At 32.5% G+C, this 288,358-nt stretch overlaps 6 protein-coding genes across 14 annotated transcripts; 3 read left to right on the top strand and 3 right to left on the bottom strand.

Moving 5' to 3' along the window:
- The first annotated feature begins 1,346 nt into the window (after positions 1 to 1,346).
- LOC142221849 (UNC93-like protein MFSD11) lies at positions 1,347 to 77,234 on the top strand. Of its 2 annotated transcripts, XM_075291689.1 has the most exons (6): positions 1,347 to 1,670; positions 2,071 to 2,270; positions 73,706 to 73,875; positions 73,949 to 74,406; positions 74,482 to 74,915; positions 76,082 to 77,234. In XM_075291689.1, exons 2-6 carry the CDS (start codon positions 2,184 to 2,186, stop codon positions 76,274 to 76,276), a joined length of 1,344 nt encoding a protein of 447 aa, XP_075147804.1. In that variant the 5' UTR covers positions 1,347 to 1,670; positions 2,071 to 2,183; the 3' UTR covers positions 76,277 to 77,234. The 2 variants fall into 2 exon arrangements, with proteins under 2 accessions (XP_075147804.1, XP_075147803.1); XM_075291688.1 differs by having other exon boundaries at positions 1,347 to 2,270.
- A 15,654-nt stretch (positions 77,235 to 92,888) lies between these two features.
- LOC142221847 (uncharacterized) lies at positions 92,889 to 212,306 on the top strand. Of its 8 annotated transcripts, none has more exons than XM_075291685.1 (11): positions 92,889 to 93,508; positions 93,690 to 94,197; positions 133,001 to 133,774; positions 194,893 to 195,107; positions 195,183 to 195,356; positions 200,240 to 200,490; positions 200,552 to 200,754; positions 204,460 to 204,603; positions 204,722 to 204,888; positions 204,968 to 205,611; positions 208,636 to 212,306. In XM_075291685.1, exons 3-11 carry the CDS (start codon positions 133,588 to 133,590, stop codon positions 209,021 to 209,023), a joined length of 2,373 nt encoding a protein of 790 aa, XP_075147800.1. In that variant the 5' UTR covers positions 92,889 to 93,508; positions 93,690 to 94,197; positions 133,001 to 133,587; the 3' UTR covers positions 209,024 to 212,306. The 8 variants fall into 8 exon arrangements, with proteins under 8 accessions (XP_075147800.1, XP_075147799.1, XP_075147797.1 ...); XM_075291684.1 differs by having other exon boundaries at positions 195,180 to 195,356; XM_075291682.1 differs by having other exon boundaries at positions 92,889 to 92,981; positions 93,984 to 94,197; positions 194,893 to 195,356.
- A 5,651-nt stretch (positions 212,307 to 217,957) lies between these two features.
- drosha (ribonuclease 3 drosha) lies at positions 217,958 to 222,445 on the bottom strand. The gene is made up of 5 exons (XM_075291677.1): positions 221,014 to 222,445; positions 220,211 to 220,955; positions 218,879 to 220,146; positions 218,496 to 218,816; positions 217,958 to 218,438 (listed from the first exon to the last, which is right to left on the bottom strand). The coding sequence occupies exons 1-5, from the start codon at positions 222,347 to 222,349 to the stop codon at positions 218,131 to 218,133; spliced, it is 3,978 nt and encodes a 1,325-aa protein (XP_075147792.1). The 5' UTR covers positions 222,350 to 222,445; the 3' UTR covers positions 217,958 to 218,130.
- A 1,291-nt stretch (positions 222,446 to 223,736) lies between these two features.
- On the bottom strand, positions 223,737 to 227,825 carry Nthl1 (Nth-like DNA glycosylase 1). The gene is made up of 4 exons (XM_075291676.1): positions 227,553 to 227,825; positions 226,105 to 226,593; positions 224,435 to 224,605; positions 223,737 to 224,370 (listed from the first exon to the last, which is right to left on the bottom strand). Exons 1-4 carry the CDS (start codon positions 227,667 to 227,669, stop codon positions 223,891 to 223,893), a joined length of 1,257 nt encoding a protein of 418 aa, XP_075147791.1. The 5' UTR covers positions 227,670 to 227,825; the 3' UTR covers positions 223,737 to 223,890.
- Positions 227,826 to 262,473: 34,648 nt separating this feature from the next.
- Cyp304a1 (Probable cytochrome P450 304a1) lies at positions 262,474 to 282,319 on the top strand. Its single transcript, XM_075291687.1, has 5 exons — positions 262,474 to 262,672; positions 272,319 to 272,570; positions 276,018 to 276,889; positions 281,838 to 281,982; positions 282,067 to 282,319. The coding sequence occupies exons 1-5, from the start codon at positions 262,579 to 262,581 to the stop codon at positions 282,249 to 282,251; spliced, it is 1,548 nt and encodes a 515-aa protein (XP_075147802.1). The 5' UTR covers positions 262,474 to 262,578; the 3' UTR covers positions 282,252 to 282,319.
- Positions 282,320 to 286,623: 4,304 nt separating this feature from the next.
- On the bottom strand, positions 286,624 to 287,525 carry Spc25. The gene is made up of 3 exons (XM_075291675.1): positions 287,318 to 287,525; positions 287,028 to 287,253; positions 286,624 to 286,971 (listed from the first exon to the last, which is right to left on the bottom strand). The coding sequence occupies exons 1-3, from the start codon at positions 287,430 to 287,432 to the stop codon at positions 286,758 to 286,760; spliced, it is 555 nt and encodes a 184-aa protein (XP_075147790.1). The 5' UTR covers positions 287,433 to 287,525; the 3' UTR covers positions 286,624 to 286,757.
- Positions 287,526 to 288,358: the final 833 nt, after the last annotated feature.

Genomic DNA, 288,358 nt, shown 5'->3' with positions numbered 1-288,358 from the left:
TTGTTTCCTTCACACTTCGAAATCTTTAACAAGGAAAAAATTAACTATGTCTAATAAATTTTCATGAATTTGTCGAAAAATGTTTACTCATTTGTATAAAATCCGCGTGAGATCTGCGTTTATAATACAATTTAGTTAAAATTTTCTAAAATTAACCCAAAATTTCTTTCCTGATGGATTCTCTTTTTTGAGTGCATTGTGTACTTGAGTAAATGGTTAAACAGATATCTCATCTTTGGACAATTTCTATCAATTTTTTTTAATCTATAACGAAAATTTTGTTATTTGAAGGAAAAAAATTTGAGTTAAAATAGAAAAAAATTATTTAGTGCCATACGAAGTTCAAGATGGGCTTATTTTTGGAAAAATATACACATTTTAAGAAATTCTAAACTATTTTGTGGAAGACATGAATTTAGTAAATTTTTATGCTTTAATTGTGTATAATTTATTCCCATTTTTTTAGAAAATTCACGTACGCCAAAAATTATTAAGTTCAAGCAAACTTTCTCAAATCGTAATAATTCCATGAACTAAAATATGATTAAATTGGCTTTAGTGTCATATAGGGTCGAGTTTTTTTTAACTGCGTGCTTATTCATGGGTTTTGATACAATTTTCAATTACAACACATCATTGTATGTGAAAGCCCCATTAAGGTTTCATGCTTTATAGCACTTTGCAGCACTATTCAATGATTTTAGAAAGTGTCCAGAATGCTTCACTTCGAGTGTTGGTTATTTATTTCTACACTTAAATAGCGGTATTATTCGTATGCGCTACCTTTATTAAAATGAAGCCATAGTAAACGATAATAATAAAATATAACTTTAAAGTACAAAATGAAGAAAAATAGTTTCCTAAATGTAGAAAATAGTTAAAACGAAGTGAATAAAGTATATTGGAAATATAAAACTATGAAAAATAGTCAATGTACTTTTTACTTGTGCTTTAAGAGAGTGTTACAAAGTCGTTGTGATTCATTTGTTTTTTTAAGTTTTGTTTTGATAATCATTTTTGTTTAGACCCCACACACATACACTGGGGACACTGGGGTTTTTGAGTGCGAGTGAACATTTGTGTCTACAAGAAAAATGAATTTGAAGAATTTATTTTTGAATTGAGAATTAAAGGAAAAAAGAGACCAAGACCAAACTATAATCAAGCCATAGGTGGTTTTTATCTTTAGTTTTGTTTTGTTTCTTCTTTCTCCAACTATGCTATTTGGCATTTTAATCAGTTATGCCATTCAAGAGTATATTGAGAGGCGGATGGGTGGCGGCATACGGCTAGAGCATACATTTCCTATGAGCGAATAGAGCAAATGGAGTCTCTTCACATTGGTTTTGTGTTTGCTCGTCTCATTTTGCTTTCAAAGCTCCAACGTGTTTGTTGTGGGTATTACTGCTTCGCGCTTCATCGTCATTCGCTCAATCTTTAGTGTCATTAGTGATTTATTTGCTTCTGTATTCCCTTGTGGTGCATTGTATCAAAGCGAAACCTATTTAATTAAATCTAATTAAACAAAAAACAATGTACAAAAATTAAATTTCCCTTTGATTTCATTAAGAGAATTTAAAACAAAATCACTCCCTTGTCACATACATGCGGTATTTTTTTGAAGATTTCTTTTAACACCAAATACGGGTGGAGCTGCCATTGGAAAAAAGGTGTTGAGTTATATCGCATTTCAAAACAAATCATAAAAAACAACAACATCAACAAAGTCAATCACATAGATTAAAACCGTGTTTCACAAAACAAAATACACAAAAAAGAAAGTAGAAAACAAAAATGTATTAAATATTTCTTAGTGACTGTACGGTTGATACGCCCAAGAATTAAAAAAAAATAGAGTACCATCCGGATGTGAAATAGCAAAATTTGATATCAGTGAATTCATATGCTAACGCAAAAAAAAAATATTAAAAAAAAAAACAATATGCAATTGAGAAAAAATTAAAATTCTAAAATCTTAAATTACGTCCTATTTAAAAAAAAGAAAAATTTAAATAATAAAGTCATTCTAAGATTAACTAACACCCACTGTCTATCGGTTGTGAGTTTCAGAGAGAGTAAGAGAGACAGAAGGGTGCAAGAAGTGCATCAATTTTCCGGCTTTGAGATTAGAAAACAACTAAAAGCATCTCCCACCCATCGAACTACGCCACCCAGCATTAAACATGGATATTAAATTTGTCAATGTGCTCATTTTGGGCTTTGGATTTATGTTTGTCTTTACATCGTTCCAAACGATGGGCAACATTGAGGTAAGTTTGTAACATTTATTCGTACATCATTCCTCCGCGCCCTCCATTACAGTAATGTTCGGCTTAGTGTATGTAGCATTCAATATGAGAATTTGCTGTAAAATATTTTGCAAAAATTCGTTAAAATTTAAAACGATTTAAATGCACGCAGAAAAAATTTTCTTTTATATTTTTAAGAAAATATATATTTAATTTAATTTACACTGAAATAATATAGTCCTATATGAAAGATTATGCAACTTTACTTTTAGGTCAAGCGATATACACAATAGTAAAATTATGAAATTTTAATTGAAAAAAGCTCATAATCTATGCTTAAAATTTTTATACCCTTCACCACTACTGTGGTACAGGGTATAATAAGTTTGTGCATTTGTATGTAACGCCAAGAAGGAGTAATCATAGACCAACCTTTTAGCATACGGATCGGCTTAGAATTAAATTCTGAGTCGATTTAGCGGTGTCCGTCTGTCTGTCTGTCCGTCTGTCTGTCTGTTGATGTATTTTTGTGTGCAAAGTACAGTTCGCAGTTTTAGTCCGATTGTCCTAAAATTTGGTATAGGTTCCTGTTTCGGCTCAAAGACGATCCCCATTGATTTTGGAAAAAAATCGGTTCAGATTTAGATATAGCTTCCATATATATTTTTCACCGATCTGGTCATAATTGGCGTGTATATCAACCGATCTTCCTCAAATTCCGTACATCCGTATATTTTATGGGTCTCGAAAAACTTGCAAAATATCATCCAAATCGGTTCAGATTTAGATATAGCTCCCATATATAGCTTTCGCCCGATTTACACTCATTTGCCCACAGAGGCCAATTTTTAACTCCGATTTAGTTGAAATTTTGCACAGGGAGTAGAATTAGCGTTGTAACTATGCGTGCCAAATTTGGTAGAAATCGGTTCAGATTTGGATATATCTCCCATATATAGATTTCGCCCGATTTACACTCATATGACCACAGAGGCAAATTTTTAACTCCGATTTAGTTGAAATTTTGCACAGGGAGTAGAATTAGCATTGTAACTATGCGTGCCAAATTTGGGTGAAATCGGTTCAGATTTGGATATATCTCCCATATATAGCTTTCGCCCGATTTACACTCATATGACCACAGAGGCCAATTTTTTGCTCCGATTTAGTTGAAATTTTGCACAGGGAGTAGAATTAGCATTGTTGCTATGCGTGCCAAATTTGGTTGAAATCGGTTCAGATTTAGATATAGCTCCCATATATATGTTTTTCTGATTTCGACAAAAATGGTCAAAATGCCAACATTTTCCTTGTAAAATCGCCACTGCTTAGTCGAAAAGTTGTAAAAATGACTCTAATTTTCCTAAACTTCTAATACATATATATCGAGCGATAAATCATAAATACACACAAAGAAAATTTCATTAAAATCGAGCCAACGAAAATTTTTCATTGATTTAACGAAACATTTTCATTAAGATAATGAAAATATTTGTTAATAGTACGAAACGTTACGTTGATTTGTAGAAAATTCGTTATAATAACGATACATTTCGTCGTATTAACGAATTTGTTTCAGTGGCTCACTTTTAATGACACATTTCGTTAATATAATGAAACTTTTTCCACTAGTGTAAACTTTTGCAAAGTTTCCTTAAAATTGCTTCAGATTTAAATGTTTCCCATTTTTTACTAACATTGTGTTTCACCCTAGTGCATTAGACGACTTAAATTTTGAGTCTATAGATTTTGTAGAAGTCTATCTAATTCGGTCCAGATCGAGTGATATTTAAATGTATGTATTTGGGACAAACCTTTATATATAGCCCCCAAACACATTTGACGGATGTGATATGGTATCGAAAATTTAGATCTACAAAGTGGTGCAGTGTATAATATAGTCGGCCCCACCTGACTTTAGACTTTCCTTACTTGTTTTTTTTTTAATTTAGGACACGAATCTTTGAAATTTGCATCCCTCCGTTAAAAAAATATGTCTTTGAAATAAGGAAAATTTTTGTCGTAAAGTGTTGTTATTTTTGTTTTGATTATTTAAAATGTATATTAATACTAAGTATCGTACTAATAGTGATTTCAAATTGTATGTTATGCCTAATATTAGCTACACAGAAAAAAAATCCGTAGTTGACCTAACGCTAAATTTAACTTAGTTTTATTGCAAAAAAAATTTGCTAGTAGTTAAATTTTTTTATTGGTTAATTTTAGATTATTTTTAGAAAATTTTAACTAGACAGTATTACAAACGCCTACATCACGCCGATATCACAAAAGTAAGTAAATATTTTTCTACAAATTCAAGAAAAAAATTTATTCATAAATAACTTTTTTTTACTTGTTAAAGAAAATTTTGTAGTTTGAAGGAAAAAATTGGAGTTCATAATTGCAAGAATGTCTTTAGGGCCATATGAAGTTCAAGATGTACTACAAATGCGTAAAATTTAACAATCTAAAGAAATAATGAACTATTTTGTGAGAAGTACGAATTCCATGAAATAAAATAAAATTAAATTGGCTTTAGTGAAATATAGGGTTCACATTTTTGGAGTGCACCAGGACATTACATTTTCGTGGTTTTAACAACGCTTTGTGGAAATATTAAAATGTGGAGTATAATTTAGTTCAATTTTCGCACGACGTAGTTCATTCTTGATATAAAACAGTTTAGTTTTTTTCGGTGTAGTACTGTAATTTATAAGATTTATTCTTGTTGTACTAGCTTTACAAATCAAAAGAAAAACGTGTTTGATTTAAGGAAATAATCTTTAAATTAACTGATATATTAACTCTTTTAAAGATAAAAAAGCTTCAAATATATGCTAATACCTATTTTGATGATTTTGCACAAAATTTTATTTCTATAGAGACTTTTGTCAACATTTTGTTTCTATAGAACATTTTGTCCAAATTTTTTTGTCTATAGAAAATTTTCTCAATATTTTATTTCTATAGAAAATTTTGTCATATTTAAAATATTGTTTTTTTTTTATGTTATACATTATTTTTATGGTGCCATTTTCAGCATATATGTTTTCCATTTAAATTCCACTTAAAAATATTCTCGTTCCATAGAAGTGGAAACGTCATATGACACAGAATAATATCTTTCTCTGTATTTTTATACCCTGCGCCACACTGTGGAACAAGGTATTATAAGTTAGTGCATATGTTTGTAACACCCAGAAGGAGACGAGATAGACACATTGTGTTTTTGGCAATAATGCTCAGGGTGGGTCCCTGAGTCGATATAACCATGTCCGTCTGTCCGTCCGCTCGTCCGTCCGTCTTTCTGTGAACACATTTTTGTGATCAAAGTCTAGGTCGCAATTTAAGTCCAATCGCCTTCAAATTGGCATATGTTCCTAATTTGGGTCAGAATAGAACCCTATTGATTTTGGAACAAATCGGTTGAGATTTAGATATAGCTCCCATATATATCTTTCGCCCGATATGGACTTATATGGCCCCAGAAGCCAGATTTTTGGCCGAATTTGGTTGAAATTTTGCACTAGGAGTACAATTAGTAGTATAGTCAAGTGTGCAAAATTTGATTGAAATCGGTTCAGATTTAGATATAGCTCCCATATATATCTTTCACCCGATATGGACTAATATGGTCCTAAAAGCCAGAGTTTTGGCCCAATTTGGTTGAAATTTTGCACAGGGAGTAGATTTAGCATTGTAGCTATGCGTGCCAAATTTGGTTGAAATCGATTCAGATTTAGATATAGCTCCTATATATATCTTTCGCCCGATATGCACTTATATGGACCCAGAAGCCAGAGTTTTATCCCGATTAGCTTGAAATTTTGCACAAGGAGTACAATTGGTAGCATAGTCATGTGTGCCAAATTTGATTGAAATCGGTTCAGATTTAGATATAGCTTCCATATATATTTTTCGCCCGATATGGACTTATATGGCCCCAAAAGCCAGAGTTTTGGCCCAATTTGGTTGAAATTTTGCACTAGGAGTACAATTAGTAATATAGTCATGTGTGCCAAATTTGATTGAAATCGGTTCAGATTTAGATATAGCTTCCATATATATTTTTCGCCCGATATGGACTTATATGGCCCCAGAAGCCAGAGTTTTGGCCCAATTTGGTTGAAATTTTGCACTAGGAGTACAATTAGTAATATAGTCATGTGTGCCAAATTTGATTTAAATCGGTTCAGATTTAGATATAGCTCTCATATATAGCTTTCGCCCGATTTAGACTCATATGACCACAGAGGCCAATTTTTAACTCCGATTTAGTTGAAATTTTGCACAGGGAGTAGAATTAGCATTGTAGCTACACGCTCACAAAAAATCGCTTCTGTAACATATACTCCCAAACATATTTTGCTTCAAGCATATACATTTTTGGGTATTGCCCAAACATTTATATGTTTGATCTCTTCCAATATATAATATGTTTGAAAGCATATTGGTCTAAACAATATATGTTTGGGTAGTCTAAGTTCCAAACATTTTGTATTTTTGCATCCAAATTCAACAATGTTGTCTTCCAAAAAACAATATGTTATTATGTGAACATATAATATGTTTGGAAGCATTTTGCAACCAAAAATATTATATGCTTAAAAAAAATTCTCCCAAATAATATTGTGCTCAAAATTTTATTTATTTATTTGTATATTTACAATCATAATGAATTATGAAAATAAACAGGTAATATAGGTGCTAACAACATAGGTTTTCGACCTGAATGCTCAAAATTTTGTTTCTGCCCAATTGTATATTCCCCCACATCTTTCTCACTTCCACGAGATTTTTTAGTTCTTAGCACCTTTTTCTGTAATACAAACATTGTGGAAGAAATTATTCAATTTTATGATTTTTTTATTATAATTTTACCTTTTGCCGGACGGGGATTCGAACAGCGGACCACACAGTTTGTAAGGATCAAAGAAGTAGCTGATCAATTGCCCATGGAAAAATAAAATGTTAATTTTGTAATAACAAGCAACAACCACCAACTTAATTCAATATCGCTCCCTGTTAAATAGCGTTCCAAGCTACTAAACACATATATGTTTATAGGCTATTTCTAAATTAATATATGTTTGCATCCAAGCATATTATATTTACAAACATTTTATGTCCCAAACATAATATGTTCTAACATATTAACATATATGTCCCAAACATGTTATGCTAGTTTATGAACATTATATGCTTGCACTCAAAAATATTGTGTTTAAAAATTTGTGTTCCAAACATATAATGTTTATAGCCAAACATATGAAAAACAGTCTTTTTCATCCGTGTATGCGTGCCAAATTTCGGTTCAGTTTTAGATATAGCTCCCATATATATGTTTTTCTGATTTCGACAAAAATGGTCAAAATACCACCATTTTCGTTGTTAAATCGCCACTGCTTAGTCGAAAAGTTGTAAAAATGACTCTAATTTGCCTAAACTTCTAATACATATATATCGAGCGATAAATCATAAATAAACTTTTGCGAAGTTTCCTTAAAATTGCTTTAGATTTAAATGTTTCCCATAATTTTTTACTAAAATTGTGTTCCACCCTAGCGCGTTAGCCAACTTAAATTTTGAGTCTATAGATTTTTTAAAAGTCTATCAAATTCTGTCCAAATCGAGTGATATTTAAATGTATGTATTTGGGACAAAACTTTATATATAGCACCCAACACATTTGACAGATGTGATATGGTATCGAAAATTTAGATCTACAAAGTGGTGCAGGGTATAATATAGTCGGCCCCGCCCGACTTTAGACATTCCTTACTTGTTTTTTACTTTTTTAGTGATTTACTATTCTTGTTTGCGTCATTTAATTGTGCAACATGTAATCTTGGGAGCCACCGTGGTGCAATGGTTAGCATACCCGCCATGCATACACAAGGTCGTGGGTTCGATTCCTGCTTCGACCGAACACCAAAAAGTTTTTCAGCGGTGGATTATCCCATCTCGATAATGCTGGTGACATTTCTGAGGGTTTCAAAACTTCTCTAAGTGGTTTCACTGCAATATGGAACGCCGTTCGGATTCGGCTATAAAAAGGAGGTACCTTGTCATTGAGTTTAACATGGAATCGGGCAGCACTCAGTGATAAGAGAGAAGTTCACCAATGTGGTATCACAATGGACTGAATAGTCTAAGTGAGCCCGATACATCGGGCTGCCACCTAACCTAACATGTAATCTTAACTTAAAACGGCCAGATAGTGTATTTTCTAAGGCATGGTCAAAAGAACTAAATCAAAAGTGGAGAAAAATAGATAGATGAAAATTTTATTTCTACAGAAAATTTTATTTCTGTACAAAATTTTGTCAAAATTTTATTTCTATAGAAAAATTTGTTAAATTTTTATTTCTATAGAAAAGGTTGTCAAAATTTTATTTCTATAGAAAATTTTGTCAATTTTTTTTTTTGCTATAGAAAATTTTGTCAAAATTTTTTTCTATAGAACATTTTGTTAAAATTTTATTTCTGTAGAAAATTTTGTCAAAAGTTTATTTCTATAGAAAATTTTGTCAAATTTTTTTTTCTATAGAAAATTTTGTCCAATTTTTTTTCTATATTACTGTTTTGTATTGTTATTATATTTTGGTTGTAAAGTTCTTTTCCATTTGACATTATGTCATACATAAATGCAATTGATGTCCTGCATATTTGCTAAACGTCCATTGTAAATATGTTTCTGTACATACACAAATACAATTCCATAGAATATTTATTTGTTTTTGCCATTTTTACTTTCGCTTTCTGTTTGTGGTCGTGAGGTATTGGTGTGGCATGTGTTGGAGCAATACTGATGTCCTTGATAGCTCTCAAGGCAAACACCAAACTTCTACATACCCACTAATGCGCATACACATTGAAACGCATAACAAGCTATTCCATAAGACATTACACCTATTACCATACCAGTGGGTGGGATTATGGGTCGTTGACACTTTGTAGAAATTTATAACATAGATAAAATATTTTTAAAGAAATCAATAATTTGGATTTTATTATTATTGCATGGGAAAAAGTTTTTTTTTGTTCGATTCTAAAAAAATGAAAATCTTTACGTGAAAAGCCACCTTCAAAACCGCTTTATGTCCTATATGCAGTGAAGTTCATACAACGGCATTGTGTTTTTTTATCTACATCTGCCACGAGCCTATTTCAAACTTTAGTCCTTGTAAATACAAACCAATAAGGTTTGTTTTCCTTGTTATGATTTCATTGTATCACTTACGTTTCTTAGAAATCAAATAAACGTTTGAATGGCAAGAGATACTGCCTACGGAGAATTCTCTAAAATAAATTATCTTCCCACTAGTTGACAGATAAAAGTGAATTGTGTCCTTTTAATTACACGAATGAAGGAATAGAGAAGGATAGTCTTTGAATTGAATAAAATAACAGTTGAGTGTTAGATTGGATTGGATTTCAATTAAAATAGTGTTAGAAAAATATGTTTTTCATATGTTTCGATATAAACAAAATGTGTGTTCGGGCAGAATTTTTTAAAAACACAATATATTTAAATGCAAAAATATAATGTTCCTAAACTAGAATTAAATGTTTGGGACACATATGTTAATATGTTAGAATATATTATATTTGCGACATGAATGTTTCATAAAAATAATATGTGTGAATGTACACTAAAAAAAAGGTGAACTCTGTATTCCACTAAAGCCAATTTAACTTTATTTAAGTTCATGGAATTATTATGTTTCGAGAAAGTTTCCTTTACTCAAATAATTTTTTGCGTACGTTAGTTAAATGAACTAAAAAACGGGAAAACTTATACAAAAATGAAGCATAAAGATTTACTAAGTTCGTACTTCTCACAAAATATATCGTTATTTCTTTAAATTTGTAAATTTTACCAAAAATGCGTCCATCATGAACTTCGTATGTCACTATAGACATTCTTGCATTTCCAATTTTTTGCTTCAAACTACAAAATTTTCTTTAACAAATGAAAAAAAATAATTATGTCTAATAAATTTTCTTGAATTTTTCGAAAAATATTTACTTATTTTTGTATATCGGCGTGATCTTGCGATTGTAATACTCTTTAGTTAAAACTTTCCAAAAATATTCAAAATTTTCTAAAATTAACAAAAAGCTTTCTTTTTGGTGGGTTCAGTGTTTTTTCAGTGTTAACATATATAAATTTACAAATTTCGAGTAAACATATATATGTTGTGATATTTTATTCAGAGAGCGATAGATAGAGAGTATAAAGAAAAGAAAAGAAAAGAGAGCAATTTCTGTGAAACTGCTTGTATTTGTCTTCGAAAAACTGTTTATGAGTTCATTTGGCTATGCGCCTGGCATGTTAATAAGGTTTCGCCAAAAATTTGATATGTTTAAGTCAAAATATTATTTAATTTGAATATTAAAATGAGTATTCGGACTAAAGAGAATAGACATTTGAAAAAAAAAACAGCATATGTTTTTGCCTTGAGAGCAGCATTTTATGTATGTATGGGGTACAATTTTTTCTAGTTTCGTCAAAAGAAATCGGAACGTTGGACGAGTAGGTTAAAATATTCAGACAAAGGAAATTAAAAATTACATGGGGCTTCATAAAAAATAACAAAAGGGCACTATACTCTTTTTAGAGTTGGGACTGTAAAATGAAAAAAGGGGAAACAATGAAAAATTAAACAGTAAAATGTATAAAAACAAAGTTTAGTTCCTCTTTATTAATAAGTAGTCCAAGAGGAGTCGACGGACACTTTCAAAAATAAAAGCGGTCATTAAGTTCGAGTTTTACCAATAAAATGAAAAATAATTTTACTCTTTAAAAGCAGAATAACATTATAACTTTTTTTTTGGCAAATTCTATTATAACTTGGAGGGGAATGATCCAAAGCGACAATTGAAAAAGTTTATTTTCTTTAAAATTAATGAAATTATTCGTTAACATAAATTCATATTTGTTTGTATTTCTGAATAAGATAAATTTTAAATGCCTTCAAAATTGTATTAAATGTTAGTAAAAAATAGTTCACGCCTAAATAAATTGATGTGTACATTGTAAAATTATTTATGTTTATACTCGTCTTCCCGTTCTTCTTTTGTTATTTTTGAATTTTTTCGAAAATTTCAAACTTTTATACCAAAAACATTTTTTTGTTACAAAATTATTTTTGTAATAAAAAAATAATATTTTATCCAAAAGCTCATTTCATTTCGTTTATATCAAGCACTGTTCTCCTCTGACTGTAAATCTTTAATAATCCACATTTCGAAGTTTCATTGTAAAAATTTAATATAGTTATATGTAATGTCGAACCCATGACATTACATGTTAACCATTACTCCACGTGGCCAACAAATGTATGTTTCTGTTAAATAATGTTTTGTGTGCATCGGCTTGTGGGCGGCGCTAACTATGCTATATAAATATAACTTATAACGATAATTGTCTATTGATGACAATAACAGCTACGTACCCCAGTGGATAGTGTGTTGGCTTACAAACTGCTTGGTCCTCGGATCGATTCTCCGTCCAGGCGAATGGTAAAATTTAACAAATTTATAAAATTGAATAATTTATTTAACACTGTTTGTATTACAGAAGAAGGCGCTAAGAACTGAAAAACCTCGGGGAAGTGAGAAAGAAGAAGAAGAAGAGAAGATTTTTTTTGATCACAATCTTCTTTTTGAGAAAAATTTTCCAAGCATATAATATTTTTGGGCTCCAAATGCTTCCAAACATATAATATGTTCACATAAAAAAACACAATAATATTTCGGCAATAACCAATAATATTTGGAGAAAATTTGACTAAAAAACTACCAAACAAAAAAATCTTATGTTGTCGAAAATTTATTTATATAGAGAAATTTTTTTAAAAATTTTATTTCTATAGAGAAATATTTTAAAAATTTTATTTTTGTAGAACATTTTGTAGACATTTTTTTAATAGGAAATTTTGTCAAAATATTACTACTATAGAAAATTTTGTCCACATTTTATTTCTATAGAAAATGTTGTCAACGTTTTTTTTATAGAAAATGTTCTCAAAATTTTATTTCTATTGAAAATTTTGTCAAAATTTTATTTCTATAGAAAATTTTGTCAACATTTTATTTCTATAGAAAATTTTGTCAACATTTTATTTCTATAGAAAATTTTGTCAACATTTTATTTTTATAGAAAATTTTGTCAAAATTTTATTTCTATAGAAAATTTTGTCTAAATTTTACTTCTATACACCCCAAAAAATCGCTTCTTTAACATATGTTCCAAACATATTTTGCAGGAAGCACATATGTATATTATTGGATACTGCTGAAATATTAATATGTTTGTTTTATGTGAACATATTATATGTTTGGAAGCATTTTGGGCCCAAAAATATTATATGTTTGGAAGAATTTTTCCCAAAGACGATTGTGCTCATTGCCTAACATTCTCGTAATTTTCACTTCCACGAAATATTTTAGTTCTTGGCACCTTTTTCTGTAATACAAATAATGCTGAGAAATTAATTACTTTTATAATTTTTTTTAAATTTTACCTTTCGCCTGTACGGAGAATCGAACCGAGGACCATACAGTTTGTAAGCCAACACACTATCCACTGGGCTACGTAGCTGTTATAGTCACCAGTAGATAATTATCGTTATAAGTTACATTTACATAAGCATAGTATGCAGCGCCCACGAGCCCATGCAAACATAACATTATTTAACAGAAACATACATTTGTTTGCCACGTGGAGCAGTGAATAGCATGTCTGCCTTGCATGCAAAGGGTTGTGGGTTCAATCCCTACTCCGACCGAACATTTTTTTTTATTTACTCATTTATATTTATACTATATTAAATTTTTATAATGAAACTTCGAAATGTGGGTTATTAAAGATTTATAGTCAGTAACAGTGCTTGATATAAACGAAATTGACTGATTTTTGGATAAAATATTATTTTTTTTATTGTAAAAATAACAATTTTGTAACAAAAACTGTTGGAAGGAATTCAAAAACTCTAACAAAAGAAGAACGTGGAGTCGAGTATAAACATACATAAATAATTTTATAATATAAACATAAATTTATTTAGGCGTGAACAGTTGTTTACTACCATTTAACACTATCGCTCTAAAATGCCTTTTATTTTTCTTTAATAATTCATTTTAAAGAAAATAAACTTTTTAAACTGTTTTAGCTGCAAAACTCGAACATTTATATTTGAAGGTGTCCGTCAACTCCTCGTGGACTACTTATTAATAAAGAGGAACTAAACTTTGTTTTTATACATTTTACTGTGTAATTTTTCACTATTTCCTCCTTATTTCATTTTACTGTCCCAACTCTAAAAAGAGTATAGTGCCCTTTCGTTATTTTTATGAAGACCCCTGATTTCTTTTAACGAAAAATTGTGCCCATAACGCCAAAATGATAAACATAACAAATGTCCACACATACATAAAATGCTGCTCTCAAGGCGAAAACATATGCTGTTTGGTTTTCAAATGTCTATTCTCTTGGTACCGAATGTCTATTCTCTTTATTCAAATTAAATAATATTTAGACTTAAGCATATCAAATTTTTGGCCTGATTATAAAACAGTTTTCCGAAACAACATACAAGCGGTTTCACAGAAATTGTTATCTTTTGATTCTTTCGCTGTGTTATGTTGATATCTTTCGTCAACTCTCCCGGTTTCCATCTCTATTTCTTTCTCTATACTCTCTTTGTCGCTTTGAATAAAATATCACAACATATGTATGTTTAGTCGAAATTTGTAAATTTATATATGTTTGCATTCACACATGTGATTTTTATGAAACATTCATGCCCCAAACATAATATATTCTAACATATTAACATAGACGTCCCAAACATTTAGTGTTAGTTTAGGAACATTACATGTTTGCACTTAAATATATTATGTTTCAAAATTGTGCCCGAAACAAATTTTTTTTATATCGGAACATATTAAAAACATATTTTTCTAACAGTGTAGTAAATTTTGTCAAAATTTTATTTCTATAACTAGTAAACTTTGTCAAAATTTTATTTCTATAGTAAACTTTGTCAAAAATTTATTTTTATAGAAAATGTTGTCCAAATATTATTTCTATAGAAAATTTTGTCCAAATATTATTTCTATAGGAAATTTTGTCCAAATTTTATTTCTATAGAAAAACATTTTTTGCTATACATTCGTCCACAGAAATTTACATAAAATGGCCAAACGGTAAAAGTTCTTCGGAACGCCAAAATTTAACCAAAGATACACTGAAACGATAGCTTTTGATTTGTATAAAAACCGTTTGCCAAAAATCTTCTGAATTGCAATAATGCAGCAAAAAGTGGACGCACTGCTCCTCGAGAGAGAAATGTATGTGAAAAGATGGGCATCCATAGATGGTGAAAACGGATATTGCAAAATGTGCTTGGGAGTCCCAATAGATGCGTATTCAGATATGTGAATGATAGATATTGTAGTCCTTTATACGATGGGAAAATCGGACATTGCAAAATGTGTTTGGGGGTCCTATATATAGTGTAGACAAAAATGAACGCACTGTTTCTTGAGAGAAAAATGTTACATTCGTATATGAGTCGTTGTTTCACATATAGATGACGCCGAAGCGAATATTTAAACACGGATTTATTTTCCATTAAGTTATAAACCATCCACTCTCAAAGGATGTAACTTCGCTTGCCAAAGTCAACTATAAGTACAAATATTCAAATATAAATACACTGAAAAATTATTGTCACTAAAATTTTCAAGTTGATTAACATTATTTTGAAGGTGATTTGTCTTTAGAAATAGGGGATTCGGAATGGGTAACTTTAAATAAAAGAATATAAGTTAAGAACATTTTTTCAAAATTAATTAAAATGTCTTAAAATAATTGACAGATACAAAAATCGAATAAATTAGAAATTGTTTCGTAGAATCAAGTACGCAAATCTCAAATTTAAAAGAGAATTGTGTCTTACACGTATCCTTACTTCAATTCTCCGCTTCTTTGGCTCACAATCTATACCAAAATCATTAGTGTAAAGATAAAATCTTTGGAAACGGGCATGCTTTTTTCAGTGCAGAGAAATGATTGGTTGGAATTTGAGTACGACAAAATATTGAAAGTCCAGATACACAATTTTTGATTGTTTTTGTGTATGAATAGCTTAATTAATATATCGCAAATAGGGAATGCATTTTCTACAAATGAGATCAGAATCCTAATTTTAATTGTATTCAACCTACATTTAAAACAACATAGGTTCCTAAAAAAATTTATTTTTAAAAAGCCGCATCGTTGGAAGGTCATAATAGTTAGATGCAAGCAAACTTTTTTGAGTTTGGACATTAAAAAATGTCCAAATATGATTAGGAAACAAATTTTATGCTTTATGCTGCCCATAGCATAAATTGAAAATTTGTTCGTCATAAGTACATCCGTTATCAGCTATGATAAAAATAAAAAAAAACGGATAGGTTTTAAAGTTCATAAGCATCGTTCTTCGTCTGAGCCATAAAAAATTGTGTTAGATATGGTAACATGTCAAATTGATAAGTCTCACCATACAAAGTTGATTAGTAGAATTTAGCGTATATTGAAATTCATATATTCAGGCGACACATAAGTTTGCAAAAAGTCAACATAGACTTTTTTGGACAAAAAATCCATTAGTATTAATTAAGTTGTGCCCACAGTTGGTAAAATTCTACCAAAAATGGTAGATTGTTTACTGTTTAATCTACCAAACGGTAGAATTCTTGATGTTTTGGTAGATTTTGCAATTTTCTACATAAATAAAATTCTGACAAAATTTCATATATAAATAAATTTTTGAAAAAGTTTTCTGTAGAAATAAAATTCTGACAAAATTTTCAATAGAAAAAAAAATTGTGACAACATTTTCTATAGGAATAAAATTTTGACAAAATTTTCTATAGAAATAAAATTTTGGCAAAATTTTCTATAGAAATAAAATTTTGACAAAATTTACTATAGAAATAAAATTTTGACAAAATTTTCTACAAGAATAAAATTTAGTAATAAAATTTTGATCAAATTTTCTATAGAAATAAAATTTTGACAAAAATTTCAATAAAATAAAATTTTGACAAAATTTTCTATAGAAATAAAATTTTGACAAAATTTTCTATAGAAATAAAATTTTGAAAAAATTTACTATAGAAATAAAATTTTGACAAAATTTACTATAGAAATAAAATTTTGACTAAAATTTCTGTAGAAATAAAATTTTGACAAAAATTTCTATAAAATAAAATTTTGACAAAATTTTCTATAGAAATAAAATTTTGAAAAAATTTAGTAATAAAGTTTTGATCAAATTTTCTATAGAAATAAAATTTTGACAAAAATTTCTATAAAATAAAATTTTGACAAAATTTTCTATAGAAATAAAATTTTGACAAAATTTTCTATAGAAATAAAATTTTGAAAAAATTTACTATAGAAATAAAATTTTGACAAAATTTACTATAGAAATAAAATTTTGACTAAAATTTCTGTAGAAATAAAATTTTGACAAAAATTTCTATAAAATAAAATTTTGACAAAATTTTCTATAGAAATAAAATTTTGAAAAAATTTACTATAGAAATAAAATTTTGACAAAATTTACTATAGAAATAAAATTTTGACTAAAATTTCTGTAGAAATAAAATTTTGACTAAAATTTCTGTACAAATAAAATTTTGATCAAATATTCTACAGAAATAAAATTTGTACAAATTTTTCTATAGAAATAAAATTTTGACAAAATTTTCTATAGAAATAAAATTTTGACAAAATTTTCTATAGAAATAAAATTTTGGCAAAATTTTCTATCGAAATAAAATTTTGACAAAATTTTCTATAGAAATAAAATTTTGAAAAAATTTTCTATAGAAATAAAATTTTAACAAAATTTTGTATAGAAAAACTTTGACAACATTTTCTATGGAAATAAAATGTGGACAAAATTTTCTATAGTAGTAATATGTTGACAAAATTTTCTATAGAAATGAAATTTTGACAAAATTTTCTATAGAAATGAAATTTTGACAAAATTTTCTATAGAAATGAAATTTTGACAAATTTTTCTATAGAAATAAAATTTTGACAAAATTTTCTACAGAAATAAAATTTTTACAAAATTTTCTGTAGAAAAAACGCCTTACCAAATTAGGCAAACGTCGAAAAATGTTACTGTGCTAAACCGCAGAATTTTGACAAAAATTCTATAGAAATAAAATTTTGACAAAATTTTCTATAGAAATAAAATTTTCCATTCTTTTTGTTTTGTTATTGTTGGTTTTGTTCTTTAAGCATTGTTGTTGTTTTTAATTGCAGCTTAAAACCATACATGCTGATGAGGAATGGGATAATTCCGAAACGTGCGTCCATCCAACCATCTTGCAGTCTATAGGGCTTTTCCCAAATAAATTTGACAAACATTCTTTTCCTCTGTTGGTTAAGCTACACTTGTAGTTTAGTCAATGTATGGTTTTAAGCTGCAATAAAAAACAACAACAACAACAAATAAAATTTTGACAAAATTTACTATAGAAATAAAATTTTGACAAAATTTTCTATAGAAATAAAATTTTGACAAAATTTACTATAGAAATAAAATTGTTGACAAACTTTTCTATAGAAATAAAATTTTTGAAAAAATTTTCTATAGAAATAAAATTGTTGACAAAATTTTCTATAGAAATAAAATTTTTGACAAAATTTTCTATAGGAATAAAATTTTTCTCTAGAAATAAAATTTTGACAAATTTTTCTATAGAAATAAAATTTTGACAAAATTTTCTATAGAAATAAAATTTTGACAAAATTTTCTATAAAAATAAAATGTTGACAAAATTTTCTATAGAAATAAAATTTTGACAAAATATTCTATAGAAATAAAATTATGACGAAATTTTCTACAGATATAAAATGTTGACAACATTTTCTGTAGAAATAAAGTTTTGACAAATTTTTTTATAGAAATAAAATTTTGACAAAATTTTCTATAGAAATAGAATTTTGAAAAAATTTACTATAGAAATAAAATTTTGACAAAATTTTCTATAGAAATAAAATTTTGACAAAATTTTCTATAGAAATAAAATTTTGACAAAATTTTCTATAGAAATAAAATTTTGCCAAAATTTTCTATAGAAATAAAATTTCGACAAAATTTTCTATAGAAATAAAATTTTGACAAAATTTTCTATAGAAATAAAATTTTGACAAAATTTAATATAGAAATAAAAGTTTGATCAAATTTTCTATAGAAATAAAATTTTGACAAAATATTCTATAGAAATAAAATTTTGACAAATTTTTCTATAGAAATAAAATTTTGACAAAATTTTCTATAGAAATAAAATTTTGATCAAATAAATTTTTGACAAAATATTCTATAGAAATAAAATTTTTACAAAATTTTCTATAGAAATAAAATTTTGACAATTTTTTTTTATAGAAATACAATTTTGACAAAATTTTCTATAGAAATAAAATTTTGATCAAATAAATTTTTGACAAAATATTCTATAGAAATAAAATTTTGACAAAATTTTCTATAGAAATAAAATTTTGACAAAAATTTCTATATAAATATAATTTTGATAAAATATTCTGTAGAAAAAGATGCCTTATCAAATTTGGAAAAAGTCGAAAAGTGTAACTGTGCTAAACCGCAGAATTTTGACAACATTTTCTATAGAAATAAAATTTTAACAAAAATTTTCTAGAAATAAAATTTTAACAAAATTTTCTATAGAAATGAAATATTGACAAAATTTTCTATAGAAATAACATTTTAACAACATTTTTAAAATTTTGACAAAATAATTTATAGAAATAAAATTTTGACAAAATTTTCTGTAGAAATAAAAGTTTAAAAAATTTTTCTATAGAAATAAAATTTTGATAAAACATTCTGTAAAAAACAACGCCTTACCAAATTTGGAAAAAGTCGAAAAGTGTAACTTTGCTAAACGGCAGAATTTTGACAAAATTTTCTATAGAAATAAAATTTTAACAAAATTTTTTATAGAAATAAAATATTGACAAAATTTTCTATAGAAATAAAATTTTAACAAAATTTTTAAAATGTTGACAAAATAATTTATAGAAATAAAATTTCGACGAAATTTTCTATAGAAATAAAATTTGACAAAATTTTCCATAGAAACAAAATTTTTTACAAAATTTTCTGTAGAAAAAGACGTCTTACCAAATTTAGAAAAAGTCGTAAAGTGTAACTGTGCTAAACCGCAGAATACTTAAATGTTGACGTGTTATATCTGATTACAATTCCCACTTCGTAGGTAGGAAGTAAGATCATCTCTTATTCAGCTTAAGTAATATTTATATGTTCATTCATATAATACCAGAAACAAATATTCTATTAAATATGCAATAATTATTAAGTAAAGATTAAGATGTCTTAGTATATTTAATCCTATCCTACAATGAAACTAATCAAGGAAATACATGTATAACAAAAGAGGAATATAACATATTTACAATTTTAAATGGAGAAATGAAAGAAGATGGTTTATTTAAAATCCTTAAAGGATCCAATTAAACTTTTTTTGGGTACACAAACACTAATCAATATATGTCCTTTTGACCCGTAAACTGACATCTCTTAAGATCATTTTCTCAATGTATTGATATTATTTATCGTGTCGATATCGCAGTTGATCGCATACAAAACTTTCACTATCTGATGGCTTTTCCAAGTTAGTTACCTCTCATCCTATGGTAGAAGGTATAAAAATAAATAAACAATGTTTTGTGATAAGGAAATATTTACTTGTATATTCTAAAGTATTTCTACAAACAATGATTTCCATATCGTGAATATTTTGTATACCCAACAAAAATATTTTTCTTTTGTTTTCCTCATAATCTGTTTTTATTGAAGTACGTGAAGGGACAATAATAAGATTATGGAAAGTGACTTTTGGAATTGCGCTGAGCTGTCACACGGTCAAACTACGCAAACAGAAGTTGAAAGAAATTTATTCGCCACAAATAAAATATGTGATGATATTGGATACATATAGGGTGGCTGATATGTAACGCAATAAATTAAAGTACTATATTTGTTTATTATTTTTTAATTTTATTATTCAAAAGCTATAAATACCGGAAATATCATAACATTTTAGAATCAGTTAAGATTTATTCAAATTGGCTTCTTTGGGCACGAATTATACCCTTCAAACTGCCGACAAAGCCATTACACGCTGCAAAAGTGTCTCTGAGCTACTTTAGCCCATTCATGGTAAAGCATCGTATTCAGATAATCGGCACTTTGGTATTTTTAATGTCAACCTTACTGTACAAAATGATCCATGTCCTAAAGTCCAACGGATTGAGGTTTGGACATTTCCATAGCTATTGTGCGGTACAAATGAAACGATGTTCATGAGTCCTGTTGTTGTTGTAACAGTTTTAATGTAATTCATTAAGCTGGTGTCCAGATCTAGGAACTCTGCGACAAGGGTGGGGTGCGTCCAGAGTGATCTGGTGGTGAGTCGGGTAGGTTTAGCTGGGCAAGCAAAAATGTGACGAGTGTCATGTGGCCCTTGGTTGCAAATTGGACACACGTCAGCTACGCATGCTAGCAACCACTGATAGGTAGGAATTGAGGCGGCTGCACTTGCCTGATCTTAATTGGGCTAAAACCACTCTAGTCTGCCTTGGGAGGTCTCTTTCCTCCGGTGCTATGAGCGGTGGTCGGACTCCGAAAACAGGATTAAGCTTGAGCTTCTCACCGCTTCAGCTACAGTATCCTCATGAATCCTGTTCAGACCTGTCTGATATGCTGCCTGATCTAGAGGCTCACTTTTGTAACGCTGGATCTCGGGCTCTAGAAGGTGAAGATCCACAAGATGGTGATTTGGATAACAACTTCGATAGCAACCCAGAAGGTAATGCTTTGACAACATGTAATTGTGTCGACGCATCGGGATGACCTTGGTCTCCGCATAAAGGTACACCCCTGGTGTACTGCGGAGACATCCTGTTGCAGTTCTAAGGGCAGCGTTCTGACAGGTCTGGATGTTATTCCACTACGAGTCGCTTGTCTGAGGTGTCCACACTGGCGCTGCATAGTTTACCACTGACCGGCCAATTGCCTTATAGGTAGTCAACAAGGTTTCTTTGTCCGCACCCCAAGTACTGCCGGGAAGTGACTTGAGGACCTTGTTTCTACCTCCGCGGTAGAAACAAATTGCAGTGGCATAGGCAGACGACTTAAAAAGGCTGTCGAATGTGACCCATACAATCTTGGGAGTAGTTCACTGTCGGAATTATTTCGCCATCGACTCTAACATTCAACTGCCTATGTACTTCCGCCGTCCAAGTAGTGAACAGTGTGGCTGAGGATTTTGTGGCGGATATCATCAAATTTCTAGCAGTGAAATAACTGGTAAGATCAGCAATGTATACGTTTAAACGATCGCATATGTCATCAACAATGGGCCCGGATGCCAGGATTGTACAGTCGTCACCTGAGTCCTGTTGGAATGGTTTGCGGCCGAAATGTGTTTCTAACCACTACACCGAAAGAATTCTCTTCGTTAATTTTACGAAGAATTCTTAGATTTTAGATTCTTAGAATATTAAAGATTTCGCAACGTAAATTTTAGGAGGCGAAATTTACAAAATATTAAGGACACATTTCTTTAAAATAATGAAATTTTAATTAAAATAAAGTTTATAATCTTTGCTTAAAAAAATTTTTTTCATTAAATTTAGGACACATTTTTTTTTTTAAATTTACGTCCCTCCGTTAAAGTCATATGTCTTTGAACTAAGGCTAATTTTCCTTAAAGTAAAGAAACAAATTTTTGATTTAAAGAAATTGTCCTTAAATTAACTTCTTTGGATCCAAGAAAACTTATTTTAGTGTACGTCAATTTCTTCATTAAAACAACTAATTTTTCATTCATTTTCGTAAATTTTACGAAAAACATTTTACGAATATACGAAACGTCTACGAAATATTCTACATTAATTTTTCTTTCTAAAAAGTTCGTACTTTTAACGAAAATTTCTTCAAATTTAATGACTTTTGTGAAGAAGTTTTGAAGAATTTATGAATATTTTACGAAACATTCTGCGTTAAAATTTCTTCACAAGACGTAGGAAACATTTTCTTGGAAAAAACGAAGAAGTTTCATTGAAGTTGTAAAATTTCCGTTCGCGACATAATATTGTATTTGATAATGTGCTTGAGTGTATTCCTTTATTCAATTTTTTAATGCATGCCTTCTCATTTGCATGATTATGAATAAAAGTGAAGCAACCAAAGTAAAGGTTATTCAAAAACTTAAGATGTAAAGTAGTGATGATATTTTTCAAACTTATTACTACAACCAAATGCATCTTGTTAATAAAATGTTTTTCTAAAAGTTTGAACATTTTTCACAAAAAGTACGAAAATTTTTTATAAAAAGTACGAAATTGTTTCGTTAAAAGTACGTAACAAAGTATGAAATTTTTCCGCAAAAAGTACGAAACAATTTCGTTATTTTGTGAAAAAATTTTCCTACACGCAAAAAAATAATTCTATCCTCCCAAACGAAATTTTAGACAATTTGCTTTTCGTTGAAAGGAAGTGTATTTGGAAGAAAAGAATATACTTTTTGTGATAAATGTTTATTCTTTTCCAGGATGTAAAAAAAAAATTCATAAAGACTACCTCAAAAACAATTTTTAGCAATTTCTAGCTAATTGCATTTTCCCTCACATCTTTCTCACTTCCACGAAGTTTTTTAGTTATTAGTACCTTTTTCTGTAATACAAACAATGTAGAAGAAATTATACGATTTTATAAATTTTAATTTTTTTTTACCTTTCGCGTGGACGGAGAATCGAACCGCGGACTATGCAATTTGTAAGCCAACACACTATCACTATGAAAAAATAAAATTTTTGTAACAAACGAATTTTTTTGGTGATAAAAGTGTATACTTTTCGAAGCAATTCAAAAACCTCTAACAAAAGAAAAACGTTTTCGGTACACGTTTTCCAAACGTTTTTTTTTTCTTTGCGTGTAAGTAGTGATTTGGGGACACTTAAGGAGAATATGAAGAGACTCAATAATAATTTGGCCCTAATCCAAGATTGGGCGAAGGCGAATGGTCTATTTCTGAATCCGGCGATAACGTAATGCTTACTCTTATGCAGACGTGGTTCTAACATTCAACTTTGCTCTGATATTGTACTTAACGGGCAGAGAATTAGTATTGTGGATTCTGCGAAGAGCCTTGGAATTACTTTGAATAGTTCGTTAACCTGGACGAATCATATTAATGCGGTGATAGGACAATCATATAAACAATTAAGGATATACACAGCATCTTACTCCTCTTAGTATACGTACACTCTTAGCGAAGAGTGTTTTAATACCAGGTTTGCTATATGGTTGCGAACTTTTTGCCACATGCGACGCTGAAAGCATTACAATAACATTATAAGATATGTCTATAATCTTCGTCGGTTTCAACACGTTTCTCCATATCTTAATCATTTATATGGTATGTCATTCGACTAATTTTTATCTTGCCGTACTATATTGTTTCTACATAGGATTATAGGAGATTTGTGAGATCTAATCGAGGGAATGATTGATACCAATGCGACACTCTCCATTGGTTTCTGAGTGGCACTTCTTTATAAATTCTGTACGTCTCTGGAATGCTCTTCCCCATGATTTACAAATAATAATTTGTATACAAATAATAATTTGTAATAATTAATTTTTGTAATTTTGTAATCAAATTTTATATATTTTAACTTCTAGTTAGTATTTTACATTCAAATTTGTTTATTTAATCAGTTTTGGTTTTTTGCTAAAGAACTTTTCCTCGTAAAAAGAACGAAATATTTTGTACTTTTAATAAAAAATTTCTTTGGTTGTAAAAGAATGACAAATTTCGTACTTTTAACCAAATTTTTCGTTCTTGTTATGGAGAAAATTCTTTCGGTGTAGAATAGCCAGTATTGGGGATGTTTTCTCCAAATTGGGGATATTTTTTCGTAGGTCAGGGTTAAGGTTTTTGAATTGGGGAATTGGAAAATTTCCATAAATTTGGAGATTTTTTCGAAATCGATTTAGTACACATAAAATTAGTTGTTATTGATGTAGGTCGGATGCTATTGCAAATGGGCCATATCGTACCACTTTTACGTAAAGCTCCCATATAAACCAACCTCCAGATTTGGCTTGCGGACCCTCTTAGAGAAACAAATTTCATCCGATCAGTTTGAAATTTGGTACGTGGTGTTATTATATGACCTCTAACATCCGTGAAAAAAATTGGTCCATATTGGTCCACAATTATATACAGCCCCCATATAAACCGATCCCCAGAGTTTGCTTGCGGATCCCCTTGGAGGAACATCTTCCATCCGATCCGGTCGAAATTTGGTACGGGGGTTTAGTATAAGCTCCCTAACATTCAGGATAAAATTGGTCCATATAGGTCCATAATTATATGTAGCTCGCTTATAAACCGATCCCCAGATTTCATCTCCTAAGCCTCTTGGAGGAGCAAATTTTATTCGATTCGGTTGAAATTTTGTACGTAATGTTAAAATATGGTTTCTAATAACCATGCAAAAATTAGTCCTCTTGGAACAAGCAAATTTCATCAGATTGAAATTTGGTATGTGGTGCCTTATACATCGGGCTGCCACATAACCTAACCTATCCTAACCTAATTGAGTTGTGGGTTAGGTTAGGTAGCAGCCCCATGTATCAGGCTCACTCCATTGTGATACCACATTGGTGAACTACTCTCTTATCACTGAGTGCTGCCCGATTCCATCCCAGCAAAAAAATTTGGAAGTTCTTCCAAAGCCACAACTTTAAAAGCACTTCCAGAAGATGCACTCCCACACGGATGAAAAAGACTGTTTTTCATATGTTTGGCTATAAACATTATATGTTTGGAACACAATATTTTTGAGTGCAAGCATATAATGTTCATAAACTAGCATAACATGTTTGGGACATATATGTTAATATGTTAGAACATATTATGTTTGGGGCATAAAATGTTTGTAAATATAATATGCTTGGATGCAAACATATATTAATTTAGAAATAGCCTATAAACATATATGTGTTTAGTAGCTTGGAGCGCTATTTAACAGGGAGCGATATTGAATTAAGTTGGTGGTTGTTGCTTGTTATTACAAAATTAACATTTTATTTTTCCTTGGGCAATTGATCAGCTACTTCTTTGATCCTTACAAACTGTGTGGTCCGCTGTTCGAATCCCCGTCCGGCAAAAGGTAAAATTAAAATAAAAAAAAAATCATACAATTGAATAATTTCTTCTACAATGTTTGTATTACAGAAAAAGGTGCTAAGAACTAAAAAATCTCGTGGAAGTGAGAAAGATGTGGGGGAATATACAATTGGGCAGAAACAAAATTTTGAGCATTCAGGTCGAAAACCTATGTTGTTAGCACCTATATTACCTGTTTATTTTCATAATTCATTATGATTGTAAATATATAAATAAATAAATAAAATTTTGAGAATTTTTTTTAAGCATATAATAATTTTGGGTGCAAAATGCTTCCAAACATATTATATGTTCATATAATAACATATTGTTTTTTGGAAGACAACATTATTGAATTTGGATGCAAAAATACAAAATGTTTGGAACTTAGACTACCCAAACATATATTGTTTAGACCAATATGCTTTCAAACATTTTATATATTGGAAGAGATCAAACATATAAATGTTTGGGCAATACCCAAAAATATATATGCTTGAAGCAAAATATGTTTGGGAGTATATGTTACAGAAGCGATTTTTTGTGAGCGTGCAGTGATGTTCTTTATTTTAAATACCCAGGAAGTGCTTTTAATTCAATTTTTGGTTTTTTCATACTTTTAATGGATGATTTTAACTTTTTTTGTTTCAAATAGGTTAAAAACAGAGTAAGAATGCATAAAATGGTACAAACAATTATTTTTTTTCGAAAAAAAATGCTAAATTCAGTCTAAAAAAATTGTGAATTTTTGAAAATATTTGAGGCCAAACGTTTCCAACAAGCGTTAGAATCCCATAAAAATTATAAAAAAATTATAAAAATTATTTATTTGACCAAATATCATAGAATTTTTTAATTTACATCCAAAACATTGAATTCGGATCACACCTAAAGAAGTGATGCAAATTCAGTGCAACGACTGTCGAAATGGAGGATTTCAGTTCTATGACAAGCCCATGTTAAATTCATCACTTCTGTGTCAATTTTGCACCACTTCCGGATCCAAAAAGAACATTTTCATCACTTTTTTGGCGACGCGACGCAAGGGACCTCCTTTTTATAGCCGAGTCCGAACGGCGTTCCACATTGCAGTGAAACCACTTAGAGAAGCCTTGAAACCCTCAGAAATGTCACCAGCATTACTGAGATGGGATAATCCATCGCTGAAAAACTTTTTGGTGTTCGATCGAAGCAGGAATCGAACCCACGACCTTGTGTATGCAAGGCGGGCATGCTAACCATTGCACCACGGTGGCTCCCCAATTGAGTTGTAAAACAAGTATATACGGCCGTAAGTTCGACCAGGCCGAATCTTATGTACCCTCCACCATGGATTGCGTAGAAACTTCTACGAAAGACTGTCATCCACAAATTTCAACTCACATGGTTGTTAAATATCATATACTACCACCACGTACCAAATTTCAACCAGATCGGATGAATTTTGCTTCTCCAAAAGGCACCGGAGGTCAAATCTGGGGATCGGTTTATATGTGAGCTATATATTATTATGGACTGATAGGAACCAATTCCTGCATGGTTGTTGCATACCCTATACTAACATCACGTACCAAATTTCAACCGAATGGGAAGAATTTTGCTCTTCCAAGGTGCTCCGGAGGTCAAGTCTGGGGATCGGTTTATATGGGGCCTATATATAATTATAGGCCGATATCGACCAATTTTTATACGGCTGTTTGAGGCCATATATTAACATCACGTACCAAATTTCAACTGAATCAGATAAATTTTGGTCTTCCAAGAGGCTCCGGAGGTCAAATCTGGTAATCGGTTTATATGGGGGCTATATATAATTATGGACCGATATGGACCAATTTTTGCATGGTTGTTAGAGACCATATACTAACACCATGTACCAAATTTCAGCCGGATCGGATGAATTTTGCTTTTCTTAGAGGCTCCGCAAGCCAAATCGGGGGATCGGTTTATATGGGAGCTATATATAATTATGGACCGATGTGAACCAATTTTTGCATGGTTGTTAGAGACCATATACTAACACCATGTACCAAATTTCAGCCGGATCGGATGAAAATTGTTTCTCGTAGAGGCTCTGCAAGCAAAATCGGGGGATCGGTTTATATGAGGGCTATATATAATTATGGACCGATGTGGACCAATTTTTGCATGGTTGTTAGAGACTATATACTAACATCATGTACCAAATTTCAGCCGGATCGGATGAAATTTGCTTCTTTTAGAAGCTCCGCAAGCCAAATCGGGGGATCGGTTTATATGGGGGCTATACGTAAAAGTGGACTGATATGACCCATTTGCAATACCATCCGACCTACATCAATAACAACTACTTGTGCCAAATTTCAAGTCGATAGCTTGTTTCGTTCGGAAGTTAGCGTGATTTCAACAGACGGACGGACGGACATGCTCAGATCGACTCAGAATTTCACCACGACCCAGAATATATATACTTTATGGGGTCTTAAAACAATATTTCGATGTGTTACAAACGGAATGACAAAGTTAATATACCCCCCATCCTATGGTGGAGGGTATAAAAATATATTCAATTAAAAATTTAATTTATTCAAAAAATTTTTTAATTGAAACAAAAATGAATAGTATCAATTAATTTTTTAATTGGATCAATTAATTTTTTAATTGACTTAATTTTTAATTGATACTATAATTTCTGTGATTGACGACATTTCAATTAAAAAATTAATTGGATCAATTAATTTTGTGATTGAATCACAAAAAAAGTAACATGGTGCTCTTTAAACATGTTTGAGTTGATCATATTCCTTCTCTGTCTGTATCCTAATTTTAAATTTATAGAGCCTAGATTTAAGGCCAGAAAGTTCCCTTCAAAAAGTGTTTTTTTTTTAAGAAGTGGCATATTTGGCTCGGAATCAATGAATTCAGGTAATCTTGTTTTTTTACATATTATTACAATTTTAATGCGAGCTAATTGGACATGAGGATTAAGAAATTGGTATTATCAAGCTATTGAAATGAAAATGCCAGATACCCACATTACAAGCCTGACTATACATATGTTTCAGTGTCGGCCAATCCACATTTCCATACATTCAAAAAAAGTTTACTTGGATCCAAAGATTTGGACCTTCCTTTAAGGATTTGGTATTGATTCTGAGCCAAAGATGCGGGTTCTTTAATTTTTTTTGCGACCTATTTGGCGTTAAATTTAGGGTCTATGAAATTAAAATTAGGACACAGATCTCATTTATCGAATTTTCATTCTATTTTTTCGGTATATTAATAAAGCTATTCACGTACAAACAAATGCCAGTTTAAAAATCTAAATTATGACGGATACTTCGAAGTAAAGAAAATTTTCGTAATTCTAAAAAAAAACTTTAAACCAAAGATGTTAAATCCTCAAAATAACTCTTAGCCTTTATTTGAAGCGTTTTTATCTTAAATCTAAAGATTTAATATTTCAGTTAATTTAAGGACGATTTCTTTAAATCAAAAATGTGTTTCTTTACTTTAAGGAAATTTTGCCTTAATTTAAAGACATGTAACTTTAACGAAGGGACGCAAATTTTCAAAATGTGTGTCCTAAATTTAATGAAAAAAATTTTTGAAGCAAAGATTACAAACTTTCTTTAATTAAAATTTCATTATTTTAAAGAAATTTGTCCTTATTAGTGTGTAAATTGCGCATTCTAAAATTGAGTTTGCGTCATCTTTAAAAATATTTTTTTAGTGTAGTATCTAATAAGATCTAGCTGGGAGAGATGATTCAAGTAAGATCTGGCTGGGAGAGATGATTCAATTTGGGTCTTATATGATAATTTCCTACGGAAATTACATACGAGAATCATTTCTCCCAAGTTGAACCATTTTTTCACCACCACTGTGCATCATTTTCTCATATAGCTACTAATCTTTTTTTTTTTTTTTTGAGTGTAGAAAAACTTTTTTTTTCGAACAAGCCCTTGCATATGTTTTCGCGATATGTTTAGCTCACGAGCTAATTTTCTACCACTATGGCCTGGGATTTTAATCAAAACTCGCCTTCACTTTTCAGATTGTTACTGTTTTTTGTCCACTTTTTGTACGTAAATGGACGGTACTTCATTGTTCCGTTTCTTGTACACAAAATGAATTAGTTTGATGAGTAAGTCATAAATTACTGGACAATCGCATACTAGACAACAAAGTTTTGATTAGTACAAAAGTATTGTAGATAATTTTTTTTATTGTAGTTACTAAAATTCAATTAAGGGCTTTGAATGACTGTAAATAAAAATAATAATAAAAGTATAGACGATTACTTTTAATGGTATTAGTTTAACGCAACAATATAATAGAAGCAACTTTTACTTTGCAATCAACCAGACAAAAACTAGTAAGCTATTTTTTTTTATTTTACTAAAATATCAAAACTCTTTTAAGCGTGATAAACTAACAAAGAGATATCCAGCAAATGACAACGGTGTCATTCATACGAGGTTAGGTGGTAAAGTGAAAAAATTGTCATTGCTATCAATTTTTAGACCCTGCACCCAGAGATGGTCTGTATCAAACTTTTTTAGGTTTGCGACTGTCGCAAAGTTGTAAACGTCGTAAACGTCACATACGCGTCGCAAATGTAGAAAAAGTAACAAAAGTGGCAAACTCAAAATACTTTAGTCGAGTCAGCTAGGCAGCGAATTCGATTATATCTAAGACGATGGTATGTGCGAAGAAGTTTCAATTCCTAGGAATGTTCACAATTTTCGGTTTTAGTCCCCACATTTTTCCTATTGCCTTTTACACGAGTACAGGCTAATCGTGGCTTTTCTGGTCCTTTCTTAGCTTTAAGATAAGTCTCTTTAAGTCCAATATAACCCCAAGGAATTTTGCACACTGACCAACGGGAATTTCGATACCACCTAACAAAATAGGCTTGACCGTGGGAAAACTTTGACAAATTTCTGCAGAAACTCGTAGCGAATGCTGTCAAACTAAATTAAAAAAATGTGCAGAATTTCTTCTATTCAAAATTAGGTTTTCTACAGTAGGTTTACGACTTTTGCGACATACGTATTATAACGTCGCAAATGTATGTCGCAAAAGTCACAGTTTGTGACAGGCCAACCCTGTCTGCACCTGCATCAGAGATGCTCTTTCGAAAACTGCAACGTATTTGACATACAAATTTCATACCCCCAAGGTGACCAACTTTCGACGCCCGTGGACCCACTAGGGACCCAAAAAAAATTGTGTTGATATCATTATCCCTTCAAAATTGCAGAATTATTTCCAAAAAAGGGATTTTGAATCACTGTGTAATGAAGAGAGGGAAACTCCACAGGGAGGTATCCATCGCCACAAGTATACATGGCTACTAAGGATTCTAGCTAAGGAACGATGTGAACCCGTCTGTCACCCAAACGCTGTTATAATACTTCGGTAGAAAACGGATTCTAACAGACTCTGCAGGAGCATAGAAAGGGGCTTATGGATGGGATATGACTGAGCAAGAGCCAGAGACCTGAATGTTAACCAGGAGACGACAAAGTTATGCCTACTTACTAGAAGGACTAAAATTGCGCAATATATCGAACCGAGTTTTTTTTTTGGTAAGACGATACCAGAGTCTGATAAAAGAAAGTAGTTAGTAGTAATCTTAGGCTGGAAACTGAAAGAGCCACATCACAATGTGGACTTAGAAAGCCTACAGATGTTGGGGACTGTGCAGAAGATCGCATCGGGTATATGAGAGCGTCGATAGTCTGGTGGACATCAATGGGGAGGAAGTGCAATATAGATATTTTACACCGGGTCTAATGGACCTGTTGCCATGGCATAAATGGGGCAATAAAGATCATGTCAACCATAGCCTACGAGACGATGCTGGACATAAGACCTATAAAGGTTTTGATATGCAAAAGCGTATCCACCATGGGTGCGATGAGACTGGAGATGTTGGGAGAATGGACGGAAACAGGATGAACCAGTAAAAGATAATAGGGTGGATAAAATAGCGGATGCCGCAACAATCCATGATCGTTTACTTGTGGTTTGAAATATGGTTCTGGGATAATGGATCCTCAGAACTAATACCTTCTACACTGATGGATCGAAGATGGGTGAGAGGTCGGGACTGGGCGTATATGTGGAGGACCCAGATACCGTGATCCTATACCTATTACCGGACCACAGCACAATACTGATGGCGGAAGTGAGTACCATAAGGAAATGGGTTAAATGGCTTGCAAATAACACGAGGTCAGAAAGCGTGAACATTTTCACAGATTGGCGGAGGGCAATTAAGGATATAGCAGACAGAACGGATCGCGAACCGTATTAGAATACAAAGGCATGATCAACGAATACTTGGAATACGGAATGATCCGCATAATATGGGTGCCGAAAAGATCCGTATCAAGCCGAAATAAGAGAAAACGTAGAGGCAAATGAACTGACGATAAGAGCTAGACAGATAAAGCGATATGGACTAATGAAACATTCGGAAGGGCGACGAAAATAAATGTATTTTAACATTTGCCCAGTCTTAACTAACCCATAAATAAATTTGTTTATTTGCCTCTTATGAATTTATCAGCGTACTGCCTTTGTTTGTATATTACACCTCTTGTAAACTTTTGTATCTAACTTCGTTACAAATAAGCTAGCGCGTAGTATGGAATGTTTTTAACTACACATGCCACAATAAATTTTGTTGTAACAAAAATGTAATAGACAATGACGTCGCCTTAATTTGACGTCAACAAACTTGTCTTTTTAGCCATGTTAATGAATATTGGTAGAGGGGTATCAAAAGATATTTATATAAATAAATCAAGATGTTCATTAATTAAATATATTGTTGATATACAAAAAATTTGGGTGGCAGTATGAGAGAGAGAGAGAGAGAGAGAGATAGAGTGAGAGTTTATTTAAACATGAAAGTCCAAATTGGTATTGTCCAGTTGTTTATACAACAACAACAAAATTATATTGAAGCATTTAATTACCACCCAGCAAAAAAGCGTCACCAAAAAAGTTGTGAAAATGTTCTTTTTGTATCCGAAAGTGGTGCAAAATTGGCGCAGAAGCGATGAATTTAACATGAGCTTGTCATAAGACGGATGACCACCACTTCAACAGCCGTTGCACTGAATTTACATTACTTCTTATTCAGTGTTTTGGAAGTGAATAAAATTTTGCGATATTTTGATAAATAAATAATTTTTAAAATTTTTTATGATTTCAAATATTTTCAAAATTTCGCAATTTTTCTAGAATGAATTTAGCACTTTTTTCGATAAAATTTAAATAATTTGCACCTTTTTATTAATCCTTACTCTGTTGTTACCCTATTTGAAACAAAAAAAAAAATTAAATTACTCTTTAAAAATATGAAAACAGTGAGTTATAAAAAATTGAATTAAAAGAACTTCCTGAGTAGTTAAAATAAAGAACATCCTTGGAAGAAAATTTTTGGAAGTGATTTTAAAATTGTGCCTTTAGAATTCCTTCCAAATTTATTTTCTAGGCAACTAAATCATTAATTTTGGCAAAAAGTGCTTCGACAGTTGGTTCAAACGCATACAAAAGTGTATAGATCGTAATGGGAAATATTTTAAAAAACAATAAAGCTACCCAGCCACCCTGGTACAATGGTTAGCATGCCCGCCATGCATACACAAGGTCGTGGGTTCGATTCCTGCTACGACCGAACACCAAAAAGTTTTTCAGCGGTGGATTATCCCACATCAGTAATGCTGGTGACATTTCTGAGGGTTTCACTGCAATGTGGAACGCCTTTCGGACTCGGCTATAAAATGCAGATCCCTTGTCATTGAGCTTAATATGGAATCGGGCAGCACTCAGTGATAAGAGAGAAGTTCACCAATGTGGTATTACAATGGACTGAATATTCTAAGTGAGCCTGATACATCGGGCTGCCACCTAACCTAACCTAAGCTACCCACACAGAAAAAATATCACCAAAATATTTCCAATTAAAAAGTTAATTGAAGTTGAAATTTTTTCAATTAATAAATTAATTGGTACAATTAACTTTTTAATCAAGATAGAAACATTAAGTTAATTTAGTCAATGATTGAAAATTTTAAAATTTTTAATTAAAAAGTTAATTGATACAATTAACTTTTAATCAAATTCGGCAGACTAAGTCAGTTATAAAAGTGATTAAATTTTTGATTAATTTTTTTTTCAAACAATCAATTGTTAATCCAACCAAAAATTCTAAGCCAATTCAAAATGTAATTGAAAATAGTTACCTTTGTTTAATTACTAAATTAATTGAGTTTTGCAATCAACATCAATTAAGTTTTTAATTGAATCATTTAAAAACTTAATTGAAATTTGGTAATGAAATCAATTAATTTTTTAATCAAGAATTTTTTCTATGCCCAATTAAAACTGTGATTGATACTATCATTTTCGTGATTGAAGACATTTCAATTAAAAAATTAATTGGATCAATTAATTTCGTGATTGAATCAGAAAATTTTTTTTTGTGTGCAGCAAAAAATGGAGCACTATTTCAGCAGGATTGTAAGGGAGAGAGGTAGTACCAACTGCTTACAAAACAACCGAATCAGCGCTGATTTTTGTGAGCGATGTTCCGAATTAGAGCAGCTTCTACATAGCGCTGATATAATTGCTCATTTTAATAGAAATATTGCTAAGAAGTGATATATAATCTTGAGTATAACATTGTTGGCGTGAAGGAAAACAGCACTAAGTTTCATGCATCTATACTGCATGAATTGGTTGCAATAACGTAAACGAATGATGATAAACTTGTTTGATTACTCGTTTACGTTATTGCCACCGATTCATGCAATGTGGATGCACTGCCCAAAGATTATAGATCAAACCATTTACCTAAAATTTAACATTGTTTCATTAAGAAAATTACATTTTTCATTTAAAAAATTAAAACGAAAAACAACTAAAAGATTACAAACATGTATTAAACTAATCTGGTAAATGCAACATTTGGTATGACCATTAGCGTAGCTAGACAATTTTCCTAGGGGGGGGGCTATAGCCCCCCTAGCTAAAACTTTATAGACTGAACTTATAGGTTCAACTAATGTTTTATTTCATAAAATTGAATAAAAAATAGACATCAAAATAACTCGACAATCAATTTATAATAAAGCAAATAAAAGTACCCTAAGGGAAATTGGTGCAAATCGCCACTGACGGACCTATCACAGAACGGGTACCTGTGCTCCAGTTAGTTGCAATTTTCACATTTAATGAAATAAAATTATCAGAATAACCTTTTGTTCGACATATTTTAAAAGTTTTTTTTTTGTTTTCATTTCGGGTTTGATTAGGAGCCCAAATTGAAAGATATTTCTACGAGTTTGCCCGAGACTGGTTCCTGAGGACCTGTTTATGGGTTGCTGCTGCTAAATTGTCCCAGGACGTGTCCTTTGGGATGAGTCCAATACGCGTCCTAAAATGCAAGTTTACTCCGTCAATGACAAACCCATGTTAAAGTGGACGGTTCCTTCCATACGTTTTGATCAGAACTGGGACTGGTCCATACACACCGGGGACTAGTCCTGTACCAGTTCTGTGGTTGATCCATTTCCCGTAGGGTAGTTCTACACTTTTCCCAGCAAAAAATTGGGAGTTGTTCTAAAGGCACAATTTTAAAAGCACTTCCAAAAATGTCCTCACAAAGAAGTTAACTATTTTAGCTACACAGGAAGTTTTATTACTTAATTTTTTTATATTTTAATGCGTAATTTTTTGTTTTCTTTTTTCAAATAGTTTAAAAAAAGAATGAGAATAAATAAAATGGTACAAATTATTCAAATTTTGCCACAAAAATGCTAAATCCATTATAGAAAAATCGATAATATTTTAAAAAACGTTTCAAACAAGCGTTGGAATGCATTAAAAATCATAAAAAAGTATAAAAAATATATGGGAAAATATCACAAAATTTTTAATTCACATTCAAAACACTGAATTCAGATCACACCTTAAGAAGTGATGCAAATTCATTGCAACGGTTGTTGAAACGGTGGACATTCGTTCTATGACAAGTTCATATTACATTCATCGCTTCTCAGCCAATTTTGTACCACTTCCAGACCCACAAAGAACATTTTCACTTCTTTTTTGGCGACGCTTTTTTGCAGCATTATTAAGATATTAATTTATGAAAGAATAGTTTTAATATCAATTACTATTTTTTATTCAACTAAATCATAAGTTCAACCACAGCTTTATTTCATAAATATCAGACTTCTACCACAACCCAAGTAATTCGATTGTGCATGAAAGTCTTTAGTGGAACTTTGTGCGTTGTACGAGTATATACTTGTTTAATTTTTATAAAAATGTAAAATCGTAAATAGGTTTTCAAATTCCCCAGAAGACTTCCTACGCTTATGGGTATGACGCAAGCCAATTTGCCATCTTCGTCAAATCTATAACCTTTGGCACTGCCTACATTATTGTATACCAAAAAGCGCAACTAAACTCTTACTGCTGAAGTATTTTTTGCTGGGCTATTTTCGATATTAATATGTATTTGTTCTCTAATCCCGAAATATAAAAGGTAAATCTCATACCTAACCTATCCGTTGTCTAATAAACCATTAAAATACACGTTAAGTGAATTCAAGCTTGATGGTGCTGTTTTTGCTCCCAAGCTACAGGTTGCAATTCTTATTCGATTTTACGGGTTCAAATTTAGGTCTACGTCCTTGCAAATTAACTCTAAAACTCAATTCAAATTTCTGTTACTACTGTGTAGCAAGTATAATAGAAAGCCAAAGTTCGCTTTGGTGGCAAATATATCTTGACTATTGTAATCAGGGCGTGTTATTATGTATTTCATTATTGTGGCAAAATTGCCCAAATAACTATACTATCGAGATTTTTTTTTGCAATAATAAACCACCATAGAGAATTCTTAATCATAGCCTTGGTTTAATCTTAGCATAAGACATGAAGTAAACCGCCTTCCAGCTAATACCAGCAGAACAAAATATTTGATTCGTTGTCTGGTATTTTGGTTGATCTAAAAACACCATTCACTCAGTTGCGACCAAACGGAATACCAATATTATAGATAAAGAGTAATTATCAAAAGTGCAAACATTTTAGTTCTTTTTTTTTTTGTTAAGTAAAAGTGATTGTAAAAACCACATTTTTATATAATATCTAATATTTAATAGAGGTATTTAAAATGTAGGTTCTATACTCAATAGTTCATGCAGTGGAGATACAAATTTAATTAATTGAACGACAAACTAAACAAATCAAAAGAGTTAAAAAATAATTGTTAACAAACTCTCAATAAAAATCGCTTCTGTAACATATAGTTCCAAACACAATTTGCTTCGTAAATATTAGTTTATTCTTCATTCCCATTACGCTCGAAATCTACTAAAAGTGGATTTGAAATATCTTTTCTTTAAGGCAGATGACAGTTGAAGTCTGGTTGAAGTAAATTTTGGGAGTGTAATGTGAATGAGATATTACTTGTAGCAAATTTTCATAAAAATTCTTGTATTCTACAAATGAAAATCTATAGGGTGACTGTTATGTATTGCTTATATTATGTATTGATTTATTCCAGTGATAGTTCAGTTTATCGTTTACAAGCTTACAAAAGTATTTTGATGTATTGCATTCAGAAATAATGTTATTCGTAATCGAAATCAAGCGTGATAGTGTGATATTTGGCTGGTAAACCACAAGTGGCTATCTTTAGAGTCTTCCAGTATCTAAATGTGAATAAATCTTTTGTTTCTCGACCCATTGCTTGTTGTGGCAGTATTGCATCGCGTCCAAAAAGTGGACGAAAAAATCGGAAACAACACCAGAAATGATCCGAGGGGAAGGCCAGATTTTAGCGAAATCCATGCCGCATTGGTAGAAAACTTGCTCGTGTGCTGAATATATCTCGAGTGAACGGATGCAACACATATTAAAAAATGATCTTGGACAAAAGCCATTGAGAAGTTTGTGGACATTTTGGGTGGATATATCGGGTTTAGCTGAAAATTTACACTTTCGATTAGCTATCAGAACTCAAGCGCCACCGATGCGCAGCAAAACAAAATCGAAGTTGCTCTAAAGACACAACTTTTGAGGCACTTCCAAAAAAAAAATGTCCTCCCAAAGATGTTCTTTTTTAACTACACAGGAAGTTCTTTTTAATTCAAGTTTTTATAGTTTTAATGGGTAATTTTAACTTTTTGTGTTTCAAGTAGGTTAGGTTAGGTATAGTGGCAGCCCGATATATCATTAGACTATTCAGTCCATTGTGATAGCACAGTGGTGAACTTCTCTCTTACCACTGATTGCTGTCCAATTCTATGTTAAGCTCAATGACAAGGGACCTCCTTTTTATAGCCGAGTCCGAAAGGCATTCCACATTACAGTGAAACCACTTAGAGAAGCTTTGAAACACTCAGAAATGTCACCACCATTACTGAGGTGGGATAATCCACAGCTGAAAAACTTGTGTATGCAAGGCGGGCATTCTAACCATTGCACCACGGTGCTCCATATATAACACATTCTGTTATCTCTTGGTGTTCCGCTTGCAAAACAATTCAATGGTCCGACACCGGTGTGTGGGTCCTCACCCCAGAACGTGGATAAAAGTTTCATCTAATTCTCAAGGGCCAGGGCAACCACCGCATAATAAAGTAGGTTAAAAACAGATTAAAAATTCATAATTATATGGATTTTGTCGAAAAAATGCTAAATCCATTCTAGAAAAATAGCGAATTTTTAAAAATATTTGAGCAACCGTTGGAATGCATTAAAAATCATAAAATATAAAAATGAATTAATTTGAATTAATATCCCAAACTTTTTAATTCCCATCCAAAACAGTGAATTTAGATCACACGTTAAGAAGTGATGTTGTTAATGTTGGACATCCGTCCTATGACAAACCCATGTTGCTTCTGCGTTAATTTTGCACCACTTCCGGATCCAAAAAGAACATTTTCACTACGCGTTTTTTTGCTGGGTGGTAATGGTGTGGTCTCCGCCCGTACAAATCGCTACTGCTAATTAGTAAAAATTGTAAAAATGTCTCAAATTTACCTACACTAATATAAAAAAATACATTCCAAAATGGTGAGCGGACGGTAACAAAATAATATTCACTGTTGATTTACTTTCATGAACGGATCATTTTGAAACGTACATGACGTTCATGATTTTTTCTATGGTTATTTACCGCCCGACAAATCATTCGTCCTAGGGCGTTAGCCGATTACCTTGATACCGCTCCTAATAGTGGGGAAGGGTATAATATAGTCGGTCCCGCCTGACATTAGACTTTCCTTACTTGTTATATTCAATCATGACACCAAATAAACACTAACTTTGGGTAGTTCATAAATAAATCTACACAGAAAAAAATATCGCCAAAATATTTCCAATTAAAAAGTTGATTGATGTTGGAAAATTGTTCAATTAATACGTTAATTGATACAATTAACTTTTTAATCAAGATAGAAACATTAAGTTAATAAAGTCGATGATTGAAAATTTTAAAATTTTTTAACTGAAAAATTAATTGATACAATTAACATTTTAATCAAGGATTAAGTCAATTAAAAAAAAGTGATGGAAATTTTAACTATATTTTTAACTATAAATATATTTCAAACAATCAATTTTTTAATCAAGCTAAAAACACTAAGTTACTTAAGAAAGTAATTGAAAATAGTTACGTTTTTAATGAAAAAATTAATTGAGTTTTGCAATCAACATACATTTTTAATTGAATCAATTAAAAAATTAATTGAAATTTGCTACTGAAATCAATAAATTTTTTTATCAACTATTCTTTTAAAGTCGAACTAAAATTGTGATTGGTACTATAATTTTTGTGATTGAAGATATTTCAAATAAAAAATTAATAGCATCAATTAATTACGTGATTGAATCAGAAAAAAGTTTTTTTGTGATAATTGCATATGTGAAGGATTCGCACTCATGCTCTTTCCTAAAAAACTTGATCATAAGCCTAACAAAATAGGAAACGTAAATAAATTGATTGGAATTTAAAAATGCTAAATAAAAAGATCGAGTAATGTTATTCCACGATTTAAATGAAGATTCAAATATTTTGATGCAAATTAGAAATGTTTTGTGTGAATATTTAAATCGGTTTACTCGCCTAATTCAGGATTATTTGTTAATTTATTTAGTATTTAGTATGCACTTAAATTATTATTTATACCAAGTGCTAATATAATTGCGTCGTTTTTTTTTTTTTTTTTTTTTTTTTTATTTACTTCTATTGATTTCAAACGAAATTATATCACTTACTGATCCAGTTATTTTAATATCTTCAATGTTATATTGACCGATAAATTTTCAATATTTGCTTTTCTAGCAAATACCACTGCTATTCTTTTGTTAACGTAAACAAGGTTAAAAATATTGTTTCTGCATTGAAGAATGTGTTCATTGAAACAAAAACCTGATATTTCAAAGTGTGATAAATAAAACTGTATTAGATGGCAAAATAAATGGGAATTTAAACTACGTTTTTGTTGAAATTCGTATCCATAAAACACGTTTAATCATTTTTAAAAAGTGGAGGTTCTATTTAATGTGATCACCAATATATACTATTTATAGACATTTTCTGAAAATATTCGTAATAAACTAATAAAAATAAATTAATAAAGAAAGCAAAATACAAAAATTAATAGCATAACTAAAAAATTAATAGCATAAGTAAAGCTTTATGTTATTGCACCGATTATTCATTTTGTAAAAAATCATGGTATGTTATCTCCGGGGTTTCAACATATCAAATCCGGTTTATGTTTCTTATTTTCAATACTCAAATAGAAAGTGAATCCTCCAAGACATTAAAACGAATTTATTTATACTTTGGTACATTGAAATTATTATGTTTTAGTTAAAATTTCTCCAATATTAGAATGTTTCAACAAGTATATACGGCCGTAAGTTCGGCCAGGCCGAAGCTTATGTACCCTCCACCATGTATTGCGTAGAAACTTCTACTGAAGACTGTCATCCACAATCGAATTACTTGGGTTACGGTAACACTTGTCGATGGCAAGGTATCTTAAAACTTCCTAACACCGTAATATATACCACATAGTCCATACGTGGTATATATTAAACTAAAAAAGACCGACTAAATACCTATATAATAAAGTTTAAAGTTTCTATAGAAATAAAATTTTGACAACCTTTTCTATAGAAGAAAAATTTTGAAAAAATTTCTATAGAAATAAAATTTGGAAAAAATTTTCTATAGAAATAATTTTTTTGATTCGTTTTGTTATTGTTGGTTTTTGTTCTTTAATCATTGTTGTTGTTTTTTGATTTCAGCTTAAAACCACACATTGACTAAACTACAAGTGTAGCTTAACCAACAGAGGAAAATAATGTTTGTCAAATTTATTTGGGCAAAGCCCTATAGACTGCAAGATGGTTGGATGGGCGCACGTTTCGGAATAACCACATTCCTCATCAGCATCCTCTACTTGCAGCAAAACTATCATCCAATTATCAGAATAAATTCAGGCAGTTCATTAAACCCAACAATAAACCACACTTGAACCCTCCGACAAAATTTTCTACAGAAATAAGATTTTGACAAAATTTTCTATGGAAATAACATTTTGACAATGTTTTCTATAAAAATAAAATTTTGGTAGATTATTTTTGGCTCGAGTGGCAACCATGATTATGAACCGATATGGACCAATTTTTGTGTGATTGGGGATCGGCTATATATAACTAAGACCGATACGGACCAATTTTGGCATGGTTATTAGCGGCCTTATACTAACACCACGTTGCAAATTTCAACCGGATCGGATGAATTTTGATCCTCCAAGAGGCTCCCGAGATCAAATCTGGGGAACGGTTTATATGTGGGCTATATATAATTATGGACCGATATGGACCAATTCTTGCGTGTTTCTTAGAGACCACATTCTAACACCATGTGCCAAATTTCAGCCGGATCGGATGAATTTTGCTCCTCCAAGAGGCTCCGCAATCCAAATCGGGGGATCTGTTTATATGGGGGCTATATGTAATTATGGACCGATATGGACCAATTTCTGCATGTACCAAATTTCTGCCGGATCGGATGAAATTTGCTTTTCGTTGAGGCTCCGCAAGCCAAATCTGGGGATCTGTTTATATGGAGGCTATATATAATTATGGCCCAATGTGGGCCAATTTTTGCATGGTTGTTAGAGACCATATACCAACAACATGTACCAAATTTCAGCGGGATCGGATGAAATTTGCTTCTCTTTGAGGCTCCGGAAACCAAATCTGGGGATCGGTTTATATGGGGGCTATATATAATTATGGACCGATGTGGACCAATTTTTGCATGGATGTTAGAGACAAAAATTTTAATGCAATTTTCTTTGTGTGGATATATTTTTAAGGCGTCAATTGGTTACTTCCATGAATTTACTTGCATATATGTTTATAGGATTTTTCCAAATTAATATATGTTTGTATCTAAGCATATTATATTCACAAACATTTTATGTCCCAAACATAATATATTCTAACATATTAACATATATGTCCCAAACATGTTATGGTATTTTATGAACATTATATGCTTGCACTTAAAAATATTGTGATAACAAATTTGAGTTCCAAACATATAATTTTTACACCCAAGCATATGAAACACAGTCTTTTTCGTCCGTGTATAATATGGATTTTTTTACCTAAATAACTTTATGTTGTCGTGAGGATAAGGATCTCATGTCCTTGATAGATTAGCAAAAAAACATCGCCAAAAAAGTAGTGACAGTGTTCTTTTTGGATTCGGAAGTGGTGCACAATTGGCGCAGAAGCGATGAATTTAACATAGACGCATGTCCGTCATTTCAGCAGTCGTTGCACTGTAGCAGTCCGAATTCAGAATTTTGGGTGTGAATTAAAAAATTTTGTAATATTTTTCTAAATAAATAACTTTTATAATTTTTTTATGGTTTTTAATTCATTCTAAAGCTAGGCTGAAACGTTTGTTCTCGTATATTTTTTTCTGGAAAGGATTCAGCAATTTTTTCGATAAATTTGAATAATTTGTACCATTTTATTATTTTTTACTCTGTTTTTAACCTATTTGAAACAAAAAAGGTCTAATTACTTATTAAAAATATGAAAAATGCGAGTTATAAAAAATTGAATCAAAAGAACTTCCTGTGCAGTTAAAATAAAGAACATCTTTGGGAAGACATTTTTGGAAGTTCTTTAAGGGAGAACTTCCAATTTTTTTGCTGGGACACGAATGCGAATTTTGCTTAGCATAGAAGAGGCATTTCTCTGTTATAATATTTTTTTCCTTGTACAAAACTCTATAAACGTGAAGTCATTTTTTTGTCCTTATAGCTATCTTTACATGAAAGAAAAAATTGTTGGACTAAGATCAACTTGGCTTTAGTAGTTCTAAAAAATTCTTGAAAATTAATGTGATCGTCTTGAAATTCATTGATTTATGATATGTGGACTGCAAAGCTAAAAAGCGTTCAACGTATTTATTTTAAATACGTTTTGTTACAAATTTTTACTTAAAGTGGAGCTTGTATTTGGAAATTTAAGTTGTAGTTAACATGTTTTATAGGACAAGAATTTAAAACTCATGTTTAAAATAGAATTGTGCTTTAATTGTATACTTCGTTCAATTCTTCGTTTCTTTTCTCTCGGAATCAATACCAAAATCAGTGTACAGTTTAGATAAAAATTTATAAGATTGATCTACAATTTTCTTCCTTACACAAAAAAAAAAATCTGATTCAATCACAAAATTAATTGATCCAATTAATTTTTTACTCCAAACGTCTTCAATCACAGAAATGATCTATCAATTAAAAATTTAATTGAAAGTCAATTAAAAACTGAATTGAAATTCAATTAAATAATTAATTGATACTATTAATTTTTGTGATTGGTTTTTGTTTCAATTAAACAATTTATTGAATCAATTAAATTTCAAATTTAGTATTTTTTAAAACTCAATTAAAATTTTAATTGGAAACATTTTCGTGATTTTTTTTCTGTGTAAGGTGGAACATTTTTTGTTAAGTGTAATATTCATTGTAGTTTGAAGGGCAATATTTATAAACCAAGGTAAACTTTGACAATATGTTCAAATGGCCTTTAACTATTAATTTATATCCTATGTTTGCAAAGTTAGATTACACAATTTGAATACTAATTTTGTGTATTAAATTTTATTAGTAAGAAAGCAATATAATATTAATATACTATTAAATAAAAAAAACTAACAAGTAAAAAAAGCATGGTACACTGAAAACATTATTGTTATGAAAGGTACAAGAGCTCACAGATGCCCAAGAAAGTTAGAGTGGACACGGCCAGGAATTGCTTCGATTGCACCAAAGTGGCAAGTTACCAAATTTTATTTTCTTTGATGAGAAGTTTTCATTCCAAATTAACAGTTTGTGAACTCAAGCGCCGCCGATTGTAACGGTGTGGCCTGCCGTAACTGAATAGGGTCGTTCCCTGCTCGTATTAATCGACAGTGGGGTTAAAATAAATGTATAATATTATCTGGAAAATGTCAGAGAGCGTAAAACAAAAATAGCTTGCCTAAGACGGAGGTTCCTCGCAATGGCCACCAAAATTTCCAGATTTCAAACCGGTGGACTATTGTGGCAATTTTCGAGAAAATCTGTATAAAACGTTATTTAGGATAATTTACATTTAATTCGAAACAAATGTTTTCATAACTCTATTTTGTAGTTTTCTTTTCTTTTGAAAAGCTGTGCAACCTTTTATTGCATGTGACACTTTTTGTGCCACGTTTTAGAAATTCTTAACGGTAACGCTGCATACGTCATTAAAAAGATGGAGCAAGTGACTTGTCTCAAAAAAGGAGCTAATTTTTTTTGAATAACCAAAATCTACACTGAAAAAAATATTGCCGTGACACCAACGATTTCTTGTCCATAAGAGACGAATGTGCATTTTGCTTAGCAGAGAAGACGCATGTCTTTGATATACAGTTTTTATCCTTGCCCATTGTGGGCAAAGAAAAATCGATTCATTTAAAAGTCGACCACTGAAAGAAAATTTTATTGGATTAAGGTCAACTTGGCTTTAATAAGTCTGAAAAATTCTTCAACTATTATGAAATATAGCTCTTTAAATTTGTTGGCGTTTAAAGTTGAGGTCGATTAACAAACAAAATGTCGTGTGTGAGCGTGAGTCACGAAAATAATTTTTTTCACGAGTCTGCGTGAGTAATGAAATCAGAATTATACACTCACGAAAATAATCATACTCATGAACACAAAACGCTTACGAGTTGAATGCACTTACAATTTTAGTGACACCTAGAATGTTAGCAGTTTAAGAACGCTCTCGATTTTAATCATGCTCATGTTTTCAGACACGTTCCTAAGGTAAATTACTCATAAAATTATTCGTGAGTCACGATATTTTTCGCGAGTCACGGTATTTTTCGTGAGTCACGACATTTTCGTGCGTGAGTACAAATTTTCGTTTCGTGAGTATGCGTGATTCCTACCGTACAATAGCGTAAGTGTTCGTGAGTAAGATTTTTCCGTCGTGAGTGTGCGTGAGTAAAATATTACTCATGTGCAAACCTCTACTTTAAAGCTAAAAATCGTAGTAGATGTCTTTCAACGCTTTATTTTAAAAAAGGACAAGCGTAACCCGGCCCGCTTCGCTGCGCCTCCCGAAGCATGTTTTCGTTAACTTAGTCAACCAAAGATTTGAACTCTTTTAGAGAGTAGGGTCGGGGGAAGTTTAGCACAAAAACTGAAGTACTGATTAATCACTTGGAGTACTTGCTTTTTCGTTTATATACAGAAATAGGGCGGTTATGCAGATGTAAAACGGACCGGCTTAATAAACGTCGGTTGTTCCTTTTCAACCAATTTTTTGTTTTTTAATTGTTCTGTATTCAAATCGTACGACAATCTTCTACATTTCCTGTGAATTTCAAGCGTTCAATAAATGGGAAAAAGTAAAAGTACTTACAAAATTTATCATGTTAACATTTGTTAAAGTGTTGGACACGGAGAACATGCCTTTCCTGTCCTGTTGCCTGTCATCTTCATGTAAATTTAAGTTTTTTACTTAAAAAAGTCTGGCAGACGTCTGTGGAAAAATCATAAAATTATGTACCGACTTCCCATTTATCGACAATCCTATTCTATTTTCTATTTTCAAAAAAACGGGCCAAAGGGAACATCCCTCCTTCGTCCTTCCGTCTCCCTCCCTGTCCCAATATCGAAAAACGATATAGCGTATATTGTGTAGACGTCCCAGAAAATCTCAAGCAAGTTATAAGTCCAATTTTTAAACAGCAAGGCAAGGGGAGGCCCCGAATATCTGTAAATTTCAAGTAAATTGGAAAAGTTTAATTGTTTCACGACATGTATTTGAGAAGATATGAGGTCTCCCGCCCTTTTATTTTTCCCCGACCAAATATTAAAAAATCATATACCTAACATAAATTTCATAATCTCCTAAAATTTCAGTAAGTCGATAAATTTTACTTTAAAAAAGTCGGACAAAGGGGAGGCCCCCCTTCTCGACCAAATATCGAAAAATAAAGTAGCGGGTCTTTGTCTAGACATCACCCATAACCTTCCTTGGAAATTTCACCGAAATAAAAGAACTTTGGCCCAATTTTGAAAAAGTCGGGCAAGGAGATGTCCAAGGAGAGGTAGCCTATTTTCACCACATTTCACGAACAGTTTTCATGTGAAAAATTAAATTATTTTATAACAAAAGCAACTGCAATGAATATAAATTATAAATTTTTGTAATGTGCGCGTATGTAAAAAAAGATTTTCCCGCTTTTCTGTTGAAACATTTCTTGAATTTTCTTTGCTATAAACAGAGCCGTGACCTTTCCAACGAATGTAAAACCATGGAAACCGGTTCGTGCGTTCTAGAGTTGCATCAGAGATGGAGCTGTATATAAAAAAAGATTTTCCCGCTTTTCCGTTGAAACTTTTCTTGAATTTTCTTTAATATAAACCTTACGGAGCCTGAGACCTTTCCAACAAATGCAAAATCGTAAAAAATGAGGGAAAACCCGACTTATTTTTATACCCTTCATAATAATAAGTTTGTGCATTTGTATGTAACGCCAAGAAATAATAGTCATAGACCCATCTTTTAGTATGCCGATCGGCTTAGAATTAAATTCTGAGTCGATTTAACGATGTCTGTCTGTCTGTCTGCCCGTCCGTCTGTCTGTATATGTAATTTTGTGCACAAAGTACAGCTCGCAATTTAAGTCCGATCGTCCTCAATTTTGGCATGGGGTCTTTCTTCGGGTCAAAGACAATCGCTATTGATTTTGGAAAAAATCGGTTCAGATATAGATATAGCTGCCATATATATTTATCACCGATTTAATCATAATTCACGTATTTATGAACCGATCTTCTTCAAATTTCGTACATCTGAATGTTTTGCGGTCACGTAAAACCTGCAAAACATCAGCTAAATCGGTTCAGATTTAGATATAGCTCCCATATATATCATTCGTCCGATTTGCACTTATATGGCTTCAAAAGCCAGAATTTTGCCCTGATTTGATTTAAAATTTGCACAAAGTGTACCTTTTATAATATGGTTAACTGTGCCAAATTTGGTTGAAATCGGTTCAGATTTAGATATAGCTCCCATATATACCTTTCGTCCGATTTGCACTTATATGGCCTCAAAAGCCAGAATTTTACCCTGATTTGCTTCAAATTTAGCACAAGGAGTACGTTTAATAATATTGTTAACTGTGCCAAATTTGGTTAAAATCGGTCCAGATTTAGATATTGCTCCCATATATATCTCTCGTCCGATTTGCACTTATATGGCTTCAAAAGCCAGAATTTTGCCCTGATTTGATTTAAATTTTGCACAAAGTGTACCTTTAATAATATGGTTAACTGTGCCAAATTTGGTTGATATCGGTTCAGATTTAGATATAGCTCCCATATATACCTTTCGTCCGATTTGCACATATATGGCCTCAAAAGCAAGAATTGTACCCTGATTTTGCAATTTTTAATAGTATGGTTAACTGTGCCAAATTTGTTTGAACTCGGTTCAGATTTAGATGTAGCTCCCATATATATATTTCGTCCGATTTGCACAAAAGCCAGAATTGAAGCCTGATTTGCTACAAATTTCGTATATATACGCCAGAGTTGAGTAGAATGTTTCATATTTTAGACCCATTTTCAATGGGAGTTTTCTTCAGTTGACTCGATAGTTTCCACAGAGAATATATTTAATATTGCTTTTTGATCTAATTGGTTCAGATTTCGTAGTCACACTGTAATACCACACTTTCCACAAAAGGGTCGAGTTTTAAATAACCTAGGCCAAATAATATGTCACAACCCACAATTGACCACATATAATGCCGAGATTTAACCAATATCCTTGTAAAAGCGCCACTGTAGCAAACATTTTAAATATTCCCAGCAAAAACTAGGTAACCACATCTCATTACAATTGACATTACCAGGAGTAAAGCTGTCATTACACGTTGCATTACATTGCGGCGACTTATAATGACTAACTTGTAATGACAAAAATAAATACTTCTTGGTAATTTTCGAATTGTTATTCTCAAATTTTTAGGCAGTTGTAGTTAATATAATTATTCACATAATCGAGCACTTACATAAAAAATAAAAAAGAATATGTAATGTAAAGGCAATTCTGAAAATTTTTCCGTTAAGAATTTTTTATCACAAATATTTCATAATAATTGTGTTTAATGGCATTATCACATTATGTTTTAAATAAATGCTTTCTTATACCTCATTGACATTACACTTCCAAAATGCGCTTAAACTAAATTTCAAATGCCATTTGCCTTATAAAAAAGAGACTTAAAATCCACTTTTAGTAGATTTCGAACCTTATGTGAATTGGTTATTGGATATATTATAACGTAATTCACGAATCCAACTCCCTTAAACAACCTACATTTATTTCTATTTTATTTAGATTATTTATTTTTTAGATTATTTATTAGATTTTTTGTTTATTTATACAATATTCTATTTCTATTCAAGTAGTTCTCCTATTACAGCACCACTCGCCATATTTTGATCCATTGTAATCGGCGATAGAAATCAATATTTTCGAGATTTGGTTGCCTGAGACAATAAGTGGCTATTTTGCAAGCTTTGGTGTATCTACGAATAAGTCATTACATATTAGGTGATTATATGCTTTAAATGCACTACTTATTTTATGGCCGAAAGTATGCCTGGGGAGAAGTACTTTCCTCCTAGGACATGCGTATGTAAATGTAATCCGAAGCGATGCCAATTAATAAGTGGTTATTAATTTTTAAATAGGCTTACCTACAAGATTACCGGGTAATGAGAGTTTTTGTTGGGTTACTTAAATTTTCCTTTATCTCGAATACATATTTCTCGCTCGATAGATCGTAAATATTATTTCGTACAATTGCATTAAAATTGCTCTAGCTTAATATATCCCATATTTTGTAACTAACATTGTGTTTCACCCAGGGTGTTAGCCGATTTAAATTTTAATTCTAGAGATTTTATAGAAGTACAAAAAATTGTCTCCATGTTGTATATAAATTATATAAATATTTCTAATAAAAGCCTTCATAATAACTCCCAACAAATTTGAAGGAGTTGAAATGGTAACACAAATTTTTGGTCTACATAGCGGTGAAGGGTACAATATAGTCGGCCAGCCCGACTTTAGACTTTACTTACTTATTATATATTAGATTTTATTTGAAAAATGGCATAATTTTTACTTAAAGTCGAGTAAGAATTTGGAAATATAAGTTGTCGTTACCAAGTGTTTAAAAAGACTTTTATAGCACATGAAGATCGAAATCTGAAATAAATTCAAATTTGTTTTCTAAAACCAATTAGGCAAAACTCAAATTTAAAGGAGAATTGTGTCTCAAAGGTATCCTTACTTCAATTATCCGCTTCTGTTGTTCGGAATCAATACCAAACTCATTAATGCAAAGACAAACCTGATAAGCTTTTTGTTCAGTTTAAGTCCTCTAATAAAATTCAGAAATGTCGATTTTTTGCACCCCATTAACATATATCACACTGAAAAAACAGCGAACCCTTTTCCATTGCAAAATGAAGTAAACTGTAGTAATATTGACCATGATTTAGCCCTTAAGATTTTTTTCAACTTGTCTAGTTTATAATTTTCTAAAATTTTAGTTCATCTATAATATTGTAGTTTAGTTCATTTTTACAACACCATAAGATTTATATACCCCTACCAAGTTAAAAAGACAGTATTATTTTGGTTTACTTGCTTATTTTGTAAGAAACCCGATAATAAAAATTGGTTAACAGTCTCTTTAAAATGTCGACGACTAAACTATTTTTAAATCAATCATTCCACAGTACAGAGAAATTAAATAAGTAAAGGAACAACAAACCGTTTTACTATTATGAAAATTTTCATACATTAAAATTAAACTTTCTTTAAGCAAAAGTACTTTATTATAAAAACGTATGATGAACGTTCTTAATACAATGTTTTTTGTGAATAAAAATTATGACCACGTGGAACAGAGAGTAGTTCATTTGAACTCGCTGTTTTAACATTTTGACTTATCCTTGTTTTATTCATCGTAGGTAATTTTTTCACACATCTTGCTGGAAAAAATGGAAGCAATGATGAAAATTGTTAAAAATTAACACCATGTAATGAAATATAATTTTTTAAATCTTTATTTTAGCTTGTAACTTACCATATTTGGGGGCATTTTATCAAATGGTGTAAGGAATTCAACTTTTCTTTGGAAAACGTATCTCATAAAATGTGTACCTGAAGCAATTAGAGAAATAATGAAGTATTCTATATAAACTCATAAAACTGTGTTGTTATCGATGTGAAGGATATAATGAAACAAATATTCTAGTTGAAAGAAAGCCAAATTTTTAATAAAGGGTGATTCTTTTGAGGTTAGGATTTTCATGCATTAGTATTTGACAGATCACGTGGGATTTCAGACATGGTGTCAAAGAGAAAGATGCTCAGTATGCTTTGACATTTCATCATGAATAGACTTACGATCTGCCACAACGTCGAATTTTCAGTGAATGGGCCCTAGAAAAGTTGGCAGAAAATCCGCTTTTTTATCGACAAATTTTGTTCAGCGATGAGGCTCATTTCTGGTTGAATGGCTACGTAAATAAGCAAAATTGCCGCATTTGGAGTGAAGAGCAACCAGAAGCCGTTCAAGAACTGCCCATGCATCCCGAAAAATGCACTGTTTGGTGTGGTTTGTACGCTGGTGGAATCATTGGACCGTATTTTTTCAAAGATGCTGTTGGACGCAACGTTACGGTGAATGGCGATCGCTATCGTTCGATGCTAACAAACTTTTTGTTGCCAAAAATGGAAGAACTGAACTTGGTTGACATGTGGTTTCAACAAGATGGCGCTACATGCCACACAGCTCGCGAAAAAAAAAAGTTATCAAGCTCTTAACAAATCACCCTTTATAAAACTTACGAATTCTCTATTAAATTGTATAAAATATAAAAAATTGTCCAAATTTATTTGTGTTACTCTGAAATTAAATATTTATTTTTTACATTAAATAAAATTATTAAATAGGTTTCCAAAAAATCTAATGAAAAAAATAATAATATGCATAAAAAACCAAATATTCTGGTTAAAAGAAAGTTAAAGAATCCATACCAATTCACTATTAAATTACAAGCCAAGGAGTACTAAAAATGTTTCCAAATTTTTAATGCGTTATTCTGAAATTAAATATTTGTCTTTTACATTAAAAATATTACATTGCTTTCCAAAAAAAATGATTAAAGAAATACTAAAATAAGGTATTAAAAACATTAATTTTGATGATAAAAAGGTCATAAAAACGTAAATATTCTAGTTGAAAGAAATGCAATTTTTAAAAGAAAACTTACCAATTCTATATTTTTTTTTAAATTTGTTCGAATCCATCTGGAATTGCTCTGAAATTAAATATTGCTTTTACAACAAAGAAAAACATTAAACTGGTTTCAAAAAAAAAAAAAATAATAAATAATTAACAAATAATAATGTACATAAAAATATTCTTTTTAAAAGAAAACCATATTAAAAAAATACTTACCAATTTATGATTAAACTATACGCTGAGATATAACAAAAATTTTTCAAATTCATCTGGAATTGAATATTAATTTTTTACATTGAATAATAAAAATTTCAATACACTTTCAATTTCAACATATTTTCCTAAATATTCTTAATAACTTTTTTACCTACCGATAAAATATTAATAACTTTCATTTAAAAGGTTTAATAAACAAACACAAATATATGTCTCAAAAGTCCAAAATATTCCATGCCTTTATAATCCCTTTTCCCTTGTTGCATACATGCTTAAAAGATGCAACAGCCCACGCCAACGCCAACTATACAACTGAAGCATGCCAAACAAAACCAAGCAAAGCCAAAACATTCCTACAACAACAAAAACACATGTGCCTTTATTGAAAACAACACCTCATCCAGCCAAATAAACCATCCGCGAATACATACACACACACACAAACCACTAAATGAACAAAAATAAAAACAACCCCACGCTCATGTATACACAACAAAACTCAAGTAATATCATCTTTACATTAATCACATTCCACTATGCCGATAAAGATCTCTGTACTATGCATTAGTTCATCGCATCTGCTGACAATTTACTCTAAGAATAATATTCGTAAAGGCACACCAGTTTATGAACGATGAAACGTTTAACTTAAAATTTGCAAAATTTTCATGAAATATTATCTACCATTTTTGACGAAAATGTCTATAAATTTAATTACATGTGAACTAAAAATATTTCATTGGGTAATTTTTTACCAACAATTATTAACTATAGGAATTGTCAGTAAGAAATTCCTATCCCCTTTCAAGTTCATTTTTCGTAAAAAAATATTTTCTCATACAAAAAAATCTTATAGTAAATTGCACTTATTATTTAGAAAATACTTTACATTTCACAAGTAGTTTTATAGCATGACAAACGAATTTTTAACTACCAGTTAAGAATTTTCTTAAGGAAATTTCCATCGTATTTTGTAGGCCATGAACTAAACGATTGCTACTTAGAATTTGTAAAATTTCCTTTCGAGTAGTTAATTTTCGTTGAAGATACGAAAAATGAACTAAAATTCTGGAAAATTCTTGTAATAAATTATTGTAAAAATCTTCTTAAATTTACGAGACGCTTTTTTTTTCTGTGCAGTTGGTTTTATTAAGATTTTTCAATCTGTATAATGTTTTACTAATTAAATTCCAAATTCGTTTTATTAAAATCGAATGATTTTGTTAGAAATTTATTTCCGCTTCCAGTAATGGATCTAAATGATAGGCCAATAAGTTTTGTCTCTCGATATTTCATTAAAATCCCCAGACACGCATAAGCGTCTTTGTTTTATATTTTATATAAAAAAAATCGAAACATTTAACAGACCAGAATACAAATTCTTTAGTGAGAAAATAAAATTTAAAAAAAAGTATTCGATTAGCATGGGAATTGATATGTGAACGAAGTCATCGAAGCGGTCTTAATACAAGTAGGGTGGTGGAAGAGAGGAAGGTTGCGCCGCCAAATCAATAACCTTGAACTACCTTGATGTGCGAACGATAAAAAGAGGCGAGAACTCGTTGCAAAAAAACAAAAAAAAACATTACAAGAGTGTCTGATGTTGAGTACGTGTTTTGTGGGGATACATGCCTTTCACTTGAATATTCCCCCATTCACAATATGAGATCATTGAATTGCCCTGAACATTAATACAACTACAATAACAAGGGTATCCAACAGATTACTGCCACATGCAGTGAACTACCATAGATTGTTTGGACTGTAAACTTAAATATCAGGGAATTCAACATAGTCATGGAGTCAATGACTCGTTTAGTCATGGATCATGAAATGCAGAAATGGCCCATAATGTCTTTAACGACAGTTTTTTTTTCATATAATTCGTCTATTTATTACATCGCATCATTTATCACTATTTTAAATATTAAATTTTATTTATAACAAGACTATGATATAAAAATAATATTAAATGAATATTTGTTTTTTTTTTTTTTATTTACAGGTAAGCGGCTATGTCTCCATTGGTAATACACCCTCAAAAAAAAAAATCGCTTCTGTAACATATACTCTCAAACACATTCTACTCCAATCATATACATATCGTTAGCTTAATGTGTAAAAGTGCTAAGTCAAATTTTTGACCTAAAATTTGATTTAGCACGTGTATTTTAACAGGTGCTGACTTAGCACTTGTACACATCATTACCAAACAGAGATAGAAACATATATTTAATATATATATTTTTTTGTAAACTATACATCAACTGCATCTTAATCCATTTTTATACCCTAAACCACATAGTGGTCAGGGTATAATAAGTTTGATGCGCCAAAAAATGTGCCTACCAGAAATATTGTTTTTAGACCCCATAAAATATATACCGATCGACTCAGAATCACCTCCTGAGTCGATCTAGCGCTTGGTGTCCGTCCGTCTGTCCATGTATTTGTTGTTCACAGGATTCCGGTCGCAATTATTAACCGATTTTGATGAAATTTGGTACAGGGAGTTTTTTGAGCACAAGGACAAACGCTATTGAATTTGGAAGAAATCGGATCAAATTTAGATATAGCTCCCATATATATATGTATCGCCCGATTTCGACAAATGGGGTCACGTTGCGCGTTTTTTCAAACGGATCGTCACCAAATTTGGCAAAAGGTAATATTTTCCATCGCCCTTCAAGTCTGCAAAATTTCATCAAAATCGGTTCAGATTTAGATATAGCTCTCATATTATATATCGCCCGATTTTCCCAAATTTGGCCACAAAACCTTTATTTATCAACCGATCTTACTCTAAGTTGGTTAAATATAATCTTCTAGAGCACTAACTATATGTGCAAAAAATCATCGAAATCGGTTCAGATTTAGCTATAGCTCCCATATATATGTACCGCCCGATTTGTCTAAATTTGGCCATAAAACCCTTATTTATCAACCGATCTTACCCAAATTTGGCTAAATGTAGTCTTCTATAGCACTAACTATATGTGCAAAAAATAATCGACATCGGTTCAGATTTAGATATAGCTCCCATATATATGTATAGACCGATTTTCCCAAATTTGGCCATAGAACCCTTATTTATTAACCGATCTTACTAAAAATTGGCTAGATCCAGTCCTCTATACACAGATAAAAATAAGTTTGAGAACCAATAACTTTTGTTGGAAAACCAATAACAAAATTTGTTAATTTTCCTGCAACAGACTAATTTGTACTTTTAATAACCATTATTACAAAAAAGTTGTTAGCAATCGTTACCATCAGAAGGCAACAAATAATTTGTATTCTCAGTAACATAATTTGTAAGTAATTTGTTGAGCATCCAACAGTACAAAATATTTGTTGTTGAACGTTACGTTTAATCCTAAACAAATATTTTTGAATTTGAATGAAAAAATTTGTATGTGGTTTGTTGAAGTCTATCAATGACACTAGGTCACAAATAACAAAATTTTCTCTGTTATTTGTTTCTAGCATACTTTTTCCCATTGATTTTGACCTACTAAACACGAAAATGAGTTTTAAAAAATTTTCTGTCGATTGGTTTTCGATATACAAATTTTTGAACTTTTTTTTTTTAATTTTTGGAGGTATACTTACAATTTTGAGCATATCTTTCGTCTTATTTGACCTATTTGATCCTAGTGCTACTCAAATTAAAGAAAATTGAGCCGTCTACAACTGTATTGACAAAAAATTAAATTGATGGCCTGTTCCTGTATATCGAACGAAAGCTTTCTTTCGTATTCCAAACGAAAGAAAATTGATTTTTGTTCTTCTATTTCGAAAGGCAAGTCACTTCATATTTTGTTGTCGAGCAATAAACGAACATATACAATAAGTGTCAAGAAAAAAGTAAAAACATTGTTAACATTTGAATGAATTCTCAGGCCAAAAATTTGAAAATACTCATTTTTGATATTCAATGTATTCTCATACAACCGAAACGAACTTTCAAAAATATAAAAACTCAAATTCATTCGAATTCGAGTGACTGCCTTTCTTTCGAATGGGTTTTCGTTCGATATACAGGAACAGGGCATGAAATTGACAGAATTATTGGCCAAAATGGCCGGAACAATTTTGGAGATATTTTGTTAAGTACACACAGAGAAGGAATATGACCAAAATTATATTTTTGGACGGGGAACATGTAACATTGTTGTGTCGAAAATCCTATACTCAGTTTCGTAAATGTATGACGATTTTAAATTTGAGTAGTCCAGGGTATAGCAAGAATTTTGACAACTTTTTGCCCAGTGATATATATATTCTAGTTAATTAGAATTGCCATAACTCTAATCCCGATATTAATATGGTTTTATTAATTATCTCATACAACAAACACATTTAAGAAACTACCAAATTGAAAAATATAAATTTTTCACAGACATTTATAAATGCTTTTCTGTATTCTCTGATGAATGAGCTCTTTGCTTGCTATCATACACGTGCATGTGCTCATACACGCAAAGAAAAAAAACGTTTGGAAAACGTGTACCGAAAACGTTTTTCTTTTGTTAGAGTTTTTTGAATTGCTTCGAAAATTTTAAACTTTTATCACCAAAAAAATTCGTTTGTTACAAAATTTTTATTTTTTCAATAAAAAAAGTTATTTTTGAAATAACAACACAGTCCATTTCGTTTATATCAAACACTCTTCTTTTCTGACTTTAGGTCTTTAATAAGACACATTTTACAGTTCAAAATTTAATATAGTACAATGTAATGTTGAACATATTTTCGGAATCTTCCGAATATATCTGGAATATATGTAAAAAACAGAACAAAAGCAAAAAAAAAACTTTGGCCGAAGTAGGGATCGAACCCACGACCATTGGCATGAGAGTCGGACGTAGCTACCACTGCTCCACGGTGCCAAACTAAATGTTTGTTTCTGTTAAATAAACTTTGTTTATTCGGTTCGTGGGCGCCGCAAGCTATGCTATATAAATATAACTTATATTGATATTTATCTATTGATGACCATAACAGGTACATAGCTCAGTGGTTAGTGTGTTGGCTTACAATGTGCATGGTCCGCGGTTCGATTCTCCGTCCAGGCGAAAGGTAAAAAAAATTTTAAAAATTTATAAAATCGTATAATTTCTTCTACATTGTTGGTATTACAGGAAAAGGTGTTAAGAACTAAAAATCCTCGTGGATGTGAGAAAGATGTGAGGGACAATGCAATTAGCAAGAAAATAATGTTTTTTTTTTGAGCTACTCTTTATGAAATTGTTTTTACATCCTGGAAAAGAATAAACGTTTATCACAAAAAGTATATACTTTTCTTCCAAATACACTTCCTTACAGCGAAAAGCAAATGAGAAACGAACTTTGTTTGTCTAAAATTTCGTTTGAGAGGAAAGAATTATTTCTTTGCGTGTACTCATTTTGTTCTAACGGTATTCTTCGCATACTTCTTTTAGCTTTCGTACATGTTCTCGATGTGCGCGTAACCAGTCTTGTATTTTTGTTTTCATATCGATAGCAGTCAACTATTTTCGCAACAAAATAATTTGTTGAAAATTCAGAATATTTCTATTATTTCCTCTGTCAAGCATCTACAAACACATTTCAACAACAAATGCCTGATATTCAATAGACAAATTTGTTGAGCATCAGCAGATTTTACATACAAATAAAGTTGTTAATATTTATTTCCAGTTATTTTTTTTTTGTGTAGTACTAACTATATGTGCAAAATTTCATCGAAATCGGTTCAGATTTAGATATAGCTCCCATATATATTTATCGCCCGATTTGATCAAATTTGGCCGTAAAACCCTCATTTATCAACCGATCGTACTCAAAGTTAGCTAAATGTAATCTTCTATAGCTCTAACTGTATGTGCGAAATTTCATCGAAATCGGTTCAGATTTAGATATAGCTCCCATATATATGTATCGCGCGATTTTTGAAAAATTTGCCCCTAATAACCTTATTTTTGACCATAGGGGCCTTATTTATTAACTGATCGTACTCAAATTTTACACAAAGTGACCTTCTGTGGTATCAATCATACCTGCAAAATATTATACAAATTGGTTCATATTTAGATATAGGTCCCATATATATGCATCGCTCGATTTAGTCATATTTGGCCATAATACTCTTATTTATTAACGTACGTTATTCAAATTTTGATGTACTAGCTGATCGTATTTAGACTTACATGTAGGTCTTACATAAATCTATTGCACTTTTTGCAGAAATTTGGATTTGTTACCCACAACTAATTGACCGATTTTCTCTTTTTTAATAATGGACTCAATATTAGTGGCATACTAACTCTTTTTGGTGCAAAATAAACTGTAGCTCCTAATATTAGACATTTCTGCTCAGATTGTGACAAGACACCCATAAACATATACCCCCCTTTATGTTCTCCAAAACCTATACCAATGATACTCCAAAACCTATACCAATGATACCCCACAAATGCTTATGTTTACTAATTCAGTAGGGGTGGTTTAGGGTATGATATAGCCGGCCCCGCCCGCCTTTCTACTTTACTCACTTGTTTTTTTAGAAGGTTGACATAGCACCTTTACTCATTAAGCTAACGATGTATTTTCAGGATAGACGCAACCAAAATATTGTTTGTAGTGTTCATTCATATTATGTTTCACCTTATACATACACTGGTAGAAAAAAACGTTTAATGGAATTTTCTTTGTGTGTATATACAGTCAGCAAAAAAAAGTTGTACACCAATCAATTTGAAATAAATTGTGAAAACGCATGAAAAATATGAAGTAAATATATATGTATTATATCTAAAATTAAAGCTTAAATTAAAGCTTGAGTCTACAATATAGAAAGAATGTTAATTCCGAATTAATTCTGTTTAGGGAAATAAATAACAAAAACAAAAAAGAGTTAATTTCACTTAGCCAAAAAACTTGTACACTAAAAAAATATTGGTTTAAACACTACATATTAGAAATTTTTAATATTTGGTATGGTAGCCCTTAGTGTTTTCTACTGCATGGGGTCTATTACGCATTGAGTGGGTTAGGGTTTTCGTCAAATCTACAGGAATTGAGCTCCATATATCCATTACGATGTTTTTGTAAAAGTTCTTGAGCTTTGTTTTCATGTTCAATTAGATTCATGTCCGGGCTCTGCGAAGGGTGAGGTAATACTTTTTTTGGTGTTGTATAGCAAATATTCCTTAACAATATGGGACGAATGCTTGGGGTCATTATCTTGGACAAACACAAATCCATTTTCCAGACCCTTTTTTGGGCAGATTCGGCCAAATTGTTCTTCAAAATATTTAAATTATTTATTTTTTGTATATTTCCTTCAAGAAATATGAGGTTTCCAACACCAGGTGGGATTGTGACGGTATGCCAACGTCACAATCCCACCTGCGTGGTTAACAGTATATGTAACATTTCGCTCCCTCTTTTGTCCCAATTTGATACATATATTTTTTTACTTGCAGCATACTTTCTCGGTCCCTCTTTCTAAACACATAAATGGACATATACGCAGAAAAAATTGCACGAAAATTTTTCCAATTAAAATCTTAATTGAGTTTTAAAAAATATTCAATTAAAAATTTTATTGATTCAACAAATTTGTTAATTGAAATAAAAATCAATCACACAAATCAATAGAATCAATTAATTTTTTAATTGGATCAATTAATTTAATAATTGACTGTCAATTAATGTTTTAACTGATACTATCATTTCTGTGATTGAAGACATTTCAATTAAAAAATTAATTGGATTAATTAATTTCGTGCTTGAATCAGAAAAAAAAATTTTGTGTGTATGTATTTTCTAAATTCAGTCAGTTTTTTTGGGGGGTTTGAACATGAAGATAAAAATTTTCCGACTTAATATATTCAGCATATTTGGTACAACTTTGCTGCAGAATGCAAAAAAAAAAACGCAGCATTTTTCGAGCTATTGCCATGCGAAAAAAGAAGAAAATTGCAAAAAATTGCTGCAAATCTAACTATAGAGGCTCACAAAAGGCGAACGGCAACCAATCTGGCAAAATCCAGAAAATAACTTTCCTCTCTCATCTAGTTGGGATAAGGGAATTATTTTTGTTTGGAGCTTTTGTGTTAAACCTCTGTGTTGTGATATTAACGCCTTTTGGCGGGCTTCGCTCAATCAGGAAGCTTTTAGTAAAACACACCTTAAGACAACAAAAATAGGTAAAATAAAAAGAAAGCTTAGTTAAAACTGTTCAAGAGGCTTTGCAGCATATACTGACTTTTACCGTATTAATTTTTCTTGTTTAGCTTTCTTGCTTTTGTGTCGTTAACATTGAATATTTAATCAGCTGGCAAAAAAATTGGGGCATTAGAGGGTTAAATGTTAATATTAAGTAAATAAAAAAATCCAAGTAATAAAAATATTATTCGGAAATAATTAGTTTATCACTGCACTGAAAAAACAGTGAATCCACCAGAAAGAAAACTTGTGGTTAATTTTAGAAAATTTTGAATATTTTTAGAAAATTTTAACTAAACAGTATTACAAACGCCGATATCGCAAAAATAAGTAAATATTTTTCGACAAATTAAAGAAAATTTATTAGACATAATTAAGTTTTTTTTTCACATGTTAAAGAAAATTTTGTAGTTTGAAGGAAAAAATTGGAGTTCAAAATTGCAAGAATGTCTTTACCCAGCAAAAACTCTCATTACCCGGTAATCTTGTATGTAAGCCTATTTAAAAATTAATAACCACTTATTAATTGGCATCGCTCCGGATTACATTTACATACGGATGTCCTAGGAGGAAAGTACTTCTCCCCAGGCATACTTTCGGCCACGAAATAAGTGGTGCTTTTAGAGCATATAATCACCTAATATGTAATCACTTATTCGTAGATACACCAAAATGTGCAAAATAGCCACTTATTGTCTCAGGCAACCAAATCTCGAAAATATTCGTTTCAATCGCCGATTGCAATGGATCAAAATATGGCGAGTAATGCTGTAATAGGAGCACTACTTGACTAGAAACGAATATTGTATAAATAAGCAAAAAATCCAATAAATCCAATTCGTGAATTACGTTATAATATATCCAATAGTCAATTCACATTAGGTTCGAAATCTACTAAAAGTGTATTTAAGTCCCTTTTTTTATAAGGCAAATGGAATCTAGTTTAATTCCATTTTGGAAGTGTAATGTGAATGAGGTATAAGAAAGCATTTATTTAAAACATAATATGTTAGTGGCATTAATTTAAAGCACAATTATTATGAAATATTTGTGATAAAAATTTCTTAACGGAAAAATGTTCAGAATTACCGTTACATTACATATTCCTTTTGATTTTTTAAGTAAAAACTTAAATATGTGATTAATTATACCTAAAGGTACCAACATTTATTCTATTTTATTAAGTCATTAACAGCCAACTGCATAAAAATTTGAGAATAACAATTCGAAAATTACCGAGAAGTATTTATTTTTGTCACTACAAGTTAGTCATTATAACTCACCGCAATGTAATGCAACGTGTAATGACAGCTGTGCTCCTGGTAATGCCAATTGTAATGAGATGTGGTTACCTAGTTTTTTCTGGGTAGTGACATTCGAAGTTCATGATGAACACATTTCTAGTAAAAATTTACAAATTTAAAGAAATAATGAACTATGTTGTGAGAAATACGAATTTAGTAAATCTTTATGCTTAATGTATATGTATGTATGTATAATTTTTTCCCGTTTTTTAGTTAATTTAACTAACGTACGCAAAAAATTATTAGAGTAAAGGAAACTTTCTCCAAACCTAATAATTCCATGAACTAAAATAAAGTTAAATTGGCTTTAGTGAAATAGAGAGTTCAATTTTTTTGAGTGTATTCATTGGTTCATTGAATTGTGACTCAAATCTAAAGAAAAATGCAACTATAATTATAATCGGAAAGCTCATGTAAATATGTAAATTTACACAGAAAAATATCACCAAAATATTTCCAATTAAAAAGTTGATTGAAGTTGAAAATTTTTAACTAAAAATTTATTTCAAACAATCAATTTTTTATTCAAACTAAAAACACTAAGTCAGTTAAGAAAGTAATTGAAAATAGTTACGTGTTTAATGAAAAAATTAATTGAGTTTTGCAATCAACATCAATTAAAGTTTTAATTGAATCAATTAAAAAATTAATTGAAATTTACTATTGAAATCAATTAATTTTTTAATCAAAGATTTTTTTAATGTCCAATTAAAACTGTGATTGATACTATCACTTTTGTGAGTGAAGGCATTTCAATTAAAAAATTAATTGGATCAATTAATTTCGTTATTGAATCATAAAAATTTTTTGTGTATACAAAAAACTATTTCATCTGAAGGAAAAATAATTGTAAATAAATAATAATACAATAATTAATTGATTGTCTCAAAACAAAAATCTTAATTGTGTTTTTCGACCAAAATCAAATTAATTTTTCATAGAACCAATTAAAAAATTAATTGAAACTGGCGGAAGAAATCAATTAATTCCCATTAATTCTGTGATTGATGCTATCATTTTCGTGATTAAAAAAATAATTGGATATGATTAATTTCGTGATTTAATCAGAAAAAAATCTTTGTAAGGAAGTGATTAAATTCGTCTTTAAACGAAGAACACAATTTTTAAAAACAAGTATCGTCAAAATAATGAATATTTGATTACAAAATCTAGGATACATTTTCGATTTTTTTAATAAAATATATACTTTGTTAGAGTGTACACTCTTCAGTATTTTAAGCACTCAAAAAAAATCCTTCTTCCCCAACCGAAATGTTTCCCAGGACGGAGAATCAAACCGCAAAGAGTTTGTAAGCCACCACACTATCCACTGGGCTACGAAGCCGCTATCAACGCACAAGCAACGCATACAGTCAAACACTTATGTTTATAGAGCATAGTTTTGGTCGCCCACGAGCCGATGTAAAGAAACTTTATTTAACAGAAACTTACCTTTATTACATACTACTATCCCCCATGTTCTGAAATTCGGAATCGCAAACCCAAACATTTTCATTTGGCCATAAGTTCCTAACCCTGAAACTTATAAACTTTAATATTAATAGTATAGCTCCCTTTAATAAGAGGTTCAAATTAAAATTGTATTGTAGTCTGAGAGTATCCCTATTTTTCGTTACAAGAAAATTAAATTCTTGCGATTCCGAATATCGGAACATGGGGGCATATAAAATTTTTCCTATGGAACTTCAAAACAACAATTATTATTTTATTATTATTTTTTTATGGGAAAAAAATTGTAACAAACATTTTTTTTGGTTGATGATAAAAGTTTTCGAAGAAATTCAAAAAACTCTGACAAAAGAACAACGTTTTCGATACATGTTGTTTCAAACGCTTTTTGTTTTCTTTGCGTATGTTTATCTCATAATATCGTAAAAAATTTGATTTCTTTAATTTCTATCAACTGTTTTGCATGGCCATCCATAAACCATGTTCGATGATACCGGGTATTTACCCAAAAACACCATGAAATAAACTTGAAACCATTCATAGCCTGCAGTTATTGGAGCAACTATACAACCCTAAGCAAATCGCTATACACCAAAGTCACAATATTTCTACAACATAACATAAAGCCGTAAAAAAGCTAAATTAATTTTCGGTTATCTAACATACTTAATGAACAAGTTTTTGGAGACACGTTTAGCGAAAAAAACAAATATTTCATAGAGTGAAGGCTTGAACACCTCCGTTTTGTTTGCCGGTGCTAAGTTTCATGGCCATCAGGGTAAGGTCATATAGCCGAATGGTGAAGGAATTAATGTTCATGTCTGTGGATGACGTAGTGTAGTCTAGGTATACACAAAATATCTAGCGCAAATCCTTGTAATTAAGGAACTACTTTTAATGGGATAAAATAAAAACCTAATGAAAAATTATTTGAGCTTTAATGCAAAGCAGCGTTAAAGGGCGGATTTGCTAATTTTTCGAAGGCCAATGCATTCCTCAAGTAGTAATGAAAACTGCCATTAGATGTATTGATACTTATAAAAAAAATTGTTGTAAGCCCTAAGATTTCATGTCCTTAAAATACGAATTCCTTTTTTCCGTAGCTTATAAGAAGAAACATTTCTCTCATACATAGATTTATTACTTATGCAAAAGTCCATTAATCCTTATTTGAAGGAAGTTTTTCCTTATATGATTTTACTTTAAAATGGTTATCTTAACATATACAAATTTCGCAATGAGATTACTTTGGTAAATCTGACCCACACATGAATCATAGAAAAAGTCCTTAAATTCGATGTTTTTTCCTAAATTGGTTGTAAATACAAAACGCATTTAAAAATAAGAAATGTCTTTCAAAATTTTATCTTAAAGGCACTTTTTACTTGAAAGCGCATGACATAATTAACAAGAGTAGGCGAGTGTTAAATTGGAATTTTAAGCTGCGGTCATTTTTATGAAGGACTTTGAATTTACACGACGACAAACGACGAAAAATACCATAAATTATTTTTTTTTCACTATATCAAGTGAGTAAAACTTGCATTTAAGAGTGTAAAGTACATATATACAGTTTTAGCGTAATTTCTCGCTTTTTTGGCTAGGTATCACAATGGACTGAATAGTCTAAGTGAGCCTGATACATCGGGCTGCCACCTAAGCTAACCTAACTTTTGGCTAGGTTAGGTTAGGTTAGGTGGCTGCCCGATATTTCAGTCTCACTTAAACTATTCAGTCCATTGTGATACCACAGTGGTGAACTTCTCTTTTATCACTGAGTGTTGCCCTTTATAGCCGAGTCCGAACGGCTTTTCACATTGCAGTGAAACCACTTAGAGAAGCTTTGAAACACTCAGAAATGTCACCAGCATTACTGAGGTGGGATAATCCACCGTTGAAAAACTTTTTGGTGTTTGGTCGAAACTGGGTTTGAACCCACTACCCTATGTATGCAAGGCTGGCATGCTAACCATTGAAGCACGGTGGCTCCCTTTTTTGGCTAGGAATTAACTCCAAAATTGTTAATGTAAACATAGTAACTGGGTAAGCCAAACTTTTTAAATGCAATGCATTTTAAAGATAAATTATGGTCGTTCATTAAAAATGTTTACTTATAACCAATGATTATTTCCTCCATTTAATAAATTTGGTATTAAATCCTACACTGATTTGAATTTTCTATAGACATAAAATTTTGACAACATTTTTTATTTCTATAAAAAAAATTGTTGAAAAATTTTCTAGACAAATTTTGACAAAATTTTCTATAGAAATAAAATTTTGACAAAATTTTCTATAGAAATAAAATTTTGACAAAATTTTCTGTAGATATAAAATTTTAACAAAATTTTCTATAGAAATAAAATTTTGACAAAACTTTCTATAGAAATAAAATTTTGACAAAATTTTCTATAGAAATAAAATTTTGTTGTTTTTGATTTCAGCTTAAAACCATGCATTGACTAAACTACCAGTGTAGCTTAACCAACACAGGAAAAATAATGTTTGTTAAATTTATTTGGTCAAAGCCCTATAGACTGCAAGATGGTTGGATGGACGCACGTTTCGGAATTGCCACGTTCCTCATCAGCATCCTCTACTTGCAGCAAAACTCAGAATAAATTCAGGCAGTTCACTAAACCCAAAAAAAAACATATTATGTTTCTCCATGTGCATACACTGGTAGACTTTTAAGAAAAACTTTTAATTAATTTTCTTTGTTTATATATATTTTTATGGCGCCAATTGCACTGAAAAAAATATTGTCGTGAGGTCAAAGATTTTATGTCTTTAAAATACGAATGCAAATTTTGTTTAGCAAAGAAGACGCATTTCTCTAATATAACGTTTCTTCCTTGTCCAAAAGTCGATAAACTTTTCAATGAAGTCGTATTGTCCTTATAATTAAGTGATATGACTTAAAAATGGGTATCATAACATGAGAGAAAAAATTTTTGGGTTAAGGTCAACTTGACATTAATAATTCAGAAAAATTCTTTAAATTTAATGAAATTGTCTTTAAATTTGTTGTCTTTTTGCATCTTGACTACAAAGCAAAAAATCGTTCAAACATAGGACATGTTTTTTAAAACTTTATTTTAAAGACGTTTTTTACTTGAAACATAGCATAATTTCTACTGGAAGTAGAGTCTTAATTTGGAAAATAAAGTTGTTGTTAACGCGTTTTAAAGGGCTTTGATAGCATATGAAGAAAAAAGCTGAAAAACGGGAAAATTTAAATTTGCTTCCTAGAAGCAAGTACACAAAACCCAAATTTAAAAGAGAATTGTGTCCTAAAAATATCCTTACTTGTATTCTTCGCTTCTTTGGCTTGGAATCAATACCAAAATTGTTAAAGTAAAAACAAAATTTTTGGAACCGGGCATGCATTTTTTTCAGTGTGGTTACTCCCAATTTTTTACTTGCAGCCTACTCTCTCGGTCTCTCTTTCCAAACATTTATATGTTTATAGGCAATTTTTTAGTAAAATAATATCGTCACGGATTCAAACCGAAATTCATACGAATGTCAAATGGAATGTCTCTATCAAGATTACACAGAGACTTATAAATTTTTTTCTGCTTTTCTGCAGTGAATGTGGAAAATGAGTATTGTAAATACGCCCCTATTAACCGCAATGAAATGTGGCTAATATACCAGCGTGGCGAGCCCACATTTTTTCAAACAGGCATTGTAGTTTTGCCTATAAACTCCAAATGCCTCCTCCTAGCAAAGAACTAGTTTTCTGATTTAAAACCAAACTTAAGAAACATTGACATAAGATAGCTCATGATTTAAGACTGTCAGCTCTTTTATGGTAGTAAAGCTTTTAAGATGGTCTAGCAAAAAATAAAAGCGAAACTAGTTTACAGACGGTTATTTTTTGCGTATTTAAATAATCGTTGAACGTATTTTTTGTTTTTTGATTTTTTGTTTTATATTGAGTATCATTTCTTGTGCATTTTCTTTCTTTTAAATGTCGTCATGTTTGCTTCATATTTTTCTTCGCATGAAACTATAACAAAATTATCGAAATGGTTCAGGGAATGGAATGCTATGAAACAGTATACAGAAAAAAAATAACCAAAACATACATATAACATATTTGAGGTTCCAATTTGTAGCAGCAATATTTATTGGAGGAGTGGCATTACAAGAGATTGGACTAGTTATTATCTTGTTTGTTGCAAAAATTCTTAATTACTTGAGGATTATGTAACAATGATATGGATTTTTTTTTAAAAAAGCCATTAACACACAACAATTGTTTTATCAAAAACAAATATTTCGGATACACGCAGAAAAATAGTTTTCTCCTCCCAAACGAATTTTTAGACAAACAAATATCGACAATTATTTGAGGTTTTTTCTTGGAAGAAAAGTATAGACTTTTTGTCCTAAACGTTGAGTCTTTTATAGGATGTGAAAATAATTAAAAAAAAACTAGCTCAAACTAAAATGCTTTTGAATTCTGGCTAATTGCATTCTCCCTCATATTTTTCTCACTTCCACGTGATTTATTTACTTCTCAGCACCTTTTTCTGAAAATACAATTCGTTAACACAACGAAAATTTTCGTTATTATAACGAATTTTCTGTTAATCAACGTAACGTTTCATACTATTAACGAATATTTTCATTGTATTAATAAAAATGTTTCGCTATATCAATGCAAATTTTTCATTGGCTCAGTTTTAATGAAATTTTCTTTGTGTGTATATATCATTTCTATATGAAATTTTGCAGAACTTCATTTCTATAGGAAATTTTATCGAAATTTCATTTCTATAGGAAATTTTTGTCAAAATTTCACTTCTATAGGAAATTTTATCGAAATTTCATTTCTATAGGAAATTTTTGTCAAAATTTCAATTCTATAGGAAATTTTATCAAAATTTCATTTCTATAGGAAATTTTGTCAAAATTTCAGTTCTATAGGAAATTTTGTCACAATTTCAGTTCTATAGGAAATTTTGTCACAATTTCACTTCTCTAAGAAATTTTGCCAAAATTTTAGTTCTGTAGGAAATTTTGGAAAAAAAATTAATTTCTATCGGAAATTTTGCAAACATTCCATTTCTATTGGAAATTTTGCAAAAATTTCATTTCTAAAGGAAATTTTGCCGAAATTTTATTTCTATAGGAATTTTAATCAAAATTACATTTCTATAGGAAATTTTTTCTTTCATTTCTATAGAAAATTTCTATAGAAAATTTTGCCAAAATTTCATTTCTATAGAAAATTTTGTCCAAATTTCATTTCTAGAGAAAATTTTGCAAAAATTTAATTTTTATAGGAAATTTAACAAAATGTCATTTCTATAGGAAATTTAACAAAATGTCATTTCTATAGCAAATTTTGTCATAATTTCAGTTTTATAGGAAATTTTGTTATAGAAAATTTTGTCCAAATTTCATTTCAAAATTTCATTTCTATAGGAAAATTTGTCAAAATTTCATTTCTAGAGGAAATTTTGCACAAATTTCATTTCTATAGGAAATTTAACAAAATGTCATTTCTATAGCAAATTTTGTCATAATTTCTGTTCTATAGGAAATTTTGTCAAAAGTTCATTTCTATAGGAAATATTGTCAATATATTATTTCTATAGGATATTTTGTAAAAATTTGAAATCTATAGGAAATTTAGCCAAATTTAGTTCTTTTTTAGGAAATTTTGAAAAAAAATTAATTTCTATCGGAAATTTTGCAAACATTTAATTTCTATTGGAAATTTTGCAAACATTTCATTTCTATTGGAAATTTTGCAAAAATTTCATTTCTAAAGGAAATTTTGCAAAAATTTAATTTCTAGTGGAAATTTTGGTAAAATTCCATTTCTATAGCAAAATTTTCAAAAATTTAATTTCTATAAGAAATTTTGCCGAAATTTTATTTTTATAGGAATTATAATCAAAATTCCATTTCTATAGGAAATTTTATCAAAATTTCATTTCTATAGGAAATTTTGCCAAAATTTCATTTCTTTAGAAAATTTTAACAAAATTTCATTTCTATAGAAAATTTTGTGCAAATTTCATTTCAAAATTTCATTTCTATAAGAAATTTTGTCAAAATTTCATTTCTAGAGGAAATTTTGCCAAAATTTAATTTCTAGAGGAAATTTTGCCAAAATTTCAGTTCTATAGAAAATTTTGTCACAATTTCAGTTCTATAGGAAATTTTGTCAACATTTTTTTCTATCGGAAATTTTGTCAAAAGTTCATTTCTATAGGAAATTTTGTCGAAATTTCATTTCTATAGGAAATTTTGTCAAAATATTATTTCTATAGGATATTTTGTAAATATTTGAAATCTATAGGAAATTTAGCCAAAATTTCATTTCTATAGGAAATTTTATCGAAATTTCATTTCTATAGGAAATTTTGCCAAAATTTCATTTCTATAGGAAATTTTGCCAAAATTTCATTTCTATAGGAAATTTTGCCAAAATTTCATTTCTATAGGAAATTTTGCCAAAATTTCATTTCTATAGGAAATTTTGCCAAAATTTCATTTCTATAGAAAATTTTGTCAAAATTTCATTTCTATAGGAAATTTTGTCAAAATTTCATTTCTAGAGGAAATTTTGCCAAAATTTCATTTCTATAGGAAATTTTGCAAAAATTTCATTTCTAGAGGAAATTTTACAAAAATTTCAATTTTAAAGAAAATTTTGCCAAATTAAATTTCTATGGAAAATTTTGCCAAAATTTCATTTCTATAGGAAATTTTGTCAAAATTTCATTTCTATAGGAAATTTTGCAAAAATTTCATTTCTAGAGGAAATTTTGCCAAAATTTCCTTTCTATGGAAAATTTTGCCAAAATTTCATTTCTATAGGAAATTTTATCAAAATGTCATTTCTATAAGAAATTTTGTCAAAATTTTATTTCCATAGGGAATTTAACAAAATGTCATTTCTATAGGAAATGTTGTCAAAATTTTATTTCTATAGCAAATTTTGTCCAAATTTCATTTCCATAGGAAATTTTGTCAAAATTTCAGTTCCATAGGAAATTTTGTCATAATTTCAGTTCCATAGGAAATTTTGTCATAATTTCAGTTCTGTAGAAAATTTTGTCACAATTTCAGTTCTATAGGAAATTTTGTCAAAATTTTTTTCTATCGGAAATTTTGTTAAAAGTTCATTTCTATAGGAAATTTTGTCGAAATTTCATTTCTATAGGAAATTTTGTCAAAATATTATTTCTATAAGATATTTTGTAAAAATTTGAAATCTATAGGAAATTTAGCCAAAATTTCATTTCTATAGGAAACTTTGTCGCAATTTGATTTCTATAGGAAATTTTGCCAAAATTTCATTTCTATAGGAAATTTTACCAAAATTTCATTTCTATAGAAATTTTGCCAAAATTTCATTTCTATCGGAAAATTTATCATAATTCCATTTCTTTAAAAAACTACTTTCGTTTCTATAGGAAATTTTGGCAAAATTTCATTTCTGTAGAAAATTTTGTCCAAATTTAATTTCGTTGGGAAATTTTGTTCAAATTTCATTTCTATAGGAATTTTGTTTTCCAAATTTCCTTTCTATAGGAAATTTTTTCAAAATTTCAGTTCTATAGGGAATTTTCTGCGTGTTTTCTCTGTTTCTTATCTGCGTGTAATGAGCTGCCAATTACCTGTATAGAAGATTATCGATCGTTTTTATTTCAGTGATACCTAAGGTAAAGAGTTTAACGATGATACAACGCACTGCTCAAAGTAATGGCACTATGACAAAACCAAGGTCCAAATACATCGGACTATCAGACACATATCGATTAAAGTTGCCCCACAAGGTCAGAGATTACGATTGTTTGTTTTATAAGACATTTTTAATGTGGGGCTTCCATTTTTTTGTCTTATGATCTCGGGATGTACAACAGCTGTTTGTGATGTCCATTCACCCAGAGAAGGGCTTTGATCAAACATGTTGTGTTACAACAATGTTATATTCTCGAAAAATATGTATCTGATTACGGCAACAATGTATATGTTTGATGATAAAACAACATTTGGTTCTTGAAACATGTTTGGGATTATCATATTCCTTCTCTGCTTGTTCTTTGTTTCATTATGGCTTTGGCATTCTCACGGTATAAAAAAATACAAGCATTTCATTAAAAAATCTGTTTTATAGGATTAGTTATTTCACAGTAAATTTAAATTAAAAATAAACCAATGAAAAAAAGCTCACAGGCTTTGGCAAATTATTTAATTATGATTTTAATTTTAATGTATAAAAAAAAAAAATAATTCAAACTCTCTTGATAAACAGTCTTTTTTCAAACTATGCATTCATGGTTAACTATACATGACCTCTGTGTGAAAGATTTATGTTAGTCAAAACAACGTGAAAGGCTGTTTTCATTGATAAAATGCGTAAATACTTTGACTGTAATCCATTTGAATAACTTGCAATTAGATTTTTATAAACTTTTCAATAATTTTCTGCAAATAAATATTAAAAAAATAATCGTTAATATGGGTCAGTGATAAGTGTTTTTTGTGTTATTCTATTAATTGAATTTGTTTTTTTTTCTAAGGAGACCCACTTGATAATTAATTTTGATTCAATGAAATGTGATGGCCGATCAAAAAATATCAATTATAATAAGAAAATAACACAACGCGCCTCCAAATGTCGAACATTAAATGCGTTATCAGTTTATTGGACCTGTAGACATAGATAATTGATTAGCTTCTATCGAAAAGTGATTGAGTATAAATGCGATTATTAGACTGTCGGTGTAGGATCAAAAAGGTTATGCTAATTCGATTTCACATTCGCAGGTTTGGAGGTATTTTCTACATATTTTCCCACATATATTATTACAGGGTTAATGACACGAAGTGTTGCCATAATGGTTTTCTTGTCACTATATTTAGTTTTATTGATTCAATTGGCAAAAATCTTTTATTTCTCCCAAACTATATTTGGTTTTAGGGCTTCAAATAAATACTTAAAATAAAAATAATAATTTCCATGTTTTTGACTATACGCACGAAAAATACAGATTTTTTCATATGTTTCGGTGTAATAATTATATATTTGGAACTCAAACTTTCATGAATTCTAGAATATATTATGCTTAGGTCATTACTTTTTCATAAATAAAATGTGTCTGGATGCAAAAATATATTAATTTAAAAACTTCTTATGAACGTATATATGTTTAGAAACAAGAGAGAGAAAAATAATAAAGAAGTCGACGAAGATAGATAACGAAAGACATCAACATTATACGGTGAGGGAATCAAATGAGAGCCACACTCAAAAAAAGGGAACTCTCTATTTCCCTAAAGCTAATTTAATTTTATTTTAGTTCATGGAATTATTATGTTTGGACAAAGTTTGCTTTACACTAATAATTTTTTGCATACATTAAGTTAAATTAACTAAAAAACGGGAAAAATTATACTTAAATTAAGTATAAATATTTACTAAATTCATATTTCTCACAACATAGTTCATTATTTCTTTAAATTTGTAAATTTTACTAGAAATGCGTTCATCATGAACTTCGTATGTCACTAAAAACATTCTTGAAATTTTGGACTCCAATTTTTCCTTCAAACTACAATTTTTTCTTTAACAAGTGAAAAAAACTTAATTTTGTCTTATAAATGTTCTTGAAAAATATTTACTTACTAAAATCCTTCAAATCTGTTGCTCTACGTATAAAGGTTTATATTCCCTGTGCTACGTGCAAAGGTTTATATTCCCATATTCATATATTCTCTACACTCTCAAAAAAAAAAAAATAGTTGATCCAAAGATTTTGACCTCCTCTAAAGGATTTTTGTACTGCTTCCGGCCTCCTCAAAATAAAGACTGTATTTAATGAGTTATCTGTCTTTAAATCTACGCTCTATAAAATTAAAATTAGCATGCAGACTTCATCTGTCAAATTTTCGTTTTCTTTTTGCTTTAAATTAGTTATTCATGTATAAATAAATTTCAGTTAAAAAATCCACATAATATTATTCAATACAAAAATTGTCTGAAAATATATCTTAGCCGAAAGTTTTTGTGTACTTTAAGGAAAATTTGCTTTACTTTAAATAGACGCGACTTTGACAGAGGGACGCGAATTTGAAAGATCCGTGTTCTAACTTTAAAGAATACAATTTTTAAATAGAAGATTATAAACTTTTTTTTAACTACAATGCCTTTATTTTAAAGAATTTTCCCTTAATATTATGTAAATTGCATGACTATATTTAGGTTGCATATTCCTTTAGGTCTAGTTTTTTCAGTGTAGAATTAAAATTTAAATCCGCTAATGTTCTGGAGTGGAGCACAATATTAATAAAAAAAATATAGGAAAAATTTAAATCTAAATCCATTTATGCAAATTTTGTGAACATTTTATTTCTATAGAAAATTTTGTCAAAATTTTATTGCTATAGAAAATTTTGTCAACATTATATTTCTACAGAAAATGTTGTCAACATTTTTTTTTCTACAGAAAATTTTGTCAAAATTTTATTTCTATAGAAAATGTTGTCAACATTTTATTTCTATAGAAAATTTTGTCAACATCTTATTTCAATAGAAACATTTTCAACATTTTATTTCTATAAAAATTTTGTCAAAATTTAATTTCTATAGAAAATTTTATCAAAGTTTTATTTCAATAGATTTTTTTTATAGAAAATTTTGTAAAAATTTTATTTCTACAGAAACTTTTGTCAACATTTTATTTCTATAGAAAATGTTGTCCACAGTGTAGCACAGGGTATATAAATAATATAAATTAATTTAATATTTTTATTTTGCGTAGCAGAACCAAAAAAAAATTGCAATAATGGCATATGCATATATTAACAATCAACCAATGGGGGTCATTAACTCCAAATGAAAGCAATTATAAAAACAAATAATTGCTTATAAAAAAATAAACAGCTTTGGGAAATTTTACCAAGTATAACACATTTCAACCTTTAACACTTTATTATATTCAGCCTAAAAGTATGCTTTAATAAATTCCAATTTCTCTTCCATACAGAAAACACTATTGGTCAGTATTCACGAAGATGATCCCAGCTTCAATGGTGATGGATACACAAGTTTGGCTGTTATTTATGCGACATTTGCTTTATTTAATTGGTTGGCTCCATCCTTTATAGCATTTACTGGTCCACGAACCGCTATGGTGGTGGGGGCCTTGACATACATGTAAGTTTTGTTTTATAGTTGGGCAAATTGGATTTTATAAGCAGTGCACTTAATTACTTTCAATTACTTGCAGGTTCTTTATGGTTACCTTCTTGTTCCCCAGTACTTGGCTACTATATGTGGCTAGTGCTTTACTGGGCGGTGGTGCAGCCATTACGTGGACTGGCCAGGGCAGTTTTTTGGCTCGTTGCAGTGATGCCGCCAACATTTCACGTAATTCTGGAATATTCTGGGCTCTCCTTCAATGCAGTATGTTCTTTGGCAATTTATTTGTATACTATCAATTCCAAAATAAGGATACAATTGATCAGCAAACACGTTCATTGGTCATTGGAGTATTGATAGGGGTAGCTGTCTTGGGTGTGATATTTTTGGCCACATTACGTTATGTACCGGATAATTCCACAGTCGACACTGAGCTACAACAACCACGAACACCTTGGGATAGTGCCCGTGTAGCCTTGCGTTCGGCAGGGCAATTATTCATGACCAGGGACATGTTACTCTTGAGTATGGCTTTCTTGTATACTGGTAAGGTCATTATAATAAAATTATTAAGAATACCAAATTAAATATCTTAAACTCTTTTTTTTCAAACTTTTAAAGGTTTTGAACTTTCCTTCTTCAGTGGTGTTTATGGACCCTCTATTGGTTTTACAAAGAAAATCTCTGAAACCCCCAAAGAAATTATGGGATTAGCTGGTATCTGCATAGGAGTTGGTGAAGTTTTCGGTGGCAGTCTTTTTGGTATTTTGGCTTCAAAGACCACACGTTATGGCCGTGATCCCATTGTTATTGCTGGCTATGTTATCCATATGATTGCATTCCTTTTGATATTCTTCAATCTACCCGATAATGCACCATTTAACGATACCACCGATATTTCATTTTTCGATCCTCCACGCACCTGGATAGCTTTGTTGTGTGCTTTTCTATTGGGTTTGGGTGATGCATGCTTTAATACACAAATATATTCCATGTTGGGTGGTGTTTTTGTAAAGAACTCCGTAGGAGCTTTCGCATTATTCAAATTTACACAGGTAAGTGGTTATATTGAAGGTCTAGGGAGATTCTAATGTTGGGAGAAAATTAGTTTAAACCCCTCTGGAATGGAAAAACAAATTCCAGAAAACGTTAAATAATGTTTATTGAGCTTTGAAATATGTGGAACAACTTATTCAGACTAAGATAAAAACGGGTTTTGTCCATATTTTAATAGAAACATAAAAAAGGCTATAAAGGCCACGATATTAATTTTTTCCCACTAAAAGACTTCAGAGATGAAATTTTGGGAAAAAAATTGTGTAAAAATTCTGCTAATGCAGTTCGATAAATTGTCAAAAAAGTTTTCGTGGTCTTTCACTCTATCGACTTCAGGAATTTTAGAATTTTAAAACGAGTTTTGTCCATATTTCAATAGAAACGTGTCGAAAATGAAAAATACTATAAAGGTCATGAATTTTTTTTCCGCTAAAAGACTTACAAAAAACAAATATAGAGGGGTAAAAGCAAAAGTGGAAACGCTGCATATCAGCCCTAGGAACACCCTGTGGATCCAAGTATCGAATTGAAAAAACCCACTAGGTTATAAATGAAATTTTGGAGAAAATAATTGCATAAAAATTCGGCTAATGCAGTTCGATAAAATTTCAAAAAATTATTCGCAGTCTCCCACTCTATCGGCTTGCGGAATTTTAGTAAACTTCGGTCTGCTAATCCCGAACTCATCGTAATGATTTGGGTATCTTGTTTAGTTTTCAAGGTATTTTGAGAGGAATGTCGAAAAAATGAAATGTTCGTCTTTTTTGGTGCGTAGAACAACTCTCGCAAAATTTAAGATTCAAATTGGGAGCGCATTAAAAATTGTCCACTCTTTGAGAATTTATTCCGAAAAAATGTTACAAACTGATTAATTCAAGTATTGTCCATCATTAGCCAAGACTTTTTTATCTTTCTGGCAACATACGGTTAGCTTCCTCATAAGAACGAAAATGCTGAGCAGGTCGTGCCTCAACGATCGGAAAGTCTGGTCTATACGGCGGGTGGAGTAGGAATTCCCATTTGATTGTTTCCAAATAAGTTTTTAAGGGTTTTTGCAACATGTGGCCAAGCGTTATCTTGTTGCAAAATTATATTACCGTGCCCTCCACGAAAAAATACCCCCATCTGATGTCAATTTCCCTTATCATTTTCTTTTCCTTTGTAGTCTGTGGCAGCAGCCATCAGTTTCTTCTACTCATCGCATTTGGGCCTGAGATCTCAACTCGGTATTTTGGTGGTATTCGGAACAATTGGAACTGCATGCTTTTGCATTGTGGAATGGTCAGCCAAGAGAAGAGCACGAGAAGAGTCCAAGGATGAGTCGGAAGTATCAGCGTCAATTTCATCATATGATAAATAAGCTATTAACATTCGTCAATAATCGATGAATTCATTCCAATTTCCGTTGTCTCTGTTTTTGATGTGCAATAACCCTTATGGAGAATATCTACCAATAATGTATTGTGTTATTTTTTTTGTTCTCATTGCAATTTTTTACTCTTTATATCTCTGTATATGCATTATGTTAGTTGAGAATTTGAGCTAGTGAAGAATTAAAGTTTTTATTATTGTTATTAAATTTTATAAACAAAAAAATATATTGATGAAATTGTGAATATACATCATGTAATAGTTAATAGTTTATCACTATGTTTATAGTATATTTATAGAGAAATGTTCCTCTTATTCCTTTTTCTTTATGTTTTTATTATAATTATTTTTTACATATATATATTTTTTAATATTAAATAAGCGATATAGATTTATAATAATGGAATTTATTTTTTCAATGGTCTTCCGAGACAATAATTACATATAATGCCAATTGAATGAAATGATATTTTAAAGGCAAAAAAACAAACTTTTAAAGAATATATAGATGTGTATATTATTATTGAAATAAAATTATAAAACATTTAAATATGTATTTATTTGCATATATGGTTGTCTGTGTTTAATTGAATTTTGTAAGAGAATTTTCAACATCAAAGAAGTTTTGTAATTCCCACAAGATTAGGTATAGTGGTAGTCCATTATTTCGGGGTCACTTAGATTATTCATAGGTATCTCAGTTTTATAGCAGAGCCCGAACGGCGTTTCACATTACGGTGAAACCATTTAGAGAAGCTTTGAAAGACTCTCAAATGTCACCAGCATTACGGCATATATGCTGTTTGCCTTGTGTATGAAAATTAATACATTTTTCTTTTTCAAATGTTAGTCTTAACTATCTTCACTCAATATAAAGTTTCTGTACTTCAAACATATATTAATGTACTTATATAATAAAGAAAAAGAAAAATCCGTGCCATTTAGTATATTTATTACCTTTTCCTCACTGAGTGTGTGTTCGCCTAGGTATATTTTTCGATATTCCTTAAATATTGGACATATGTCGATGAAGTGGAGAGTATTCTCTGGGAGATCAAGGTTACATATAGTGCATATCCCATCCGTATTATTCTTGAAACATCTAGCTTGCAAAATTAGAAGTCCTCCTCGGAGATTCATACCAAGAACGATGAGTAGCGGTATACTCAAGTTTGCTGTATAAATCATGAAATTGGGAATTTAATGCGCGATTGGCAAAGTCAGATATTTCCCATTTCGATAGATGATCGAGAATCTGACTTTCATATAAACATAAAGGGGTTCCTGTATCCGAAATAGAAAGTTGTATCGATCTGCAAATTGCCCTCCATTCACTTGCCCAAAACACATCAAGTTCAATTATCCTCTCTGCTAGTATGCGTGGCAATCTATTGGGACCAAGTCGCAGTATCTTGTTTACGTACATAAAATGAGATTTTAGTGTTGATATGAACATAGAACTAATTCCAGTCTCCAAGTATAGTATATAATTCGGAGTATTTTGTGGAAGGTGTAGAATTCTTTTTATAAAGAACCGGAAGAGTTTCTCTACATCATCGTAACGCTCATACCCCCAGACCTGAGCTGCATATAACATTATGGATCGAGAACAAGCCTAAAAATCTTCAATTTGTTCCTAGCTGAAATTCTAGGATGGTTCATATATTTAGACCAAGTTGAATTAATGGTAATCTTCGCAGCTGAAAGTTTAGATGTATTTTAAATGATAGATTGTACGAAAAGTGAACTCCAAGGTAAGTGCAACTATTTACAACCTCTATATTCTCATTTCCATAGACCCAATTCAAGACAGATGGGATTCTTGACCCTTTGCGGAATATAAGAATCTTCGATTTAGTTAAATTTACCCTTAAGCTCCATGTGGCACAGTATTCGTGTAAATTACTTATCATTAGCTGCAGCCCTTTAGGCGTATCAGACAGTAAAACAATATCATCCGCATACAGGAGTACCTTGATAGTAGTCCCAGCTACGACAATTCCCCCTTGTAGAATTTCGGGCAGGTCATTAATATATAAAGGGAATAGTATGGGGCTGAGAATGCAGCCTTGTCGAACTCCACACTGCGTTCGACAAGGCTGCATTGCGTGAGATACGCAAAATCTAAGAGTCCCAATTTTCAATTCCCATATTTATTCGATAAATCCCCTGATTATCGACTGTAGAAAAGTTTAACATCACTTTAACATTTTTATCGCGGAATTTATCTAAACTTGTAGCCATATTGCTCGTACATGCTTCCGCTAACTAACTTGCGTTACTTGTGGTCTCTTCTAATTCTACCATCATACTGGGGCCAAATCACCGCAGTCGAAATCGAGTACTTCGTCTTCGTAATGTAGTTTACGCGGATCACCGCAGTCGTTATCGAATTGTTTCTACTCGAAGTTGAGCACGATAGGTAGCATGCTATCGAAAACGAAGTATCTAGTGATTTTTGAGCAGAAAAAAGGTAAACAAAAAGAAAAAAGTTGGTGAAAATGTAATTATTATTCCATTTTGGCAAAATACATTTAAGAAAATATAATATTACTTGCATTTAGGGAATCGGATCAAAGAAATGAATGCTCAGTAGCCGCTTCAAAAAAACCTATTGTTTCAAGAACATATTTAAAAGCTTCTTTTGATATATGAAAACGTCTTTTAAATCTATGGATGTTAAAAACACAATTTACTATTACTCTACTTCAGGCAATGCTAAAGGACTGCTTTTGTCACGAATATTTTTCCTTATAATTGCCACTTTGTACTCATCGTCTGAATCCGAAAACGAGGAAAAAAACACTTGGATTCATAATATATTTTTACACATATATTTTAACACACAAAAACAATATAAATATCTCAGAAATAACATAATTTGATAACAAAACATTATTTTGAAATTCTACTCTCTTTCAATTTCTTATTACCATATGTTTACAGCAATGTAAAAAAAAGTAGTAGACAAAATAAATTACGATCGAATGCGGTGATCCAAAAATTTAATGCGATCGAAATGTTTCTCTATACGAAACAGAACTCGATGGCGAATGCGGTGATTTGGCCCCTGGTAAGATCTCCGTCCATCAATGAAATAAAGTACCATACTTGAAGAAATCCCTAATTCGTTTGTTTTCTTCCATTGGTTTTATATCCCTTCCCCGCTTTTTGTTGTCAACTGGTGGACAAATTTGCTTTGGAGTGCTTTTGCCATTTCATCTCCCTGAAGGTTTGCTGATCATCCACTCTTACCTGAGTTTCCCTGAGCTAACCACATTGTCACTTCGAAATAACTTGAAAATGCACTACCATCCCAAATTCTACTCCTAGCGTTCTTGTATATAAGATTTATTAACCTGATAGTCTTCGACGACAGTCCGAAACAAGAAAGTTTGTAGTATAGACTGTTTCGAGGGATTAAGTCAAAGGCAGATGTAAAATCGACGAAAAAGGCGTATATAGGCCATTTAATCTATTGAGATAAACTATGTTGGTCAGATTAAAAATATTGTCGACGGTGGAATACTTCTTCCTGAATCCTGCTTGATACTCATTTAAAATTTGGTTATGGTCGATCCATTCATTTATTCTGTTCAGCAGAATATTGCACAATATTTTGCAAATCGTATCAATCAAGAAGAGACCTCTATAATTCGTAGGTACATTGGGATCTCCCTTCTTTTACAAGGGAATTAAAATAGACTCCCTGAAAGGCAATGGGATTTCCTCATGGAGGAAGATGTAGTTGAACATTTCTAAAACATGTTGCAAGAAACACTGTGGCGCATACTTATAGATACGAGGGTAAGATATACACACAAAAAAATAATTCTTTCCTCCCAAACGAAAATTTAGACAAACAAAGTTCGTTTCTCATTTTCTTTTCGCTGTAAAGGTGGGTACTATGTTTGTTGGCACGAAAAAAACTTCACCTAACCATTCTTTCGCGTTGAAAAATGAGAGTGTTGACAATACATTTCGAACGAAGAAAACAGCTATTTTGGAGCTATTCCGCGTTTATTTCTCCGCAATTTAATTGACAACATCGCCAAATGTCATACTATTTTTACTTATACATACGCAGCAGCTGATTGTTTACATACACGCATTAATGATAATTGTTTTGAAAAGAGTTTTTCTACCAGTTTTTGGATTGTTTTGCAAAAAAATCTCATACAGCACTGGACACTAATAATTGTTAAGAATAAAGCTCCAGCCGCTCTACTCCTGGTGTCTTACCACATTCTGCAACAGCTTTTACAACATGTGGTACATTGTCTTCTTCAGCTTTTCCAAATGGATACCGTCAATTTGTAACGCACATCAAAAAAACATATAATTCCGGTGTTATGCTAACTTTTACATCATGCGCAGCAATGGACTCATTCATCAACAAACTTAATTCGTTGGTGTCCACAATATCTACACAATCGCATTGCAATACCATGCTGTTGCCGCCTCACTAGCAATTTCAAATCCAGTGGTCACCACCACGGTTCCCACAAAGGATAATAACGCCATTTCATTTGCCAATGTTGTTACATCGGGGGGAACAACCAACTTAAGCCCATAACTCAAGTTCAAGGGTAGTTCCTAAGCCAAAGTCACTGTTCCCGACTTATATTTCGTCACAAAGGGATGTTAGTGTTCTATACCAGACTCTTCGTTGACTGAAATTAATACATTGAGAAGCAATTGGCTGGTTTACTGAATGATGTTATACTCTCCCAATGTATAAGTTCCAATAACTATTTCAGTCACGTTATGAAATTCAACCAGTGTTTTGAATTGATAAAATGCAAGAATGCCGCTAACTGAAATTTAAAAGCCACAACGAAATTAAATCGTTTCATTCCAGCCTATCGCAATCATTTTGGACAAATGATGAATACAAGAAAATTATTTTGCTATTTAAATAAAAATTATTTAATTATTTGCTATAAACATTTATTTTGGATATAACTTTGTTCAGAAAAATTTACTAATTTTATATTAAAAAGTATAAAACGTATAAGACCGCCCAATTACTTATACCCCGGTATATAAAAATAAAACAAGTTCGATTATAATTTTATTATGATTTTTTATTAATTTGTACATTTATACACTAATTAAAGACCCTAGAACACAATGTTTTCTTTTCTGGATTATCAGCTTTCTTTCATTAATATTGTTATATTTAAAAATTTTTAATTATCATTTCTCATATTTAGCTTTCATGTTGTTTCCATTAAAAATTAAAATTGCATTAACATTTCTTTTGTTCAGTTCTCATTCATTTACGCCTCTTACACACAAAAAACGAGCTCGCTTAACAAATAGAAACGGGAGCAATTACGAGGAGCGGTAAAATAATAAAAAAAATACAATTAATTTCTTTGTAAAAAATGGGTGTTGAATGTAGAAGCACTGGGTTTACAGAGATAAGACGAAATCGTTTTTAAGAATATTTTAAAAAAGAAATCTTCATCGATTACATCTGCAGTATTATGACAATTAGCTTCTTCTACTTCTTCGTGTTCTGTGCAAACATTATGTTGCATAACATTAGTCAATTCTAAATTTGCAGGGGATGATGATAAATGGTGGCCTGGTTGTATCTCTACAATATGACGCTGATGGAATGCTATTGTTGCTGATGGCTGAAGCGATGATGGTACTGTTGTAATAGGCGGAGTTTCCAACGGGCACCGGTCGCCGATTGGAAACTCCTAGAAGACATTCCTTAGGGGTAAAATTTCACCCGGCCACTTCTTCGCCAGCAAAATCCAATTTAACAACATCACCTGGTAAACATTCCTCCACATCAACTTCATTCTCTGCCGTATTTATACGGTTCAATGTCATTGTAATATCTGGACCAGACTTAAGTCCCACGGTAGCTCCTGCTAAAGCCATTGTAGTGGTGGGAACAACAAGATTCGATCCAGCTGCTGGTGATACTATTGTGGATGATTGTGAAACCACCATTGCATTAGTATTGCATTTGTATTACTAACGGCAGCAACAGTCGATATTGCATTTGAAGAATTAGTAATAGTGGCTAATGTTGGAGTAGTATTTGCTGCCACCCCAATGGGACCACTCACTACTTGGGCGGCCGTTGTATTTGGTTGTTGCAATACAATATTTGCGGTCACAGCCACTGTGGTCGTGGCAGGTGTTGAGGGTGCTATGTTGGAGTTGTTCACTGTAGCTGATGTAGTGGCTGCAATTGTGGGTGTCAGGGATGTGAGGGCAGATGCTACTGTGGCAGAAACGGCTACAGAACCAGATGTTGTTATATATGTTATATACATATAGCACTCCGTTATTTTTATTTCGTCAATCTAATTGCATTTTTAAATAACAACGCGAACCACTTTTGTATTCTAATTTAACACAAATCATTTGAATAAATCAATTATTTCTTAATTCACATTACAAATGGCGCCATGTTTTGAAACTAACTAATCTCAACATATGGAAGGATTTAAAGCCGACCTAATTAGGGACTATGCACTTTATGTCAGTTTTTCAACTCGAAAAAAAACAAAGTACCACAAATGAAAAAATATTTCGGTAGTTTTTCGCATTTTTGGTTTTGTATGGGATTTCGCTTCGGAAACCGAACATAGTACCTACCTTAAGGAAGTGTATTTGGAAGAAAAGTATATACTTTTTGTGATGAACGTTTATTCTTTTCCAGGATGTAAAAACAATTTCATAAAGACTAACTCAAAAAAAAAACATTGTTTTCTTGCTAATTGCATTTTCTCTCACATCCACAAGGTTTTTTAGTTCTTAACACCTTTTCCTGTAATACCAACAATGTAGAAGAAATTATACGATTTTATAAAAATAAAATAAAAAATAAATTTATAAACCACGGACCATGCACTTTGTAAGCCAACACACTAACCACTGAGCCATGTACCTGTTATGGTCATCAATAGATAATTATCCATATAAGTTATATTTATATAGCATAGCTTGCGGCGCCCACGAACCGAATAAACAAAGTTTATTTAACAGAAACAAACATTTAGCTTGGCACCGTAGAGCAGTGGTTGCTACGTCCGACTTGCATGCCAAGGGTCGTGGGTTCGATCCCTGCTTCGACCAAAGTTTTTGTTTTTTTTTTGTTTTTTTTTTACATATATTCCAGATATGTTCGGAAGATTCCGAAAAAATGTTCAACATTACATTGTACTATATTAAATTTTGAACTGTAAAATGTGTCTTATTAAAGACCTAAAGTCAGAAAAGAACAGTGTTTGATATAAACGAAATGGACTGTGTTGTTGTTTCAAAAAAAACTTTTTTTATTGAAAAAATAGAAATTTTGTAACAAACGATGTTTTTGGTGATAAAAGTTTAAAATTTTCGAAGCAATTCAAAAAACTCTAACAAACGAAAAACGTTTTCGGTACACGTTTTCCAAACGTTTTTTTTCTTTGCGTGTAGTCGGGCGGGGCCGACTATATCTTACCCTAAACCACCTCTACTGAATTAGTAAACATTGATTGTGGGGTATCAATGGTATATGTTTGGGAGATAAACCGCATTTCCATATTTAAGAACATTAAGGGGTACATGGTTATGGTCTTGTCTCAATCTGAGAAGAAATGTCTAATATTAGGAGCTGTAGTTGAGAGTTAGTATGCCACTAATATTGAGTCCATTATTAAAAAGAGGAAATCGCTCAATTAGTTGTGGGCAATAAATCCAAATTTGAAAAAAAACCGGGCTATATTATTATGTAAGAGCTACATGTAAGTCTACATACGATCGGCTAGTATATCAAAATATGAAATTTGAGTAACATTGGTTAATAAATAAGAGTATTATGGCCACATTTGGGAAAATCGAGCGACGCATATATATTGGGAGCTATATCTAAATCTGAACCAATTTGTATAATAATTTTCCGGTATGATTGATACTATAGAAGGTTACCTTGTGAAAAATTTGAGTACGATCAGTTAATAAATGAGGGCTCTATGGTAAAAAAAGGCTATTAAGGGGAAATTTTTCAAAATCAGGCGATACAAATATATGGGGGCTACAACTAAATCTGAAACGATTTCGATGAAATTGCACATTCAGTTAGTATTATAGGGGACTGAATCTAGCCAACTTTGAGTAAGATCGGTTAATAAATAAGGGTTTTATGGCCAAATTTGGCAAAATCGGGCGATACAATATATGGGAGCTATATCTAAATCTGAAGCGATTTCAATGAAATTTTGCATACAGTTAGTGCTACAGAAGATTACAATTAGCCAACTTTGACTACGATCGGTTAATAAATAAGGGTTTTACGACCAAATTTGACAAAATCGGGCGATACCTATATATAGTAGCTATATCTAAATTTGAACCGATTGCGATGATTTTTAGCACATATTGTTAGTACTATAAAATATTAGTGTAAGCCAAGTTTAAGTAAGATCGCTTAACAAATAAGGTTTTTATGGCCAAATTTGGCAAAATCGGACGATACATATATATGGGAGCTATATCTAAATCTGAACCGATTTCAATGAAATTTTGCAGACTTGAAGGGTGATGAAAAAGATTACCTTATATATATTTTATGGGGTCTAAAATTAATATTTCTGGTAGGGACATTTTTTGGCAGATCAAAGTTATTATACCCCATGAAAACAATTTGGAAGTTCTTCTAAAGGCACTACTTTAAATGCACTTCCAAAAATGTTCTCCCACATGTGTTCTTTAACTGCTCAGGAAGTTCTTTTAAATCAAATTTTTATAAATCGCATTTTCATATTTTTTAAAATTAATTTTAACTTTTTTTGTTTCAAATAGGTTAGATAATTTGCACCATTTTGTCAATCACTGCTATGTTGATTAATAAAATGGTGCAAATTATTTCAATTTTTTCGAAAAAATGCTAAATCCTCTCTAGAAAAATTGCGCATTTTTGAAAATATTTGAGGTTAAGCGTTAAAAATCATAAAAAAATTTAATAAGTATTTATTTATCAAAATATCACAAAAATTTTCAAATCACATCCAAAACACTGAATTCGGATCACACCTTAAGAAGCGATGCATATTCAGTGTAACAGCTGTTAAAATGGTGGACATCCGTCGTATGACAAGCCCATGTTAAATTCATCGCTTGTGCGACAATTTTGCACCGCTTCCGGATCCAAAAAGAACATTTTCAGTACTTTTTTTGGCGACACTTTTTTTCTGACCACTATGTGATTAAGGGTATAAAAATTCGATTGTGCCTTATATCACTTTTCGTTTTCTAAAGTTGGAGTACAGTTGGCTGGGTTTATTTTGATTACACTGTTAGAAAAATATGTTTTTCATATGTTCCGATATAAACAAAATGTGTTTCGGGCACAATTTTTAAACGCAATATATTTAAGTGCCAACATGTAATGTTCCTAAACTAACACTAAATGTTTGGGACACATATGTTAATATGTTAAAATATATTATGTTTGGGGTATGAATGTTTCATAAAAATAATATGTGTGAATGTAAACATATATAAATTTACAAATTTCGAGCAAACATATATATGTTTACAATTTCTGTGAAACGGTTGTATGTTGTTTCGGAAAACTGCTTTATGATAAGGCCAAATATTTTATATGCTTAAGTCTAAATATTATTTAATTTGAATATTAGAATGAGTATTCGGAGTAAAGAGAATAGACATTCGGAACCAAGAGCATAGAGATTTGAAAAAAAAAACAGCATGTGTTTTCGCCTTGAGAGGAGAATTTTATGTATGTGGGGACTGTAAATTTTTAATAACCCACATTTCGAAGTTTCATTATAAAAATTTAATATAGTATAAATGTCTAAATTGCAAAAAAAAATTGGTTCGGTCGGAGCAGGAATTGAACCCACGACCCTTTGCATGCAAGGCAGACATGCTAACCACTGCTCCACGTGGCCAACAAATGTATGTTTCTTTTAAATAATGTTATGTTTGCATGGGCTCGTGGGCGCTGCAAAGTATGCTATATAAATGTAACTTGTAACGATAATTGTCTACTGGTGACTATAACTACTACGTAGCCCAGTGGATAGTGTGTTGGCTTACAAACTGTATGGGCCTCGGTTCGATTCTCCGCCCAGGCGAAAGGTAAAATTAAAAAAAAAAAAATTATAAAATTGAATAATTTCTTCAACATTATTTGTATTACAGAAAAAGGTGCCAAGAACTAAAAATTTCACAATCTTCACAATCTTCTTTGGGGAAAATTCTTCCAAGCATATAATATTTTTGGGCTCAAAATGCTTCCAAACATATAATATGTTCACAAAAAACAAACATATTAATATTTCGGCAGTATCCAATAATATATGTGCTTCCTGCAAAATATGTTTGGAACATATGTTAAAGAGCGATTTTTTTTGAGGGTGTAGATCAGTGTACGAAAACAAACGAAACGATTGAGGTACGTATCATTTAAAGTCACAAACTTTTCAATTTTCGTCAATCGTTTTGTACGTAGTCACAAACAAAACAACAAACATTTCAAAAGCAAAAGAGACGAAACGGAACGATTGCTTTAATGCTCTTTGGATTTGTGTCGTTTTGTTGTTTCGTTCGGTAACGAAACGGCAATAAAACGTTTGCAAACGTTTGCTGAGCGAAACGATGACAACAGCGGGACATAACCAATACGTGAAATCAGTGTACTCTGTGTCTTCGTACGATCATGCCGCGTCCAAAAAATGATATATTACGACAACTATTTGAGTATGACAATCAAAATAAAACATTTATATGTAACAATGAAGACTGCAATAAAACTTTATGTGGGCATGCCGGTAATTTGGAGCGTCATCTTAAAAATACGCACCCTGATAAGAATGTGAACAGAAGAAGAATGTGAACAGAAATTCTTTAAACGTTACATGTACGGGAGCTATATCAAAATCATGTATGGGAGCTACATCAAAATCTGAACCGATTTCAACCAAAATAAGCATGCATATCCAGAACCTTAATTTTACTCCCTATGCAAAGTTTCAAGTAAATAGGGGTAAAACGTCTAAATCGGTCGAAAGATATATTCGGGAGATATATCAAAATCTGAACCGACTTAAACAAAACTTAGCAAGCGTAGTTAGAATGTTAATTTTACTCCCTCTGCAAAATTTCACGTAAATCAGAGTAAAACTTTTGCCTCTGTAGTCATACTAATCCAAATTGGGCGAATTCTATATATGGGAGTTATATCTAAATCTGAACCGATTTAAGTAAAATTTACCACACTTGACTACACTACTAATTGTATTCCTAGTGCAACATTTCAAGCAAATAACACTTTGGCTTCTGGGGCCATATAAGTCCATATCGGGCGAAAGATATATATGGGAGCTATATCTAAATCGGAACTATTAACCGTACGCCCTGTGTAAAATTTGAAGCAAATCAGGGCAAGACTCTGGCTTTTGATGCTACATAAGTGCAAATCGGACGAAAGATATATATGGGAGCTATATCTAAATCGGAATCGATTTAGCTGATATTTTGCATATTTTACGAGAGCCGCAAACCAATTGGCTGTCCGAAATTTTAAGAAAAGACGATGATAAATACGTCAATTATGACCAGATCGGTGAAAAATATATATGGCAGCTATATCTAAATATGAACCGATTTTTTTTTCAAAATCAATAGCGATTGTTTTTGTGAAAAAGTGAAATTCTGTGCCAAATTTGAGAACGACCCGACTTAAATTGCGAGCTGTACTTTGCACACAAAATTACATATACAGTCAGACGGACGGATATACTGACGGACATCGCTAAATCGACTCAGAATTTCATTCTAAGACGATCGGTATACTAAACGATTGGTTTCAGACTTTTCTGAGACCAATCGTTACCAAAGCGTTACATACAAATGCACAAACTTATACCCTATGCCACAGTAGTGGTGAGGGGTATAAAAATAAAATTCAAGATTTTTCTTCTTGTAAGGACTTAACGAATGAGCAAACGTTTGCGAAACGTTTGCATTTAATGTGTACCGTTTTGTTTTCTATACTTTACTAAGCACCACAGTACTTTTCAGTTTAGGTTTGGTTTCCACTCACGAACAAAAACGATACAAAACGAAAGGCAAGTGCCGTTATGTCAGGTTTTCGTTTTGTTTCGTTTTGGACATGTGGATTGTACGAAACGAAACAATTGGAAACGTTTTGTTTTGTTTGTTTTCGTACGCTGGTGTAGATTAGGTCACAAAGGTTAGGTTAGGTATAGTGGCAGCCCGAGATTTCACGCTCACTTAGTCTATTCAGCAGCGTACGAAAACAAACAAAACAAAACGTTTCCAATTGTTTCGTTTCGTACAATCCACATGTCCAAAACGAAACAAAACGAAAACCTGACATAACGGCACTTGCCTTTCGTTTTGTATCGTTTTTGTTCGTGAGTGGAAACCAAACCTAAACTGAAAAGTACTGTGGTGCTTAGTAAAGTATAGAAAACAAAACGGTACACATTAAATGCAAACGTTTCGCAAACGTTTGCTCATTCGTTAAGTCCTTACAAGAAGAAAAATCTTGAATTTTATTTTTATACCCCTCACCACTACTGTGGCATAGGGTATAAGTTTGTGCATTTGTATGTAACGCTTTGGTAACGATTGGTCTCAGAAAAGTCTGAAACCAATCGTTTAGTATACCGGTCGTCTTAGAATGAAATTCTGAGTCGATTTAGCGATGTCCGTCAGTATATCCGTCCGTCTGACTGTATATGTAATTTTGTGTGCAAAGTACAGCTCGCAATTTAAGTCGGGTCGTTCTCAAATTTGGCACAGAATTTCACTTTTTCACAAAAACAATCGCTATTGATTTTGAAAAAAAAATCGGTTCATATTTAGATATAGCTGCCATATATATTTTTCACCGATCTGGTCATAATTGACGTATTTATCATCGTCTTTTCTTAAAATTTCGGACAGCCAATTGGTTTGCGGCTCTCGTAAAATATGCAAAATATCAGCTAAATCGATTCCGATTTAGATATAGCTCCCATATATATCTTTCGTCCGATTTGCACTTATGTAGCATCAAAAGCCAGAGTCTTGCCCTGATTTGCTTCAAATTTTACACAGGGCGTACGGTTAATAGTTCCGATTTAGATATAGCTCCCATATATATCTTTCGCCCGATATGGACTTATATGGCCCCAGAAGCCAAAGTGTTATTTGCTTGAAATGTTGCACTAGGAATACAATTAGTAGTGTAGTCAAGTGTGGTAAATTTTACTTAAATCGGTTCAGATTTAGATATAACTCCCATATATAGAATTCGCCCAATTTGGATTAGTATGACTACAGAGGCAAAAGTTTTACTCTGATTTACGTGAAATTTTGCAGAGGGAGTAAAATTAACATTCTAACTACGCTTGCTAAGTTTTGTTTAAGTCGGTTCAGATTTTGATATATCTCCCGAATATATCTTTCGACCGATTTAGACGTTTTACCCCTATTTACTTGAAACTTTGCATAGGGAGTAAAATTAAGGTTCTGGATATGCATGCTTATTTTGGTTGAAATCGGTTCAGATTTTGATGTAGCTCCCATACATGATTTTGATATAGCTCCCGTACATGTAACGTTTAAAGAATTTCTGTTCACATTCTTCTTCTGTTCACATTCTTATCAGGGTGCGTATTTTTAAGATGACGCTCCAAATTACCGGCATGCCCACATAAAGTTTTATTGCAGTCTTCATTGTTACATATAAATGTTTTATTTTGATTGTCATACTCAAATAGTTGTCGTAATATATCATTTTTTGGACGCGGCATGATCGTACGAAGACACAGAGTACACTGATTTCACGTATTGGTTATGTCCCGCTGTTGTCATCGTTTCGCTCAGCAAACGTTTGCAAACGTTTTATTGCCGTTTCGTTACCGAACGAAACAACAAAACGACACAAATCCAAAGAGCATTAAAGCAATCGTTCCGTTTCGTCTCTTTTGCTTTTGAAATGTTTGTTGTTTTGTTTGTGACTACGTACAAAACGATTGACGAAAATTGAAAAGTTTGTGACTTTAAATGATACGTACCTCAATCGTTTCGTTTGTTTTCGTACACTGCTATTCAGTAAACTATTCAGTCCATTGTGATACCACAGTGGTGAACTTCTCTCTTATCACTGAGTGCTACCCGATTCTACAATCACAAAACAAGTAAATATATTTTATTTAAAAGAAAGTTCATAATCTTTGTTTTAAAAAAGGGGTTCCTTTAAATTTAGTACACGGATCTTTGAAATTTGCATCCTTTCGTTAAAGTTGTATATCTTTGCAGTAAGAGAAATTTTCCTTACGGTAAAGAAAACGGAGCTGTTGAAAAAAAAACTTCAAATATATGCTAAGACTTGTTTTGTGGATTTTGCATCTGTGGTTTGATTTTTTTTTATATAAATTTTTACTTTTACTTTGAAGTATCTGCTATAATTGGTAGTTTATTTTTGATCATGAATAGCTTTGTTAATACACTGAAAAAACAGTGAACCAACTAGGAAGAAAACTTTTGGTTAATATAAAAAAATTTTGAATATTTTTAGAAAATTTTAACTAAAGAGTATTACAAACGCTGGCATCACGCCGATATCACAAAAATAAGTAAATATTTTTCGACAAATTCAAGAAAATTTATTAGACATAAATAATTTGTTTCACTTGATAAAGAAAATTTTGTAGTTTGAAGGAAAAAATTGAAGTTCAAAATTGCAAGAATGTCTTAAGTGACACACGAAGTTCATGATGGACGCATTTGTAGTAAAATTTACAAATTTAAAGAAATAATGAACTATTTTGTGAAAAATACAAATTCAGTAAATTTGTGTATAATTTTTTCCCGTTATTTAGTTGATTTAACTATCGTATTCAAAAAATTATTAGAGTAAAGGAAACTTTCCCCAAATATAATAATTCCATGCACTAAAATAAAGTTAAATTGGTTTTTGTGAAATAGAGAGTTCACTTTTTTTGGGTGTACATCGCAAAAAGAGAATGAATTAGGATAAATAAGATTTGTATTCCAATATTAATTTTGTAGGACCTAAATTTTAAATTCCTTTATTTTAAAGAACAGACATATTTGGCTCTTAATATATACCAAACTCTTTAAGGGAAGGTGAAAATCTTTCAAGTACACTCAAAAAAAAGTGAACTCTCTATTTCACTAAAGCCAATTTAACTTTATATTAGTTCATAGAATCACTATGTTTGGAAAAAGTTTACTTTACTCAAATAATTTTTTGCGTATGATAGTTAAATGAACTAAAAAACAGGAAAAAATTATACAAAAATAAAGCATAAAGGTTCCCTAATTTCGTATTTCTCACAAAATAGTTCATTATTTCTTTAAATTTGTAAATTTTACCAAAAATGTGTCCATCATGAACTTCGTATGGCACTAAAGACATTCTTGCAACTTTGAACTCCAAGATTTCTCTTAAAACTACAAAATTTTCTTTAACAAGTTCAAAAACTTAGTTATGTCTAATAAATTTTTTGAATTTGTCGAAAAATATTTACTTATTTTTACCATATCGGAGTGATGCCAGCGCTTGTAATACTGTTTAGTTAATTTTTTCTAAAAAAATTCAAAATTTTCTAAAATTAATCGCAAGATATCTTTCCTGGTGGGTTCACTGTTTTTTCAGTGTAGAGTTTTTCTTTTGAGTTTAACAAAAGAACAACGTCTGCTACACCTGTTTTCCAAACGTTTATTTTTTGCTTTTACGAAACTTTAAATTAAAAATTTAAAGATTTTAAATTTAATAGCATATAAATAAATAAAACAAATTAAATATATTTAATTTGAATTGTTTCATTATTTTATACGAATAAAATTGCAAGGAATGCAATCCATTGAATCAAGAAATCAAAATATTTGTGGCGGAATAAAAAAATCTAAGTGTAAGCAGCATTTATAAATTTATTTCGTAGATTCAAGATTGCTCAAGAGCATCGATCACACCCATAACACCCGTAGAAGATATATTCAAAATTCCTGTATTTAAAAATAATTATGGACGAAATAAACACCTTTCCGCAAGAATCCGAGACGACCGAAAGCGTAAGAAGATGAAGTGCTAATTTCGCAATGAAGCAATAACTAAATCTATATCAACTTAAGAAAACAATATTCATATACTAATATTAATGAATTCACAGAAATAATATTTAAAATTTAGTTATAGTAAAATGTCATAAAATAAATACATACAATAAAAAAATTATCCCAATCTAACGACTAAGATATTTCACCTAAAACCAATAGGAGGTCCCTGAGGTGAACTATTATTTTATTTAATGTTTATTTTATTTATAATGAAATGTAAGGAACCATTTGCTTATATTTTTTTAATGAAAATTCAAATACTAACGGTAATATCAGTACAACCCTATTTCCTTCTACACACTTGGAAAATAAAGTATTTAATACGCAGCAATACAACTCTGGCATTGTTTTTATGACAATTTCCAAAAAACACTCTCGCACACTCTCTTCCACACACTCAAATAGCGGCGAATTAAACAACAACTAACCAATTGTGTGGTCGACAAGCTAATTCAGTCTTTCGCCAACCGTTGAATGAACGAAATTCGAATTTGTTTTGTATCGTGCGCGTGTTTCTTGTGCATGGGACCGAAGTGTTTGTGCCGTCGAATACATTTAATGTCGCTATTTATTTATTGTTTTTGTTCTCACACTCGGATTACTCGCCTCTTAACTAATCCTCAATGCAATTAATTCAATGACCGATAGATGAAACAACAAATAAATAAAACGCAACAGAAAATTTAATAGTAGTGCAAAAACAATTTCATTGAATATCTACAACATTACAATAACAAATACCATCATCATTGCCATCAACACCACCACCAGCACCACCCGCATATGATGGTAGAAACCTGAAAAATGTACATTGTACAACATCAACATCTAATAAAAATAACAAAAACAACAACTACATATTATTAAAGGCCCGTATGCCACCCATATATTTGTTGGTGGGGGGCTATGAATGAATGTGACAAAATACTACGGCGAAAGTAGAGTGTATTAAAAAATAACAAATTCTAACGAAAATAAAGAAATAGAATAGAAATCAGGTGAAATATAAGATTAATTTTCTAAAAAAAAAAAAAATTTGCTAAACAAATTTCTACACAACAACAAAAACTTTCTTTTAAGTGTTAAGGTGGGTATTAAGTTCGAGTTTAGCCGCTAAAAACGTCATTTTTTCACGGTTACTTTTCTTTAATAATCCATTTTAAGGAATACAAACTTTGTGAAAATTTGCTTTGGGCTTTTCCCCATCAAGTTATAATAAAATGTGCAACAAATACGTATAATTTCATGCATTTTTCTTACTGATTTAGTTTTCACTTTAGCGAAAAACTCGAACTTAATACTCACCTTTATGTGCAAAAAATAAGAAAATACAAAAACAACAATATCAAAAGATGCCGAAGTTGTATTGAGGAGGAGGCGAGTTTGCAAAAACCACAACAACAAACACAACGAACTGCTTAAATAGTTGCTAGAATAGCAAACAAAATCAATTCATATAATTGATCAACAAAAGAGAAAATATCCAATAAAAGTGAATAATAGAGGAAATATTGAAGAAAAAAAAATAAATGAAAAATATATATGGTTTTCATTGTCTATAGTCGACATCATTATTTGCATATTGATGCAAAAAAAAAAATAATTAATTCTTGTTAACTAGTTTGAGTGTGTATGAGTTTTTTGTGTTTGTGATTTTTGTTTAAAACACGAAAACGAAGAAAATAATGAAATAAGCAACGAAATCATTAAACATTTTTTGTAATACCAACAATGGATTATTTATAACGGATATCCATCCATACCCTAACGAAATAGGTTAGTATATATTTTTGTTTTTATTTTTACAACCCCCCACCACCGTTTATATATTCGGGAGCTAACAACAAATTGTCAAAAAAGCGGTTTCTCTTTCACGAGAGAGGTCAAAAGTTCATGTTGACCGAAAATCAAGTAATCGAGTATATGCATGTGAGCAGTATCTATAGTCTCCTAGCTAAAAATTAGTAAACTAAAGTTATAGGTTCAATTAATGTTTTATTTTTTAAAAATGAACAAAAAATAAGACTACAACATAACTACACAGAAAAAAATATCACCAAAAAATATCTCCAATTAAAATGTCGATTGAAGTTGAAAATTTTTTCAATTAAAAAAATTAATTGATACAATTAACTGTTTAATCAATGTAGAAACAATTAGTAAATAAAGTCAATGATTTTAAAATTTTTGATTAAAAAATTAATTGATACAATAAACTTTTTAATCAAACACGGAAGACTAAGTCAATTAAAAACAATCAATTTTTTAACCAAACTAAACTCAGTTAAGAAAGTAATTGACAATAGTTAAGTTTTTAATGAAAAAAATTTATTGAGTTTTGTAATCAACATCAATTACGTTTTTAATTGAATCAATTAAAAAATTAATTGACATTTTGTTGAAAAAAACAATTAATTTTTTAATTAATTTGTCCGATTAAAACTGTGATTGATACTATCAATTTGTTATTGAAGACATTTCAATTAAAAAATTAATTGGATCAATTAATTTCCTGATTGAATCACCAAAAAAATTTTTTTGTGTGTAGACAATTAATTTATAACAAAGCAACTAAAAGTAGTTCCACTGTTTTTCATACATTCCCAGCAAAAAATGTTGATCTAACGGCACAACTTTAAAAGTACACTGAAAAAACAGTGAACCCACCAGCAAGAAAACATTTATTTAATATTAGAATTTTTTTAGTATTTTTAGAAAATTTTAACTAAACAGTATTACAAACGCTGACATCACGCCGATATCACAAAAATTAGTAAATATTTTTCGACAAATTCAAGAAAATTTATTCGACATAATTAATTGTTTTCACTTGTTAAAAAAATTTTGTAGTCTGAAAGAAAAAATTGGAGTTAAAAATTGCAAGAATGTCTTTAGTGATATACGAAGTTCATGATGGACGCATTTGTAGTAAAATTTACAAATTTAAAGAAATAATGAACTATTTTGTGAGAAGTATGAATTTAGTAAAACTTTTTACTTCATTTGTGTATAACTTTTTTCCGTTTTTTAGTTCATTTAACTAACGTACGCAAAAAATTATTAGATTAGATGAAACTTTCTCCATATATAATAATTCCATGAACTAAAATAAAGTTAAATTGGCTTTAGTGAAATAGAGAGTTAAATTTTTTTTGAGTGTACTTAGAACGCATTAAAAATCATAAATAAATATAAAAATTATTTATTTCAAAACATTAAAAATTTTTTTAATTCACATCCAAAACACAGAATTCAGATCACACCTTAAGAAGTGATGAAAATTCAGTGCAACGGCTGTGGAGGGTGGACGTCCGTCCTATGATATGCCCATGTTAAATTCATGGCTTCTGCGCCAATTTTGCACAAACATTTTTATTACGTTTTGGCGACGCTTTGTTGGTAAGATCCCAGCAAAAATTTTGGAAGTGATGAATTTAACATGTGCTTGCCATAGGACTGATTTCCACCATTTCAATAATAAATTTTCAATGCATTATAGTGCTTGTCTGAATCATTTGACCTCAAATATTTTTAAAAAATCTCAATTTTTCTAGAATGGATTTAGCATTGTTTTCAACCAAATTATTTGTACCATTTTATTAATTCTCACTCTGTTTTTAAACAATATGAAACAAAAAAATTATAAATGACCCTTTAAAAATACTAAAAAAAAACGAGTTATAACAAATTTTTAAAAACCTTCTTTTTTAAAAACCTTCTTGTTTAGTTAAAATAAAGAACATTTTTGGGAGGTCAGTTTTGGAAGTGCTTCTAAAGTCCTGCCTTTAGAAGAACTTCCAATTTTTTTGCAGAGTTGTTTAATATTATATTAAAAACAATGGAAAATCGTAAATAGATTTTCAAATTTTGGGTGGGGGTGCTAAAATTTTTCTAGGGAAGGCTAAGCCCATTCCCCAGAGGCCTTCCTACGCCTATGAAAAAATTTTACACAAATAAAGCATAAAGATTTACTAAATTCGTACTTTTCACAAAATAGTTCGTAATTTCTTTAAATTTGTAAATTCTACTACACCCTCAAAAAAAATCGCCTCTCTAACATATGTTCCAAACATATTTTGCAGGAAGCACATATATTATTGGATACTGCCGAAACATTAATATGTTTGTTATATGAGAAAATATTATATGTTAGGAAGCATTTTGAGCCCAAAAATATTATATGCTTGGAAGAATTTTCCCCAAAGAAGATTGTGCTCATTCCACGAAATTTTTTAGTTATTGGCACCTTTTTCTGTAATACAAATAATGTTGAAGAAATTATTCAATTTTATAATTTTTTTAAATTTTACCTTTCGCCTGGACGGAGAATCGAACCGAGGACCATACAGTTTGTAAGCCAACACACTACCACTGAGCTACGTAGCTGTTATAGTCACCAGAAGACAATTATCGTTATAAGTTACATTTATATAGCATAGTTTGCAGCGCCCACGAGCCCATGCAAACATAACATTATTTAACAGAAACATACATGTGTTGGCAACGTGGAGCAGTGGTTAGCATGTCTGCCGTACATGCAAAGGGTCGTGGGTTCAATCCCTGCTCCGACCAAACACCAATTGTTTTTTTTTTTTTTAATTTACATATTTATATTTATACTATACATTTTTATAATGAAACTTCGAAATGTGGGTTATTAAAAATTTACAGTAAGAAACGGTGCTTGATATAAACGAAATGGACTGAGCTTTTGGATAAAATATAATTTTTTTATTGCAAAAATAACAATTTTGTAATAAAAAACTGGTTTTGGTATAAAAGTTTGATATTTTGGAAGGAATTCAAAAACTCTAACAAAGGAAGAACGTGGGGTCGAGTATAAACATACATAAATAATTTTATAATATACACAAATTAAATAATATTTAGACTTAAATTAAATAATATTTAGACTTAAGCGTATACAATTTTTGGCCTTATCATAAAGCAGTTTCCGAAACAACATATAAGCGGTTTCACAGAAATTGCTCTCTTTCGATTCTCTCGCTGTGTTAATTTGATATCTTTCGTCAACCCTCCCGGTGTTTATCTCTATTTCTTTCTCTATACTCTCTCTCTCTCTCTCTCTCTCTCTGTGGCTCTCTGAATAAAATATCACAACATATATATGTTTACTCGAAATTTGTAAATTTATATATGTTTACATTCACACATATAATTTTTATGAAACATGCATGCCCTAAACATAATATATTCTAACATATTAACATATGTGTTCCAAACATTTAGTGTTAGTTTGAGAACATTACATGTTTGCACTTAACTATATTGTGTTTACAAATTGTGCCCGAAACACATTTTGTTTATATCGAAACATATGAAAAACATATTTTTCTAACAGTGTACAAATGCGCCCACCTTGAACTTCGTATGGTACTAAAGACATTCTTGTAATTTTGAACTCCAATTTTTCCATAAAATTGCAAAATAGTCTTTAACAAGTGAAACAAATTAATTGCGTCTAATATTTTTTCTTGAATTTGTTGAAAAATATTTACTTATTTTTGTGATATCGGTGTGATGTCAGCGTTTGTAATACTATTTAGTTAATATGTTGTAAAAATAATTTAAATTTTTTAAAATTAACCGAAATGTTTCTTCATGATGGCTTCAATGTGTGGGATCTCATTTATCGAATTTTTGTTCTCTTTTCTAAAGATATTTCTCCTTAACGTAAAAAATGTAGACCTAATATAATTCGAGGGTTGCCTTTTATATTTCGCGATTAGAGAACAAAAATATTAATGATCAAAAATCGATTTATTGTTTTTAAAAATATTCCCTATACACTATGTAATATCAGTTGGCGCACAACATCAATGGTTTCCGAAACAACAACTTGAAGTGAACTACACTTAAAGAAAAATGTTTGGAAAATGTGTACCGTTAGAGTTGTTTGAATTTCTTCGAAAATTTCAAACTTTTATTACCAAAAAGAATTTTTTGTTTTTTTTTTTTGCAATGAAAAAAAATTGACTTAAAACCCGTCCATTTTGTTTATATCAAATACTGTTCTTTTCCGACTTTAAGTCTTTTATAAGACACATTTTGAAGTTCCATTATAAAAATTTAATATCGTAGTATGTAATGTCGAACATCTTTTTGTAACCTTCCGAGAATTTTTGTGTTTGGTCGAAGCTGGGATTGAACCCACGACCCTTCGAATGCAAGGCGGACATGCTAACACTTGCTCCATGGTGACTAACTAAAGGAATGTTTCTGTCAAATAAAGTTTCTTTACATCGGTTCGTGGGCGTCGAAAACAATGCTTTATAAATATAACTGCTTGATTGATTGCGCACAAGCACGTTGATGCCTATAGCGATAATTGACACATTTTGAAGATCCATTATAAAAACTTAATATCGTAGTATGTAATGTCGAACATCTTTTTGGAACCTTCCGAGAATTTTTGTGTTTGGTCGAAGCTGGGATTGAACCCACGACCCTTTGAATGCAAGGCGGAGATGCTAAACCTTTCTCCATGGTGACTAACTAAAGGAATGTTTCTGTCAAATAAAGTTTCTTTACATCGGCTCGTGGGCGCCGAAAACAATGCTTTATAAATATAACTGCTTACAAACTGTATAGCCAACGGTTCGATTCTCCGCCCTGGCGAGAGGTAAAATTTAAAAAGTTTATAAAATCTAAATTGTTTGTATTACAGAAAAAGGTGCTAAGAACTAAAAAACCTCTTCGAAGTGAGAAAAATGAGAGGGGAGATGCTATCAAACAAAATTTTTTTTTGAGTTAGTCTTTATGAAATTGCTTTTAAATCTTGCAAAAGAATCAACGTTTACCACAAAAAGTATAAACATTTCTTTCAAAACAAACTTCCTTACAGCGAAAAGCAAATGGAAAACGATATTTGTTTGTCTAAAATTTCGTTTGGGAGGAAAGAATTATTTTTTGCATATACGACCTTGGTTGAATTCACCATACCACCGATGAACACCGATTCTTGACGGATCGCTAAAAATCGAATTAAGTTAATCGATGCACTATGTTTTAGTTTTTTGTATTTTAATCTTCTTTATTTTTATATATTTCATAAGGTTTACAATTTTAACTAAATAAATATTAACACTGAATATAAATAAGTTATACTGATCAATTAAAAGCCACGTTGCTTTGTTGCGTCAGGCGTACTGCCATATCTGTTAGGCGTATTCATTCATTAGGAAGGCTCGATATCTCAAACAGTATTTTAGATATTTTACAAGATTATTCCACTATTGGTTTCACGACCATTCAAAATTAGAATTAATTCATTTAGAGTAAGATATTCCTGTTGAAATATGGCTAATCTGTTTTCACAAAACACCGGACATCGTGCTATGATGTGTTCTACATCTTTTTAGCATGCAAATTCACGGTGAAGCATGTAAATATGAATAAATACACGCCTGGACTGTACATGTTTCGGTTCGGGCGAATGAACCTTTCCACAGCCTTTAGTATAGATCTGGCTGGGAGAGATAACTCAATTTTGGGCCCTTTATGCTAACTCCTTATGGAGAAAACATTTGGGAAATTTCCTCTTACAAATTGAATCATCTTTTCTCCCACTGTACATCATATTTTCATATAACTTACAAGTCCCTTAATCTTATTTTTATTTTCGTTTTTGTTACATAGTAATGCAACAACACGAAATTTATTTTTAGAAAGCTAATTTGTTAGAATTCACCTAAGTGGTGAACAGTCGAACAATGCTTATTGTTTCTACAGTCAACTACAACATATGACAATTAACAGAAACTGGTTTCCAGGATACAACAACAATTCTAACGCGTACATTAGTCGTGTTTTCCTAGTTTTACTACGGGCTCATCGTTACTTATTATATTACATGTTAGCCTGATACCGAAACAGGCAATTGACGTCCAAAATGCATTATATCTAATTATACAATTATTTTTCGAGCTTTATGGACAGATACAGATTAAGGAACATGGTTAATAGAGCCATTGAAAAGAAAACGCCAGATACAATTAACCATGTTCCTTAATCTGTATCTGTCCATAAAGCTCGAAAAATAATTGTATAATTAGATATAATGCATTTTGGACGTCAATTGCCTGTTTCGGTATCAGGCTAACATGTAATATATGAATAAAATATATAGAATTTATATTTAAATTAAGCTTAGATCAGCTCAAAGAGTCTACATTAAAATAATGTTAGTAATATTGGAGTATAATTGAAAACGAGGACTCAAATAGGCCTTCAAAAAAAACATCTTAGGAAACTTGACGTTTGACAAAGTTAACGTTTCCTCATCATAATTTTTTTAAGTATATTGTGCTACAATTTTTAGGTTTTTTGTTTGAATACTCGAAATCGATTAGGAGATTTTGGCCAGCATCAATTATTCGATTAGTCACTATGTCCTTGGAGTCATTGGATGTATTTTAAATTGGCTTTTGAGTGCAGACAGGTATGTATGTTAAAATCTTTTTATATCCAATTCTATTACATTGTGATTCATTACCATTGCTAATGGTTGCCAGTATAATATTCAGTTGAAAACATCATAAAGACCACAAAAGGTAGAGAAAATTTGTAAATGCATTATTTGTTTATGAGGCAAGGTTTCAGCTTTGCGAAATTACTCACAACCAAACTCATCGAAATTGAGCAAATTGAATACTAATATCAAAAGAGAACCTAATTCAACGTTTAGCTCCCCAGCAAAAAAAAAGCGTCGCCAAAAAAGTAGTGAAAATGTTCTTTTTGGATCCAGCAGTGTTGCAAAATTGGCGCAGAAGCGATGAATTTAACATAGACTTGTCATAGGACGGACGTTCACCATTTCAACAGCCGTTGCGCTGAATTTGAATTGCTTTTTAGGGTGTGATCTGAATTCAGTGTTTTGGATGTGAATTAAAAAAATTTATGATATTTTGCCAATTAAATAATTTTTATAATTTTTTACTATTTTTAATGCATCCTAACGGTTGTCTGAAACGTTTGACCTCAAATATTTTTAAAAATTCGCATTTCTTCTAAAATGAATTTAGCATTTTCATCCACAAAACTTGAATAATTTGCTTCATTTTATTAATTCTTATTCTGTTTTTAATCTATTTGAAACAAAAAAGTTAAAATTACACATTACAAATATGAACCAGTAAGGAAAGTCTAAAGTCGGGCGGGGCCGACTATATTAAAACCTGCACCACTTTGTAGATCTAAATTTTCGATACCATATCACATCCGTCAAATGTGTTTGGGGCTATATATTGTCCCAAATACATACATTTAAATATCACTCGATCTGGACAGAATTTGATAGACTTCTACAAAATCTATAGACTCAAAATTTAAGTCGGTTAATGCACTAGGGTGGAACACAATGTTATTAAAAAACATATGCACTAACTTATAATACCCTGTTCCACAGTGTGGAGCAGGGTATAAATATGGGAAACGTTTAAATCTGAAGCAATTTTAAGGAAACTTCGAAAAAGTTTATTTATGATTTATCGCTCGATATATATGTATTAGAAGTTTAGGAAAATTAGAGTCATTTTTACAACTATTCGACTAAGCAGTGGCGATTTTACAAGGAAAATGTTGGTATTTTGACCATTTTTGTCGAAATCAGAAAAACATATATATGGGAGCTATATCTAAATCTGAATCGATTTCAATCAAATTTGGCACACATGACTATATTACTAATTGTACTCCTAGTGCAAAATTTCAACTAAATCGGAGTTAAAAATTGGCCTCTGTGGTCATATGAGTGTAAATCGGGCGAAAGCTATATATGGGAGCTATATCTAAATCTGAACCGATTTCAAACAAATTTGACACGGATAGCTATAATGCTAATTCTACTCCCTGTGCAAAATTTCAACTAAATCGGAGCAAAATATTGGCCTCTGTGAGCAAATGAGTGTAAATCGGGCGAAAGCTATGTATGGGAGCTATATCTAAATCTGAACCGATTTTGCTGATATTTTGCAAGTTTTTCGAGACTCATAAAATATTCGGATGTACGGAATTTGAGGAAGATCGGTTGATATACACGCCAATTATGACCAGATCGGTGAAAAATATAAATGGCAGCTATATCTAAATCTGAACCGATTTTTTCCAAAATCAATAAGGATCGTCTTTGAGCCGAAACAGGACCCTATACCAAATTTTAGGACAATCGGACTAAAACTGCGAGCTGTACTTTGCACACAAAAATACATCAACAGACAGACAGACGGACAGACAGACAGACAGACAGACGGACATCGCTAAATCGATCTCAGACTTTTCCTTCTTGGCGTTACATACAAATGCACAAACTTATTATACCCTGTACCAGAGTAGTGGTGAAGGGTATAAAAAGCGAGTTATACAAAAGTGAATTAAAAGAACTTCCTGCACTACTGTCGTTAAAAGTCAGCCAACGAAATAAATTTGTTAATACAACGAAATTTTTCGTTATTATAACGAATTTTCTGTCAATCAACGTTACCTTTCGTACTATTAACGAATACTTTCATTGTATTAATGAAAATGTTTCGTTATATCAATGAAAATTTTTCGTTGGGTGACTTTTAATGAAATTTTCTTTGTGTGTGTGTAGTTAAAATAAAGAACATCTTTGGAAGTGTTTTTTTTTTTTAAGTTTAGAAGAACTTCCAAATTTTTTTGCTGGGTCAATGACAAAGGACATTTTTATATTCTCTACCAAAGTTTTCTATAAAACTAAAATTGTGACAAAATTTTCTATAGAAGTAAAATTGTGACAAAATTTTCTGTAGAAATAAAATTGTGACAAAATTTTCTATAGAAATAAAATTTTGACAAAATTTTCTATAGAAATAAAATTTTAACGAAATTTTCTATAGAAATAAAATTGTGACAAAATTTTCTATAGAAATAAAATTGTGACAACATTTTCTATAGAAATAAAATTGTGATAAAATTTTCTATAGGAATGAAATCTTGACAAAATTTTCTATGGAAATAACATTTTGACAAAATTTTCTATAGAAATAAAATTTTGACAAAATTTTCTATAGAAATAACATTTTGATTTCGACAAAAATTTCTATAGAAATAAAATTTTGACAAAATTTTCTATAGAAATAAAATTGTGACAAAATTTTATATAGAAATAAAATTGTGACAAAATTTTCTATAGAAATAAAATTGTGACAAAATTTTCTATAGAAATAAAATTTTGACAAAATTTTCTATAGAAATAAAATTTTAACGAAATTTTCTATATAAATAAAATTTTGACAAAATTTTCTATAGCAATAAAATTTTGATAAAATTACTATAGAAATAAAATTTTGACAACATTTTCTATAGAAATAAAATTTTGACAAAATTTTCTATAGAAATAAAATTTTGATAAAATTACTATAGAAACAAAATTTTGACAACATTTTCTATAGAAATAAAATTTTTAAAAAAATTTCTATAGAAATAACATTTTGATTTCGACAAAAATTTCTATAGAAATAAAATTTTGACAAAATTTTCTATAGAAAAAAAAATTTTCAAAATTTTCTATAGAAATAAAATTTTGACAAAATTTTCTATAGAAATAAAATTTTAACAAAATTTTCTATAGAAATAAAATTTTGAAAAAAAATTCTATAGAAATAAAATTTTGACAAAATTTTTCTATAGAAATAAAATTTTGATAAAATTTTCTATAGAAATAAAATTTTGACAAAATTTTCTATAGAAGTAAAATTGTGACAAAATTTTCTATAGAAATAAAATTTTGACAAAATTTTCTATAAAAATAAAATTTTGTCAAAATTTTCTATAAAAATAAAATGTTTGTCAAAATTTTCTATAAAAATAACATTTTGTCAAAATTTTCTATAAAAATAAAATTTTGACAAAATTTTCTATAGAAATAAAATTGTGACAAAATTTTCTATAGAAATAAAATTTTGACAAAATTTTCTATAGAAATAAAATTTTAACGAGATTTTCTATAGAAATAAAATTGTGACAAAATTGATATAGAAATAAAATTTCGACAAATATGATTTTTTTTGTTTGGTAGTTTTTTGGTAAAATTTTCTCCAAATTGTGGTAGATTGTGAAAAAGTTGACATTCTGTTTCTGACTACAATTTTTAATACTGCAAGAGCCAATATCTAACAATAATCTGACAAAATTTTGACAAAATTTTCTATAGAAATAAAATTGTGACAAAATTTTCTATAGAAATAAAATTGTGACAAAATTTTCTATAGAAATAAAATTGTGACAAAATTTTCTATAGAAATAAAATTTTGACAAAATTTTCTATAGAAATAAAATTTTAACGAAATTTTCTATATAAATAAAATTTTGACTAAATTTTCTATAGAAATAAAATTTTGATAAAATTTCTATAGAAACAAAATTTTGACAACATTTTCTATAGAAATAAAATTTTGAAAAAATTTTCTATAGAAATAAAATTTTGACAAAATTTTCTGTGGAAATAACATTTTGACAAAATTTTCTATAGAAATAAAATTTTGACAAAATTTTCTATAGAAATAACATTTTGATTTCGACAAAAATTTCTATAGAAATAAAATTTTGACAAAATTTTCTATAGAAAAAAAAATTGTCAAAATTTTCTATAGAAATAAAATTTTAACAAAATTTTCTATAGAAATAAAATTTTAACAAAATTTTCTATAGAAATAAAATTTTGAAAAAAAATTCTATAGAAATAAAATTTTGACAAAATTTTTCTATAGAAATAAAATTTTGATAAAATTTTCTATAGAAATAAAATTTTGACAAAATTTTCTATAGAAGTAAAATTGTGACAAAATTTTCTATAGAAATAAAATTTTGACAAAATTTTCTATAAAAAAAAATTTTGTCAAAATTTTCTATAAAAATAAAATGTTTGTCAAAATTTTCTATAAAAATAACATTTTGTCAAAATTTTCTATAAAAATAAAATGTTGACAAAATTTTCTATAGAAATAAAATTGTGACAAAATTTTCTATAGAAATAAAATTTTGACAAAATTTTCTATAGAAATAAAATTTGTACTAACATTTCTATAGAAATAAAGTATTGACAAAATTGATATAGAAATAAAATTTCGACAAATATGATTTTTTTTGTTTGGTAGTTTTTTGGTGAAATTTTCTCCAAATTGTGGTAGATTGTGAAAAAGTTGACATTCTGTTTCTGACTACAATTTTTAATACTGAAAGAGCCAATATCTAACAATAATCTCGGGTAACACAGTAGTTATACAACACCCATGAATGGAGGGTAATGCCAGGTACCTATCACAAGTAGACAATAGGGCCAACCAACCGAGAATAGCTAGTCAGCCAGCCATTCAAACAAAAATGATGATAGAGATGGTGGTTTTTGATGTTGCTTGTATTCTGTAGGCCATTTATTCATTGAAATGGACTGATAGTTTGCTCTCTAGCATGTAGCCGAAATGTCTGTCCAAGGAAACCTTGAGAATACAAACAATACACGATTTATGGTGTGAACAAACCATTTATTCACATATCTCTTCTCTTCATTTTCTACTTTCTTAGGTAAATGGGAAAAATGCTTTCCTCGCGCATCAGAAAACATAAAATGAATGGCGAAGAAAAACATCTCAATTTTTTTTAATTACAATTTTACAGTTGGGAAATTCAAGATCATTTTAGTGGGAACTTAACGGGGACTAGAGTGAATGGTAGAAGGCAGTTTGGGGTGCAAGCAATTCTAACTGGGTGAGTGGCTATTTGATTGCTCGCATGGTTTATTTTATGAGAGTATGTCTAAGAAGGGGGCCCAGTTTTCTGTTCGTCTGCATATTCTTTTGTATTGTGTCATGGAACCGTCACATCTCGAACATGGATTTTGTGCTAGGAAAAATTGCCATGGTAGTGTATACCAACGCCCATTTTCTCAGCAATGGAATATAAGCCAGAAAAAACAAATATTCATTTATTCTGAACTCTGATTATGTTGCTGATAATAATGGGATTCGCTTTTATGAATGCACTTTTTAATGGAAAGCTTTCTTTGGATTTGATTTCTTAAAGACCTACTCCACTATAACATACATTCTTTTGTTCTTATCTGATAGGAAATGTAAATTAAACGTTTATGTTAAATATATACTTGATTGTTGTCTATAGAGATTTATAATTACTTTCCGATAAAAGTGTATCTAAGCTAAGTTTAAGTTCTTTTAACTGAAAAAATGACGATATGATAAAAAATAATTCAATATTGATTCGGCAAATTCAACACTTTTTTTATACACAAAGAAAAGATATTTGTGGCAATCGAATTTTTGCCAACCTCTTTCCATCAGTTGGCGCATATGTTTGTTGTCTATTGTGTCGACCTTACTATTCGGGTGACACATTTTTTCGGGTGACATAAGTGTCGAAGTTTATGTTATACTTACACTTTTTGATAGCATTTGCAAATGAATTACTGTTGTTTTGATTTCAGCCATGCGTTGACTACCTTAGTACCTTAAGCAATAGAAGAAAAATATGCTTGACTGCAAGATGGTTGGATGGACGGCCGTTACATTTGTATACCTTTCACCATTAATATGGTACAAGGTATAATAAGTTCGTTCATTTAGTAAACCGATCGTTTTAGAATTATATTCTGAGACGATGCAGCGATGTCTCAAATCTTATTTTGACTAAGAGACAATCGCTTTTGATTTCGGTACAAATCGGTACAGATTTAGATATAGCTGCCATATTAAATCTGAACCGATTTGGATGATATTTTCCAGGTTTGGTTGATTCCACAAAAGGTTGCCTTGTGCTAAATTTGAGTAAGATCGGATAAAATGAGGCCATTATCGTCAAAACTAAGGTTATTGGTGGCAAATTCTTGAAAATCGGGCGATACATATATATGGGAGCTAGTTCTAAATCTGAACCGATTTCGATAATATTTTGATACCACAGATGGTTACTTTGTGCTAAATTTTAATAAAATCGGTTAATAAATAAAGTTATTATGTCCAAATTTTGGAAATTTTGTATATGGGAACTATATTTAAATCTGAACCGATTTCTATGATCTTTTGCACATATAGTAAGTACTATAGAAAAATAGATTTGGCCAATTTTTAATAAGATCGGTTGATAAATATGGCCAAATTTGGGAAAATCGGGCGATACATATATATAGGAGCTATAGCTAAATCTGAACCGATTTCGGTTCAAATAGATTACTTTGTGACAAATTTGACGCCGATCGGTTAGTAAATGAACGCAATCTGATCCCATTTATCGAAATCGGGCGATACATATATATGGGAGCTACACACACACACACACAAAATTTCATTAAAAGTCAGCCAACGAAAAATTTTCATTGATATAACGAAACATTTTCATTAATACAATGAAAATATTCGTTAATAGTACGAAACGTTACGTTAATTTGCAGAAAATTCGTTATATTAACGAAAAATTTCGTTGTATTAATGAATTTATTTCATTGGCTGACTTTTAACGACACATTTCGATAATATAACGAAACTTTTTTTTATTAGTGCAGTCTCACACAAGTTTACATACGGTTAAAAATTTATATTTTCTTTAAATAATAAAATTTTAAAAAATATACATATATATCCTTTAGTTTTAGTAAATTATTTTGAAAAACAAAGTATTTGTTAATTTTCAAGAAGATTTTTTTTGGTGTGGGTTCTAAACAACAACAAGAAACAGGTTTTGTTAAGTGGTAAAAAAACTCAGGGGTATGTAAACTTGTGAGAGACGGTGTATATCTAAATTTGAACCGATTTTTCCCAAATAGCGTTGGTCCTTGTGTCAATAAACCACTTTGTACCAAATTTCATCAATGTCGGTTAATAAATGCGACCGGAATCCTGCGAACACCAAATAACCGGACCAACGGATGGACGGACGGAAACCAAGGGCTAGATCGACTCAAGAGGTGATTATGAGTCGATCGGTATATATTTTATAGGGTCTAAAATCAATATTTCTGTTAGGCACATTTTTTGGCAGATCAAAGTTATCATACCCTGACCACTATGTGGTTTAGGGTATAAAAATTATGATTCAATCACGAAATTAATTCATCCAATTAATTTTTTAATTGAAACTTCTTCAATAACGAAAATGATAGTATCAATCTCAGAATTAATTAGAAATAAACAAAACATATTTGATTAAAAAATTAATTGATTTATTCGTTACTTTCAATTACTTTTTGAATTGGTACAATTAAAAATTTAATTGATTTTGGTTGAAAAATTCAATGTTTTAATTGCGGCAATCAATTATTTATTGTGTTATTGTTTATTTATTTATAATTATTTTTCCTTTTAGATGAAATAATGTTCTTCTAATTTTAAATGAGTTTATGCTTTCTTATGAATTTTGCTATTATAGTTAAAGTTGAGTTTTTCTTTAAATTTGAGTCAAAATTTAATTTATTTCTGTGAATAAAAATGTCGACTTTTTTTTTACAAAAAAAAGCAATTAGCAAAAACTGCAATTTTAGTCTTTTGTATACCTATTCGCGATATTTACGAATTCCCTAAACGCAAAATTTTTATCTGTTATTAACTTCTTTACCACTTTTGTCAAGAAATTTCTTTTAAATTGTCCTTATCAATAAGAACAGTATGTAAAACTTTCATATTAAATATCCGTGTAGTTCGAAATCTTGAGATTGGGGAAATTTTCTAGTTTTGCATTTGGGTTTTTGGGTGATTATGCAGAAAAATTCATACCGTTGCTTAATTCTTTTACTGGATTAGCAAACAGATGCAAAGCATCTCTATTGGGGTCTTTAATGAAGAAAAGACACTTTGTAATTTAAAGTGTCAACATTATTTAGAAAACACCTGCAACGAAATTATTTTGGAAAGTTGCATTAGAGTAAACTGTGCTTTTTGGTGTCTTTGCTATTAGCCAGATAAGTGTCTGTCAATCATGGTACCACAGATACTTTCTACTTCTACTTTCCGTTTGAGAAACTATCCACAAGATATACAAACTGGAACAAAACTCGTTTTCTTACTCTAAAAATAGTGCGAATAGAATCTAATACGAAAATCACAAACCAAAAAAAAAAAACAAAAACGTAACACAAATGGAGTACTAAGAAGCCTAGAGCAAAAGTCATACAAACACATTGGACTACTATACATTGAATTGAAAACGACAATGAGATTAAATGAAAACATCCAACTCTGTCGTTTTTCTTTTTCTCACAAAGATTTCCATTAAAATACGAGTGAAATTTCTGTCATGTCATTGGATGTAGTTTCCGCAGGTAGGTAACATAACATAGTTTGAGAAAATGTTAATACTTAAGTTGGTGCAACAAGTTCCATTAGATATAATGCGGAATGTCTACTAATCAGCTTACCAGTATGCTGCAAACAAACACTTTTCCATGGGTGATGGAAAATACATTAGAGTATTTGCAAATATTCCATCGCATTAACTCACATTGCATTCATATGTTGCAACTGCTATAAAATCGTGTGGTTTTTGTTGGATTTTTCTGTTTGAAATATTTTCACATATGCCATGACTATCGAATTCTTTGATTAGTGACTTTGTTTCTATCTACGGCAAACAATGCCTTTTAGCAATCTGAAGCTATTAATGAGTTTTCTCGTAATGTACTTGAAGAGATGTTGTGGTTTATTAGCTCCAAGAGATATTTCCTTGGGGGAAATTATAAGTCAATTAACTTAATTGCACAAAATTTAAATTATGGCAAGTATGGTGAAACATCCTAGCGAAAAAAATTGGACAATTTTCCACAAATCTTTCTTTTTAAGAGCATCCCGGGAAATTCTTTTGGTCAATCTTAGACCGTTTGACCGTTTAAATTCAAAATTAAAATTTTTAGACAGTTTATATAAAAAGTAAAAAAACAACGAAAATAAAATTAAAAATTTAACCCCGCGGGGATTTTATCCTGTGTCAGTTGACGTTTTCAAGTCCATGGAAGTTCATTTGAGAAAATTTGGCAATTTACGAGAATTTTAAATTTTTTATTGAATTTAAAACTATACTTTAAAAAATATTTGATAAAAAAATCACCGCTTGTGAAATTTGAACTTGTGTTTATTTTTTCATTCATACTGATTAAACTCATCTCGAGAAGTAGTTAGAATGTTATGCTTTAAATTTATATTACGATCATATCACAAGGCGTTCTGTTATGGTGCCAACAAACCCAGGTTCAATCACTGGTGGGAGCGAAAAAGTCATCCGAATTGGATAATAAAAAAATAGAAATGGAATAAAAAATTATGATAAAAATAAAAAGTGAAATTGCTGACAAAAAAATTGTATGTTTTAGTTGTTTTTTTAATTTCTTCATTCAAATGAACTTCCAAGGAACAGCTTCTAAAACGATGCAAAGGTTTCAAAAATGCAGTACTTCTGTCCTATTACATGGTCATGTAAAATTCATTGTAGATGATTCCAGTTTGCACTACTTCAAGATCACAAATTGGGGATCTAAACTGCTTTTTTAGAAACTCTTAATTTGCTGGGTTGGACAGTAGTTGAGGTGATAAAAATGTCCACGAAAAGCTCCCATTACCGTCAACAACACCATATGTTTGGAAATAATGACTTACTTATACACAAGCATTTAGCCTATCCATTTGACTCAATTTATTATCCCAGATTGTAAAAAAATGATCTCGTAAACAAATCGCTTATTTTAGAAATGTGGAAAAAGAGCAATATTGGTCGCTAATTCCATGGAAGTTTAGTTAAAGTAACTCATCATCATCCACTGCAAATAAGTTTTCAAATTTTCGGCAAAGAGGAGGTGCCGCACAGTGCATCGATCCCATACAACGAATGGACAAAAATAGAAGGAGCATTGCAGAAATGCGAAACTTAGAAAGGCTCAAAACTAAGACAAATGTGTTTGGTTCCGATCGGACCACTCCTCCACGTACCTGCCATACAAAGGGATCGAAAATATCTCATTGCATAAAACGGGAGATAACACAAATAGCACAGGGAACGGTTATAGATCACTTCTGGCAACTCCGCCGGTGGTGCAATGTGCTACGACGACTGGTTACGCGCATGCTGCAGAGAACACAGGTTCAAGTCATGGTAGCGGAAATCTTTTTGTTTTTAATTTTGTTTACAAATTCACCACTACTGTGGTACAGGGTATTATAAGTTTGTGCATTTGTATGTAACGCCGAGAAGGAGTAGTCATAGACCCATCTCTTAGTATACCGATCGGCTTAGAATTAAATTCTGAGTCGATATAGCGATGTCCGTCTGTCTGTCTGTTGATGTATTTTTGTGTGCAAAGTCCAGCTCGCAGTTTAAGTCCGATCGTCCTCAAATTTGGCATAGAACCCTTTTTCGGCTCAAAGACGATCCCTATTGAAAATCGGTTCTGATTTAGATATAACTGCCATATATATTTATAACCGATCTGGTCATAAATGACGTATTTATCAACCGATCTTCTTCCAATTTAGTATCATCGAATATTTTATTTTATATAAATATCAGTCAAATCGGTTCAGATTCAGATATTGCTCTCATATATAGCTTTCGCTCGATTTACACTCCTATGTTATGACCTCAGAGGCCAATCTTTTGTTCCGATTGACGTGAAATTTTGTATAGGGAGTAGAATTACCATTATAAATATGCGTACCGAATTTGGTTGATATAGCTCCCATAACATATATAGCTTTCGCCCGATTTACACTCTTATGGCCCCAGAGGCCAAAGGTTTGCTTCGAGTTACTTGAAATTTTGCACAGGGACTACACTTAATATTATAAATATGCACACCGAATTTGTTTGAAATCAGTTCAGATTTAGATATAACATAGCTCCCATATATATCTTTCGTCCGATACGAACTTTTATGGCCGCAGAGGTCAACATTTTAAGCCGATTTACTTAAAGTTTTGCACAGAGAGTAGGACTAACATTCTTGCAACACATGCCAAAATTGGTTAAAATCGGTTCAGATTTCGATATAACTCCCATATATATCTTCCGCCCGATTTAGAGGCCAAAGTTTCATTTCGAAAATGTTGAAGTTTTGCACTGAGAGTTCAATTAAAATTTTCGCAATGTGTTCCAAATTTTATCAAAGTCGGCCCAGAATTAGACAAAGCCCCCATATATATGTTCTCCCGATTTTCACTGTTAAGTCGAAAACTCGCAAAAATTATTCAAATTTACATATACTCTAATTATTATATGTATGTATACCTAAGAATCATAAATTGCATACATTTTAAGCAATTTAAATATTTCCAATATTTTTTTGCTAACATTGTGGTCCGTCCCGGTAATCAACCAATTTAAATTTTAAGTCTTGACATTTTGTGAAAGTTTAATAAATTTTGTCCAAATCGGTTCGTATTTAAATATTTGTATATGGGAATATAAACGTTTCTATAGATCCTAACAAATTTGAAGGTGTTAAGATGGTATCAAAAATATTGATATACATGGTGGTGAAGGGTATAATATAGTCGGCTACGCCCGACTTTAGACTTTCCTTACTTGTTTACTTTTGTTTTGTATTCGTTGTTAGTTTTAGCGCAGAGGGCAGATTCCCTTCCCGTCCAAATTTCGCGAAAAAGTTAGGGGATTATTTTCTAGAGACCACCCTCAAGTTTCCCTGAAAATTCTAAGAAAATCGAAGTATTTTTCTTCATCTTTAGAAATATCCCCGTCCAAAAATAAAAAAAAATGAGGTAAACTATATACATTTCACAACCTCCTCCAACGTCCTATGTTGTAAAGATAAATTCGAATTTAAAATTGCGGCAGAGGCCTTAGCCGAGACACAAACCAGCACCTTCAATGTAATTTTAAATTCGAATTTAATTTTTTAAATTCGAATTTAATTTTACAAATATATCATTTTTTTGAAAACGCTAAGAATTTTTAAATGGAATTTGATAGAATTCGTTAAAGACGGCCCTGAGTATCCTTAATTTGAACAAATTTCATCACAAAAATAACTTAGAAACTGGCAAAATTAAAATTTTGTTTAACAAAAAAGGGACCATTGTGCGAAAACCGTTCGGAGTTCGAAATTGAATAATACGCACTAACCCCTATCCAATGGTGGTAGTTTCGTTTTCGAATCCCGAACCGTTTTCGCACAGTGGTCTCACCTGTGTAAATTCACCCGGAAAATAATTTCCAATTTCCCGCTTTCTGAAATACTTTTCTAATGAAATTATTTCGAATTTGAATAGTACGCACTAACCCCTATCCAATGGTGGTAGTTTCGTTTTGGAACCCCGAACCGTTTTCGCACAGTGGTCTCGCCTGTGTAAATTCACCCGGAAAATAATTTCCAATTTCCCGCTTTCTGAAATATTTTTCTAATGAAATTATTTCGAATTTGAATAGTACGCACTAACCCCTATCCAATGGTGGTAGTTTCGTTTTGGAACCTCGAACGGTTTTCGCACAGTGGCCCCGTTGATGTAAATTCACTCGGAAATAATTTTTCAATTTTCCGCTTTCTGAAATACTTTTCTTATGAAATTATTTCGAATTTGAATAGGGCGCACTAAGACCTATCCAATGGTGGTAGTTTCGTTTTGGAACCCCGAACGGTTTTCGCACAATGGTCCCTTTTTTGTTAAACAAAATTTTAATTTTGCCGGTTTCTAAGTTATTTTTGTGATGAAATTTGTTTGAATTAAGGGTACTTACGGCCGTCTTTAACGAATTCTATCAAATTCCATTTAAAAATTCTTAGCGTTTCCAAAAAAAATGATAAGTTTGTAAAATTAGATTCGAATTTAAAATTGCTTTGAAGGTGCTGGTTTGTGTCTCGGCTAAGGCCTCTGCCGCAATTTTAAATTCGAATTTATCTTCATACACATTATGTAAATTTGAAGTAAATCGGAGATATTTTTATACGTTAAATAAGTCGGACAACCTTCCCTGAAGATTTCAAGTAAATCAGAAAAATTAAGTCAGGCAAAGATAGGTCCACCTCCGGGTCCAAATATCTACAACTAAATTAGCGGACCATTGTCTCGACTCCACCCGAGATCTTCCCTGAAAATTTCCTCTATAAATTTTAACGAAGCCGCATTTTTGGTAAGGTCAAAGTCCAAGTAAACTTTTTTTTTGAGTGTAGGATTAATTTTAAATTACAATTTTCCCTCGCGAAAATAAATTAGGTTAAATTCAGATTTTGTGTTCTCGAAAGAAATCTTAATTTATCTTTATTTCATGATGTAGCGTAAAAGTTCCTTATAACCGTGTTAAATAAAACATTGACTCGAAGGACAAAATTGATCGTTGTTTCTGATTAATAAGTCTTCTTTCTACATTGCCCATAAATATAATTTCTGTTTTAAGGTAAGTACTATGTTCGCTTTTCGCGTTGAAATTTTCGTGGTTACTTTATTAAAACAGTTCAATATAAAGCAGACAAATTAACTCAATTGATGCGTAGTTTCTTGTTCCTCTAGATTTCGGCAAGACTTTACAGAAATAAGTTTGTTTTCATTTATAATTTTGGTTACTTAATGAAAAGTAATCGCGAAAATAAAGTTGTTTTCAACTCGAAAACCGAACATAGTACCTACCCTTAAGGACAAGAAATATTTATGCTTACGACAATATTTCTTTCAGTGCAGATAAAAGCCATAAATCCATACGAATAATTCAAAAGAGAACAACCCATTTCAAATGTTGGCACAGACATCTGTTGCTGCATAACTTTTCGCAATGAAAGCCTGTCAAATAAGGGTGTTATAATCGTCTTCCGGAATTGCAATAATTTTTTTTATACATATTTTTGTCAAGACAACTTGATATAAAAATGAGCTACATAATAGAGGATATCAGTTGGCAGTTTTTCTGTTTGTTTTTTGCTATACTTAAAACATAGAAATGCATATCTTTTGTTTGGCAAATGTTATTATCTTCCGCCAAATAAGTTTCAATATGAATGTACATTAGGGTATGCCATGATATGGGAGATATGGGAGCAATGGTTAGCATGCCCGCCTTGCATATACAAGGTCGTGGGTTCGATTCCTGCTTCGACCGAACACCAAAAAGTTTTTCAGCGGTGGATTATCCCACCTCAGTAATGTTGGTGACATTTCTGAGGGTTTCAAAGCTTCTCTAAGTGGTTTCACTGCAATGTGGAACGCCGTTCGGACTCGGCTATAAAAAGGAAGTCCCTTGTCATTGAGCTTAACATGGAATCGGGCAGCACTCAGTGATAAGAGAGAAGTTCACCAATGTGGTGTCACAATGGACTGAATAGTCTAAGTGAGCCTGATACATCGGGCTGCCACCTAACCTAACCTAACCTAACCTAGGGTATGTCATGCATTTACGAGTGATTTTAATTTTTACTGAAAAATATTGTCGTGAGGCCAATGATTTCATGTCCTTGAAATAGGAATTTTAGTATAAAAGACGAATTTCTCTGATATGACATTTTTTCTTGCCCAAAAGTCAATAAAATTTTCAATGAAATCGTTTTGTTCTTACAGTTAAGTGATTCGACTTAAGACTGGGCATTTTTGCATCAAAGACAATTTTGTATGACTAAGATCAACTTGGATTTAATAATTCTTAAAAATTCTTTAAAATTAATGTAATCGTATATAAGTTTGTTGACTTTTTGTATCTTGATTACAAAAAAATTTTAAGTTTGAAAAACGAATGAATTCAAATTTGTTTCCTAAAATGACCCTAGTTTGTTTCCTTTTTTCGCTCGGAATCAATACCAAAATCATTATCGTAAATCTTTAGAACCGCGTATGATTTTTTTCAGTGTGGAAAACTCTTGTAAATATTATTGGCTTAAATATAAAAAATTTTGTAAATATTGTTGACTTAAATATAAAAAAATTTTCCATAAGACTATAAAATAAAATCGTTCACTGAAGATTAGATAGTTTGTGATTGTAAAAGCGATTTATTATTATCTTGATGTATTTTTGCGAATGCATTTTATTTTGCACGTTTCACTTTGTGCTCTCTCAAATATGTTTTGATTTGATTTGATTACAAACTAATTTTCCCACAATGCAACTCGTTTTTCCAATTCAAGAAATACCTCTAACACAAATCCCAGAGAAAGGCAAGAGAGGACAAACAAAACCAAAATTCACTTTCAGGGCCATCAACTGAAACCGCCAAAAATGAAAAGTATTCCATTTAGGAGACATTAAGAAAACCTAAAATTCCCACTCACATACGCTCTCATAGGAGATAGTTGCCTGATAGGAGGCAGTTCAGACAATCACCAAACAACAGAGTAATCATAACACATTGATCTTTTTGGTTTTTCTATATTATAGCCTCTGCGACACATGAGTGTGTCACAGTGGGAGGTAAATTGATATATATTCTGACAGTTTTCTTTTCACTTAAATTTGTTAATTATAGCTTTGTTGATTTTTCATTGCGACATGAATCTGGAATTTGCACTATAGTGACATATCTATGCACTAAAATACACTGAAAACTATATTGTCGTGAGGCCAACGATTTTTTTACCTTAAAATACGAATGCGTTTTTTGCTTAGCATAAAAATCCATTTCTCTGATATAAAGATTTTTTTCCTTATTCAACAGTCGATAAACTTTTCAATGAATACGCTTTGTCTTTCTAATTTAGCGATTCTATTTAAAATTAGGTATCTTTAAGTGAAACCAAATTTAGTATTACTAAGGTCGTCTTTATTTTAATAATACTGAAAAATTCTTCAAAATTAATGAAATACTCTTTAAATTTGTTGTCTTTTCTATAGAAATAAAACTTTATAAAAATTTTCTATAAAAATAAAATTTTAGAAAAAAAATTTCTATAGAAATAAAATTTTGAAAATGTTTCTATAGAAATAAAATTAAAAAAAATCTATAGAAATAATATTTTGGAAAAATTTTGTATAGAAATAAAATGTTGCCTAAATTTTCTATAGAAATAAAATTTTGAAAATGTTTTTATACAAATAAAATTTTGAAAAAAAAATTCTATAGAAAAAAAATTTTGGTAAAATTTTCTATAGAAATAAAATTTTGAAAAAAAATTCTATAGAAATAAAATTTTGGAAAAATATTCTATAGAAATAAAATTCGGACAAAATTTTCTATAGAAATAAAATTTTGCCTAAATTTTCTATAGAAATAAAATTTGAAAATGTTTCTTTAGAAATAAAATTTTGAAAAAAAATTTTTTGGAAAAATATTCTATAGAAATAAAATTTTGGAAAAATTTTCTATAGAAATAAAATTTTGAGAATGTTTTTATAGAAATAAAATTTTGAAAATGTTTTTATAGAAATAAAATTTCAAAAAAAAAAATTCAATAGAAATAAAATTTTGGAAACATTTTTTATAGAAATAAAATTTTATAAATTTTTTTATAGAAATTAGATTTTGGAAAGAAAAATTTATAGAAAAAATATTTTGGAAAAATATTCTATAGAAATAAAATTTTGGGAAAATATTCTATAGGTTAAGGTGGGTATTAAGTTCGAGTTTAGCCGCTCAAATCGTCATTTTTTCACTAAAGTGAAAACTAAATCAGTAAAAAAAGGCATACAATTATACATATTTGTTGCAGATTTCATTATTACTTGATGGGGAATAGCCCAAAGCAAATTTTCACAAAGTTTTTGTTCTTTAAAATGGATTATTAAAGAAAAGTAATCGTGAAAAAATGACGATTTTAGCGGCTAAACTCGAACTTAATACCCACCTTTAGGTTAGATTAGGTTAGGTGGCAGCCCGATGTATCAGGCTCACTTAGACTGTTCAGTCCATTGTTATACTACATTGGTGAACTTCTCTCTTATCACTGAGTGCTGCCCGATTCCATGTTAAGCTCAATGACAAGGGACATCCGTTTTTTATAGCCGATTCCGTATTGCAGTGAAACCACTTAGAGAAGCTTTGAAACCCTCAGAAATGTCACCAGCATTACTGAGGTGGGATAATCCACCGCCGAAAAACTTTTTAGTGTTCGGTGGCTCCCCAAAAATTTTCTATAGAAATAAAATTTTGACAAAATTTTCTATAGAAATAAAATTTTGACAAAATATTATATAGAATTTTTCTATAGAAATACATTTTTGAAAATGTTTCTATAGAAATAAAATTTTGGGAAATTTTTCTATAGAAATAAAATTAAAAAAAATATATTCTATAGAAAAAAAATGGAAAATTTTTAAATGAAATGATGAATGAAATGAATTTATAAATGAAATTTAGACAACATTTCTGTTGGTTAAGCTACCCTTGTAGTTTAGTCAACGCATGGGTCTAAGCTGAAATCAAAGCAATAAGAAATAAAATTTGGACAACATGTTACATGGAAAAATTTTATTGTTGGTTCAAACCATTTCAGCTTAACATCATGAGTTGATTAAACTACAAGGGTAACTTAACCAGCAGAGAAAAAATCTTCTCAAAAATTTATTTCTATAGAAAATTTTTCAAAATTTTATTTCCATAGAAAATTTTTCAAAAATTTTATTTCTATAGAAAATGTTTCCAGAATTTTATTTGTATAGAAAATTTTTCAAATTTTTGTTTTTTTGGAGAAAATTTTTCTAAAATTTTAGATAAAAAATATAAAATTTTTCTAAAATTTTATTTCAATATAAAATTTTTCTTAAACTACAAGAGTAGCTTGATCAATAGAGGAAAAGTTGTTTAAAATTTTCTTCAAACTATGGTAGATTATTTTTGGTAAGAATGGCAATCGTGTCCGGAAATCAAATTTGGGAGGCGTTTTATATATGGGCTATATATAATTATGAACCGATTTTGACCAATTTTTTGGATAGGAAAAAAATTACTAAATTTCTAGAAAACCGGTTTAGATTTTTGTTTATTTTTATACATACTTATCAGTGAATAGAAATTTCGTTGATAGTTGTTGAAAAAGTTTGACACTCATTTTGGTCAAATATTTTCCTAGAGAATATCTCAGTGTTAGTAAAATTTCATACATTTTTTCTAGCTAATGAACTATCTAGGTGCCGTCAGTTTAGAAAATTTTTACTGAATCAAGTAAATTTTATTATATTAAAACCAAATTTAACTTAATGGAAATAAAATTCTAAATTGAAATTGTTTTCCTTTATTTTCGAAGGCACTTTTTTGGGTGCTTTGATAAAATATAAATTTATTAATCGCGGTGGTCACCTTTCTATCGAAGAGCAGTGTGTCCACGGTGCAGCTATATCAGATTCATTTTCAGGCTTTTTTACATTTGACAATCTACTTTGGCTGTTTAAATGCTACAAGTATTAACAATACCTGCCAACAAACCAAAGCAGCATGTTTCTGACTGGCTAGCACTAGAGAAAAAAATCAATTTTGTACAAACTTGGCATTGTACATGAATTTCAAATTCAGTACCTATTTGGACGGACAAAAAAAAAAAAAGAAAAATAACTGGCAGTATGAACAACAGTCAGATACAAGCTGAGACAAACGAAAACAAACATATAAATAAAATATTCCAAAACTTGTTTTTTATTTGTGTTGAATTGTTAAAATATCTTTTGAGCCGGTCACCACACATTGAGAGGTGATCTAAAAATAAATATGTCCATACCCGTACTTTCGTTTCGCGAATACCACCTTACAGGCATTCGGACAGACCACCGCAGATTACATTCAATGCAAACGCCACCTTCAATTAGTGTCTATCCTCTGTGGTATTCTCAGAAATCTTTGATGTGTTTTTAGAAGTTATTAACAAGCGCCTGGTCATTATATAGGCTTAATGTTGAATATTTGCTTCAATAAGTTGTCATGTTAAATTCCAATACAGGGTTGCTGATATGTACAGCGATAGTTAATTCTATTGGACACAAACTTACAACAGCAATTTGATCATTTGCATTCAGAAATTAAGTTATTCGTGATGGAATTCAAGCATCATAGAATGATTGCTTTATATTTTGCTGAAAAACCACATGTGCCTAACGTTAGAGCCCTCCAGCATTTGTTTCTCGTACCATTTCTCGTTATCGTGTACTGGCAGTGTTACTACACCAGTAAGGTGGGAAAAGTTAACGCCAGATTTGATCGAAATCCCCGCTGCAATGACAGAAAAGTTGCTCGTAAACTGAACATATCTCGAGAACGGTTGCAACACATACCGAAAAATGGACTAAAGCCATTGAATTTTCTAAGTTCTTTAACAGGGCAATGTTCACCGGAGCTCCGAAGGACTGAGACGCTTACAAGATGAATCTGAGAGTATATAAGTGAGAACTGAGAAGGGCTCAGCACAACTCTTGGAATGATTACTGCACGGATGAGAAGGACTGTTTTTCATACACACAAAAAATTGTTTTCTTATTCAATCACGAAATTAATTGATCCAATTAATTTTTTAATTGAAATGTCTTCAATCACAGAAATGATAGTATCAATTAAAAAATTAATTGAAGGTCAATTACAAAATTAATTGATCCAATTAAAAAATTAATTGATACTATTAATTGTTGTGATTGATTTTGTTTCAATTAAAAAATTTGTTCATTCAATTAAATTTTAAATTGAATATTTTTTCAAACTGAATTAAAATTTTAATTGGAAAATTATTCGTGAATTTTTTTTCTGTGTATGTTTCTGTGCAAAATTACAGTACTATTGGAAATGCATTTTCCTAGAAATCGGACCGCTGAACCATCTTCTGGCAGTACCATAGATGTCATTTCAATGTCATTTCATATCAGGAAAATAATTTTGGAAGCTGGTATAAAGTGAACTAGTGGAATTACTCTGGAATTCCAATCAAGGTTGCCATTCGAGCCAAAAAAAAATCTAGCAAAATTTGCTAGATTATTTTGTCAAATTTTTATTTCTATAGAAAATTTTGTAAAAATTTTATTTCTATAGAAAATTTTGTAAAAATTTAATTTTCATAGAAAATTTTGTCAATTTTTGTCTATAGACAATTTTGTCCAAATTTTATTTCTATAGAAAATTTTGTCAAAATTTTATTTCTATAGAAAATTTTGTCAAAATTTTATTTCTATAGAAAATTTTGTCAAAATTTTATTTCTATAGAAAATTTTGTCAAAATTTTATTTCTATAGAAAATTTTGTCAAAATTTTATTTCTATAGAAAATTTTGTCAAAATTTTATTTCTATAGAAAATTTTGTCAAAATTTTATTTCTATCGAAAATTTTGTCAAAATTTTATTTCTATAGAAAATTTTGTCAAAATTTTGTTTCTATAGAAAATTTTGTCAAAATTTTATTTATATAGAAAATTTTGTCAAAATTTTGTTTCATAGAAAATTTTGTCAAAATTTTATTTCATAGAAAATTTTGTCAAAATTTTATTTCATAAAAAATTTTGTCAAAATTTTATTTCATAAAAAATTTTGTCAAAATTTTATTTCTATAGAAAATTTTGTCAAATGTTTATTTCTATAGAAAATGTTTTCAAGATTTTATTTCTATAGAAAATTTTGTCAAAATTTTATTTCTATAGAAAATTTTGTCAAAATTTTATTTCTATAGAAAATTTTGTCAAAATTTTATTTCTATAGAAAATTTTGTCAAAATTTTATTTCTTAGAAAGTTTTGTCAAAATTTTATTTATTTTGTCAAATTTTTTTTCTATAGAAAATTTTGTGAAAATGTTATTCTTATAAATAATTTGTGGAGTAACTCTTAGTTGGAGAGGAATATTTTTCAACATCGAGGCTTCTACCAATCTACCAAACAATACAAAATCTACCAGTTTTGGTAGAATACTACTAACTGTGACAACCATGATTGCAATCCGTTTCCGACAGAATTATCCACGCAGAGAAGAAACATGATTGTCACAATCATATTCGAAGAGCAAAATAATATGATAGAAGCTATTTTTGCGGCAACCATGTAACATTTTCACCTGCACCCATGTTGGCTCAGTGAACATGGTTCTAAGAAAAATAAAATTGTCCTCATCTAAAATGTTATTATATTTCCATTAAAAGACAATGGTAGCGATCTAAAATGTTATGGTATTCGTCAAAAATGTTTTTCTTTTTTCAGTTAAAAGAACATGGTCACAATCTAAAATGTTTTGATCTTTATGAAAAAAACTTTTTTCGTCGTCGAAAAAGGACGTCACTTGAGAAAAGAAAACACAAAACTAACTTTATTTATTTGTTTGTATTTAATTATTTATAAACTAATTCATTGTTTATTTGTAGTTATAACGTCGTGCAAGCAAACTTCACATATTTTAAACACTCCATTTTGGTTCAATTTCAACAATAAGTATTCATTCCATATTTACCTCGTGCCCATCAAATGTATCAACGCAGACATCATGTAACTGCAAATAAAAATAAATGATACCATATATCAAAATGCAGAACAAAAATCAGGTACATTTTTTTCAATTACACTTTCCTTTTTTGTGTTCACATAAAACCACGTGCCACTTCTGAATAAATAAATTAACACAAAACATAGTAATTCCGTATTCTCCGTCCATTCCACGAAACAATCAACACACGACTGACGCTCAAAATGAAAATCGTGTGTACCTGCTCAATGTTTTTATAAAATTCTTTTCGCTGCAAACAAGTTAAAAAATTAAATTGTGACGAAAACAATGTACATGGTCTTTATGGCCATGTAATGGTTCTAGACATGTCTATACGTAACCTATAAAAATACTTTTTTCTCTGCAAAAAAGTAAAAAAATTTAATGGTCAGATACATGATTTTCCCGACCATGTAATGGTCTCAAATTCTATCATTTAAATAATAGAACATGTTTGCGGCACTTGAGAACCATTTAAATGCTTATTGCCAACATATATTTTTCTCCGCTGGAAAATTATTTTTACAAAGACAAAATACATGGTTTTCGCGACAATTACCTACTCTAGATAAGCATTAAATGGACGTGGCAACTATATCCAAACATGGTTTTTCTGTGCGTGTAAAATTCCCACGGATAAATGATCTGGTGGCCGGCACTTCCACAGTCAACAAGTTTAGATAAAGTTCAACAGGAACTCATGGTTGATGTAACGAATGATGGTATTTGTAGATGGTGCTGGACCCTGCGACTACGGAAGATTCCTACCATTTTCTGTCCGAAACTGTAGTCTGAGTAATATATTCGAATTCATCAAAGCTTCTAGCTGGAACTTAAACTCGCGAAAACATTACTTAATAACTGTAGTATTTTTCAGGCTGAAATATATGCAATAAAAGAGGTGGCAAATTGGCTGAGAAGTAATGTTCCTACAAATGTTGGTATTCATGTAAACTGCGACGGTCAACCTTCAATAAATTCCCTGGACTCAAAAATGACAATAGACTGCCTCAAATCTCTAAATGGCTGATCAATTCAGTATTCACTTAATATATTTTCAAGACATCAGATATCACTCCAGATATCTGTAATAAAGAGTCGTTGCCTGATAGGCTCTTGGCGTGAAGTATAATGACTACTGGACGAGCAGTCATAATGCAGAGGAAAAGGAACCAGTTAAATACCTCTTGTGGGAGTGACCTGCATTTTATGTGAGGCGTAAGCGAATTTCAGAGGCATATATCTTTAGATTACTGGCGAACCTGGAAAATATTAAGTTATGCCGTTTTTGGAATAATCAGGTTGTTTCGACAGAAGAAAAAAATCGTATTCATCGACTGTGGCGTCAAAATAAAAGCCGAATATTATACGGAAAATTACCTAACGACAGTTTTGAAGGAATCGAATTTTGTAACGAAAAATTGTGATCCTAATATTTGTTGGTATTGGTCGCTAGAGTTAAAAAAAAGTTGGGTCATCATGATTTTCTTAATTAAAAAAATCAATTTTAAAATAAATTTTATTCTTCATTCAAGCTCTCTTATTGCATCTACAATTAAGAACAAGAAATCGTTGAACTTCAGACAATATCATATTAATTCCAGCTCCGTAACCAATACTCCTCTTTAACATTCTCATTATTTTAAATGTTTCCAACTTTAAAAAGCCCAAAATTGACAGTTTCGATATCAACTTGTTGATGATGAAAGCGGTTTTGGTTACATGCAAAGTCGTCACGCTTCACAGCGTTATAAACAATTTAATTAAATAAATTTATTGTTGGCGAGTGACAATTCCTCAGTGGGATTTTAATGAGCACTGTTAAGGGCATATTGTGTTGCTTGTTTTTTTTTTTTTTTTTTTAATTTTTAATGTCTTCATTATCTTTTTTACATCTTTACAAATTAAGCCTAAGCCCTTGTCCCACTTTTAGAAAATTTACAAAGAAAAAAAGAATCAAAATACAAATATTGCGAAATATTTCATTGTAGATTTTGGGTAAAATTTGCATAATAAACACTAATTACTAATAGACAGTTGTTTGTAAACAAATGCAATATTTTTATTTAAAATAATCTTAAAGATTATTTGGAGGTCTATAGAGTATATAGTATAAACACTAAGACCATATCCACTTTGCCATGCAAAGCCCATGCCATAAAATCTATAGGAAGTTGTGAGAAAAAAATATTTCATAGCCGTCTAGATTTTAAGTGGAGATACAGAGTGCAAACAACGAAATCAGCATTTTTTTTGTCAAGATCACGTTTTTTTTAATTAGATCATTTGCGTAATTTCATGCGAAAGAATGTTGTGCTGTTCCGTATCAGAAGTATCTTGTTTAGTTTTTTCCGACAGATAAGATTGCAATCGTCAACCATAAAATCGGCAAAAACAATAACTACGGTGTGAAATATGAGTTTTTGAAACAAATTTTAGTGTGACATACGTCATAATGTTAATGGGATTTTAGTTGATTTTTATTTTATTTTGTTCGCACTAAATGAAGTGAATAAAAAAAGTTTGATAATAAATATAAAAATTTAAATACAGACGAACAGGAATGTTCTGAGTTTGTGCAGTCTTCTGAACATTTTGAGAGTATAGTATTATTTTTCTATGGTACACCACATAAGTTTGAGAGGTTAATAAATAACCAACATGCCACCATTTGATTTTTATTGGGGAAATATTTAAATACAGACGAAAACAGAATTTTATGAAACTGTAACAGGTTGACTGATAAGTCCCCGGTCTAACAAAGAAAAACACATTTTTTGTCAAAATTCGTTTTTATTATTCAACATAGTTCCCTTCAAGAGCGATACAATGATTATAACGACCTTCCAATTTTTTGATACCATTTTGGTAGTACTCCTTCGGTTTTGCCTCAAAATAGGCCTCAGTTTCGGCGATCACCTCTTCATTGCAGCCAAATTTTTTTACCTGCGAGCATCCTTTTGAGGTCTGAGAACAAGAAAACGTCGCTGGGGGCCAGATCTGGAGAATACGGTGGGTGGGGAAGCAATTCGAAGCCCAATTCATGAATTTTTGCCATCGTTCTCAATGACTTGTGGCACGGTGCGTTGTCTTGGTGGAGCAACACTTTTTTCTTCTCCATTTGGAGCCGTTTTGCCGCGATTTTGACCTTCAAACGCTCCAATAACGCCATATAATAGTCACTTTTGAAGGGTTTTCCCTTCTCAAGATAATCGATAAAAATTATTCCATGCACATCCCGAAAAACAGAGACCATTACTTTCCCAGCGGACTTTTGAGTCTTTCCACGCTTCGGAGACGGTTCACCGGTCGCTGTCCACTCAGCCGACTGTCGATTGGACTCAGGAGTGTAGTGATGGATCCATGTTTCATCCATTGTCACATATCGACGGAAAAACTCGGGTGCATTACGAGTTAACAGCTGCAAACACCGCTCAGAATCATCAACACGTTGTTGTTGTGAGCTCGCGCGGCACCCATTTTGCTCAGAGCTTCCGCATATCCCAATATTGATGAATGTATGACCAACATGTTCCTTTGATATCTTTAAGGCCTTTGCTATCTCGATCAACTTCATTTTACGGTCATTCAAAATCATTTTGTGGATTTTTTTGATGTTTTCGTCGATAACCACCTCTATCGGGCGTCCACTGCGTTCACCGTCCTCCGTGCTCATTTCACCAACGCTTAAATTTTGCATACCAATCAATTATTGTTGATTTCCCTGGGGCAGAGTCCGAGTTTTTGCTTCCACCGTATTTTTTCCCTTCAGAAAACAGTATTTTATCAAAACACGAAATTCTTTTTTCCATTTTTTTCACAATAACAAAAGTTGCTTCACAAAAGACGCTCTATCTCAAAAACTAATTGACTTACAGACGTCAAATTTTGACACAAATCATTTGAAGGTTGGTACTATATAAAAATAATATGCATTTAATACTAGCAACGCCATCTATGTGTCAGACCGGGGACTTATCAGCCAACCTGTTACAGTCTTCCAAACATTTTGAGAATACAGTTTCATTTTTCGAAAAATGAAAATAATAGAAAATAACGAATGTAAAAACCAAAGAAAATGAATCTAAAAAATTCACTCTGCGGCAATTTCACATCCAAGGAAGTTCTTTGGAGAAAGTAATGTAAGGATCCGAAAACTGCACCGAAAACAAAGTAAATTGTTTTATAAGAAGAATGAATTACCTCCTGCGAAAATTAAACTAAATTCTACTCCATATTTTGAGATTTCCACAAAACTTTGTTAAAACCAAGAAAATATAATGCCCTAGTGTACTTTTAAATTGCAGTTCACGAGATTACACCCTCTCATAGAAGAAAAAACGAAAAGAAAGAAAAAATCATTGGCGCCAAATCATGACCATTTTAACCATACAGTAGTTCATTCTTACTGATTTTGGGAATCGTACGAAAATTTTCTTTTTCATATTGAACTTATGTGCACGGTCAATTAACTTTATACCTAAGTTTAGTTCAGAAAATATTTGAGACATACTTAAAAAAATCAAGATATCATTGAGCTGTGGAAAATTTCGAAAAAGGTAATAAAATTTAACTACTAGCAAATAATAAATTTAGCGTTAGTTTAACTACGGAATTTTTTATACCCACCACCATAAAATGGTGACGGGGGTATAATAAGTTTGTCATTCCGTTTGTAACACATCGAAATATCGATTTTCGACTATATAAAGTATATATATTCTTGATCAGGGATGATAAGACGATGTAAGCATGTCCGTCTGTCTGTCTGTCTGTTGTAATCACGTTACAGCCTTCAATAATGGCGCTATCGTCCCGAAATTTGGCACAGATTAGTTTTTTGTTTGCAGGCAGGTCAAGTTCGAAGATGGGCTATATCGGTCCAAGTTTTGATATAGTCCCCATATACCGACCTCCCGATTTGGGGTCTTGGACCTATAAAAACCGTAGTTTTTTATCAGATTTGCCTGAAATTGGAAATCCAGAGGTATTTTGGGACCATAAAGAGGTGTGTCGAAAATGGTCCGTATCGGTCCATGTTTTGGTATAGCCCCCATATAGACCGATCTCCCGATTTTGCTTCTTAGTCGTCTAAAAACAGTATTTTCTATCCGATTTGTCTGAAATTGAAAATCTAGAGGTATTTTAAGACCATAAGGAGGTGTGTCGAAAATGGTTCGTGTCGGTCCATGTTTTGATATAGCCCCCATATAGACCGTTCTCCCGAGTTTGCTTCTTGGGCGTCTAGAAACTATATTTACCATCCGATTTGCCTGAAATTGGAAATCTAGAGGTATTGTGGGACTATAAAGAGGTGTGTCGAAAATGGTCCGTATCGGTCCATGTTTTGGTATAGCCCCCATATAGACCGATCTCCCGATTTTGCTTCTTACGCGTCTAAAACAGTATTTTCTATCCGATTTGTATGAAATTGAAAATCTAGAGGTAAAGGGAGATTTGTTAAGAGCTTGATAACTTTTTTTTTAAAAAAAACGCATAAAATTTGCAAAATCTCATCGGTTCTTTATTTGAAACGTTAGATTGGTCCATGACATTTACTTTTTGAAGATAATTTCATTTAAATGTTGACCGCGGCTGCGTCTTAGGTGGTCCATTCGGAAAGTCCAATTTTGGGCAACTTTTTCGAGCATTTCGGCCGGAATAACCCGAATTTCTTCGGAAATGTTGTCTTCCAAAGCTGGAATAGTTGCTGGCTTATTTCTGTAGACTTTAGACTTGACGTAGCCCCACAAAAAATAGTCTAAAGGCGTCAAATCGCATGATCTTGGTGGCCAACTTACCGGTCCATTTCTTGAGATGAATTGTTCTCCGAAGTTTTCCCTCAAAATGGCCATAGAATCGCGAGCTGTGTGGCATGTAGCGCCATCTTGTTGAAACCACATGTCAACCAAGTTCAGTTCTTCCATTTTTGGCAACAAAAAGTTTGTTAGCATCGAACGATAGCGATCGCCATTCACCGTAACGTTGCGTCCAACAGCATCTTTGAAAAAATACGGTCCAATGATTCCACCAGCGTACAAACCACACCAAACAGTGCATTTTTCGGGATGCATGGGCAGTTCTTGAACGGCTTCTGGTTGCTCTTCACTCCAAATGCGGCAATTTTGCTTATTTACGTAGCCATTCAACCAGAAATGAGCCTCATTGCTGAACAAAATTTGTCGATAAAAAAGCGGATTTTCTGCCAACTTTTCTAGGGCCCATTCACTGAAAATTCGACGTTGTGGCAGATCGTTCGGCTTCAGTTCTTGCACGAGCTGTATTTTATACGGGTTTACACCAAGATCTTTGCGTAAAATCTTCCATGTGGTCGAATAACACAAACCCAATTGCTGCGAACGGCGACGAATCGACATTTCACGGTCTTCAGCAACACTCTCAGAAACAGACGCAATATTCTCTTCTGTACGCACTGTACGCATTCGTGTGGTTGGTTTAATGTCCAATAAAGTAAACTGAGTGCGAAACTTGGTCACAATCGCATTAATTGTTTGCTCACTTGGTCGATTATGTAGACCATAAATCGGACGTAAAGCGCGAAACACATTTCGAACCGAACACTGATTTTGGTAATAAAATTCAATGATTTGCAAGCGTTGCTCGTTAGTAAGTCTATTCATGATGAAATGTCAAAGCATACTGAGCATCTTTCTCTTTGACACCATGTCTGAAATCCCACGTGATCTGTCAAATACTAATGCATGAAAATCCTAACCTCAAAAGAATCACCCTTTATTTTGGGACGATAAAGAGGTGTGTCGAAAATGGTGTCCATCGGTCCATGTTTTGATATAGCCCCCATAGAGACTGATCTCCCGATTTTACTTCTTGGGCTTCTAGAAACTATATTTTCTATCCGATTTTCCTGAAATTGAAAATCTAGAGTTCTTTTGGGACCATAAAAAGGTGTGCCGAAAATGGTGCCCGTTTTTTGGTATAGCCCCCATATAGACTGATCTCTCGATTTTTATTTCTTGGGCGACTAGAGACTATATGGTGCCTATCGGTCCATGTTTTGGTGTAGCCCCCATATACACCGATCTCTCGGCTTTATTTCTTGGGCTTCTAGAATCCGTAGCTTTTATCCGATTTGCTGGAAATTAGTAATCTATAATGAAATTTCAGACAAACGAAATATCCTTTTCTTATAAAGTATTTTCGTTTATTCAACGATTGTCTCTAAAATTTGTGTCAAAAGAAAACTTTCCTTGTCTAAAATTATGTTTCTCAAAAAAGAAAACACTTCTTTCAGGGTATAGCATGTGCACTGATCATGAAAATTGCTTCAAACTGAAAGTAAAATTTCCAGATTTTACTCATCGTATTTAAATAATGGGGGAAAAAATCTACATATTTAAGATTTTAAATCAAGGCGTAATTTCATCATATACACGATATGTTTATAATTTCTCTAAAACTCAAACAAATTTGTTTCTCATAAATCCAGAATCTGATCTGGTCTTCATAGGTAGAATCTTTAAAGTTTGTCTTCGGGAACTGACTTGCTTGGGAGAAGAGTTGTCATCAATTCTATATATTATCTATATATTATCAAGTAACCCACTACGACGAAGAGTTTTCAAAGTAAACTATCATATTTGATTCATGGTGGTGGGTATTTAAAATTCGGCCCGGCCGAATTTACTGCTTTATATACTTGTTTTTTTTCCTGTGTGGGCACTCTTATGACAAGTCCATGTCAAATTCATTAGAGATCCAAATTTTGCACTACTTCCGAACAGTTTTACGTTGTGACACGTTATTGCCACTTTTTTCAAGCGCTGATACTGTTGTGCCACATTTTTTTTGTGCCACTAAATGTGATACCTTTTACTATTTTGCGCCACACAGTATAATCTTCTGAATATTAAAGTTCAAAGATTAACTAAATAGAGACAAAATTAATGTTAGACTAAATAAGATCTAAACTAAAAACGCTGTTTCATTACACTATAAATACACTGATATAAATGCGTTAAATTATTGAATTTTCTTTATGGAAAAGTGTACAACTTTTTTAAAATGAGTGTGCCACCTTTTATGACTTATGACACTTTTTGTGCCACTTTCTAGAAATTCTCAATGGAAACACTGCTTCCGGATCACAAGTTGAGGATCCAAAATACTTTTTTGGAAGCCGTTTTTTTTGCTGTGCTATTTGACTTTTTTCAATTTTTTCCATTTCCTTTCTTTTGAGAAAGTTTTGCAAATTACGACAATTATCAGTTTTTTTGTTTCTGATATTAAATAGAAAATATATATCAAATTTCAACCCAATTGGATAAAATTTGCACCTCCAGGGAGCTCCGGAAATCAAATCTAGAGATCGGTTGATATGGGAGCTATATACAATTATGGTCCGATATGGACCAATTTTTGCTTGGTGGTTAGAGGGCATTTACTAACACCACCTACCATATTTTAACTGAATCGAATGAAATTTGCTCACTCAAGAGGCTCCGCAAACCAAATCTGGGGATCGGTTTATATGGGTGCTATGTATAATTAGGGACCGATTTGGATCACTTTGTGCATGGCTGTTAGTGGCCATATACTAACATCGCGTATCAAGTTTCAAATAAATAGGGTAAAATTTGCACCTCAAGGAAGCTCCGGGTATCAAATTATGGGTCGCACAGTGGTTCCAAATCGCTTTTTTGGAAATAATTCTGCAACTTTTGAACGGATAAAGATATCAACATAATTGGGTCCACGGCCTGCCCTCTAGTCGTTGAAAGTTGGTCACCTCAGATGTATGAAATTTTGTTTTAGCTGCTTAATCCGCAATTATGAACCGATTATTATTATTTTTTTTTTTTGCAAAATTTTAACAAAGTGGTGTCCGTAATTTGGACCTACAAGGTCTCTTTAGGGCAGATCCTTGTTTTATTTTCTTAACAACATTCCCTACAAAATTCTACGCATTATAGAAGAAACTGTTTCCTTATGTACTTTAGACTAAAAGTTGTAGACTCCACAATTTGGAATTTCAAAAAAATACAGAATGTTGACCAATTTTTTCGAAAAAGGTACCTACATACTTTCTGTCGTAATACGTTTTAAGCATTTATCGGCCATTTTGGTCAAGTAGCGTATGAGTTCTTCTCATCCCAAAATTGGCAATTAAAAAAAAAGAAAAACTTGTTTTAAAAAATTCTCATTTGGCAAAGCACCGAGTTCTATGGCAATCATTTTCCAAAAAGCCCCATATATCCACTAAATAATTGTAAAAGGTTTCAACATCCTACCGGCAAACAGCTGTTGTTTTTAGCATATGTTCACACTTTGGGGATTTTTGATACAAATTTTAGGAATAGTATATTCAGCAATATTTCTTAAAATATTTTCCCTGCAAACCGCAATAAAAACCATCGTAAAACATCGTAATTGGTTCCAAAGTTATAAAGGTTTCAATTCATGTTGTTAATTATCAAAGGAAAGTCCTCTAAAATACCTTTCCAACGATATATTATAATCATACCGTTGCTGAGAAAAATTCGCCACAGATTGGCCCTGCATCTCAGTAACTCTGATGAACTGCATTTCTTTATGGGGGCTATCTAAATCTGATCCGATAACAACTTTAAGATCAAATCAAATGTACTCTTTGTGCAAAATTTGAAGTAAATCAGAGTAAAATTCTGTGGCCATGTGGTTCATAATTCCGGATTTAGCATGAACTTACATGATATCACTTCTAAAGCAATGCAAACAATCTGAAAATGGAGTGCCTCCGTCGTATGACAAGCCCATATAAAATTCATTGGAGATGATGCCAATTTGCTCTACTACCGGATCACAAATTTGGGGATCCAAACTACTTTTTTGGAAGCTCTTTTCTTGAAGTAAAAAAAATAGTTGTCTAATAAATTTCCTTTAATTTGTCGAAAAATATATGAGAGTAGTTTGAAGTGCAGTGCAATAATGGGTGCAGTTTGAAGTTCCTACGCTCATATTTTTAATTTTATAAGTAAAATTTTTAGATACGGACGGAAACGAATTTTCCGAATCAGTGCAGTCTTAAAAACATTTCTGGAATATAGTTTTATTTTTCCACAACCTCAGCAGATTTATCAGGCTAACAAATAAACCATCTCCGTGCTAGTTTGAAGAGTTCGTATTCTCATTCGCTAATTTTATCACAAAAATTTGTAAAATATGAAATATGCTCCGTTAACCTCAATTAAAATGAATTTCTGTTTTCCATTTGTTTTCAGTTAAATTTCTCCACATACAAATACCTCCATGGCAAGCAAAATGGTTTAATGACTTAGAACAAGAAAAAGCGAAGTCAGCCACAACAGAAAACAACAAAAATACAAGAGTTTAAACACCAAGATACCAACCAAGTGGCCAAACAACATCCAACCTACCACAAAAGTATGCAAAATTACATCTAAGTTCGAACAGCTGCCTTCCACGCCGCCAACAACACAAAACAGAGCTCAAACATTCCCAAAAGCCCCTGCCGTTAGCCGGCCTTACAGACGCAGTGTTTGTGAACCAAAACATTTCGGAACCCTAGCTGTTAACGTTTTCTTGTTATTTTTGTCTTTTGGCCTGGCTATTACAAAACTTGTTTTTCTTAGTCATAGTCAAGTTGGGTAAACTATAAAATTCTCCGAGACTTCAGGAAAATCGTGGCAAAAACACAATTCCAAGTTCGCAAAAAAAAAGTGAACATTGTGCTGAACCGTGGTAGAGTCAGTAGAAGCGGCATTTAATAAAGGCAGACGGACGAACAGTAAGTGCCTCCTGCAACTTAAACTTCCCAAGAGGCAAGGAAAGTAAAACAACGACAAATATGACAACGTCACAAGCGGACATAAACACAAACTCGAACAGCACAACTACTGCCACCGCAGCCGCCATCAATAATGGCGGTACCAAGAACTGTGTGGAAAATGGGGGAGGTGGTGGCGGTACAAGCACCGGAGGTATATCAAACAAATCTGCAAATAATAACAATGGATCAGCCATCAGTAGTAATGGTGAGTTTTTTGTTTGATCGCCTTAAATGAAAACCAAAAAATATAAAATAGCTACACTGAAAAATAAATTTGATGTTATACATCCATGGAAAAAATCATGAACGGTGTGCACGTTTCATAACGATCCGTTCATAAAAGTGGTGTCAAACAGAGATCAGATGGTGTCAATCTGACAACGATAAAATTACGCCATCCGTTGTCACAAAACAACAAGCAGTGTTCATGATCTGAAAACGTAATGGTTACGAATTTATAAAAAGAAAATTCCGTTACCGTGAATTGAACCTGAATTGTCTGTTCTATAGGCGTTAACAGTCGCCTGTTCCATAGGCGTTAACAGTCACCCCGACGGAGTTGTCACAAGAACGTCTAAAGAATATTTTAAGACTTTTCCTGGACAAAGAAAAACAAAAACCATTCATGAAATCGTGAACGCCCGTGGACGAAACTGTGAACATTTCGTTTTGATTTTTCGTGAACGTTTCCGTTTCATTTTGTTACCTTCCATTCACGATTTTGGAACGTACTTCTTTCTATTAGTGTATTGGTAAAAACAAAATCATGTAGGTTAGTTCAATTATTGTGGTAGGCCGTTATTTTGATCTCAATTAGACTGTTAAGTCTGTTGTGTTACCACAAGTGAATGGAGCCACCGTGGTGCAATGGTTAGCATGCCCGCCTTGCATACACAAGGTCGTGGATTCGATTCCTGCTACGACCGAACACCAAAAAGTTTTTCAGCGGTGGATTATCCCACCTCAGTAATGCTGGTGACATTTCTGAGGGTTTCAAAGCTTCTCTAAGTGGTTTCACTGGAATGTGGAACGCCGTTCGGACTCGGCTATAAAAAGGAGGTCCCTTGTCATTGAGCTTAACATGGAATCGGGCAGCACTCAGTGATAAGAGAGAAGTTCACCACTGTGGTATCACAATGGACTGAATAGTCTAAGTGAGCTTGATACATCGGGCTGCCACATAACCTAACCTAACCTACCACAAGTGAAGAACTTTTTTCTTATATGTCAGAGAGTGCTACCCGATTTTATGTTTAGCTCAATGACAAGTTAACTCCTTTTTATAGCCGAGTCCGAAGGGAGTTTCACATTACGGTGAAACCACTTTGAAATAAACTAAAATGTACCCGGATTACTCTGAGGGGATAAACTACCACTGAAAATCTTGTAGGCGTTTGGGATTGAACCCATTACATTTTATCACAATGGACTGAATAGTCTAAGTGAGCCTGGAACTTAATCGGGCTGCCACTTGAACCTATGACCTTTGTATGCAAAGCGGGCATAATGTTGATTGCAACACGGTGGTTTCTACATGGAAAAGCCACCGTGTTGCAATGGTTAGCATGCCCGCCTTGCATACAGAAGGTCGTGGGTTCGATTCCTGCTTTGACCGAACACCAAAAAGTTTTTCAACGGTGGATTATCCCACCTCAGTAATGCTGGTGACATTTCTCAGGGTTTCAAAGCTCCTCTAAGTGGTTTTACTGCAATGTGGAATGCCGTTCGGACTCGGCTATAAAAAGGAGGTACCTTGTCATTGAGCTCACCAATGTGGTATCACAATGGACTGAAAGTCTATGTGAGCCTGATACATCGGGCTGCCACCTAACCTACATGGCAAAAGCTATAAATATGTGCTGAAAGTAGTCTATATTGACCCATTTGATAGAGCATCTCTATACACCCAGAGAAGGAATATGATCACCTCAAACATGATTTAAGAGCAAAATGTTATTTTTGGGTGGTGACCATGAAACATGATTTTCGCAAACGTGTTATTTTCTCGGAAATCATGTATCTGATTTCGGTAAGCAGGTTATATTTAACGAAAAAATAACATTTTAGGGACAAACATGTTACATGGTCACCACACAAAAATATTATTTTGCTCTTGAAACATGTTTGAGGTGGTCATATTCCTTCTCTGCGTGTAGAGAGAACTGCCTATTTTTCTTCTTGAGCACTTAGGATTCTCAATTTTTATGCGATTTCCTTGAGATTTCCAATTTGTAGTTAGTTCGTTTACCCCCCAGAAAATTAGTCAACGATCTTAGTAAACTGCTAAAAAATTAGTAAAGCACCGAAATCAATAAATCAGATTGAAAAGTGGTGAAAATGGTTCAATTTGGGAAGAATAATTCGCATATGTAATTTCCATTGGAAGACTCAGAATGAGTCATCTCCCCTGCCAGATATATACTGAAGGCTATGGAAATTCGCATTAGCCAGCGATAAATCTAGTATAGTTAGGCTTGTGTAGATTGGTATCGAGAATGTTCTTTTTAATAACTTAATAATACCAATTCCTTCATCTTCTTGTTCTTGTAGCACGAAGTCTTACCAAAGTCTTTCAACTATGCTCTTCATCATTCCTATCACAGACACATACACTCAGACTAATTATTGCCTTTTAGTACCAAAGGTGGTAAATTGGGCCCACTTTTTTGTGCCACTTTTTGGTATGAGTGTGTCACCTTTTATTGTGAATAACACTTTTCTTGCCACTTTTTAAAAATTCTAAACGTTAACACTGTATGTTTCGAATGCACTCATTCACACAAGAGAATTTTCATCTGGGCTCTTTTTAGGAAAATAGATATTATTTTTTGTAATCGTATATAAATTGTGACGATTTCTTTCGTGTGTAATCCATCGTCGATAAAAGTATTTCTTTCGTGATTATCAGTGTTAGGTTGTAGAGGATGACATCAATTTTGTGTTGAATTGATGTCCACTTAGACCAGTATAGGTCCAATGTGATTCCTCGATGTGATCTTTCCATCTTCTTCCCTCCGATGCGGTCCCCTTTGGAATAGTCCCACCAGCTCGTTTTCTTTAAAGAAATCTTAGAACAACCAACCAGAGGCCCTGACGAATGTAAGTATGTTCCTTAAGCTGCACTCAGTGGGAGCCTGAAAGAAAAAGGAGCCCAGTATCTTGTTTCTTCTAAAGCTGCACACAGGAAGTGGTACGAGTCCTCCGTAACTTCCGGGTCCAGGCACCATCTACAGATATCATCGTTTTTAAGGCCTATTCTTACCATGTGTTTCCCAAGTGTGTTATGTTCTGTTATGATGCCAATCAATGGCCGCAATTCCTCTCTGTTCATCGTCAATAAAATTTTGCAGTTTCTTCGTTTCTTTTCGTCCCATATCAACATAGTTTGCTCGCAACCATCCGAAGAGACCCAGCGTCTTCACCATAGTTCATTATATTTGACCTCTATCCTGTAATGATAAGTAGATAGTGAAGGAAAAACGTCCGCTAGGACATTATTCGTTCCACGAGCGCCCTCCTTAGTCAGCACATCCGCTTCCTCATTTCCTATTATCCCACAGTGCCCAGGTATACCGAGCACAGACATATATTATGTTGTTCAGTGAAAACCGTGAGTTCTATACGACAGCGGCTGACTACATTTGACCTTTGTCAGCACTGCACAATGCTTTTATAGCTGCCTGATTGTCGATGAAGAAGCTGATATCGCTTCTGAATAGCGACTCAGCAGCCTTTGTGATTGCAGAAATTTCTGCGATTATCAGTAAATTATAATTCAAATATCCCGATCGGTCATGAATGTGATTCTTTAATAAATTCCGCATAAGTGTAAGTCGATCAAGATTTTTCTTTCGTAATAGCGCGTGAGTATGAAATTTTCATACTATGCATGCGTAACAAAGCCAATCATGCGCACTTCTTTGCAACTGCTTCGCCAATAATGATTTGTTACAATTCCTCAAGTTAAAAATCAATTCACAATTTAGTCATAATGCTTCTAACCGGTTGATTTTGTAACACTTTCTATTGTGGCCAATTCGTAAGTGCTAAACAATTTCAAAGGCCAAATACCTATTTGTGGTTTCAATGGAATCGAGACTCTCGTTCAAAGTGAAGTCGAGTCGATGACACCGTGGCTTATATTCATTTCAATGCTGAAGTGTACTTAAGAAGCTAATGGTGGTGGCGTTAATGTGTTTGTTTTTAATAAACATTACTAATGATGTGCTTAGTACTTATGGAATGTTTATTTTTTTAAAAGAATAGACAAATGGGACGAATATTACGTTAAAGATTTTTAATCGAAAATGTAAACTGTAAAAACATTCCTATTTCTAATCGGATTAAAAAAAGAAAAACGTTGTTGACCATACTTCCAATAAAAAAAAAATATTTTTTTTTTGTCATACACCACTATTAGAAATATACACATTCCTATAATTCTCATGAAGAGAATACTAGATGATGCCCTATTATTCTATATCGTCTAGCAGAAATATAGGCCACCGAAAGATCCAATTTTTTGAATGTGACGGCTGGGCACTTTTGGCTACATATATGTATCTATAGATATTCCACAGAATTTCATAGCTCTCAAGTAAATTACACAGGGGAACAAAATTGAACTTTTTTTGGGTTGACTTGAAATTTATAGCAAATTTTTAGTAATATACTTAACTAACTGTTTCTGGACCAAAAGTGTGATTTTGGTCCCATTTTTATTTTTTAGGAATTTTTAAAGAACAAAATAAAGACAATATAAAGACGGCTTAAAGAGAATATTGTTTTTCGGAATTTTCGGATTTGTTTTCTAATATAATATGGTGAACCGTTTTTAAGTTATCCCAATATATGTAGCGAGCTGATAGAAAAAAACCAAGTGAAGATTTGGATTCAGCGTCCCAAACCATATTCAGTTCTTCATCAACCGAACCATTGTCCCCTTGTGTTATGCTAGGGCACTACATTATCTGTTTATAGGCTTTAAACTGTTGCAACTCTAAATGAGATAGCGGGCCAGCTCTTAGCCACTGAGATAGCCCGGAAAATATCTGGTGTTCTCATAAAAATTATGTTATCTTCAGACAGTCACAAATCTCTGAATGAGATGGCTGGGTAATATTTACACAATTTTCCAAATAACATGTATAGTTCATAAGAAAATAATGCTATTTTTATTCACTAGAACATTTGACGCATGCCTATTGGAAATATAAGCCGGAAATCTCTCAATGAGATAAATGGGCTGTTCTTTGTCACGGATATTATCCATCAATATAATTATTTTATTTTGTGAATAGTGTTCATAAATTATATGAAATGGTTTTGAATGGCTACATACATACATTATATATGAAATATTTTATATTGAATTACAAAATTCTACAAAAAATTTACGATAAGCGTCATACATTAAATGAAACTTTCTTTTTTCAATTATATTTTGTTTCTTTTTCGTCCTAATACTTAAGTATGAATACATAATAAGTAAAAAAAATACCTTAAAAATCATTTAGGTCGATCATGCAAAAGGATAGAAAATCAATACAAAACCTAAAAAGACAAAATTAAAAAATGTCACCCCACGGGAAATTGAATTTGTGCTGTTTAGCTTTTTACTTACATGGAAGTTCTTTTGAGAAGGCTCCGATGAAATAACGCCTTTCATTTGATTCGAAATCTAAATCGTATACATTTTTATCCGCATTACTAGAAAAAGCACGAGAAATTGTAACGGGAAAATTTACTTCTAGTTTCGTACAATTTGGAGAAAGCTCTTCTCGATAGAAACAAATTTCGACACAAGTCGTTTTGAACCAAAAATTTCTGTTTCTAAAAGCCATAGAAGTCAAATCGGGAGATCGGTCTATATGGAGGGTATACCAAAACATGAACGGATATATACCATATTCTGATCACCTATTTGTGGACATAAAATACCTCTAAGTTTTAAATTTCTCGCACATCAAATAAAAATTCAGACACCAAAACATAGACCGATTTACATCATATTTGACACACCACTTTTTGGACCTAAGATACCTCTAGATTTTCAATTTCAAACAAATTGGATAAAAAATTGAAAGTTTGTAGATGACAAAAAGTCAAATCGGGAGATCGGTCTATATTAGGGCTTTACCAAAACATGGATCGATACACACCATATTTGGCACACCTATTCGTGGATCTAAAATCCCTCTGGGTTTCCAATTTGAAGCAAAGCAAAGGATCCGAAAGCGTGGTACATCCGTCCTATGACAAAGCCATGCAAAATTCATTGGAGATAATCCAAATTTGCACTACTTCCGGATTAAAAGTATAGACCCAAACTAAAGTTTTGGATGCTCTATTTTATGGAAAATCCATAAATATATACAAATGTACAAATTCACATTTTATTATTATTATTTTTTTTTTCATCGATAAATTTTCATATGAAAGGCCTGGAAATTTCTAAGCTAATAGAAATTTTCAAGAGAATGTCTGAAGTTTCCATGAAAAAACCAGTAAGGAAAGTCTAAAGTCGGGCGGGGCCGACTATATTATACCCTGCACTACTTTGTAGATCTAAATTTTCGATACCATATCACATCCGTCAAATGTGTTGGGGGCTATATATAAAGGTTTGTCCCAAATACATACATTTAAATTTCACTCGATCTGGAAGAATTTGATAGACTTCTACAAAATCTATAGACTCAAAATTTAAGTCGGCTAATGCACTAGGGTGGAACACAATGTTACTAAAAAATAAATATGGGAAACGTTTAAATCTGAAGCAATTTTAAGGAAATTTCGAAAAAGTTTATTTATGATTTATCGCTCGATATATATGTATTAGAAGTTTAGGAAAATTAGAGTCATTTTAACAACTTAACGACTAAGCAGTGGCGATTTTACAAGGAAAATGTTGGTATTTTGACCATATTTGTCGATATCAGAAAAACATATATATGGGAGCTATATCTAAATCTGAACCGATTTCAACCAAATTTGGCACGCATAGTAACAATGCTAATTCTACTCCCTGTGCAAAATTTCAACTAAATCGGAGTTAAAAATTGGCCTCTGTGGTCATATGAGTGTAAATCGGGCGAAAGCTTTATATGGGAGATATATCCAAATCTGAACCGATTTCAAGCAAATTTGGCACGCATAGTTACAACGCTAATTCTACTCCCTATGCAAAATTTCAACTAAATCGGAGCAAAAAATTGGCCTCTGTGGGCAAATGTGTAAATCGGGCGAAAGCTTTATATGGGAGCTATATCTAAATCTGAACCGATTTTGCTAATATTTTGCAAGTTTTTCGAGACTCATAAAATATTCGGATGTACGGAATTTGAGGAAGATCGGTTGATATACACGCCAATTATGACCAGATCGGTGAAAAATATATATGGCAGCTATATCTAAATCTGAACCGAAAATTTTTCTATAGAAATAAAATGTTGAAAAAAATTTCTTTAGAAATAAAATTTTGACAAAATTTTCTATAGAAATAATATTTTGACAAAATTTTCTATAGAAATTTTCTATATATAGAAAATTTTGTTAAAATTTTATTTCTATAGAAAATTTTGTTAAAATTTTATTTCTATAGAAAATTTTGTCAACATTTTATTTCTATAGAAAATTTTGTCAAAATTTTATTTCTATAGAAAATTTTGTCAAAATTTTATTTCTATAGAAAATTTTGTCAAAATTTTATTTCTATAGAAAATTTTGTCAAAATTTTATTTCTATAGAAAATTTTGTCAAAATTTTATTTCTATAGAAAATTTTGTCAAAATTTTATTTCTATAGAAAATTTTGTCAAAATTTTATTTCTATAGAAAATTTTGTCAAAATTTTATTTCTATAGTAAATTTTTTCAAAATTCTATTTCTATAGAAAATTTTGTCAAAATTTTATTTCTATAAAAAATTTTGTCAAAACTTTATTTCTACAGAAAATGTTGTCAACATTTTATATCTGTAGTAAATTTCGTCAAAATTTTATTTCTATAGAATATTTTGTCAAAATTTTATTTCTATAGAAAATTTTGTCAAAATTTTATTTCTATAGAAAATTTTGTCAAAATTTTATTTCTATAGAAAATTTTGTCAAAATTTTATTTCTATAGAAAATTTTGTCAAAATTTTATTTATATAGAAAATTTTGTCAACATTTTATTTCTATAGAAAATTTTGTCAACATTTTATTTCTATAGGAAATTTTGTCAAAATCTTATTTCTATAGAAAGTTTCATCAAAATTTTATTTCATAGAAAATTTTGTCAAAATTTTATTTCTATAGAAAATTTTGGCAAAATTTTATTTCTATAGAAAATTTTGGCAAAATTTTATTTCTATAGAAAATTTTGTCAAAATTTTATTTTATTTCTATAGAAATTTTTGTCAAAATTTTATTTTTTTTCTATAGAAATTTTATTTTTTTCTATAGAAATAAAATTTTGACAAAATTTTCTATAGAAATAAAATTTTGACAAAATTTTCTATAGAAATAAAATTTTGCCAAAATTTTCTATAGAAATAAAATTTTGCCAAAATTTTCTATAGAAATAAAATTTTGACAAAATTTTCTATGAAATAAAATTTTGATAAAACTTTCTATAGAAATAAGATTTTGACAAAATTTCCTATAGAAATAAAATGTTGACAAAATTTTCTATAGAAATAAAATGTTGACAAAATTTTCTATAGAAATAAAATTTTGACAAAATTTTCTATAGAAATAAAATTTTGACAAAATTTTCTATAGAAATAATATTTTGACAAAATTTTCTATAGAAATAAAATTTTGTTTTTTATTGTTGGTTTTTTCTTTATTTTTTATTGTTGGTTTGTACTACAATCATATTTGTTGTTTTGATCTCAGCTTTAAAACCATTGTGTTGACTAAACTACAAGAGTAGCTTAACCAAAAGAGGAAAAGAATGTTTGTCAAATTTATTTGGGCAAACCCCTATAGACTGCAAGATGGTTGAATGAACGCACGTTTCGGAATTACCACATTCCTCGTCAGCATCTTCTGCTTACAGCAAAACTATCAACCATCAAACTATCAGAATAAATTCAGGCAGTTCACTAAACCCAAGATGAACCACACTTGAACCTTCACGCAGAGAAGGAATATGATCACCTCAAACATGTTTCAAGAGCAAAATGTTATTTTTGTATGGTGACCATGTAACATGTTTGTCACTAACATGTTATTTTCTCGTCAAATATAACCTGCTTGCCGAAATAAGATACATGATTTCCAAGAAAATAACATGGTTGCGAAAACCATGCTACGTGGTCACCACCCAAAAATAACATTTTGCTCTTAAAACATGTTTGAGGTGATCATATTCCTTCTCTGGGTCTTCCGAAACAAAATTTTGACAAAATTTTCTATAGAACAAAAATGTTTACAAATTTTCTATAATTTTGACAAAATTTTCTATAGAAATAAAATTTTGACAAAATGTTCTTTTTTTCATTTCATTCTTATCCAAAGAATTTTTCTATGGAATTTTAGAACAATTAATTTAAGAAGTATCCTTCTGCAAATTCCAGGAAAAATGTGTATTCAGTTGATATGCTTCCTGCATTATCATACTGCATCAGCGTTGCCAGAATTGTTTCACAAAAAACCGCTAGATTTGTCCAAAAAACTAGCCAAAAAAAGCTAAAAAATTTTAAAAAATAGCTAGAAAAAAAGCTAAAATTTTTTGTATCAAAAGTCACATTTTTGATTGAAATTTAACAAACTTAAAGGCTTTATATCACTTAAAATGCATATTATTTTAATTGTATTCATTTTAATTCAATTTCTGTGAGACTGTAAGAAAATTTAAGTCATATTAGCTCTGTTTGCGTACTCGATACATTTTGATTACTATCACAAATTTTTACTGGAAGTCCTTCGTTTATATTTCCTAGTGAAAACATTTTTCCCAGTAAACTTGCAATTGCCAGCTGGTTAATCATCAACAAGTCCAATGTGCGATATATTGCATAATGTCACATAGAACTGCATTAGAAAATATCAATATATTTCGTTTTAACTGAATTAATGATAAATTCGTGAACGTGAACACTTCTCCTAATTTTACCCAAGAGAATAAAACCCATCTAACTGTCTTGCAAGTTTATATTGAATAACTTTTATTCGAAAATTTCCCATACAAACCTATTGTTGTCCAATTTTCGTAAATGTAAATCCATTCCATTAATATATAGCAGATTTGTTTTGATCCTATCACTACGAATTTTTTCATTGCATTTTTTGATGTTATAAAAATAATACCACATTCAAAACTTTATTTCCTTAATTATTTCTATATTCGGTTCCAAAGATTTTGTACACTAATGATTTTGGTATTGATTCCGAGTCAAATTTGAATTTAAATATTCGTTTTTTTCAGCTTTTTCTTTATGAGCTATCACAGTGCTTTAAAAACGTGCTAACGACAACTTAAATTTCCAAATTCAGACTCGACTTTAAGTAGAAATTATTCTTTGTATACATTTTTAAAATAAAATGTTGAAAAACCTCTTCTATTTTTGAACGCTATTTTGGTTTGTGGTCAAGATACAAAAACTCCACAAATTTAAAGACTGTTTCATTAATTTTAAGAATTTTTTAGAATTGACCCTAGCCTTCTTTCATGAAAAGATACCCATTTTTAAGTTGAATCACTTAACTATAAGGACAAAAAGAATTTATCGGCTATTGGACAAGGAAAACAATTTATATAAGAAAAATTCACAAATGCTATTATAACCAAAATTCGCGTTCGTATTTTAAGGAAATGAAATCTTTGGCCTCACAACAATATTTTTTCAATGTACAAAGCAATTCACATCTACTATTTTAATTTAGTTATATCATAATAAACGAGTCAAATGCTAATATTCCTAATAATTTACTGACAGTTTATATAAGGAATTGAAATATGTGGAAAACCTTATTCTGACAGCAAGGCTTAGATAAAAACGAAGTTTTATCCATATTTCAATAGGAACATGTCGAAAATAAAAAAAGCCAAAAATAGTTAAAAGGGGCATGAAAAAAAGCCAGAAAAAAAGCTAAAAGCTAAATGCATTTTTTTCCCGCTAAACGTCTTCAAAAAAAGCCAAATCTAGCGGGAAAAAAACTAAATTGGCAACGCTGTACTGCATTATAATGCTATCCGCGTTAATAATCGATTATGCAAAGGCCATTTGATTTACCTCATTATTGGTAAAATGCTTGGCTCCAATTATTATATAAATATTGGTACATTAAATCAACAATTTTTTATATTGAATGAACAAAACTCGAATAAATTATCGAAGTGCAATTTGTGATTGTTTTCTTCACACTCTTTCGAAAGGAATTACAGTTACTATAATAAACTTTAAGGGTAATTTTTCATACTCCTATATTAACTCATAATGGTAAAATAGACATCTCTTATTAGTAAGTTTCCGAACCTTGAGGTAATGCTACAAAATATCGCATTAACTCAAAGCCTAATGACTAAGCCATCATTGTGAATAAAGGAAATGACGATTATGAGGTTTCAATCGCATGCGAACCATTAAATTAATACTTTGTTTTAAAGCTGTGGTAATTTTCTATTTTTTTCATTTTGAATCATCCGCCTTTTGATTAATGGTCGTTATTACCTTAGTAACTTGTGCAATTGCAGCTTAGCAGTTGAGATTTTCCACTGTTTGATTTTCGATGGCCACGCAATAAACATGCAAACAGTTTAGGATTTTTGTTTTTTTTTCTGATATTTTCTTAAAATATAAACACACTAGTTTATGGTTTTCTGCAAATCGTGTTCGAAAGTATTTAGCGTTAACAAATGTTTATATTTCTGTTAAAATTGTTAAACTTCCCCAAAATCCTATAACATGGTAAGACCAAATAAAGTTAGGAAGGAGGTTTTATTATTTTTTTTAATAAAGATTTGATATTGACGAAATGTTATTAAATGGTTGATAGTGTTAAGGCTTAATTATTTAAACATTTATAATGTAAAAAATTTCATATAATTTTCCATTTGTTTATCAAAGATTATGGAAGGTGGTCGATGTTTGATTCAAATTCGCATAGATCTTATATTTATTGAATGTCCCGTGACAAAATACTGAGGACTTCATTTCACACAAGTAAGAAGCTCTACGAGCCAATTACTACTACGAGAGTGGTGCGACAAAAGCATAGCATAGGCATTATTGACGACCAATTTCAACCAGATGAGATGAAATTTGCTCCTCCATGAAGCTCCAGAGCTATAACATATATAATTATGAAGCGATATGGACCAAATTTTGCATGATTGCTGAAGACATTAGAATAACACCACGTACCAAATTTCAACGGGGTCAGATTAAATTTGCCCCTCCAAAAGGCTCCGCGACCCAAATCTGGGTATTGGTTTATATGGTTAGGTTAGGTTAAAGTGGCAGCCCGATTAAATTTCAGGCTCACTTAGACTATTCAGTCCATTGTGATACCACATTTAACTAAAAGTACCTATTACATATGGGCACTTCTAGTCTTAACCACTGAACCTTCTCTATTATTTACTTTTGTGGAACCAACCAGATTGCTCCAAAAACATTAACAAACTGCTTAAGTTAACGTTTTCTAGGTCAGCCAGTAATCTAAAGCTATATGCTCCTAAAATTCGCTTACGCCTTACACAAAAAGCAGGACACTCACACAAGAGATGTTTAATTGATTCCTTTTCCTCCACGTCATGACAGCTTATACAATAGTCATTATACTTCGCACCTATAGTTTTTGCAAATTCGCCTATCAGGCAGCGACCCGTTATAGCAGATATTAGGAGTGCCATCTGACGCCTTGAGAACACTAGCATATCTAGTGTGCGGTTTAAGTTTAAATGGGGCCATATTTGCTTGGTGTCGTTACAACCCTTGCAATTTTCCCATCGAATATTGGCCATCATAACAGCCTTCTCACGCAGTAAGAGCTTGCAGGTGGCCAGAGGCATACCAACAGATTCTAGTTCCCCTGGAATATGTAAGGTAGTTCCTAGCCTTGCTAACACATCTGCTTCATAGTTCCCCGGTATGTTCCTATGGCCAGGCACCCATATTAGGTGAATATTGTACTGCTCAGCCATCTCGTTGAGAGATTTGCGGCAGTCTATGGCCGTTTTTGAGTTAAGGAACACAGAGTCCAAGGATTTTATTGCAGGTTGACTGAGTATATATTAATGCCAATATTTGTTGGAACATTACTTCTCAGCCAATTCACCACCTCTCTTATTGCCAATATTTCAGCCTGAAAAACACTACAGTGATTAGGTAATCTTTTCGCTATTCGAATTTCCAGATCTTTAGAATATACTCCGAACCCCACTTGTCCATTCAATTTGGAGCCATCAGTGTAGAAATCTATATATTCTTTATTCCCCGGGGTCTGTGTGCACCACGCCTCACTGTTGGGGATTAGAGTCTCAAACTTTTTGTCGAAAAGTGGACTCGCCAAAGTGTAATCCACTACGTTAGGCACATCTGACATTGTTTTGAGGACAGAACTGTGACCGTAACCTTTTTCCGACCACAGCGATAGTTCGCGCAACCGCACAGCCGTTGTTGCAGCTGACTGTTTGGCCAAAATGTCTAAAGGCAATAGATGCAGCATGACATTAAGGGAATTTGTTCCTGTCTTGCTGAATGCGCCTGAAATACACAAACACGCCATACGCTGAACTTTATCTAAACCAGTCGGTTTCTGAAGTGCCGGCCACCAGACTACAACACCATATAGCATTATAGGTCTAACCACTGCCGTGTATAGCCAATGCACAATTTTTGGTTTTAGTCCCCACTTTTTTCCTATTGCCTTTTTGCACGAGTACAAAGCTACAGTTGCCTTCCTCGCCCTTTCTTCAATATTAAGCTTAAAGTTCAGCTTCCTGTCCAAAATAACGCCAAGGTATTTTGCACAATCACCAAAGGGAATTTCAATACCCCCTAAGGAAATAGGCCTAACCGTGGGAGTTTTGCGATCTTTGCAGTACATGACTAATTCTGTCTTTGCGGGATTTACCCCAAGACCATTGTCTTTCGCCCATTTTTCAGTCATCCGGAGGGCCCTCTGAATAATATCTCTGATTGTGGATGGGAATTTTCCCCTGACTGCCAGAGCTACATCATCTGCGTATGCCACCACTTTTATCCTTTCTTTTTCTAGAGTAACCAGAAGGCTATTTATAGCAACATTCCAAAGAAGAGGTGATAGAACTCCTCCTTGGGGAGTGCCTCTGTTCACATACTTTTGTATGTTTGCTTGTCCTAGTGTGGCTGAAATACGTCTCTTCATTAGCAGTTCGTCTAACAGCCTGAGTATACATGGATCAACATTCAGAGTTGTCAGTCCATTTAATATCGAGCTCGGATGGACATTATTGAACGCCCCTTCGATGTCTAGAAACGCCACGATTGTGTATTCTTTGACAGATAGTGAGCTTTCAATAAAGCTGACTAGTTCATGTAGTGCGGTCTCAGTAGACCTGCCCTTCGAGTATGCATGCTGTCGTTTCGAGAACAAACTTGAATCGATGCTAGTTCTAAGATAAATATCTATCATCCTCTCCAGAGTCTTAAGTAGGAATGAGGATAAGCTGATTGGTCGGAAATCCTTCGCCCTCGAGTGAGAGGCTTTTCCCGCTTTAGGTATGAAGACGACTTTTGTTTCCCTCCACTTTCCTGGGATATATGATAAGTTGATACATCCTTTATATATCACCGACAACCAGGGGATAATTTTGTCAGTTACAGCTTGTAACTCCGCCGGAGTAATTCCATCAGGTCCAGGGGATTTGAATGGTCCAAAGCTATTTAGCGCCCATCTTATTCTAGTTTCCGATACAATTTCCTCGACAGGAAACGACCGCTGAGCAACTGTGGCACCGCCAGTACATGGTTCAACCGTCTGATTTCCAGGAAAATGTGTGTCCAATAGTACCTCCAGCGTCTCCTCACTGGACGTTGTCCAATTGCCCTCCGATGTTTTAATGAAACCTGGAGCGGAGTTGGTGGATGCTAGAACCTTCCGTAGTCTGGAAGCCTCGGACGTATTCTCAATACTGCTGCAGTAAGCATTCCAAGAGTTATGCTGAGCCTTTCTCAGTTCTCGCTTGTATCCTCTCAGAATCTTCTTGTAAGCGTCCCAGTCCTCAGAAGCTCTGGTGGACTTTGCCTTGTTAAAGAGCTTCCTGCAGGATTTCCTCATATTACTTAATTCCGTAGACCACCATGGTGGTCGATGTTTCCCCCTTGGCTTTCCTCTAGGGCATGCAGCTTTCAGTGAGATGTTGAAGGCCTTAGTAATCCGCTCCACTGCGTATTCGATATCTTGCACATTTCTCATATTTGTCTCTGTTATTTCCGGTATCATCATATTGAACGATTCCCTATACCTATTCCAGTCAGCTTTCCTAACATTTGGCGGAAATATGATCTTGGTGATATGAACATCAAATTTGAAACTGATGTAGCGATGATCTGAGAAGCTGTGTTCACTTAAAACCTGCCACTCAGATATCATTTCATTCAGTTCTTGCGAGGCCAAGGTGATGTCCAAAACCTCTTGCCTGTTTTTAGTGACAAAGGTTGGGACATCTCCCTTGTTGCAAACTACCAGATTAGTACGCAAAATAAACTCTATTAGCGACTCTCCCCTTGCATTAGTATCACTACTTCCCCATATACTATGATGTGCATTCGCATCGCATCCCATAATGAGTTTCGTCTTTGTTTTCCGTGACTCCTCCACTAAGGTCTTAACGGCATATGGAGGCATCTCCCTGTCATGTCCCATGTAGACCGAAGATGCCCAATATTTGCATTTGGCTATTTCTAAACTGGCAACGGCAGTGTCTGTATTGCACATTGAAGGAAGCAGAAACAAATTGAGCTCGTTTTTAGCAATTATACAGGCTCGATTTACATCATTACCACTATACTGCAATAGTTTGAACCCCGGAGTACTTAATTCACATATTTTGTTTTTATAAACATATGGTTCGTGAATAAGAACTATATCTATGTCCCCTTTCATCAGAAGAACTTTTAAGGCAGCACATGCAGCCTTACAATGATGAAGATTTATCTGGAGGATCCGTAGGACCATCGAGATTTTCAACAACCGTCACATCAGCCGCTTCAATCGAGTCATCAAGAATGTCCTCTTCAGAGATATCGGTGACTCTCGCAATAACCATAGGTTCAACTTTGGTGAGTTCTGAGGCAGTAGAAGCCTCCTCACGCATACGGTATCTATCCATGTCTTCAAATGTCTTGGTATCCCCCTCAACTTCGCAAGAGGATCCGCTTACTTCTGATTCAGACAGAGGCTTGTCCATTTCTAAATCCTTTAGCTGATCGTTTTTATACACCTTCATTTGGATATAATGAAAGCCATAACATACACGGCCCTGGGACTTTGCTATATGTGGCAAAGACTGAGTGTTCAATATAAACACTGCATGCCGTCTTGGCCCATCCACTTCATCCAAACGGCCAACCTTCCAATCAGCTGTTGGAAGATCTGGATTGCATTGTTTCAGTCTATTTAAAATAGATTCAGGGTCAGGAGGGTTTGCAGGTATCCACGCATGTGCTCTTGGTGTAGCCGGTATGTCTTTCTTCTCGACTAACTCTAGAGCAGCTCCTTCCCAAACTTCACCAATTAGTATCAGAGCAGCTTTAAAACATTCTATAGACTTCTGGTCCTCAAATGCGACTAGCTTAAATCGTCCTTGCTACCAACCAGCCTCTTGGTGTCGAGGATCTTGGCCGGGAAACTTTTCCAGCACCTGTGAGTAGACGCCAGACAAAGCATTCTCAATTTCCCCCCATTTTTGCTTTGGAACCATACCGTCCAATGCTCCTTTATTAATGATAGCCATCACAAGGCTGTCTTTAGCAACTGAGGCAAACGATCGTTGATCCCTTTTGGAGGATGGCAGCTCATCCGGTGATCGTTCCCTTTTTCCAGCCTCAAGAATTCCTTGAGCCCATTTTAAGGAATCGCTTTGTTTAGCCGACAACGTGCTTGGGTCGACTGATCCTAATTTCTTTAGGATAAACAAAGCATTTCTGCGTTCTTTGAATCTCTTTCGTGAGGGATTACCTCCTTTTGATGCCGTTACCTTGGAAAAGGTCCGACTTGTCAAATCATCAGTATAGAAATCTATATATCTTTTATTCCCCGGGGTCTGTGTACACCACGCCTCACTGTTGGGAATTAGAGTTTCAAACTTTTTGTCGAAAAGTGGTTTTGCCAGGGTGTAATCCACTACGTTAGGCACATCTGGCATTACTTTGAGGGCCGAACTATGACCGCACATTTTTTCCGACCACAGCGATAGCTCGCGCAACCGCACAGCCGTTGTTGCAGCTGACTCTTTAGCCAAAATGTCTAAAGGCAATAGATGTAGCATGACATTAAGGGAGTCTGTTCCTGTCTTACTAAATGCGCCTGAGATACATAAGCTCGTCATACGCTGAACTTTATCTAAACAAGTCGGTTTCTGAAGTGCCGGCCACCAGACTACAACACCATATAGCATTATAGGTCTAACCACTGCCGTGTATAGCCAATGCACAATTTTTGGTCTTAGTCCCCACTTTTTCCCTATTGCCTTTTTGCACGAGTACACAGCTACCGTGGCTTTTCTCGCCCTCTCTTCAATATTAAGCCTAAAATTCAGCTTCCTGTCCAAAATAACGCCAAGGTATTTTGCACACTCACCAAAGGGAATTTCAGTACCCCCTAAGGAAATGGGCCTAACCTTGGGAGTTTTGCGATCTTTGCAGTACATAACTATTTCTGTCTTTGCTGGATTTACACCAAGACCATTATCTTTCGCCCATTCCTCAGTCATCCGGAGAGCTCTCTGTATAATATCTCTGATTGTGGATGGGAATTTTCCCCTGACTGCTAGCGCCACATCATCTGCGTATGCCACCACTTTTATCCTTTCTTTTTCTAGAGAAACCAGAAGGTTGTTTATGGCAACATTCCAAAGAAGAGGTGATAGAACTCCTCCTTGGGGAGTGCCTCTGTTCACATACCTTTGTATGTTTGCTTGCCCTAGTGTGGCTGAAATACGTCTCTTTATTAGAAGTTCGTCTAACAGCCTAAGTATACCTGGATCAACATTCAGAGTTGTCAGTCCATTTAATATCGAGCTCGGATGGATATTATTGAACGCCCCTTCGATGTCTAGAAACGCCACGATTGTGTATTCTTTGACAGATAGTGAGCTTTCAATAAAGCTGACTAGTTCATGTAGTGCGATCTCAGTAGACCTGCCCTTCGAGTATGCATGCTGTCGTTTCGAGATCAAAGTTGAATCCACGCTAGTTCTAAGATACATGTCTATCATCCTCTCCAGGGTCTTAAGTAGGAATGAGGATAAGCTGATTGGTCGGAAATCCTTCGCACTCGAGTGAGAGGCTTTTCCTGCTTTAGGTATGAAGACGACTTTTGTTTCCCTCCACTTTTCTGGAATATATGCTAAGTTTACACATTGTTTATATATCACCGTCAACCAGGGGATAATTCTTTCAGCCACTGCCTGTAACTCCGCCGGAGTAATTCCATCAGGTCCGGGGGATTTGAATGGTCCAAAGCCATTTAAAGCCCATCTTATTCTAGATTCCGACACAATTTTATCGATAGGAAACGATCGCTGAGCCTCTGTTACACCGCCGGAACATGGTTCAACCGTCTGATTTCCAGGAAAATGTGTGTCCAAAAGTACCTCCAACGTCTCCTCACTGGACGTTGTCCAATTTCCCTCCGATGTTTTGATGAAACCTGGAGCGGAGTTGGTGGATGCTAGAACCTTCCGTAGTTTGGAAGCCTCTGACGTATTCTCAATACTGCTACAGTAATCATCCCAAAGAGTTTTGTTGAGACCTTCTCAGTTCTCGTTTATATTCTCTCAGATTCATCTTGTAAGTGTCCCAATCCTCCGGAGCTCTTGTGGACTTTGCTTTGTTAAAGAGCTTCCTGCAGGATTACTTAACTCCGTAGTCCACCATGGCGGCCGATTTTTTCCCCTTGGCTTTCCTCTAGGGCAAGCAGCTTTCAGTGAAATGTTGAAGGCCTTAGTAATCCGCTCCACTGCGTGTTCGATATCTTGCACAGTGCTCATATTTGTCTCCGGCATTTCCGGTATCATCAAATTGAACGATTCCCTATACCTATTCCAATCAGCTTTCCTAACATTTGGCGGAAATATGGTCTTTGAAGTACGAACAGCCAATCTGAAACTGATGTAGCGATGATCTGAGAAGCTGTGTTCCCTCAAAACTTGCCACTCAGATATCTTATCATTCAGTTCCGGAGAGGCCAACGTCCAAAACCTCTTGTCTGTTCCTGGTGACGAAGGTTGGTGCATCTCCCTTATTGCAAACTACCAGGTTAGTACGCAAAATAAACTCTATTAGCGACTCTCCCCTTGCATTAGTATCACTACTTCCCCAAATACTATGATGTGCATTTGCAACGCATCCCATAATGAGTTTTGTCTTTGTTTTTAGTGACTCCTCAACTAAGGTCTTAACGGCACAGGGTGGCATCTCCCTATCATGTCCCATGTAGACCGAAGATACCCAAAATTTACATGTGGATATCTCTAGACTGGCTACGACAGTGTCTGCATTGCTCAATGAAGGAAGCAGAAACAAGTTTAGTTCGTTTTTAGCAATTATACATGCTCGATTTATATCGTTACCGGTATTATGCAAAAGTTTGAAACCCGGAGTGCTTAATTCACAGATCTTGTTCTTATATATGTATGGTTCTTGAATAAGAACTATATCTATGTCTCCTTTCATCAGGAGAACTTTTAAGGCAGCACAAGCGGCCTTACAATGGTGAAGATTTATCTGGAGGAACCGTAGAACCATCCAAATTTTCAACCACCGTCACATCAGCCGCTTCAATTGAGTCATCAAGGGCTTCCTCTTCACAGATCTCGGTGACTCTCGCAACAATCTGCGGTTCAGCTTTGGCGAGGCTTGAGCCTGTAGAAACTTCCCACATATGATTTTCGCCATAGTCTGCAGGTTTTATGTCTCCTTCGGCTTCGCTAGGAGATGGGGTTGGTATATATGGGGGCAATATATAATAATAGTCCAATATCAACGCATGGTTGTTAAAGACCATATACTAACATCACCTACCACATTTAAATCGGATGAGATGAAATTGGCACTTCCAGGAAGCTCTAGAAATTATATATGGAGATCGGTTTATATGGGGACTATATATAATTATGAACCAGTATGGATCAAATTTCGCATGGATGCTGAATCTGAAATAAATTCATCAGCTTCATTGTCATTATTCGAGATATTTTCACTGTGAGTGGCGATTGATTGAAAATCCAATTTTTTCCTTCAACTTCAAAATTTTCTTTATCAAGTCAAGTCAAAACAAAAAAAAAATAATTATAGTATGTCTAATAAATTTTATTGAATTTCTAGAAAATATTTACTTATTCTTCTAAACACATATATGTTTATAAGCAACTTCTAAATTAATATATATATATATATATATATATATATATATATATATATATATATATATATATATATATATATATATATATATATATATATATATATATATATATATATATATATATATATATATATATATATATATATATATATATATATATATATATATATATATATATATATATATATATATATATATATATATATATATATATATATATATATATATATATATATATATATATATATATATATATATATATATATATATATATATATATATATATATATATATATCCCTTTCCGACCTATAGCCGATCCACGTGATAGATTTTCCTAAATTTTTGAATTCTGTTATTTATGTGTACATAGAACATTTTAAATTATTAAGTTTGTTCAGTTTGATCCTGTATCATGTTTTTTCAGGATACGCTCAAATGTTGCAGTCCGGTAAATTCCGGTAAAAGGCCGGACGTAAAAATATCAAAAAAGACAAAATAATCACGAAGTTACTGTTTGCATACAATATTTAATATGTTTTCTTATAGAAAACACATGTTTGATGAAATATTTCACAATTTAAATAATTTTAATTTATTTGCAAACTTACCTCTTCCACTAATTTTTACAAATGCGCAAAGTACACTGCTGAAACTACAAAATTAATATGAAAAACAAATATTATATTTCATGTTATCCTGATAATGAAACAGGCAATTGACGTCCAAATGCATTATATCTAATTATACAATTATTTTTCGAGCTTTTATGGACAGATATAGATTAAGGAACATGGTTAATAGAGCCATTGAAAAGAAAACGCCAGATACCCATCTATACACGCCTGGACTGTACATGTTTCGGTTCGGGCGAATGAACCTTTCCACAGCCATTAGTATAGTCTGGCTGGGAGAGAGATTTATAACGGTTCTTCACATTTTTAGACAAAGAGAGAGCATACACAATTATTTTTTTTGCCGCTCTTATCGCAGTACGTCATATATTAAAGAAATTATAGAGACTTAAACTTACCCGCACAATTGTGCGTACACGGTCGGAAAGGTTATATATATATATATATATATATATATATATATATATATATATATATATATATATATATATATATATATATATATATATATATATATATATATATATATATATATATATATATATATATATATATATATATATATATATATATATATATATATATATATATATATATATATATATATATATACTGCTGAAACTACAATATATACATATATATATATATATATATATATATATATATATATATATATATATATATATATATATATATATATATATATATATATATATATATATATATATATATATATATATATATATATATATATATATATATATATATATATATATATATATATATATATATATATATATATATATATATATATATATATATATATTTGCATCCACATACATCATTTAAATTAAAATTAAAATTAAAAAAAATGTTATGTCCCAAACATAATCCCCCATATGTAAAAAAGTTAAAGAAAACTTCAAGCCTACTTTTCCCATACAAATTCATTCAATAAACTGTCAATAAATTGTTTTCCATATGGGCAAATATGTTCTAACACATAAACATACATGACGCACACATGTTATGCTAGTTTATGACCATTATATGCTTGCACATAAAAATACAAAGAATTTGTGTTCCTAAGAATTTGAGTTCCAAGCATACAATTTTCACACCCAAACATATAAAAAAACCAGTCTTTTTTCGTCAGTGTGGTAGTTAGAATTTCTTCCACTACAGTCCACTACAGAACATCGAGAGTCAAAAGAGAAATTCAAACTCTTTGAAAATTAAAAAAAAAAAAATTGACTAACCAACTTTTGATATTTTGAAAATCCACTTTTTATCGTGATCAAAGTCGACTGGTTGCACTGTAACGAAAGAAAAAGCAAAAATCAGTTTTATAATTGAAAAAGCAAAACTATTACAAATAAGTTTTTTAAGAAATCTTCCAATGCATATACTCTGGGTGGCTTGTAAACAATATAATGAGCTGTCATAAAAGCAATATGTTGCCGTCAATTCTTATTTCACAGATTTTCTCCTGAGTACTTCTATATTACGAAATTAGCTTATATTGCTTTCATACCATAGTAATGTAGAGATTAATTGCCAGAATTCTTTGTTTGCAAATACCAACTAAAACTATTGCGAACACTTCAAGTGAAAATTATTTGAATTGGTTTACGTGAAAAAAATAATTAGGGCTAGGATTAATGTCTGAGTCACTGATAAGTTCATATGCTTGGAGTAGTTGTAGTGTTGACAACCTTGTCTCTATGCCACAAGGAATGGGTATTATTGCCAATAGACACGCAGAGTGGCAAATAGTTTTGACCAGTATTTGCAGGCGAAAGTGTTGGTATCCTAAAGTTTGATTTCAGCTGTTGCTGCCACCTTGATTACAAGACTGGTGCCGGTGGTGGTGGCACTCCCATAGAAACTCCTTTAGCGCAAACCTTATGGACACAGACACACACCTTTTTCTAGTCTGGGATAATGCCATTTAGATTTTTTTATAGTTTTGAATATTGTCACAAATATTAATGCAAGGGGCGGGTGGTGCTGGGCACATAATACACAAGGGGAGACACTAAAACAAAGTCTGGAATTTATTTATTTTTGTGGAGTTTATTGAACGTCATGTCTTTGCTTCCATGGAGTATTAAGAAGCATGGGACCGCATTAGAAATGCATACATAGGGTATGACGACAAAGATTATTAAACTGCTAACAACATCGACACTGATCAAAGATCCCCTGGAGGCCAATAATTCCACAAAAGAAGTGCATATATAAATGGTTGTCATGTTGTTATACATGTTGAATATTAAACATGTAGTCACCACCATCAGTTCAACTCTATTATTCCAATGCAGGGCCATAAGATCTAAGCATTTACCACGATTGATAGTTACGGTGCGTATAAATCTATCCATGCGTCCGTCCATCCGTCTGGTTGGTTGGCATGCATATGTTTAAATAGTAATTGACAATATTATTTATTGTCAACGTTACCGTGATAAACAAAACTGAAAATGATTTGAAAATCGACATCTTGGACTATTGCCAGTTTTGAATGTACATACATATATGGGAAGACCAATGGATGTAGGTGGCTTGCATAACTGAGAACTATTTGCTATAAATGGGTTCGAATCACAAAAGTCACAATTTGAATAATATAAAAAAATGTGTACCAACTTCTATGAGACTCGTGAATTATTCAAGGAAATTGTCACAACGTACGTAAGGTACTTAAGGTAAAAATGTTTTGGAAAGTGGCGATTTAATTATTGTAATCAGAAGACTTCGATTTATCGTCTCTAATAACCACTTTTGGAGCACTCTTACTCGTATATGGATCACCAAAAATCAAATTCAAACTGGTCAAAATAAACGTTAAGGATAACCGTCGAATGGGAAGTTGCACCGTACACAGCATCTAACTGCGAAGAATCGAAACATCGACCAATATCGATCTTGTTACATTTTTCTAGAATAAACTGCCATTAAGAACTTCAGATCACGTCGAGAAAATCTTTGACGTAGGGGCAACAAATCGCATCCTTTTTTGACTACATTCCCATTTAACACGCCAATGGTTAGCTAGAAACATATTCAAATCACAAATTTTTTAATTAACATCCAAACCTTTGAATCCGGATCACACCTTAAGAAGTGATGCATATTCAGGGCAACGTCTGTTGAAATGATGGACATCTGTCCTATGGAAAGCCCACACACAAAAAATTTTTATTAGATTCAATCACAAAATTAATTGATCCAATTAATTTTTTAATTGAAATGTCTTCAATCATGAAAATGATAGTATCAATCACAGTTTTAATTGAGCATCCAAAAAAAGCATGCTTGATTAAAAAATTAATTGATTTCATTAGCAAATTTCAATTAATTTTTTAATTGATTCAATTAAATTTTTAATTGACGTTGATTGAAAAATTCAATTAATTTTTCAATTAAAAACGAAACTATTTTTAATTGCTATACTATATTTCAATCACTTTCTATAACTATTTTTAACCCTTTTTAGTTTGATTCCAAATTCATAGTTTAAAAAAAATTAAAATTTTAAGAATTAAAAAAAATAATATACATCCATAATTTTTTAACTGTCATACTCTTCCGAGTTTGATTAAAAAGTTAGTTGTATTAATTAAATGTTTAATTGAAAATTTAAAAACTTTCAATCATTAACTTAATTGACTTAATGTTTCTAGTTTAATTAAAAGGTTAATAGTATCAATTAATTTTTTTAATTGAAAAAGTTTTCAACTTCAATCAACTTTTTAATTGGGAATATTTTGGTGATATTTTTTTCTGAGCATGCTAAAATCATCGCTTCTGCGCCAATTTTGCACAACTTCCGGATGCAGAAAGTACATTTTCACTACTTTTTAGCGACACTTTTTTTGCTAGGTATCGTAAATGTTACATTGTATGTGCAAAATTAAAAAGCGAAAGAAAAAGTTTAAAATCTAAAATACGTGAGTTGCATTAAATATTATCTGAAGGAAACTGTCAAAATTTCTATTTATGTAGCTTAAAGGACATCATTGTCTTCACCGATAAAAAAAATAGTATTGGTATTATTTGAATCATTACAACATCGAACTGAAATACATTATCTGAACATATTTCTTCCAGACAAAAAAAAATATTAAACATTTTAAAAAATATATAGACCAAAAATATATAGACTAAAAGTAACTTAAAATCGATTCAAAACTATTAACAAGTATATACGGCCGTAAGTTCGGCCAGGATGAATCTTATGTACCCTCCACCATGGGTTGCGTAGAAACTTCTACTAAAGACTGCCATCCACAATCAAATTACTTGGGTTGCGGTAACATATGCCGATGGCAAGGTATCTTAAAACTTCTTAACACCGTCTTATAAATTGTAAATTAGTCCATACGGTGTATATATAAAATAAAAAATAAGGCCGATTAAATACGTATATAATTCAGTTTGACAAAATTTCCTATAGAAATACAATTTTGACAAAATTTTCTATAGAAATAAAATTTTGACAAAATTTCCTATAGAAATAAAATTTGGACAAAATTTTCTATAAAAATATAATTTTAAAAAAGTTTCTATAGCAATAAAATTTTGACAAAATTTTCTATGGTAATAAAATGTTGACAAAATTTTGTATGGAAATAAAACCGTGATTATGAACCAATATGGACCAATTTTTGTGTGATTGGGGATCGGCTATATATAACTATAGACCGATATGGACCAATTTTGGCATGGTTGTTACCGGCCATATACTAGCGCAATGTATCAAAATTCTACCCAATTTCAATTGAATGAATTTTGCTCCTCCAAGAGGTTCCGGAGGTCAAATCTGGGGATCGGTTTATATGGCGGGTATATATAATTATGGACCGATATGGACCAATTTTTGCATGATTGTTGCAGACTATATACTAACACCACGTACCAAATTTCAACCGGATCATATGAGTTTTGATCCTCTGGGGATCGGTTTATATGGGGGCTATATATATAATTATGCATCGATATGGACCAATTTTTTCATGGTTGTTAGAGACCACATACCAATACCACGTATCAAATTTCAACCGAATCGGATGAAATTTGCTTCTCTAAGAGGCTCCGCTAGCCAAATCTGGGCGTCGTTTTATATGGGGGCTATACGTAACAGTAGTCCAATATGGCCTATTTGCAATACCATCCGACCTACATCAATAACAACTACTTATGACAAGTTTCAAGTCGATAGCTTGTTTCGTTCGGAAGTTAGCGTAATTTCAACAGACGGACGGACATGTTTAGATCGACTCAGAATTTCACCACGACTCCAGCATTTCTTATTAGCCACGACTCCGACTCCGGAGTCGACTCCAGGTGGTGTACCTAAATCTCGTTTTACCAGTATTCCAATTGTAATTTTAAGGTGTAGTGTTCCAAAAATAAATCGATATAAGTATTCTATTTTGCCATATGTGTTTATAAGTCCAAAAGAACTCTAATTTTAATTTTTGATACGACTCGACGACAAATCTCAGCATTTTAGGAATGTAAAGAACTCTACATTTTAATTTCAGGTCAATAAATAAAAATACGACACAAGACTATATAGAGACTACATAAAAATATGGGTAGATAACAACAATCTCCAGAATATGAATTTATAAAAACACAAAATTTAAAAAAAAATAATTAGGCTTCCAGATGTTTAAAAAGTAAAATCCTGGTATTGGTCTATATAGGCATTTTCTAAAAAATAAAGCTATATAAAAAGAAAAATACACAAAAACCAAAATGTCGGGCTAATCAGATAGAAAGTTTAGATGTTAAAAAATGTAATGTGTCGGATATATAAAACAAACATAAACTGTCAAAAATTAGAACGGGCGGAATTTTAAATAACCACTACCATACAACAGATGACAGGAATAGCTGGACAGTTACGAATATTGTTTCTATAGAAGCAAAATGGTGAAACATCGATTTATAAATGGTCTATCAGTTATGGACATTAGAGGCCATTAATTTAATGTAAAGAATTTCGAGTGACATTGATGAAACAAACTTTCTCCCATAAGTCCGCCTCAGATGGCATGTTGGCAGAGGTTCAATTTAAAATTACAGCTTTCAACGACATCGGGTGTATATGGAGATTTCTCAAGTAATTATCTCCATATGCAAAATCTGGGCCGACGGGAAATTTCCGCATTTATTTATGGATCTCAAATAACTCAAAATTTCTGACAAATCTTATGAAAATTTTAGACTGGGAAAAATTTCTTAAAACAAATCGGAGATGGTTTATATGCAGGTGCTATATCACAAAATTGTTCGGTATGACCCATCTTCGAACTCAACATGCCTGCCAAAAATTTAGGACGTTAGGCTCTACTGCTATATTGCCTTAAAATTGTACCTTTATCAAGAGTATATATTTCACCCATATAAATACACTTTGAATGGACTGAAATCCAGTACTTCGTTTTTCGTTGTTCGATTACAACCCCAACCGAATCTAATTTGTCGAAATATTTCTTTTGTTACAAAGATATGAAGTGCTTTTCAAATTTTGTTTCGCCGGAGTCGGAGTCGAGCAAAATTTATACGACTCTGGCTCCGACTCCAGCGAAATCTTCAGACTCCGACTCCACAGCCCTGGTTACAAACGGCATGACAAAGTTAATATATAGCCCCCATCCTATGGTGGAGGGTATAAAAACGGCGGAATTGGTTCATGGTTACTTTTCCTTTATATTTCATAAAACAAAATTTTAAATTGATATTTGGCATCATTTTCCCTTTCAAGTTATAATAAAATGTGCCAAATATTTATAATTTTTATTCTATTACTGATTAATTTTTAATTTTAGCTGTTAAACTCGAACTTAATACCTCTCTTTAGGGAAAACTATAACACTCAAAAAAGTGAACCCTCCAGTAGTGGTGTGCACGTGAGGACTTGTTTAGTAGGACTCACGCTGATGCACACTCACAAAAAGAAAATTTGTACTCACCCACGCTCACGCACGAAAATGTCCTGACTCAGGAAAAATACCGTGACTCACGAAAAATATGGTGAATAACGAGAATGTCGCGACTCACGAATAATTTTATGAGTAATTTACCTTAGGGACATGTTTGAAAACATAAGCATGATTAAAATTGAGAGCATTATTTAACTTTTAACATCTCAGGTGTCACTAAATAAATTCAACTCGTAAGCGTTTTATGTCCTTGGGAGGGATTATTTTCGTGAGCGTATTTTTCCGAAATTCGTTACTCACACAAACTCACGAAGAAATCACTTTCGTGACTTACGCACGACATTTATTTTGTTAATCAAGCTCACGCACACTCACGCCGTTTCCATCAACGTGACTCTCGACTCACGCGTGTCGTGTCCCGTGCACACCTCTACCCTCCAGGGCTCTAAAGCCAATTTAACTTGATTTTAGCTCATGGAAAATGCTTATGTTTTAATATAAATTTTTCCAATAAATATGAGAAAGTTTGCTTGACTTTAATAGTTTTTTGTGTACCTTAACAAAATCAACTAAAACAAGGTCGAAAAATTATACACAAATGAAAATTTACGAAATTCGTATTTCCGAAGTCAAAACTATTAAAGCTAAGTTCGTCAAACCAAATTTTCTTTCATGTGAAGATACCCACTTTCAAATCAAATCCCTTAACTATAAGGACAAAACGACTTCATTGAAAAGTTTATCGACTTTTGGACAAGAAAAAAAAACTTTACTTCACAGAAATATGTCTATTTTAAATAAATGTAGTGTTTAATAAAAATAATAATGTTTAATAAAAAAAATAATAAAAATAATACCTTCTTGGTATTTTCTATTTAATGTTTCGTTATTAAATAGAAAAATGCAAAAAAGGCATAATTGTTCCAATGAAATTTTTTTATTATTTAAACGAATGGAGTTCGTCGGCTTAGTTAATGAAAATGTCTTTCTTTGCACCCAATGGATTCCTCGTGGGTTGCATTTACATAGGCTAGATTGGTTTCGGAACCAGATAAAGTTGAAGGATTTCGGCATGTCTTGTTTCTTCTTACCGATTAACTTCACACACAGCAAATTTTTTGTAGTACCCATAACCGGAAGTTTACGGTATATCAGTCTCAATTTCATTCAAGCTTATATCAACTGTTCACAACTGTTCGTTAAGTTGTCAACTTCACTTCAATATCGATCAACATTAATCAAAACGAAAAACAAAACCAAATATGCACCCCATAGTGTTTTAGTGGCAATCACTTTGAACCATACAACATTTATTTGAATAGATAACAAAAGGTTATTCACATATTTTGAAAAAAAAAAAAAAAAAAAAAAAAAACACTTATGCTGTCGCTCCGCAACGCCGCTACATCTTGGATTTGTTTGACAGACGCCCACATAGACCAAGCCATGTTCAACGCCTCAGTCACAGCTCAATTCTGTCCACAATCAATTTAACCTTCCCCTTTTATAAAAATATAGTTGATGGTAAGGGGGTAATCCAGAGTTCGTTTACCAGAAACTGCCAAAATGTCTAAAATGAAGTTTGATTATATTTTGTTGTTGTTGTTGCAATTGTTAATGAAGAAGAAAACCGAGAAGCAGTTCATTGTTGGTCACAGAGGAGTAGCTATGGAGGATGGCGCCTCCATAAATAAGTGTCAACACTTAACATGCAATTGAAAAATTGAAGAATGAAACCAGAAAGCATTCATTCGTTCATTAATACTACAGCAGATTTATGCTGTCAATCAGTTTCAACATATTTTCCTTCTCTTTAAAGGCTCAAGGAACATTGTAGCATACATCGAAAGAATTCCCTTCGTTAATTTTAGGAAACATTTTTCATTTATAATTCTCGGAGATTCTTCATTAAAGGTGGTTATTAAGTTCGAGTTTAGCCGCTAAAATCGTCATTTTTTCACGATTACTTTTCTTTAATAATCCATTTTAAGGAATACAAACTTTGTCAAAATTTGCTTTGGGATATTCCCCATCAAGTTATAATAAAATTTTCAACAAATATACATAATGGTACGCCTTTTTTACTGGTTGATTTTTCACTTTAGCGATTTTAGCGGCTATACTCGAACCACCTTAAAACGAAAAAAGACCTTTTGCGAATCTATGAAATGTCTATGAAATATTCTACAATAACTTTTTTCATACTTCGTACTTTTTTTGTTACGACATTGCGAAATACGAAGCATTTGAGTTGAAATTACGAAGAAATTTCATAGAATTTGTAAAATATCCGTTTGTGACATAAAACTTTATCTAATAATGTGTTTTAGTGTATTCCTTTATTTAATTTTGTAATGAAATGGACTGTAAATGGACTTCTCATTTGCACCCACAAAAAATCGCTTCTGTAACATATACTCCCAAACACATTCTGCTTCAAGCACATTTATTTTCAGGATTGGTCCAAACAAAATATTTTTTGTATTGTTCAAGCATATTATGTTTCACCTTAGACATACACTGGTAGAAAAAAACATTTAATGAAATTTTCTTTGAGTGTATATATTTTTAAGGCGCCAGCATACTCTCTTGCAGCATACTCTCTCGGTTTCTCTTTTTGAACACATATATGTTTATAGGCAATTTCTAAATTAATATATGTTTGCATCCACATATTTTATATTTAAAAATGTTATGTCCCAAACATAATATGTTCTAAAATATTAACATATATGTCACAAACATGTTATGCTAGTTTATAAACATTATATGCTTGCACTTAAAAATAAAATTTCACTTCCAAACATATAATTTTTGCACCCAAACATATGAAAAACTTTTCTTCTTTCTTTTTCGTCCGTGTGGGTGATGATATGTTATGTATAAAAGTAAGGCAACCAAACTTAACATTATTCAAAAACTTAAGGTTTAAAGTAGAGATGCCATATTTCAAAATTATTACTTCAATCTGTTTACATTTTATGTAGTACAATTTTTTCTAGCAAAGAGTACGAAAACACTAAACTGTTCATAAAAAGTACGAAAATTTTTAATAAAAAGTACGAAACTTCTTCATAAGAAGTACGAATATTTTTCTTACAACTACGAAGAACAAATTTCGTTAAAAGAACGTAGCTTTCCGTTCTTTTAATGAAAAGTTTCTTTGGTTGTAAAACTATGATAAATTTCGTTCTTTTCAAGCAATTTTTCTTTTTTTGTTTTAAGAAGAGAATTCACACGCACTCACAAAAGGTTTTTGGTTCGAAGTAGACATTTCTAGACCCTAAAATACACTGAGACGCAAAATACATTTTCTCTTCCCAAACGAATTATAGACCAACGAACAATGTAGGGGAAATTTCTTTTCAGGATAATAAAGTTTGTTTGGAAGACTATGATATAATTTTTGTTCTAAATATTGATGTTTTTTATGATGAGAATGTAAAAACAATTTAATAGGTACAACCTCAAAAAAAAAAAAACAGTTTATTAATGCTCTTGTTAATTTTATCTTGCCTATATATCTCTCATTTCATTTATTTGGCGCCCACCAATTTCTCTTTTGTAATACAAATAATGTTGAAGCAAATCTGAGATTCCATAAATAATTTTTAAATTTTACCTTTTGTCCGGACAGAGAATCGAATCTCCATGTCCATTCGTTTTCTAAGTATATATGTGTAATGCACATACAAGCGCGTTTAAAACAACTTCGATAAAAAAATAAACAAACAACTACCAACTTTAATTCTAAATCCTGATTCTCTCTCGCTTACAAATCATACAACGTTTGTGTAGACAAACACAGAAATAGTTATTTAAATTTTTCAATGTATTCCAAAAATTTTTCGTAATTTCGAAATCGTAAACTTAGGATGTGATGCATTTCATAATACTATATTAAATTATTACTATGAAACATCAAGATGTGTCATATTTGTGGCTTAAAACCATTCGTTATTCAGAAAAGAACATAGCTTGATATAAACGAAGTTGACTGTGGTTATAGTATAAAAATATTTTTAGTTATTTGTAAAAATCACTCTTAATTCGACTTTTTTTAATTCATTGTATTACATAATATGTATATGCAGAAGAATATATCGTGTGGAAGTGTGAGAGATATATGGGGCATATGGAATTGGCCAGAAAATTAAATAAACTTTTATTGAGATAACAGGTTGGCTGATAAGTCCCCGGTCTAACAAAGAAAAACACATTTTGTTTTTTGTCAAAATTCGTTTTTATTATTCGGACCGGTTCACCGGTCGCTGTCCACTCAGCCGACTGTCGATTGGACTCAGGAGTGTAGTGATGAAGCCATGTTTCATCCATTGTCACATATCGACGGAAAAACTCGGGTGTATTACGAGTTAACAGCTGCAAACACCGCTCAGAATCGTCAACAACGGACGGCACCCATATTGCACAGAGCTTCCGCATATCCAAATATTGATGAATGATATGACCAACACGTTCCTTTGATATCTTTAAGGCCTCTGCTATCTCGATCAACATCATTTTACGGTCATTCAAAATCATTTTGTGAATTTTTTTGATGTTTTCGTCGGTAATCACCTCTTTCGGGCGTCCACTGCGTTCACCGTCCTCCGTGCTCATTTCACCACGCTTGCATTTTGCATACCAATCAATTATTGTTGGTTTCCCTGGGGCAGAGTCCGGAAACTCATTATCAAGCCAAGTTTTTGCTTCCACCGTATGTTTTCCCTTCAGAAAACAGTATTTTTTCACAATAACAAAAGTTGCTTTACAAAAGACGCTCTATCTCACAAACTAATTGACGTACAGACGTCAAATTTTGACACGAATCATTTGAAGGTTGGTGCTATATAAAAATAATATGCATTTAATACTAGCGACGCCATCTATGTGTCAGACCGGGGACTTATCAGCCAACCTGTTAGTATTTATTAGACTGTTTTTATACCCTAACCACATAGTGGTCAGGGTATAATAAGTTTGATCGGCCAAAAAATGTGCCTACCAGAAATATTGATTTTAGACCCCATAAAATATATACCGATCGACTCAGAATCACCTCCAAATCATGCACAAGGTAACCTTTTGTGGTATTAATCAAACCCGCAAAATATTATGCAAATTGGTTCATATTTAGATATAGCTTCCATATATATGCACCGCTCGATTTTCCCAAATTTGGCCATAGTACTCTTATTTACTAGCCAATGTTACTCAAATTTCAAATTTTGATGTACTAGCCGATAGTATTTATACGTACTTGTAGCTCTTACATAAGAATATTGCTCGATTTTTACAAATTTGTATTTATTACCCACACTAATTTAACGATTTTCTCTTTTTTAATAATGGGCTCAATATTAGTGGCATACTAACTCCGTAGGCGCAATATCAACATAGCCAGTGTCGCTAGAAGTAGGGGAAATTCCCTATATGTAGGGTTTTTCTAATATTTAGCGTCTTGTAGGGACGTAGGGCCGCAATGTAGGACATTTTCACTCAACACAATTTGTAATAATTTTTACATTTTGGTGGCTCTAGAGGAGGAAATTAGAAGCCGACAAGGCTTGATCTTTAACAATGTGTGGTAAACTTTATTCCTGTAGAGAATTTTGTCAACATTTTATTTCTATAGAACATTTTGTCACAATTATACTTCTATAGAAATTTTTTTCAAAATATTATTTCTATAAAAAATTTTCTCAAAATTTTATTTCTGTGGAATTTTTTCTCAAAATTGTATTTATATAGAATTTATTATCAAAATTTTATTTCTATAGAAAAATTTCTCACAAAAATTTGTTTATAGAAACTTTTTCCAAAATTTTATTTTTATAGAGATTTAACAAAAAAGATTACTAATTTAGGTAGAATTCTACCAACTGTGGCAACCGTGGTGGTAATACAAATTTATATTCTAAGTTATATACGTTAGGTTAGGTTAGGTTAAAGTGGCAGCCCGATTAAATTTCAGGCTCACTTAGACTATTCAGTCCATTGTGATACCACATTTAACTAAAAGTACCTATTACATATGGGCACTTCTAGTCTTAACCACTGAACCTTCTCTATTATTTACTTTTGTGGAACCAACCAGATTGCTCCAAAAACATTAACAAACTGCTTAAGTTAACGTTTTCCAGGTCCGCCAGTAATCTAAAGCTATATGCTCCTAAAATTCGCTTACGCCTTACACAAAAAGCAGGACACTCACACAAGAGGTGTTTAATTGATTCCTTTTCCTCCACGTCATGACAGCTTATACAATAGTCATTATACTTTGCACCTATAGTTTTTGCAAATTCGCCTATCAGGCAGCGACCCGTTATAGCAGATATTAGGAGTGCTATCTGACGCCTTGAGAACACTAGCATATCTTGTGTGCGGTTTAAGTTTAAATGGGGCCATATTTGCTTGGTGTCGTTACAACCCTTGCAATTTTCCCATCGAATATTGGCCATCATAACAGCCTTCTCACGCAGTAAGAGCTTGCAGGTGGCCAGAGGCATACCAACAGATTCTAGTTCCCCTGGAATATGTAAGGTAGTTCCTAGCCTTGCTAACACATCTGCTTCACAGTTCCCCGGTATGTTCCTATGACCAGGCACCCATATTAGGTGAATATTGTACTGCTCAGCCATCTCGTTGAGAGATTTGCGGCAGTCTATGGCCGTTTTTGAGTTAAGGAACACAGAGTCCAAGGATTTTATTGCAGGTTGACTGTCTGAGTATATATTAATGCCAATATTTGTTGGAACATTACTTCTCAGCCAATTCACCACCTCTCTTATTGCCAATATTTCAGCCTGAAAAACACTACAGTGATTAGGTAATCTTTTCGCTATTCGAATTTCCAGATCTTTAGAATATACTCCGAACCCCACTTGTCCATTCAATTTGGAGCCATCAGTATAGAAATCTATATATCTTTTATTCCCCGGGGTCTGTGTACACCACGCCTCACTGTTGGGAATTAGAGTTTCAAACTTTTTGTCGAAAAGTGGTTTTGCCAGGGTGTAATCCACTACGTTAGGCACATCTGGCATTACTTTGAGGACCGAACTATGACCGTACATTTTTTCCGACCACAGCGATAGCTCGCGCAACCGCACAGCCGTTGTTGCAGCTGACTGTTTGGCCAAAATGTCTAAAGGCAATAGATGTAGCATGACATTAAGAGAGTCTGTTCCTGTCTTACTAAATGCGCCTGAGATACATAAGCTCGCCATACGCTGAACTTTATCTAAACAAGTCGGTTTCTGCAGTGCCGGCCACCAGACTACCACACCATATAGCATTATAGGTCTAACCACTGCCGTGTATAGCCAATGCACAATTTTTGGTCTTAGTCCCCACTTTTTCCCTATTGCCTTTTTGCACGAGTACAAAGCTACCGTGGCTTTTCTCGCCCTCTCTTCAATATTAAGCCTAAAATTCAGCTTCCTGTCCAAAATAACGCCCAGGTATTTTGCACACTCACCAAAGGGAATTTCAGTACCCCCTAAGGAAATGGGCCTAACCGTGGGAGTTTTGCGATCTTTGCAGTACATGACTATTTCTGTCTTTGCTGGATTTACACCAAGACCATTATCTTTCGCCCATTTCTCAGTCATCCGGAGAGCTCTCTGTATAATATCTCTGATTGTGTATGGGAATTTTCCCCTGACTGCTAGCGCCACATCATCTGCGTATGCCACCACTTTTATCCTTTCTTTTTCTAAAGAAACCAGAAGGTTGTTTATAGCAACATTCCAAAGAAGAGGTGATAGAACTCCTCCTTGGGCAGTGCCTCTGTTCACATACCTTTGTATGTTTGCTTGCCCTAGTGTGGCTGAAATACGTCTCTTTATTAGAAGTTCGTCTAACAGCCTAAGTATACCTGGATCAACATTCAGAGTTGTCAGTCCATTTAATATCGAGCTCGGATGGACATTATTGAACGCCCCTTCGATGTCTAGAAACGCCACGATTGTGTATTCTTTGACAGATAGTGAGCTTTCAATAAAGCTGACCAGTTCATGCAATGCGGTCTCAGTAGACCTGCCCTTCGAGTATGCATGCTGTCGTTTCGAGAGCAAACTTAAATCCACGCTAGTTCTAAGATACATGTCTATCATCCTCTCCAGGGTCTTAAGTAGGAATGAGGATAAGCTGATTGGTCGGAAATCCTTCGCACTCGAGTGAGAGGCTTTTCCTGCTTTAGGTATGAAGACGACCTTTGTTTCCCTCCACTTTTCTGGAATATATGCTAAGTTTACACATTGTTTATATATCACCGTCAACCAGGGGATAATTCTTTCAGCCACTGCCTGTAACTCCGCCGGAGTAATTCCATCAGGTCCAGGGGATTTGAATGGTCCAAAGCTATTTAAAGCCCATTTTATTCTAGATTCCGACACAATTTCCTCGATAGGAAATGATCGCTGAGCCTCTGTTACACCGCCGGAACATGGTTCAACCGTCTGATTTCCAGGGAAGTGTGTGTCCAAAAGTACCTCCAAAGTCTCCTCACTGGAGGTTGTCCAATTTCCCTCCGATGTTTTAATGAAACCTGGAGCGGAGCTCGTGGATGCTAGTACCTTCCGTAGTCTGGAAGCCTCTGACGTATTCTCAATACTGCTACAGTAATCATCCCAAGAGTTTTGTTGAGACCTTCTCAGTTCTCGTTTATATTCTCTCAGATTCATCTTGTAAGTGTCCCAATCCTCCGGAGCTCTTGTGGACTTTGCTTTGTTAAAGAGCTTCCTGCAGGATTTCCTCATATTACATAACTCCGTAGTCCACCATGGCGGCCGATTTTTTCCCCTTGGCTTTCCTCTAGGGCATGCAGCTTTCAGAGAAATGTTGAAGGCCTTAGTAATCCGCTCCACAGCGTGTTCGATATCTTGCACAGTACTCATATTTGTCTCCGGCACTTCCGGTATCATCAAATTGAACGATTCCCTATACCTATTCCAATCAGCTTTCCTAACATTTGGCGGAAATATGGTCTTTGAAGTACGAACAGCCAATCTGAAACTGATGTAGCGATGATCTGAGAAGCTATGTTCCCTCAAAACTTGCCACTCAGATATCTTATCATTCAGTTCCGGAGAGGTCAACGTTACGTCCAAAACCTCTTGTCTGTTCCTGGTGACGAAGGTTGGTGCATCTCCCTTATTGCAAACTACCAGGTTAGTACGCAAAATAAACTCTATTAGCGACTCTCCCCTTGCATTAGTATCACTACTTCCCCAAATACTATGATGTGCATTTGCATCGCATCCCATAATGAGTTTTGTCTTTGTTTTTAGTGACTCCTCAACTAAGGTCTTAACGGCACAGGGTGGCATATCCCTATCATGTCCCATGTAGACCGAAGATACCCAATATTTGTATGTGGATATCTCTAGACTGGCTACGACAGTGTCTGCATTGCCCAATGAAGGAAGCAGAAACAAGTTTAGTTCGTTTTTGGCAATTATACATGCTCGATTTATATCGTTACCGGTATTATGCAAAAGTTTGAAACCCGGAGTGCTTAATTCACAGATCTTGTTCTTATATATGTATGGTTCTTGAATAAGAACTATATCTATGTCTCCTTTCATCAGGAGAACTTTTAAGGCAGCACAAGCGGCCTTACAATGGTGAAGATTTATCTGGAGGAACCGTAGAACCATCCAAATTTTCAACCACCGTCACATCAGCCGCTTCAATTGAGTCATCAAGGGCTTCCTCTTCACAGATCTCGGTGACTCTCGCAACAATCCGCGGTTCAGCTTTGGTGAGGCTTGAGCCTGTAGAAACTTCCCGCATATGATTTTCGCCATAGTCTGCAGGTTTTATGTCTCCTTCGGCATCGCTAGGAGATTTTTTCACTGCTGACTCTACCGGAGGCTTGTCCGTTTCGGTATCCTTTGGCTGATCGCTTTTGTATACCTTCATATGGATATCATGAAAGCCATAACTTACGCGTCCTTGGGTCTGGGCTAGATGTGGCAGCGACTCTATGTTTAATATAAACACCGCATGCCGTCTTGGTCCATCCACCTCATCCAAACGACCAACCTTCCAATCGGCGGTTGGAAGATCTGGTTACATTCTTTTAGTCTCTCTAGTATTGACTCAGGATCAGGAGGGTTTGCCGGTATCCATGCATGTGCTCTAGGTTTAGCCGGTATGTCTTTTTTATCGACTAACTCCAAAGCGGCTCCTTCCCAAACTTCACCAATTAGCATCAATGCAGCTTTAAAGCAATCCATAGACCTCTGGTCTGCAAAAGCTATTAACTTATATCGTCCTTGATACCATCCAGCATCTTGCCGTCGAGGACTTGGTCCGGGAAACTTTTTTCGCACCTCTGAGTAGACACCAGACATCGCGTTCTCAATTTCCCCCCATTTTTGCCTTGGAATCATACCGTCCAATGCTCCTTTATTAATAATAGCCATCACAAGGCTGTCTTTTGCAACTGAGGCAAACGATCTTTGATCCCGTTTAGAGGATGGTAGCTCATCCGGTGATCGTTCCCTTTTTCCAGCTTCAAGAATTCCTTGAGCCCATTTTAAGGAATCGCTTTGCTTAGCCGACAACGTGCTTGGGTCGACTGATCCTAATTTCTTTAGGATAAACAAAGCATTTCTTCGTTCCTTGAATCTCTTTCGAGAGGGATTGCCTCCTTTTGATGTCGTCACCTTAGAAAAGGTCCGACTTGCCAAAGTGTCACCGCCAGTCGACCCGTCTACAGGTCGACTAATTGGGCCTGACTCTTGGTCGCTGCCCAAATTTATAACTTCAGTCATTACCCGTCCACTGGGCCCTGAAGTTAGCAACCCAGTGGATGACTTTGAATTTCGCTGCATGGTGGTTTATTATTTCCACCACACGTGAAATTCGTAATAAGTACTTATTACGTTGAAGTACTCCGCTATTAGAAAACACGTCCGTTCAGTTCGACGGTTGAAATAATTGGTTATATACGTTGCATATTCATGTTTTAAGATAATAAAGTGTTTAGAAACATTTTTGTTTTGTAAAATTTTTTAAATTTAACAAAACGTAGGGAAAATTGTTTGGGAATGTATGGGAAAGTGGGGAACTTTTTTGTCCTTGTAGGGTAAACCGAACATTTTCCGTGGCAACATTGACTATGAGCTATAGTCCGATTGACACAAAGCACCCATAGACATGTACCTTAATTTTCTTAACAGCGGTTTATCTCCCAGACCTATATGTTACCCCACAAATGCTTATGATTGCTAATTCTGTAATGGTGGTTTAGGGTATGATATAGTCGGCCCCGCCCGACTTTCTACTTTACTTACTTGTTATATTCTGTAAAAGAAGTCAACGTTTATCATAAAAATAATGTACTATTCGCATGCCCGCCTTGCATACATAAGGTCGTGGCTTCGATTCCTTCTTCGACCGAACACCAAAAAGTTTTTTAGCGGTGGATTATCCCACCTCAGTAATGTTGGTGACATTTCTGAGTGTTTCAAAGTGGTCTCTAAGTGGTTTCACTGCAATGTGGAACGCCGTCGCTTAGAGAAGCTTTGAAACCCTCAGAAATCCACCGCTGAAAAACATTTTGGTGTTTGGTCGAAAATGGGTTTGAACCCACGACCCTGTATATGCAAGGCTGGCATGCTAACCATTGCACCACGGTGGCTCCCAAGGCCCCTAAAAATGTCTTCATTTTAAAGAAGACGCATCTTTGGCTTGCAATCAATATCAAAATCCTTAAGGGAAGGTCAAAATTTCTTGGATCCAAGTAAACTTTTTTTTTTGAGTGCATACATGTTGTCTATTAAAAACTCCATGAACACTCTGCTATGTTCCTTTAGTATTTTTTGTTCTTTTTATACAATGATTTAAGATTATTTTTGCCAAGTAACTATGTAAAATGAATACGATAAAATAAAATGAACATGCACTACCAAAAAATTATGTTAGTTCAAAGTAATTTAAGAGGGTTTACAACTTTCCTAGTGATAACTTAATATAAACACTTGACGGAGCTTAAGTAATCATATTACTCTGAGGAGAAAGTATTCAAGGAAATTAATGTAAAACTGCAGGCGTATACTCAGTTTCAAATTTAATTCAAAGAAAAAAATTTTGTATTTATAGAAATATCATATATTGAATTAAGTTAACAATAATTGTATGCTTTAGCAATAAACCATTATTGTTTTGACTGTGAGGAAAAAAAATGTAATACCAAACGGTGACTGATACAATAGATACTGGAATCTATACAAACCTGGAGAAAAGTCCACGAATACTTAAGCAACGAGTATCTTATTATACAAGTCGTAAACAATAAACTATATGTATATAATTGCACTGTATTTAATTTCAAAAGTATCATTTAAAATTTTTAATTACTAGCAATTTTTTAACTGCTACGTTCGTCCACAAGCTTATCTATTTTTGTTGAGTAGTAATTGAATGCTAACAACGATATATCTATTTTCTATCGCACTTTTTATTATGCACTAATGAAATCCAAAACATTTTAATTTCACTAAAAGTATTTTAAACTATAATGATGCAAGGAAAATTTCAAAAGGGGTGACATTTTCACCAAAAGTATGTTGAAATTATAGAGGAAATGCATTTTCTATTGGCATTGAAGGTGCAGTTGTGTATCAACTATGAAAAGAAAGTAAGGAATTAATTAACTAGCCTAAAACTTATATTGAGAAAAGTTTGCTCAATTCCATGTTATAGATATGAGTATTGACTCCATGGCAAAGATGAAATAATTTGTTATTCATGGAGTAATCCCTACACTAAAAAATATTAGCCAATGTAAACAATTATGCAACGAAATTTATACAATATTAAAAACAAATATAAAAAAATACATATGTTTATACGAAATTTCTAAAATAATATATGTTTGCTTCCAGACACATTATATTTAGGAAAATGTGATGCCCCAAACATAATATCCCAGCAAAAAAGAGCTTCCAAAAAAAGGAGTTTGGACCCCCAATTTGTGATCCAGAAGTAGTGCAAAGTTGGATCATCTCCTTTGCACCACTTCCGGTTTTTAACTCTGATTTAGTTGAAATTTTGCACAGGGAGTAGAATTAGCATTGTAGCTATGTGTGTCAAATTTGAATTCGGTTGAGATTTAGATATAGCTCCCATATATATGTTTTTCTGGTTTCGACACAAATGGTCAAAATACCAACATTTTCCTTGTAAAATCGCCACTGCTTAGTCGAAAAGTTGCAAAAATGACTCTAATTTACCTAAAACTTCTAATACATATATATCGAGCGATAAATCATAAATAAACTTTAGTGAAGTTTCCTTAAAATTGCTTCAGATTTAAATGTTTCCCATATTTTTTTACTAATATTGTGTTCCACCCTAGTGCATTAGCCGACATAAATTTTTAGTCTATAGATTTTGTAGAAGTCTATTAAATTCTGTCCAGATCGTGTGATATTTAAATGTATATATTTGGGACAAACCTTTATATATAGCCCCCAACACATTTGACGGATGTGATATGGTATCGAAAATTTAGATCTACAAAGTGGTGCAGGGTATAATATAGTCGGCCCGCCCAACTTTAGACTTTCCTCACTTGTTTTTTAATTAAAAATGTAAAAATTTTCAGTCATTGACATAATTAACTTAGGGTTTCTATCTTGATTAAAAAGTTAATTGTATCAACTATTTTATAAATTAAAAAAAATTTCAACTTCAATCAACTTTTTAATTGGAAATATTTTTGTGATTCTTTTTTGAGATTTGTGATTTTTTGTGCTTCCAAGTTTATCTAACATTGGAATGTTGATTTGATTAATTTTAGAAAAATCGGTCATGTGATTCTGACTACAATCCCTAGAATCGATATTTAACTTTCGACCGAAAACATATTCACAAATCACTGTCCAATGTTACCTTCCAATTGTCACAAAAGTTGCATTTTTCACAAGTTTAACCTGAAAATTTTACTTTTAAACAAGAATTGGTAAACAAATAAATTTAAAACAAAACGCACCCTATTTCAGTGTATTTGCAAAAGGAACTAATATCCCAGCAATCAGTTAATTTGCTTTGTGATAAACCACTTTTAATAGTTTAATCATACACTGAAAAAACAGTGAACCCACCAGGAAGAAAAATTTCGGTTAATTTTAGAAAATTTTGAATATTTTTAGAAAATTTTAACTAAACAGTATAATAAACGCTGGTATCACACCGATCTCATAAAAATAAGTAAATATTTTTCGACAAATTCAAGAAAATTTATTAGACTTAATTAATTTTTTTCAATTGTTAAAGAAAATTTTGTAGTTTAAAGGAAAAAATTGGAGTTCAAAATTGCAAGAATGACATACGAAGTTCATGATGAACGCATTTGTAGTAAAATTTACAAATTTAAAGAAAAATTGAACGAATTTAGTTAATCTTTATCCTTCATTTATGTACATTTTTTTCCTCGGTTTTAGTTAATTTAACTAACTTACTCAAAAAATTATTAGAGTAGAAGAAACTTTCCAAACATAATAATTTCATGAACTAAAATAAAGTTAAATTGGCTTTAGTGAGAGTTCACTTTTTTTGAGTGTAGTTTACAGAATTATTTGACATCAATTAATTTAAAATATCATATCTTTACAAATATTGTTCAAACATCACAACCTCGTATGATTAGTCATTCATTAAGATCTCAAATAGTCAATAAAAAAAAAGAGAAAACATCCCAGACCAGGTGAAACGTAAAAATTCTAACGAGCTCTATGTTAATTAGCTTGGCAGTTTACGTCGCTGCCAAATGAAACCTCCATATGGACATCACTTAAATCATCTTTGCTTCATTCTTGTTCTAGAAAAAATACTTGGTATGAAAACAATAGATACCCTCACAAAAGAAAAAAAAATCGACGAAAATTTCAAGGGCGTTTTTACGTTGTTTTACTTTATTAAAATAATTGATTTTAGTTAAATTGTTCCAAATATTTTTAAATTACATTACGATGAAATTAACTAAAAGTGAGAAAAAAAGTTTATACAAATAAAGTACACAATTTTAATAAAGTCGAAATTCGTATGAGTAAATTTTACTTAAATTGTCTTAAATTATTTCTTACAAAATAATTTTCTAAAATGAGATATAAAATAAAATTTATTAAATAATAAAATTTAATAAAATTGTATCTGTTGTATAAATCAGAAAAATATATATCATTTCTAATAAAAAATTTTCAACTTGACAAAAAGAAACTTATTTCTATCACGTTACAATTAGTAAAATATTTTGTTAAACTCAAACTCTAAAAAAAATCCTACATTTTCTGTAGGGTTGGTTCACTTGTTCACTACTGAAAACATTATTATCATTAAAGCAAAGATTAAACACAAAGAAAATTTCATTAAAATTGAGCCAACGAAAATTTTTCATTAACATTTTCATTAAGACAATGAAAATGTTCGTTAATAGTACGAAACGTTTCGTTGACTAACAGAAAAAACGAAACATTTCGTTATATCAATGAATTTGTTTCGTTGGCTCAATTTTGATGACACATTTCATGAATATAACGAAACTTTTTCTACCAGTGTAGTTCGTTTTGTTCATCTTGTTTAAAGAATTAAATTTTTTGTCAGTGCAGATAAGTTATTCTCATGCGATAAAAATGGCATTTCATTATCAACCGCAAAAGAAACATTTGCATACCTAAATAATGATCCGTATTGTGCGTTTGAGTCATCACTCAAACTAAGTAGTATGGCCAAATCGATTATTTGTATATAGACGCCGAAATTTCACTCACTTTGATGTTTTTTTTTTTTTTGCACTTTTCTATAGCATTTCTTCGATAAAACATGGAAAATGATGAATTACGATTATTATTCAATGCCATTGGCGTAAAACAACCAAAATAATATAAACAATGGATTGTCGTATCTGAGAAGGAGATTGATATCAGTCATGCGATATAGGCGTAATTTGGGAAATTTACGGCCAATTAACTCCACTAGTGTCGGCAGAGATTGAGAAGATAGGATTTATTCCATCTATCAAGAGATAGTTATTGGTCTAAAGTTATGTCGAATTGCTTTCGATTTTATTTAAAACCATTCAATTTTGGTAAATGTTTTATAAGAAAAATAATATTTCAAAAAATTTTGTATCACAAATGTTAAAAAAAACTATTTCTGTGGGAGAATATACTTAATACAATTTGCATTTTGCGACAAAGCTATGTAACGATGATAGATAGATGTGAAAAAAAATCGAAAAAAAAAACATTACAATCGACTGCATTGTAATTTGATTACAAGTGGAAATGTATAATTTTCTGCTCAATTAGCTTTCAAATTTCGCCGGTAAACACAAAATACGTTAACAACACAGATATGATGACATTTGGTTCCCAAGGGAAAAAATGTGTGAAAAATGCAACGTAGCAAGATTTACTAGTTTTTATGTCAAAGTAAAAAAGTAGCTTCGGGAAGTAAGAAATTGTCATCACATTGGATTTTTCATGGGAGAAGAATATACGATTTACAATATGCAAAATAGGCCATCAAATGTGAATATTTGAATAAAATTGAAAATTAGGCTTAAAAGATTTACGAGATACATCATATAACAAAATTTGTGTCAACAAAAAAAAAACTGGAGAAATTTACGTGCTATGGAATGACAAATATCATTCGCCCAATATCTAAAATACGGGCATAGTAAGCATTCAAAATAGGCTGGTAGTTTACCATACTAATAAATGAATTTATACTTCTGTAAATCTAAATACATACATGAACATTCTTTCAATGGCATATCAGCATCTTAATACGGTATGTTTACATTAAAATGAATCAACATAAATAAATTAATTTGAATTTAACTAAATTATATTCTATTAAATAATTGTATTAAACACCTAAAGAAGTTTGTTAGTAGAAACAGCAGAAAAGTCTGCTAAAACATTAAAAAGGGAAAGCCGGTTCACGTTACCTTTTAATTTTGACGCCACTTTATACCCAATCATTTACATCCGTAAATGATATCATGAACAGAAAAAATCCTGCCCATGATATTTTTATATCTGGAGAAAGCCCGTGACTAGTACTTCCTAGCTATATGGTCGCTATATTCGAAACCGAAGTACACAATACACCTTTTCTCCTGATACCAAAAAACCACAGTGACCCGATTCTATAAAAATTAAGGGTCCATTAGTGCGGTTTTATTTCTACAATACACAATTGTTATTGTGTTTTTGATCTATGTGGCCTTATTTTCTGAAAATGCGCTCCTGGGTCTTTGTTATGGTATCAAATTTGTAACATAGATAATTTATTACTGGTCAAAAGTAGTAAAAAATATATATATATATATATATATATATATATATATATATATATATATATATATATATATATATATATATATATATATATATATATATATATATATATATATATATATATATATATATATATATATATATATATATATATATATATATATATATATATATATATATATATATATATACATACATATATATATATATATATATATATATATATATATATATATATATATATATATATATATATATATATATATATATATATATATATATATATTCCAAAATCCATAAATTTGGCGCAATGACAGGGAAAAAGGAAGAATTTTCTATTTTACAATTTAATTAACTACATCTGATCTGACTGAAGAGGTATGCACAAAACAAGGACTGTACCACTCTACATTGAAAAAAATATTTACGTGATATTAAAGATTACGCAACTTAAATTTTAGGATGCGAAATTTACGAAATATTAACGACAAATTTCTTTAAAATAATGAAATTTTAATTAAAATAAAGTTTGTAATCTTTGCTTAATTTTTTTTTTCATTAAATTTAGGACACAAATTTTGTAAATTCGCGTCCCTCCGGTTAAGTCCCATATCATTGAACTAAGGCTAATTTTCCTTAAAGTAAAGAAACACACACATTAAGATAAAAACGCTTCAAATATAGACTAAGACTTATTTTGAGGATTTAGCGTCTTTGGTTTAAAGTTTTTTTGGAATTAAGAAAACATTGTTTACTTTGAAGTATCCGTTATAATTTGCATTTTTAAACTGGCATTTGTTCGTACCTGAGTACCTTGGTAACAAACCGCGAAATGATAATGAAAATTTGATAAATGAGATCTGTATCATGATTTTAATTTTATTGGTCCTAGATTTAAAGCCAGATAGGTCGCTAAAAAATTTCTTTATTTTAAAGAAACAGCATCTTTGGCTCAATACCAAAATCCTTAAGGGAAGGTCAAAATCTTTGGATCCAAGTAAACTTTTTTTGAGTGTGGGTACCGCTTAGGTTATGTATAATCTTGTCCCGATATTTTGAACTTCTCTCTTATCAATTAGTGCTGCCCTATTCTACATGCAAATAATAATTAGTTCCTCCCAAACGAAATGTTAGAGAAACAAATATCATTTCCCTTTTGCCTTTCGCTGTTTGGAACAAAAGTATATACTTTTTGTGATAAACGTTGATTCTTTTAGAGGATGTAGAAACAATTTCATAAAGACTAACTCAAAAAATCTTTTTCCCTCACATCTTTCTCACTTCCACGAGGTTTTTTAGTTCTAAGCACCTTTTTCTGTAATACAAACAATATAGGAGAAATTATTCGATTTTATACATTTTTTAAATTTTACCTTTCGGCTGGACGGAGAATCGAACCGCGGACCATACAGTTTGTAAGCCAATATACTATCCACTGGGCTACGTAGCTGTTATTGTTATCAACAGACAATTATCGCTATAGCCATCAACGCAAACAGTTATATTTATATAGCATATTTTTGGGCGCCCACGAGCTGATGTAAAAAAACGTTGTTTATCAGAAACATACATTTAGTTAGCCAGCGTGGAGCAATGCTTAGTATTCTCTCTCTGCATACAAAGGGCCGTGGGTTCAATCCTCAAAAAGTTTCGGAAGATTCCAAAAAGATGTTCGACATTACATACGACAATATTAAATGTATACTATGAAACAAAGTGTGTCTTATAAAATACTTAATGTCAGAAAAGAACAGTGCTTGTCTTAAACAAAATGGACTATGTTTTTGGATCAAATATTAATTTGATAAAAATTTTGCAACAACAAATTTTTTTTGGTGACAAAAGTTTGAAATTTTCGAAGAAATTCAAAAAAACTCTAACAAAAGAAAAACGTTTTGGGTACACGTTTTCCAAATGTTTTTTGTTTCTTTGTGTGTATAATTTATGATAAGGGTAGGTCCCTTTATAGGACATAAAAATCATTGCACCATTTGTTTTTTTAGTTTTTTAAACGCTTTCTTGGTTTGCAACTTTGGACTCAAACCAAGAAAAAACAAAAATAACACAATAAATAAAAAATAGCCAAAATAAAGTTAATTGATCAATTAATAGACGTAGTTAGCACACTCATATTCACTGTATGTCTGTACATATGTGACCCTTCTAAAAAAAAGACATAGTCTACATATACGCTCAGAGGTACCATGAAGATATTTGCACTATGTACCCATTTTAATCCAATATTGACTTTTCGAGTGTTTACTTAAAAGTCGATTAGCCTTTCGATTTGAGTTGATTTTCAAAAATGCAAAAATTCGCTTATGCAGACAAATTTGAAGACAAAACGTCGGCTTCGATGTTTTCTTTTTTTTTTGACAAAATATCGATTAGTCGTAAAGTCTATTATCTACTTTTGTATCCCTAGTTAAAATCATATCATAGAGGTTAGTGACTTTACTGATCTTTAGACTTGCGTTAATTTCTTGTATTTTGTCATTGACCCAATTGATCACATATTTCCTCCAGTATGATACTTTACAATAATCCAAGAGCTCCCAAGAGGAAACGGTTTCACATTCTCCAGCAAAAAATACACCCGAATAAGAACGGTACCATTGGTATTCAACGTTAGTTAAATGACCTTCCACCGCCATCATTCTGATGATGACTTGTTAAAGAAAACAAAGAAAATAAGAAAGCGCCAAGCAAAATAGGATCGATGAATACACTCAGCCTCCCAACCTTTTCAGATTCAAGATTTAAACGGGTACAAATGAAATCATTATCATTATTCACGCAAAACATGTGTCTATCGATTGAAACGACATGTAACGGATGATGTCTGCTCTCTAAGATGGCATGAATGGATGATGTAGTAAGTAAAAGAAACTGGTGGCACTTTGTTTATTAATAGACAGTCGTCGTACATATACACAGAAGCACTTCTGTGGATGACTATAACGCATAAATGCATTTATTGTACCTACATCTTCATCGATCGTCCCTCGTCTTCCATTTGATTGAGTTTGAAGATTAATGCTTTGCCACATTGGGTTAACGGAGGAAGAAAAGTGAATGTCATACATTGAACAGAGATGATAAATGAAGTCTGTGCAAAAGTAGTAAGGCAGCCTAGGAAAAGTACTTTTTTCCATTAAAATAGTACTCGTTTTGAGATTTATACACTGTTAGAAAAATATGTTTCTCATATGTTTCGATATAAACAAAATGTGTTTCGGGCACAATTTTTAAACACCATATATTTAAGTGCAAACATGTAATGTTCTCAAACTAACACTAAATGTTTGGAACACATATGTTAATATGTTAGAATATATTATGTTTGGGGCATGCATGTTTCATAAAAATTATATGTGTGAATGTAAACATATATACATTTACAAATTTCGAGTAAACATATATATGTTGTGATATTTTATTCAGAGAGCGACAGAGAGAGAGAGAGAGAGTATAGAGAAAGAAATAGAGATAAAAACCGGGAGGGTCGACGAAAGATATCAAATTAACAAAGCTAGAGAATCAAAAGAGAGCAATTTCTGTGAAACCGCTTATATGTTGTTTCGGAAACTGCTTTATGATAAGGCCAAAAATTGTATATGCTTAAGTCTAAATATTATTTAATTTAAGCCTAATTATTATTTAATTTGTGTATATTATAAAATTATTTATGTATGTTTATACTCGACCCCACGTTCTTCCTTTGTTAGAGTTTTTGAATTCCTTCCAAAATTTCAAACTCTTATACCAAAACCAGTTTTTTATTACAAAATTGTTATTTTTGCAATAAAAAATAATATCTTAGCCAAAAGCTCAGTCCATTTCGTTTATATCAAGCACTGTTTCTGACTGTAAATCTTTAATAATCCACATTTCGAAGTTTCATTATAAAAATTTAATATAGTATAAATATAAATGTGTAAATTAAAAAAAAAATGGTGTTTGGTCGGAGCAGGGATTGAACCCACGACCCTTTGCATGTACGGCAGACATGCTAACCACTGCTCCACGTTGCCAACACATGTTTGTTTCTGTTAAATAATGTTGTTTGCATGGGCTCGTGGGCGCTGCAAACTATGCTATATAAATGTAACTTATAACGATAATTGTCTACTGGTGACTATAACAGCTACGTAGCTCAGTGGTAGTGTGTTGGCTTACAAACTGTATGGTCCTCGGTTCGATTCTCCGTCCAGGCGAAAGGTAAAATTTAAAAAAATTATAAAATTGAATAATTTCTTCAACATTATTTGTATTACAGAAAAAGGTGTCAAGAACTAAAAAATTTCGTGGAAGTGAAAATTATGTTAGGGAATGAGCACAATCTTCTTTGGGGAAAATTCTTCCAAGCATATAATATTTTTGGGCTCAAAATGCTTCCAAACATATTATATGTTCACATAAAACAAACATATTAATGTTTCGGCAGTATCCAATAATATATGTGCTTCCTGCAAAATATGTTTGGAACATATGTTAGAGAGGCGATTTTTTTTGAGGGTGTATCCAATGTAATGTCAAGAATTCTACCAATCTACAAAGCAGTAAAAAAATCTACCAGGTTTGGTAGAATTCTACCAATTGTTGCAAAAACTCGAGGAAACAATAAAAGTGTAAATTTTTGCCAGCAAGGTTATTGCATTTGTCCGTCTCGGAAAAATGCTTCTTCGTCTATCGTGCGTTTATTTGTCGTCAATTAATTGAAATTTCTTTAATTACATACATTATAGTGAAAAATTAATGTTTATAATTTTATAAAAAATTTGGAAGTTCTTCCAAATGCACAACTTTAAAAGCACTTCCAGAAAACATCATTGGGATGTTCTTTATTTTAACTATCCAGGAATTTCTTTTAATTCAATTTTTTATAACTTGGTTTTTTCATACTTTTAATGGATAATTTTAACTTTTTTGTTTCAAATAGGTTAAAAACAGAGTAAGAATTCATAAAATGGTACAAATCATATACATTTTGTCGAAAAAATGGTAAATCCAATCTGAAAAAATTGTGAATTTTTCAAAATATTTGAGGTCAAACGTTTCCGACAAGCGTTAGAATCCATTAAAAATTATAAAAATTATTTAACAGGTTGGCTGATAAGTCCCCGGTCTGACACATAGATGGCGTCGCTAGTGTTAAATGCATATTATTTTTATATAGTACCAACCTTCAAATGATTCGTGTAAAAATTTGACGTCTGTAAGTCAATTAGTTTGTGAGATAGAGCGTCATTTGTGAAGCAACTTTTGTTATTGTGAAAAAAAATGGAAAAAAAGGAATTTCGTGTTTTGATAAAATACTGTTTTCTGAAGGGAAAAAATACGGTGGAAGCAAAAACTTGGCTTGATAATGAGTTTCCGGACTCTGCCCCAGGGAAATCAACAATAATTGATTGGTATGCAAAATTCAAGCGTGGTGAAATGAGCACGGAGGACGGTGAACAACGCAGTGGACGCCCGAAAGAGGTGGTTACCGACGAAAACATCAAAAAAATCCACAATATGATTTTGAATGACCGCAAAATGAAGTTGATCGAGATAGCAGAGGCCTTAAAGATATCAAAGGAACGTGTTGGTCATATCATTCATCAATATTTGGATATGGGGAAGCTCTGTGCAAAATGGGTGCCGCGCGAGCTCACATTTGACCAAAACAACAACGTGTTGATGATTCTGAGCGGTGTTTGCAGCTGTTAACTCGTAATACACCCGAGTTTTTCCGTGGATATGTGACAATAGATGAAACATGGCTCCATCACTACACTCCTGAGTCCAATCGACAGTCGGCTGAGTGGACAGCGACCGCTGAACCGTCTCCGAAGCGTGGAAAGACTCAAAAGTCCACTGGCAAAGTAATGGCCTCTGTTTTTTTGGGATGCGCATGGAATAATTTTTATCGATTATCTTGAGAAGGGAAAAAACCATCAACAGTGACTATTATATGGCGTTATTGGAGCTTTTGGAGGTCGAAATCGCGGCAAAAAGGCCCCATATGAAGAAGAAACAAGTATATACGGCCGTAAGTTCGGCCAGGCCGAATCTTATGTACCCTCCACCATGGATTGCGTAGGAACTTCTACTAAAGGCTGTCATCCACAATCGAATTACTTGGGTTGCGATAACACTTGCCGATGGCAAGGTATCGTAAAACTTTTTAACACTGTCTTCTAAATTGTAAGTTAGTCCATAAGGGGTATATATTAAACAAACAAAAAGGCCGATTATATACGTATATAATTCAGTTTGACAAAATTTTCTATAGAAATAAAATTTTGACAAAATTTGCTATAGAAATAAAAACTTGACAAAATTTTCTATAGAAATAAAATGTTGACAAAATTTTCTATGGAAGTAAAATGTTGACAAAATTTTCTATAGCAATAAAATTTTGACAAAATTTTCTATAGAAATAAAATGTTGACAAAATGTTCTATAGAAATAAAATGTTGACAAAATGTTCTATAGAAATAAAATTTTGACGAAATTTTCTAAGAAATAAAATTTTGACAAAATTTTCCATAGAAATAAAATTTTGACAAAACTTTCTATAGAATTAAAATTTTGACAAAATTGTCTATAGAAATAAAATGTTGACAAAATTTTCTACAGAAATAAATTTTTTACAAAATTTTCTATAAAAATAAAATTTTGACAAAATTTTCTATGGAAATAAAATGTTGACAAACATTGCTATAGAAATAAACTTTTTACAAAACTTTCTATAGAAATGAAATTTTGACAAAACTTTCTATAGTAATAAAATTTGACAATTTTTACATGGCTGTTAGAGCCCATATACTAACGAAATGTACCAAATTTCAACCGCATCGGATGACTTTTGCTCCTCCAAGAGGCTCCGGAAGTCAAATCTGGGGATCGGTTTATATGGGAGCTATATATAATTATGGACCGATATGGACCAAGTTTTGCATGGTTGTTAGAGACCATATACTAATACCACGTACTAAATTTCAATTGGATCGGATGAATTTTGCTCATCCAAGAGGCTCCAGAGCTCAAATCTGGGGATCGGTTTATATGGGAGCTATATATAATTATGGACCGATATGGACCAATTTTTGCATGCTTGTTAGAGACCGTATACTAACATCAGGTACCCAATTTCAAACGGATCGGATGAATTTTTCCCCTCCAAGAGGCTCCGGAGGTCAAATCTGGGGATCGGTTTATATGGGAGCTATATATATTTATGGACCGATATGGACCAATTTTTGCATGGTTGTTAGAGACCGTATACTAACATCAGGTACCAAATTTCAACCGGATCGGATGAATTTTGCCCCTCCAAGAGGCTCCGGAGGTCAAATCTGGGGATCGGTTTATATGGGGGCTATATATAATTATGGACCGATATGGACCAATTTTTGCATGGTTGTTAGAGACCGTATACTTAGACCACGTACCAAATTTCAACCGGATCGGATGAATTTTGCTGCTCCGGAAGGCTCCGCAAGACAAATTTGGGGATCGGTTTATATGGGGGCTATACGTAAACGTGGGCCGATATGGCCCATTTTCAATACCATCCGACCTACATCAATAACAACTACTTGTGCCAAGTTTCAAGTCGATAGCTAGTTTCGTTCGGAAGTTAGCGTGATTTCCACAGACGGACGGACAGCCGGACAGACGGACGGACATGCTTAGATCGACTCAGAATTTCACCACGACCCAGAATATATATACTTTATGGGGTCTTAGAGCAATATTTCGATGTGTTACAAACGGAATGACAAAGTTAATATACCCCCATCCTATTATGGTGGAGGGTATAAAAAGTGTTGCTCCACCAAGACAACGCACCGTGCCACAAGTCATTGAGAACGATGGCAAAAATTCATGAATTGGGCTTCGAATTGCTTCCCCACTCACCGTATCCTCCAGATCTAGACCCGTCGACTTTTTCTTTTTCTCAGACGTCAAAAGGATGCTCGCAGGGAAAAAATTGGCTGCAATGAACAGGTGATCGCCGAAACTGAGGCCTATTTTGAGGCAAAACCGAAGGAGTACTACCAAAATGGTATCAAAAAATTGGAAGGTTGTTATAATCGTTGTATCGCTCTTGAAGGGAACTATGTTGAATAATAAAAAATTTTGACAAAAAAAAATGTGTTTTTCTTTGTTAGACCGGGGACTTATCAGCCAACCTGTTATTTGACAAAATATCACAGAATTTTTTAATTTACATCCAAAACATTGAATTCGGATCACACCTAATGAAGTCATGCAAATTGAGTGCAACGGCTGTTGAAATGGAGGACTTCCATCCTATGACAAGCCCATGTTCAATTCGTGTCAATTTTGCACCACTTCCGGATCCAAAATGAAAATGTACACTACTTTTTTGGCGACGCTTTTTTGCTGGCATGTAAAACATTGTCCAAAAATTGTGTTCTTCGTAACAAAGTATTTAATATTGTGAATATTTACAGATTCATCATCCCATTGTGCTTTCATTACACATGTGTCACTTGCTGCTATATACTTTTATTTGTCTTCCATGTGTGCGGTAATTTAAAATCTCTTTGTTTTCTTCAAGAACTCACATTATGAGGATGAAAAAAAAAGATATATTCCTCCCTCAATGATTTTTTTACATCGAAAATAAATTTGGCGGCATAAAACAGTAAAATGCGAATGGGGATATATGTATTCACTTGGTGCCGTCTCATATGTATCTCATCTCAATTTTATATCACTTGGGATGATATGATGGGGGCATAAACGCATAGGGAGATATGTTACTACAAAATACCATTGTGAGTTGGATATGAAATTGGGATAGCAATGGAAATGGAGATTCATTCATTTATCTTGAAGTGTTCCATTTTTTTCATTTCAAGATTAATCGGCATGATGACACGAATGGCATAAAATCGAGGAGACTCTTTTTAATGGAATGAAAGGCAAACGACACAAATATCAGTAGGAAAATGAATACTTCCGGTGAGCTTTTTTATTTAATGGCGCCAAAACTTAAAAACTCTCAGAAAACCGACCATTAAGAGTGTTATTTAATAATTTAAAATTGAGAAATTTCAAAAAATCTATATAGAGCTCAAATTAAAATTTGCGGGATATTTTTCAAATATTTAAGACTTTATTCGCGAAAAACAAATTGTAACAGACTGATTAATCTATCGCTAGCGACTGCCTGTTCCCACCTTTCTGGCAACATACGGATTCCGGATTTAGGCTTCCTCATAAAAACGAAAATACTGATCAGCCAGGTCATGTGCCATCGATCCGAGCACGTGCTAATCAAGATCAAGATCAATGTCTGGCCTATACGGTGAATGGGGTAGGACTTTCCTTCTTTCCATGGATATTCGGCTGTGCCATGTTGAGGTATGACTGGGCTAACCATATGATTTTTTTCGCTTGGGATTGCCGCAGTAGATCCACTTTTCATCAGCAGTAACGATGACATGCAAAAACCTTTCCTTTCTTGCCATTGGAGCCAACTGTTCACAAGCTTCCCGCAAATGATGTTTTGTAGGCCCTGTACTTCACATATTGAGAGCCAATCACAAACCGATATGAATCAAGTTTCTCATGGTAATTAGAGGCTAAACCTCAACCGAATCGTACAAAATTTGCTTCTCCATGAAGTTCCAGAAGTATGATCTTTGGGGTTGGTATATATTGGGGCTATATAAAATTGTGAATAATATCACAAGTTTTGCACGGTTGTCAGAAAGCATCTTCTAACATCAAATACCAAATTTAAACCGTATCGGATGAAAGTTGTTCCTTCATAGGGTCTGGAGGCCAAATCCAGGGATCGGTTTATATGGGGCCTATATGAATATAATTATGAAACGATAAGGATTAATATTTGCATAGTTGTTAGAGTGCATATATTTACACCACATACCAAAGAACAACCGGATCGGATGAAATTTACTCCTCCAAGAGGAACCAGAAATCAAATCTAATAAGGGTCGGTTTATATGAGGGCTGTAGTCCCATATGACCCATTTTCAATACCAACCAATCTACATCAATAACATCTACTTGATGTTATAGATGTAGATCTCTATCTCCCGATGACTCGGTCGAACTGAGTCATTTGACATGATACTACACTCAAAAACAGTGAACCCTATATTTCAATATAGCCGATTTAATTCTATTTTAGTTCATGGAATTATTACGTTTTAAGAAAGTTTCCATGACTTTGATAATGTTTTTGCGTACGTTAGTTAAATTAACTAAAAAAACATAAAGATTAACTAAATTCGTATCTCCCACAAAATAGTTCAGAATTTCTTAAAATGTGTAAGTTTTACTAATAATGCGCCCATCTTGAACTTCGTATGGCACTAAAGACATTTTCGCAATTTTGAACTCCAATTTGTATACCCTCCTCCATAGGATGGGGGGTATATTAACTTTGTCATTCCGTTTTGTAACACATCGAAATATTGCTCTAAGACCCCATAAAGTATATATATTCTGGGTCGTGGTGAAATTCTGAGTCGATCTAAGCTTGTACGTCTGTCTGTCCGTCTGTTGAAATGACGCTAACTTCCGAACGAAACAAGCTATCGACTTGAAACTTGGCATAAGTAGTTGTTATTGATGTAGGTCGGATGGTATTGAAAATGGGCCATATCGGTCCACTTTTACGTATAGCCCCCATATAAATGGACCCTCAGATTTGGCTTGCTGAGCCTCTAAGAGAATCATATTTCATCCGATCCGGTTGAAATTTGGAACATGGTGTTAGTATATGGTCTCTAACAACCGTGCCAGAATTGGTCCATATCGGTCCATAACTACTATATAGCCCCCATATAACCCGTTCTCCAGATTTGACCTCCTGAGCCTCTTGGAGGAGCAAAAATCATCCGATCCGGTTCAAATGGGCAACGTGGTGTTAGTATATGGTCTCTAGCATCCATGCAAAAATTGGTCCACATCAGTTCACAATTATATATAGCCCCCATATAAACCGATCCCCATATTTGGTTTGCGAAGCCTCTAAGAGAAGCCAATTTCATCCGATCCGGTTGAAATTTGGAACATGGTGTTAGTATATGGTCTCTAACAACCGTGTCAGAATTGGTCCACATCGGTCCATAATTATTATATATAGCCCCCATATAAACCGTTCTCCAGATTTGACCCCCGGAGCCTCTTGGAGGAGCAAATTTCATGCGGTCCGGTTCAAATTTGAAACGTAGTGTTAGTATGTGGCCGCTAACAACCATACCAAAATTGGTCCATATCGGTCTATAGTTATAGCCGATCTCCAATCACACACAAATTGGTCCATATCGATTCATAATCATGGTTGCCACTCGAGCCAAAAATAATCTACCAAAATTGTATTTCTATAGAACATTTTGTCAAAATTTTGTTTCTATAGAAAATTTTGTTAAAATTTCATTTCTATAGAAAATTTTGTCAAAACTTTATTTCTATAGAAAATTTTGTCAAAATTTTATTTCTAAAGAAAATTTTTTGTAAATTTTTTTTCTATAGAAAATTTTGTTAAAATTTTATTTCTATAGAAAATTTTGTCAATTTTTTTTTTCTATAGAAAATTTTGTGAAACTGAATTATATACATATTTAATCGGTCTTTTTTGATTTAATATATACCACGTATGGACTTACTTACAATTTAGAAGACGGTGTTAGGAGGTTTTAAGATACATTGCCATCGGGAAACGTTACCGCAACTCAAGTAATTCGATTGTGGATGGAAGTGTTTAGAAGAAGCTTCTACGCAATCCATGGTGGAGGGTACATGAGCTTCGGCCTGGCCGAACTTACGGCCATATATACTTCTTTTCTTTCAAACTGCGAAATTTTCTTTAATAAGTGAAAAATAAGAATTTTGTCTAATAAATTTTCTTGAATTTGTCGAAAATTTTTACTTATTTTTGTGAAATTGGCGTGACCTAGCAAAAACTGGGTAAGCACTAGTGATTCTTCCAGTAATACCGGTAATCAAAAACTTACTACTTGTATTTTAGTATTACCTGGGATTTAAAAAAAATAATAACTTACCTGTGTAGATTAATATTATTAACACCAGTAATTAAAATCATATCTTGAGATCCGGGTTCGAATACTGCTGAAACTCATTTTTAAATTAATTTTGTTTTTTTTTTTTTATTCGTATTAAATATTAATTTTTTTTTTTGAAATCTCTTTTTTTACATTTTTTTAAATAGAATAACCTCTACAACGATTGTGGGCATCGTTAATAGTAGCGAAAATTACATTAAAAAAATTGTAACATATTAATTGATAATGCCTATAAAATATACCCTTGTTTTCTTAAGTTGTATAGTATATCATTTATATTGCAAAATTATATCATTGTATAAATCCATGCCGTGTTCGATTACAAAACAACAGGTCTGAGTTCGATTCCTCCTGACGTCATACAGATTTTCAAAGTACAAATTGTACCATAAATATAAACATAGGGAGAGAAAGGGGTAGTAAAAGACCGAGAATACGAAACTAACTTATAAGAGAGAATAAAATCTATAAAGAGATATGAGAACAGCAACTCACTCGCTCTTGTTGATTCTATTTATGGAAAACTATTATTTTGGATAGCTGGTATGCTTGCGACTAAGTACTTACTTTTCGACTATGGTATGCTTGCACCGACGTACTTTCCTCCAATGTCATCAGTGATGTCAACTCTCGAAGGGCAAAAAGCACCACAAATATATTATAAATTCCAACATACCACCTCCCACCACAAACAAAATAATAATACATTTATTTTATGAATATAAAAATTTTCCAAACACGGGATTCATAAATTATATGAAAGCAATTCATAAAATCAAAAATACAGGTTTTCATTGACTGAATGTGTACATAATTGAATGGAAATTTTAATATTACAAATGAAGTATACATATTTTTGTCATTGAAAAATATGTACCTTTACATAATATGTACAAAAAACGTCATGCATTATATGCAAGTTTTCTTTTAAATTTTTTTCCCCTGATTCTTAATGCCTGCATAATTGGTCAAAATGTATGAACCCATTTATTAAAATCCGCATTAAAGTCCATCCAGCAGAATATAATTTTATAATATTTTATATTATTGATAAACATAACAATAGCTTCCAGTTAATATTGTTTTTCGCAATTTTTTGTACACCAATAAAAAATCTTCAAATCGCGACGGCGACTCAAACTGTACTGAACAACTCAAATGAGAGTAACTCTATGTTGTGGCTCTCTCACGCTAAGAGAAAACCAGTATTTTTTGATATATTAAGTAAAATTTCATTAATTTTATGAAACCGTCTCTATATATTAATAAAAGATTCATAATTTCATAACAAGTATTTATGAAAACAATATATTATGTAAGTGTACACATTTTTTATGAAAAAGTCCATAAATTTATAAAAATGTACAAATTTATGTACAAATTCAAATTTTATTTTTTTTGTGTGTACTAAAGCCAGCTAAAATTCAATGCTCTACTAAAAAAAAAAACTTCGAAAGATGTATTATTGAACTTTTGTGTATTGATTTCAAACATTTTTAATTTTATACAATTATGAACCTCTATTCAAGTGTACACCTTGGTCAGCTTTAGTGGTTTATTTAATTCATTTTGATCAGTAATGTCTTTCAAATTGCAAAATATTTTTTTTCCCACAGAAAATATTTCTTTGACATTAAATTTGGAAATATTAATATTTGGAGACAGTCTATTTCTTATTTCAGTTAAGAGTGCGTTTGTGAATTTACTACAAACTTTCTTAATCACATCTTTATCAATTTGGTGCAAAAAGCACCAAATTGGCATCACTGAATGTCATGCCCATGTAAAAGTATTACTGCTGATATATATACGAAGAAGTTGTTACCAATTTGGCGCAGGCATACTTGTACTCATACCTGGTAATAGGAGTTTTTGCTGGGAACATCTGAGTTTCTAATATAGTTTAGTTAAAATTTTCTAAAATTAACCAAAATTTTTTCTTTCCTGGTGGGTTCACTGTTTTTCAATGTAGTTTTGGGAAATATAGTTTCTTTAAGTGATCACTCTTTTTAGTTCCGTTCCGCAATATGAAGAAGTTCCTTTTCCTAGTTCGTTAGTTCCTTTTTAAATTTCTTTAGCCACCGTGGTGCAATGGTTTGCATGCCCGCCTTGCATACACAAGGTCGTGGGTTCGATTCCTGCTTCGATCGAACACCAAAAAGTTTTTCAGCGGTGGATTATCCCACCTCAGTAATGCTGGTGACATTTCTGAGGTTTTTAAAGCTTCTCTAAATGGTTTCACTGCAATGTGAACGCCGTTCGGACTCGGCTATAAAAATGAGGTCCTTGTCATTGAGCTTAACATGGAATCGGGCAGCACTCAGTGATAAGAGAGAAGTTCACCAATGTGGTATCACAATGTACTGAATAGTCTAAGTGAGCCTGATATATCGGGCTGTCACCTAACCTAACCTTCCCCATATCAGTGCTGCTCATTTTCTTCTCATAGTTTATAAACAGAATCCCCTTTAGGTTTGCATTAAATTTGTACGAGGGCACAGTATTACGCTCAAGAAGAATAGGAACTGTGGAACTAAAAGATCGAAAGAGCTGGAACTAGTTCCCGCAATTCCTTAAAGTAAGTAGTTCCAATGAACAGTTCCACCCTACCCAACTCTACAAGATACTTCTGCAGAATCGCATTAATGACCTTATAAATATACCCATCACCGAAAATAGCTTTATTAGTTTTCCGAATATTCCCGATTAAAAGCTATCCACTTTTGCATGCATTTGAACCATTAGTCGAAGCACGTTTGCCACTCTGATTGAGGTATCTCCAAAACATGAATTTCCAACGCATCAACCTCTTCTTCAGGTATCGAAAAATGTTGACCTCTTATGTTTTTTTCTACGTACGGGAATAAAAATAAGTCATTCGGTGCCAAGTCAGGACTATATGGCGGATGACCCATCAAATCGAGATTTTGAGTTCTCAAATACAACACAAATAGTACTCGTATGTCAAAACGTTCTGTGTACGTATAACCTCAAAAATGTCAAGCTTTACGATAGAGATGTCAATTGGCAGATTGTAATACTAGGGTTGTCCAATCCAACCTGGTACTCACTTAATGTCTTAATGTTGCACTTCTGATTCACCGTATCAGACACAGGTATGACTTACTTTTTCTGGCGAAAACTTCCATCGTTTTCAAATTCACATTTAAGCACTTTTGTGTTTTGCCCGGTCATACGATTTGCCATTCTGCATATGTGATTACGCGATATAATTCAGTCATTACCTCCTTCTTGTGATTCTCCCGCTCCAGCTGCGCCATCCGTTTTTATATCAGGGTAAAATCAATTCGATCAAATATTATATAAACAATTAAAATCAACCTACATAGCGCAAATAACCTTTGATGGATGCGAGAATCAAATTAAATTAAAGAGTAGCAACATCAATCTATCCATCGGAAATCTAAACAAAAGTTATTCTTTTCCTTAGACAAAAACCACCCAAAAACATGCCTGGGATAGGCACTTTAGACTATTGAATGGGGGTGTATCAAAAACAATAACCATTGATCGATTTTGGGTAATTAACATTTGAACCACAATTGACCGGTAATGGCCAAACGATTTAATGATGAAATGGAGCAAATAGAGCTGATGCTATTCATTTGAATATTTTAAACAATCACAACAAATTGATCAAGGCCACTAAATACATTACACCCATAATTAATTTAGTTAATTATAGTGATTATTGAAAGAAAACGATTTAGTTTAATTGACGTGTTTTATCTATCTCTCTCGTTTCAGCAGCCAATATCAGTGAAATGGGAAAACGTAAAAAACTGAAATCTCGTAACAGTGCTCCATTGCCATCATCGGTTTTGAATAGTGTCACCGGTAGTGGGGGATACTCAAAGGATCATTTGGATGCTTGGTTGGAAACATGCCTCAAAGATGCTTCCACCACACAATTATCATCTTCTTCAGAATTTTTGGATTATAATCCCACGAACACAGCAACGGTAACAACAACTTCATCAATGTCAGCAAATAATTTAATTCAGAAGAATCTCTTCTCATTACCACAACAACAGCAGCAGCAGCAATCCATATTCAATATAGCCAATATGAGTCAACAACAACAGTCGATGAATAATCAGCAGCAGCAACAACAGCAACAATTTGCCATGCGAACAACAAATCCGATGAATAGCAGTCTGCCAAATAGCAACAGTAGTTTTAATTTCCCATTTAGTCAAGGTTTTCAAAGAGTAAGTAAAGCAATTGATTAACATAACGATAAACTGACATAAAATCTACGTAACCTATTAACTGGAATAAATAAGTTGTGGTCAGCAGTACCTCGCTTCCTCTCGAACCCCGCTACGGTGACTGATCCAAAGAGATACGCGAGGCTTATCAACCTACAGTTTATTGAACATCCTCAAAGTGATAGAGTGAAAAAGGGAGCCATGGTGGCGCTTGACCTATAACCTCATTTTTTGACACCTGGTCGCGGAGGGGGACCTCCCCTTTGTCCGACTTTTCGAAAATTGGACCAAAGTTGACCGATTTGCTTTAAATTTTCACTGAAGGTTGGGGTTGGCATCTAGACAAAGATCCGCTACCTTATTTTTCGATATTTGGAGGGGGACCTCCCCTTTGTCAGACTTTTTTTAAAGTACAGTGAAAAAACTAAAATTCTCTGAATTACCTGAGATTTACAAAGAACATGCGGTGAGGTTATGGAATTAATATGGGGTATCTGGTGTGTTCATATGTGACCGGGGAGGGGGACATGCCCCTTGCCCAACTTTTTGAAACTTGGAACAAAATTATCCGATTTGCTTGAAATTTTTAGGGAAGGTTGAAGGAGGCGTCTAGACAAAGAACGGCTACCTTATTTTTCGATATTTGGTCGGGGAGGAGGACCTCCCCTTTGCCCGACTTTTTTCAAGAAAACAAAACTAAAGTCCTCCGACTGACATTTTACGGAAAAACAAGGTGAGATTATGAAATTTATATCAGGTTCCTGATTTTTATACCCTCCACCATAGGATGGGGGTATATTAACTTTGTCATTCCGTTTGTAACACATCGAAATATTGCTCTAAGACCCCATAAAGTATATATATTCTGGGTCGTGGTGAAATTCTGAGTCGATCTAAGCATGTCCGTCCGTCCGTCTGTGGAAATCACGCTAACTTCCGAACGAAACAAGCTATCGACTTGAAACTTGGCACAAGTAGTTGTTATTGATGTAGGTCGGATGGTATTGAAAATGGGCCATATCGGACCACGTTTACGTATAGCCCCCATATAAACCGATCCCCAAATTTGGCTTGGGGAGCCTCCCGGAGCAGCAAAATTCATCCGATCCGGTTGAAATTTGGTACGTGGTCTTAGTATACGGTCTCTAACAACCATGCAAAAATTGGTCCATATCGGTCCATAATTATATATAGCCCCCATATAAACCGATCCCCAGATTTGACCTCCGGAGCCTCTTGGAGGGGCAAAATTCATCCGATCCGATTGATATTTGGTACCTGATGTTAGTATATGATCTCTAACAACCATGCAAAAATTGGTCCATATCGGTCCATAATTATATATAGCCCCCATATAAACCGATCCCCAGATTTGACCTCCGGAGACTTTTGGAGGGGCAAAATTCATCCGATCCGGTTGAAATTTGGTACCTGATGTTAGTATACGGCCTCTAACAACCATGCAAAAATTGGTCCATATCGGTCCATAATTATATATAGCTCCCGTATAAACCGATCCCCAGATTTGACCACCGGAGCCTCTTGGAGGAGCAAAATTCATCCGATCCGGTTGAAATTTAGTACGTGGTCTTAGTATACGGTTTTTAACAACCATGCAAAAATTGGTCCATATCGGTCCATAATTATATATAGCCCCCATATAAACCGATCCCCAGATTTGACCTCCGGAGCCTCTTGGAGGGGCAAAATTCATCCGATCCGGTTGAAATTTGGTACCTGATGTTAGTTTACGGCCTCTCATAACCATGCAAAAATTGGTCCATATCGGTCCATAATTATATATAGCCCCCATATAAACCGATCCCCAGATTTGAACTCCGGAGCCTCTTGGAAGAGCAAAATTCATCCGATCCAGTTGAAATTTGGTACATGGTGTTAGTATATGGTCTCTAACAACCATGCAAAAATTGGTCCATATCGGTCCATAATCATATATAGTTCCCATATAAACCGTCCCCAGATTTGACGTCCGGAACCTCTTGGAGGAGCAAAAGTCATCCGATACGGTTGAAATTTGGTACATTTTGTCAATATATGGCCTCTAACAGCCATGTAAAAATTGGTCCATATCGGTCTTTAGTTATATATAGCCGATGACTTATTACACAAAAATTGGTCCATATCGCCAAAAATAATCTACCAAAACTTTATTTCCATAGAAAATTTTGTCAAATTTTATTACTATAGAAAGTTTTGTCAAAATTTCATTTCTATAGAAAGTTTTGTCAAAAGTTTATTTCTATAGAAATGTTTGTCAAAATTTTATTTCTATAGAAAATTTTGTAAATAAATTATTTCTGTAGAAAATTTTGTCAACATTTTATTTCTATACAAAATTTTCTCAAAATTTTATTTCTATACAATATTTTGTCAACATTTTATTTCTATAGAAATTTTTGTCAAAATTGTATTGCTATAGAAAATTTTGTCAACATTTTACTTCCACAGAAAATTTTGTCAACATTTTATTTCTATAGAAAATTTTGTCAAGTTTTTATTTCTATAGAAAATTTTGTCAATTTTTTATTTCTATAGAAAATTTTGTCAAAATTTTATTTCTATAGAAAATTTTGTCAAGGTTTCATTTCTATAGAAAATTTTGTCAAAATTTTATTTCTATAGAAAATTTTGTCAAACTAGATTATATACGTATTTAATCGGCCTTTTTTTTGTTTAATATATACCCCGTATGGGCTAACTTACAATTTAGAAGACAGTGTTAAAAAGTTTTACGATACCTTGCCATCGGCAAGTGTTATCGCAACCCAAGTAATTCGATTGTGGATGACAGCCTTTAGTAGAAGTTCCTACGCAATCCATGGTGGAGGGTACATAAGATTCGGCCTGGCCGAACTTACGGCCGTATATACTTGTTTAATATTGAATTTATAGAAAATTTTGTCAAACCTTTATTTTTATTGAAAATTTTGTCAAAATTTTATTTCTATAGAAAATTTTGTCAAAATTTTATTTCTATAGAAAATTTTGTCAAAATTTTATTTCTATAGAAAATTTTGTCAAAATTTTATTTCTATAGAATATTTTGTTAACATTTTATTTCTATAGAACATTTTGTCAAACTTTTATTTCTATTGAAAATTTTGTCAAAATTTTATTTCTATATAAAATTTTGTCAAAATTTTATTTCTATAGAAAATTTTGTCAAAATTTTATTTCTATAGAAAATATTGTCAACATTTTATTTCTATAGAAAATTTTGTCAAAATTTTATTTCTATAGAAAATTTTGTCAAATTTTTTTTCTATAGAAAATTTTGTCAAATTTTTTTTTCTATAGAAAATGTTGCCAAAATTTTATTTCTATAGAAAATTTTGTCAAAATGTTATTTCTATAGAAAATTTTGTCAAAATTTTATTTCTATAGAAAATTTTGTCAACATTTTATTACAATAGAAAATTTTGTCAAAATGTTATTTCTATAGAAAATTTTGTTAAAATTTTATTTCTATAGAAAATTTTGTCAAAAATTTATTTCTATTGAAAAATTTATTTCTATAACAAATTTCGTCAAAATTTTATTTCTATAGAAAATTTTGTCAAATTTTTATTTCTATAACAAATTTCGTCAAAATTTTATTTTTGTAGAAAATTTTGTTAAAATGTTATTTCTATAATTTTTTTTTTTTTTTTTTTGAAATCTACCGGAAGCCACCGTGGTGCAATGGTTAGCATGTCCGGTCCTGCTTCGAGCGAACACCAAAAAGTTTTTCAGCGGTGGATTATCCCACCTCAGTAATGCTGGTGACATTTCTGAGGGTTTCAAAACTTCTCTAAGTGGTTTCGCTGCAATATGGAACGCCGTTCGGACTCGGCTATAAAAAGGAAGTGCCTTGTCATTGAGCTTAACATGGAATCGGGCAGCACTCAGTGATAAGAGAGAAGTTCACCAATGTGGTATCACAATGGACTGAATAGTCTAAGTGAGCCTGATACATCGGGCTGCCACCTAACCAAACCTAACCTAAATCTACCGAAGCATAAAGAATTCTACCAATCTAGCAAACAGTAAAAAATTTACCATTTTTGGTAGAACTCTACCAACTGTGGCAACCATGGTTGTTATCGGTTGTTATCATCCAAACCACGATCTTATAGATAGACAACCGCCAACGTGGGATATAAGGGTTGATCCCGCGCTCTAGAGCTCTTAATAATCAAGAGCGCTGCAAAAGAGAGCCTCTAGATCAGGCAGCATACCAAGCAGATCTGAACAGAACTCAGTATAATGTAGATGAAGCGGTGAGAAGCTACAAAATTAATCATGTTATTGGTGGAAAGGGAGGTCCCACGGCAGGCTAGGGTAGTTTTGACTCAACCAAGATCAGGCAAGTGTAGTCACCTCAATTCCTATTTATCAGTGATTGATAGCAGCGTAGTTGACGTGTGACCCCATCTTTAATCAAGGAGCATATGATCTCATCTTTTCGTCCGGCCAGCCAAATCTATTCGCCTCACTACCAGATCACTCTGGAAGTATCCCATCTTAGTTGCAGAGTTCCTTGATCAGGATACAAGCTAATGTACCAACAGCGCAAAACGAAATAGATGATACCACAACACACTGCTACAACCACAAAGCAAAAACCATATGGAGCAAGCAATGTTAACGTCTTCCAATGAACATGGAATAAAACTTATTTCTCCCAAAGGGTGATAGTTCCACATGATAAAAGTGGACGTATTACGCAGAGAATCAGCTCGATATTTTCCCAGTCCTTGTTTATGATATCTGTCATCGAGTTAACAAAAATTCGGACAACCAACAACAATTATCTAATCTATCCTAATGCCTTAAGAATTATCTTCATCTATTTTCTATTTTCTTTTCTCCCTTTTACACAGCCCATGCCAAACTTTATGAAACCCTCATCAGCAAATTCGTTTAGCAATCGTTATTCCATGATGTTTCCTTCCATAAATACTGGCGGTACTGGTGGAGGTTATTATCCACAAAATGATGGTTCGCAGGATTTTGCCAGTTTGCCACCTATGGTGAATATAATGGGTGGTAGTGGTGGTAATTCATCAGAACACGAAAATAATTCCACAGATGTTTTAGATGGTAGTGCCAGTAATCCAAATATAAGTCGAGGGTATGTTAATAAATTAAAATATCTTTTTTTTTACTGAATTGATCTAATCTTTTTTGAGTAGTTTCAGATTTAGTGATCCATGTCTATTAAATCCTTCGGATAATGATTCCAAAGTTAGTGGCCAAAATACACCAGATCGTCGTAATAATCTTTCCAGTGGTGATATGGATCAAAATAATAAATTCTTTAATGTTCTCATGGAACAGATACAAATGTTGCACGAGACCAATACAAAAATATGCAGAGATTTACACGAGGCTAAAGGTATGAAAGACATATGAACTAAGATTTGAGGCATATATTTTGCCAAGCTCGCCATTCCACAGACATGCTTCATTGTGAACATATTTATATTAAAAAATTAAATGAGGACATTTTGTCTATTATTCAAAATTTCAGCTTTTAGAATCTAAAGATATTTTCACAAAAAAATATATAGAGCGACAATTTTTAATGCTATACGAGTACTACATTTGTATGAATTAAAAAGTGTGTTTTTTTAAAGAGCTATAGGAACGTTTTTCAATTGTACAAAAATCCCATCGTGACATAAAGCTTGTTTTAAATGCATGAAAACTGTGTATAGTGTAAAAAGCGAGGGTTTTCGCTTTATTTTTTCCTACTATATCACGATAATATGATTCTAATTTTGGTTGACTTCCAAATTTAATGGCCGTAATAAGAACACCAGTATAGCGGTTCTTTTTAAATCCACGCTCTCTTTATTTATTTCGTTGGTGCCTTTCGCACTTACAAAAAAACAATTCTTTACGTTGAGATCTATGTGATCTTTTCTGTACTAAAGACTTTGTAGCACTGACATTAATTGGTAGAACCATAGTAGAAAAGAGTAGGAAGATACTTCAGATAACTCTACACTTTCTACATAACATATGATTTTGCAATAATCAAAGAAATAGTACTTAACGTAACATTAACGTAATAGTTAAATGGCTTAACTAAAATACAAAAGGAATTCAAATGATAGAAAAAATAGTTATTTCAAATAATGAATAAATAAATTATAAACTTTTCATTGACTTGTTAACTGCCGAAACATATAGGATAAGACTGTCCTTACGATTGTAAAATTTCCATTCATTACAAACAATTTCAATTTGGATACCCAGCAAAAAAATTTGAAAGTTCTTCTTAAGGCACAATTTTAAAAAAACTTCCAAAAATGCCCTCCCAAAGATGTTCTTTATTTTAACAGCACAGGAAGTTCTTTAATTTCAATTTTTATATAACTCGCTTTATTCATATTTTAATGGGTAATTTTAATATATATTTTTTTTTTTTTCAAATAGGTTAAAATCAGAGTAAGAAATAATAAAATGGTGCAAATTATTCAAATTTTATCGAAAAAACTGCTGAACCCTTCCCAGAAAAATTGCGAATTCTTGGAAATATTTGAGGTCAAATATTTCAGACTAGCGTTAGGATGCATTAATAATCATAAAAAAAATTAAAAATTATTTATTTGGCAAAATATCACAAATTTTTTAAATTCACATTTAAAACACTAAATTCGGATTACACCTTAATTCAGTGCAACGGCTTTTGAAATGGTGGACATCCGTCCTACGACAAGCCCATGTTAAATTCGTCGCTTCTACGCCAATTTTTGCAACACTTCCGGATCCAAAAAGAACATTTTCACGACTTTTTAGCGACGCTTTGTTTGCTGGGTAATTTATTGCCATGTTGAGTCTTTCGTGAGATTTTCTGGCTGCTCTAACATGCTCAAATGAAGTACTTGGTTGGGTTTCCACACCTTAAAACATACCCTCTATTTTTATTTATTTATTTATTTATTGATTTTTCAGTATCCAAGTTTGGTATAATATCAAAGGAAATTTTTCTTCGGCCTGGATTCCGCGAAATTTTTAAAAAATCCCGCTTTCCCGGGAATTGAAAAATTCCGAGAAAAACCCCCTAGGTCCAATGTATACCATTTGAATGTTTTTGGACTTACTGCAACAGTAGGCTTATTTACTTTTAGTACATACACCCAAAGAAATTTGTTAGTAGAAACAGCAGAAAAGTCTGCTGAAAAAGGGAAAGTAGTCACTGTTTGCTGAAATAGCAAACATTGTCTGCTATTTGTTAAGCTCGATTTCACAAAAACATGTTTTAGTTTGGCTGAAATAAATAAAAATGTCGACTAGGCCCTATCGTAACACAATTAAAAAAAAAAATTTACGAATATCTATAGTATTTGCCCAAAAATTAACCGCCCACACATAAACCGATCCCAAGATTTGGCTTGCAGAGCAAAAAATTGATTAATATCTGTCCATACACTAAAAAAAAAACAAAAGATTACTTGCAATCAACGATTTTGATATTCCCTTAGGGGTTTGGTATTGATACCTAGCCAAAGATGCGTGTTCTTTATGACATTTCTAGGGACCTATCTAGCTTTAGATCTAGGGTCAATAAAAATAAAGTTAGGATACAGATCTTATTTATCGAAATTTAATTTTCTATTTGCGATGTAGTAATGAACCCGTTACGCACAAAAATGCCAGTTTAGAAGTCCAAATTAAAAATTCAAAATAAATGTTTTCTTAATTCAAAAACCAAAGATGCAAAATCCTCAAAATAAGTCTTAAACTATATTTGAAGAGATTTTATCTTAAATCTAAAGACTCAATATACCAGCTAAATCAAAGACGATTTCTAAAAAAAATCCTTTACTTTAGAGAAAATATTGCTTCAAACGACTTTAAAAAAGGGACAAAAATTTCCAAGATTCGTGTCCTAAATTTAAAGAAATTTGGCCTTAACACTATCCTAAAATCTATGTTGCACAATCTTTCATATTAGGTCAATATTTATTTCAGTGTAGTTATATATGGCACCCATAGAAAACGACTTCCCAAGATTTGACTTCTGAATTACTCTAATTACCATGTGGAAATAGGTTCATATGGTTCATAATAACTTAGAGATACCTCTATATAAACGAATCAAGAAATAAAGTGGCTTACATAGCTTTTTAATCTGCCTTTTTTAATAATCTAGCATAAGATTATTTAAGAATAAAACTGTAACTTGCCATCGTCATCTGTTACCGCAACTCAAGTATTTCGATTGTGGATGATAGTCTTTAGTAGAATTTTGTACGCAATGCATGGTGGATGGTACAAAAGATTCAGTTTGGGCGAACTTTCGGACGTATATACTTGTTGGTTCTTAAATATGCGTTGGAGAACTTTTTAACATCTAAAAATTTTACAATTTTTCTTCGCCAGACCCTGAAGTACAAAATATAACAGCAGGACACCGACTGCTATTTTTAGCAGACTTTTTTCTATGAGTGTATGATTCATTTTTCTAAAAAAAATCAAACAAATTGGCAGCAAACTTGTTGGTAGTGGAAAGAGCAGTATTATATTTGCTATTTTAGCAATCGAGAAAGCTTTCTCCTTTTCAGCAGAATCAACTTTTGTTCTGTTATTACGGGTTTTTTCTTTTGAATGTATAGCCAATTAAAATAGCAGTCAAAGTTTGCTATTTAAGCAAATATTGTCTGCTTTGCTTTACATTGTGTGAAAATATCTTTATGAAATCTAATAGTTTTGGCATACTTTATAAAAAATATATTATTTATTATTTTCGTTTAGTACATTATTTAGCTCATCACATATTTTTTATGATCTTTCCATTTCATATAATATTTGTACATACACACATACATATGTATACCTTATGTTTCCTTTTCTACTTTGTCTTTCTCTATCTCTTTCTATGTCTCTTTGTATTCTATATAATTTCTAATTGTAATTATCCTTATATGTTGTAATTTTGTTGAAATTTAATGTTGTTTTTTTTTTTTTATTTTTTTTCATTTTATTTTCTTTTCTTCCTTTTGTTGTCTTTTTTGTTGCGTTTAACATGAACCAATTCTTATATTCCCGTACATTTGATTTGAATTTGTTGGTGTTACGTCAACATTTTTAGTTTGTATTGAAGTTTTAAAGCACGCTCCCAATTTGGGTATGAGGCACCGTAGAGATAGCATAAGTGGATTAAGTACCCATAGTCAGCCGATGGTGTTTGGTAGTGGATTTGGAACACAAAGTCCAGCGCCATCATATCATTCAGGTGCGTTTTCCAACTCAAAATGTGGAGAAGTAAGAGGAGACAATAATTCAACAATTTTCCTGTTTTCTGCTGTTGATACTTGGGACAAAGTTTATATGGTGTATGATTTGTTTTTCAGGTGCCTATACTCCAGGTATTATGACTGATGTGGTACGTGAAGTTAAAGAAGCGGCCAGAGTAAGGGAGGATGCCCTTTTGAATCGGGTTAAGGCATTGGTGGAGGAGCGTCAATGGTCCATGAATGAATCGAATCTACGCATGATGAGAGATATAGAAGAATTGAAGGTAATCGAATTGTCTTACAATTAAAAGGAATGAAATAGGTTTTGAATCAAGCTTTTATTTATTTTTGTTTTTTTTCCAGTCACAAGTTCATCATTTACGTTCGGATCGCAAAGAAACCAATAAACGTCTCAATCATTTGGAGGCTGAAAATAAATATATGCGTCAAATGTTGGCCGCTCTCTATCACAATCGCAATGCTGTACCCGATATTATTTACGAAAATGAAACATTACGCACCCGAAAATCCTATCCCCATCATTCAAGGCGCCAACAACCGCCAATGAATTTAAACTATGGCACCGTTCATCATCAAAGTCAGGCCACATCATCCTTGGATGAACAAGATGAGGAACCTTTACATATTGTGGAAACTCCATCCACTACTTCGACGGCAGATATTGCCCACCTAAGCAATCAGAGACCACCAGATATGCGTCATTCTTTTTCTAGCTCTGATGGGGGAAGTATAAATGGTGCCACCACAACAACATCGGGAAAAATTTCCGGTCCCATTATGTCTCCACCCAATTTTGCTTTGATATCCTCGGCCAGTGATGAAGCCAAACGCAAAAAAGAGAAAGCCACAAAAAAACTATCATCGGACGATGGTGGTGAAAAGACTTCCGAATTGCCAGTTATCACTAATGTAACATCACATGATCTGCGTAGAGAATTAAATGAAGCGGTGGCAGCACGTCAAGATGCTGATGATCGTATTATAGCGTGGGTTTAATTTGCATTTTTTTTTCTTTGAAGGAATATTTTCTATTTTGTTGGATTTTGAAACACTTATCATATGTCACAAATAGAAAAAAAAACACACACCTCCCATTAAAAACCAATATTTAAGCTAGTCTTGCTAGAAACAAATGATTTTAGCTTTTAATCATCAAAGTTCAACAAGTCCTATACAAAAATTTAATCAATTGGACTTATATACAATAGTATTAGAAATAGATATTTAATAATCCTATTCAATTCGTTCATTATTAAACCATTTCGGTATTCTGTTTTAGTTCATTTTGGGAAAATTTTAATACGAACACAATACGGGACACAATAGAAAAAAACACACACCTCCCATTAAAAACCAATATTTAAGCTAGTCTTCCTAGAAACAAATGATTTTAGCTTTTAATCATCAAAGTTCAACAAGTTCTATACAACAATTACTACGGAATTGCTTATAAAATTCGTAGAATTTTTTTTCAAATTTTTGTAGCATTTTCACTTCAAATAAAACCTTTTACATTTCAACTAGAACTTTTTTCAAATCAAATGCAATCTTTTTCAAATCAAATGAAACACTTTTCAAATAAAATAATACATTTTCCAATTCGAAAGAACACTTTTTCAAACCCTAGCGCTGGCACTATTTACAAATGTAAACATTTCATTTTTGAAACTATTGCCATTTCAATTTTGTCGGATTTCCGTGCGGTTTAGATTTAGTGACCAGTATTTTGTCTTCTTTCACAAAATGTACACATAAAGCAATATTTGTAACAATTTAGCAGTTTTTCGATAATTTGTTGAATTTTTCTTCAAAACTTGTCGCTATTTACAAATGTAAATATATGTGGAATAAGATACTTTTAGTTGAATTTTTTAATTATTTCATATGAAAATAGTACAAATAAGAGAAAAATAGATTTAAACTCGAAATATTTATCCTTTAAGCAACTGTAGCATTTGGTTTGGAGCCAACTGTGCTCCACACAGATTGGTTTTTTATTTGCCCACATATTTTTCTTGTATAACGCTTCCTTTTCCTCTCATCGATATGTGCTACTGTAGCACATATCGATGCCCTCATTCCAGAGTACGCTAAGTCGACTTAGTATGTTTTGATGGAGTTCGCTGTTTTTTTTTTATTCGGATTGATGTGAATTGCATCCTGTCAAAAGATCGAATTTATTGGACATTTCTGTCAAAAGTTATGGTTAATATTGTACTTAGCCTGTGTCTAAAGTTTTAAAAAATGTCCAATCCAAAAAGGGCAAAAAGCTGTGTTCGGTCTAAAGTGGTCTAAGTAATTTTTAGCCATGTTCTTTATCACTATTTTAAGTTCGTACGTACTAAAAAAAAATTATAAAAAATATGATTCTAAGACCGAAAATAAGGGAATTTCTATCTTATACGGGTTTTGGGAAATTTCCAAAAACAAAACTTGTTTCTTGTTTCCTGCAAAATTCACTTTTTAGACTTAGCGCGCTTTGGAATGTAGACATCGATATAGCATGCGGCTTTTACTTTTGAATGACCTCTGTCATCTACGTGAGGCAAAAAACCTTCTGAAGAACTAGCCAATGTGTCTGCTTAATTTTAATTAATTTTTTTTAAATTAGATTAGGGCCGTTAAAACACGAATGGTTTTCGCATCCATTCGTGTTTTTGAGGATTATTATCCCATTTAAATCCGTCTTCACTAAGCAAAAGTTGCTATAAATATGACGCCACTAATTTAGATCATCTTCGTTTTCCTCATTCTCTTCCCCCAATTCCTTCTCATTATCAGTATCGCATGCATACTCCAACTGAGTACGACCCATCTTACACATAAGATCTATCACTACCAAGGCAAGACCTCAGGGCACTACTTTCATCAATCACACCCAGAAAAGGAATGCGATCACCTCCTAGAGAAAAATGTCAAAAGTAACATTTTTCTGTAGGAGGTGATCCTGAACATGTTTATATAGAAAACAATTTTTATCACAACAAATTCGATATAGAAGATTTTTAATGCAAATGACTAACGCTATATGAACAGGTTTGTGGGAGGCCAAATGTAAGGGGGATAAAATCAGTGGCGTGTAACTGAATCCCTGAAGAGTATGAGGACTGTACTGCATCTTTTATATAATAAGAATAAATTGAAATCCAAATAAAACGACCGGAATGTGTTGAAAAACAAGCAATAAAAATACAATATTTATTGAGAAATTAAAGGAGAAAGAGAAAAGTTAGCAAAAAGAAGAGATACCTTGGTGACGTTGCAGGGAAAAAACTGCGAGCGATATGAAAGAATTTTGCAATCTGCTAACCTAAAGTACTAAATTTTTACTGTTAAGTAATTCACAATAGTTTATAATTCAGCAATTTCATAATTCAAAATAGTAACTCTTTTGTGATTTTAGGCAAATTCATTTACACTACAATAATTTATATAAGAGAAATTCTATTTAAAATTAAGAAAAAAACACAATTGTGTTTGACCTCTATTAAATTAGGTAAATCGCCTCGTGCCAATTTTATAAAACCCTCCTATTTTTTTATTAAATTTTCTCTCGGAAAACCACTCTCACCTGATTTTAAAAACAAAAAAAACTCATTTCCTTTAATGTGAACTAAAACAGAAAATTGAAATTTTTTTTAAATTAATATATCTATGTATTAACTAAAATGTAATTAATTAGATATTGAAATTATTTTTATTCGACCTAATATAATGCACAAGCACCACATATCACACGCACATGTCATAATTCACTTCACCCATCCATAGTGGCCAGTTCGTGTAAACAAAAAAGCTTTGGAATCTGAAGCTAAATCAAAATAAATAAAATAATGTATTTTTTTTAATATTGAAACTGGTCATTCCCCCTTCCTATCCACTTACACACATGCATCACTCTACAAAGCAATTGTTATTATTCCTCACTATCACCATATGTATTTTGTGTGTGTGTGTCTTTTTTATTAACTGACCAAAAACTGTTTGTGTTGTTTTGTTCCCAATTTTAGTCTTGAGAAATTGGTTAAAACTCTACAAGTAAATGCAACTCATCCCTCATCCTCCATGGCCACCAATATAACCAACACCACCACCACCACAACTACCAACATTGAAAATCAACATAAAAAATCCCATCATCAGGCATTGTCTAATGGTGATGGAGGCAGCGTTCATAGTAGATCCAAAAGTAGTAGTACTAGTGGAGTAGCCAGTGGTGGAGGTCCTAACAAAACTAATAAACGTTCTGGAAATACGACTACAACGTCTGCAACGCATGCCTCTATACGAAATAAATGGATAAGCCAACAGCATCATCATCATAATCAGAGTGCTACGTCCAGTTCTCACAGTTCACCCGTTAAATTGAGTGTGGCTGGACCTATAACGGATTTATAGTTCGAAACTCCTAGAACACCAATTAGAAAGCCGCCACGAAAGAAAAAACCAGGCATTCGTATATCACATTTTTGAAGGAAGCCAAACAATGCTTTTGGTTGTGATGCAGTAGATAATAACAATAGTCTGGTTTAAAATGAATAACGATGCAACGAACGAACAATAAAATGAGAAGGGATATTACCTACTAATGAATACTACTGAAATTTTGTTATTAACAATAGAGTTATGTAGTTGTCATTGAATTTTAATGTTTCTATTATCTTTACTAGTATTTTTGTTTGTCTATCTCCTATTATGTATTGAACGTTTTTTATGCCTATTCATTTGGAAAATTGTAACTAATGGTTTGAAAGTGTATAAGAATTAATTTATTTGGAAGTATCCCAATAACGACTATCGATTTTAGACTTGTTAGCTTACACAATTTGTCTTTTAGTAATTATATCAAATTCTTACTGGAAGTCTACCAAAAGCTTACACACAAAAGTTTGAAATAACAGCAAAAATGTTGCTTGCTTCAACTGGTTTTGTCTGCTGAAAAGGGAAAGGATCTCGTTTGCTAGAACAGCAAATTTTTTACTGTAAATGCTTAATTAAAACATTATCCACAAAAAAAAATTATTCAAAAAAAAATCAATCACAAAAATTAATTCTTTGGATTAATTTTTCTAAATCAATTAATTATTGTTTATAATTGGATTATTTTTTTTTTGTAATTGACTTTGGAGTTTGATATGATTTCTGCGAAGAAGTTTCAATTAAACATTAATTGGATAATTAATGTCATAAATAAAAAGCAAAAGTATTTTTTAAAATCAAAACAAAAATCAATCACAAAATTTAATTGTATCAAATTTTTTAATTGGATTAATTAAATTTTTAATTGGCTTTGGAGTATGATATCATTTTTGTGATTGAAGAAATTTCAATTAAAAATTAATTGGATTATTAATTTCGTAAATGACAAAAAAAATATTTTTTTGTATTCAATTTTTTTGGGATACTTTGAAAAAAAGATGCCACGCTAACTTACTTTGCAAAGCTAAATTAGGTTTTTAAATTATTAGCATATATTTTGGGGGCCACCGTGCTCCTATGATTAACATGCCCGCTTTGCATATAAAGATTCCAATTTTCGACCGAACACCAAAAAGTTTTTTCAGCGGTGGGTTATCCCCTCTCAGTAATGCTGGTGACATTTCTCTAAATTGTTTCGTCGCAATTTGAAAGACCTTTTGTACGTTCGGACTCGGGGTATAAAAAGGAGGTCATTAGAACACAAACTGATGAAAAATTGAAGTCAGCGAAAAAAAGGCAAGACGGTGGAGTTGTTTGCTAAAATATCATAGTTTAAAATTAATCTACACTAAAAAATATTGTTATTCATAACAGCAAAAAAGTTTGCCAGCAGTTTTTTGCTGAAAAGGGGAAATCAGTAGAATGTAATTGTTTAAGCAAACATTCGTTAGTTGAAATAACAAACAAATACTTCTGAATTAGCAAACGTCTTTGCTATTTTTTTAAATATCGCTGCTAAAATAGCAAACTATATGTGTACTACGGAAGACTTTGAGAGGTGAGATTTTGGGGGCCAGAACAAATATTTCTGCTGGCCACATTTTCATAGAGGTAAAATGTAAATTACAATCTCCATGTAGGTCATACACTTATAGAAAAAAAATCTGCGAAAAACTGCAGTCAGTGTTTGCTGTCATTTTTTTTTTTACTTTGGACTATAACTCGGAAAATTATTACGCTCTAAAATGTCACCCAAAGTATTTTCAATACTTGTTTATATGTTCATGCCCTATAATATCTTTAAAATCTCCAAATTTGTTTGCTGTTAAGTCTTAGTTTAAGAATTTTTTGAGCAAATGTAAGTCGCATTCTTAATATATTGTCTTTATTGTGTTACGATAGTCCCTAGTTCAACTTTTTTATTTATTTCGTTCAAACTAAAACCTGTATACGGTTAATCCAACGTTTGCAAACAGTGACTACTCTCCCTCAGCAATGGTTAGCATGCCCGCCTTGCATACACAAGGTCGTGGGTTCGATTCCTGCTACGACCGAACACCAAGAAATTTTTCAGCGGTGGATTATCCCACCTCAGTAATGCTGGTGACATTTCTGAGGGTTTCAAAGCTTCTCTAAGTGGTTTCACTGGAATGTGGAACGCCGTTCGGACTCGGCTATAAAAAGGAGGTCCCTTGTCATTGAGCTTAACATGGAATCGGGCAGCACTCAGTAATAAGAGAGAAGTTCACCACTGTGGTATCACAATGGACTGAATAGTCTAAGTGAGCCTGATACATCGGGCTGCCACATAACCTAACCTAACCTAACCTCCCTCAGCAAACTTTCAGCTGTTTTAGTTAATTTTTCTGCTATATCTACTAACAAATTTCTTTGGGTGTACATTGACAAAAACTTGTTTTTTGTTTGTTTTTAATATGTGAAGGTTTTTAGAGGTCCAATGTATACATTCAACTGTTTTTGGAGGATTCAAAAACAGCACATTGTTTGTTGTTTTAGCAAAAACAAAAACTCTAAAACAGCAATTTTTTGTCTGTTGAAAGAAAACACTCAGTGTTTGGTATGAGTATACACTTATAGGAAAAAGTCTGCTAAAAACAGTAATCGTTGTCTGCTGTTAAATTCTTCTAGTACTTCAGGCTCTAACGAACAACAAATTACAAAATATTTGGGTTATATATGGTATTTTTCCCTAAAGCTTAGTTAATAACCAAAAATATTTTTTATTTTTTTTCAAGTAATAAAGTTTGCAATTTTATCAAACAGTTGCTTTCCATGTATTGACAGATTTTGCTGTTGGGGTCTCCTAAGAAATTTGTTTCGAGTGTAGTTGAAATGGAATCTAACTGGCTACTAATTATTATACACTTACGGCCATTTTCATGTAGCTCCGTTAGGCTTTAACTGCCAGTTAACAGAAAGAAAAATGGAAATATCTTTTCTCCGGTTAACTTTAACTGAACAATTTTCAGCAGTTAAGTTTCTAACTGGCATATGGAATATATACGCAAGATGACAGATATGTAGATTTCACGGTTTAAAAGTTCGTTAGCTAACGTAGCACTAACGAAGCTTCATGAAAATGGGGGTTAATCACGTTTCTTTTCAATTAAATTATCCACAATATTTCCCAATATTTATCCATATCTACTTATAATTCTCAAACTCAACTAACAAAGCAACATATACATAATCAACACTTTTTAAAATTCCTTAATAAATACAAAACTACATTTACATACATATATTAAAAAAAATATTCTTAAACAGCACAACATTAATTACAATTGATAACTACATTAAAGTAATGCCGTTTCCACATTAAAACTCAAAATATTAGAATAGACATAATTAAGTATAGATATTACCAATTTTACTTCGTTTGCAATTCAAATACAAAAGCATTAAAACATGAAACAACTTTCAAAAGAATCTACCTAAACTATAAGCCAGTATCCATAAAATGATAATCAAAAATAATTTAAAAAATTATTAGTATCGAATATAGTAATGTTAAATTGAACTAAATTAAATTTTATTAGTGGTATGAATGAATTTTACTGAATGTTATTATAGGTAATTTGTTAAAGTATATAAAGAATATGAAAAAAAAAATAAATTGTGAAAATTACTATGTATATGGTATATGTTAATTTATGGTTTATTATGTTCTTATGTAAAATAGTTTAGTTTGTTAATTTGAATTTCTTTCCTTTATATTCTGAATATATACTATTAATTAATTTGAACATTTGTATTAATCATATTTTTAAGTGCCATTTCATATAAACAATAAATAAATCATAATCATAATATTTTTATTTTCCAAATTTTTTCTTGCCTTGTTAATGGGGTAAGTAACATAAACAAGTAAAAAAGACGAAATCGCCAAAGACGAAGGGTAACAATATTTCATCCTTCACCATGGATTTGAATGAAAAAAAAAATATCAAATACATATATAGAGCAGGAGAATAGAAAATACAGTATGTTACGAATTCTTCTGCTCTCATTCTCTAATACTCATACATCGCCAAAATTCGGGATCTGCAATCAAGCAGACACCGAATTTTGTATTTCAAATTTAACAAATACATGTACTCATATATGAAGAACAGGAAATGCAATAGGATACGACTACTCTACTATTCATTTCTGCTCTCTTTCTCTAACTATCTTTCATTGTCACAATTTGGGAACTGTCTACATACAACAGGAAATACAGTGGTTTACCGTTGCTACTGTTATGAGAGATTTTTTCCATGAGAGAACCCCAACGGTTTTGGTTGCGGACTTTTAACTAGTACATTTATAGAACAGGGGAACAGAAAATACATTAAGTTATGCACACTAATGCTGCTCTCTTCCATTGTCGAAATTCGGACCCTGTGTTTGGAATTCTATACAATAATACATCTATATATACCAGGAGATCAGGAAATACAGTAGGTTACAATTGCTACTGCTCTCTCTTTTTGTATCACTCTCACGCAGTGTTGCCATTATTGGGGTATATGTTTTAATGAGTAGGGAATACAACTTTTGGGTTGCGAACTTCAATCAAATACATATGCAGAACAGAAGAACAGAAAGTATAATAGGTTATGCATATTAATGCTGCTCTCTTTCTCATACACAATTACATCGCAAAAATGTGGATTCTGTTTTTCGAATTTAATCAAATACATGTATGTAGAGAACAGGAGTTCAGGAAATACAATAGGTCTCTTTCATTCTGGTCTCTTTCTCTAACTCATTCCCACTGTAAAAATTCGTAAACTGTGGTCTGAATTTGGTGGAATAAAATACATAACAGGAGATCAGGAAATACAAATAAGTTACGACGCATAATACTCATGACGCTGCCCTCTTTTTCTCATCCACTCCCATTGTCAAAGTTCGGGAAATGTATGTTGGAGTTTTGTGAATATAACAGGAGAATAGAAAATACAATAGGTTACACATGATACTGCTTCACTCTTTCTCTAACACTCTTACACAGTGTTGCCATTATTGGGGATATTAGGCATAAATGGAGGCAACATTTTTGGTTTGCGGATGTGGGGATTTTATGGTGAATTTGCACTAGCTGAATTTAAAACCAAACTTCAAAGGATTTTGGTTGATCGAAAGGTTTTGGCTACTTTTTAAGGTTACTTTACATAGACAATTTATTTTTGCAGAAAATAAATATTTTTATTTGTTGAGTTGCACCATTCCCCTTGAATAATTATTACAACAAGACTTACCAGCGAAGGTTGTAAGGTTGAAGTGGCTAAACTCGGACTCAGTACCACCCTTTATGCAAAACAAAAAACACTGCATACATATGGTATAATATAAACATTTTCTAGCCTCGAAACTTTTGCGTATATTGTCGGTGAAACATACCTACATCTAGCACTCAATATACATACCTTCCTTGTCGTGGCGAAATTCTGAATAGATTTTGAAGATTTTTAATTTTTAAAAAAGGAAACTTCGTAAATTGGTGATTTAGATCGCAAAACTTGTCTTCCCTTTGTTATACCAAATTTTAGTCCATAAATGTAAATATCAACAAGTGCGAATGTTGTTTTTGTAGGACTGTCACTACTTCCCTTTTTTTATCAAGAATGTTGTATATATTTTTTCATTAAAGGTTTTTGGGGATTTTGTATTGAGAAATTTAATGTTAAATTAGGGACAAAAGCGTTGTCATCACGATTACCACTCGAGCCTAAAATAATTTACCAAAATTTGGAGAAAATTTTACCAAAAAAACTACCAAACAAAAAAAATTTTATTTGTACAGAAAATGTTGTCAAAATTTTATTTATATAGAAAATTTTGCCAAAATTTTATTTTTATAGAAAATTTGGTCAAAATTTTATTTCTATAGGAAATTTTGTCAAAATTTTATTTCTATTGAAAATTTTGTCAAAATTTTATTTCTATAAAAAATTTTGTCAACATTTTATTTATATAGAAAATGTTGTCAAAATTTTATTTCTATAGAAAATTTTGTCAAAATTTTATTTCTATAGGAAATTTTGTCAAAATTTTATTTCTATAGAAAATTTTGTCAAAATTTTATTTCTATAAAAAATTTTGTCAAAATTTTATTTCTATAGAAAATGTTGTCAAAATTGTATTTCTACAGAAAATGTTGCCAAAATTTTATTTCTATAGAAAATTTTGTCAAAATTTTATTTTTATAGAAATTTTGGTCATAACTTTATTTTTATAGAAAATTTGATCAAAATTTTATTTCTATAGGAAATTTTGTCAAAATTTTATTTCTATAGAAAATTTTGTCAAAATTTTATTTCTATAAAAAATTTTGTCAACATTTTATTTCTACAGAAAATTTTGTCAAAATTTTATTTCTATAGAAAATTTTGTCAAAATTTTATTTCTATAGAAAATTTTATCAAAACTTTATTTCTATAAAAAATTTTGTCAAAATTTTATTTCTATAGAAAATGTTGTCAAAATTTTATTTCTATAGAAAATTTTCTCAATATTTTATTTCTATAGAAATTTTTTGTCAAAATTTTATTTCTATAGAATTTTTTGTCAAAATTTTATTTCTATAGAAAATTTGGTCAAAATTTTATTTACATAGGAAATTTTGTCAAATTTTTTTTTCTATAGAAAATTTTGTCAAAATTTTATTTCTATAAAAAATTTTGTCACAATTTTATTTATATAGAAAATTGTGTCAAAATTTTATTTATATAGAAAATTTTGTCAAAATTTTATTTCTATAGAAAATTTTGTCAAAATTTTATTTCTATAGAAAATTTTGTCAAAATTTTATTTCTATAGAAAATTTTGTCAAAATTTTATTTCTATAGAAAATTTTGTCAAAATTTTATTTCTATAGAAAATTTTGTCAAACTTTTATTTCTATAGAAAATTTTGTCAAACTTTTATTTCTATAGAAAATTTTGTCAAAATTTTATTTCTATAGAAAATTTTGTCAAAATTTTATTTCTATAGAAAATTTTGTCAAAATTTTATTTCTATAGAAAATTTTGTCAAAATTTTATTTCTATAGAAATTTTTGTCAAAATTTTATTTCTATAGAAATTTTTGTCAAAATTTTATTTCTATAGAAAATTTTGTCAAAATTTTATTTCTATAGAAAATTTTGTCAAAATGTTATTTCTATAGAAAATTTTGTCAAAATGTTATTTCTATAGAAAATTTTGTCAAAATGTTATTTCTATAGCAAATTTTGTCAAAATTTTATTTCTATAGAAAATTTTGTCAAAATTTTATTTCTATAGAAAATTCTGTCAAAATTTTATTTTTATAGAAAATTTGGTCAAAATTTTATTTTTATAGAAAATTTGGTCAAAATTTTATTTTTGTAGAAAATTTGGTCAAAATATTATTTTTATAGAAAATTTGGTCAAAATTTTATTTCTATAGGAAATTTTGGCAATGTGGAACACGAAAATTTTGGCAATGTGGAACACGGTTCGGACTCGGCTATAAAAAGGAGGTCCCTTGTCAATAAGCTTAACATGGAATCGGGCAGCACTCAGTGATAAGAGAGAAGTTCACCACTGTGGTATCGCAATGGACAGAATAATCTAAGTGAGCCTGATGCATCGGGCTGCCACTTAACCTAATCTACCAGACAGTAAAAAATCTACCATTTTTGGTAGAATTCTACCATCTGTGGCAACCGTGTCCGTGACTGTATCTGGAAAAACGTTGGCTCTCATATCATTAAACCGTTACCTGAATTTTGACGATACGAAGAATGCATTTTATATTTCGGTATTAACGTGAGTATATGTTCGGTTTTCGAATTGAAAATCACTTTATTTTCGCGATTACTTTTCCTGAAATAATCAAAATTATAAATGAAAACAAATATCCCTGTCTTGTACCGAAATGAGGAACAAGAAACGGCGCATCAATTGAGTTATGTTTTCTTTAAGCCTGGTACTTTGTTCGGTTTTCGAGTTGAAAATCACTTCAATCAAAATTATAAATGAAAACAAATATATTCCTATTAAATCAAATCGGATGAAAACGAAAATGTGTATCAATTGACTTAAATTATCTGTTTTAAATCGCACTATTTTAATAAAACAAAACCGCGTAAATTTTAATGCGAAAAGTGGCCATAGTATCGCCCTTTATATTGAACTGTTTTAATAAAATAAACACGAAAATGTCAACGCGAAACGCGAACAAATATTAATAATCCAAAAAACGCTTTATTGCGTTTCAAAATATGTCCATACGTCTATACGTTTTTCATGCGTTTGAGCCAATTGTCGCAGAACTTTGGCCACTATAGAACCGAAGCGGTATCGAAAAATATTTACCTCTCATGTTATTTTTTACATTCGGAAATAAAAAAAGTCATTCGGTGCCAAATCGGGACTATACGGCGGATGACGCATGAAATCGATGTTTTGAGTGCTCAAAGCTGCAGTTGTTTGAACCGATGTGCTCGAATTGTCGTGGCGAATAGTGATCCGCATTCGGCGTTTGATGTTCCTGATATCTTGGAAGACAACTAGCAAACAAATGGTTGTGTACCACTCACAATTTACTGATTTGGTTTGTTCTAGTGGTACGATTGCGACATATCCAGGTTTTCGGAAAAAACAGGCAATCATTTGATTGGAAGTGCTTCGTGCGTGAGCAACTTTTGTTGAATGTGGATCATCTTGGAACGCTCATACAGTAGACTGCTGCTTGCTCTCCAGCTAATAACCGTAAATTCACGATTCATCGCCTGTCATGATGGCATAGACGTGTTTCGAATCACCTCGATCGTATTTTTGGACCATTTCTTTCGAACAATCGAAACAGCACAGAACATATTTTACGTGTTTTGTTTGACGGCTACGACAATTTTTTATTTATATAAAATATTTGAATATCTTTGACTTGAATAGTTGTATGTGTTGAATCATTTTTATTCATCTAAATGTAAATTCTTCGTCGGCAGACAAGAAAAAAAAACATAAACCTCTTAAATGCAACTAATACTAAAAAAATACATAACTACTATTAAGAAGGTGGAATTTTAATGGAAATGATAACGATTTTCCAATTTAATTGGAAATTTCTCCAGATTCATGCTCCAAATCAGAAGAGGACGATATATCTTCAACCAAGTCTTTCAAATCGGACAATACTATATTGGGTTTTTTAGTATTATCTTCTGGAGGATTTAAACAAGTATCGGATTTATGGAAATCTTCTTCATCGCTACTGATATCCTCACAAGGAAGACTTATATTAGCTTTAAGTACCTTCGAATTTGTTTGTTCTTTATCGTCAGTGGATTCCACAGGAGATAGCCGGGGCTTCTTTGCAGGAGAATCTATAGAATTTGCATCTTCCCCAAGGGATGAGCAATCTAAGTACGAAGAATTTTATTGTAATTTTTTTTTGTCTCCTGTATTATTCGACATACCTGATTGTTTGTTATTTTTATTTCGTTGCTCCTCTTCCTTATCTTCGTTGTCATCATCATCCTCTGGCAATTCATCACTAGATATATCTTCACGCTCCCGATATTGTTTGGGTAAATGAGATTCATCAGCAATTGGATCTTTAACTTTCGGTTTGGATTCCTTGGGTGTGAGATCAAGATCTTGATTAATTTCACGTCCGGTTTGCTTTTTAATACTTTTCGCAATGACCCTTTTTTGATGATCCAATTGGGGAAATAGATCTCTTGAGTTTTCTAAAGCTTGTTTGGCAGCATTCATTTCGGCTTGTTGTATGGAGGACCCTATGGATGATTAACACCAAAATTATATGGTGTGAAAATGCATTAATTTTCCCCATAATTACCTGTGGCAGTAGCCAACCGTTTATTCCTAAAATACACAGCAACCGTATATACACGAGTATTTGTGGGACCCGATGATTCTATAACCTTATATAGTGGAATATCAGGCTCTCCCCCATCCATTGTCCTTAGAGTTAAACAACATTGTTGTAATTTCGATTTTGGATCATTCCAATCCTGATTCATAATAAACATTTGAAGACGTGGAAACAGACAAACATGACAGAATTGCTCGCAATACAGCAAACCTTTATCGACATATAGAGCACCAAGAAAAGCCTCCAGTAAATCTGCTCTATCTTTTGTTTTCAACTCAGCTTTGGGATTGGAATAAATTGCATATTTTGTCATACCCAAATCATCGCAAACTACAGCTTGAGTCCGGTTGTTAACCAACGACGAACGTAAAAGAGACAAATGACCCTCATGATGTTCGGGAAAATGACGATATAAATATTCCGAGCATATCAACTGAAGAACAGTATCCCCCAGAAACTCCAAACGTTGATTTGAACCCAAAGTCAAATGGGTAAAGCCAATGGAGCGATCAGTAAATGCTCTTGCCAGTAGTCTTATATGTTTAAATTGTATGCCTATGGACTCTTCAAATTTGTTTAATTCCTGCAACATAGGATACGAAGAAATGCAATCTCTGTCACCCATTGGTTCTTGTTCTTGGAGAGGATGACCTGGTAAATTTTTCCAAATCTCTCGTAACTGGTCGTCTTCCTTGAATAAAGCATTCATGAATACCTCATCGGCTACTGAAATACCACCATCCAAGAGTAAGGCTCCCATCAGAGCCTCAAAGCAATTTGCCATAGCATGTTTCAATTCAAGTTCATGGCACAAATCGGATCCATGGGCGTACAGCATATATTCTTCTAGGCTCAATTTCTTGGCAAGCAAAGCCAAATGTTGATTTTGAACTATGGCAGCCCGATAGGTGGCCAACCCACCTTCTTCTAGTTCGGGAAACATAAAAAATAGATGTATGGAGCTAAGGAATTCTACGACAGCATCACCAAGAAATTCCAAACGTTCATTATGTGTTATATTGGACATTGTTTCGTACTCCTTGCCAAAACGAGACATAATATTTATCAAAGTGTTGATACCTCTTTTCCTGGTATTCATATAATGGATTTTACGGTCTCCATATTCAGGCTGCCTTATACCACAATTAGTAAGAGAATTTCTGGCATGATCGGGATTCGTTCCATAGTTTTCCTTATACGACGGATGGGTTAAAGCCAATTGCAATAAATATCTAAAAGAAGAGAGCGGTTATTAAAAAATAGGCTTGGAATAGTTAACATATTGACTATTGATACCTGTTTTTAAACTTGTATTCAATATTTTCTTGCAAAAGATCCAATGATCTGTGAAATCTTAAATGACCCGTTAAGACAGGGACCAACATTGCATGTTGTACCACATCACACATGATGCCTGTACGATGATAACCTTTAGAACTAACCGCAACAGTGACATTTCTTTTCATTCTTCCTTGTGTACGCATTTCCTGTAAACGAGCCTCTTTCTCTTCAAGCTTTCGCTTGTCCTTAAACGATGGCTTGGACATGTTAGCCATTAAATGGCGAAATTTCACATATTCTCTCCAGGCCTTTTGGTACTCAGGATTACCAGCATAACTCAATTGAGGTGGCCTTATTCCGAAATGTATTATGGCAGGATAACAAAGTCCATCCTCTTTGTCATAACATTCTGGCAAATCGCCAACGTTGCGATCTAACTGATCCACACGTATTGAGCTAGGTTTATAACCAGGTTTTGTGGCCAACATTCCCTTGAAGTTATCTACATAATCTTGCCATTCGGTTTGTGGTGTATGCTCTAAATTGGTTAAAAGTGGTTTATCAACAAGTGGTCCTGCATTGTCCAAAAGATATTTCAAAACTTCACACATAGCTAACACCTCTTTGCCATTGTCTGGTAAATCACGTACAAATCGTGGTAGAAAATGAAAAGCTGGACAGCTCTCTGTAACAGTCTCATCCATTTTGGGTAACAATGAAAAATCTACTAATTCTAAAAGTTCATGGAACATGTACTTAACTGGAAGGAGAGACAAATTTATAATTCATATTTTGATTATTTTCAATATTAGACTTACAAAACAAATCCAATTCTCTTATGGTAAAATTCTCGGGCATCTTTTCTTCCACATACAGTATGGTATATTCTATATTAAAACGTATTACTTTACATGTTGGTAAATCGCCCAACGGAAAGTGGGATAACAAAGAAAATCCTTCGAAAAGAAATTCATGCTCATCATGCTTGATAATCGTAGGTGTTTTCGTTAAGAAATTTGTGGGAGGGGAAATTGTTATGCGATAATGGTATAATTTATTTGCATTATTAGAATTGGGATCACACTTGGTATAGCATTTCTCTCCAGGATAAATTCCGTGTCTTATTCCAACACGTCGTGATTTTTGTGAGCATCTACAAAGGGGACCATCGTTCATTTCACCGGCTTCATTATGCCACAAATCGGCATGTATACGATAGGGATGTTGAACTTTGCGTGATAGTTCTTCCATGCAATTATCCTGTTCCAATTTAAAATCCTCGTTGTCCGAGGAGTCGGAATCCGAAGAGGAACAGCCCTCAGATTTATGTTTGCAAACACGTCTCCTTGTTGCCAGTCTAGGTGCTGGCTTATATGGAGGCAATTTCTCTCTAATACGATCAGATCGTTTCAATAGCTCTTCTTCGAATAATTCACATAAGATTAAAAGACGAGCGCTTCCCTCAACTTCATGAACAGTATTGGTACGACGATAATAGGGATCAGCTGGCGAAGATCGTATCCATACCTCTCTGCTGTTCTCTTCTAGTTCACTAAGTTCCTCCATTTTTCTTTGAATCTCTTCAGGAGTTTCACAATAATTTGATCTCCACATCCTTAGCAATCGATCTCGTTCCGTCTCCGGCTTTTGGGGACGATCTTCTCGCAAACGAGAACGTTTTTCTTTAACAACCACTGGTGGAACTGATTGATTCGAGTGATTTTGGGAATCATAACGACTTCCAGTGGAATAAGATGATGTCGTTCGCGAATAATAATCCCCACGATTCCTGGGTACAGATGAAGAATAACGGTGTGAAACATTGTAGCTACGTGGTGGAGGAACTACCACCGGTGGTGGAGGATATTGGTAGTAATGACTACTAGGGTAAGATCTGTATTTATATGATGTATGAGGATAATCACTGCGTCCATCGTATCCTGGAGGTGGTTCTGAATAGTCGTGAGAGTGTGTAATTCGACTACCTTTAGCTGCAGAATCTGAATGCTCGTATGTATGCGAGATTCGGCTTCCTTTAGTTGAGGCATCGTCAATTTGTGTACGCTTAGTATACTCCTCATTGTCACGATTTATTCCACCACTTTGTGATAATTTATTAGTTGCCACAGGCGGCAAAGGATCCGGTGGTGGCATTATGGATCAAAAAACTTATGAGAATACACTTTTCACTTATCCACAGTAAATGCTATTGCCTTTAATAAATTTGACTGCAACTAAACACCAATGAGATGAAATAACAGCTGATCGCATAAAGGGGGTTCACACCATGCAGTGGATGCAACAAAGCAATGGAACCTCTGTGAATGAATTGAATATGATTTCAAGTATGTTTCAAAGGATAAATGTAGAAATCCTATTCAATTTTTTAAAAATCCAGTTTTAAGAAAATTATAAATCTCAACAATAGATTTGATAAAATAGCCATACTTCATTACATGTGATGGTCAATTAAAATAATAATACAGACAAACATTAAGATTGCCGTTCCATTTGTAATTTATCGAATATATAAAGTATATAGTACTGATTAGGGAGAAATTCTAGGGCGACCTAAAGATGTCTGTTCATGCGCTGTAATTACTCTAACGTTTTGGTTTTGTCCAAAATTTTTATCCCATTTGCCCAAACTTTGAAACGAAGTATTATCTTGGCACCGCAAATATATCGATTATAATCCGATTTCTAAAAAGTTATATGTCAAACTTAATTTATATCAGTCCATGGTTTTATGTATCAAATTTTATCCAAATTTATTGAATTTCGGAATTTAGTGTTATTTTTGACACACAAAGAGATGTCTCAATTACGACGTCTTTAGGTAATTTGTGTCTAGGTTATGTTAGGATAGGTATAGTGGCAGCCACGGTTGGTACTAATGTCAAAAATTATCTACCGAAATTTGAAGAACATTTTACTACTTCTACAAATAAGGAGAACTTTCTCATAATGGACTTTGACAGGTATTGAACATATGGAAATTTTTGTCAAAACGTTTTTTCTATAAAAAAGTTTATTTCTATAGAAAATTTTGTCAAAATTTTATTTCTATAGAAAATTTTATCAAAATTTAATTTCTATAGAAAATTTTGTCAAAATTTTATTTCTATAGAAATTTTTGTCAAAATTTTATTTCTATAGAAAATTTTGTCAAAATTTTATTTCTATAGAAGATTTTGTCAAGATTATTTCTATAGAAAATTTTTTCTCAAAATTTTATTTTGTTTTTCTAGGGGTCATTACGAATTAAACTCCTTTTCGGTTTATAAATATTACAAAAATTTTGATTTTTTCAGGATATTGACCGAATTTTTAGGGGTGATCGGGAAATGAGCTCATATTCGCTCTAGGACGCATAATTTAGAAGATATGAGCAAAAGACGTTTTTAAATATTATGAGGTTTTTAGTATTTGGATGAAATTTGAAATTTTATACAGGCGATTACAAATTAAGCTCTAGAAAGCATAGTTTGGAAGATATGAGCAAAATATTATTTTTATAGAAAATTTTATCAAAAGTGTATTTCTATAGAAAATTTTCTCAAAATTTTATTTTTATAGACAAATTTCTCAAAATTTTATTTTTATATAATATATAGAAAATAATGATTAACTTATATTTATCACATACACAGTACGTATTACCAAAAAAATTTAGAGACAAGCAAATGTCCAAACTACAAATGCATTTTCTTTTTTCGATAAGTTGCTTTGTCACAAAGATTGGAAACTTCAGCATTTTCCTTTTTCACTTCTAATTTCTTTGGTTTTATTTTTGATGCTTCCGGACAAATGTTACAATTTAGACATTCTGAACATTTCGGTTTCACAGGGGTACAGGTAGTTTGACCGAAACCAACCAATAAATGATTTACTTCTTTCCAGAGATCACGAGGTAACCATGTCTCTAAAGCTACTCTAGTTTGTTCTGGCTCCTTAGTGGTGCGTTGTACCCATTGCAAACGATTGCATATGCGATGAACATGAACATCAACACCAATTCCAGTTGTTTGATGCCATGCTGTAGCCATACAAATGTGAGCCATTTTCGGCCCAACTCCGGGAAGAGCAACTAAATCTTTTATATTATCTGGTATGTCGGAGTTGTATTTCTCTATTAGCACTTTTGAAGTTTGTTGCAGGTATTTTGCTTTATTCTGAAAATTAGTTTTCAAGCTATAATTTCATGATATGGTCAATGAATGATATGACAAAGATTACCTTATAAAATGATACTGGATGTAATATATTTTCCAAAACATTCGGTTTCATATTTATTATAGATTCTGGAGTTAATGTATGTTCTCGCAGCCGTAACATGGCATGGTAAGTTGTCTCATCTTTCGTTTGACTTGATAACATAAGAGCCACCAGTTTATGGAATCGTTGAGTCTGTAGAGAAAAAATCATAGTGGTGTACCTTGTATTACTCTCAGCCCGGTTAAGTTTCAGGCTCACTTAGACTATTCAGTCCATTGTGATACCAATTAATTAATTAAAAGTACCTATTACATATGGACACTTCTAGTTTTAACAGCTGAATCTTCTCGATTATTTTCTTACGTTGAACCAACCAGATTGTCTAGTAAGATGAAGTGAGGGTGTTTCAAAACAAAATAAAGGAATAGGAGGACCCAAAAAGAACTATTCAAATATTTTCATATAAAAATTTTGATTTTTTAGGACTTTTACGAAATTTTGGATTTAGATCAGATTTTACCATTTTCGGATCTGCTTAGATGTACAACGTTATATATTCAGATAATGTATTAGATCTAACAATAACTGGCCAGATCCATACATTTTGACACGGGTGGCAATAATTTCACTTAAATCTGAAACCGATATTGGATCGTACACAGAAAAAAATATCACCAAAATATTTCCAATTAAAAATTTGATTGAAGTTGAAAATTTTTTCAATTAATAAATTAATTGATACAATTAACTTTTTAATCAATGTAGAAAAATTAAGCTAATTAAGGCAATGAATGAATATTTTAAAAATTTTCAATTAAATAATTGATACAATTAACTTTTTAATCAAACTAAGAAGACGAAGTTAATAAAAAAAGTGATGGTATATTTTAATTCAAATTAAGGGTGATTTTTTTTAAGATCTATAGGAAAGTTTTTCAAAAAAAACAAAGAAACAGAAAATTAAAAAATGCATTAAAATATCATTTGAAAGTACGGTCCATATAATTTAATGTTTGAAGATTATTTATGGCAAATGTAGATCCCAACGGCGTCTCAAATGATTCAACCGCTTCAACCTCTCGACTGATACTTCACTAAATGCTTCAATGTTAATCTAGACGGCCTAGAAGGTCCCGAACGTGAATTAAAACGTTCACCGAACCGCATGTCATGCATGTTACGATTCGAATCATCTTTGAAAAAGTACGGTCCAACGATTCCACCAGCCCATAAACCGCACCAAACTGTGACTTTTCTGGATGCATTGCTAGCTTTTGCAATGCTTTTGGCTGATCTTCACTCGAAAACTGACAATTTTACTTATTTACGTATCCATTAAGCCAAAATTTGCTTCGTGGTTGAACACAATTTTTCGATAAGAAGTTCGCCAATTATAGACCAAACTGAAGATGTTTGACAATGCAACAAAACATGAAATGTGCGTCCGCTGTTCAAACTAGTGTTGTCCAAAAATAAGAGCTAAAAATCACCCTTTATCTCGACCCTACATCCCTCTTCTGTATATTCAAATATGAGCCTTCACACCGACCATATATGATCGTGAACGCTAAAGAAAAATTAGTTTGTGGAAGATATATTGTATACTGATATCTAAATTCAATTACCTGAGCGTTATGAAATTGCATTTTTTTATTCAATTAAGAAAATTTTGAAATTTTGATGGTACTAACCTTATCGTCTGCATTTTCGTCAGCACATTTATGACAGCCCATTGTGTCAACTGGAGCATTATCTTTACATCGCATAATTCGTATATTTTCTAAAATCTCTTTCCAATTAGCTGGTTCCCATTTATCTACTGGAAGTTCTTCATTTGTTTCACTTTTTATATTATCGTCTCTAATTTTTTCCTTCTTTATTTTTGTTTGCTTTGGATTTTCGTTTTTAAGTAAAGCGGAGGAAGACGTTGTTGCTTTCTGCTCATCTAGGTTTTCATTTTTAATAACAATATTTTCTTGTATAGGTATTACCTCTAAGGGGACATCTTTTAAATCAGTTTTGGGATCATTTTTTCTAGAAACTCGTTTCGATTTTGTAACTTCTTTTTTAGGATTTTTGATTTCATGTTTTGCAGATACCAAAATGTCTTCCTTTTTGCCTGTTGCCAATCTAGTTCTTTTATTGTTTTTCACCTCTGTAAAGAACTCTGGTTTCAGTTCCTGAAAATTACATGGAAATTATGTTTACATTATAATAGGAATTATAATCAGAAACGTATAGTTGAAATTTGGAAAATATATTCGAAACTAATCCACAATCTGATGTATCCATACATCGATATCGGTCCATATCTGAATGTCTATCCTTGAAGATCAATATAAATAATATTGCTTTTTGTGATTCTAATTTTTTTAGTTTGCCTGTGGTAAAATTCCAGTTTCAAACCTTCCTTAAATGGTTTTGTACATAGAGTTCAACGCCGAAGAAGAGGAAGATCACAATATGATATCACAATGCATATTATTAGTTGAAGTCCATCCATAACAGTAGGTGACGGCAATTAATTTATTTAACTGAACGAAAACCCTTCGAAACATTAAACTCCAACGCTGACCGATTTATATCGGGTTACATAAAAAAAATTGGGTAAAATTTGTTTTCAGCCCATATGGTTGTGGGCTCATGAAATTCCAAATCGCCTAAGCAGGAAAACTGAGAGTTCGTCCTATATAGAAACACAATAAAAAATTGATCGCAGTTAAAAACCTACAATATTGTTATTGTGGGTAAAGGAATAGACAATTCCGAATAAAACGTGTAATCTAGACTCTGAAGAACTCTAATCAGGGGGTGATTCAATATTGCCCTTCTTCGAACTGGATAAACCCACAACAAAATTTTAAAGCGATTGCCCGTTCGTTGAAGGATGAAGAGTTATAGTTATTTAAACGGACAAAAGTACTTGCGCATGGAAAGGCAGAACTAAAACTAATGATAAATTTGTCCATTTGTTGAAATCCAAGATAAGACCATTTTGTAGAATTTTTAAACTCCTACAGCTGACAACTTTGACCATTATTAGATTCCCATCAACTGACAATTTTGTAAAATGGTAGAACTCAAACAAATGATAAACTTGTCTAAAGATAAATTTATGCTTCATAATGATAGTACTTACAAGTTCTCTCTTCACGGGAACCTTTTTGGCACTTAACTTTTTAGCCAACGTCTCTTTGGCTTTTTTATTAGTGGTACTCATATTTCTGCCAAAGGACAATATAAATTGTCTAAACATTCAACTGAAAATATCCTCAAGCGCAAATGTTTTGTCAACAAACAGTGATGCCATTTTGGTGCTTTTAGCACCAAATTTAGTGCTTTTTGATTTCCAAAAAGCACCAAATCGCCTTTTTAATGCCTTTTCAAGAAAAGCACAAACTTGGTGCTTTCCATGGTAAAATAATTCTCAGGTAGTTGCAGTATTACAAAAAAAATAAAAACAACAAAATTCAAGTACATCCAGATGTCAGTTTTGTTAACAAATTTAATGTTAGTAAACAAAAGATATTAAATATTTTCAATTTGTTTTGTTTACATTTTAATGTTAGTTACCAATAGTATCCTATGCATGGCTGAATAAGGAGGTTGAATCACGATAACAAAAACAACAAATTTCAATATGTTGTTTACAATTTTAAGAAGTCAAAATCAGCTGATACAAGAATCGTATGGCATTGGTAAAAGTGGCAATTATTTATTCTTCCAATTGTCCTGAAAAAAATAATTCAAATCAGAGAAAAATAAAGGTTCAAATTTAATTGCGTCACCTATGAGTGATTGTGAAGTGGATAATTCATCCGAGGAACGCCGATATGAGACAAATAAGACTATAATACCCACCAAAGTTAAGAATGGAAGTCAGTCAAATGGATCTTCGCCATCTATTAACAAAAACAGTTTATGATGCAGTTTAAAAACTGATGTGCGTGGTATTTTGGGTCTGGAATATGTTATCAAGATACTCAAGTCATCTTTGAACAATTCTCCAGCTATGAATGCGCGAGTTTGTTTGAGATGCATTTGCTATGCAGTGTCATTTGGAGAGCTGCAATCACCATAAACATATGATTTTGACATCTTAAAATTTTGTCGAAATAAAAAAATTGTATGACTTAACCTTCTTGTTCAGCCATGATCCTATGTAACCAATAGTTACCTACGCAACCAATAGTAACGGGTTGATATTTTTCAGTTTGAAGCACTCTAACAAAACATTTGCTTTCAAAAGGTGGGTATTAAGTTCGAATTTAGCCGCTAAAATCGTCATTTTTTTACGATTACTTTTCTTTAATAATCCATTTTAAGGAATATAAACTTTGTGAAAATTTGCTTTGGCCTATTCCCCATCAAGTTATAATGAAATCTGCGACAAATATGTATAATTTTATGACGTTTTTTACTCAATTAGTTTTCACTTTAGTGAAAATTAGCGGCTAAACTCGAACTTAATACCCACCTAAAGAGAAAAAAACTGTTCAATCAACGGACGCATTAATACATGGTATGTAATAGAGGTGTGCACGTGAGTAATAGTTTACTCACGCTCACGCACACTAACGACTGAAAAATCATACTATTTTTGGTAGGACTCACTCTCACGCACACTCACGAAAAGAAAATTTGTACTCACGCACGAAAACGTCGTGACTCACGAAAAATACCGGGACTCACGAAAAATACCGTGACTCACGAAAAATATTGTGACTCACGAATAATTTTATGTTTAATATACCTTACCGAAGTGTTTGAACACATGAGCATTATTAAAATCGAGAGTATTATTAAACTCTTAACATCCCAGGTGTCACTAAAATTATAATTGAATTTAACTCTTAAGCGTTTTATGTAGGTGAACAGGAATATTTTCGTGAGTGTAATTCGTTACTCACGCACACTCACGAATATATTATTTTCGTGACTCACGCTCACGCACGACATTTTGGTTTGTTAATCACGCTCACTCACGCTGTTGTCATGAGCGTGACTCACGCCTCACGCACGAACTACGAAAATGTTCGTGAGTCACGACAATTTCGTGTCACGTGCACACCTCTAGTGTGTAACTCAACCTCAAACAACAATTCTCAATGATTACTTGCAGAATGACCCAAACGACTTGTTTCGTAGACCACGTTAACAATGCGGTTATCGTAAAGAAATACAGAATCCCATTACAGAAGTGGATTTTTTGGTACTACATTGAATTTTAGCTGGCTGAAGAAGTTTTTGCGGTGGGAATTGATATGTTAGAATTTATAATATATATTAGGTGCTTTTTTTCTCTTCGGGAGTCAAAAAAATTCCAAACAGTGTTGCCAGGGAAATGTTTCGGTTTACCCTACACGGTCAAAAAAAAGTTCCCTACTTACCCAAAAAAATTTCCCTACAACTTCCCCTACAATATTTTTCGTTAAATTTAAAACAAAAAAAAAAAAATACAAAAAATTGGTTATATGCAATGTGAAAATAAATTTGTATTCAGTCTATTAAAAATTCATTAATCTAAAAAATAATACAGTTCCTTTGAGAAAATCAGTTTTTTAGACTATTGTTGGTCTATTGAAAGTACTTCATGTTCGGCAAAAAACATACTAAGATGGACTTCAAAATCCTCACCAAATTTGGTTGGTCACTTCTTTTCACAAAATAATTTATATTTTTTGCCGAAAGAGCTCTTATGTGAAGCTTCGATTTACCATGTTTCTCAAGTTCTGATTTGCCACAGCTCATGTTTGTCACAATCAATATTTTCCTCTCCCAGAGCCACCAAAATGTATACATTATTAAAAATTGTTTTGAGTGAAAAAGTCCCCACATTTTGCTCTATTTGGAAAAGTCTGTCCCTAAACGACGCAAAATATTAAAAAAAACCTACATGTAGAGAATTTCCCCTACTTCTGGCAACACTGAATCAAAGAGTATAAAAACCAGGGACGGAAATTCAGTACTACAGTACTCTTTTGAATACGTTTTCATCCCGGCAACCGCGAGTGATTTAGTCATTTTGGTTTTTCTATTGGAACCGTTACAATACTACTTTGGAAGCGTAAATCAAACTGAAAAAAAAATAGTAATCACAAACTCTATTTCTTTTTAAAGTTGTGAACTTCTTAAGCTAAGAACCACAAAGGGCGCAATGTTATTCCAAATAATTTTTGTTTTTGAGACACTAATGGTGTTTTCTTTTCTTGTAAAAAAAAAACCCTGCCAGCAATTCGAAGTTCCATTTCATCCTCATTGCTACCACAGACTCGTGACACTGCAACAATCGCAAACTGTGATGGGGAAGCGTATGAAAAAGTTTGAAATGTACATGAAATTATTTTGCCATTACTATGGTTACAAAAGCCATTTTATATTTTGTGAAACACAAAGCGCAACTAGCTTCTTATAATTTATTTAAATAAAATGGATATTTCGCTTAAAATTGTAAAAGGTATATTGGCGAACAATTTTTGACTTTCCAAATGGAATAGTGATTGTTTTTCAGGTATTTTACAGACACGCTGCTTCCATCGAGAATAAAAACACTGGCTGATAGACGCTGCAACATGTAACTTGCCACTTGTAAATAAACATCATTCTGTTATTAATGAATAAAATTATGTTAAATGTGTTGTGATAGTGGTATAAATGTTATATTTATAAGAATTTATAAATGTTTAATCAAATTAATAAACATCTAAACAATCGTGTTTTACTTGACCACAATGATTCTTTTACAACTATCTTAAAATGCACTTTTTCTGATTGTTTGAGTGGGCTACTATTGGCGTCGTTCTAAATTTATTAAAAAAGGCACCTAATAACTCATTTGACACTTTAACTTGGCGTGGTACAACTCAACTCTCAATAGTGACGGCGCTTTTCCGACGAGTTTCGGATGTCGTATACGATTGTTTTGGACGTGATAGGGATTCCCAGAAGCGCCGTCAAATTCAAAAAATGTTGGCTGGGTTGATATACATGAAAACTAAGCTGAAGAACATTTTTAGTAAAGAAATTCGCAAAAACGTCCTTATGGATATATGGAGCTCAATTCGAATTCGACGAAAACCCTAACCAACTCAGTGCCAAAGAGACTCCAGGCAGTAGAAAACACTAAGGGCTATCATACAAAATATTAAAAATTTGTAATATTTAGTGCTTAAACCAGTATTTTTTTAGTATTCTTCATATCGTTGCACAATTAATTTCAAATTGATGGGTGTAAAACTTTTTTATTTGCTGACTGTATTTCAGTCTGAAAAACACTGCTCAGCCATCTCGTTGAGAGATTTTCGGCAGTCTATGGCCATTTTCGAGTTAAGAAACACAGAATAAAAGGATTTTATTGCAGGTTGACTGTCTGAGTATATATTAATGCCAACATTTGTTGGAACATTACTTCTCAGCCAATTCGCCTGAAAAACACTACAATGATTTCAGTCTGAAACACACTACAATGATTAGGTAATCTTTTCGCTATATATCTATTATTCCCCGGGGTCCGTGTACACCACGCCTCACTGTTGGGAATTAGAGTCTCAAACTTTTTGTCGAAAAGTGATCTCGCCAAAGTGTAATCCACTACGTTAGGCACGTCTGGCATTATTTTGAGGACCGAACTGTGACCGTACCTTTTTTCCGACCACAGCGATAGCTTGCGCAACTGCACAGCCGTTGTCGCAGCTGACTGTTTGGCCAACATGTCTAAAGCCATCATGACATTAAGGGAATCTGTTCCTGTCTTACTGAATGCGCCTGAGATACACAAGCAGGCCATATGCTAAACTTTATTTAAACTTGTCGGCTGCTGAGGTGCCGGCCACCAGACTACAACAGCATATAGCATTATAAGTCTAACCACTGCCGTGTATATCCAGTGCACAATTTTCGGTTTTAGTCCCCACTTTTTTCCTATTGCCTTTTTGCTCGAGTACAAAGATACCGTGACTTTTCTCGCCCATTCTTCAATATTAAGCTTAAAATTCAGCTTCCTGTCCAAAATAACGCCAAGATATTTAGCACACTCACCCAAGGGAATTTCAATACCCCCTAAGAATATGGACTTAACCGTGGGAGTTTTGCGATATTTGCAGTACACGACTAGTTCTGTCTTTGCAGGATTTACCTCAAGACCATTCTCTTTCGTCCATTTCTCAGTCATCCGGAGGGCTCTCTGTATAATATCTATGATTGTGGATGGGAATTTTCCCTTGACTGCTAGAGCCACATTATCTGCGTTTGCCACCCCTTTTATCTCTTTGTATAGGGAAACTAGAAGGTTGTTTATAGGAACATTCCAAAGAAGAGGTGATAGAACTCCTCTTTGGGGAGGAGGAAGCAAATTTCATGGTATTAGTATATGGTCTCTAATGACCATGCAAAAATTGGTCCACATCGATCAATAATTATATATAGCCCCCATATAAACCGATCGCCGGATTTGGCCTCTGGAGCCTCTGGGAAGACCAAAATTTATCTGATTCAGTTGATATTTGGTACGTGGTGTTAATATATGGCCTCAGATACCCATGCAAAAATTGGTCGAAATCGGTCCATAACTATATATAGCCCCCATATAAACCTATCCTCAGATTTGACCCTCGGAGCCCCTTGGAAGAGCAAAATTCATCCGATTCGGTTGAAATTTGGTACGTGATGTTAGTATATGGTATCCAACAACCATGCAAGAATTGGTTCATATCAGTCCATAATTATATATAGCCCCCATATAAACCGATCCCCAGATTTGACCTCCGGTGCCTTTTGGAGAAGCAAAATTCATCCGATCTGGTTGAAATTTGGTACGTGGTGGTAGTATATGAACAACCATGCCAAAAGTGGTCCATATCAGTCCATAATCATATATAGCCCCCATATAAACCGATCCCGAGATTTGGTTTTGGAGCCTCTTGGAGGAGCAAATTTCATCGGAGCCAGTTGAAATTTGGTACATTGTGCTAGTATATGGCCGTTAACAACCATGCCTAACTAGGTCCATATCGGTCTACAGTTATATATAGCCCTCAGATAAATCGATCTCCAATCACACAAAAATTGGTACATATCAAGTTCATAATTGTAAAGGGTGATTTGTTAAGAGCTTGATAACTTTTTTTTTTAAAAAAACGCATAAAATTTGCAAAATCTCATCGGTTCTTTATTTGAAACGTTAGATTGGTCCATGACATTTACTTTTTGAAGATAATTTCATTTAAATGTTGACCGCGGCTGCGTCTTAGGTGGTCCATTCGGAAAGTCCAATTTTGGGCAACTTTTTCGAGCATTTCGGCCGGAATAGCCCGAATTTCTTCGGAAATGTTGTCTTCCAAAGCTGGAATAGTTGCTGGCTTATTTCTGTAGACTTTAGACTTGACGTAGCCCCACAAAAAATAGTCTAAAGGCGTCAAATCGCATGATCTTGGTGGCCAACTTACCGGTCCATTTCTTGAGATGAATTGTTCTCCGAAGTTTTCCCTCAAAATGGCCATAGAATCGCGAGCTGTGTGGCATGTAGCGCCATCTTGTTGAAACCACATGTCAACCAAGTTCAGTTCTTCCATTTTTGGCAACAAAAAGTTTGTTAGCATCGAACGATAGCGATCGCCATTCACCGTAACGTTGCGTCCAACAGCATCTTTGAAAAAATACGGTCCAATGATTCCACCAGCGTACAAACCACACCAAACAGTGCATTTTTCGGGATGCATGGGCAGTTCTTGAACGGCTTCTGGTTGCTCTTCACTCCAAATGCGGCAATTTTGCTTATTTACGTAGCCATTCAACCAGAAATGAGCCTCATCGCTGAACAAAATTTGTCGATAAAAAAGCGGATTTTCTGCCAACTTTTCTAGGGCCCATTCACTGAAAATTCGACGTTGTGGTAGATCGTAAGTCTATTCATGATGAAATGTCAAAGCATACTGAGCATCTTTCTCTTTGACACCATGTCTGAAATCCCACGTGATCTGTCAAATACTAATGCATGAAAATCCTAACCTCAAAAGAATCACCCTTTATATAGCCCACATACAAGCGACCCCAAAGTCCATATCGATTCGTAATTATTTGTAGACTTACCTATACATACCTTTTTTGTCTAATATATACCACACGCTCACAAAAAATCGCTTCTGTAACATATACTCCCAAACATATTTTGCTTCAAGCATATATATTTTTGGGTATTGCCCAAACATTTATATGTTTGATCTCTTCCAATATATAATATGTTTGAAAGCACATTGGTCTAAACAATATATGTTTGGGTAGTCTAAGTTCCAAACATTTTGTATTTTTGCATCCAAATTCAATAATGTTGTCTTCCAAAAAACAATATGTTATTATGTGATCATAAAATAAGTTTGGAAGCATTTTGCACAGCATTTTTGCATTTTTTTGCAAAAATATTATACGCTTAAAAAAATTCTCCCAAACAATATTGTGCTCAAAATTTTATTTATTTATTTATATATTTACAATCATAATGAATTATGAAAATAAACAGGTAATATAGTTGCTAACAACATAGGTTTTCGACCTGAATGCTCAAAATTTTGTTTCTGTCCAATTGTATATTCCCCCACATCTTTCTCACTTCCACGAGATTTTTTAGTTCTTAGCACCTTTTTCTGTAATACAAACATTGTAGAAGAAATTATTCAATTTTATGAGTTTTTTTTTATTTTAATTTTACCTTTTGCCGGACGGGGATTCGAACAGCGGGCCACACAGTTTGTAAGGATCAAAGAAGTAGCTGATCAATTGCCCAAGGAAAAATAAAATGTTAATTTTGTAGTAACAAGCAACAACCACCAACTTAATTCAATATCGCTCCCTGTTAAATAGCGCTCCAAGCTACTAAACACATATATGTTTATAGGCTATTTCTAAATTAATATATGTTTGCATTCAAGCATATTATATTTACAAACATTTTATGTCCCAAACATAATATGTTCTAACATATTAACATATATATCCCAAACATGTTATGCTAGTTTATGAACATTATATGCTTGCACTCAAAAATATTGTGTTCCAAACATATAATGTTTATAGCCAAACATATGAAAAACAGTCTTTTTCAACCGTGCACGTATGGACTAACTCACAATTTAGAAAACGATTTAAGTTACCACAACCCAAGTAATTCGATTGTGGATGACAGTCTTTCGTGGAAGTTTCTACGCAATCCATGGTGGAGGGTACATACACGGATGAAAAAGACTGTTTTTAATATGTTTGGCTATAAACATTATATGTTTGGAACACAAATTTTTAAACACAATATTTTTGAGTGCAAGCATATAATGTTCATAAACTAGCATAACATGTTTGGGACATATATGTTAATATGTTAGAACATATTATGTTTGGGACATAAAATGTTTGTAAATATAATATGCTTGGAGGCAAACATATATTAATTTAGAAATAGCCTATAAACATATATGTGTTTAGTAGCTTGGAGCGCTATTTAACAGGGAGCGATATTGAATTAAGTTGGTGGTTGTTGCTTGTTATTACAAAATTAACATTTTATTTTTCCTTGGGCAATTGATCAGCTACTTCTTTGATCCTAACAAACTGTGTGGTCCGCTGTTCGAATCCCCGTCCGGCAAAAGGTAAAATTAAAATAAAAAAAAAATCATAAAATTGAATAATTTCTTCTACATGTTTGTATTACAGAAAAAGGTGCTAAGAACTAAAAAATCTCGTGGAAGTGAGAAAGATGTCGGGGAATATACAATTGGGCAGAAACAAAATTTTGAGCATTCAGGTCGAAAACCTATGTTGTTAGCACCTATATTACCTGTTTATTTTCATAATTCATTATGATTGTAAATACATAAATAAATAAATAAAATTTTGAGCACAATATTGTTTGGGAGAATTTTTTTAAAGCATATAATATTTTTGGGTGCAAAATGCTTCCAAACATATTATATGGTCACATAATAACATATTGTTTTTTGGAAGACAACATTATTGAATTTGGATGCAAAAATACAAAATGTTTGGAACTTAGACTACCCAAACATATATTGTTTAGACCAATATGCTTTCAAACATATTATATATTGGTAGAGATCAAACATATAAATGTTTGGGCAATACCCAAAAATGTATATGCTTGAAGCAAAATATGTTTGGGAGTATATGTTACAGAAGCGATTTTTTGTGAGGGTGTAGGATTCGGCCTGGCCGAACTTACGGCCATATATACTTGCTTGTAATTTAAATATTGAAAAAAAAAAAACACTTTCTCTAAAATAAAAAATGATGTAGATTCTTAATGCGGTTATAAATCGAATTAAAATTTTTTTAATTGAAAATAGTTTCATATCACTTTTAGGATGTGGTTTTTAATCAAAATTGTTTGGTGTGCTAATATTTATGTGCGTCACTGTATATACTTTATGGGGTCTTAGAGCATTATTTCGATGTGTTACAAACGAAATGACAAAGTTAATCAAAATCCTTTGACCAATTGTGGATAAAAATATTTATCAGAATAATGTAAGAAATAGTGACCATGTTTTCATGCGGCTGAAGAGTGCATAGAATAATATATTACAGGATGCAATTGAACATTTAATAAAGTCCATGTAATTTAAATATTGAAAAAAAACACTTTCTCTAAAATAAAAAATGATTTAGATTCTTAATGCGGTTATAAATCGAATTAAAATTTTTTTAATTTAAAATAGTTTCATATCACTTTTAGGATGTGGTTTTTAATCAAAATTGTTTGGTGTGCTAATATTTATGTGCGTCACTGTATATACTTTATGGGGTCTTAGAGCATTATTTCGATGTGTTACAAACGAAATGACAAAGTTAATCAAAATCCTTTGGCCAATTGTGGATAAAAATATTTATCAGAATAATGTAAGAAATAGTGACCATGTTTTCATGCGGCTGAAGAGTGCATAGAATAATATATTACAGGATGCAATTGAACATTTAATAAAGTCCATGTCCCAACGATGCATAACTGTTATGCAAGGATTAAAGGATTCGGTTTATATGGGGGCTATATATAATTATGGACCGATGTGGACCAATTTTTGCATGGTTGTTAGAGACCTCGACTCCGGGTAATATAATTATTCTATTGTGGGGTGGTACCATAATCGCTTAAAAAGACACTCTTCCCGAGGTTATATTTAAAGTTTCTACATATGGAGACTACATCAGATTCTTGATTTATAAAAACCACTTTTAATTTTAAATACCTCGTCTATATCTAATTCCATGGAATAACGCCTTTCATATGATTTGAAATCGATGTTCGATAGAATTTTACCCCCATTCATCGAATGAGCGCGAAAAGTAAAATCGGAAAATTTGGATGACCAGTGCACACCTACTACACCCTCAAGAAGTTAAATGGGGAGACCGGTGCATATTACGATTATATAGAACACTTACCGGTATTAGCCGAATTCGACGCTTACATGTATAGTTTAATATAACTCTAGATTTACATTTTCGGACGATCGGATAGAAATTGGGTTGTCTAGATGCCCAAGAATTCAAAAGGGAATGGGTGCCAAATTATAGACCGACACATGTTTTTGTGGACCTAAAATATCACTAGATTTCGAATTTCCGCAAATTGGAAAAAAATTGCGGTGTCTAGAAGTCAAATCGGGAGATCAGTCTATACGATGGCTTTACCTAAACATGGATCGATAAAAACCAAATTTAACACAGACATTTGTGGACCTAAAGTACCTCCAGATTTCCGATTTCAAGCAAATCTGATATTGTGGTATCTACACTGAAAAAATATTGTTATGAAGCCAAATTTTTCGTGTCCTTAAACTACGAATGTGTTTCTTGATTAGAAGACGCATTTCTCTGATATAAAGTACTTTTCCTTGTCCAAAAGACGATAAACTTTTCAATAAAGTCGTTTTGTCCTTATAATTAAGTGATTTGAATTAAAAATGGGTATCTTAAAATGAAAGAAAAGTTTGTTTGACTAAGATCAATTTTTCTTCAATAATTGTGAAAAATTCTTCAAACCCAATGAAATCGTCATTAAATTTGTTGACTTGCATCTTGACAACAAAGCAAAAAAGAGTATAAAAATAAGAGATGTTTTTCAACACTTTACTTTAAAGACGATTTTTACTTCAATTTCCTAGAATCAAGTACGCAAATCTCAAATTTAAAAGAGAATTGTGTTTTAAATGTATCCTTACTTCAATTCTCCGCTTCTTTGGCTAGAAAAAAATACCAAAATCATTTGTGTAAAGAGAAAATCTTTTTCAGTGTATAAGCCGAAGAAACCATATAGACCGGAACACCTCTTTATGGACCGAAAGTGCTTCCAGATTTCCAAATTTAAGCAACTCGGATAAAAATTGGAGTATCTAGATGCTCAATAAGTCAAATCGGGAGATCGGTCTATATGGGGCTATATCAAGGAATAGACCAATACACACCATATTCGTCACACCTCTTTGTGGATCTAAAATTCCTTTACATTTTGAATTTCAGTCCAATCGGATAAAAATGTGGGTGTCAGGCTAATCGGTTGAAAATTGCGGAATATAGATGCTGAAGACGTCAAATCGGGGAATCGGGTTTATGTGGGAGCTATATCAAACACCGATATAACCCAAGCCGATTTTAAGTACAATTGACATCGCCGTTTAAGTAAAATCGGGGATTTTATCTAAGTCCAAAATCTTACACAGATTCAGAATTAGTTCCGCTAAAATTTTGAATGTTGTCATTTGATCAAGTGCTCTGTTGATTAGCCATGAACCCTACCATAATAGAAATCGCCGAAGTTTTTCAAAATATATTAGTCCAATCAAGAAAAGTTATCAATAAAAAACAATATCAAGTTATAATAAAAATATCTTTTCTGCTTCTACCTAAAGGTGGGTACTAAGTTCGAGTTTAGCCGCTTACATAAAAAATAAATCTACAAAAACAGGCTACAACTTTTTGGATTGACGATTAAAGAAAAGTAATCGTGAAAAATTAATATTTTAACAAGTTAGTGCGATTTGTTATCAGCCTATACGTTGAGAAGGAAGGACAACTAACACAGGATCCAGGAACAAAATGTTATGTATGGGCGAAGAACTTGGAACATTTTTCTGCAAAACTATTGTTTCTCTTCCATAATATTCATGTCCAATAATAATAATATGTAAAAATATTGTTTTTTTATTTTTTGTTTTTAAACATATACAGTGAAACCTCTCAGAAGTGGACACCCACAGTCTTCCAAATTTTGTGCACATTTGTGTGTTGTCCACTTATTGATTTTAATGTGATAACATAGCAAACGTCTCACGAAAGTTGTCCACTTTTGAGAGATACCCGATTTTTATGGTGGCCAAGTTTGAGAGGTTTCACTGTACATTGTTGCCGAAACCAGATACATAATTTCCAATAAAATATAATGGTTGCGACAAACATGCTACATCTTGCTTCCTAGAGTCAAGTACACAAAACCCAAATTTGAAAGAGAATTGTATCTTAAAAGTATCCTTACTTGAATTCTCTACTTCTTTGGTTCGGAATCAATACCAAAATTGTTATAAAGGGTGATTCTTTTGAGGTTAGGATTTTCATGCATTAGTATTTGACAGATCACGTGGGATTTCAGACATGGTGTCAAAGAGAAAGATGCTCAGTATGCTTTGACATTTCATCATGAATAGACTTACTAACGAGCCACAACGTCGAATTTTCAGTGAATGGGCCCTAGAAAAGTTGGCAGAAAATCCGCTTTTTTATCGACAAATTTTGTTCAGCGATGAGGCTCATTTCTGGTTGAATGGCTACGTAAATAAGCAAACTTGCCGCATTTGGAGTGAAGAGCAACCAGAAGCCGTTCAAGAACTGCCCATGCATCCCGAAAAATGCACTGTTTGGTGTGGTTTGTACGCTGGTGGAATCATTGGACCGTATTTTTTCAAAGATGCTGTTGGACGCAACGTTACGGTGAATGGCGATCGCTATCGTTCGATGCTAACAAACTTTTTGTTGCCAAAAATGGAAGAACTGAACTTGGTTGACATGTGGTTTCAACAAGATGGCGCTACATGCCACACAGCTCGCGATTCTATGGCCATTTTGAGGGAAAACTTCGGAGAACAATTCATCTCAAGAAATGGACCGGTAAGTTGGCCACCAAGATCATGCGATTTGACGCCTTTAGACTATTTTTTGTGGGGCTACGTCAAGTCTAAAGTCTACAGAAATAAGCCAGCAACTATTCCAGCTTTGGAAGACAACATTTCCGAAGAAATTCGGGCTATTCCGGCCGAAATGCTCGAAAAAGTTGCCCAAAATTGGACTTTCCGAATGGACCACCTAAGACGCAGCCGCGGTCAACATTTAAATGAAATTATCTTCAAAAAGTAAATGTCATGGACCAATCTAACGTTTCAAATAAAGAACCGATGAGATTTTGCAAATTTTATGCGTTTTTTTTAAAAAAAAAGTTATCAAGCTCTTAACAAATCACCCTTTAGTAAAAACAAAATCTTTGGAACCGGGCATGCAATATGGGTGCCTGGCCATAGGAACATACCGGGGAACTGCGAAGCAGATGTGTTAGCAAGGCTAGGAACTACCTTACATATTCCAGGGTAACTAGAATCTGTTGGTATGCCTCTGGCCACCTGCAAGCTCTTACTGCGTGAGAAGGCTGTTATGATGGCCAATATTCGATGGGAGAATTGCAAGGGTTGCAACGACACTAAGCAAATATGGCCCCATTTAAACTTAAACCGCACACTAGGTAAAGGGTGATACGGTCAAAATTTGGTCAAGGGAAAACGCGTGTAAATCGGTGAAATCGTTTATTTAAAAAATCAAATTAAATTTCTTTTTCAAGTTCAATTAGTATAAAATTCAGGAAAAATATTCAGTTAGGCTTTCGCTTTTCCAAATCCGAATTGCGGGCCTCACGCTTGACACCTGCCATCAGATTTTGTACAGCCACCTTGTCCACCTTCTTCGCCGCAGAAAGCCAGGTTGCCTTCTTGAACTGCTGCTCGTCCTTAGCAGTTTTTTGGTCTTCTTTAGGTTCCGCTTGACAATAGCCCAGTATTTCTCAAATGGGCGGAGCTCTGGCGTGTTGGGAGGGTTCTTGTCCTTGGGAACCACCTGCACGTTGTTGGCGGCGTACCACTCTATGGCCTCTTTACCGTAATGGCAAGATGCCAAATCCGGGCAAAACAGTACGGAACAACCGTGTTTCTTCAGGAAAGGCAGCAGACGTTTATTCAAACACTCTTTCACGTAAATTTCTTGGTTGACAGTCCCGGAAGCTATGAAAATGCTGCTTTTCAAGCCACAGGTACAGATGGCTTGCCAAACCAGATATTTCTTTGCGAACTTTGACAGTTTTATGTGCTTGAAAATATCTGCTACCTTTCCCCTTCCTTTTGCCGTATAAAACTCCTGTCCCGGAAGCTGCTTGTAGTCGGCTTTGACGTAGGTTTCGTCGTCCTTTACCACGCAGTCAAACTTCGTCAGCATCGTCGTGTACAGCCTCCGGGATCGCGCTTTGGCCGTCGTATTTTGTTTATCATCGCGATTTGGAGTCACTACCTTCTTGTAAGTCGATAGTCCGGCTCGTTTTTTGGCTCGATGCTTATTTGCGGCATCTCGGAGAGAGAGGTTAGGATTTCGCTTGAAACTACCGGCAACTCTCTTTGTCGTCTCAGCGGCTTCCGGTTTTCGATTTCCCCCCGATCCAGACTTCCTGGCTGTCGACAAACGTTCCCCAAACACTTTAATTACATTTGTAACGGTTGATTTGGCAACTTTTAGCGATTTTGCCAGCTTTGCGTGCGAGTAGCTCGGATTTTCGCAATGCGCGAGCAAAATTTTGATACGCTGCTCTTCTTGCTTGGACGGCATTTTGACAACTGAAGAGTGAATTCCAAAATCAAAATAGGAGCAACACTCTACACACACACACCTTCAAAATGAGGGGTGTTCAGGTTTTTTAAATGCAAAATTGAAAGAAATACGTCAAGTTTATATTGACCAAATTTTGACCGTATCATCCTTTATGCTAGTGTTCTCAAGGCGTCAGATAGCACTCCTGATATCTGCTATAACGGGTCGCTGCCTGATAGGCGAATTTGCAAAAACTATAGGTGCGAAGTATAATGACTATTGTATAAGCTGTCATGATGTGGAGGAAAAGGAATCAATTAAACCCCTCTTGTGTGAGTGTTCTGCTTTTTGTGTAAGGCGTAAGCGAATTTTAGGAGCATATAGCTTTAGATTACTGGCGGACCTGGAAAACGTTAACTTAAGCAGTTTGTTAATGTTTTTGGAGCAATCTGGTTGGTTCAACAAAAGTAAATAATAGAGAAGGTTCAGTGGTTAAGACTAGAAGTGCCCATATGTAATAAGTACTTTTAGTTAAATGTGGTATCACAATGGACAGAATAGTCTAAGTGAGCCTGAAATTTAATCGGGCTGCCACTTTAACCTAACCTAACCATCTAATGATTTCATATGGTAAAAGTAATCTTGAAGTTTTCTTTAACTGTTTTTGTATATGAGGGTTAGTTAGTTTCTTTATTATAAAAGAATGCTTGAAGTCTGATATTTATGAAATAAAGCTGTGGTTGAACTTATGATTTAAGTTCTTAAATTAATGTTTAGTTTAATAACAAAAGCTCTTTTATTATTTTGTTTAATTTGATTTTTAGTCAATTTAATTAAAAAAATAGTAATTGTTATTAAAACTATTCTTTCGCATATATTAATAATGCTGCAAAAAACCGTCGCCAAAAAATTAGTGAAAAAGTTCTTTTTGGGTCCGGGAGTGGAGCAAAAATGATTGATTTTTCTAGTATGGCTTTAGGATTTTTTCGGCAAAATTTTAAAAATTTGTACCATTTTATTACTTCTTTTTATCCTATTTAAAAGAAATTACACATTAAAATATGAAAAACGAGTTATAAATAATTGAATTAAAAAATCTTCCTGTGTAGTTAAAATAATTACCTTCTTTGTGAGGACATTTTTGGAAGTGCTTTTAAAGTTGTGCCTTTAGAACAACTTCCATTTCTTTTTTGTAGTTCCCAAAAAATGTGAAACTACTTTTAGTGGATTTATTAAAAATTAATTGTCTAGTTATGTTAATGTCAGATTTTTTTATTAATTTTTATAAAATAAAATATTAATTGAACCTATAAGTTCAGTCTATTAATTTTTAGCTAGGGGGGCTACAGCCCCCCTAGAAAAATTGTCTAGCTAAGCTAATGCAGCGGCGTTGACCGGCGCATAATGATTCAAATCGTTTTTTTTTTGGAAATAAGTCTGCAACTTTTGATAATTTTGATAAAGATTTCAACATAATTTTTTGTTTGGGTGAAAGCTGAGATGCTTTTTCTAAATTTGTGAGTCCCTAGTGGCTAAATTCGATCTTAGTACCCACATTTTATAGAGAGAAACAATTATTTCTTCCGCAGAAAAGAAAACTCTGTTTTCAGTGTATACTCTTACTAATAATACTTAATTCATATGATATTAAGCAAATGTTATTTTGCTTTTGTCTTTTTATTGAAATACATTTCTTCTTGGAATCTAAGTGTCTACACGCTCACAAAAAATCGCTTCTATAACATATACTCCCAAACATATTTTGCTTCAAGCATATATATTTTTGGGTATTGCCCAAACATTTATATGTTTGATCTCTTCCAATATATAATATGTTTGAAAGCATATTGGTCTAAACAATATATGTTTGGGTAGTCTAAGTTCCAAACATTTTGTATTTTTGCATCCAAATTCAATAATGTTGTCTTCCAAAAAACAATATGTTATTATGTGACCATATAATATGTTTGGAAGCATTTTGCACCCAAAAATATTATATGCTTAAAAAAATTCTCCCAAACAATATTGTGCTCAAAATTTTATTTATTTATTTATATATTTACAATCATAATGAATTATGAAAATAAACAGGTAATATAGGTGCTAACAACATAGGTTTTCGACCTGAATGCTCAAAATTTTGTTTCTGCCCAATTGTCGACGAGATTTTTTAGTTCTTAGCACCTTTTTCTGTAATACAAACATTGTAGAAGAAATTATTCAATTGTATGATTTTTTTTATTTTAATTTTACCTTTTGCCGGACGGGCATTCGAACAGCGGACCACACAGTTTGTAAGGATCAAAGAAGTAGCTGATCAATTGCCCAAGGAAAAATAAAATGTTAATTTTGTAATAACAAGCAACAACCACCACCTTAATTCAATATCGCTCCCTGTTTAATAGCGCTCCAAGCTACTAAACACATATATGTTTAAAGGCTATTTCTAAATTAATATATGTTTGCATCCAAGCATATTATATTTACAAACATTTTATGTCCCAAACATAATATGTTCTAACATATTAACATATATGTCCCAAACATGTTATGCTAGTTTATGAACATTATATGCTTGCACTCAAAAATATTGTGTTTAAAAATTTGTGTTCCAAACATATAATGTTTATAGCCAAACATATGAAAAACAGTCTTTTTCATCCGTGTAGTGTCACTTATTGTGCGTCACCATTTTTGAACAATAAAATGTAAGGGTATCACATTTAAAGAACAAGTGATTATTGTTTATAAATAACTAGAGCAACATAAAAACCATTATCGGTAGTATGCATATGGTCATGTATGTATGATATAAAAATATCTATACTGTGGATTCGTGCCACATCATTGCGATTATCCCTATTGACCTACAAATTCGCAGTAATCCATAGTGGTTATTAAAGCAAGCATATCGAAATGGGACTTTAAACTGAATTGAAAAAATTTACATTGACATTTATTATGATTGTTTTATGTAAACAGATTAGTTGTGTTCCTTTACGTACTACTATTTATTTATACCAATTACTCTAAAAAGGCGGCGTGGCCTGTCCATTTTTTCCTAAAATATATTTTTTTATAACTACAAATCTACTCACCAAATTTTGTGAAGCTAACTTGGTGGGAAGTATTTTTTGCCGCTAAAATCATGATTTCGCCCATAGTGCATTGATACAAAAAGTCACCAAATTTAAAGGCGATCTCTGCAAGTTGACCTTAGTCAAAAAAAAAAATCCCTTCATGTAAAGATACACACTTTTAAGTCGAATAACTTATCTATACAATATATACAGAACAAAATGTCTTCATTGAAAAGTTTATCCATTTTTCGACAAAGAAAAAAGTTTTATATCAGAGAAATGGGTCTTCTATGCAAAGAAAAATCCGCAATCGTATTTGACGCACAAAAAATCTTTGGCCTCACGTCATTTATTTTTTCAGTGTACACAAAACGACTGCTGAACAGCTGACTGTGATGTAGTACCTTTAGTAGTCTTATCATGGGTATACACAGACGAAAAAGGCTGTTTTTACACCGAAACATATGAATTCGGTGTAACAATTTGGAAATCAAATTTTTAGCACATTATTTTTGAGTGCAAGCATATAATTTCTCTGGATGGAAACATATAGTAATTTAAAAATTTTGTGTAAACGTATAACATATATGTTCACAAACGTCAGGTACACGCAAAGAAAAAAAACGTTTGGAAAACGTGTACCGAAAACGTTTTTCTTTTGTTAGAGGTTTTTGATTTGCTTCGAAAATTTTAAACTTTTATCACCAAAAAAATTCGTTTTTTACAAAATTTTTATTTTTTCAATAAAAAAAAGTTATTTTTGAAACAACAACACAGTCCATTTCGTTTATATCAAACACTGTTCTTTTCTGACTTTAGGTCTTTAATAAGACACATTTTACAGTTCAAAATTTAATATACTACAATGTAATGTTGAACATTTTTTCGGAATCTTCCGAACATATCTGGAATATATGTAAAAAAAACTTTGGTCGCAGCAGGGATCGAACCCACGACCCTTGGCATGCAAGTCGGACGTAGCAACCACTGCTCCACGGTGCCAAACTAAATGTTTGTTTCTGTTAAATAAACTTTGTTTATTCGGTTCGTGGGCGCCGCAAGCTATGCTATATAAATATAACTTATATGGATATTTATCTATTGATGACTACAACAGGTACATAGCTCAGTGGTTAGTGCGTTGGCTTACAAAGTGCATGGTCCGCGGTTCGATTCTCCGTCCAGGCGAAAGGTAAAAAAATTTAAAAAATGTATAAAATCGTATAATTTCTTCTACATTGTTGGTACTACAGGAAAAGGTGTTAAGAACTAAAAAACATCGTGGATGTGAGAAAGATGTGAGGGAAAATGCAATTAGCAAGAAAACAATGTTTGTTTGTCCTTATGAAATTGTTTTTACATCCTGGAAAAGAATAAACGTTTATCACAAAAAGTATATACTTTTCTCCCAAATACACTTCCTTACAGCGAAAAGCAAATGAGAAACGAACTTTGTTTGTCTAAAATTTCGTTTGGGAGGAAAGAATTATTTTTTTGCATGTAGGGCAAGAGAAAGAGTAGAGACAAAAGGTAAAGATGGCGATGGAGATGGAGAATAATGAAAGACATCAACGTTACACAGTGAGATAATCAAATCAGAGCTGGTTGAGAAACATATTTTTAATGTGGATAAATGAGCTTGCCTCATTTCGAAAATTAAGTCTAAACATTATTCAATTTACTCATTCAAGTGTGTATTCGGAGCCCTAAAAAAGGTCATAAACTAATAGGTTGGCTGATAAGTCCCCGGTCTGACACATAGATGGGGTCGCTAGTATTAAATGCATATTATTTTTATATAGTACCAACCTTCAAATGATTCGTGTCGAAATTGGACGTCTGTAAGTCAATTAGTTTGTGAGATAGAGCGTCTTTTGTAAAGCAACTTTTGTTATTGTGAAAAAAAAATGGAAAAAAGAAATTTCGTGTTTTGATAAAATACTGTTTTCTGAGGGGAAAAAATACGGTGGAAGCAAAAACTTGGCTTGATAATGAGTTTCAGGACTCTGCCCCAGGGAAATCAACAATAATTGATTGGTATGCAAAATTCAAGCGTGGTGAAATGAGCACGGAGGACGGTGAACGCAGTGAATGCCCGAAAGAGGGGGTTACGGACGAAAACATCAAAAAAATCCACAAAATGATTTTGAATGACCGTAAAATGAAGTTGATCGAGATAGCAGAGGCCTTAAAGATGTCAAAGGAACGTGTTGGTCATATAACTCATCAATATTTGGATATGCGGAAGCTCTGTGCACTCCTGAGTCCAATCGACAGTCGGCTGAGTGGACAGCGACCGGTGAACCGTCTCCGAAGCATGGAACTACTCAAAAGTCCGCTGGCACAGTAATGGTCTCTGTTTTTTGGGATGCACATGGAATAATTTTTATCTTGAGAAGGGAAAAACCATCAACAGTGACTATTATATGGCGTTATTGGAGCGTTTGAAGAGCGAAATCGCGGCAAAACGGCCTCATATGAAGAAGAAAAAAGTGTTATTCCACCAAGGCAATGCACCGTGCCACAAGTCATTCAGAACGATGGCAAAAATTCATGAATTGGGCTTTGAATTGCTTTCCCACCCACCGTATTCTCCAGATCTGGCCCCCAGCGACTTTTTCTTTTTCTCAGACCTCAAAAGGATGCTCGCAGGGAAAAAAGTTGGCTGCAATGAAGAGGTGATCGCCGAAACTGAGGCCTTTTTTGAGGCAAAACCGGGAGCCACCGTGGTGCAATGGTTAGCATGCCCGCCTTGCATACACAAGGTCGTGGGTTCGACTCCTGCTTCGACCGAACACCAAAAAGTTTTTCAGCGGTGGATTATCCCACCTCAGTAATGTTGGTGACATTTCTGAGGGTATCAAAGCTTCTCTAAGTGGTTTCACTGCAATGTGGAACGCCGTTCGGACTCGGCTATAAAAAGGAGGTTCCTTGTCATTGAGCTTAACATGGAATCGGGCAGCACTCAGTGATAAGAGAGAAGTTCACCAATGTGGTATCACAATGGACTGAATAGTCTAAGTGAGCCTGATACATCGGGCTGCCACTTAACCTAACCTTGAGGCAAAACCGAAGGAGTACTACCAAAATGGTATCAAAAAATTGGAAGGTCGTTATAATCGTTGTATCGCTCTTGAAGGGAACTATGTTGAATAATAAAAACGAATTTTGACAAAAAAAATGTGTTTTTCTTTGTTAGACCGGGGACTTATCAGCCAACCTGTTATATGTTACAGAAGCGATTGTTTTTTTGAGGGTGTACTTCTGATAGAAAATAACGAATCTATTTTAAATTTAATGCGAAGATATACTAATAACAGTACAATAATTACTATCGTTTAGAAGTTGATATTTAAATTATGATAAGATTTCTAAGTATAAATAACACTAGTTTACAAAATAATTTTTTTTTTCATGTAAATTTGATGAGATGTGACTTTTCTTATCTATTTTGATCTGCTGAATTCGAAGAAATTAAAAAAAAATATGGAACTGTTTTTGAGATATCAGCGTTATTTTTAGTTTTTCGCACTTTTTTCACTAAACAAATTATATTTTGAGTTAGAAATGTCCAATTATATAGTTGTTGATACTTAAATGAAACGTATTGAGATGACAAATGATCGTGTGCAATTGGATCTGTGACAAGTTAAGTGGTTCAAAAAATATTGATGTATATAGGGCAAATTTCCAAAAAATATGTTTACGCTGCGCCTTTCCCGCCGGAAAAGTACAAACCCGTGAAAAACATTTTTTTTTTCTCTTCATGGTCGTATAGATGATACTCTAACGTAAATAATAAGACCAACTAGAATAAAAACTAACTAGAAACGACCGAAAAATGACAAAGTTATAATCAATTGAGTGAACAAATCCGATGCCAAAACATGCAAATATGAGCAACTCACCCACACAAAAATGCATTTTTGTGTGGCCGAGTGGCATTTTTATGTGTGTGAGTTGCTCATATTTGCATGATTTGACATCGGATTTGTTCACTCAATTGTTTATAACTTTGTCATTTTTCGGTCGTTTCTCTTCTAGTTGGTCTTATTACTTACGTTAGAGTATCATATATACCAATGTTTCTTAAACTAGGGGTCGCGACCCCCAAAGGGGTCGTGGAAAAATTATGAGGGGTCGCAAGAAACAGGATTTTATTACTTTTAGACATTGCATGATTCATCGCGAAGCATTGGTGGGCAAGAAGGTATCAAGGAAGGTATCTATCGGTTTTACAAGATGCAGTTAGAATCATCAACTTTATTATTTGTCACATATATTCGAGAAACTGAACGAACTAAATTTGTCTCTTCAGGGGACGTAACATATACAAATATTTTTAATTTGGGCAATAAAATCCAAGCATTTGTGGAAAAAATAAATTTATGGAAAAGTTCAATCACAAATTACAGATTTGAAATGTTTTCATACACGAATGATTTTGTTACTGAAAATGATTTGGATTGCAATTTTATCAAGACGAGTATAATTGATCATTTGGAATCTTTGGAAGAACAATTCAAGAAATATTTTCAGCCAGATTTTGATTGGGTGCAAAAACCATTCAATGAATCAATTCAAAACATCACACATATTCCATTAAAAGCTCAAGAAGAATTCGAGGAATGCAAATTTAAAGCTAGAATTTGCTGAAACAAACTTAAATACTTTTTGGATCAAGGTTAAAGGCGAATTTTCAATACTCTCCGCAAATGCTACTGCCATTGTGCGACTAAGCGTTTCAACGCTAAATCAAAAAATCGTTCTTACCTTACTGATGTTGAAACAGCCCTGATACCTGCGCTATCTGAAATAATCCCGAGATTGGATCTACACTGTAAATTAATGCAAGCACACCCATCTCATTAATTATATACTTTTTTGTTTTTGCTTCTGAATTTTGAATTAATTTTAATTTTTACATGGACATTCATAAGCATTTTTCGTTTGTTTTCTGAATTTTGATATTAATTTTAATTTTTTGTAATAAGAAATTTATAGTAAATATGTTAATCTGTATACATTCTTATTATTTTAAATACATTCTATATAAAATCATTAGAACCTGCATTTTCAAAATTAAATTATACTTTGTTGGGGGTCACTAAAAATTGCGTATTACGAAAATGGGTCACGTAACAAAAAAGTTTAAGAAGCCCTGATATATACGACCATGAAGAGAAACCAATTATTTGTCATCTCAATACCTTTCATATAAGTACCAACAGCGATATAATCGGACATTTCAAATTAGATATATAATTTGTTTAGTGAAAAAAGAGCGAAAAACTATCTCAAAAACTGTTCCATAAAAAATATATTTATTATTTTTTTTTCGAATTCAGCCGATCAAAATACATAAGAAAAGTCACCTCTCAGCAAATATTCCTTTTGCAGTGTAAACTAGTGTAATTCGCGAACTATGCGCTTATGATTTGTTTAGAAAAATATATGCTATGTTATTATTACTCGTATGTTGATGATAACTAATCCATCGGCGTGCGCTATGTGAAGTGCATACTGATCTTAATATAGAAAAGCAAAGGCTACTAAAGTTTATTGTGGCGAACTTCTTTCTTATAAATGAAATCTACCAAGTACACTTTAATAAACGGGAATGTGATTTATGCAGTCGAAAGTCTAGACGGAGAATCGAAGGGCGGGCCATAGAGGACCATGTAGCTGTTATTATAATCAGACAATTATCACTATATGCACAAGCGTCAACCTATTCTATTTGTAGACCACATTGTTGGGCACACACGAGCCGATGTAAATAAACTTTATATAAAAAAGCAAACTAATTTAGTCGACCCCTTTTATGCACACGATGTACCAAATAAGGAAAGTTTACATATATACCAAAGATTTTCCAAAAGATTTAGAAACAATGTTCGGCATTACATCCTGGAAGTTCTTCTAAAGGCACAACTTTAAAAGCACTTCCAAAAATGTCCTCCAAAAGATGTTCTTTATTTTAACTACACAGGAATTTCTTTTAATGCCATTTTTTATAACTCTCTCTTTTCGTATTTTAAATGAAAAATTTTAACTTTTTTGTTTCAAATAGGTTAGAAATTGATTAAGAATTCATATACCGGTACAATTTATTCAAATTTTGTCGAAAAAATACTAAATATATTCTAGAGAAATTGAGAATATTTGATGTCAAACGTTTCAGACAAGCGTTAGAAGGCATAAAAAATTGTAAAAATTAGTTATTTGGCAAAAATTTTTTAATTCACAACCAAAACACTGAATTCGAACGATACCAGTGCAACGTCTGTTGAAATGGTGAACATCTGTCCTATAACAAGCCCATGTTAAATCCGGAAGTAGTGCAAAATTGGCGCAGAAGCGATGAATTTAACATGGGCTTGTTATAGGGCGGATGTCCACCATTTCAACAGCTGTTGCACTGAATTTGCATCACTTCTTACTGAATGATTCGAATTCAGTGTTTTGGATGTGAATTAAAAAATGTTGTCATATTTTGACAAATAAATAATTTTTATAATTTTTTATGATTTGTAATGCATTCTATCGCTTGTCTGAAACGTATGAATTAAAATATTTTGAAAAATTCGCAATATTTTTAGAATGGATTTAGATTTTTTTTTTCGACAAAATTTCAATAATTTGTACCAATTTTTTTAATGCTTACTATGTTTTTAAACTTTTTGAAACAAAAAGATTTAATTTACCCATCAAAAATAAGAAAAAAACGAGTTATAAATAATTCCCACCGAAAAAAAATCCGTAAATAACGCTAAATTTAACTTATTTTTATTGGAAAAAAAATTATTTATTTGTAGTTAAATTTTAAATTTTAATTTTTGAAATTTTCCTTTTTTTAAATATGTCTCAAACATTTTATGAACCAAACGTTGGTATAAAGTTCAATGACCGTACACATAAGTTCAATATGAGCTACACCCTCACAAAAAATCGCTTCTGTAACATATACTCCCAAACATATTTTGCTTCAAGCATATACATTTTTGGGTATTGCCCAAACATTTATATGTTTGATCTCTTCCAATATATAATATGTTTGAAAGCATATTGGTCTAAACAATATATGTTTGGGTAGTCTAAGTTCCAAACATTTTGTATTTTTGCATCCAAATTCAATAATGTTGTCTTCCAAAAAACAATATGTTATTATGTGAACATATGATATGTTTGGAAGCATTTTGCACCCAAAAATATTATATGCTTAAAAAAAATTCTCCCAAACAATATTGTGCTCAAAATTTTATTTATTTATTTATATATTTACAATCATAATGAATTATGAAAATAAACAGGTAATATAGGAGCTAACAACATAGGTTTTCGACCTGAATGCTCAAAATTTTGTTTCTGCCTAATTGTATATTCCCCCACATCTTTCTCACTTCCACGAGATTTTTTAGTTCTTAGCACAAAATTACAGCCTCTCACAGAAGAAAAAATAAAGAAAGAAATCATTGGTGCCAAATCATGACCATTTTAACTATACAAATCATGACCATTTTAACTTACTATTTTTGAGAATCGTACGACGGCCTCTTTTGCGTTACACGGATGAAAAAGACTGTTTTTCATATGTTTGGCAATAAACATTATATGTTTGGAACACAAATTTTTAAACACAATATTTTTGAGTGCAAGCATATAATGTTCATAAACTAGCATAACATATTTGGGACATATATGTTAATATGTTAGAACATATTATGTTTGGGACATAAAATGTTTGTAAATATAATATGCTTGGATGCAAACATATATTAATTTAGAAATAGCCTATAAACATATATGTGTTTAGTAGCTTGGAGCGCTATTTAACAGGGAGCGATATTGAATTAAGTTGGTGGTTGTGGCTTGTTATTACAAAATTAACATTTTATTTTTCCTTGGGCAATTGATCAGCTACTTCTTTGATCCTTACAAACTGTGTGGTCCGCTGTTCGAATCCCCGTCCGGCAAAAAGTAAAATTAAGAAAAATTTTAAAATATAACAATTTCTTCTACAATGTTTGCATTACAGAAAAAGGTGCTAAGAACTAAAAAATCTCGTGGAAGTGAGAAAGATGTGGAGGAATATATAATTAGGCAGAAACAACATTTTGAGCATTCAGATCGAAAACCTATGTTGTTAGCACCTATATTACCTATTTATTTTCATAATTCATTATGATTGTAAATATATTTATATATAAATAAATAAATAAATAAAATTTTGAGCACAATATTGTTTGGGGGAAATTTTTTTAAGCATATAATATTTTTGGGTGCAAAATGCTACCAAACATATTATATGTTCACATAATAACATATTGTTTTTTTGGAAGACAACATTATTGAATTTGGATGCAAAAATACAAAATGTTTGGAACTTAGACTACCCAAACATATATTGTTTAGACCAATATGCTTTCAAACATATTATATATTGGAAGAGATCAAACAAATAAATGTTTGGGCAATACCCAAAAATGTATATGCTTGAAGCAAAATATGTTTGGGAGTATATGTTACAGAAGCGATTTTTTGTTAGGGTGTAGTTAAAAAGTACATTAGGGCATTAAATTTTCCTGGTTTTAACATCGCTTTGTGGAAATCTCAAAATGTGAACGGGACATGACAGGGAGATGCCTCCATGTGCCATTAGGACCTAGGTTGTGGAGACACTGAAAACAAAGACAAAACTCATTATGGCATGTGATGCAAATGCGCATCATAGTATTTGGGGAAGTAGTGATACTAATACAAGGGGAGAGTCGATAATAGGTTATTTTGCGTGCTGACCTAGTATGTTAGTTTGCAATAAGGGAGATGCACCAACCTTCGTCACCATCAGTTTTAAGGGAGCATAGCTTCTCAACTCATCGCTACATCAGTTTTAAATTGGCTGTTCGTACTTCAAAGACCATATTTCCGCCAAATATGAGGAAAGCTGATTGGAATAGGTACCAGAGACACATATAAGCACTGTGTAGGATATCGAACAAACCATGGAGCGGATTTCAAAGGCCGTCAACATCTCAGGAATGCAATGGTGGAAACATCGACCGCCATGGTGGTCTACGGATTTAATCCAGAGGATTGGGACGCTTACAAGATGAATCTGAGAGGATATAAGCGAGAATTGAGAAAGGTTCAGCACAACTCTTGGAATGATTATTGTAGCAGTATTGAAAATACGTCTGAGGCTTCCAGACTACGGAAATTAGTAGCATCCACTAACTCCGCTTCAGGTTTCATTAAAACATCGGGGGGCAATTGGACAATGTGCAGTGAGGAGTCAGATATCACTCCTGTTATCTGCTATAACGGGTCGCTGCCCGATAGGCGAGTTTGCAAGAACTATTGGCTCGAAGTATAATGACTACTGTACGAGCTGTCATGATGCAGAGGAAAAGGAATCAATTAAACACCTCTTGTGTGAATGTCCTGCATTTTGTGTGAGGCATAAGCAAATTTTTGAGGCTTGTAGCTTTAGATTACTGGCGGACCTGGAAAACGTTAGCTTAAGCAATCTGCTAATGTTTTTGGAACAATCAGGTTGGTTCAACAGAAGAAAATAATCGGGTGTGTCCAACGGTAAACAACTAGAATTGCCGTCAATCAAACGTGCACATTATTGGGTCGACTGCACTGGATTTTCGAATCGAAGAAAAAATTTCGATTTATGGAAAACAAATACCACACTGTGGTATTTGTTTTCAAATATCACTAGTGTTTTTGAAGCAAATCCTGGTTTCTGGAGCCATATAAATGCACCTAAAACGAAAGTTATGTATGAGAGTTATATCTAAATCTGATCCGATTTATCCAAAATCAATAGGGTTCTATTCTGTCTCACAATATATACTTGTGCCAAGTTCAAAGTCGATTGGACTGAAACTAGACTTTCATTACAAAAATGTGTTCACAGAGAGAGAGAGAGAGACTGATGGACTTGGCTAGATGGACTGAGGAGACGGTCTTAAGCAATATTGCCAAACACACCATGTGTCTAGCTCACCTCCTTTTGGGTTTTGCAAATATATCCACTAACGTATAATGTTAGTGGATATATTTCACAGAGTGCACGTACAGAAAAAACACGTTTGGACATGGTTGCCGCATTCATTTAATGCTTATCTAGAGTATGTAATTGTCGCGAAAACCATGTATTTTGTCTTTGTAAAAATAATTTTCGAGTGGAGCAAAATATATGTTAGCAATAAGTATTTAAATGGTTCTCAAATGCCGCAAACATGTTCTATTATTTAAATTATAGAATTTGAGACCATTACATGGTCGCGAAAATCATATACCTGACCATTCAATTTTTTTACTTTCTTGCAGGGAAAAAAGAATTTTTATAGGTTACGTATAGACATGTCTAGAACCATTAAATGGCCAAAACGGCCATGTACATTGTTTTCGTGACCAATTGTTTTTTTGCAGCGAAAAGAATTTTATAAAAACATTGACCAGATACACACGATTTTCATTTTGCGCGTCAATGGAATGATTACTTATTGTTGAAATTAAACCAAAATAGAGTGTGTAAAAAATGTGATGTTTAGGTTAGGTTAGGTGGCAGCCCGATGTATCAGGCTCACTTAGACTATTCAGTCCATTGTGATACCACATTGGTGAACTTCTATCTTATCACTGAGTGCTGCCCGATTCCATGTTAAGCTCAATGACAAGGGACCTCCTTTTTATAGCCGAGTCCGAACGGCGTGCCACATTGCAGTGAAACCACTTAGAGAAGCTTTGAAACCCTCAGAAATGTCACCAGCATTACTGAGGTGGGATAATCCACCGCTGAAAAACTTTTTGGTGTTCGGTCGAAACAGGAATCGAACCCACGACCTTGTGTATGCAAGGCGGGCATGCTAACCATTGCACCACGGTGCCTGATGTTTGCTTGCACGACATTATAAATACAAATAAACAATGAATTAGTTCATAAATAAATAAAAAAATAATTTTTTGTTTTCTTTTCTCAAGTGGCGTCTTTTTTCGACGACGAAAAAAGTTTTTTAGGTTGTGACCATGTTCTTTTAACTGAACGAAAACTATTTTTGACGAATACCATAACATTTTAGATCATGACCATTGTCTTTTGATTCAAACAAAATTCTTTTTATCAATATAATAACATTTTAGATGAGGAAAACCACACGCAGAGAAGAAATATGATTGTCACAATCATATTCGAAGAGCAAAATAATAAGATAGGAGCTATTTTTGCGGCGACCATGTAACATTTTCACCTGCAATCATGTTGGCTCAGTGGGTTCTAAGAAAAATAAAATTGTCCTCATCTAAAATGTTTTTATATTGATATCAGAGGTCAGGATCTAAAATGTTATGGTATTCGTCAAAAAGGTTTTTCTTCCAGTTAAAAGAACATGGTCACAACCTAAAATGTTTTGATCTTTATGAAAAAACTTTTTTCGTCGTCGGGAAAAAGATGGCGTCCTTGAGAAAAGAAAACACAAAATTAACTTTATTTATTTATAAACTAATTCATTGTTTATTTGTATTTATAATGTCGTGCAAGCAAACATGGCATATTTTAAAACACTCTATTTTTGTTCAATTTCAACAATAAATAATCATTCCATATTTACTTCGTGCCCAGACATCATGTAACTGCAAATAAAAAATAAATTATACCATATATCAAAAAGCAGAACAAAAAACAGGTACATTTTTTTTCAACTACACTTCCCTTTTTTGTGTTCATATAAAACAACGTGCCATTTCTGAATAAATAAATTAACACAAAACACCGTAATTCCGTATTCTCCGTCCATTCCAAGAAACAATCAACACAAAAAATAAAAAAAATTGAATGGTCGCTACATGATGTTCCCGACCATGTAATGGTCTCAAATTCTATCATTTATATAATAGGACATGTTTGCGGCATTTGAGAACCATTTAAATGCTTATTGCCAACATGTATTTTTCTTCGCTCGAAAATTATTTTTACAAAGAAAAAATACATGGTTTCTAGAGTGTGTAATACACACTCTAGATAAGCATTAAATGGATGCGGCAACCAGGGATCCGGAGCGGTCCATTTTTTTCGCTCCGCTCCGGAGAAAAGAAAAACCGCTCCGCTCCGAGAAAAAAAATCGCTCCGCTCCTCTTCGAGAAAATTATACTACAAACATTGTATTATTTGTTCAATTGAGTTTTATTTTATGGGGGCACAGCGTGACCCCATTTGTCGAAATCGGGCGATACATATGTATGGGAGCTATATCTAAATTTGATCCGATTTCTTCCAAATTCAATAGCGTTCGGCCTTGTGCCCAAAAAACTCCCTGTACCAAATTTCATCAAAATCGGTTAATAATTGCGACCGGAATCCTGTGAACAACAAATACATGGACAGACGGACGGACGGACACCAAGCGCTAGATCGACTCAGGAGGTGATTCTGAGTCGATCGGTATATATTTGATGGGGTCTAAAATCAATATTTCTGGTAGGCACATTTTTTGGCAGATCAAACTTATTATACCCTAACCACTATGTGGTTTAGGGTATAATGACTTTAAACCAATGTGTTGAAACATTTTATTAATTTCGAAGATTTTTTCAGAAATATTAAATCCAGTTTGACTTCATTAAAACGAAATTTTCATTCATGTTAGGATACACATTTTTATGTCGAATCACTTAGCTATAAGGACAAACAGACTTCATTGAAAAGTTTAGAGACTTTTAGACAAGGAAAAAACTTTATTTCTTAGAAATACGTATTCTATTCTAAGCAAAATTCGTATTCGTATTTAAGCATGTGAAATATTTGGCCTCCCGACAATATTCTTTGCGGTGCACCATCTACTATTTAATATGTGATAGAAACCAAATTTATGAAAATGGACCAAAATGGACCAAATTCTGTTTGGTCCGACCATCGGACCAAATTTAAAAATTAGAAATCTTTTGGACCAATTTTGGTCCGATCGGACCAAAACGGCAACGCTGATTGGAATTGAAAGTCTATACACAGAGTAGAAGTAACTACTCTCCGAAAGTGTTTTTGTTTTGCAACAGACGTAGAGAAGAGGTTTTGTTATATTTGTAATGTGTGTGTGTATGTTTATGTTTGCAACAACCTCCATCGAAATCAGTCCGTGGTATACCTACGAATATTCTTACTCAGATCTAGTGTTACCTAATTTCGCTTTTCCCCTTTATTGTAAAAATACATTTTCGAACAGCGTTTTTAAGAAATGCTCGTTCTCAAAAAAAGTAGATAACATGCAATAATACAAATCAAGTCATTAGTTTTCAATGTGAGAAAAAATTAAAATAAATGTATATGCGCACATTTTTCAACCAAAATTGAAACTATCCATAATTTTAATTAAATTATCGAGAACTAATATCAGAAATAACAGAATGCTAGGATATAGTACAATAGTAAAGCAAATATGAATGTCCTTACACTGAAAAAAGCATGCCCGGTTCCAAAGATTTTGTCTTTACTTTAACAGTTTGGGTATTAATTCCGAGCCAAAGAAGCGGATAATACAAGTAAGGATACTTTAAAGACGCAATTCTCTTTTAAATTTTGGGGTTATGTACTTGCTTCTAGGAAGCAAATGTTAATTTTTCATTTTTTTAGATTTTTTCGTCAGTTGTTATCAAAATCCTTTAAAAACGAGTTAACGACAATTTTATTTTCCATATTAAGACTCGACTTCCAGTAGAAATTATGCTATGTTTCAAGTAAAAAGCGTCTTTAAAATAACGTGTTGAAAAGCATGTCTTATTTTTTAACGATTTTTTGCTTTATAGGCAAGATGCAAAAAGGAAACAAATTTAAGGACAATTTTATTAATTTTAAAGAATTTTTCTTAATTATTAAAGTCACGTTGACCTTACCTCAAAAATTTTATCTTTCATGTTATGATACACATTTTTAAGTAAAATCACTTAATTATAAGGACATTACAACTTCATTCAAAAGTTTATTGACTTTTGGACAAGGAAAAAATCTTTATTTTAGAGAAATGCGTCTTCCATGTTAAGCAAAATTTGCATTCTTATTCTAAGGACATGAAATCTTTGATTTCACGACAATATTTTTTTCAGTGTAGAAAACTAAAAAATTAAATATAAATAAGATCGTTTAATTGCATTTATTTGACGTTCATTACAAACATCTTTGGTAAAAATGAAATTAAGTAGAAAATTATTCGTTAATAAATATTCTTATTTTTTGTACTTCTAAATACGATAAATTTTAAATGCTAGTAAAAAATAGTTCACGCCTAAATATATTTATATTTATATTGTAAAATTATTTGTGTTTATACTCGACTTCACGGTCTTCTTTTGTTAGAGTTTTTGAATTTCTTCGAAAAGTTCAAACTTTTATACCAAAAACATTTTTTTGTTACAAAATTGTTATTTTTGCAATAAAAAAAATAATATTTTATCCAAAAGCTCAGTCCATTTCGTTTATATCAAGTATTTTCTGACTGTAAATCTTTAATAACACATTTCGAAGTTTCATTGTAAAAATTAAATTTAGTAATATATAAATTAATAAACAAGTATAAACGGCCGTAAGTTCGGCCAGGCCGAATCTTATGTACCCTCCACCATGGATTGCGTAGAAACTTCTACGAAAGACTGTTATACACAATCGAATTACTTGGGTTGTGGTATCTTAAATCGTTTTTTAAATTGCGAGTTAGTCCACACGTGGTATGTATATATTAGACCAAAAGGTATGTAAGTCTACAAATAATTACGAATCGATATGGACTTTTCCACGGTACGTAGGGAGCCAGAATTGAAATATGGGGGTCGCTTATATAGGGGCTATATACAATTATGAACTTGATATGGACCAATTTTTGTGTGATTGGGGATCGATTTATCTGAGGGCTATATATAACTATAGACCGATATGTACCTAGTTAGGCATGGTTGTTAACGGCCATATACTAGCACAATGTACCAAATTTCAACTGACTCGGAGGAAATTTACTCATCCAAGAGGCTCAAAAAAAAATCTCGGGATCGTTTTATATGGGGGCTATATATGATTATGGACTGATATGGACCACTTTTGGCATGGTTGTTGGATACCATATACTAACATCACGTACCAAATTTCAACCGAATCCGATGAATTTTGCTCTTCCAAGGGGCTCCGGAGGTCAAATCTGGGGATTGGTTTATATGGGGGCTATATATAATTATGGACCGATTTCGACCAATTTTTGCATGGGTGTTTGTGGCTATATATTAACACCACGTACCAAATATCAACTGAATCAGATGAATTTTGGTCTTCCAAGAGGCTCCGGAGGTCAAATCTGGCGATCGGTTTATATGGAGCTATATATAATTATGCACCGATGTGGACCAATTTTTGCATGGTCATTAGAACCCATATACTAACACCATGTACCAAATTTCAGCCGGATAGGATGAAATTTGCTTCTCTTAGAGGCTCCGCAAGCCAAATCGGGGGATCGGTTTATATGGGGTTTATATATAATTATTGACCGATGTAGACCAATTTTTGCATAGTTGTTAGAGACCATATACTAACACAATTTACCAAATTTCAGCCGGATCGGATGAAATTTGCTTCTCTTAGAGGCTCCGAAAGTCAAATCGGGGGATCGGTTTATACGGGGGCTATATATAATTATGGACCGATGTGGACCAATTTTTGCATGGTTGTTAAAGACCATATACTAACACAATGTGCCAAATTTCTGCCGGATCGGATGAAATTTGCTTCTCTTAGAGGCTCCGAAAGTCAAATCGGGGGACCGGTTTATATGGGGGCTATATATAATTATGGACCGATGTGGACCAATTTTTGCATGGTTATTAGAGACCATATACTAACACCATGTACCAAATTTCAGACGGATCGGATGAAATTTGCTTCTCTTAGAGGCCTCGCAAGCCAAATTTGGGGGTCCGTTTATATGGGGGCTATACGCAAAAGTGGACCGATATGGCCCATTCGCAATACCATCCGATCTACATCAATAACAACTACTTGTGCCAAGTTTCAAGTCGATAGCTTATTTCGTTCGGAAGTTAGCGTGATTTCAACAGACGGACGGACGGACGGACATGCTCAGATCGACTCAGAATTTCACCACGACCCAGAATATATATACTTTATGGGGTCTTAGAGTAATATTTCGATGTGTTACAAACGGAATGACAATGTAAATATACCCCCCATCCTATGGTGGAGGGTATAAAAAAATTTGGTTTTCGGTCGGAGCAGGGATTGAACCCAGGACCCTTTGCATGCAAGGCGGACATGCTAACCATTGCCCCACGTGGCCAACAATTGTATGTTTCTGTTCAATAATGTTTTGTTTGCATCGGCTCGTGGGCGCTGCAAACTATGCTATATAAATGTAACTTATAACGATACTTGTCTATTGGTGATTATACCAGCTACGTAGCTCAGTAGATAGTGTGTTGGCTTACAAACTGTATGGTCCTCGGTTCGATTCTCCGTCCAGGCGAAAGGTAAAATTTAACAAATTTATAAAATTGAATAATTTCTTCAGCATTGTTTGTATTACAGAAAAAGGTGCTAAGAACAAAAAAAATTTGGTGGATATGAGAAAGGTGTGAGGGAATATGCAATTACGAGGAAATAAAATTTTTTAAGCACAATCTTCTTTGGGAGAAAATTATTCCAAGCATATAATATTTTTCACATATGTTAAGAAAAACATGCAATATCTAATAATATATGTGCTTTCGGCAAAATGTGTTTGGAACATATGTGAGAGAATCGATTTTTTTGAGGGTATGACCTCTGACTTCAGTATTTCCTTAAATATGTTACAATGTTACTTCCGGAGCAAATGATGGACAAATCTTTAATCACAATTGAAAAACAAAAATTCACAAAGAGCAACACCCTTTTTCTACAGACTGTATGCATTGTTCGCAATTGTGTTGATACGGCTGAACTTTTGATCGGTTTTATTCGCTGTCTTATTGTTTACCTACCAGCCTACATTGCATTTTCAAACTTTCATAAAACAAACGGACTTTTACGACAAAAGTCCATTAACTTGCCATGCCTTGTTTCATTCGATTATGAAAAGTCGTTGTGATAACATTGAATTAAAATAAGACGTTCCCGTTCAAAATAATTCACAACATTTTTAAAAAATGTTAACCGTTACGTTGATATTGATAAGCGCATCGTTATTCATATACTCCATATACAAGTATGCGGTTAGCAAGCCAAAAGGATTTCCACCGGGTAATAAATTCATTTTTTAATAGAAATATATGAAAATATTTTTATTAAGACGGGAGGATAAGTGAATGTGCATATTAAAAAACGATATTAATAAAGCAATCTTCGTGAAAAAAAAATGTTCCAAACTTTAAGGAGACGATATTACACATTTTATGAAAAAAATAAATAAATATATATATTACACAAAACATAATAAGCAAGTGCAATATTTGCATAAAGAATATGTGGCATACAATTAATTTTTATAAAAAATCTATTTGAAAAAGAGTAACAAACTGATGCAGAAAGGATCTTGAAATCTATGGCAGAGTGAAATTACACAGAAAAAAGTAAACTGTTTTCTGGGAAAAATGAAATATTTCGTGCGAAAATGGAACTAAACTGTTGACTTGTTAATATAACAATTTACTTGGATTCAAAGATTTTGACTTTCCCTTAAGGATTTAAGGAAGCCTTGCACTAAGAATGTATTCAAGACGGAATTCTCTTTAAATTTTGAGTTTTGCGTACTTGGCATTTCATTTCGGCATGTGGTATTGAAGACATTTAAAAACGTTGATTCCGAGCCAAAGATGAGGCTTCTTAAAAACACATTTTTAGCGACCTACCTGGCTTTAAATCTAGTATCAATAAAATTAACATTAGGATACAGATTTCATTTATCGAATTTTCATTCTCTTTTCGCGGTATATCAATAAAGCTATTCACGTACAAACAAATGCCAGTTTAAAAATCCAAATTATAATGGATACATCAAAGTAAAAAATGTTTTCTTAACTAAAAAAAAACTTTAATCCAAAGATGCTAAATCTTCAAAAATAAGTCTTAACCTATATTTGAAGCGTTTTTATCCGAAATCTAAAGATTCAATATTTCAGTTAATTTAAGGACGATTTCTTTAAATTTAAAATGGTTCCTTTACTCAGCAAAAAATTGGAAGTGCTTCTAAAGGCACAACTTTAAAAGAACTTCCAAAAATGTCCTCCCAAAGATGTTATTTATTTTAAATACTTAGGAAATTCTTTTAATTAAATTTTTTGTAACTCGCTTTTTTCATATTATTGAAAGGAAATTTTAACTTGTTTTGTTTCAAATAGGTTAAAAACCGAGTAAGAATTAATAAAATGGTACAAATTATTAAAATTTTTTCGAAAAAAATGCTAAATCCATTCTAGAAAAATTGCCTATTTTTGAAAATGACATATTTGATGTCAAACGTTTAAGACAAGCGGTACAATGCTTTAAAAATCATAAAAATTATTTATTTGGCAAATTATTGCAAATTCCGTCCTATGATAAGCCCGTGTTAAATTCATCGCTTCTGCGCCAATTTTGCACCACTTTCGGATCCTAAAGGTAAGGTGAGGTTAGGTTAAAGTGACAGCCCGATTCAGATTCAGGCTCACTTAGACTATTCAGTCCATTGTGATACCACATTCTTCTAGTTTTAACCGCTGAACCTTCTCGATTATTTTCTTCTGTTGAACCAACCAGATTGTTCCAAAAACATTAGCAGACTGCTTAAGTTAACGTTTTCCAGGTCCACCAGTAATCTGAAGATATATGCTCCTAAAATTTGCTTAAGCCTTACACAAAATGCAGGACACTCACACAAGAGGTGTTTTATTGATTCCTTTTCCTCCGCATCATGACAGCTCGTACGATACTTCGCACCAATAGTTTTTGCAAAATCGCCTATCAGGCAGCGACCGGTTATAGCAGATATCAGGAGTGATATCTGGCGTCTCGAGAACACTAGCATATCTAGTGTGCGGTTTAAGTTTAAATGGGGCCATATTTGCTTGGTGTCGTTACAACCCTTGCAATTCTCTCATCGAACATTTGCCATAATGACAGCCTTCTCACGCAGTAAGAGCTTGCAGGTAGCCGGAGGCATACCAACAGATTCTAGTTCCCCTCCAATATGTAAGGTAGTTCCTAGCCTTGCTAGCTCATCTGCTTCGCAGTTCCCCGTATGTTCCTATGGTCAGGCACCCATATTAGGTGAATATTGTGCTGCTCAGCCATCTCATTGAGAGATTTGCGGCAGTCGATGGCCGTTTTCGAGTTGAGGAACACAGAGTCCAAGGATGACTGTCTGAGTATATATTAATGCCAATATTGCTTGGAGCATTACTTCTCAGCCAATTCACCACTTCTCTTATTGCCAATATTTCAGCCTGAAAAAGACTACAGTGATTAGGTAATCTTTTCGCTATTCGAAGTTCCAGGTCTTTAGAACATACTCCGAAATCCAATTGTCCATCCAATTTGGAGCAATCAGTGTAGAAATCTATATATCTTTTATTCCCCGGGGTCCGTGTACACCACGCCTCACTGTTGGGAATTAGAGTCTCAAACTTTTTGTCGAAAAGTGGTCTCGCCAAAGTGTAATCCACTACGTTAGGCACATCTGGCATTATTTTGAGGACCGAACTGTGACCGTAACTTTTTTCCGACCACAGCGATAGCTCGCGCAACCGCACAGCCGTTGTTTCAGCTGACTGTTTGGCCAAAATGTCTAAAGGCAATAGGTGCAGTATGACATTAAGGGAATTTGTTCCTGTCTTGTTTCGGATCCTAAAAGGCCATTTTCAATACTTTTTGGCGACGCTTTCTTGCTGGGTACTTCAAGAAAAAATTGCTATAGTTTAAGAACATAAAGAGGGACGAAAATTTCCAAAATTTGCGTCCTAAATTTAATATAAAAATTATTTTTGTTTATTAAAATTTCATTATTTTGAAGAAATTTGTCCCTAATATTTTGTAAATTGTACATTTAAAATTTAGGTTGCGTAATCTTTAATATCACACAAATATTTTTTCGTGTGGACTTCATGTAAAAATTATGCCTTCTTTCAAGTAAAAAGCGTCTTTAAAATAATGTATTGCAAGGCACCTCCTACGCTCAAGAAAAAAGTGAACCCTATATTTCAATAAAAGCCAATTTAACTCTTAGTTGATGGAATTATTACGTTTTGAGAAAGTTTTCTTGACTTTAAAAATTTTTTGTGTACGTTAGTTATATTAACTAACAAAGCGAAAAAATATACACAATTGAAACATAAAGAATTACTAAATTCGTGTCTGCCACAAAATACTTCAAAATTTCTTATAATTTTTAAATCTTACCAATAATGCGCCAATCTTCAACTTCGTATAACACTAAAGACATTATTGCAATTTTGAAATCCAATGTTTTCCTTCACACTACTAAATTTTCTTTTATAAGTGATAAAAATATTTATGTCTAATAAATTTGTCTAAAAATATTTACTTATTTTTGTGAAATCCGGGTGACACCTGCGTTTGTAATACAGTTTAATTTAAAATTTCTAAAATTAATCTAATTTTTCTAAAATTAATCAAAATTTTCCTTCCGGCCGTATATACTCGTTCTCATATTAAGGCATGACAGTAAATCGCAGTTAAAAGCTTTTAACATTTGTAGAGGGTAGGAATATACGAAAATCTATTTGTGATGCTTAAAAATCCTTTGGATAATATATTAAAACCACATGCAACCTAAATTTTAAAATAAAGAAAGTTTAAATAAAATAAAGTTAATAATCTTTGCTGAAAAAATAGTAACCTAATATGTAAGATTATGCAACCTAAATTAGGATTTGCAATTTATACTATATTATTTGCAATTTATACTATATATGGAGCCACCGTGGTGCAATGGTTAGCATGCCCGCCTTGCATACACAAGGTCGTGGGTTCGATTCCTGCTTCGACCGAACACAAAAAAGTTAAACAAAAAAAAGTTAAACAAAGAGCACGGATCTTTGAAATTTTGCGTCCTTCAGTTAAAGTAAGACAAATTTACCTCAAAGTACAAAAAACAATACTTTTGATTTAAATATGTAATCTTTACATTAACTGAGATATTGAATCTTTTTGGATTAAAGATAAAAAAGTTTCAAAATAGGCTAAAGCTTATCTTGAAGATTTTACATACTAACCTTCGAATGATTCGTGTTAAAATTTGACGTCTGTAAGTCAATTAGTTTGTGAGATAGAGCGTCTTTTGTGAAGCAACTTTTGTTATTGTGAAAAAAAATGGGAAAAAGGAATTTCGTGTTTTGATAAAATACTGTTTTCTGAAGGGAAAAATACGGTGGAAGCAAAAACTTGGCTTGATAATGAGTTTCCGAACTCTGCCCCAGGGAAATCAACAATCATTGATTGGTATGCAAAATTCAAGCGTGGTGAAATGAGCACAGAGGACTGTGAACGCAGTGGACGCCCGAAAGAGGTAATTACCGACGAAAACATCAAAAAAATCCATAAAATGATTTTGAATGACCGTAAAATGAAGTTGATCGAGATAGCAGAGGCTTTAAAGATATCAAAGGAACGTGTTGGTCATATCATTCATCAATATTTGGATATGAGGAAGCTCTGTGCAAAATGGGTGCCCCGCGAGCTCACATTTGACCAAAAACAACAACGTGTTGATGATTCTGAGCGGTGTTTGCAACTGTTAACTCGTAATACACCCCGAGTTTTTCCGTCGATATGTGACAATGGATGAAACATGGCTCCATCACTACACTCCTGAGTCCAATCGACAGTCGCCTGAGTGGACAGCGACCGGTGAACCGTCTCCGAACCGTGGAAAGACTCAAAAGTCCGCTGGCAAAGTAATGGCCTCTGTTTTTTGGGATGCGCATGGAATAATTTTTATCGATTATCTTGAGAAGGGAAAAACCATCAACAGTGACTATTATATGGCGTTATTGGAGCGTTTGAAGAGCGAAATCGCGGCAAAACGGCCTCATATGAAGAAGAAAAAAGTGTTGTTCCACCAAGTTAACGCACCGTGCCACAAGTCATTCAGAAAAATGGCAAAAATTCATGAATTGGGCTTTGAATTGCTTCCCCACCCACCGTATTCTCCAGATCTGGCCCCCAGCGACTTTTTCTTTTTCTCAGACCTCAAAAGGATGCTCGCAGGGAAAAAAGTTGGCTGCAATGAAGAGGTGATCCCCGAAACTGAGGCCTATTTTGAGGCAAAACCGGGAGCCACCGTGGTGTAATGGTTAGCATGCCCGCCTTGCATACACAAGGTCGTGGGTTCAACTCCTGCTTCGACCGAACACCAAAAAGTTTTTCAGCGGTGGATTATCCCACCTCAGTAATGTTGGTGACATTTCTGAGGGTTACAAAGCTTCTCTAAGTGGTTTCACTGCAATGTGGAACGCCGTTCGGACTCGGCTATAAAAAGGAGGTCCCTTGTCATTGAGGTTAACATGGAATCGGGCAGCACTCAGTGATAAGAGAGAAGTTCACCAATGTGGTATCACAATGGACTGAATAGTCTAAGTGAGCCTGATACATCGGGCTGCCACTTAACCTAACCTTGAGGCAAAACCGAAGGAGTACTACCAAAATGGTATCAAAAAATTGGAAGGTCGTTATAATCGTTGTATCGCTCTTGAAGGGAACTATGTTTAATAATAAAAACGAATTTTGACAAAAAAATGTGTTTTTCTTTGTTAGACCGGGGACTTATCAGTCAACCTGTTATTTGTACATGAACATCTTTATTGATATATCCCTAGAGCCTAGCTTTAAAGCTAAATAACTCCTTAAGTATGTCTTTATTTAACAAAATAATGTACATTTTAAGCCCTAAAATTAAGGTTACATAATATTGTATATTATTATGGATAAGTGCATTAACAAAGTTCAGGTTTGATTGCACTTCTTGCATGAACAATAATTGCGATAATTACATGTACAATTTCGATATGTTTTCTAGTTATTGTAAATCTAATTAAAATGTTTCCTAAATATGAACATACAATTACGTGTTTTACTTAATATGTGTTGAACAATTAACAAACATTTTACTTAAATAATAAATTATAAAGGTATGACAAAGTAACAAGTTTAACTTATTTCTATCTGAGAAGGGAAAATCTCCTATGAATTTTTCCATTAGTAGCATATAAGACCGAAATAAGTCATCTACCCCCGCCAGATCTATACTGAAGACTATGGAAATGTTTTACTAGTGTTAGGTTAGGTTAAATAGGTTAGATGGCAGCCCGATGTTTCAGGCTCACTTAGACTATTCAGTCCATTGTGATACCACATTGGTGAACTTCTCTCTTATCACTGAGTGCTGCCCGGTTCCATGTTAAGCTCAATGACAAGGGACCTCCTTTTTATAGCCGAGTCCGAACGGCGTTCCACATTGCAGTGAAACCACTTAGAGAAGCTTTGAAACCCTCAGAAATGTCACCAGCATTACTGAGGTGGGATAATCCACCGCTGAAAAACTTTTTGGTGTTCGGTCGAAGCAGGAATCGAACCCACGACCTTGTGTATGCAAGGCGAGCATGCTAACCATTGCACCACGGTGGCTCCCTTTACTAATGTTGAACATATATATACATTTGTATCTGTTATTTTCTTTTCAATTGATCAATTATTTAAATTGATTAATCCTATTTGTCACAAAAAATCAAAAAAAAAAAAAATATTTCCCATTAAAAAGATTGAAACTAAAAACTTATACCCATATTCAAAATTATAAACAGTTTATCGAAAGAACTTATATGGGGAAAGTAGGTTTAAAGTTCAATATAATATTTATTATTTTAAGAAAAAGTGAAAATCCTTCCTGGATCAATGTTGCCTGATTTTACAAAGTTTAAACGACAAATACAACAAGTATATACAGCAGTAAGTTCGGCCGAGCCGAATCTTAACCTTCTAATGCCCCAATTTTTTTGCCATCTGATTAAATTTTCAATGTTAACGACACAAAAGCAAGAGAACTAAGCAAGAAAAATGTATACCGTAAAATTCAGCATATGCTGCAAAGCCTCTTGAATAGTTTCAAATAAGTTTTGTTTTTATTTTGCCAATTTTTATTGTATTAATTTTAATTTTTAATTTTAATTCTTTTTATTCATAATCGATAAGCCAACATTGGCCAAAATGATTACACAGTAAAATACTTCATGACACTACCAAATATTGAATTCAAATAACTTATTCTATAACAATCTACATTTTATATCTAATAAACTTATAACTAAACTGACTATAACAATCGCACTGCATCTCACTTACTCTAACAATCGAACTGCCCCTTACAGGAAAAGGATTTCAAGTATCTTCTATATATGCTAAAGGATTATAATAATAATAAAAATTATACATGAGCAAGCAATAATGATTTCAATTCGTTTGGAGAATAGGAAAATTTTCTTTCATTGTAAGGCACAATAGTATTCCAAAGCCTGCAAACGCGAACTACAAAAGAATGCTGCATTAGAAGCGTTGAGAAACGAGGGCATATTAAAGAGTGAGCTCTAGACGATGCTGAAAAAGAAAAACTTGATGTGAGATACCGTGGAACTCCGCTCATCATAGCCCTATAAAATAACAACAAAGTCCGGATATTGACGAAATCGATGAAAGAACATCCTAAAAAATCGATTACATAGGAGGAAACGTGGTCATGTATGTGCAACCCATAAACGAACCGAATAATTCTATTGAAACAACGATTTAATCTTTGAAAATGGGTACCAGTAGTTCCAGCAAAAAGTTCAATACCGTAAATTATGTGTGGCATAATGAGAGAGTGAGCAATTTGCTTACGGGTATTTAGGGGGTACCTGCATCCTGTGCAATAAATACTCTTTAAGACAAAAGAAACACGAGATATAACAAAGTTTATGTGATTTTGAAAGTTCAACTTGCAATCAATATAAAAACCAAGGGTTTTAAGGTGTGTTTTACTAAAAGCTTCCTTATTAAATGAAGAATAAATAAAGGCGGGCTTGGGCATTGGAGGGTTAAATACCCACCACCATGAATCAAATATAATAGTTTCCGCCGAAATTTTTACTCCCATTATTAAAATCATTACGAAAAATAAAATCGGGAAATTTTACATTCAGTTACAAGCAATTTTCATGATCAGTGTGCGTTCTATACCCTCAAGACGTGAAATCGGTATATATGGAGGCCTTACCAAATGGACCTATAAAAACTAAAACCGATGCAGGTTTTTGTGGCCAGTATATTTTTGCAATTTCAGGCAAATCGGATAAAAACTATTGTTTCTACAAGGCTAAGAAGTAAACTCAGGATATCGGTCTATATGGGGGCTATACCGATTTATGGTCCCAAAATACCAATAGCTTCTAGATTTCCAATTTCAGGTAAATCGGATAGAAAATACAGATTCTAGACGCCCAAGAAGTAAAATCGGGAGATCGGTCTATATGGGGCTATACCAAAACATGGGCCAATACACCCCATTTTCGACACACATATTTATTGTCCTGAAATACCTCTAGATTTATAATTTCAGCCAAATCTGATAAGAAATATGGTTTTTAGAAGCCCAAGACCCCAAATTGGGGGTGGGTTTATGTGGGGGCTATATCAAAACTTGGGCCGATACAGCCCATTTTCGACCTTAACCTGCCTGCAAACAAAAAACGAATCTGTGCCAAATTGCAGAAGGAAAGGGCCATTATTGAAAGGAAAATTTCGTCTTATTCATTTCAATTAAGTTCAATAAAATAAGATTAAAATAAACTTAGCTAAATTGATGATTTTCCTCTCACTCTCACTATACATCAATATAAATTGAGCTAAATTAATTTAAACTTAGTTTTAATATAATTCACTATAAGTATAGTCCTGACTCATCATTATGAGTGATTTTGGAAATTTTATAGGATCTTCATGAGGAATGCTTTTGCACGAGCAAACTGAGAGAAGTGGGTGGAATATTAACTTTGTCATCGCGTTTGTAACACATCGAAATATTGCTTATTGATGTAGGGCGGATGGTATTGCAAATGGGCCATATCGGTCCACGTATAGACCCCATATGAACGGACCTCCAGATTTGGCTTGCGGAGCGTCTAAGAGAAGTATATTTCATCCGATCTGGCTGAAATTTGGTACGTTGTGTTAGTATATGGTCTCCAACAACCACGCCAAAATGGGCCTACATCGAGCCATAATTATATAGCCCCCATATACACCGATCCCAAGATTTGGCTAGCGGAACCACCAAGAGAAGCAAATTTCATCCGATCCGGCTGAAATTTGGTACATGGTGTTAGTACAGGGTCTTTAATAACCAAGCACATCGGTCTATAGTTATATATAGCCCTCAGATAAATCGATGCCCAATCACACAAAAATTGGTCCATATCGGTTCATAATAGTATATAGCCCACATATAAAGCGACCCCCATATTTCAATTCTGGCTCTGCAATTACCGCGCAAAAGTCCATATGGGTTCGTAATTATTTGTAGACTTACCTTTTTTGTCCAATATATACCACGTATGCACTAACTTACAATTTAGAAGACGATGTTAAGATGTTTTAAGATACCACGCCATCAGTAAGTATTACTACAACCCAAGCGATTCGATTGTGGATGACAGTCTTTAGTATAAGTTTCTACGCAATCAATGGTGGAGGGTACATAAGATTCGGCCTGGCCGAATTTACGGCTGTATATACTTTTTTTGGTTTGCTTTCTCAAAATATCTTTATTTTAAATGAAGCCTTTGGCTGAATACTGAATACCACAATCGTTGAATAAAAGTGAAATTCTTAAATTGTCTAATTTAAAAACATTTAATTGCAGGCATTCCTCGTATTCCTTTCTTTGGAAGTTATCTATTCATGATGATGCTTGACTTTCGCTATTTGCATAAAGGCGTCCTCAAATTCTCCAAATGGCTTAAATCAGACATAGTTAGCTTATATATGGGACCATATCCTATGGTTGTCGTACACAATGCCGAAACTATAAAAGAAGTATTAAATAGAAAAGAGTTTGATGGTCGTCCAGATCTCTTTGTTGCAAAAATGAGAGATCCAAATTATAATATAGCTGGTAAGTACAAATAATATTGGATATTGATAAAATAGACTTTCTACAAGGAGATCATTGTTGCAGCTTAAAATTATATCTCAACAACACTGCAAGGAAGTTTCTTTTCTTGGGAATGAAATTTTTGATAAATAAAGGTTTGTCTTTAAAACAATTATTTTTTAGCAAATAAAATCAAAGTGGGACAACAAATCCTTTAAGAGGGAGGATAGTTTTAGTGGAAAAAATCTTTGTATATGCGATTGATAATATTTTTTAAATAAGTCTAGTTGTAAAAAAATAAAGGCTTGTACTATATTCTGTTCTCGCACTGAAAATTCAAATGCACATAAGTGTACTTCATTCAAATTATGTGAATATTTAGTAGGAATAAGTTTGTTTCCATTTATATCCTTAAGTATTGCAAAAAAAATCTCTCCAAAATTAAACAGGTCTGAAATGCATAAACCGGGTATCGACTATAAAATCTGAAACATACACGGATGAAAAAGACTGTTTTTCATATGTTTGGCTATAAACATTATATGTTTGGAACACAAATTTTTAAACACAATATTTTTGAGTGCAAGCATATAATGTTCATAAACTAGCATAACATGTTTGGGGCATATATGTTAATATGTTAGAACATATTATGTTTGGGACATAAAATGTTTGTAAATATAATATGCTTCGATGCAAACATATATTAATTTAGAAATAGCCTATAAACATATATGTGTTTAGTAGCTTGGAGCGCTATTTAACAGGGAGCAATATTGAATTAAGTTGGTAGTTGTTGCTTGTTATTACAAAATTAACATTTTATTTTTCCTTGGGCAATTGATCAGCTACTTCTTTGATCCTTACAAACTGTGTGGTCCGCTGTTCGAATCCCCGTCCGGCAAAAGGTAAAATTAAAATAAAAAAAATCATACAATTGAATAATTTCTTCTACAATGTTTGTATTACAGAAAAGGTGCTAAGAACTAAAAAATCTCGTGGAAGTGAGAAAGATGTGGGGGAATATACAATTGGGCAGAAACAAAATTTTGAGCATTCAGGTCGAAAATCTATGTTGTTAGCACCTATATTACCTGTTTATTTTCATAATTCGTTATGATTGTAAATATATAAATAAATAAATAAAATTTTGAGCACAATATTGTTTGGGAGAATTTTTTTTAAGCATATAATATTTTTGGGTGCAAAATGCTTCCAAACATATTATATGTTCACATAATAACATATTGTTTTTTGGAAGACAACATTATTGAATTTGGATGCAAAAATACAAAATGTTTGAAACTTAGACTACCCAAACATATATTGTTTAGACTAATATGCTTTCAAACATATTATATATTGGAAGAGATCAAACATATAAATGTTTGGGCAATACCCAAAAATGTATATGCTTGAAGCAAAATATGTTTGGGAGTATATGTTACAGAAGCGATTTTTTGTGAGCGTGTAGTTTAAAATAACCTAAGTCGACTCAACCTTTTATGGAATTAAAAAAATGTATATGTACGTAGGTCAGTAAAGACTACACTGACGTTTTCAGACACGTCGATGTGAAAAACCTGACTTGCGGCCACGTTCAAACTAAAAACAAATTTTGTCGATAACTATCGAATGCGAACAAAAGATTGATATATATACTTGGCGCGACTTCCAAATAATTTCTCTAGAATTTGTCGATACATCCGCTTCATCACTGCGAATCCCAATACAACGAATCCGGTTGCAACAGTTTTGACAAAATTTTCAATAGAAATAAAATTTTGACAAAATTCTCTATAGAAATACAATTTTGACAAAATTTTCTATAGAAATAAAATTTTGACAAAATTTAGAAATAAAATTTTAACAAAATTTTCTTTAGAAATAAAATTTTGACAAAATTTTATCTATAGAAATAAAATTTTGACAAAATTATCTATAGAAATAAAATTTTGACAAAATTTTCTCTACAAATAATATTTTGACAAAATGTTCTCTAGAAATATTTTGACAAAATTTTCTCTAGAAATAACATGTCGACAAAATTTTCTCTAGAAATAAAATGTGGATAAAATTTTCTATAGAAATAAAATGTTGACAAAATTTTCTCTAAAAATAACATTTTGACAAAACTTTCTATAGAAATAAAATTTTGACGAAATTTTCTATAGAAATAAAATTGTGACAAAATTTTCTCTAGAAATAAAACTTTGACAAAATTTTTTCTAGAAATAAAATTGTTACAAAATTTTCTCTAGAAATAAAATTTTGACAATAATATTTTGACAAAATTTTCTATAGAAATAAAATTTTTGTTGTTTTTTATTGCAGCTTAAAACCATACATTGACTAAACTACAAGTGTAGCTTAACCAACAGAGGAAAAGAATGTTTGTCAAATTTATTTGGGCAAAGCCCTATAGACTGCAAGATGGTTGCACGTTTCGGAGTGTGGTTTTTGTTGGGTTTAATAAACTGCCTGAATTTATTCTGATAATTGGTTGATAGTTTTGCTGCAAGTAGAGGATGCTGATGAGGAATGTGGTAATTCCGAAACTCGCGTCCATCCAACCATCTTGCAGTCTATAGGGCTTTGCCCAAATAAATTTGACAAACATTCTTTTCCTCTATTGGTTAAGCTACACTTGTAGTTTAGTCAATGTATGGTTTTAAGCTGCAATAAAAAACAACAACAATGCTTAAAGAACAAAACCAACAATAACAAAACAAAACAAATGGAAATAAAATTTTGACAAAATTTTCTATAGAAATAAAATGTTGACAACATTTTCTATAGAAATAAAATTTTGAGAAAATTTTCTATAGAAATAAAATTTTGACAAAATTTCCTATAGAAATTTTATTTCTATAGAAAATTTTGTCAAAATTTTCTATAGAAATAAAATTTTGACAAAATTTTCTACAGAAATAAAATTTTAACAAAATTTTCTATAGTAATAAAATTTTGACAAAATTTTCTATAGAAATAAAATTTTAACAAAATTTTCTATAGTAATAAAATTTTGACAAAATTTTCTATAGAAATAAAATTTTGCAAAATATTTTCTTTTGTTTGGTAGTTTTCTGGTAAAATTTTCTCCAAATTTTGGGAGATTAAATTTTTGGCTTGAGTAGAAACCGTGGAAGGGACTCGTAGTTTTTGGAATTCAAATAGGTTGGACATTGATGGTACCAGCACCATTATCGAATCCTGAAACCACTTTGAGGTCTATAAGATACTGCATAGGTTAAATAGTAGAGGAATATGATGTGGTTTGCATGATGGAAATATAGCCGTCCTGGACAGGTTTACTATTGGTGATCACTAGATATTTTTCGAATCTTTCCTGGCCTTTATAATGCTTACAACTGCCAATGAAAATAGGACGTCTGATGTCCAACAAGAAAATTCCATAATGACTTCAACTTCCTATCAAGCTTGTGTTTACTATATTTTACCCTTTAGGAATATTCTTCAATGAAGGCCCTGAATGGAAGGAACAAAGACGTTTTGTACTGCGCTATTTAAGAGATTTCGGATTTGGTCGTCGTTTTGATGAGCTTGAATTGGTCATACAAGAAGAACTAACAGACATGCTGGATTTAATACGACGTGGACCTCGATATGAGCATGAGAAGCGCTATGTTAAAGAGGGTGGCTATCGTATTTTATTACCATATTTTTTCAGTCCATTTTCGGCCAATAGTGTCTTCCACATAATCTTCAATGAACGATATGCACGTCCTGATCAAGCACCGTTATGGGAACTTATCCGTTTGGGCGTGCAATTCCAACGTATTGGAGATGATTATGGTAAACTTTTAAGTATTATGACTTGGGTACGTCACATCTTTCCCAATTGGTGTTCATACAATGCTTTAAAGGAATCGAATACCTACATGTATAACTTCTTCGAGAAACATGTCGATCGTCACTTACAAACCTATTGTGAATCATCGGAACGTAATTTTATCGATATGTACATTACCCAAATGATGATTGCAGAGAAAGAGGGAAATACGGAGACAACATTCAAACGCGATCAATTCATTTTGAGTTTGATTGATTTCACATTCCCAGCATTCACGGCTATTGGTATGCAATTGGGATTTTTAATTCAATATTTTCTTCTATATCCCCATGTGCTGAAGAGAATACAAAAGGAAATTGATGATGTAGTGGGTAGCGGACGTTTGCCAACATTAAATGATCGGAAGGATTTAGACTTTACCGAAGCAACCGTAAGAGAGATTTTGAGAGTTGAAACTTTGGTTCCATCGAATATACCTCACAAAGCGTTGGTGGACACTGAATTACAGGGTTATAGTATTCCGAAGGTAAGTACAATTTTCTCAAATTTGTAGTTTGGTACCCAGCAAAAAAAAAAAGAGCTTCCAAAAAAGTAGTTTGGATTCCCAATTTGGAAGTAAAACAAATTTGGATCATCTCCTATGAATTTTACATGGGCTTGTCATAGGACGGAAGTATTCGATTTTTTTGATCCTTCGCATTGCTTTAGAAGTTGTGCCTTGGAAGTTCATTTGGATGAAGAAATCAGTATTCTTTGTTAGGGTAGGTACTATGTTCGGTTTTCGAGTTGAAAACCACTTTATTTTCGCGATTACTTTTCCTTAAATAATTAAAATTATAAATGAAAACAAACTTATTCCTGTAAAGTCTTGCCGAAATCTAGAGGAACAAGAAACTACGCATCAATTGAGTTAATTTGTCTGCTTTATATTGAACTGTTTTAATAAAGTAACCACGAAAATTTCAACGCGAAAAGCGAACATAGTACTTAGCTTTACACAGAAAAAGATTTTACGAAAAAATTTCCAATAAAATATTAATTGAGTTTTAAAAAATATTCAATTAAAAATTTGGTTGATTCAACAATTTTTTTTATTGAAACAATAATCAATCACAAAAATTAAATGGATCAATTAATTTTTTAATTGATACTATCATTTTTGTGGTTGAAGACATTTCAATTAACAAATTAATTAGATCAATTAATTTCGTGATTGAACCAGAAAAAAAAAATTTTGTGTGTAGACTTTTATTTTCGTATTATCTAATTTGTATACCCTCCACCATAAGATGGGGGGGTATATTAACTTTGTCATTCCGTTTATAACACATCGAAATATTGCTCTAAGACCCCATAAAGTATATATATTCTGGGTCGTGGAGAAAATCTGAGTCGATCTAAGCATGTCCGGCCGTCCGTCCGTCTGTTGAAATCTCGCTAACTTCCGAACGAAACAAGCTATCGACTTGAAACTTGGCAAAAGTAGTTGTTATTGATGCAGGTCGAATAGTATTGCAAATGGGCCATATCGGACCACTTTTACGTATAGCTGCCATATAAACCGACCCCCAGATTTGGCTTGCGGAGCCTCTTGGAAGAGCAAAATTCATCCGATCCGCTTGAAATTTGGTATGTGGTGTTAGTACAATGAAAAAACAGTCAACCCACCAGGAAGAAAACTTTCGGTTAATTTTAGAAAATTTTGAATATTTGTAGAAAATTTTAACTAAACAGTATTACAAACGTTGGCATCACGCCGATGTCATAAAAATTAGTAAATATTTTTCGACAAATTCAAGAAAATTTATTAGACATAACTAAGTTTTTTCACTTGTTAAAGAAAATTTTGTAATTTGAAGGGAAAACTTGGAGTTCAAAATTGCAAGAATGTCTTTAGTGACATACGAAGTTCATGATGGACGCAGTTTTGGTAAAATTTACAAATTTAAAGAAATTCTGAACTATTTTGTGGAAGACACGAATTTAGTTAATCTTTATGCTTCATTTGAGTATATTTTTTTCCTCGGTTTTATTTAATTTAACTAACGTACACAAAAAATTATTAGAGTAAAGGAAACTTTCTCCAAACATAATAATTCCATGAACTAAAATAAAGTTAAATTGGCTTTAGTGAAATAGAGAGTTCAATTTTTTTTGAGTGTATATGGTCTTTAACAACCATGCAAAAATTGGTCCATATCGGTCCATAATTATATATAATCCCCATATAAAAGGATCCCCAGATTTTACCTCCGGAGCCTCTTGAAGGAGAAAAATTCATCCTATCCTGTTGAAATTTGGTACATGGTGTTAGTATATGGTCTCTAACAACCATGCAAAAATTGGTCCATATCGGTCCATAACTAACCATATTTCAATTCTGGCACTATAATTGCCGCGTAAAAGATCATATCAGTTCGTAATTATTGGTAGACTTCCCTATATATACATTTTTTGTCTAATATATGCCACGTAACATATGGGCTAACTTACAATTTAGAAGACGGTGTTAAGAAGTTTTAAGATACCTGGCCATTGGTGAGTATAAACCACAATCACAATCCTTAGTAGAAATTTCTACGCAATCCATGGCCGAACTTACGGCCGTATATACTTGTTACAAATTGAAAAACTTCTTCGCTTCCACCGGGGGTTGAACCTGGGTATGTTGGCACCTTAATAGAACGCCTTGGCACACTCAGCCATAAACGCCATTGAACACGATGCATCTAAATCTCTATTCAAATGTTTGTGATACGAACCTAATATGACATCACGGCATGACATTCTAACTACTTCCTGAGAAGTTCTTTAATATTTTGAATGAAAAACACTGGTTCAAATCTCACCAGCGGCAATTTTTTATAAAATATTTTTCTAAAAAAATATTTTTTATGTTATATATATTATATAATTATAATTATAATTATATTTATACCCACCACCATAGAATGGTGACGGGGGTATAATCAGTTTGTTATTCCGTGTGTAACACATCGAAATATCGATTTCCGACTATATAAAGTATATATATTCTTGATCAGGGAGAAGTTCTAAGACGATATAAGCATGTTCGTCTGTGCTATCGTCTTGAAATTTGGCACAGCTTTGGTCTTTTGCTTGCAGGCAGGTCAAGTTTGAAGATAGGCTATATCGGTCCAAGTTTTGATATAGTCCCCATATAAACCGACTTCCCGATTTGGGGGTATTGGGCTTATAAAAACCGTAGTTGTTATCCAATTTACCTGAAATTGGAAATCTAGAGGTACTTGAGGACCATAAAAAGGTGTGCCGAAAATGGTGCCCATCGGTCCATGTTTTGGTATAGCCCCCATATACGCCGATCTCCCGATTTTGCTTCTTGAGCTTCTAGCAACTGTATTTGCTATCCGATTTGCCTGAAATTGGAAATCTGGAGGTATTTTGGAACCATAAAGAGGTGTGTCGAAAATAGTCTGTATCGGTCCATGTTTTGATATAGCCCCCATATTGACCGATCTTCCGATTTTGCTTTTTGGGCGTCTAGAAACTGTATTTTCTATCCGATTTGCCTGAAATTGAAAATCTAGAGGTATTTTAGGACCATAAAGAAGTGTGTCGAAAACGGTCCGTATCGGTCAATGTTTTGGTATAGCCGCCATATGGACCGATCTACTGATTTTTATTCTTGGGCTTCTATAAACTGTATTTTCTATCCGATTTGTCTGAAATTGAAAATCTGGAAGTATTTTTGGACCTTAAAGAGGTGTGTCGAAAATGGGGTGTATCGGTCAATGTTTTGGTATAGCCTCCATATAGACCGATCTCCCGATTTTACTTCTTGGGCTTCTAGAAAATGTATTTTCTATCCGATTTGCCTGAAATTGGAAATCTATAGGTATTTTGGGACATAAGAGGTGTGCTAAAATTGAGGAGTATCGGTCCATTTTTTGGTATTTTGAAAATGGTCCGTATCAGTCCATGTTTTGATATAGCCCCTATATAGACTGATCTCCCGATTTTACTTCTTGGGGTTCTAGAATTCGAAGTTTTCACCCAATTTATCTGAAAGTGGAATTCTAGAGGTATTTGAGGAATTTGCACAAAAATGTAAATATACTGGAATTTTAGACTCTCAAAAATCTGTATCGCATTTATTTTTACCGGTCCGTTTGGTAAGGCATCGATATAGACCGACTTAACTTCTTGAGGGTACACCCAAAGAAAAAATATTTTCCTCTGGAATGAAATTTTAGACAAACGAAATTCCCCTTTTGTATAAATTATTTTCGTTTAGAGCAAACTAATCCGAACTCTTGATAAGCGATTCAACGATTGTCTCTAAAATTTGTGTCAAAAGAAAACTTTACTTCCTCAGAAAAAAAAAAAAAAAAAAAAAAAAAAAAAAAAAAAAAAAAAAAAAAAACACTTCTTTCAGGGTATAACAGGCGCACTGATCATGAAAATTGCTTGAAACTGAAAGTAAAATTTCCAGATTTTACTCATCGTATTAATTTAAATAATGGTGGAAAAAATCTACAGATTTAAGATTTCAAATCAAGGCTTTATCTCATCATATACACGATATGTTTATGATTTCTGTAAAACTCAAACAAAATTGGTTCTCATAAATCCAGAATCTGATCTAGTCTTCATAGGTAGAATCTGGTTGAACTGACTTGCTTGGGATACAATTTGTCATCAAACCCCCTAAAATTCTATATATTATCAAGAAACCCGCTAAGACGAAGAGTAAAAGTAAACTATTATATTTGATTCATGCTGGTGGGTATTTAAGATTCGGCCCGGCCGAACTTACTGCTGTATATACTTGTTGTGTATAATTTTTTTATATTTATTAGAAAAATTATCGTAATTCGCAAAACCTTTTCAAAGACCTTCCTTGGAAGTGAAAAAGTCAAACAGCACAGGTTCAAATCCCAGCGGGGATGATTTTTTCATTATTTTTGTTACGGTGTTATTGATTTTCTATTCTTTTTTGTAAAATTCAATTGTCCAAGACTTAAATTTTCACTTCACTAATTCCGTACTTTCTATCTTGTCCAAAGAGACTGCATCGGAAGTAGACAAAAATTGATAGGGAATCCCGGGATGCGCTTTAAAAGAAATGTTTGTGGACTTTTCCAAAAGGACTGCCTCGGTAGTGGAAAAAATTGATGGCGGATTCCGGGACGCACTTTAAAAGAAATGATTGTGGAACAACTTTTTTGCTGGGTAGTCTATAATTTGTTCGGACAGGGCAATAAGATATCACTAATTACTCAGTTTAATTCACGAGTGCGACTTGACAAGTACTAACCCTATAAAAAACAATAACCATTTTGGAAAGCTTTCGTGTATTTTTCCAATAGTCTTCGATGGACTTGTTCCAGAGATGCATTTGAAATAATTTAAATAGTTTGAGAAACTATGTCCAATGTTATTGCTTTTAAAATTCTATGCAAGTGTTAACATTTTTCTCTTGTATTTTAAAGGGCACATTTATAATGACCGGCTTGTATGCTTTCCATAGTGACAAACGTGTTTGGAATGATCCTGAAAATTTCAGACCAGAACGTTTCTTGGATGATAATGGCAAGTTGTGCTTGAAAAAAGATGTAGCATTACCATTTGGAGCAGGTTAGTTATAACACTACCTTACAAAAGAAAAATGATTAATATAAAGAACAATATGTTTTTATAAAATTACTTTTTTTCTTTCAGGAAAACGTTTGTGTGCTGGAGAAACATTTGCCCGTAACATGCTATTCTTGATGACAGCCGCCATGTGTCAAAATTTCAATTTTGTGTTGGGTCCAAATGACAATCTTCCTGATTTGAGTACACATCATAGTGGTCTGGCTACATCTCCCCAAGACTACTGGGTACAATTGGAAGAAAGATCTTGAGCATTTTATACACATTTATTATCGTTGATTATTTTTTAGAGATACCTTAATAAATATAAAATAACTAATTGTGGTTTATACTTTCTGTAAGAAGCTGAAATGTATTGAACTTGCTTTAATTGACAAAGTCGATTTTCGACTTTTGTGTACCTAATTTGAAGACTTCCCTTAAAACAAGTTGGTGATATGATCGTGTGAAAATGAAATATCAAAATGTGAACTGCATAATTCATAATTTGCATAACACCGCTAATGTTTGTACACTAAGCACTATAATAATTCGTAAAATTTTTAGGTTCTAAATGTTACTCAAAGTATTTGTAAGCACAAATTAGTTTTTTTTATACTCTTGTCCTATAATATCCGTAAAACTTCCTAAATATGGCCACTAAAATTTGTTTTACTGTTATGCCTTAATTAGAGGAATATATAGAGGGTAGAGGTGTGCACGTGAGTAATATTTTGCTCACGCACACTCAAGGCGGAGAAATATTACTCACGCACACTCACGCATGATATTTTTGGTAGGACTCACGCTCATGCACGTTCACGAAAAGAAAATTTATACTCGCGCATGAAAATCTTTTAAATGTCGTGACTCATGAATAATTTTAGGATTATTTCCCATAGAACCTGACTAAAAACATGAGTATGATTAACAGGTTGGCTGATAAGTCTGACACATAGATGGCGTCGCTAGTATTAAATGCATATTATTTTTATATAGTACCAACCTTCAAAAGATTCGTTCGTCTGTAAGTCAATTAGTTTGTGAGATAGAGCGTCTTTTGTGAAGCAACTTTTGTTATTGTGAAAAAAATGGAAAAAAGGAATTTCGTGTTTTGAAAAAATACTGTTTTCTGAAGGGAAAAAATACGGTGGAAGCAAAAACTTGGCTTGATAATGAGTTTCCGGAATCTGTCCCAGTGAAATCAACAATAATTGATTGAGCACGGAGGACGGTGAACGCAGTGGACGCCCGAAAGAGGTGGTTACCGACGAAAACATCAAAAAAATCCATAAAATGATTTTGAATGACCGTAAAATGAAGTTGATCGAGATAGCAGAGGCCTTAAAGATATCAAAAGGAACGTGTTGGTCATATCATTCATCAATATTTGGATATGCGGAAGCTCTGTGCAAAATGGGTGCCGCGCGAGCTCACATTTGACCAAAAACAACAACGTGTTGAACAGAAATGCCCGGTATTTCTCAAATCCCAGATGTTTTGAAAAGTGTTAGCATGTGCTCAATTTTAACAAGAACTGTTAATACATGAGAATATTGTAAAAAGTTTCTTAGAGATAACTATACATTTTGAGACACATCGGTTAATATGTCTGATATTTTGCAATAAGATCGGTAGTTTGACTATATTCATTCAAATATTCATTCATTCAAAATTACACTAGTTTACACTGAGAATGTACATTTGATGAGACGTGACTTTTCTTATGTATTTTGATCTGCTGAATTCGAAAATGGAGGTTAAATTTTTTTATGGATCAGTTTTAATAAATAAGGTTATAATGGCCAAATTTGCGAAAATCAGGTGATACATATACAGTAGGGAGAACCGAGTGTCTAGTTAGGCCTACAAAAATTGGATCGTTGATGACTGGTAATATGTTATATGGTTCAGATAAAACAAAAATAAATCACTTTCCATCTGATACAAAAGAACATTGCCGATAACGACCTCAGAATATTAGTGGTAATGACAATGTCTCCAAAACCACCACGTAAAGCAAGCCGTTTTGGGAGGTTTGTGTCTACTTAAGAAGAATGTTATTTTTGAACTAGACGTCAAACCCAATCATACTTACAAAATAGAGAAGTTTTCAAATGCTCAAATGGCCAACACAAAGTTCCGATTTCAATCCCAGTCTCTGGTTAAAAGGCGCTTGAGATTACGCCAAAGAGCACAAAAATTGCGGTTTTTGAACGAAACAACACGTACAAAAAAAAAATTGAATTACCAAAGCGTAGAACAAAATGGATGAAACTACATCAAAAACTGTTACAACAAAAACAAAATAGGGATTAGCTCTACAAGCAAGTTCAGCACAATTAGTTGGATATTCCAAAAGAAATAATAAAAAAAAACTTAGAAGAAAGTGTCAAGACGAGCTAAGACCGTAATTAGAAACAAACGACTAAATAATTGCTACCCGAATCTTGCGAACAACAAATACGTGGACAGACGGGCTGACAATTAGAGCTAGATCGACTAAGGAGGTGATACTGAGTAATTCGGTATATACCCAGCAAAAACTCTCATTATCCGGTAATCTTGTAGGTAAACCTGTTTCAAAATTAATAACCACTTATTAATTGACATCGCTCCGGATTTCATTTACATACGCATGTCCTAGGAGGAAAGTACTTCTCCCCAGGCATACCTTTGGAAATTAAATAAGTAGTGCTTTTAAAGCATATAATCACTTATTCGTAGATATAACAAAGTTTGCAAAATAGCCACTTATTGTATCAGGCAACCAAATCTAGCCGTTTACAATGTATCAAAATATGGCGAGTAATGCTGTAATATAAACATTACTTGAATAGAAACGAATATTGTAGGAATAAACAAAAATGTAACAAAACATCTAAATATACCTAATAGCCCATTCACATTATGTTTAAAATTTACTAAAAGTGGATTTTATATATCCCTTTTTATAAGCCACATGACAGTTGAAATCTAGTGAAGTGGATTTTGAAAGTGAATGAGGTATAATCGCATTTATTTAAAACATAATATGGTAATGTCATTAATTAAAAACACAATTATTATGAAATATTCGTGAAGAATATTCCTTAGCGGAAAAATCTTACATAAAATATTCTTTTTGAGTTTTTTATAAGTAAATGCTCAATTATGTGAATAATTATACCTAATGGTACCATGATTTATTCTATTTTATTAAGTCATTAACAACCAAATGCATTACATTTTGAGAATATAAATTCGAAAATTACCGAGAAGTATTTATTATTGTCATTACAAGTTAGTCATTATAACTCATCGCAATGTAATGCACTGCGTAAGTACAGCTTTATTCCTGGTAATGTAAATTGTAATGAGATGTGATTACCTAGTTTTTGCTGGGATATTTTATGGGGTTTAAAATCCATATTTGTGGTTGTTGTTGTAACAGTTTATTCGAGGAACTATCGAGGAACTCTACGACTAAGGTGCGGTGTGTCCAGAGTGATCTGGTGGTGAGTCTAGTATATTTAGTTGGGCAAGAGAAAAGATGACGCGTGTCATGTGGCCCTTGGTTGCAAATTGGACACACATCAGCTACGCTGCTATCAATCACTCATAGATAGGAATTGAGGCGGCAGCGCTTGCCTGATCTTGAGCTACAACTACCCTAGTCTGCCGTGGGAGATATCTTTGCTCCAGTGCTATGGGCGGTATTTGCGGTAGTTTTTTTTTTTTTGCCGTCATTACATCTGACAATAGAGATAAGATGACACTAAGTTATCCATTCCGGGTTAACAAAATGCTCTTGAAATACACAACGTATTGGCAAAATCGCCCGACGAACCCCAGGCTTTAGCACTCTATTGCATTATAGGCATATCGACTGTTGTATGCAGCAAACACAATTCATGTAAGTGTTATGTTACGGAACACAACTTGCTTAGCCTTGGCAAGAGTTTTCTCCTATAAGATTCATGCTGGTCCATTCTTCATCTGGAGGGCTATCTGTATGATACCTCTAAATGTTCATATATTCGACTTTTATCATTACTTTTCCAACAAGAGTCAAAACGACTGTTTATAGGAACTTTCAAGTAAGTAATGCAATGGTGATCTATTATGAGAATTACCTACCCTAGATAAATCTCGTTTCGAATTAATAGCATGTGACCACCATGGTCGTTACGTCGCATTAAACAAGAGATTAAACGCATTTGTAATCACTCAAAATATTCAACTCGGACACTTGTAGATGATATATTAGTAGCTCTAGGAAAATTTGCATATTGAAAAAGCTTCTTGCAGGATTTGCTAATACTACACAATTCGTTTGGACCCCAGTGGCGGTACAGTTGCACGCCTTTATTTTATCCCATGGTATGTCGCGTAATGCTAGAGGTTAAAGGCTTTCGTAATTGCTCCACATATTCAAATCGGGATGAAATGTAATTTGTTAACTGCTTCTTACAACTCTCTGTATATAGAAAAAGCATGATGGCAAAAAGTATGGAAAACTATATCAGTGAAATGAATTGAAATAAATGCTGATGTGCAGTACAGGTGCGGTTCTACGTACGTTTTTTTTTTTAATTTCAGGCCAGTCGCCATATATAACATTTATTCACAGGTCAATGTAATAATGTTGCCACCAAATACATATCTGCTTTTCCAACATTTATTTTATAACTACTTTGGTTTTACTTGCCTTAATGTATTGCCTATTGTCATTATTACTAAATATATTATACAAATAAAATTACGCTAGATTACACTTTTCAAAAAAGTTGCTCACTTTACGTTCTCGCACAATTTATATCCATATTGTTGTTTTGCTTTTGCCAAATTGACCACTGTTCTTCGAGATATTGCATCCACTCTTGGCCATCAATTGAAAATGGCTCCCAATTGCATGATGTTTCAGTTTCAATTATCCGAACCCCTTGAAATCTTTCAGGTAGTGCATCCATATTGAAGTATGTTTGTGTGGCTTCTTTTAAACATCGAATACTAAGAAATAACAACGTATTTTAATAAAAATTCCTCTTACTACCTTATTTACATACAATTCTTTTTTAGCCAACTCTTGCTTTCTTTTAGTAAGAAATTCCTCTTCGACCTTTTTATAGTCTCCTCTTAAACGTTCCACATTTTCATTTATAGCTTTTAAGGATTCTTCCTCGGCTTGTATGAACTCTTCTAGCTTTTCATTTTCATATTTTATCCTATCGACTTCTCGTCTGTAAGTGCATAGTTCATTTTCTTGTTTTACCATCATTGTCTTCAGAAATGCTGTGATTGGAAAATAATCAGCATGACGCTACAATCGAATTGTCAAGGCTAGCAATTTACTTACCTATTTTTTCATAACATTTGGCACTTTTGCGAGCGATCTTCGTCTCCATAGCAGCTATTTCACATTCATTATTGAGCATGCGTCTCAGACGCTTGGCATATGCGTACTTACTCATTACTCTTATTAATTTATTTAAAAACAATTACTTAAATAAAGAAAAGAAATAAAGCTATATTTAAATTGAAATGGGACGCCAAAATATAAACAATGCATTGTTACCAGATTCCAATAGGATAGAAGTGCGAGTACCGATTACTCTTTAAGATACCCGAACGGATTTGGTGGCAACACCGTTATTTTCTTTTATAGATGTTTACACCTGGAAAAGTTGATTTCGATGTGTGTGCATAATGCGCTTTACAGATTATCAGTTATTCCGGACGAAAATGCTCGTGAAAAACATATCCCATATATTGTGCACATGTAAGTTAAGTCCGAAGGCATAATCGATACTGCTGCATGTTTATGGGATCGATAACACGTTTACCGATTATTTAGTCATCGCCGACAAGTTGTATCGATGCGACATATTGTAAGATTCTTTACAAACACTGACATTACGTCCGGAATAACTGATATTCTGTAAAGCGTATTACATTTTATCAGTTATTCCGGACGACAGTGCTCGAGTCGAGCATATTCCATATATTGTGCAAATTAGAAGTTAAGTCCGAAGACATAATCGATACTGCTGCATGTTTATGGGATCGATAACACATTTACCGATTATTTAGTCATCGCCGACAAGTCGTATCGATCCGACACACTGTAATACGGCGTTCTCACCAAACATGTTTTGGGGTTTGAAATGTTTTCCCTTTATAAGCACTTCAAAACGAGTCGTTTTCGCCATACTATAAAACAAGTTCAAAACACAAGTTTTCCTCCAAAACACGTCAATTTTAGAATGTGAATCCACCTAATTTGGAATATACCCCGAATAACATACCCTATTCAAAATATATGTCATGTCAAGTTTCATGGAAAAAAAGGAATAAACAAAGGCTTTTAAGAACATGGACATGTGAAAATAACATAAAA

Source organism: Haematobia irritans, chromosome 1, assembly GCF_050003625.1.
Source record: "Haematobia irritans isolate KBUSLIRL chromosome 1, ASM5000362v1, whole genome shotgun sequence".
NCBI classification, from domain to species: domain Eukaryota; kingdom Metazoa; phylum Arthropoda; class Insecta; order Diptera; family Muscidae; genus Haematobia; species Haematobia irritans.
Note: the sequence above shows the minus strand (reverse complement) of the source record. Positions and strands in the feature narration are given on the sequence as shown.

Excerpts from the sequence above, each read along its gene's own strand:
- LOC142221849 (XM_075291689.1), top strand. The coding sequence starts at position 2,184 with ATGGATATTAAATTTGTCAATGTGCTCATTTTGGGCTTTGGATTTATG. Across the intron at positions 2,271-73,705 it reads AAACGATGGGCAACATTGAG|AAAACACTATTGGTCAGTAT; the intron begins GTAAGTTTGTAA and ends TCTTCCATACAG. Across the intron at positions 74,916-76,081 it reads CATTATTCAAATTTACACAG|TCTGTGGCAGCAGCCATCAG; the intron begins GTAAGTGGTTAT and ends TTTCCTTTGTAG.
- LOC142221847 (XM_075291682.1), top strand. The coding sequence starts at position 133,588 with ATGACAACGTCACAAGCGGACATAAACACAAACTCGAACAGCACAACT. Across the intron at positions 133,775-194,892 it reads ATCAGCCATCAGTAGTAATG|CAGCCAATATCAGTGAAATG; the intron begins GTGAGTTTTTTG and ends CTCTCGTTTCAG. Across the intron at positions 204,889-204,967 it reads GAGATATAGAAGAATTGAAG|TCACAAGTTCATCATTTACG; the intron begins GTAATCGAATTG and ends TTTTTTTTCCAG.
- drosha (XM_075291677.1), bottom strand. The coding sequence starts at position 222,349 with ATGCCACCACCGGATCCTTTGCCGCCTGTGGCAACTAATAAATTATCA. Across the intron at positions 220,147-220,210 it reads GAATACAAGTTTAAAAACAG|ATATTTATTGCAATTGGCTT; the intron begins GTATCAATAGTC and ends CTCTTCTTTTAG. Across the intron at positions 218,817-218,878 it reads ACGGTTGGCTACTGCCACAG|GGTCCTCCATACAACAAGCC; the intron begins GTAATTATGGGG and ends AATCATCCATAG.
- Nthl1 (XM_075291676.1), bottom strand. The coding sequence starts at position 227,669 with ATGTTTAGACAATTTATATTGTCCTTTGGCAGAAATATGAGTACCACT. Across the intron at positions 226,594-227,552 it reads TTCCCGTGAAGAGAGAACTT|GAACTGAAACCAGAGTTCTT; the intron begins GTAAGTACTATC and ends TGTAATTTTCAG. Across the intron at positions 224,371-224,434 it reads ATCCAGTATCATTTTATAAG|AATAAAGCAAAATACCTGCA; the intron begins GTAATCTTTGTC and ends ACTAATTTTCAG.
- Cyp304a1 (XM_075291687.1), top strand. The coding sequence starts at position 262,579 with ATGTTAACCGTTACGTTGATATTGATAAGCGCATCGTTATTCATATAC. Across the intron at positions 262,673-272,318 it reads GCCAAAAGGATTTCCACCGG|GCATTCCTCGTATTCCTTTC; the intron begins GTAATAAATTCA and ends ATTTAATTGCAG. Across the intron at positions 281,983-282,066 it reads AGCATTACCATTTGGAGCAG|GAAAACGTTTGTGTGCTGGA; the intron begins GTTAGTTATAAC and ends TTTTTCTTTCAG.
- Spc25 (XM_075291675.1), bottom strand. The coding sequence starts at position 287,432 with ATGAGTAAGTACGCATATGCCAAGCGTCTGAGACGCATGCTCAATAAT. Across the intron at positions 287,254-287,317 it reads CAAATGTTATGAAAAAATAG|CATTTCTGAAGACAATGATG; the intron begins GTAAGTAAATTG and ends TTCCAATCACAG. Across the intron at positions 286,972-287,027 it reads GAGTTGGCTAAAAAAGAATT|TATTCGATGTTTAAAAGAAG; the intron begins GTATGTAAATAA and ends GTTATTTCTTAG.